The sequence below is a fragment of the Musca autumnalis genome, unplaced genomic scaffold (assembly GCF_047663935.1).
Source record: "Musca autumnalis isolate F117 unplaced genomic scaffold, ASM4766393v1 scaffold_3, whole genome shotgun sequence".
In the NCBI taxonomy this organism is placed as follows: Eukaryota; Metazoa; Arthropoda; class Insecta; order Diptera; family Muscidae; genus Musca; species Musca autumnalis.
Genome location: NW_027411866.1, coordinates 250,682,999 through 250,939,450, shown reverse-complemented (window position 1 = coordinate 250,939,450; position 256,452 = coordinate 250,682,999). Strand labels below are relative to the sequence as shown.

At 35.2% G+C, this 256,452-nt stretch overlaps 11 protein-coding genes and 4 long non-coding RNA genes across 28 annotated transcripts; 7 read left to right on the top strand and 8 right to left on the bottom strand.

The window, feature by feature from the left end:
• Positions 1-28,152: 28,152 nt before the first annotated feature.
• Positions 28,153-79,655, top strand: LOC141399320 (uncharacterized). The gene is made up of 7 exons (XM_073977826.1): positions 28,153-28,237; positions 54,584-54,727; positions 54,798-54,876; positions 62,857-64,717; positions 72,558-74,648; positions 77,428-77,651; positions 77,749-79,655. The coding sequence occupies exons 2-7, from the start codon at positions 54,594-54,596 to the stop codon at positions 79,459-79,461; spliced, it is 6,102 nt and encodes a 2,033-aa protein (XP_073833927.1). The 5' UTR covers positions 28,153-28,237; positions 54,584-54,593; the 3' UTR covers positions 79,462-79,655.
• Positions 79,656-93,358: 13,703 nt separating this feature from the next.
• Positions 93,359-100,187, bottom strand: LOC141397380 (uncharacterized). 2 transcript variants are annotated; one of them, XR_012411386.1, is made up of 5 exons: positions 99,884-100,187; positions 99,354-99,821; positions 98,855-99,278; positions 98,615-98,739; positions 93,361-93,407 (listed from the first exon to the last, which is right to left on the bottom strand). It is a non-coding gene; the product is annotated as an uncharacterized lncRNA (long non-coding RNA). The 2 variants fall into 2 exon arrangements; XR_012411385.1 differs by having other exon boundaries at positions 93,359-93,407; positions 98,855-99,821.
• Positions 100,188-102,539: 2,352 nt separating this feature from the next.
• Positions 102,540-130,093, top strand: Crag (DENN domain-containing protein Crag). Of its 4 annotated transcripts, XM_073977823.1 has the most exons (17): positions 102,579-102,731; positions 103,135-103,440; positions 103,510-104,056; positions 104,123-104,273; positions 105,670-105,771; positions 105,846-106,015; positions 106,081-106,294; positions 106,354-106,509; positions 106,573-106,737; positions 106,800-107,037; positions 107,112-108,300; positions 108,372-108,677; positions 110,797-110,883; positions 111,191-111,572; positions 111,635-112,066; positions 112,140-112,318; positions 128,911-130,093. In XM_073977823.1, the coding sequence occupies exons 2-17, from the start codon at positions 103,140-103,142 to the stop codon at positions 129,227-129,229; spliced, it is 4,938 nt and encodes a 1,645-aa protein (XP_073833924.1). In that variant the 5' UTR covers positions 102,579-102,731; positions 103,135-103,139; the 3' UTR covers positions 129,230-130,093. The 4 variants fall into 4 exon arrangements, with proteins under 4 accessions (XP_073833923.1, XP_073833925.1, XP_073833926.1 ...); XM_073977822.1 differs by having other exon boundaries at positions 102,540-103,440; XM_073977825.1 differs by lacking the exon at positions 110,797-110,883 and having other exon boundaries at positions 102,574-102,731.
• Positions 130,094-131,923: 1,830 nt separating this feature from the next.
• Positions 131,924-135,797, top strand: LOC141396806 (uncharacterized). The gene is made up of 2 exons (XM_073972461.1): positions 131,924-133,385; positions 133,483-135,797. The coding sequence occupies exons 1-2, from the start codon at positions 131,924-131,926 to the stop codon at positions 134,286-134,288; spliced, it is 2,268 nt and encodes a 755-aa protein (XP_073828562.1). The 3' UTR covers positions 134,289-135,797.
• Positions 135,798-140,433: 4,636 nt separating this feature from the next.
• LOC141399318 (uncharacterized) lies at positions 140,434-143,241 on the bottom strand. Its single transcript, XR_012411812.1, has 2 exons — positions 143,094-143,241; positions 140,434-143,023 (listed from the first exon to the last, which is right to left on the bottom strand). It is a non-coding gene; the product is annotated as an uncharacterized lncRNA (long non-coding RNA).
• A 754-nt stretch (positions 143,242-143,995) lies between these two features.
• LOC141399317 (uncharacterized) lies at positions 143,996-147,858 on the top strand. Its single transcript, XM_073977820.1, has one exon. The coding sequence runs from the start codon at positions 147,244-147,246 to the stop codon at positions 147,856-147,858; it is 615 nt and encodes a 204-aa protein (XP_073833921.1). The 5' UTR covers positions 143,996-147,243.
• Positions 147,859-148,281: 423 nt separating this feature from the next.
• Caf1-180 (Chromatin assembly factor 1, p180 subunit) lies at positions 148,282-154,481 on the bottom strand. The gene is made up of 4 exons (XM_073977819.1): positions 153,447-154,481; positions 151,354-152,692; positions 151,115-151,290; positions 148,282-150,172 (listed from the first exon to the last, which is right to left on the bottom strand). The coding sequence occupies exons 1-4, from the start codon at positions 154,302-154,304 to the stop codon at positions 148,751-148,753; spliced, it is 3,795 nt and encodes a 1,264-aa protein (XP_073833920.1). The 5' UTR covers positions 154,305-154,481; the 3' UTR covers positions 148,282-148,750.
• Positions 154,482-177,831: 23,350 nt separating this feature from the next.
• Gbeta13F (guanine nucleotide-binding protein subunit beta-1) lies at positions 177,832-182,440 on the bottom strand. Of its 9 annotated transcripts, none has more exons than XM_073977809.1 (3): positions 182,143-182,440; positions 180,712-180,869; positions 177,832-180,439 (listed from the first exon to the last, which is right to left on the bottom strand). In XM_073977809.1, exon 3 carries the CDS (start codon positions 180,162-180,164, stop codon positions 179,142-179,144), a length of 1,023 nt encoding a protein of 340 aa, XP_073833910.1. In that variant the 5' UTR covers positions 180,165-180,439; positions 180,712-180,869; positions 182,143-182,440; the 3' UTR covers positions 177,832-179,141. The 9 variants fall into 9 exon arrangements, with proteins under 9 accessions (XP_073833910.1, XP_073833917.1, XP_073833915.1 ...); XM_073977816.1 differs by having other exon boundaries at positions 177,832-180,433; positions 182,143-182,356; XM_073977814.1 differs by having other exon boundaries at positions 177,832-180,638; positions 182,143-182,338.
• Positions 182,441-184,864: 2,424 nt separating this feature from the next.
• Positions 184,865-187,847, bottom strand: LOC141399315 (uncharacterized). Its single transcript, XR_012411811.1, has 2 exons — positions 187,634-187,847; positions 184,865-187,569 (listed from the first exon to the last, which is right to left on the bottom strand). It is a non-coding gene; the product is annotated as an uncharacterized lncRNA (long non-coding RNA).
• Positions 187,848-195,242: 7,395 nt separating this feature from the next.
• Positions 195,243-198,469, bottom strand: LOC141399313 (uncharacterized). Its single transcript, XR_012411810.1, has 2 exons — positions 198,139-198,469; positions 195,243-198,074 (listed from the first exon to the last, which is right to left on the bottom strand). It is a non-coding gene; the product is annotated as an uncharacterized lncRNA (long non-coding RNA).
• A 9,817-nt stretch (positions 198,470-208,286) lies between these two features.
• Positions 208,287-225,351, bottom strand: Ranbp16 (Ran-binding protein 16). Of its 2 annotated transcripts, XM_073977787.1 has the most exons (20): positions 224,928-225,351; positions 224,647-224,789; positions 224,169-224,398; positions 223,935-224,100; positions 223,622-223,860; positions 223,333-223,549; positions 222,852-222,950; positions 222,636-222,782; positions 221,692-222,371; positions 221,482-221,626; positions 220,404-220,551; positions 220,181-220,334; positions 219,712-220,117; positions 219,494-219,632; positions 219,344-219,421; positions 219,171-219,232; positions 209,733-209,872; positions 209,535-209,654; positions 209,392-209,462; positions 208,287-208,596 (listed from the first exon to the last, which is right to left on the bottom strand). In XM_073977787.1, the coding sequence occupies exons 2-20, from the start codon at positions 224,647-224,649 to the stop codon at positions 208,547-208,549; spliced, it is 3,294 nt and encodes a 1,097-aa protein (XP_073833888.1). In that variant the 5' UTR covers positions 224,650-224,789; positions 224,928-225,351; the 3' UTR covers positions 208,287-208,546. The 2 variants fall into 2 exon arrangements, with proteins under 2 accessions (XP_073833888.1, XP_073833887.1); XM_073977786.1 differs by having other exon boundaries at positions 224,647-225,000.
• Positions 225,352-230,019: 4,668 nt separating this feature from the next.
• Positions 230,020-231,716, top strand: por (Protein-serine O-palmitoleoyltransferase por). Its single transcript, XM_073973530.1, has 2 exons — positions 230,020-230,365; positions 230,493-231,716. The coding sequence occupies exons 1-2, from the start codon at positions 230,233-230,235 to the stop codon at positions 231,539-231,541; spliced, it is 1,182 nt and encodes a 393-aa protein (XP_073829631.1). The 5' UTR covers positions 230,020-230,232; the 3' UTR covers positions 231,542-231,716.
• A 3,636-nt stretch (positions 231,717-235,352) lies between these two features.
• Positions 235,353-236,252, top strand: amrt (TM2 domain-containing protein 2 amaretto). Its single transcript, XM_073977808.1, has one exon. The coding sequence runs from the start codon at positions 235,456-235,458 to the stop codon at positions 236,059-236,061; it is 606 nt and encodes a 201-aa protein (XP_073833909.1). The 5' UTR covers positions 235,353-235,455; the 3' UTR covers positions 236,062-236,252.
• Positions 236,253-236,951: 699 nt separating this feature from the next.
• Positions 236,952-238,509, bottom strand: CtsB (Cathepsin B). Its single transcript, XM_073977807.1, has 2 exons — positions 237,912-238,509; positions 236,952-237,755 (listed from the first exon to the last, which is right to left on the bottom strand). The coding sequence occupies exons 1-2, from the start codon at positions 238,299-238,301 to the stop codon at positions 237,111-237,113; spliced, it is 1,035 nt and encodes a 344-aa protein (XP_073833908.1). The 5' UTR covers positions 238,302-238,509; the 3' UTR covers positions 236,952-237,110.
• Positions 238,510-251,731: 13,222 nt separating this feature from the next.
• On the top strand, positions 251,732-255,881 carry uncNacbeta (uncharacterized nascent polypeptide-associated complex beta subunit). The gene is made up of 3 exons (XM_073977784.1): positions 251,732-251,951; positions 252,054-252,241; positions 252,328-255,881. Exon 3 carries the CDS (start codon positions 252,334-252,336, stop codon positions 255,628-255,630), a length of 3,297 nt encoding a protein of 1,098 aa, XP_073833885.1. The 5' UTR covers positions 251,732-251,951; positions 252,054-252,241; positions 252,328-252,333; the 3' UTR covers positions 255,631-255,881.
• The last annotated feature ends 571 nt before the right edge of the window (positions 255,882-256,452 follow it).

Genomic DNA, 256,452 nt, shown 5'->3' with positions numbered 1-256,452 from the left:
ACATATCACCAAACGATTTTTTCTTAATTTATAAATTATTTCTTTGCTTATTTTGAAATTTATAGTTATACGTTCTTTTAAATTTTAGAGTAGAAGTTAGAATGTAAGCGGAATTATACATTTGAGAAGGCCTAAGTGCCAACCAATACCGAAGTATCCACAAACTCCTCCCGATTTCATAAAAATATTTAAAAACGAAATTATGTAAGTAGCAGTTAGGAGAAGTTTTAAATTGTAAAAATATCAGTTAAGAAAATCGCGCTATTTTTACAAAATTTTTTATTTTCTTAAATTGTGAAAATATTTTTGTAAAAATTGCTCGATTTTTTTCAATAATATTTTCGCCTTCGGCACTTTTCGTTTTTCAGAAATCATTTGAATATTTTTACAAAAACTTTATCTTCTTAAATTGTGAAAATATTTTTGTAAAAAATCGCGCGATTTTCTTTTTCAGAAAGTATTTGCGAATTTTAACAAAAACGTTTTCCTGTAGGTAGCATTTTTCGTTTAAAATGTGTTTGAAGTCAAATTTTGAATATAGTTCGATTTGAGATGGCTTCTACTTATTTTGTACTTAATTTTCTTAAAAATTGTAAATCAATTATAAATTTTTTATGAAATGAAAAATGCATATGAACTTAAAGTTAATTTTTAATTTTTTACTTATAAATAAAAGAAAAACAAGTAAGAAAGTATCAGTCAGCTGAGCCGACAGAGATATACCCTCAGCCTGTGCAAATTGAAACACTTTTTTCACAAAAAACTTATGTATTTAGGGGGTTTCAAAATTTTGGTCGTATGAACCGACAAAAATGTTGATTAGGATTAAAGTTCAAAAATTTTGAGGAAAAGGTACTTAAAGGAATGGACCGACATAGACCATGGGGATGCCATAGGGTGTTTTTACACCCTAAGGGCTGTTTTCTCAAGAAGTATGGACTTGCCCCTGAAACAACTTTTACCATCGTGATTGAGGCAGCGAATGTAAGTTGCTTCAACAAAAATCAAAGTGATTGAATAGCAGGACTTAAAGTGAACTTATCAAAAATCTTGTGTGGGAGGTACGGGATGGAATGGCCAATATAGTCCATATTCGAACCTGATCTTTAACTGGTAGACATTATGAGAATGTGTAAAGTATGGACCAAATCGGTCACTCCCATCAAGAGTTATCGTGCGCACAATTTTTCCGAATATTTTTGAACTTTTGTGGGGTAGGTACCTGAAGGAGTGGACCGATATGGCTTATCTACGAACTTAAACTAAGTTTGGAAACAATATTACGAAGGCCAAATTTTGGCCGGCAATGGCATTCCGTTCGAGAATTATCTTGCGCTTCCACCCATACAAATGGTGTCATAGGGTTTGTTTTTCAACTTTCAGGCTATTTTTTCAGGAAGTATGGACTTGCCCCTAAGGAAACTTGTACCTTCGTATAGGAGACAGTGAATACAAGATGTTACAACAAAAACCAAGGCGATTCGAGAGCAGGTCCTAAACTGAACTTTTCCGAAATTTTGTGTTGGAGGTACTCGAAGGAGTTTACCGATTGAGTCCATATTGGAGCCTCATCTAAGCCTGGTAGAAATTTCATAATGTGCAAAGTATTGACCAAATCGGTTACTCCCTTCAAGAGTTATCGTACGCACAAATTTTCCGAACTTTTGTGGGGGAGGTACCGGAAGGAGTGGACCGATATAACCCATCTTTGAACTTGAATTAAGTTTAGACAAAATATTACGAAAGCTAAATTTTGGACCAAATCGGCAGATCCGTTCGAGAGTTATCTTGCGCTCCAACCACTACACACGGTGTCATAGGGTTTTTTGTAACTTTCAGGCTATTTTCTCAGGAAGTACGGACTTGCCCCTAATGAAACTTACAGCGTCGTATAGAGGACAGCGAATACAACTTGCGTAAACAAAAATCAAAGCGATTCGAGACCAGGTCCTAAACTGTACTCTTCCGAAATTCTGTGTGGGAGGTACCCGAAGTAGTGGACCGATTGAGTCCATATTGGAACCTCATCTAAGTTTGGTAGAAATTACACGATATGCAAAGTATTAACCAAATCGGTTATTCCCTACAAAAGTTATCGTGCGCACAAATTTTGCGACAATTTTTGAACATTTGTTGGGGAGGTACTTGAAGGAGTGGACCTATATGGCCGATCTTCGAACTTAAATTAAATCTGGAAAAAATATTTCGATACCCAAAATTTGGACCGAATCAATTGATTCGTTCGAGAGTTATCGTGCGCACCAGCTTGCCACACAGACAGACGGACGGACATTGCTAGATCTACTCAAAATTGTCTGAAACGGATATCGTACAAACATACTTGGGGTCTAAAACCATTATTTCGATGAGGCACATTTTTGGTCGTATCAAAGTGTAAATACCCTCTTTAGCCTAAAGGCTGAGGGTATAAAAATGACCTAAGAGAATGTTTTATATTTGGGTGAATATTGCGAAAAGACTTGTTTCTGTGTCCCGACGCATTTAAGGTTAAAAATATTGTATTTAATAAAACAAAATTATGTATGTTTTTATTATTTTGTTTATTTGCAATATTTCGGACGTCTTCGACGACCATCATCAGGCACCTTTTTTGAATTTAACATAAACATAAAAACAAGAACATTAATTATATAAATTAATAACCAAATTGCAAGACTAATGAAAACATAGACGAAGGAATGCTCTCACCCAGTATGTTCGAATTGAGTGTGCCGAAAAAGCAACTCAATATAAAATTCCAAAAAATACAAGTTAATAAATATTTTGTTCTGGCAAAAGACTACATGGGGTTAGTTTTTGAAGGGAACTATATCCTCAGATAAAAATATCCAAGAAAATATTGTCATTTTCCGCAAAAATCGTCTTCGAACTTTTGAAGTTTTCGTGTTTAAGTAGCTTGACGGCGCAAAATTTAGTATTCCTTCGTCTATGTTTTCATTAGTCTATGGTGTTGGAAAATCATTAATTTCCACAAATTTCCGAATCTTTTTCTAATTTTTGGCATGACATTTATGATCAGTGACATCGATAACATAAAGGAACATTTTTATCGGTGTAAAAAAATTTTAGATTCTTGCAGGTTCTGGAAGAGGCATATAATATCGATTTGTCGTATCAAAAAACAAATGCTCTGTTTAACCCAAGAAATCCGTCCTCGGAATCATGAAATTGTGTTGTTTATTTCGATATTTTATTTAAGACGCTAAAACAACAATTGTCGTAGTATATAATTTTCTATCATATAAGAATATACAAAATCTGAAGTTTACTAATGGCATATTTTACATAGTACATTTTGTATGCCTTTATTAAGCAAAAACATGCCGATTAAAATATGCAATTTCACACAAGACACAAAATTCTCCCACAATTCAAAATAGAGAATGCATACTTTTTTCCCACGGGAACAAATTCCCAATTCGAACTTCATTCAGAATGAGGGGAAATGGCAAAAGCTCCCACACAATTTTATTCAGAATACGAAAATGTGGGGATGGGAAAAAATCCCAACTCACATGTGTTCAGAATAGGGCTGTATATATTTTATTTTCATTGCGCAGAATATGTTTTCCGGCTTTTTTCATCGCGTGATTTTGTCGTTCCACACATAGCCTAATGAAAATATAGACGAAAGGATACTTAATTTTGCCGCCGTCAAGTTACTCAAACCCGAAAACTCAAAAAAGTTCGAAGACGTTTTTTGGGGAAAATGACAATATTTTCTAGGATATTTTTGTCTGAGGATATTGTTCCCATCAAAAACTAACCCCAAGTTGTCTTTTGCCAGAACAAAATATTTATTAACTTGTATTTTTTGGCATTTTATTTTGAGTTTCTTTTTCAGCACACTCAATTCGAACATACTCGGTGAGAGCATTCCTTCGTCATAGACTAATGAAAAGATAGACTACGGAATGCTCTCACCGAGTATGTTCGAATTGAGTATGCTGAAAACGCAACTCAAAATAAAATGCCAAAAAATACAAGTTAATAAATATTTTGTTCTGGCAAAAGACTACATGGGGTTATATTCTCAGGAACTATATTCTCAGATAAAAATATCCATGAAAATATTGCCATTTTCCGCAAAAATCGTCTTCGACCTTTTTTGAGTTTTCTTGTTTGAGTAGCTTGACGGCGCAAAATTGAGTATTCCTTCGTCTATGTTTTCATTAGTCTATGGTTCCACATTCATCTGTCGTAGTACTTCTCCATTTGAAACGTGACCAGTCCAACGAATTTTAAGAATACGACGATAAATCCAGTTCTCAAAAGAATTTAGTTGTTTTTCGTCGTCTAGTTTTATCGTCCAGGTTTCGGCAGAGTATAATAATACTGACCATGTGTAGCATTTGACAAAACCTATTTTGGTTCATAGGCTTATGTCATGGGTTATCTTGTATTTGAAAAATGAGTTTCTCGCCATTTCGATTCGCCGTTTAATTTCACTTCACATATCCCATCGATCTGGACTCCTAGATATTTTTATGTCTATCTCTATGTTATTAATAATCATAGCTACATTATGTTCCACATGTTTTCTGCTGACAATCACAAATTTTGTTTTTCTTATGTTTATTGTTAATCCATATTTTCACTGGTCTTTATGAGTGCATTTATTAGTCGCTGTATCACTGCTAAGCTGCTTGCCAGTAATGTCCTTTTGAGCTTCGCGGCATTTTTATACTAGAAATTGAACTCCAAGCAATGCTTCCCTGGTACCCGTGCCTTCTCTGAATCCAAATTGTGTCTTACCCATATATAGCATTTCCAAATTAAATGAAACCTTTTCCAAATTGAATGAAACTTTTTCCAAATTGAATGAAACATTTTCCAAATTGAATGAAACCGTTTCCAAATTAAATGAAACTTTTTCCAAATTAAATGAAACCTTTTCCAAATCAAATGAAACCTTTTCCAAATCAAATGAAACCTTTTCCAAATTGAATGAAACCTTTATTTTTATTGAAATTAAAAAGCCACAATATTTTGAAAAGAGAAAGAAATAAAAAATTATTTGGGGTTTCAACAATTTTTTACTTAAATTGTAATCATAAGTAATAACATAAAAGTGCAGCTCGCTGCATGTTTTGCTTCCTTGAACTTAAACATTTTATAATTTTTGGGCATCAATTAAGGTTATAGTGAAATAATGCTAAAGTAAGAATTAAGGTTTAAAAATTGCTAGTAATAACAGGGGCTAATTGTATTACCTAATGAAGTGGTTCACGATTTGCTGCTTGTGGAATTTTCAATGGACATACTCATTACATTATTGGAGCAGTCATGTTTATTGAGCTGTTGGTTGCTGTGCTCAATCACGTCAACGATATTATAATCTGTTGTCTGATCGCGTAGTACCACTCTGGTACACAATTTTATTTTTGAAAATGCCTTTACTATTGGGTTCAACATTGCTGAATATGGCATTAAAATTTTAAATTACACCGTTTTAATTCTATCATTATGTGTATTCGTTTAACATATTACGTTATTGCATAAAAATTATCCTCAAAAATAAAATTGTGTGCCAGAGTTGTACTACGCGATCAGACAATAGATCGTAATACCGTTGACGTGATTGAGCATTGTATCGAATAGCTTAAACAACAGACCATGAAAACGCGACAAAATCGATTAGTTGTCAATCAGGGTCGTACCTAACATTTTCTGAGCGACATTTTTGAAGAACATTTCGAAGGTGAAAAACGTCATCATGTGGTACTTTTAAATCGGTTCTTACAATAAGGGACGAAAAGGACATTGAAAGAAGCGAGTTAGAAGGTCGAAAATGCTCTACGAAAATGATCCTCATTCGATTTGACTGAAGATAAGTCATCTCATAAATAAGTTGTTGTTAACAAAGATATAACGTTAATTTCAGATGCCTTACATGGTCTTCAGCAGAAATTTAATCACGCCATAAGTCGGAACTTCGACTCACGGCGGATTTGTCCTTTATGATTCTTAATATATCCACCAAGGGCTTTCATCCCCAAAAGGAATTATCTCTGCCCCAGATATTCACCTCCATTTTGTGCCACAGTGTTATTAGTATTTTTTAAACTTAAATTCTATCGTTAGGATTATTTCGCTATAATCTTAACCGATGCCCAAAAATTATGAAATGTGTAAGTTGAAGGAAGCAAAACATGCAGGGAGTTACACTTTTATGTCCTTACTTAAGATTAGAATTTAAGTAAAAAATCGTTGAAAACCCATATAATTTTTTAATTTCTTTCTCTTTCCAAAATATTCTCGCTTTTTTTCTTTTAATAAAAATAAAGGTTTCATTCAATTTGGAAAAGGTTTCATTTGATTTGGAAAAGGTTTCATTTGATTTGGAAAAGGTTTCATTTGATTTGGAAAAGGTTTCATTTAATTTGGAAAAGGTTTTATTTAATTTGGAAAAGGTTTCATTTAATTTGGAAAAGGTTTCATTCAATTTGGAAAAGGTTTCATTTAATTTGGAAATGCTATACATATCGCATAATGGGTATAATCGTATGTGCATTATCTTTAAAAAGATTTTTAGAACATGGCTCATAAGGCTAATTAGTCTGAAATCACTGCACGAATTCTCATTGTTTTCCTTAGGTATGGTTACAAATATCGATTCCAGTCAGTCTTGAGGGTATTGCCCTGTAGAATAAATTTGATTGAATAATCTCAATAATCTCGAAATATATATCGAAAATAGAAATAAATATATAAAATATCGTACGGAATTTGACACTAATATTACAGCCTAGTTCAATCAGCTGGATATTTATGTTACCTTATATTGTTCTACCATGCATGTATGGCCATCATGGTACAAATACACAGGTAGCCGCATCGGCAATTGTTGGTAACATAAGATGTCAAAATTTGACATCAATTCAATGCAATTGACACATTATGTTACCATCAGCTGGCTTGATAATGCTACCTGTATTATTGTACCATGATGGCCATGTTTATATTATTACCTTTGCAGGGTTAACTTTCTTATTGAGGATCTATTTGATGTATACGCAAAGGAATTGACAGTTGAAACCAAGTGGGTTTGTTAAATCCGGTTATATATTAGTACTATAGGTTTTAAAACAGACATAAAAAAAAACTTTATAGAAAACTTTTAAACATTGGAAAAACTTAGACGTAGGAATATTTTGCATTGCGTAGCCGGTTTTTGGACGTAACCCAGAGGTGAACATCTTAAGCCCCGGCCGAAGACCGACAATCTAGAAAAACTTTAAAATATAGAAAAACTTGGTTATTTTCAATGGTATTATTGTACCTTCGTTCCTGTACTTTTTAATGGTAAAACTCGTAAAAGAGAGAACTGCAACAAATTTGTTCTCACACACAAGTTTTTTGAAATAGTTCGGGAACGGAAAAATGGAATATACGTCAAAAAAACTGGAACAAATGTCAAAGTCGGCGAGTAGTTAGTAAATATACGTTTCAAATCAAAGGAAAATGCCGACATAATGTAAACAAATATGTAATTTGATACTTTATGTAAACAAACAAACACGTGGGTGGTACACTGAGAAGATATGTATGTATGTGTGAGTGTGGGAAAATTCTTGGAATTCCGTCTGTCCGTCCGTAATGTAAACAAATAACACGTGTTACCATGAGGCAATTCTAGGAATTCCGTCCGTCCGTCCGCGTGACCGTGGGAACTTTTTGGAATTCCGTTTGTCCGTCCGTCTATAAGCATGCTCAATTATGCTTAAAATCAACGTGGGTGGTCCTCTTTGTCCGTCCGTCTGCTGACCGTGGGAACTTTTTGAAATTCCGTTTGTCCGTCCGTCTGTCCATAAGCATGCTCAATTATGCTTAAAATCAACGTGGGTGGTCCTGTTTGTCCGTCCGTCTGTCCGTGGGCATGCTCAATCAAGATTAAAATCAACGCCTGTACGTCCGTTTGCCAGTTCATTGATCTAATTTCCCAATGTTGTGAAATAAATGAGTCATCATCAGCTGGGTTTAAATAAAAATGAATGAAACTGTACTCAAAAAGAATTTCTTTGAGTGCATAAATCAAAAAGATCCAAATGAATTCATTTGGATCTTTTCGATTTGTTTATTTCAGAAGTCAAGTAAAGAATTAGCAAAGACTTGAATATTGGATTGAAGGGATGGCTTGGGATATGAAAGCATATGTGGGTGCGTGTGTATGTTTGATTCTTTGCAGTTATGAGGAATGTTTTGGCATTATGTTGTAGCAATTTTTATGAGTAAGAGGTTGAAAGGGGAAAGCAAGCATCGAATGTTTTAAGATTAGCTAGAGCATTAACCATATGTTTGTATGAATGTTGCCCTTCGATTGAAGCAGTGACCATTGTTGAAGCAATGAGTTTATATGTACATATGTTTGTGTGTATGCCGTATGTTTCCTTTGCTTTGCATTGGATCAGCAGCCACGATCGCTTTATTGTATGTTTGTGTGTATGTCGTTTGGTTCTTTTTCCTTTGCTTTAATTGTCGCCTTTAACGAAAGCAAAATGCGACAAGTGCCTGTGATTAGGGAAGTTAAGGGGGATGGGGGAACCAATTTGTCCAAATAATAAATCGATGACCATTGTTGAGGCATAGCGTTTGTGGTGGTACACTGGAAAAATATGTATGCATGTGTGACCGTGGGAACTTTTTGGAATTCTGTCTGTCCGTAAGCATTCTGGATCGTGTCCACGATCAACGTGGGTGGTCCTGTTTGTCCGTCCGTTTGCCAGTTAATTGATCTAAGTTCCTAATGTTGTGAAATAAATGACGTCATCATTTGGGTTTAAATAATTATGCTTGAAACTGTACGCAACAAGAATTTCTTTGAGCGCATAAATCGAAACGATCCAAATTAATTCATTTGGATCTTTTCGATTTGTTTATTTCAGAAGTTAAGCAATGAATAGGCAAAGACTTGAATATTGGATTGAAGGGATGGTTTGGGATATTAAAGTATATGTGGGTGCGTGTGTATGTTTGATTCTTTGCAGTTATGAGGAATGTATTGGCATTATGTTGTAGCAATTTTTATGAGTAAGAGGCTGAAAGGGGAAAGCATCGAATGTTTTAAGACTAGCTAGACCATTGACCATATGTTTGTATGAATGTTGCTCTTCGATTGAAGCAGTGACCATTGTTGAAGCAATGAGTTTATATGTACATATGTTTGTGTGTATGCCGTATGTTTCCTTTGCTTTGCATTGGATCAGCAGCCACGATCGCTTTATTGTATGTTTGTGTGTATGTCGTTTGGTTCTTTTTCCATTCCTTTAAATCAGCAGGCGTAATTGTCGCCTTTAACGAAAGCAAAATGCGACAAGTGCCTGTGATTAGGGAAGTTAAGGGGGATGGGGGAACCAATGTGTACAAATAAGAAATCGATGACCATTGTTGAGGCATAGCGTTTATATGTACGTCAGTCCAGCTTCCTTTAAATTTATGCTGTGTATGTTTGCATTAAACCAAAAGAAGGAGTCATTGAACTTTCATTCAGTATTACACAATATCGGATTTGTTTTGATTAAATGTTATGAAACTAGGTTATTGGACTTTTTTAAAGACGACACCACGTCTGGTTCTTTAAACCCTGTATGTATGTATATTTGTGGTTATATTGACCTTGAAAATGAATATGTTAAGATTATGACGTTTATTTCCTTACCTCTGTGTATGGAAAAGTGAAGATAGGTTTATTTTAGGAGACTGAAAGGGTAAAGGGGAATAGCGAAAAAATCAATCTTTACAAATAAGAAATCTACAAGAACTTTTAGTTGACTTAACATATGTATGCTTAATAAATTCCACAATATTGTGAAATTCATGTTCTTTTCGATTTGTTTCTTTCAAAAGTCAAACTAGGAATCGTCAAAGACTTGAATATGGAATTGTAGGGATGGTTTGAATATATGTAAGTGGATCTTTGCAGTTGTGAAGAATGTATGACATTAATGCTCCACATGAATTCGTTAGATCTTTTAGATATGTTTATTTTGGAAGTCAAATTAAGATTCGGGTTATTGGAACATACAAATGTGGGTGCGTGTGTATGTTTTATTCATTACAGTTATGAGGAAAGTATGGAATTATGATGCAACAATATGGTTTACATTATGATTAAGAGATTTGAAGGGGGAATGCAGGGAAAGAATAGAATTTGCTTTAAGCTCTGTTTAAGCATTGTTCTGCGACTATTCGATTGAAGCAATGATCATTGTTGAGGCATTATTATGTATGACCATCAACTTTATGTTGTTATATGTTTACATTAAAACAAAAGAAGGAATCATTGATTTTTCATTCAGTATTACTCAATATCCAATTTTGTTATTATTATGGATTATTGGACCTTTTTCAAAGATAAGAAATGTGGCTGGAACATCAAATAGAGGCAAAAGTATGCTTCAACTTGACCTTGAAATAAAATGTGAAAATATGCTTATGTTGCTTTTTTTATCACAACATCTAAATATCACCCCATTTCTCCGCAATTTAATACACAAATTATGAAAAACAAAAATCTCTCTCTTCATTAACATTTAAGATCTATAAATGCATACATATATTGTAATAATTTTATTAGTCAGAAACATACTTTCAAACTGGTACAATATGGATTCTCAATATATTCTTCCTGAAATCTTCAAGGAAAGCACATTAAGGGAGTCGAAGGATATGGAAGCAGACAAATATTTGTTAAGAATAACGGATGAAATTCAGGCGGAATTCTATATAACACATGGTTTGAAAACGGACAGAAACAGAATCCTTAAGCTTTTAAAAAGGATGGAGAAAATCACAAATGTCAATAATAATTGAATTTAAATGATTATTAATAAATAAGAAATAAACAAATATTTTTGTTGCATATTTTTTGGGGGGAAGAGAATGCAATGGTTTATGTATAATTGTCATCTTCTAATCTAAAATTTTGTCCCTGTGTTTAGCAAAAATATGGCAACACTATACACAGTCACTATTTCGTGCTACAGCTCGATTTTCGTTTCAACAACTTATTATTATAGCTCACCCTATCCCTAATTTGGTTCAACAGCACTCTCTTAGAGTTAAACAGCTTCATATTATAACTTAAGAGCTCCCTAATCTTATTCAACAGTTTCGTACTCAACCCTCTTCACTTAAGATCGAACCTCTTCATACAAGGAACACATTTTGATAGTTATCAAACATACCATTTGCTTCAAATTTATGAAAGTTAAAAAAGCAAGCAAATATATATTAGTGTACCTCACTCAAATTGAAAATTCGAAGGAAAAGAAACTTAAACAATGCCATCTAGGGGTTGAGCTATCGATACCTAAATTATTACGAAGATATTATAAATGCTGACTTGTGTACATAACTGTACCATATTACTCATTAAAACAAAAAATGAAATAAAAAACAATGATATTCAGAAGACCATAGATTGCATTTATTATATAAAACCCTATATGTATGTATATATAGTTTTGTCGTCTTGGACAGTCATTTCTTTTGATGTATTCCTTTTATATTTAATATAAACATTAAACCCCTATAAAAGTTGGGTTAGACTCGGAAACTATATTCAGTTTTCAAAATTCCTTTAAAGGAGTGAAACATTTCATCAAGAAAAGTAAGAAACCTAAAAATGGTCAGTAATATCAACGGAGAGCTAGGAGTTGAGTGAGGTTGGTTTCAGGTTAGGTTGGGTTGGGTTCGGGGTAGGTTGGGTTCGGTTTAGGTTGGGTTCGGGTTAGGTTGGGTTCGGGTTAGGTTGGGTTCGGGTTAGGTTGGGTTCGGGTTAGGTTGAGTTCGGGTTAGGTTAGGTTGGGTTCGGGTTAGGTTGGATTCAGGTTGGGTTGGGTTCAAGTTAGGTTGGGTTAAGATCAAGGGATACACTATTTATATTGTGACAATGTCCCACATTTAACAGTAGAACTGTAACTATGGAAGAAGAAATGTTGAAACGATTGGTTCAATCCCGCAATGTTTTGAAAAGAAAATTTCAAAACATTAAAAGGGGAGAAATAGCAAGAACAACCCAATTGGAAAATACCTTCAAACCAATAACAGATGAACTAAACAAATTAGTTAAAACCACAAGTGAAAATGCATCCAAATACATGATATCCAAGACAGAAAATATGCATGAATATGAGAAAACACCGTTTTCCAGTATCAAGAAACATAAGGAAGATTTTAAAAACGAAGTCACTGCAAACGATGAAGAGTACGAAGAAGATAATAATCAAGATGAGTCAAGCAACGATGAGGGTGGAGAAGAATCTTTTTATTCTGATCATGATGATTATGATTATGAAAACAATCTTCTTCAATTGAAAATCAATAATAATCTGGACACTGTATACGGTCCACATAAAGATGTTAATGGGGAATGGAAATTTGGAGATAAACCTTTAGAAATAAATAATGAAAAAATTATCGTAGGAAACCAGAATTGGGCGCTCACACCAGGCTTATTTGAACTTCTCTTTCATCAAAAACCCAAAAACTACGATGAATCAGAGTTGGAGATATATAAGAAAATTTTACTGGGATCCAATGCACATAAAGTAAACTACAGCCATAATGAACGAGTGAAATCTAACAAAGGATATAAATACACCAATATAATAAAGAAGATAATCGATGGTACTCACACTGGTAAAGGCCTAATGAGAGTAAATTCCGAAAAACCTCAATATGTATATTGGAACGATCCCAATGTTCTTGTTGAACGACTAAAGCGGTTGGTGGAATCAAATCAAAATGGAAAATATGACCACACAAATGAGATGGTTTCTATAATTGAAGAACTACGAGAGGCAGATATTATATATTAATTATTCAAATGTGTACACTGCGATTACGAAATAAATGCAATCTATGGTCTTCTGAATATCATTGTTTTTTATTTCATTTTTTGTTTTAATGAGTAATATGGTACAGTTATGTACACAAGTCAGCATTTATAATATCTTCGTAATAATTTAGGTATCGATAGCTCAACCCCTAGATGGCATTGTTTAAGTTTCTTTTCCTTCGAATTTTCAATTTGAGTGAGGTACACTAATATATATTTGCTTGCTTTTTTAACTTTCATAAATTTGAAGCAAATGGTATGTTTGATAACTATCAAAATGTGTTCCTTGTATGAAGAGGTTCGATCTTAAGTGAAGAGGGTTGAGTACGAAACTGTTGAATAAGATTAGGGAGCTCTTAAGTTATAATATGAAGCTGTTTAACTCTAAGAGAGTGCTGTTGAACCAAATTAGGGATAGGGTGAGCTATAATAATAAGTTGTTGAAACGAAAATCGAGCTGTAGCACGAAATAGTGACTGTGTATAGTGTTGCCATATTTTTGCTAAACACAGGGACAAAATTTTAGATTAGAAGATGACAATTATACATAAACCATTGCATTCTCTTCCCCCCAAAAAATATGCAACAAAAATATTTGTTTATTTCTTATTTATTAATAATCATTTAAATTCAATTATTATTGACATTTGTGATTTTCTCCATCCTTTTTAAAAGCTTAAGGATTCTGTTTCTGTCCGTTTTCAAACCATGTGTTATATAGAATTCCGCCTGAATTTCATCCGTTATTCTTAACAAATATTTGTCTGCTTCCATATCCTTCGACTCCCTTAATGTGCTTTCCTTGAAGATTTCAGGAAGAATATATTGAGAATCCATATTGTACCAGTTTGAAAGTATGTTTCTGACTAATAAAATTATTACAATATATGTATGCATTTATAGATCTTAAATGTTAATGAAGAGAGAGATTTTTGTTTTTCATAATTTGTGTATTAAATTGCGGAGAAATGGGGTGATATTTAGATGTTGTGATAAAAAAAGCAACATAAGCATATTTTCACATTTTATTTCAAGGTCAAGTTGAAGCATACTTTTGCCTCTATTTGATGTTCCAGCCACATTTCTTATCTTTGAAAAAGGTCCAATAATCCATAATAATAACAAAATTGGATATTGAGTAATACTGAATGAAAAATCAATGATTCCTTCTTTTGTTTTAATGTAAACATATAACAACATAAAGTTGATGGTCATACATAATAATGCCTCAACAATGATCATTGCTTCAATCGAATAGTCGCAGAACAATGCTTAAACAGAGCTTAAAGCAAATTCTATTCTTTCCCTGCATTCCCCCTTCAAATCTCTTAATCATAATGTAAACCATATTGTTGCATCATAATTCCATACTTTCCTCATAACTGTAATGAATAAAACATACACACGCACCCACATTTGTATGTTCCAATAACCCGAATCTTAATTTGACTTCCAAAATAAACATATCTAAAAGATCTAACGAATTCATGTGGAGCATTAATGTCATACATTCTTCACAACTGCAAAGATCCACTTACATATATTCAAACCATCCCTACAATTCCATATTCAAGTCTTTGACGATTCCTAGTTTGACTTTTGAAAGAAACAAATCGAAAAGAACATGAATTTCACAATATTGTGGAATTTATTAAGCATACATATGTTAAGTCAACTAAAAGTTCTTGTAGATTTCTTATTTGTAAAGATTGATTTTTTCGCTATTCCCCTTTACCCTTTCAGTCTCCTAAAATAAACCTATCTTCACTTTTCCATACACAGAGGTAAGGAAATAAACGTCATAATCTTAACATATTCATTTTCAAGGTCAATATAACCACAAATATACATACATACAGGGTTTAAAGAACCAGACGTGGTGTCGTCTTTAAAAAAGTCCAATAACCTAGTTTCATAACATTTAATCAAAACAAATCCGATATTGTGTAATACTGAATGAAAGTTCAATGACTCCTTCTTTTGGTTTAATGCAAACATACACAGCATAAATTTAAAGGAAGCTGGACTGACGTACATATAAACGCTATGCCTCAACAATGGTCATCGATTTCTTATTTGTACACATTGGTTCCCCCATCCCCCTTAACTTCCCTAATCACAGGCACTTGTCGCATTTTGCTTTCGTTAAAGGCGACAATTACGCCTGCTGATTTAAAGGAATGGAAAAAGAACCAAACGACATACACACAAACATACAATAAAGCGATCGTGGCTGCTGATCCAATGCAAAGCAAAGGAAACATACGGCATACACACAAACATATGTACATATAAACTCATTGCTTCAACAATGGTCACTGCCCAGCTAACAATTTTTTCCGAGGGCTCTGATATCAGATTTTTTCTGAGATTTTCTGAATTTTTGTTAGAAATGTGGCCGATTTCTCTAATATTTTCCTAGAAATTGGACCGATTTTCTATAAGTTTATTTTAAGAATCTCTGCACATTTTCTAAAGAATCTTAAGAATCGTCATTCCGAATTCGTTCCGATTTCTAATGGATTTTCTAAGGGAATTTTTTTTTCGGTTGATGTCGAAGAATTTTATGACCAGTAATTTTGGTCATAAAATTCGCATATACAAATTTACAATTTTTTAAATATAAATGCAACATATAATAATTCAAGCTAGTGTTGATAAATAAAATCATAAAATGATAACAACAGGCAAAATCATTAGAAAGTTTGAAATTAAAATCTTCCATAAATAGTACATTAAAAGAAAATTGTCTCTGAGTGGGGGGTTGTTCAGTACAGTACACGTGTTGTGTCAATATCAAAGGCGTCAGCGTCAGAATTGTTTCCGATTTTTTTCAGAAAATCTGAACTTTTCTCCGAATTTTTCCAGAATTTATTTCCGAATTCGGACGGATTTTCTTAAGAAAATCTAAATTTTTCATCGAATTTTCCAGAATTTTCTTCCGAATTCGGACCGAATTCTGTCAGAAAATCTAAATTTTTCTCCGAATTTTCCAAGAATTTACTTCCGAATATGGACCGAATTCGTCGCGAAACTCTAATATTTTTTTAGAATTTCCTTAGAAAATTCTTTCCGAATTCGGTGACCACGTCCATACAACTTTCGTACCGAATTCGGTACGAATTCGGCATCAGAATCGGATATTTTTTCAGAAATTCTGTCCGAATTCGATACGAATTCGGAAAAAAATGTTAGCTGGGTGCTTCAATCGAAGAGCAACATTCATACAAACATATGGTCAATGGTCTAGCTAGTCTTAAAACATTCGATGCTTTCCCCTTTCAGCCTCTTACTCATAAAAATTGCTACAACATAATGCCAATACATTCCTCATAACTGCAAAGAATCAAACATACACACGCACCCACATATACTTTAATATCCCAAACCATCCCTTCAATCCAATTGACGGACGGACAAACGGAATTCCAAAAAGTTCCCACGGTCAGCAGACGGACGGACGGAATTCCTAGAATTGCCTCATGGTAACACGTGTTATTTGTTTACATTACGGACGGACAGACGGAATTCCAAGAATTTTCCCACACTCACACATACATACATATCTTCTCAGTGTACCACCCACGTGTTTGTTTGTTTACATAAAGTATCAAATTACATATTTGTTTACATTATGTCGGCATTTTCCTTTGATTTGAAACGTATATTTACTAACTACTTCGGCGTATCAGCCAATCAGACGCCGGCAACCATGTTACTATTTTTTTACTCGTCCAAATTTATCGTGTAAAAAGTTTTTAAAGAGAGCGTCATTCAGCGCCATTTTTGTTTAAAGAGAAGTGAACATTTTACAACTTTTTTGTGTACAGGAACGCTTTTTGGAGTAAAATGTGTAAAAGTCGTAAAAATTGTAAAAACTTTTTAGTTCTGGAACACAGCTTGTATCACCTTCTTTCTTGCACCATGGTTCTCCCCGAGTATGTTCGAATTGAGTGTGCTGACAAAGAAACTCAATATAAAATCATAGACTAATGAAAACATAGACGAAGGAATACTCAATTTTGCGCCGTCAAGCTACTCAAACACGAAAACTCAAAAAAGTTCGAAGACGATTTTTGGGGAAAATGACAATATTTTCTTGGATATTTTTGTCTGAGGATATTGTTCCCATCAAAAACTAACCCCAAGTTGCCTTTTGCCAGAACAAAATATTTATAAACTTGTATTTTTTGGCATTTTATTTTGAGTTGCGTTTTTAGCATACTCAATTCGAACATACTCGGTGAGAGCATTCCGTCGTCTATCTTTTCATTAGTCTATGATAAAATGCCAAAAGAAATACAAGTTATGGGTACTTAACACGATATGTATTTTACATATGGGTTGTCACTTTGCGTATACTTTTTGTATATAAAAAGTGACAACCCATATGTAAACTACATATCGTGTAAAGTACCCATTAATAAATATTTTGTTGTGGCAAAAGACTACATGGGGTTAGTTTCTCAGATAAAAATATCCAAGAAAATATTGTCATTTTCCGCAAAAATCGTCTTCGAACTTTTTTGAGTTTTCGTGTTTGAGTAGCTTGACGGCGCAAAATTGAGTATTCCTTCGTCTATGTTTTCATTAGTCTATGGTAATACTTCGTCTACACATTCATTAGTCCAGAGGTGCTCACATTGAAGGTGTGTTTCTCTGTTGCAGGCCAAACAACGACTGATGCTTATTCTCAATTTACGCTACAGTGAAGAAATGAGCAGCCCTGATTATTCTATGGGGGTGCTCGAATATGAGTTTTGCATACTGTACATCTGAATGTATGCAATCCGACTTTTTACACTAAATTTTTTCTCATAACTTGTTCTTTTTCATGATACAATAAGAAGGTAGCAGCAACTGCCGTTTTTTGGTAACATAAGATGTCAAAATTTGACATAAATTCAATGCAATTGACACATTATGTTACCATCAGCTGGGCTGATAATGCTACCTTCTTATTGTATCATGTTCTTTTTAAAGGTTATCGATTATTCTCCACTTTTTTCTTCTTCATTCCCCACCGACTTTGTTTGTTGTTCTTCGACTTGACAACAAACTGTTCCTTTCATTGAAGTTAGTTTTTTTAGTTTCTCGTTGGTGTCGTATTTCCCTGCCCTTCAAAGTAATTTGAGTAAGAATATTTAGTTTTTGTTATTTTTGTTGCTTATCTCCGTTCTCTTTAACTATACCGTTATTATATTCCAGAACATGCACAAATCTTCTATTTTTCCAGTTTTACCATTTTTTTCATTTACAAAGTTTTACAAGTTTTGGCGTACGGAAACACAAAATCAGCTCTAAAAACTTCAGCCCCGATTTCAGTTTGTCGATAGGTACATAAGATGCATTGCTTGTGGCCGATAAAAGAATAAAAAAGAAAAGGCCAGCCCAGTTCGAAATTTGCTCGACCTTCTTTATTATTTTATTTTTGTAATGTCAAAAATGAAGCAGGATAGCTAGGCAAGCCGGCGAGGTAGTTTATGTACCTAGGCCTTTAAGGCATGGGCCTTGCTTTCCTACTTCATTTCTGACATAATAAAAAGAATAAAGAAGGCCGAGCAAATTTCGGACTGGGTTGCCCTTTTCATTTCTATCATTTTATCAGAAGCAAGCAAGGTAAGCAGGCGAGGCAGCTTATGTACCCAGGCCTTCAGTACTAAAAACTTACGAAATCCTTTTTGTTTAATAAAATTTTTAGTGTGGATGATTTTCACTGCGAGGTATAAATCGGGGTTGTTTAACAATTATGTATATCTACCTCAATATTGCTAATATTATTTTATTAATTTAATTTTAAATTAAGCATAATACCCCGTTTATATATAACCGGATTTAACAAACCGACTGGGTTTTAAATGTCAATTCCATTGCTTATATTTCAAACAAATCCTCATAAAGAAGGTAAACCCTGCAAAAAGCTCTAATATAAACAGCATATTATAGTACGTTTATATATAACCGGATTTAACAAACCCACTGGGTTTCAAATGTCAATTCCTTTACGTATACGTCAAGTAAATCCTCATAAAGAAGTTTAACCCTGCAAAAGGCTATAATATAAACATGGTCTAAGGGTCTTAATTTAAAAATATAAAAATAATAAAATCAATATCATTAATTAACTCTTAGCAATCGCATTTTTAATTGAAGAAACTCAAGTGGATACTTTTGACTGTGACTCACTGTATATTTTATGAGAGAAAATATCATTCAGAATAAAAACTATTTCCCACGCATATCGAACAAAGTCTTGGAGTTAGCGCTTTTTAAGTAGTGTGTACCGACTCCGATTTTCAGTAGTTAATTTGTATAATTTTCAGAGGTTTTTTGTTCGTGATCTCTATCATGATGAAAATAGGTCTGTGTGGTTACCCTAAAATTTGTACCAATTGTTGCTGGAAGACGTCTGTTAACATAAAAGTCCAGCAAAAGAGCGATTCCAGAGAGACATTTTGGTGATTTATGTTTGTGGAAATTAAAAACAATTTTATTGTCGAAATAACAAGCCTAATTTCATAGATTTTTTTTTTTTTTTTTTTTTTTTTTGAGAACAAAGTTGCAAATAGGAAGAATTCCTTTTTGGGTAATTTTCTTTCTTTTTTTTAATTAAATACAATATTTTTGCTTGTTTTGGCGGACAAATTGTTCTGTCTTGGCACGTTTTGTGCTGTTTTTTTGCACTTTTTTTTTTAAAAAGATAATAAAAACTCCTTACTCTCTGAGAAAGTTCTTGCTGGACCATTCTTGCTGGGAAAGTAACCAGACAGACCTAATGTTGAGTTTACTGAATAAATTGACAGTTACAGTTCGATAATAAATTCAAAGCTTATGGAAATACCTATCCAACAAGTGGTCATATGATGGGGTTATTTCTAGATGGTCAGGTGATATAACCCAAAAACTGATTTTTGGACCCGGATTTTGCCATAAAACCCTCAAAAAGTCGAAAATGGGCCAATTATGGGTGTCACTTTAACCTTTCCAAAATGGTGCTATATGTTGTGATACCTTCTCTGGATCCAGAGATATGGCTCTTAAGGCCTGCGTACATAAGCTGCTCTGCCTGATTGCCTTGCTTTCCTGCTTCATTTTTGACATAATAAAAATAAAAGAATAAAGAAGGCCGAGGAAATTTCAAACTGGGTTGCCCTTTTCTTTTTTATTCTTTTATCAGAAGTAAGCAAGGTAGGCAGGCAAGGCAGCTTATGTACCCAGTCCTTTAGAATCCCCGGCCGAAGGCCGGCTATTTAAAGAAAAATTATAAGTTAAAAGAAAATTTTGTTCAATTTAGAAATTTAAAATTGTTCTGTCTTGGCAAGTTTTGTGCTGTTTTTTGCACTTTTTTTTGAAAAAGATAATAAAAACTCCTTACTCTCTGAGAAAGTTCTTGCTGGACCATTCTTGCTGGGAAAGTAACCAGACAGACCTAATGTTGAGTTTACTGAATAATTTGACAGTTACAGTTCTATAATAAATTTAAAGTTGTCAAAGTCCCCATTGGAAACTCCTTTACAAATACAAAAATATCGCCTTCCCTTGCAAAAACAACAAATAATTGACTTTGCTCCACAACTCTACACGAAACTATTCTCTCACGACTTGATGTTTTTATGTTATCGATATTTCTCCCACTTTTTTCTCTCTCTCTCTCGCATTCCTCGTCGACTTTGTCTATTGTTCCTCGACTTCACAATAAACAGTTCGTTTCATTCAGTGGTGTTGTGAAGTTTGTTTTTTCGCGTTGGTGTCGTATTTCTCTGCCTGACAAATTCATTTAGGTAAGCATGTTTTTTGTTATTTTTCTTATGTCCGTTCTGTAGTAGTTTGCCGTTATTATATTTATTTTGTGTAATAAGTAAATAATCTGTTCCAGAATCTCCAAAAATCTACTATTTTTTCCTTTATAATTTTGAAAAGTTTACATGTTTTGTGTACGGGAGTGAGCATACATTAGTTGTGTGTTTTTACTGATTATTTTTTTTTTAAAAATATTCTTGTTGTAGGCGCTGCTATCAACTTTCATTTAAAAAATTACCGTAATTTAGATTAGACAAGTCTCTATTTGTAAGAGAAAGAGTTAAAAAGAATGGAATTAAAATTCCTCGTAATTTCCCTTTATATTTTTCCTTATTGATATTATTTCTAATGTTTTGAAAACAACGCATGGGGCGAGTTTAAAAGGGAACGAGGATAATTGTCGAATGTAAATCGACACCAATTACCCGTCTCCAAAATGTTATTATTTGCTTCTTTATTTTGGTTTGGCTTTAGGTGAGAAAATAACAACAGTAGGTTTTGTTTTTAATTTTTATTATTCCATTTCGATCTTCTCCGAAAATCATCATCAGGGAATTTGTCTTTCAGAAAGAAAAATTGACAATCATTATATATAAATATTAAACAAATATTTTAACAATAATTACTTTTTATTTTTTCCTTAACGACAGTCAAGCTGAGCTCCGAAAGTGAAACTCTTTTGGAATTCGAGAACACAAAAGCTTACCCCTTCCCCAAAAAAGTTTCCACTCGCGAATAAATCAGAGCTCTGATTTCTACTTACTTGTTTTTCGGTTTTTTGAAGAATAGTTTTTTGTTCAAGGGTTTACTTTTGGTCTGATCTGTGTGACTTTGGTCAAGACCAAGTTCCGCATATGTCATTGAACTGTACACAAGGAACTTTTGGGGGTTTCGAATTGGAAGTAGGCTGGAAAAAGTAATTTTGTCAACTTAAAAATATATAAAAGGGACAATTTTCATTTTTTGATTATTACCTGAATAGATACCAAACCGAACAGAACAAAAAAAATATTTTAAAACTACATTTTTTTATATAAGAAGTCATAGAAAGTATATATAAATAGCATGTGAAAAAATATCCTGTTAAGCAAGGGTAAACAAGAGAATACAACTTATATGGAAATTAAATCGTTTAGTCCTTTGGAACGAATTGCTTTTGGCCGCCCTTGGACACTTTATTATTCTAATATATTATCTTTGAAAAACAAATCTATACCCCAGAGGAAAAGAACTGCCCTAGACTGAGCACGGCCTCATACATAAGTAAAATTTCTTAAAATAATCATTCCTGGGAAGATTTTTGTATCTAGATGTTCATCTGGAAATATACCTCAGGGATGACATTCCACACTAATGGTGTTAATCGTAATGTAATATGTGCCTTTTAATGGAATAGCCTTTTCCCGAGTAGTGACATTTATCGATATTTGCGGTTAATAAGAGATTCTTGTTGGATTTTTTTACATACATACATATATTGAGTGAAGAAATAATTTTAAATATTTAAAGTAATCGCAACATCCTTATGAAATGAATTTAATATTTTATTAGAAGAAGGGACATCAAATTCAACCGTCATCAGGCCTGAAGACTTCGTTGGAGAAATTGGGTAAGTCCAAAATATGTTATCATTAATTTCATAAACATGAGCGATTATAAATCACACATATAGTCAATTATTTTTTTTTTTTTGTTCAATTGCTCAATGATATACTTATAAGGATAACATTTCAATTGACTCATCTCATTAAATTTCAATACACCCAAGACATATTAACGATATTGATACATTTTGTTCTTGTAATATATACACTTTTTATTAATATCATTAACCTATGTTATTCATTGTTCTCCCATTAGTAAATCATTCAAGATGTTAAATATATGTTTTAGCTTTCAAATATGAATCAGTAAACGGTTTGTTAAGGTCGCGAAAGGGGAGGTTGATCTTGTAAGCGGTATGATAGGGCTGGCGCCAAAAGATTCGTTAGAAGGTAGGGCGGGTAAAGAATATAGACTCTATATTATAGAGCAGCCAAGATCACCCGTATACGTTAACGGGACTGCAACAACAAAATATGTTCTCTTTATTCTCATCTGTCGTGGTTTAGCAAAGGAAAGACTCGCTCAGAGAGATTAATGCACAAAATATTCATCTAATGTTGCTCACCTTCGAATAACACCAATGCTCACCCACCAATATACTCTTATACTCACATACACACTCACACGTCCGTATGCATCTACCACCCCACACACATTCAACAATAGATACCTTAAAATCTTTACTTCTATGCGTACGTATCCAAATCTATACCCCAAAGGAAAAGAACTGGCCCAGACTGAGCACGGCCGGGGCCATAATGTAGCAAACTCTAGAGGGGATAGAACCAGAATGGTGGATCGTTACACCTGTGAAAACTTATTCCCGTTTTTAGCTTGTGTTCTGAGGGAACATGTTGAACGAGTCAAGGCTACATTTTATCTTATATGCGACGTTAGATTTATCGTTGTTAGGAATCACCTAATGAAAAAAAATTATTTGTGTTGATTTATTAAAAAATAGCCGGTAACAACAAATTTTATTCCATTTAAAATATATGTATCTTTGATTGTATATGTATTGGTTGTCGTTATGAAATTTTTTGTCGCTAATATTTAATATACGGTTCCTAGTTGTGTTTATGACAATCTCTCTTCGACGTTTAGGGTAGAAATTTATAAATCTGTCCGAGGCCGTCGGTTTTTGTTACCAGCCTGCTTCTAATTCCCCAGTTTATATCAGAGTGTCTTAATATGATCGCTTTTTTCTTCCATTCAAAATTGTATATTCATATTGAAGTTATTTAGTGTTATCAAAATATACGATGATGAATCTTATGAAAGATGCAAATCTTTTCTAAGTATCACAAAGAACATCGTCAACATATTTTGCTAGTATCACAGGTTTCATCGTCAGCGTTACCATACAGGTGTCAAGAGGTATCTCTACCATTTCTTTTTGAATTCTCAAAGTCTACATGGGAAGTGGTTTTTCGTTTTGATTATTTGGATATTGAATAATTATTATGCCTTAAGATAACCTCCTCAAATGGCTTTACACGAAATTAATCAATAGATGTTCCAGCTTGTCCTTTGGGAATTGTTATTGTTTTCCTATAATTTGAATAGGATAAGGATAAAGAATATATGACAAATTCACATTATACCTTAACGAAAACCATATGTTATATGATTATCAGTTTGGGTTTTGGAGAGGTTGTGGAACGGAAGAAGCTACAGTATTATTAATTATATATGTGATAGTTGTAGGTCTCAGTAAAGCCTTTGATCTTGTTGACTACAAAATTGATACACTATGAAATATGTACATGAGAAAGAGTTGTCTCTGTTGGGATGCTATTTACATCAGCAATTTCTTCAGATTAATAAAGATATATAGATGGATTCAATACTTTTTTTCGAAAATATTTTTAGGGAAAATGGCATATCATTGTACAGATTTGTATAATTGGGTATAATTGGACTTCCCACTAAGATAATGTCCCAATTCACGTTGCTCGACAAAAGACTTTTTAAAGGCACGAAAAGTTCCGTTATTGGATTGGATCGCAAAGTCAAAGCAGTACGCGTCCCTGAAATAATTGAAATGTCCGTTATTGGTGGAATGGGAGAATATATCCACTAACACCTTAAGAAACCTAGTCAGATCTCTGGTACGAAGGCTACAACAAGTCCTAATCCACAAGGGCAATACAATATCATATTAAATGTACAACGTACATATCCATTTTATAATCAACATTGTTACATACATACTCAGAAGTCAATTTTATTAATAAATATGTTAATGTTCATAATTAATTCTAACTAAATACCGGTTTAATATTGATGACACATAAGGTAATCTGGGAAATCATGATCACATAATATCTCGACGTCCTTTCGCTCCTACTTTCTTTTTCTTCCTCTATCCATTATCCCTGAGCAAGGCCGGAACTGAGTTTAGGACAGCGGTTTCGTTACATTATTATGAATTTATAAGAATTTTCGTTATTGCACTTATAAATATTTTCTATTAAAACTTTTTTAAAAATTATTCCTCTGCACCAGAACCTTCAAGAAGCTACTATTTCTTACTACGATAACATTTTTCCTGTATTTTTCCTGTATGTCGAAAAAAATTTTAAGAATTAGAGATTCTTGCAGTACTGCAACATACCATATGTTTCTTTAATATGAAATTAAGTCCCACTGCACATTATGCCATGTTCATACCAGCATTTAAATCACGTTGTTCGCACTCATAATTACGTACACGAATTAACCCGTTCATACGACATGATACATAATTCATAGCAAGATGATTCATAATTTCATACTTTTTATTAACTGATTTTAAAGAAAGTTTCAGCCAAAAGACGAGTAAAATTAATTGATATGAACTGAAAAAATATTTTCCCCTCTTTCGGATATCTACTTAATATTAAATTATATTATTTTCATTCATGTTTTCTATTTTTTCTCACTATTTTGGTGTTTTCAGAAATCTTTTTATTTTTCTATAACAAAATAACTTTGTATACAGACTTTCTGGCAAGCATTTGATTTTTGTTTCTAAATTTGTACTCGAATTTAAAACGATGGACAAGAAATGCAACTGCATTACGATAACTTCGCAAGTAAAAAGTACTTGCCAGTACTCAGTAACTTCTCTCCACTAATTTTACTCTCTCGAAGCTAAAAATTTGCAGACTGTTATCGAACAACAATTTGCAAAAACTTGCAAGTCAGCTGATTTGACAAACAAGAAGTTTGGCGGATAAGATTTAATTTAACAATCGAAGTTTGTTTACGAAAATTATTTGATTATCCATTGCTACACAAATAATTCTTTCCATATCTTAAATTAACGCGTGGCCGTCCACATAGTGTTCCTCCTACTCCATGGATGCCCCGCTTTTTGCTGGGATTTGATACCTTAAGGTAAGGTCACATTAGGCAAATATTTGGTACAAATTCGTTTTCCCATATTTGCCCAAACAAATGTGAATTTCATACAAAATTTTATTTGTGTTCACATTACAGGCAAATATTTGACACATTTTGTTTGTTCAAACAGTGACAAATAACGAAATGGGCAAACATGTTTGCCGTGTGTTCACATTTGAAAAGATATTTTCACCCAGAAATTGTTTGAGCAAACTGCCAGCAAATATAAAATTATTTGGCCGAGAAAAATAGAGAGAGAAAAAGAGAGAAATAATAAAAATGGCGTTGTGTTTATTGTTTGTTGTGGAGAAGGCAAATCAAAGACCACCTTTGGCAGTGAGTGCCTTGTCGGAATGAGTTCATTTGTGTATTGTTGCGAATGTATGTGAATTATGACACATTGACATTGTGCCTTGGAAAATTATTTTTATAAACCGCTTTCAATTTTGTTTATTATGAATTCATAGATATTTGTATTTAAATGTTGTCAACGTAGTATTTCAACCAAAAGGGTGAATACAGTTTACCATGAAAACGTTTTCTATTAATGAAAATAATATACAGGTTATCAAGATAATGTTTTTAAACATAGAAAACGAAGTTTTTTTGTATTGACTTATGAAAATTAATTTTTTTTATAAAAAAATCGCGCTTTTTGTAAAATTAGTTGGTGAAGTTTGTGAAGATAATATTGGGCGTATAAATAAAAATCCATGTATAACAATAATAACCAAATGAAAAACAGTGTCAAATTCAATATGCGGCACTTTGTTTGGCTTCTTCAAAATTTTTCGAAAAAATTGACATTTTACCGCAGCTATTTACAGCTTACCACGGTAATATTTTTAAAAGAAAGAAGATTTTTTTGTACTGATTTATTAAAGTTGACAGATAATCGGGATTAAAACGTCGGTTGTTGTTTTCAAGACAGTATTGGATGTATAAATAACAAAACTAAATCCGCGTAGCAGTACAATTATAACCACTACTAATAATTACGTCACAATTACTATTGTAATGTATGCCAATACGTCTAATAATTTCTGAGATTTTGAGTTTTTCTAAAACCCACCATTTTTGATGCGCATCCGGTTTCAGTAGCACCCATCAAAAATATGTCTATATACACCTATTTCAAACAGATTCTTCACGAACCGCGGATGTGCCTCCACATTCTATTTTTGGTAAAATCGCGTATAAAGGATTCAATTTATGTAAGAAATGTTAAAGAAAATCGCGGTTTAATACGCCGATTCGTCAAAATACATTTTTGCCGATTTTCGTATTTTCAAGGTATCTATATCCGCGGTTTTAGTCGATGGATTCGATCGCGGAAGGTCTCATTAGATCCGTCGCGTAAAAAACTAAATTAACGTGGGGTACAAAGGAAATTGAATAACACTTGTAAATTTTAAACTCAAAAAATAGGTTTTTTTTGAAAAACCCCGAAATTCCGGCTTCAAAATGTCAGCATCAATTTTAGGTGGATGCAGTGGATATATCGAAAAATGATACACTAGTATCACATTGCCCATGAAGTATTCTTTGAGTCATTCTTTGAGCATATGTCTATAAAAGGTAAGGTTAAGCCAGAAATCAGAAGCGAGCATAAAAAACTTGTTGGCTTCAACCCATTTTAGCTATTTTTCTACATTGATGCCAACACAGCTTCCACGTAAATTAATTTTTATGGTCGAACTTATGGATATAGATTTTCAATCATACTATATAGAATATGTTAGCAGTTCGCGAATTCTGAATGGGTGAAAGTCGGATTCATCGATTGTAAAGCATTTTTGGTTTTTTAAATCCCTCACCTCCCATTTTTTATTTCTTTATTCACTAATTATTGACTTCGTATTATATATTTACAAGAAATTTCGTCATTTTATGGTCATATGCCGCTTTTTAATATGTGACAACAATGTGTTTCAGCAGATGTTTGCTCTTGTTTGCTCTTACAAACAAATTGTAAGACCAAATAAATGTTTGTCAAAAAAGGAGGAAAATATTTGCTGAACGGTGTTCACATTAAAAGCAATTTGGTTAAATTTTTGTTTGCTTTCAAATAGTTTTGTTTTCCCAAAATCAGCTGTTTTCTTGTTTGCCTTTGAAAAATATTTGCTGGTCAAACTGTGGCAAACAAATATTTGTCACTTTTGAGCAAATATTTGCCTAATGTGACCTTACCTTTAGAAATAGAACAATCACCACAAACTACAAAATAAGTTATTTTACAAAATAAGTCGTTTTCCGTAATTTATTTAGTTATCTCTTCTCTTTTTTTATCTTGTAATTATTTTAATAACCAAATGTTTATGTTTTTCCCAAGAATTGCAAAGTCCGCCACAAAACAGAGTGAGTAAAGTCTACACGTTTCGATTTTTTCTCTTATAACTTGCTGTTTATTGTTATCGATTATTCTCCCACCCCCTCTCTCAAATTTCTCACCGGTTACTTTGTTGTCTTCAAGACAGTCTTGACATTTGACAACAAACAGTTTGGTGCAATCAGTGGTGTTGTGTAGTTTGTTTTTTGTGTCCCGTTGGTTTCGTATTTTCCTGCCTGACAAAATCATTTTGGGTAAGAATATTTTGTTTTTTTTGTTTATGTCAGTTCTATTGAATTTTGCCGTTATTATTTGTTCTTTATTTTGTGAAATACAGTTTGACAACAAAAGTATTGCAAATACCAAAATTGTAATAATGATTGTTCGTTTATGGCAACAAATGATGTAAAAGCTATACGGTTTTTTGTGCAAATCTCTTTGCTATTGGTCCTCAACACAATATTCCGTCAAAATAAACAAAATTTATTTGCAATTTATAACAAATAAGGACTACAATAAGAATTACATACCTACTACTTTTAACAAAAAAAAAAAACATTGTTCCACAACATCCCATACGGGACAAGGGAGACTTCTCTCATATCAATGAGTGCACCCCGATTCATATTTAGCTCAATGATATGGGACCTACTGTTTATCGCCGAGTCCGAACGGCGTGTCTTAAGACACCACTTATGGAGAAGTTTTTCAAGGCTGAAATACTCAGGAAATGTCGCCAACATTACTGAGGGGTATTTTGCCACCGTTGAAAAATGTGTGATGTTGCTTGGCCGGGGAATCGAACCCCCGACCTTCTGTGTGCTAGGCGGGCGTGCATACCATTGCACCACGGTGGCACCCTACTACTTACCTACTACTTTTAGGTGGCAATAAATGTATTGCAAAGGGAAAACAGTACTATAAAACTAATCGTTTTTGCAAATTTTTGTAGTCATTATGCATTTTTTGACTTTTGCGGCTAATAATGGACTAATAGTATTCTTCTTCTTTATTTGCATATTCGATTTTCGAATGTTGGCGACCAAAATGCAAATATAAGAATGTTATTACAATAGTTTTATATTATCATACTTAAATTATTAAATACCTATTGTTTATAATATCGGCAAAACTCTCTCTGTTTCTGGCTTCGCTTAGCAGATTTATGACATCACGTACGCCGGTCCATTCTTGGATGTTGTTGATCCCTATTACATAGTTGTTTCCTCCCTCTAGTAGGCCTTCCTACAATGTTTACACGAATAATACTTTGCAGCAGTTTGTATTTCGGATTTCTCATAATGTGGCCCAAGTATGCCGTTTTCCGTCTCTTTATGTTGTTCAGCTGTTCTATTTCTTTATTAAATCTTCTTAGAACCTCATTATTTGATATGAATTGTGTCCATGATATATTTAAGATGCGACGATATGTCCACATCTCAAATGCTTCCAGTTTTTTCATATCTACCGATTTTAAGGTCCATGTTTCCATGCCATACAATAGGACAGACCATACATATGTTTTCATATACAGTCAACCAAAAAAGTCTACATACACCCTATAAATCTCGGGTTTTAAGGGTAAGAAAGCATTTTTATGAAAAACAAAGTACATAGTTCTATTTTATATCCTTAATAAACAATATTAGATACAAAAAAAATATATTCCATAATACGAATAACGGTAAATTCTATAAAAACTAAAAAATTAATAGGGAAAAAGTGTACATACACCCAATGAAATATGGATATTACCGTAAACTTTATGGAATAAGCAATACAAATTTTACATTTTATTGCTTTAGCGAATGCCTCTGGTTGTTAATGATATCTTTTAGGCAAAATAGGAACATATTTGTGGATTAATTGCCGTTATTTCAGGTCAGAAAGCGTGAAAGCGGACCCTTGCAGATTTCTTTGAGTTTTTCAGTCTGGTAGTTTATGAAACCCCAGAAAATACAGTGGGACTAATAATTTTGAAATCCTAAAACGCTTTGAAGTTGTTCTTGTGGATAATATATGCTCCTGAGCTTCGCTAAATATACGAATTCCTGAGATTTCTCATAAATTTTATAGTTTTCACAGCATTCCAAGGGAAAATAACATGCAGAAGCCTTGGACTTACCTTGTAATAAGGTCTGATATAATTTTTGGACCTTAACTCAATCAGAAATGTACAATATTTTTCTACAAACCCGCTCCTAAAGCTTCTAAAGCATCAAAATAAAACCACTACCAAAGAATGCATGACATTTGTATGAAATTTACACTGTTAACTACTATGCTCTCGTACTATGATCGTTAGGGTCACTTAAAGCGCTATAAATGTTGGATACTTTCACATTGCTGATTCAGTGGATGCTCGAGGATCGTACCAGACCTTATTGCAAGGTAATTCCATGGCTTCTGCATGTAATTTTCCCCTTGGAATGCTGTGAAAACTATAAAATTTATGTGAAAACTCAGGAATTCTTATATTTAGCGAAGCTCAGGAGCATATATTATCCACAAGAACAACTTCAAAGCGCTCTAGGATCTCAAAATTATTAGTCCCACTGTATTTTCTGGGGCTTCATAAACTACCAGACTGAAAAACTCAAAGAAATCATCAAGGGTCCGCTTTAACGAGCTATACGCGAAATCTGACCTGAAATAACGGCAATTAATCCACAAATATGTTCCTATTTTGCCTAAAAGATATCATTAACAACCAGAGTCATTTGCTAGAGCAAAAAAATGTACAATTTGTATTGCTTATTCCATAAATTTTACGGTAATATCCATATTTCATTGGGTGTATGTACACTTTTTCCCTATTAATTTTTTAGTTTTTATAGAATTTACCGTTATTCGTATTATGGAATATATTTTTGTTGTATCTAATATTGTTTATTAAGGATATGAAATAGAACTATGTACTTTGATTTTCATAAAAATGCTTCCTTACCCTTAAACCCCGAGATTTATAGTGTGTATGTAGACTTTTTTGGTTGACTGTATCTTATTTTGGTTTTTAAGTTTACATTATGGCTTGTAAAAACTTTTTTTTATTTAAAGAATGTGTCTCTGGCCATTTCAATCCTGCAGGCTATTTCTTTAGAAATGTCCCATTCGTCGTTGATTATCGCTCCAAGATATTTAAAGCTTTGGACTCTTTCCACATTTATTTCATTAATTTTTAATGGGGCCGCATTAGCATATGTATGATGTTTACTGATGACCATGTATTTCGTTTTTTTTATGTTAATTTTAAGACCGTATTTTTCGCTGCAAGTGGTCGATCTGTTAACCAGTTCTTGAAGTGCTGTTATATTATCGGCTATGAGAGTGGTGTCATCGGCATACCTTATGTTGTTAATGAACCTTCCATTTACATATCGTCACCATAAATGCCGGAAGACGTAACCGACATGGAAATGGAAATTCGTTTTTTGATGGAATCTGATATATTAAGCTAAAATACATGCTCTGGCAAAATTTCAAGCTTCTACGTTTAAAAATAACGATCCTATTCAAGAAATGCCAATAGACGTAACAGCATACTGTAATTTTCATAGAACACAAAAGGCGTAACCCACATTATTTCAAAACTAAACAGCAGTACAAACAATGTATTCTTTGATATTTGCAGCAATTATAATGCCAGAGGTAGGGCTTATTGAGTTAATGTATAATTTCCAAGGGGGCGGATTCGGTTAACCGGTTATTTGACCCGAAAGTCCAGGTTCAAAACCGGGTTAGACCCAGTTCTTCTGAACCGATTACTATAAAATGGGTAAGGTATGAAAGCTTATAGAAATACCTATCACATGGTGTAGTTACTTTAACAGTTTTGTCTTTTACTCGGCTTATTTCTCCATATGTGTAATTTGACTCTTAGGTTACCATATCTCAAGAATGTTAGCTTTTTTCAAAAATCACAAAGACCATTCTTTTAGTTAATTTTTAGACTGTTTTTACTGCTCTTACAGAAAAAAGCCATAATTGAAGATGATGACAGAATACCTATGCCCTGATTTAAATAAACATCTAAAACGCACATATGGAAAACAATATATTAACCGGACAAAAGGAAGTGGTTATTCGGAAGGCAATGCTCGTCCCGATATTGTTCATTTTTCCAAGAGAAAGAACGAACGGAAATGTTCAAAATTTGAGACGTTGATACGAAAACGTGTATGTGGTCAAAATTCACGTCGTTCTAGTACAAAGATGTATGTATTCTTAAAAGACGGATACGATTAGGCTGTAAGTTTGCAAAAGATGGTATGGCCAACCAACCCATGGTTTAATAGAGATCAACTGAGTGTAATAATCGAATAGGTCAAGACAAAAACGCAAATTTTCTGTATTGGTTTGGACTATACAAAAAGACAGGAAATCCTACAGTCACTGCGAGCATTGGCTTTTGATCCTAGCAGTATAATCTTTTTTAAAACTGATATCAAAGACGAGTACCAGATTCTACCATAGAGAAGTTCCAGAAATTTTGAGGCAGTGGATCCTCCTCAGATGTACACACAAAGGCTAAAAGTTTCAAAAAAGAAATTTCAACACCTGCAAGACTTAAAACGCTTAATTCCAAGTGATTGTCATTACTTTTATGACAACATTCCTTACGACAATTAAAAGTTAAATTTAAACTGTTACAGATCACTTAATTTATATGAACTATATTTTGTCCATAAATTGACTTAAATACAACCATAAATATAATATTCCAGATTTAATATCGTCTAATACAATTGAAATTATAAGTAATTATAGTAATTGCAATAAACAGTTCACCTAATTGTGGTCCATTGAAATATCAACGTCAAGACTGGGAATTGAACCCAACACCGTCAGATGGCTAGTTTAAAGTTCGCTTAACTGCGTAGGCCAATAAACCAGTCCTAATTTGTTTATAATTTTTCATTTATACTAGTTTCTTCAAATGTATACTCAATAAATTGTAGGTTACGCCTTTTAGTATTTCAGAAAAATACAATACCAAAAGACGTAACCCACACAGCTTCTAACATTCTGGAAAAAAATTTAATTTTTTTCAAAAAATATATTTCTTCTCTGTCTTAAAACACGATACTAAAATTTTTCGATATTTTATAACACCGTTTTCATTTTATAACGTTTTTTGCTTCTCCTGTAAAGTTTTATTTTTGTGGGTTACGTCTTCCGGCATTTATGGTGACGATATATTCCTTTCCGGACACCATTTATTGATTCTTGGAATATTCGTTCAGCGTATATGTTGAATAATAGAGGGGACAGGACACAACCTTGTCTAACACCTCTGGAAATAGTAATATTTTCGGTCAGTTCGCCATTGACGTTGACAATAAAATCTCGATCATTTTGTCATGTTGGACCGTGTCAAATGCTTTTTCATAATCAATAAAGCATAGGAACACGTCTTTCTGTGAATTTCGGCATTTTTGAACTAACGCTTGTAAAGCGAATAGAGCTTCGCGGGTTAACATCTCATCTTTAAACCCAAACTGGCTGGTCCCCATTGCCTTTTCACATTTCATGTAGATTCTGGAGTGAATAATCTTCAGAAATATTTTGAGTGCATGGCTCATTAGGCTAATTAGTCGATAGTCATTACAGAATTTTGGACGACTTTTTTGGGGATGGTTATAAAAGTTGATGTGCGCCAATCTTTGGGATATTTACTAGTTTCGTAAACGTAGTTAAAAAGTTTCGTAAGAAGGTTTACGTTATCACCATCAATTAACTTTAACAATTCTGAAGGAATCTCGTCTGGACAGCATGCTTTTTTATCCTTTAATGCCTTAATGGCTGTTTCAACCTCTGTTCTTGTGATAGGTCTCCCGGATAATTGTTGGTCTACCCGTCTATCATAGATTGACCGATTTTCGTCAGTAAAAATGGGTTTTATGTAATTGCTCCATATATTTTTCTTTTCAGTAGTATCCAAGACGGCTTGATTATTTTCATTATATAATACTTTTGGTATTCCTCTGTAGTATATCCCAGCAGCTTCCTTAATTTTTTTGTGAAGATTGAAGGCGTATTCATTTTTGGCATGGCGTATATTAATTTGTATTTCCCTGTTTATTTCGTAGTACAATTCGTAATTCGTGTTTTTATATTTTCGCCGTTCTTCCATTAAGTCCAGTATCTGTTTTGTCATCCAATCTTTTTTTTGTGGTTTTCCTGTGTAGGAAAGATTGTTGTCAGCAATTGTTTTAAAGACACATTTTATGGATTCCCAAATATTTTCTCCATCTTCACTGTTTACTGAGGTGAGTTCGTTGCTTAAAAGTTGCTTTACATTTGTTCGAACTGTTGGCTCCTGTAGTAGTTTCTGTACATCAATCTTTTTCTTGTGGCTGTCCCGCTTAACATGTGCAGAATGTTTAATTCGTAATTTAGACATTAATTAATTTTGATCCGATGGCACGTCCGCCCCCGGGTACGTCGAAGTCTTTTTTACGCTTGAGCTGAAGCGTTTATTAATAAGAATATAATCAATCTGATTTCTAATAATATTGTCCTTTCTGTCCAGGGGTGATTTCCATGTATAGAGGCGTCTTGCAGGCAAGCTAAACAATGTTGGTCTGTTCCAGAACTGCAAGAATCTACTAATATTTACTATTTTTTCCGATAACATAAAGGAAAAAATGTTATCGTAGTAAAAAGTAGTAGCAGGTAGCAGGTTCTGGAACAGAGCATGTGTTAGTTATAATCATTTTGTATTGTTGACAGAATTGTACAAGTCTGTCACCTCTTTCGTTTCTTGATCCTAAACCGTAGTGACCTGTAATTCCAGGGACCATATATTTGCCTACTTTGGCATTAAAATCACCTTGTATAATGGTAATTTCCTGAGGTTTTGTTAATTTTAGTAGGTCGTTAATCTCTTCATAGAAGTTTTCTATTTCATCTTTGCTTTTGTCAGCTGTATTGAATGTGATAAAATTCAGTGATAAAAAACCGTGATGGAGGGTCTTCATATAGGGAAAAAACGCTTGAGACCATATAAACAATAACCAATGACGAATCGGCCACATACAAATATGCAAAGAATGAATATTTGACTCAATATGTATTGTCGGATAATGGTCCGATTTTGGATTTGAAAACAAAAAAAAACCTCTGGAAAGTATGGGAAAAATAAACCCTCGGTGCAGTATTTGAAAACGACCTACAACAGAGCTCTATTTCCTCTCTCAATAGTATTGGAATGACCTCATTTTTACAAAAAGTGTTCCAAATCCAATCTTCTTGCTTATTTGCCGATCCGTATTCGGATTTTGGCGATCATACAATTACAAATTTAATATTTTAGATGTATATATAATATCTATTGTGTAATTTTATTCTGCGATCTGTCCATGGAATTTTCAGAGTTCTGCGATAAATCCATATTTCAAACGCGTTCAATTTATTTCCGTCCGTGGATTTTATTGTCCATGTTTCGGCGGCATAAAGTAAAGTGGACCATATGTAGAATTTCATAAATCGCATTTTCGTTGCAATGTTAATGTCATGACTTGTTAATGTTTTATAATATTTGAAAAAAGATTGTCTGGCTACTTCAATTCCTCACATTATTTCCTTTGACGCATTCCATTGGTCATTTATGAGGACCCCGAGGCATTTAAAGTTCCTTACAACACAAAATATTTTGGAGAGTTATCGATAATTGCGAAAAATCAACAGTCAAAACTGACAATGTGTACTGCACTTTATAATATATGTAATTTGATTCTTTTTTATTTCCATATACGCTATGTGGATATAAGCTAACACGTAGACACCATCAATAACACATTTGCTTTTATTCATTGTCTACTATCCATGTCCCACATTATTTTAATTTCCTCTCAAATGTATTATGAGCCAAAGAGCGATCCACTTATGAGACCTTATGCTTATTATGCATCTTTTGTTTGTACAACCAAACCCACATTTATCGATTTCTGTCAAGTCAACAATTAATAATGATCATATTGCTACAACCAACGAATGAGTTCTTTAAACTTATACAGTGAGTAGATTAAAAATATTGCAAAACAATCAAGTTAATGAAAATATATATTTATATTATATTATTTTTGATAACTATCATAGCTGGCATATTAAGATGGATTTCATGCCAGAAAAATAACATATTGGTTATATGATATTCAATTAATTCAACAACAAACGGAGGTTATTTGGGAGAAATATAACATCCGTTCAGTGCTATGGCTACCAAAATTTGTGCCTTATGAGGTGATGCTCCACCCTGACTGAGTAGACATACATATGTATTTTTTCTGTCTCTAAATAAAAAAATATATTTTTAAATATGTATTTGAAAAACGAATACATATTCAAAAAACGCTTAATTTTCGATATTAGCGAATCAATATCGAAGGAGTTTGGAGATATCAGAAAATCTAAAAGAAAGAAGAGCCAGCACATACTTCAATAGATCAGCTTAATAATTCAAAGGTCAAAAATACAGGCGCCAAATCAAGATCAAAGAACAAAACGATTGATGTAAGAAGGTTTTATGAAGATCTTTCTGAATATGAGGATTTCCCGGTTTGTTCCAATAAAAAGGTTAGTAATGCTAGTTCTAATTTGCCAAAAACGGATTCCGCTGTATCTGGTCGATCTCAAACCAAAAGACCAAGAATGAACGGGTCCTCAGTAATGTCCGAATGTTTAGAAACGGATTCTCAGAATCGTTTTGCCTTGCTAGGAGATATTGAATTTCCATTCAAACCATTTGTTCCAAGAGCCCTACAATCACAGGAGCCCACTGATGCTAATACTAATGAACAATCTAATCCAGTTACTCGAAGCACGACCTCATCTAAAACCTTAAATAGTCTTAAAGAATTCTGTCCACCAATATTTCTATCAGGGATGCCAAGTTGGTGATTTTTCCGCTACTTGTGGTGACGTAAAAAAAACACTTTTTGAGAGTTGTAGCGATTTTTTATTTTAACTCGCTACAGTAGCGATTTTGGCTGTTTAAGGTAGCGATTGTAGCGATTTTTACGCAACATTGTTTACTATCATCGCTTTTAAATCATATATATATATATATATATATATATATATATATATATATATATATATATATATATATATATATATCAAGTTTTTATCAATTTCTTCAATAAAATATCTCAATTCCCATGCTTTTCTGTATTTTGGAACACTATCTGGCCTGAACTATTTATACATTTAGAGGCCAGATAGTGTTCCAAAATACAGAAAAGCATGGGAATTGAGATATTTTATTGAAGAAATTGATAAAAAACTTTAATGTGCGATTTTTAAAATTTCTCTTTTTCTGTGTAACAGTTGATAATTTCTGCTGTTTTAATACAATTTCGTAGTGCTTTTTGGGCTTGGTCAGGGGAGATTTGTGGTGGTTTTTAACACAACTTTTCTGTTGCGATTTTTGCCTCGGAACAGTTGGCATTCCTGATTTCTATTTGATGTTGATGTATCAGACCTCATACAAACACTAAAATCTAAAAAGGTTTTTTTTTTTTAAATCATTAAAAAAAGCCAAAGGAAATCTAAATTGTACCTAAAAGATGCTTCTGTTCATTCCGAAATGATTGAACTACTTAAACTTAAAGAAGTTCCAGCTTACACTTATAACACCTAAAGAGCTAAAACGTACCAGATTGGTTTTAAGAGGACTTCATTACAAAACATCCCTAACTGATATTAAACAGAATATTGATGCCATGGTTCCCAACACGGTAGAGGATGTTAAAAAACTGTCGACAGAATTTTCAAGAAAAAAAATAAAATAGATACTGGGCTTTTTCTGGTCACACACACACCCGGAAAAACAGTTGACGGTTTTAGTGCTGAGAGATACATATGTCTTTGATCAAAGAGTTTGGTGGGAAACCCCAAAATCAAATTTGAAGGTTGTCCAATGTTGGCGTTGTCAACAATGGGGCCATATATCAAAAAATTGTAGCAGACTTCATGTTTGTGTTAAATGCGACAGAAGCTATGCTAGGGGCCATTGTAATTTTCTGTCAAGTGAGGAAAATAAACTGCAAACAATTTGGAAATCCTTCAAGTTGCTCGGCATACAAAGATTATTTACGTAGAACAGAAGAAAGCAAATCTGCAGCTAGGGAAAAAGGGCAATAACAACGTGTCTAAGACAATGAGGAATTTTAATATCCCTAGACAAAAATGTGCTAATTGCTTCGCTGATTCTGCTCAAATAAGATCCAAGCCCTTGATAGTAGCGGAGTTTTTAAGAATTGCCCAAAACATTTGTCAGCCTGAAGTTCAATCTCTGGAGGATAGAATAGAAAACTTTGTCAGGCGTTATGGAGCTTTCAGAAGAAATAGAAAAACAATATGGTCCGAATTTATCTAAATTTATTGTAATTTAATGTAAGGTCACTTATTGAAGTGAGCCGAAGGTTAGAATTATCGAGTATTTTAAATTTGAATAAACTAGATTTAGCTTTCATACAAGAAACTCATATAAGAGATGCACACAGAGTTAGATTTGAAAATTTTACGTTCGTTAAAGACTGCAGATCCCAAGTTGTTGCTATTGCTGTAAGGAAATGTTACAAATTTAAAAGAGTTAATATTACAAATGTTCATTTCCCTGGAGTGTTTATTATTATTAGCACATCTATATTTCCATACAATCATGAGTGATGAAACAAATACACGGCCCTTAGTGTCCGGCAATACAAGGGTGCTAAGAATCCCCGGAGGTAAAAAACAACATTTAAACATTGCAACATGGAATATAAGGACTCTCTATGAAGCAGGAAAACTAGCCAACACCATAGCGGAAATGAATAGATTAAACATCGATATACTCGGAATAAGTGAGACCTGGTGGCCACAAAACGGTGAATTTAGCTCCCAAAACGCGAAAATATACTTCTCTGGCAATTCTACCGAACATCACAGAAACGGTGTGGGATTTATTGTAAAAAAAAACATAGCGCAAAGTGTAATGGGTTTTATTTTTAAGTCGGATCGCACTATGCTGCTTAAAATTCAATGTAAACCAATTCATATAAACATAATCTAAGTATATGCACCTACTGCGGACAAAAGTAATCATGAAATTGAATCTTTTTACGAGGAAATCGACGACTTATTAAGAATGACAAAAAGCCACGAAATAACAATAATTCAAGGCGACTTCAACGCTAAAATAGGAGCAGAAAAGTGCCAAGGTATAACAGGAAAATACGGTTTTGGCGAAAGAAATGAAAGAGGTGATAGACTAATTCAGTTTTGTCAGGAACATAAAATGATGGTAACAAATACAATGTTCTATCTTCCCCCAAGAAGACTATACACGTGGAAATCACCGCAAGATAGAAGGGACACTATTGTGAGAAATCAAATAGATTTTATATTAATTAATACCAGATACGGATCTTCGGTTATGAAATGTTCAGCGTATCCAGGTGCTGAGTACCACCGTAGTGCAATGGTATGCACACCCGCCTTGCACACATAAGGTCGTGGGTTCGATTCCCCGGCCAGGCAACATCAAAACACTTTTCAACGGTGGCAAAATACCCTTCAGTAATGTTGGCGACATTTCCTGAGTATTTCAGCCATGTAAAACTTCTCTACAAAAGTGGTGTCTTAGACACGCCGTTCGGACTCGGCGATAAACTGTAGGTCCCATATCATTGAGCTAATATGAATCGGGGTGCACTCATTGATATGAGAGAAGTCTACCTTGTCCCTATGGGATGTTGTGGAACAATTATATATATATATATATATATATATATATATATATATATATATCCAGGTGCTGATGTTCCTTCAGACCACAATCTTCTGATGATGAAGTTGCGCATAAAAATTGCCTCGAGCAAAAAACGGAAGATTCGCCGTAATCTCGATGTGGCAAAGCTTGAAAATACCACATTCAAAGCAAATTTCCGAGATAAAATAAATCAAGAACTGAGAAACATAAATACTGAAAACGTTGACGACTTGTGGAACGTACTAAGTACTACGCTCAAGCCCCTAGCGGATAATACCCTTGGATACCACAAAATATCTAAACAGAAAGAGTGGATGACACAGGATATTCTAGACTTGATGGAAGAGAGACGAAAACATAAAAACATAAATTGTGAACGATGTTGGGAACTAAATAGGGAAATCCAAACCGCTGTAAGAATAGCAAAAAACAACCACATAATTAAACAAAGTCAGGAGATTGAAAGATTAAAAAGCCTTCACGACGATTTTAATCTCCATAGAAAGTTAAAAGAACTTGCTGGTGTATACCGCAAAACTCCCTCAAAAGTACTTTACAACAATAATAATGATCCTGTTTTTGATATAGAAGAAAAGAAAAATATCTGGAGAGATTATATGAAACAAATTTTAACAGATGAACATAGAACAACTTTCGAAGAGCAGACGCAACATCCTCTTACAGGAACACCAATAAGTAGAAGAGAAGTTGAAACTGCTATAAACAGCCTGAGAGATAAGAAAGCTTGTGGGCCGGACGAGATTCCCTCGGATATCCTAAAACTAATAGATGAAGAAAATATAGAACTTATAACAAAATTATTTAACCATGTATATGCTACAGGCCGATTCCCGCAAGACTGGATAAAATCAACATTTATTACCATTCCGAAGAAATGCCATGCAAAATATTGTAGGGAATACAGACTTATTAACCTTATGAGCCATGCTCTAAAAATATTTCTGCGTATTATCCACTCCAGAATATACTCAAAATGTGAAAAAGCCATGGGAACATCCCAGTTTGGATTCAAGGAAGGTATGGGAACCCGAGAAGCACTTTTTTCAATACAAACATTGGTTCAGAAATGTAAAAACGCACAAAAAGACCTATTTCTATGCTTCATTGATTACGAAAAAGCTTTCGACACAGTGTTACACGATAAGTTGATTGACATCCTCATCTCTATTTTGGAATCAAAATGCACAAATAGAAGTGAACGGGGAAATGGCAAATAGTATTGATATATCCAAGGGAGTCAGACAAGGGTGCATATTATCACCTTTGCTATTCAATATCTATTCAGAAAAAATTTTTCAAGAATCGATAAACAAAATTCCAATCGGCATTCCTTTAAATGGAACATTTCTGAACAACATACGATATGCTGATGATACAACTTTACTGTCGCATAGGATATCTGGACTCCAGAATCTTGTGAATAAGCTCACAACACACAGCGAGAAATATGGTTTGAAAATTAACATCAGTAAAACAAAATTCATGGGTATAAGCAAAAAGAATGACCACAATAATGCAACATTGAAAATTCACAACACCAATGTGGAGAGGGTTAAAAGTTTCAAATATCTTGAAGCTTTTGAAATGTGGATTTATAGGAGAGTTCTGAAAATTCCTTGGACAGCCCATGTGACAAATGCCGAAGTTCTAAGAAGGATGCACTGCGAAAGAGAACTTATCTCAGTTATAAAAAGACGAAAGACAGCGTATTTGGGACATATAATGCGAAACCAAAAATATAAATTACTGCAAATTGTAATCCGCACAAGGATAGAAGGCAGGCCTGCTAGAAGTAGAAAGGAGACAACATGGATCGATAACATCACAGAATGGACTGGCATCCGAGACATTACAACGCTACTGTTTAAGGCTAGAGATAGAGAGGCGTTTGCAGATATACTAAGCAATCTATAAACAAAAATATTACAAATATTGTATCCATATGTATTTATAAAAAAGTATTTGTATTGTATTGGTCGCTAACATTCGGAAACCGAATTAGCAAATAAAGAAGAAGAAGAGTTGGAGTGTAGGATTGAGATAGGTTTGGAGATTCGTAAATTATGTGAACGAAAAGTACTAATTGGTACTATATTTAGTATAACTTGGATTTAAGTTAACGGAAATAGCTGGAAAACTGAAATTTGGGATTAAAATTACTGTTGCAGTGTAGGATTGAGATATTGGATAGGTTAGGAAATTTGTACTTATGTGTACGAAAACTACTAAATTTGGTACAATTTGGAATTGATTGAACGTATAGGTCTGGAAACCTGAAATTTGGAGATAAGGTTAAAGTTGGAGTGTGGGATTGAAGAAGATATGGAAATTCGTGATTATGGGTACGAAAAGTACAAAATAGTACTAAATTTGTTACAATTTGTATTTGGGTGAACGGATAGAACTGGAATCTTGAAATTTGGAATTAACATTACTGTTGGAGTATAGGATTGAGGTGGTTTTGGAAATTCGTACTTATGGGTACTGAAAGAAAAAAAATGGTACTAAATTTGGTACAATGTGTTTGGTGAACGAATAGAGCTGGAATCCTGAAATTTTGAATTAAGATTGATGTTGGAGAGTAAGATTAACGTAGTTTTGGAAATTAGTACTTATGGGTACGGAAAGTTTTAAATTGTACTTAATTTCATACAATTTCGATTTGGGTGAACGGATAGAGCTGGAATCCTGAAATTTGGAATTAAGATTACTGTTGGACTGTAGGATTGAGGAAGTTTTGGAAATTCATACTTACGAAGTAGCGGGCATTTTGCTAGTATTTAATAATTGTTTAAATAACTCCTACTTTCCTGAAAAGTAGAAAATCTCGAAAATTGTCCCAGTTTAAAGAAAAACCAAATATTTCAGAAATTAACAATTTAAGGCCAATATCTATGCTTTCTAATTTGGGAAAATTATTTGAGCGAGTTATTCGTTCTAAGATAGATTATGGGATTAACGCTAATTATATTTTATATCTTCAGTTTGGCTTTAAATCAGGTCATTCCACAACAGGCGCGTTGACATTGTGTGTAATCTGCGACAAACAAAAGTGTACGGTGTCACTTTCACTAGATGCGGAAAAAGCATTTGATTGATCACGCATCCCATTTAGGAATTCTGTATAAACTGATTCAATTACACTTTGATCCATTTTTCTTTTTCTCAAGTAGAAAGTTCTGTATCGAATATCATCAGTTGTTATTTGAACTAGGAGACGTCAATTGTGGTGTACGGATCCATTTTATCTTCACATTTATGTAGTATATTTATGCATGATTTTCCACATATTGATACAAATTCTTGTGGGCTTCTATATGCTGATGATTCTTTATTATATGCTCATGATGAGTCCCCGAACATGGCATTGGAGAAAGTAAAGCGTCATTTGGAATTAGGGTCACAATTTTACAATCATTGGGGTATCAAAATTAATGCATCCAAGACAGAAGCTATATGTATAAGGAACGCTTCGGGGAAATGTGAAAAAAATTTAGTTCCAGAAAGTGAAAATTTAAAGTTAACATATAATGGTGTTGAGATTCCTATATAAACCACAATGAAATATTTAGGCATCACTTTTAATACAAACATGTAAGACAGGTTTTGCAGAATAAGAATTTTAGGGTTTTTCTCTAAGATTTTGGCGAATAAATATCTCCCTGTGAGGACTAAAATACTGCTATATAAAACCAGCATAAGACCAGTATTCTTGTATGCATTTCCGATATGGTTCAATATATCACCTACAGCTATTGGTTACATGGAAATATTGGAACGAAAAGTTTAAAGACATTGTCTTGGCAAGTATTACGAATCAAGTTGTAGGCTTTACTCTAACAGGGTAATATACGGCGAGTCCAGAATTACTCCGTTTTGATTATACATTTATGAATGGATTTCAAAATTTGTGCAACGTGTAAGGGAACGTGGTAACATATTCGTGTCAGACATTTATGTTAATCAAATATACAGCTGGGGTAATATAAATTACTTATCTCCTATAGGGTTCATTAATGAAGTCCCACCAAGTTTTGACATTCATATCACTACTCGATGCTCATTTTATGAAAAAGCTGTATCGGGTACGCACACAGGGCAAATACAGATTATCAAGCTGATATTTTTATTTATTTATATTTCCTTTGCTTTATTTTATTTTGTATTAGTTTATAAGTTTAATTGAGTTAATAGCACTCCCAACAAATTTATTCCCGGGAGCAAGGAATTCTAAACATTACATCCTCACATTGTTGTTGTTTCATTCTATTTCTCTTAAAGCATGGTGCTGAATACAAACTAATATTGTAAACTTCGATCATACATTATAATCCTAAGTTTCTCGTTATATTATAAAATCTCTATAAATTTTTTCATTGTAATTTAAAAGGCTTAATAAATTTAATCTTAATCTCCACCCTGCCTTCCCACAGGGACTGCAGTCTCTTCCTGACCCAACACCCGTGCAGTACGGACTAACACCTCCGCTAGCAATATAATAATGGTTAGGATAGGTTGAAAAGAGGGGCGAATATAAGAATCACCACATGTCCGTATGGCCAGTATAGGCCTGTTGTGCGCTCTAATTGCGGAAGCCTAAGGGGAATAAATTTTGTATTGCTTAATTTATTAAAAGAAAATAAATTTTTCAGTTAAGAAATTCTGTGCCATTGACATAATCTCTTAAGTTTTTGAACTCGCTAGCCCTAATTTGGTGGAGTTCTAGAATAGTCCTATTTCCTAGAAATTGGTTTTTTAGCGTCGCGAAGGCTGGGCAATGACAGAGATAGTGTTCCAGCGTTTCGTCGTCCTCTCCGAATGCTCTGCATTCGCTGCTTTCTGCACAACCAATTTTGTGCAGGTGTGCTTGTAGCCCTAGGTGTCCTGTAAGGATGCCTGTCAGTCTACTAATGTCCTTTTTACTCATTTGAAGGAGTTCCTTCGTTTTATCCTCGTCTGGGTTTCCCCAGAGGATTTTTGTATTTTTCCCTTTCTCTTCAGTATTCCAGAGGGATTTATGGGCGTTTTCTGACCATGCATTTAACTCTAGACACGCCGCTTTTAAAGGCTTAGCATTATCTGGGCTTATCGTAGTTTGCTCTCTGGCTTGCCTTGCCAAGGTGTTAGCTATCTCGTTACCCCTAATCCCTTTATGTCCTGGTACCCATATAATGTTAACATATAATGTTAACAGAACCATGGTGGGAGTAGTCGTTGATTGATTTTTTACACTGCAGGACAGTATTTGATTTCACCGTCTTGCTTGTTATTGCTTTTATTGCTGCTTTACTGTCCGTTAGGATGTTTACAGTGATTGGCCTTGTGTTAGCTTTAAACCAGTTCAGACACTCTGTGATCGCTCGGATTTCGGCCTGTAGGATCGGATTATGATCTGGCAGTCGAAGGGAGATTCTAGTTTCCTGGTCTTCGATATATAGACCCAGACCCGTTCTCCCCCCTAGAACGGCCCCATCTGTGAAACCACAGCTTCCAGTTGGCATCCGTTCCAGGGTTCCATCGATCCACATGTCCCTGTCCGGTATTAAAATTTCACACAAGGCGGATTCAATTGTTTTAGGTATACAGTCTGATACAATATGATCTATTGACTCACCCGTTGTAACCTGTAATATGCTTTGGTGGTATGTTTGGTGGTCTCTTACGATCCACTCGCTCATCGACTTAAGTCTTATAGCTGCGATGGCTGCCTCATACCTTACCTGAATTTCTATTGGGTGGACAAATAAAATTCTATCTAAAGCCCTAGTTGGTGTAGTCCTCATTGCCCCGCTAATACTTAAGCAGCACATTCTTTGGACTTTTTGCAGTACTTTTACGTTACATTTCTTGTCCGTAGCTGTCCACTATACCACATAAGCGTATGTCTGAATCGGTCTAATCACGCTTCTGTATAACCAGTGTGTCATCCTAGGATTGAAACCCCATTTTGAGCCTGTAGCCCTTCTGCAGGTTGACCAACATCTGTGGGCTTTATTAGCCCTTTCCTGAATATGGTCTCTCCATTTAAGTTTCCTGTCTAGAATTACTCGAATATGGTGGTAACCCATAGGAGAGGTGATAGTATTCCCCCCTGTGGCGTCCCCTGACCAACTTTGCCTCTTTTTGTTACGTCTTGTAACGCGCAGCTTATCCAACTATTCCTTAGCATGTGGTCTATCCAGTGCTTCAAGGCCCGGTTTGGATTAGCGTTTCGGTATTGACGTTGTTGAACGCTCCTTCGATGTCGATGCAAACTGCGAGTGTATACATCTTCATCTCGAAGGTTCTCTCTATATTGTGTACTACCTCATGTAATGCGGTTCCACTGATCTACCTTTTACGTATGTATGTTGTTTGTACTTGAGCATATCGTTAGAGGTGTTACTCTTTATCATGGTGTCGACCGTCCCTTCCATTGTTTTGAGTAAGAATGAAGTTAAACTTATCGGACGATAAGATTTTGGTATTGCATAAACTGACTTGCTGGGCTTGGGAATAAATACTACCCTTGCCTCTTGCCATGCCAATTGAGTATACGCAAAGTTTAAGCAAGCATTGAAAATCTCGACCAGATTGGACGAAATGTATTCCACTTCCCTTTGAAGTAAGGCTGGGAAAATCTGGTCTGGTCCCGCCGCTTTGTATGGTGAGAAGCTCATTATTGCTTTTTTAATCATCAAGTTGTCGATTTTTTGTGCTTCTTCTAATGCATAAGCTATCTCCATCGGTGACACTGTGTGTGCCGTAGTACTCGACGGGAAGTGCGTTCTCATCAGAAGGCTAAGAGTTTCCTCGGTTGTTTCCATCTTTTTACACGTCTCATCAACCATAAGCTCGGGTTGTGAGTGAGTTTTAGATAGAAACTTTTGAATTTTAGAGACGTCATTTACGCTATCTACCTGTTCACAAAAAAGCTTCCAGGAATTCCGTTTGGCGTTTCTTGTCATTTTGTTGTATTCCTTTAGTTTTGTTTGGTAGTTGTCCCAGAATACAGCTGTTTTTTTTTGCCCTATTGTAAAGTCTTCGGACCTCTTTGCCTTTGTTACGAATTTCCCCTGTCATCCAGGGTTTTTCGTAGGCAGATTTCCTCTCTCGGACAACTTTCTTCGAAAGACCTTACTACGAGGGCGGTTCGGAAACTTCTTAGCCTATCAATGAAAGAGAATAGTTTTTCAAAAATATGTTTATTTTTCAATATAACCTCCTGAAACTTCAATACACTTAGTCAAACGCATTTCTAGCAATTCTATCCCTTGATTAAAATAGTTTTCCTCAAGGTCTTCAACATAGTGGTTTACAACTGTAATTGCATCTTCATTTGAGGTAAAACGCTTGCCAGCAAGGAATTTTTTTTCGATTTAGGAACACAAGTAAAAGTCACTGGGAGCTAAATCAGGAGAATAAGGTGGGTGGTCAAGCAACTCGTACTTTAATTCGTTGATTTTAGCCATTGTTAAAACACTCTTGTGCGCTGGTGCGTTGTCTTGATGAAAAATTATTTTTTTGTGTTGTAAGCCAGGACGTATTTCTCGAATTTGAACATTTAATTGATCCAAAAGGTTGCAATAGTACTCTGAATTTATTGTTTACCCTTTTGCAGATAGTCAATCAATAAAATACCTTTGAAGTCACAAAAAACCGTTGCCATAACCTTACCAGCCGATTGAATTGTTTTTGCCTTTTTTGGGGCACTTCCTCCAGCTTCAGTCCATTGTTTTGATTGTTTTTTTGTCTCTGGAGTATAGTGGTGGATCCATGTCTCATCAACAGTTATGAAACGACGCTTAAAATCCATTTTATTTCGCTTAAAACGATCCAAACAAGCTTGAGAAATGTTCATTCTTATGGGTTTTTGATCGACTGTTAACAAATGCGGCACCCATCTTGCAGAAAGCTTTTTCATCTGTAGTTCTTCATGCGAAATTAAATGGACTCGATCATTTGAGATGCCCATGATATTAGCAATTTCACGCACTTTTATTCGTCGATCATTTAATACCATATCATGCACTTTGGCTACAATTTCTGTTGTTGTTGCTGTTTTTGGACGTCCACTACGTCCACTTGTACGACCACGTTTAAATTCAGCAACCCAATTTTTTACTGTTGCATATGAAGGAGCACTTTCACCTAACACTTTCACCATATCATTATGAATTTCTTGTCCCGATAAACATTTTATGTAAATATTTAATGACAGCAAGCATTTCTAATTTTTCCATTGTAAAAAAATTGCGGATGCGTCTTTTTTGAACACCTGTTTCTATATGAAGGAGTTGCCAGATCGAAAGAAAATTTAACATGTGTTCATAACAGAGATGGAAGTTTCCAAAACACTTAACTTTTTTCTGTTTATACCGCGCTTTTTGTGCTAGGCTAAGAAGTTTCCGAACTGCCCTCGTAGAGCCTCTGTTAGTTTATTGACATTTCTATCTATATCTTCTTTGCTTAGGCAATCCTCAACTTCTTGTCCTAGTCTATCTTTAACTTGTTTTCCGAATTTAGTCCAATTAGTTTTGGATTTATTTCGGAAAGTTATCGGATTCGGCGGTGGCCTTGATATTTTAAACCTAATATACCTATGGTCAGAGAAGGAGTGTTCCTTTGAAACCCTCCACTCATGTACCTCGTTTATAAGATTTTCTGAACATATTGTTACATCTAATACTTCCTCCCTTACTCTGTTAACAAAGGTGTATTTCCTATGTTAAGGGTTATCGTTAGTATTCAAAAATTCTAGAAGGGCTTGACCCCTCTTGTTAGTATTAGTACTACCCCACGAAATGTGGTGAGAGTTAGCATCGCTACCTAGTAGTACTTCGTTACCTGTTTGCTTGATTTTCCTCACCAGTTGCTGCAGCTCCGACGAAGGTGGTAATGTCGGCGAGTCGAACGGCAGGTAAATTGATGCTAGGCATATATTACCATTCCCTTGCTTCAACACTGTGGCGTCCGAGGTTGACAACTCTGCACAGTGGTCCCACTTGTATGGAAAAGAGTGCCAAAAATAGTTCTAATCGAGCTACCGCCTCCAAATTTTAAACATAGGTTTATAACAAGCCAAAAATATAGAAAACCATTTTTAGTGGATGTAGGTCCACATTTGGGTATAGCTCCCATAGAAAGGTACCGCCCGATTTGTGGTATTTTGACGATTTTGGCCAAATTAATCAACCGGTGTGGATGTTATTTTGCATTTTGAGTTCTGAGTGAATAAACTACCTCCTTGCAAAAAATATTCAATATAGGTCCACGTTTAGGTATAGCCGCCATATAAATGTACCCTCAGATTTTCGGTATTTTGACAATTTTAGCGAAATTTTCTAACTGATTTGGCTGTAATTTGGCATTTTGAGTTCTGAGTGAACCAAATATCTCTATGCAAAAAATGGTCAATATGGGTCTACGTTTAGGTATAGCCCCCATATAAACGTACCTCCCGATTTTCGGAATTTTGACGATTTTACCCACATTTTCCAACCGATTTGGCTGTAATTTTGCATTTTGAGTTCTGAGTGAACAGAATACCTCCTTGCCAAAAGTTTAGGAATAGCTCCCATGTAAACATACCTCCCGATTTTCGGAATTTTGACGATTTTACGGGCGTGGTATAAGAGGTATAACATAGCGGGTGGCAGATGGGGGCAGCTGGACTTTTTTAGTCGTAAACTAGAGACTTTTCCCTGCATTCTAAAAAAAATTTCGAAACTCACAAATGCTCACAACATTAGTAAAACTCAACCTAAATTAATTGTAATTATATTAAAAATAGCAGAAAAAGTCATTTATTAAGAATTTATTTTTAATGAAGATAGAAAACGAATTATGAATTTGTTTTTTCGTAAAAATATTGCCAATGCCATCGCCTATAAGTTTCATTTTGAAAATGGCACATTTACCTCTCCAATTTTTTATAATTTTACTCATAACCTACGAATGCTTTGCGGATGTATTTTTCGTTTTTAAGGGCTCACATACAAATCACAACTTCTTCGACTTAACTTGGCGTATAACCGCTGTTAATTTACAAAAATAAGGCTGGATGTTAAAAATTTGATATGTTTAGAGAATATTTATTTCAATCGCAATAAAATTTGTCGCCATCAATTGTTCGATTTTTGTCCACGGGCAGAACCACTGTGCTCTGGGGAGAAAAGAAAGCTTAAGTTGTTATGGCATATAATACAGGTCCTCGGTCGGTTTCTTGTATTCGCGTAAAAGAGTTGGTAATTAATGTGGTTTAGTCCGGAAACCTTGTTCTTTACGGTCCAAGGTTCCTGGATTAAACCGATGTGTATATTACCTTTGTTTATTTTATCCATCAGGGCTTGAGTTGCCGTTTCGCTCCGATGGAGGTTTATCTGGATAACCTCAATCATGAGGCATCCAGTAAACGGGCTTCTTGGGAGTCGCTGATGGCTTCGACCCCGTCTTCGGTATTGCTCGGTTTTTTGTCCTCCTTGCTGGATTGGTGGGCATCCTCTTCTTCTTGCCCGACTCGTGCCCTTCCAACTATAAAGGTGACTGCATTACAGATGTAATACGCCTTGTGACCTTGGGCTTCTTATCAGAGCCCTTGGAAATTCCAGAGGATTCCGCAGTCGCGCTCACCCTCTTTGTGCCCGAGCACTCCTTTTCGCCCTCCGTCGAAGGGTTCTTTGGGCAGTCTCCTTCGCGTGGGTTTTGAGAGGAATTTCTTAGGGCATTTGATGGTGGGATGCTCATTTTCTTCTTACTTGGTTTGGCGGTATTTTCTTCCTCTGGAGATCCGCCGCTTCCGAAGAAGTGGAGAGATTGTTGATCTCTTTTGGGGCGGCCCGCTGTTCTTTATTTAGCTGTGCCTGGATCCTCCTGTACCTACGTCTCTGGGCTCCAGTCCACCGAACTTTTTTCTCCGTTGTAAGTTTAGATATGCTTTCGCTTACCTCTTCTAACATCTTGTGGACCTCCTCGTTAACGGGCTTCTCCACAACGGTGGTGTTGATTTTGCAACTGCTGTCTGATTCGGAGTCAGGGTCGCTGCCATCCTCAGATGGCTGGGTCCAGGTTAAACTCTCCCTTCGCTTCCCCTTCTCCTCATATTTTTTACCTTTCGGTTGCGTGCTTGTAGCAGTACCGTCGACCGCAGACCAAGGCACCCACATCTGTGGGAGATGTTTGCTCACGATCGCTTGATGACGACGAGGTGTGACTCGCAGGCAGATCACTATTCCCCGCCGGTACTGGGTTATTTAGGCCCTGCACCGTAGCTTTTATTCCTTCTTTGTCCTCCATGTTTGTTTTTTATTTTAGGGGAACACCCCCGTAGTCAGTTTTTTGTCCGCGGGAACCTCAGAGGTTCCAGAGGTAGGTGGTCGTGCCACTCCACCCTAGACGGGTCATGTCACAAGTGATTTCCCTCGTAAATGATAGAGTAGCACGACCATCCACCTCCCCCTATCCGTCGGTGGGGACGCGCCCGGTAGGAGAACTGACAAACACCCTCGGGAATATAATAATACATTCGTCAAATAAATACTCATGAAGAAGGTTAACCCGGCAAACTGTTCTAATGCAAACGCCGCACATACGGGTAATATAGGCCAAAAGTTAATCAAAACTCAACATATAAAAATCGCGTTTTTAAAAACAAACTATTGGTATACAGTCACCTGACCCTTTTCCCCATTCGCTACGACCATCCGCAACTATCTGAGGTTAACCAATCCGAAGCAGCAGCCGATTGAACTCAGCTATAATAAAAGCAAAAAAGTACATGTTCAAATATTATAAAATGAAGTGAACATTGAAATGAAAATATTTTCGCGAAAATTTATAATTTTCAAGATTTTTTTGTTTTTGTATATTCTCCGTACAAGTTAAGCTTATAAAAGTTCCAAATTCTTTTTGCAGCTTCACTCTTTAATAATGGTGGTACGCCTCTTCCCTCATTCATATTTTTTATGATAATTTTTAAGATAACTCAACTTTCAAAAGTGAAAAAGTGCATGATGCGAACGTTTGCGGACCATAATTACTTTTGGTGATTTATGCACTGAAGTCTCCAACATTAGATCCAATCATAATATTTTGCGCATATTTGCGCCATTCTAAAAAAATTCCATTTTTATCAACTAAAACCATTGAAATATTTAAATATGGAAGTATTTAAGAAAAACATTTACAAAATAGAAATATATTTTGTTCCAGCGTTCGCCAAATCTACTTATTTTATTTGTACTCATGTGTATTAGAGCTCATAAAAATCGCCAAAGATAATTGTTTTTGCATCTTCACTATTAGTTTATTGTGATACATCCCGTCATTCATAGATATCTTTTATGATAACTCAAATTTCAATAATGAAATACTACATGATGTGTACGATGGCGGACCATAGTTACTTTTGGTGTTTTATGCAAGATTCTACAGATTATGCTGATTCAAAGATAATACGCTACGCATAGTTGCGCCAATCTGAAATAATCATATTTTTCTCCACTGCAATCATGAAAACCTTTAAATTTGTTTCTGCAGTTAAGTTGGAATAATTTATGTAAAACAACTTTAAAAAAATTACAAAAATATTTTGGCAACGTTTGCCAAGACTAATTTTTGATCTGTCGTATAGCCGGGGCTCTTATTTATCAGACTAAATCAAAACTTTTGATAAATGTTTGCGCCATTCGGAAAAATCACTGGTTTTTCTGAAGTAAAATTTAAATAATTTATGTAAAACAATTTTAAAAAAATTACAAACATATTTTGGCAACGTTTGTCAACACTAATTTTTGATCTGTCTTAAAGCCGGGGCTCTTATTTATCAGACTAAATCAAAACTTTTGATAAATGTTTGCGCCATTCGTAAAAATCACTGGTTTTTCTGAAGTAAAATTGGAATAATGTATGTAAAACAATTTAAAAAAAATTAAAAAAATATTTTGGCAACGTTTGCCAACACTAACTTTTGGTCTGTGTTATAAGCGGGTCCCTTATATATCAGAATGTATCATAACATTTGATATAAGTTTGCGCCATTCCGAAAAATCACGGTTTTTTCTCATATAAAAGTGGAATAATTTAGAAATAATAATAGAAATAAAATATCGAATGGATATATAACTATATAAATCTGAACCGATTTGAACCAAAATTGACACACTGTTTTCTGGTCTCGTTCTGGATGCATATATCGGATATATATATATATTGCGCTTTTAGTGCATTATTTACCTCATATCCGATGCTAATATATATGGGAGCTATATCCAAATCTGGACCGATTTTCATTATTTTCTACAAAAATAGTCCTTGGACCAAAGATATGATTTGTGCAAAATATTAATCAATCGGATTATAAATGAGGTTTTTAGGAGTTTTAATCAACTTTTAACATCCATTACTCCTATGTGCGCCGTTTAAAACTATCCAGAAAATTATTAATAATTTAGAGTCATAAATGGATAATGGATCAAATTCGGAAACAATGGTATTCAAGAGAGGAAGAATCCTTTCTGTAGACAGAAAATTGACCTTCCATCGAGAAAATATAAGAAGAGTAAATGACTACAGGTATATAGAGATGTTGTTAATTCCAAAATTATCTTTCATAAAACATTTACTCAAGAAGGAAGAAGCAACAAAAATGACAATAAATGCAACATGGAAAAAATCATTTAAAACCCATTGGTGCAACTAAAGCCCAAATGAAAAATGTGTGCCGATCTATTCATAGCTTTGATGCTCATGTATGGAAAAATAGATACTTTATAGATGTTGCAAAACTCTATCGGAAATTTATTGAAATATTAAAACTCCATGAGTTTAATATTAGAACTCCATGAGAGACCGGATATGAACCAGCATGACCCAAAAAGGAGTATTTGTTTTTCTTCAGGCTCTCACCCCCTACATGTTTTTCCATTTGATCCAAAAATATGCAATTTTATAGTGATCGGGCGATCTTTATTTCCATAGTAATTTGTATGGGGCCAAAGGTGAATTTTCACGAAATTGCTCTAAATGCCGCAATTACTGTCCAATCGATAAAAAAAATGTTTTTGTGGTTAAAAAACAAATCCCACACAGATTTATGAAAATCGGGTCAGATTTATACATACTGGCCAATTATGGGTAATTTGGAGTCTAATTATATTCAAATCCGAGCCAATGTTCACAAATTTTTGTGGGAATTGTTTTTATAAACACAACAATGCACTGTTAATTTATTCATCTATTAATCCATAAATCTGGCCTGTAGAGCGCTTTTATGAAAATTCGTCTCAGGTTGTTTGTTTGTCGGTTGTTATTTGATTCGTCCAGAATATGCGACATATTATTCGAAAACATTCTCACTACTAACTGCGCTAACTTATGTACTCATACAAACCAATTGTAAATTAACTCCTTCATGCTACCCATTACTCTGTATTCTACAAATATAGCGAACATATATAAAAATGTTAAATGTATATTTTTTGCAGATATCAAACAGCCGAAGAACGCGTTTCTTACAAAAACTATTGCAGACGACAATAAATTTTGAGAGAACAAATGGAAGCTGAAGCAAATAAATGTTGAAAAAATTAAAATCTGCTGTTTAATAACACTACAAAAGTAATATGAAATAAAAAGAAAAACACGCAAACACCGCTAATCACATAGAAAATATTAATTTTTGATCTCAATAAAATGTTGCTGTTTTGAAAGATTCTCTATAAATATTGTTCACAATTTTCAAAACGGTTCGCAACAAAAAATACACTTCATCGAACGTTTTATGTTTTAACTGTGTACATTATGATCCTCAGATTCAAATATTTGGTTTGCCTCTTTATTTTAGATATACGAAAATGGAAAAGGAAATTGATGAAAAATTAGATGATCTTTTGAAGTATGTACCATTTATCGATTTTATTATCGATATCGACAAACACAAATATGCCAAGTTTATAGATATAAGAAGTTGGATTCTAAACAAGAAAAGGTAAGAAGAACACAAATTTTTTAAATTGTTGTTTCTTTTTAGTGTTTTTTTTTTTTTTGGGAATTTTTAGGTATCCTCTAAACGATCTTATAAAGATTGAGAAGTCAATAAAAACTCAATATCGAAATCTAACCGAATGTACTGATAAGGTAAGAATTTAAAAAGAATTTCATTTCATTTATTTCATTAGGGGCAAATTCAGCATATTTTCTTGCAAATATATGGACAGGAATTGCGAAAGTATGTAATAGCACGGGAAGTTGGTTCCATATCCGTTCTACCGTTACAATAAATGACTGCGCGAAAATCATGAAAGAGAAGTGAGGAGTTAAAAGTTGTGTTTGGCGAGTTGAACGCGAAAAAAATGAGCTTGATACGCAAGAAATCAGGGCAATTAGTGTGGACTATAGAATAAAACATTTTCAATAATCGTAATTCAACATATACACATATTAAAGGGAACTTCCAAATATGCAGTGAGTAGCTGGAGACATGATCATAACGCTTTAACTAAAGTACAAAACGCAAAATCATGTTATACGACCTCTCAATCTGAAATTGTCCTGGCAAGTGCCAGAAATCCGTTGAATATGTTTTATAAGTAAACACCATACTATTATATTTAGTTTTATAAATATGCTTTGTGTTTTAAAACAATTGTTTGTATTTATTCAAAAAAAAAAATACCATTGAACACAATAGGTTATGGGCCCAGTCTCAGAAATAAAATAGTTTTTTTTCGTGTCAAATAAAAAATAGTAACAAGGATTTCTTTTCAAAGAGGAGACTTAAGGATAAAAATAAAAGGACATCTGGATAAAGGGATATCAGCATCAAAAGGAGAACAACAAGTAGAAATAATGGAATTTGCGCATCGGACTGGCCAATATGGAAAAGAAAAGACAGAGACATTTTGGATTTTTATGAAGGCGCTTTGGAAGTCATCGACAACAAAATTGAGAAACCAGAACCCCTCGAAAATTGAGCAAACGAGACTCTATCAAGAGAGCATAAGAAAAGGTCGAATTTGATCGAAAAGCAAATGCATATGCGAAGACAATTTTAACAAATACCATAACATAGTCCGGTCAAAATAGACATTGAAATAGCAAAAATTCCCACAAAGCTGAATTTTGGTGGAAAGCTAGGGTTTGCCATTAGAAGCAACGTCCTAAAAGTCCCCATCGATCCCATGTGTGCAAACAAAATTATTCGGGGTCAAAGGTCAAAATTTAGGGGTTTTTAGGTTTTCGGATTTATTTTTTGAAAATGGTTGATCTAATCACAAAGTGACTAAAGTAAATATTGTAGACAGAAAAATTATCTACAAGTTTGACCCTTACAATTTTTTTCTTAGAAGGAACCATTCTTGAGATATAGCTGTTCTAAAAAACACATGATTTTTATGCACTTATAAGGGAAATATTCACATATTCAGATGAACCGGCTAAAATAAGCGAAGTAATCGGGTCTGTCCCCCAAAAATATATATATTTTCTTGAAGAGCGAAATTATAGCTATCTTCTAAAAAAATTCCAACAAAATCGGAGTCTGTTTAGTAGAGTTATTCAATGTTAGAGTCATTTTATGCAAAAATTGCCCATTTAACCCACATGTATAATCGAAAGCCCAACGGGAACGACCCCAACGAAAACTCTCCGATTTTTTTCAAGTTTTGCCCGAAGGTAGGGTTTGTTGCGCTGATTACGGAAATGTATAATTTTCAACGGTTGCGGATCCGGTTCGCCGGTTATTAGACCCGAAAGGCCAAATTTAAAAACCGGGTTAGACCCGGTTCTACTGAACCGATTACTGCAAAGTGGATATTGTTTGAAAGCTTACGGAAGTATCTAACACATAGTGTCGTTACTTTAACCGTTTCGCCTCATAATGTACTTACGCGGCTAATTTTTTATTTGACCTTTAGATCGAGATATCTCGAAAATGATAAGTCTTTTTTACGAATCATAAGGACCAATCTTGTAGACAATTATTGAATCTACAACTCTTACTTTAGCGGGCTTTTGCTAAGTATTATCGTTTTTGAGAAAAATTAAAAAAAACTGAATAATGCCTCAAAAAATGACCTTTGACCCCGAACAACTTGTTTTGCACACATGGGATCGATGGGGACTTTTAGGACGTTGCTTCTAATGGCCAACCCTAGCTCTCCACCAAAATTCAGCTTTGTGGGAAGCGCTAGCGAATATTTTTGAAGCCACGTCAAAGGACCAACTATTTAAGATTTATATTGAACTTTTCTCGTTCAAATGGGAAGAAAAGCAAGATGCTTCGATACATATTGCTAAACTTAGGGGCCTGTGGGATGATCTCAACAATGGATTGAGGACTAAGGGAGAACATATTTTGGCAGATATGCTCCTCATTTGTAAGATCCTGCATATTTTTTCCTTCCTCATATGAAATTCCGTTCAAGTTGGATGATGCTAACAAAGTGTGCAGACAAGTCGTTGGATGAGTTACTGATGCAAATATGCCTATTTGAAAGGAACTTTCAAAAAGGTATCACCGATTCCAAGAATAACCAGGAAGCACTATTTGTGAAGCCCAAAAGAAATATCCGGGATAAGGACGCGAAGAAATATACCAAATATAAGAAGAAGGGGCATTGGGTAAAGAATTGCCGTAAATTGATTGCAGATAGAAGACCTGTGAAGAATTTCGCCCCCGTTAATGTCAATACCGCTCTTAGTGCTAACACAAAGGAACAAAGGGTATCATATGGAAGTGATTGGTGGATTGACAATGGAGCTACAAAGCATGTCACTAATGATTTCGAACTTTTTTCTGAATTTGTACAGTTCAATGAACCGCAAGTAATACTGGCTGCAGGAAAAGAGATTATTAAAGCATATGGAAAGGGGAATATTAAAATAATTTCGAAGGTCAACGGAAAAAAATTAAAATTGACTCTTATAGATTTGTGGTATTTTTCAGTTTTGGCCACACAAGATCGAAATCCCAATAGCAAATTCAAATCAACTTTTACAAAGTGTTGTTTGGTTGTGAATGGACAAACGCTTTTAAATGGAAGTAGATCAATAAAAGAAAATACTTTTAAAGCTTCAATATACCCAATAAAACCTGAAAAAGCCGAGAATGTGTTTTTAGCTATTGGAGATACGTCTATGCTTCAACTTTATCATGAAAGATGGGGACACCAAGATAAACGCCATGTTCAAGACAAATTAAAACATGACTTCAATATAAAAGTTAGTATGGAAAAAGAAATATGTGAACCTTGTGTTTATGGGATATCAAGCAGAAATACCTTTGGAAGAAGAGAAAATGCAACTGCTCCAGGGGACCTTATATCTGCTGACGTCTGTGGCTTCAGGTACCTTATTGTTTACAAAGATGATTATACTAAATACAGATAAGGATATGTAGCTAAAAATAAACTAGAGGTGAAAGATACCCTTGTACAGATGTTGGCTCATGCAAAGTCTAATGGTCATGTAGTTAAAACATTTTTAAGTGAGAACGAATTAGAATTCAACAACAAGGATGTGAAAAGAATATTATCTCAAAATGGCATAACTCCACTCCACAAAACGGAAGATGTTATCGGGAAAATAGAACAATTGTTGAAATGGCTAGGACATTTAAGTATACAAATCCCGAAATAACATTTCCTGAATCAATATGGGCAGAATTAGTGAAAACGTCAATTTAGGCCGAGCAAATTTCGAACTGGGTTAACCTTTTCTTTTTTATTCTATTATCAGAAGCAAGCGAGGTAAGCAGGCAAGGCAGCTTATATACTCAACCCTTAAGTCCCTATGAACTATGGCTTGGGAAGAAACCAAGGATAAACCATTTACGAATAATTGGATCAAAGTGCTATGTACACACACCGCAACAAATTCGTAGAAAAATAGACAAGAAGGCTCAAAAAGGATTTTTAGTGGGTTATGATGGAGATGTACGGTATCGGATTTATATACCAGAAAGTCGAACGGTTCAAGTTTCAAGAGATGTAAAATTTAAAAAAAAAAATCTAAAGGGGATTCTCTGTCTGCAAGTGGAAGCCATGAGAGGAAGCTTCAGAATTCTAATGACACAGAGATTAATGTACCATTTATTAGCCGAAACCATAAATAAGTTTCAGATACCTCGTCGGAACATGCAAATGAATACGAAGATGTACCAGAAGAATTAGAAAACAATACAGGAATTGAAAGTAATTTTGCCGAAGATGCTAATGATTATGAGGATTTGCCATAAGAAGTATTGGAAAATAATGCAGGAATTGAAAGTAATTTTGAAGCAACAGCAAATGGAGATGATCTGAGTTTAGAAGAAGACTTCCAAAGTTTTGACAATGATGAGTGTCATTTTAAGCAACCGATTATTTGAGCAAAACTGACAGTCAAAACTGATCGTGTGTACCCCACTTTAGAGACCGTATACTTCTCGCAAATTCAAAATATAATGACTATGTGCTCAAGAAATAGATATTAACGTTTCAACTCCACAAACATATAAGGAAGCAATAAATTGCAATGAAAAAAATTAATGGATTTCAGCAATGAAAAATGAGAATAACTCCTTGCATAAAAATAATACTTGGGTATTGACAGAATTACCAGATTATACGAAGGCACTCCCGACAAAGTGAGTATTTCGAGTGGAACAGAACGCAGATGAAAGTGTAGATAACTATAAAGCAAGGTTGGTGATAAATGGGTTTAAACAAGAAAAGGGTTTAGACTATGATCAAACGTTCAGTCCGGTAGCTAGAATGTCGACTATAAGATCACTAATAGAAGCTTATATGGATTGAAGCAAGCTCCAAGATGTTGGAATAAGAGAATTGGGAGTTATTTTGAAAAACTAGGTTTGAAAGCAAGTACGGCTGATCCGTGCTTATACATTAGAGCAAGAAATGGATATAAGTTAATTGTTGCATTGTATGCTTCATGATGGACTAGTAGCAGCCACGGATAGTGATGAGTTAAAAGAAATTTTAGATAACTAAAAACTGAATTCAAAATAACAACAGAAGAAGCAAATTATTTTCTTGGACTTGAAAAAAGCACTAAAGTCATTCCCTAAGGAATACATCAAGGTCAACCAAGAAGCATACACCTAGCGGATTATAAAAAGATTTAATTTTATGGATTGCAAGTCAGTGTCAAAACCTATGGAAAAAATTGCAACATCTAATAAAGAAGGGAAAACAAAAACAGAATTTCCGTATAGACAAGCGGTTGGAGCTTTGATGTACCTAATGCTTGGAACAAGGCCTGATCTTGCATACAGCGTTTGCTACTTATCTAGGCATTTGGAAAATCCTACGCATGAAGATGTTTTAAAGGTGAAAAGAGTTTTTAAATACATATCTGGAACTTTAACAAAAGGCCTAAAATATGAAAGGAAAGGGCAAAAAGTACTCGAATCTTATAGCGATTCATATTTTGGAGGATGTATTGAGAACGGTAGATCTACATCGGGTGTTGTAGATACTTATGCTGGATCTGCTGTCTCATGGTCAAGTCACGACAGAAAATAGTATCAACCTCAACCAGAGAAGCTGAAATTATTGCTGCCAGCGAAGCCTGTAAGGAGCTAATTTAGTTACGCCGTTTATATAAAGAAATTGTCAATATAAAAGAAGTACCTTTTTTATATATTGATAATACTGCATCTCTCCGTCTGGCACAAAACCCCGAATTTCATCGAAGGACTAATATGCTGTTTATATTAGAGCTTTTTGCAGGGTTAACCTTCTTTATGAGGATTTGTTTGAAATATAAGCAATGGAATTGACATTTAAAACCCAGTCAGTTTGTTGTTAAATCCCGTTATATATAAACGGGGTATAAGCATATTTTGATTAAACATTTTTTCGTAATGGAAAAGGTTGCTGAAGGGAAAGTCAATGCGTTACAAATATTCAATGCGTTACAAATCAACATGCTGATATGATGACCAAGCCTCTTGCGAAAGAACGCTTGAACTTATTATGTTGTAAATTAGATAGGTGTGAACTTATGAAACAAGGGAAAGTGTTGAATATGTTTTATAAATAAACTCTATAATATTATTGGCCTGTTCCCGTACTTTATAAAGTGGTAAAAGTCGTAAAAGTTTTAAAAGTCGTAAACGATTTTCATATAAATGTTGGGTTACGGGAACGCAAAATGTGTAAAAGTGGTAAAAATTGTAAAAACTTTTTAGTTCTGGAACAGAGCTTATATGTGTGTTATTTGAAACTACATATGCTTTGGACTTTGAAAACACTTTTCTATTCATGAACAATATTCAATATATATTCACCTCAATAATTACCATTGAACACAATAGAGCTTATAGCAGATAAAGTAAAAACTAAAAGAAACCCAATATTCGTCTATGGAATGGGAGTGAATTCCCTAATGTTCCTGATTGCCTTAAGTGATTGGGGAATGACTCATTACTGCTAGGCTAATCGTTTCAATTGGATTTAAAAATGCAAAGCCCCGTAAATTTTAATGGCACAGCTACGTCACTTCATAGCGCTTAGACCAAGCTCAAGTTATTCAACTTCATTCGAAACGTCGTATGACTTTCCGAATTGGGGCCAAATGTGGATTTTCCTGAAATCGCTCTACAGGCCGTATTATTTATTGTCCAATCGATTCCTTTTTACCATTGATTGGACATTATTGACATTACAGTAGGTAAATATGGATGGGTAGCGAATATATATCGGGAGATTAAAAATTGTGTTCAAAGTAAAGGCCTGCGTACATAAGCTGCCTCGCCTGGTTGCCTTGCTTGCTTCTGATAAAAGAATAAAAAAGAAAAGGGCAACCCAGTTCGAAATTTGCTCGGCCTCCTTTATTCTTTTATTTTTATTATGTCAAAAATGAAGCAGGAAAGCAAGGCAGCCAGGCAAAGCAGCTTATGTACGCAGGCCTTAAGGCCTGCGTACATAAGCCGCTCTGCCTGATTGCCTTGCTTTCCTGCTTCATTTCTGACGTAATAAAAATAATAGAATAAAGACGAAATTTTGAACTGGGTTGCCATCAGTTGGAAATTGGGTCGGCCTTCTTTGTTCTTTTATTTTTTATTGAAGCAGCAAAGCAAGGCAATCAGGCAAAGCAGCTTATGTACGCAGGCCTTTAATGCCATGTTCATACCAGCATTTGAATCACGTTATTCGCTCTCATAATTATGTACACGAATTAACCCGTTCATACGACATGGTACACAATTCATAGCAACATGATTCATATTTTCATGCTCTTTGTTTACTGAATTTAAAGAAAGTTTCAGCCAAAAGACGAGTAAAATTAATTGATATAAGCTGAAAGAAATATTTATCCTTCTTTCAGATATCTATTTAATATTATATAATAGTATTTTCATTCATCTTTTCTATTTTTTCTTTCAATTTTGGTGTTTACAGCACATTTTCTAATTTTACTATTTTCAAAATTATTGAGAGAGAGACCTGCCAAAATAACTTTTTGGTATACAGACTTTCTGGCAGGCACTTGATTTGTGTTTCTAAATTTGTACGCGAATTTAAAATGATGGACAAGAAATGCAGCTGTAGTAAAAGAGAAGAGAAAATTTGGTATGATTTGAATGTATACTAGTCGTTTAACCATTTAGTATTCATTCACGTTTTGCAGTTTTTCTAAAAATATTTGGGTTTCTAATAAATTTTAAAATTTTATATTTTTTCTGTCATAATTAATTTATTTCGATAAATTCTCTCATTTGTTAGAGATAGGACTTATTTTATCATCGTTCTGAGAGTAATTTAAATTAAACAATGTACAAAAATCGTTGTTCGTTCTCAAAATTTTGTATGGGAAATGAAGTAATTATATCGTAATTTGGGGTCGAACAACGAATAGAGAGCGAATTACCGTCAGTCTGAACAAGGCATAAGATTTTTAGTTTTCAAAGCTAGAATTCATACGGCGTTTATATTATAGTTTTTTGCAGGGTTAACCTTCTTTATGAGGATTTGTTTGAAGTATATACAATGGAAATGACATTTGAAACCCAGACCCACTGGGTTAACCTTGTTATATATAAACGGCCTATCAGATTGTTATATTACCAATTTTAGTAGAAGGCTAATTGTTTTTTTTTTTTTTTCTTTTCAGAAAATTCCGACAAAAATTTTAAACATTTTTAAAAATGAAATCAATCATCAATATATTGATCTTTGTTCTGAAGATGAAAGAAAATCTACAAAACAAAAGCATACAACTCATTCCAAGAAAGACGATGATGATTTGGAAATTGTTTACATATCATATCCAGAAAAACCAAAAACAAAACATACCAAAAAATCCAGCACAAATACATTTCCAAAAATTGAAAAGATTTCAAATGGTTTGGATGCTTTAGATAATGACTCGTCCCACTTGTTGAAACAAATAGACCAGCTGTCATCCCAAGACAACAACAGTTTGGTTGTAACGGATTACAATGATGATTTGATTTGGGGAGGAGATGTACCCATTAATGTAAAAGAGGAGATATTATTTGAAAGGCGTGATAGAGATAATCAAATATTTCAGAGAAGAGAAAAGAAAAATCCTACCAAAATTAGTGTTCCAAAGGAGACAATTTCCTTGGATTCTAGCGATGAGGAAACTCCAAATATTAAATTAGAAAAGATTGTAATGAATTACAATCATGTAAGCATGCCAAGAAACAACACAGTACCTGCTAATAAGGAAACTTGTCTTATTGCTGAGGAAGACAATAATGTACTTAAAATAATGGATGACACTGAAAAGCTTACCGAAATTAGTAAATCAACTGAAGAGAGTAATAAAAGCAGTGGCCAAGAGGAAGCAAGCCTCGAAAATTTGTTGAATAACCACACTATAACCACTGGCGAGAAGAAAGATGGTAACATTGAAAAATTATTGCATCAATTGATAACACTTTTACAAAAAAAGACAGCAGAACATGAGGATGACGAATGTCCTGAAGCTCCATCATTGGCAGATGCACGTTCTATAAGTCCACCATTGACAAATGTATGTCCGATAAGTCCACCATTGACAGATACATATCCTATAAGTCAACCAATAAACCAGCAAAGTTTTCACAATGATATACAATCGAATATGGCCTCCTCAGGTATGCCACAACAACCGCCGCCTACATCACTACATCAGCCCTATGTTGGCGAAACATCGTATTATACACAATTTCAAAAGTTGGCCCATCAACGTAAGCTTAATTTAAACGATCCCCGGATTCGGAATGAGTTGAATAAATATAAAAATTCACCATTGCTAAGTGCTGGAGGCATCGATTTATCATGCTTGGGAAATAATGCATTTCCACAGGCTACCCATAACAACCACCATCCAGCAAATCATCAATATAACTTTTATTCCACTTCGGATAATAATCATTCCCTCAGATACCAATATCCAGTGCAAAACACGGAACAGCCAACGTATGGACATACTAACCAAAATCCAAATTATAGATCATCATATCGACGACCACCGATAAATACTGGACCCTCCATGACCAAAAGCAGTATAACCTATGCCGAATATAAACGTAGAAAAGCGGAGGAAGAGCAGAAGAAAATCGAGCGAGAGCAACAACGAGTACAAGCTGTTATGAGGGCTAATAGAGAAACAAATGTAACAACTTCCAACGTGGAAACCACCTTACCCGCCCAGCGAATTCCGTTTAGCGCAAGCCAAACGAATACCCCTAATGATAGCCGTGGTGATCCCACAAAAAACGTTCCAGTGACGAATTCAGAAGCCAAAAAAGTTACGGATATGCAAGATACACCTGCAACCGCTGACAAGAACAATCGTAATGGTAAAACTGGTACGGAAATTCAAACTGTTGAAGACAAGGAATGTAAAACGTCTGAAGACAGCAAATTAGATGAATCGAATTCTCCAAGTAAGGAAAAAAGCAGATCAAAGAAATCCACTGAATTTGATCGCATCTTAAAGGAACTGGATCAAATTAAACCAGGTAATTTTAATGGTCTTTTTTCATTAAATCTTTCAGACTTTGCAATAATTCTGAAAAAAAAACTCAGCAAAGAAAGGATGAATTTCGGGCGGGGCCGAATATATAATACCCCACACCGCCATGGTTTCGAAAGCCTTCGACACAGTATACCATTCTCGTGAAGGACTTTATGGATACCTCTCTCCCTAAACAACTCAAGAGATGGTTGGTGAACTACATGGCCGGTAGACAGTCTTAAGTGGACTCTTAAATTTTTATGTATCGAAGGTCCCCAAACCGACCAGGTGCAACTGTCATTAAACATGTAAATAGCTATCTCCCCACCTTCAAAGACTTCTTCGAAAATCGAAATCTACAATTATCTGCCCCATAGTTCACAGCTACCATCTTGACATCGTGGACAAAAGAGGTAAACGCTGAACGAGACATCCATATTCGTGGACAGGTTATTCCAAGCCTTCGACACATGGATCCTCTCTCCCTAACCAACATCTAACTACATGGCCGGCAGTCAGTCTTACGTGGATTCTTCCATTTTTATGTATCGAAAACCTCCAATAAACCCCACAACGTGCACTTAATATTATACGCCAATGACTGTACAAAATGTCAATCGGCAGAGACATCAAATACATAGTCACATATAAATAGCTTTTTCCCCATCCTCAAAGACTTCTTCGAAGATCGAAATCTACAATTATCGGCCCAAAGTTCACAGCTACCATCTTAACATCGCGGACAAAAGAGGTAAACTCTGAACTAGACATCTATATCCGCGGACATGTTATCCCGACTACCAAGAATCATAAAATATTGGGCGTCACTTCTGACAACCAGTACCTCTTTTGCACACATGCTGCAGGTGGTGGCTGGGAACGTAAGGAAAAGGAACAAAATATTAAAAGCGATTGCTGGTAGCACGAGGGCTAAACGAAATCATAATAATTAAAACGCGAATATTTATCATCAAAAATAGATTTGTTTCCTAAAGTGTTCTCCAGCATGATTTATACATACAATTGTTGCATTTTTTTCCTTTATTATTCCACTTGGGAACATAGGGCTTCTACAAGATTGTTCCAAATTATTCTATCGTTACATAATATTTTGATATCATCTAAAGTTGTATTTGCTTTCTTCAGCTCATTGAGTATGGTTCTGCGCCATGTAATTTTTGACTTGCCAGGGCGTCTGCTTCCTTGTGGGTTCCATTCCAAAGCCATCCTAGAAATGCTATTGAGTGGTTTTCGCAACGTATGCCCTATCCATTTTCTCCTTGCAATCTGCCGCGCGATTGGTTCTTCATTTGCCATCTGGTATAGTGCAGGGTTTGAGATTTTGTTGGGTCAAGATATTTTGCTTCCCTGCAAAATGTTTGTAGCCAAAGAAGTAGTTAAATCATGAGTGCAAGTGATTCCGGACTACATCTTTTTACGTGAAAGAAGTCATGATTTTTACAAGGGCATGGTGCAGTGAGGATACTGTCTAATTTACTTCTTAAGCACACATTTTGCATTAGTTCTTTGTAGTTAATAAATCATAACAACATATGATTCAACTACTTCTTTGGCTACAAACAAAGATGTAGTTCGAAATCACTTTTATTATTTTTTGTATACAAATTACTTTTTATGGATGCAAACATATTGCTGTTATTATAATTAACAAGAAACAAATTATGTTCTTTGTCTTTTTAAGTTTTTTTTTGCAAAATTTTGAAATTTTTAAAATGTGAAATTTTTATGAAATGGATTCAAATCGGACATTGTCGAAATGTGAAGAACGGAATGCATTTTTCATGACTCTGCGTGGACTACTTCAAAAAAATCTATTCAATCACTACTTCACAAGGAACAACTTCAAATAAATTTTGCTGGGTTATTATCCGGAGGCATTTGTTGACGAATACCTGGAGTTTTTGTGTTATGGCGTTTGTTACGGGCCAAGTTTCGCTTCCGTAAAGCAATGTGGATTTCACACATGCATTAAACAAACGCAGTTTTGTTTTATACGATATTTGCTTTGATCGCCAAGTTTTGCTGAGTCTTCCGAATGCGGATCTAGCTTTCTTAAGTCTATTGTCAACATCCTCTTCTACACCATTTTCTGATGACATAGTAACCCCGAGGTAGCAAAAATTGTCTATATATTTTAAGGTTTTGATTTTGATATTAAATGCGTTGTCGCTGGTGGTCTTTATTCGCATTGCCTCTGTTTTATCAACGTTTATTTCCAGTCCAGCTTTGTTTGCAAGCACAGTCAGGTCGTCCAGTTTACTTTGCATATCGCTGAATTTATGGGACAAGAGACATATATAGACCGCGAAGTCCAGATCTTCAAGGCGATTGTTGAAACCCCATACAATGCCACGTTTCTTTTCGCATATTTTAATCATCGAGAACTACTGCAAATAATAGAGGTGAGAGAGGGCATCCTTGTTTAACCCCTGCATTGGTATAAAAGGATTCGCTTTTTCTGCCTCTGTGTAGAACGCAAGTTTCTGCATTATTGTATAGGCCTTGGATTATTTTAATTAATTTCATAGGCACGCCTTTCGCTTTTAGTGCGTTCCATATTTCAGACCTTCTTATCGATTCAAAGGCTTTTTTGAAGTCTACGAAAACTAAATAAAGAGGTGTTCTCCATTCAAGCGGCTGTTCAATAATTATGCGTAGAGTGTTTGTTTGGTCCAGGCAGCTTCGTCTCTGAGCGTTTTTTCAATTACTTGCAGTCTATCGTTTAATATAATTAAAATGGCTTGTTTTATTTCGTTCGGATTTGGTGTTTCTGTGGATATTGAATTGTTTATGTGGTGCTCCATTAACGGTTCTGGGGGGTTACTCTGTATTGCGATGCGTTTGGTATTTTGTTAACGCAAGATATTTGCATTAACGCACGATTTTGACATACGCTTTTGTATTACAGATTGCGGCGATGACAGAAAGGGAAAAGGAACAAAAATAGTTGCGAAAGGACATATGAAAACGAATTAGAGACGCATTTAATTTCCTTACGCATCGCATTTTCCTTACGCATCGCAATAGAGAGTAACCCCCCTGGGTTCGATAGATTATCTTCGTTTACGTTGCTTATAAACTCAAAGTGTCGTTTCCATCGGTGCGCTTGTTCCTCAACTTGGGTGATGTGTTGGCCGTTTTTATCTTTCACAATGTGATCACAATTTCTATTTTGATTACTTAGTCGCCCGATAAGTTTATGCAATTCTCTCATGTTGTTTGCTCCTGCAGCAGCTTCTGCATCATTGGCTATATTTTAAAAATAATTTCTTTTATCTTTTCTGGCAGATTTTTTCACAAATTTGGCTACAGTTTTGTATATTTGTAACACTTCATCACTGTCAAGTTTGCGCTTTTTCCATTCATTTCTTTCCTGTATAAGTGACCACGTATCTTCTGATATCCATGCTTTTCGATTTTCCTTTTGTTTGTAACCGATTATGTATCTTCCGATATCCTGTAGTGTTTTGCGTGTGTCTTCCCATGATGTTATTTCTACACTTGATTGCGAATATTCTAAGATCTTTTGATCAACTAATCTTCTCTTTGTTTCATCTCTGAGTGATTGGAGATCCAGGTGCCTGATGCCTTCTGTTGAGCCAGCTTGGTGTATTTTCTTTAATTTGATCCTTATTGTTGCTACTAATAGCTCGTGATCGCTTTCCATATCGGCACCTCTTTTGGTGAGCACGTCTTCCAAGCTTCCTCTCCATTTTCGTCGAATACACATGTGGTCTATTTGGTTAAGCGTATTCCCGTTAGGTGATGTCCAGGTATATTTGTAGATTGTCTTGAATTTATTTTTTTTAGTCATGGTTGTAAGTTTTGGCCAGTCAAAAAGGCGTTGATTTGAGCCGGTGTGTGATACCTCGCATTGTCATGTTGCACAATGATTCATTCATCTTCTCTTGTTCATTTTTCGAATTTTTCCGGAGACTTCGGGGAAACAAATTGTGGTGTATCACTCAGAATTGACCGCCCGTCTAACGTTGCTCAAGCGGAACAGTCGCCATATGGCCAGTTTTGTCGAAGAAAAAGGCCACAACTTTAAACAAATAGTTTCTTCCATGAAAAAAAAACGTCTGGATTTAGACCCTCTTCGAAGACCCGCACGGTCGATTGCTGCTTTCTTTCAGGGCTCATACGCATAGATCCATGATTGTTCACCTGTGACGATCGTATAAACGCCTTTTAAAGCACAGCGATCTGTGTTTTTCAAAAAATGTTTGAACCAATCTATGCCAGCCTTTTTTAAAAGATTGTCAAATTGTGGCGGATCCAATGGGACAGGGTCAGAGCTCCGATTTGCTCGTTTTTACTCGCGAGTGAAAAGTACTCGCGAGTGGGAGTACTCGAAGAGTGGGAGTAAAAAGTCCGATTTGCTCGTTTTTACTCGCGAGTGAAAAGTACTCGCGAGTGGGAGTACTCGAAGAGTGCGAGTTTTAAAAGAAGCTTACTCTCCACTCTTTTGTTTTATTTGAGAGCACTCGCGAGTACTCGGGGTTTAAAAATAAGAGTGGAAGTGAAAATACACGGAATAGAGTACGAGTTCACTCGAAGAGTAAAATCGAGTAAAAATGAATTGATATATTTTTGGAAAAAATTTTTGTGTAATGCTGGTGAGAAATTTATGGGGGGAAGTTTAGGGGGGGGGGGGGCAAGTTGAGGGGGGTTAAGTTGAGGGAGGGGAACTTGAGGGGGGGGGGCAAATTGAGGGGGGGGGCAACTTGCCCCCTCAACTTGCCCCCCCCCCCCCCTCAACTTAACCCCCCTCAACTTCCCCGCCCTCAACTTGCCCCCCCTAACTTCCCCGCCCTCAACTTGCCCCCCATTAATTTACCACCAACACTAAACAAAAATATTTCCAAAAATTTATCAATTCCTTTTTACTCGATTTTATTCTTCGAGTAAACTCGTATTCTATTTCGAGCATTTTCACTCCCACTCGTTTTTTCTTGCAAAACTCGTACTCTTCATGTACTCGTACTCGCAAACACTTTTCACTCGCGAGTAAAAACGAGGAAGTCTGAAATATGCTTCGCGAGTGACGAGTAAAAATAGAGTATACTTGTTTTATTTTTTCTACTCGCGCGAGTACTCCCGCTCGAACTCGCTCGAATTTCACTCGCGAGTAGAATTCGAGCGAGTATTTCGGAGCTCTGGACAGGGTTCACGCAATATCGAGCTTATGCTGGTGGAAGAAATTAACAAGGATGACGATCTTGATCAAATGTCTTTGGGCGAGCGTCGGTCAAGATTGAATTCATTAAACCAGATTTTCACAGTGTTATAGGATGGTGCTTCATGCCCATACAAAGACTTGATGCACTATTGCCGAAGGAAAATGGTCACAAGTAAATTCCATTGTTTAGTTTTTTGCAAAACAATTTTGCGTTATTTATATTAAAAGTGGTCAAACCACAATAAATAAACTATAAAAATAAAAAAAAAACTCATATAACTCATTTAAAAACTCATACATACCTAGGTACAATCCTGGATTCACAATTGAGATGGAAACGGAATGTTGAGGAACGGACGAAGAGACGTATGATTGCACTCTATTCATGCAAAAATTCGATTGGGAAGAGCTGGGGATTAAATCCAGCCATTATACACTGGCTGTATAATGCTGTTGTGAGACCCATCTTATCCTACCGATGCCTTGCTGGGTGGCACGCGCTTCGACATAAATCGAACTCCGGCAACATAGACAAGGTGCGGAGGTATAACTGATAACTTGAGCTTTTAGAAGTACACTGCAAGCGGCTCTAAATGCGATGTTGAACCTATTGCCCATGAGACTCATCATCAAAGGTCAAGGAGCACGTAGTGCTGCGTTGGCGCGACAGCACCTATGGACATGGATTCATTCTTCAGGAGCTAGGACCAAACCTTAGCTTAAATCCACAGGGGAAATTCACCAGTCCAAAGATTTGAAGATATTGAGATCGTTATCCCTAGTAACCCTCCTCTGGACGGTCTGGCTTTCTACACAGGCGGTTCCAAGATGGAAGAAGGTACCGGAGCTGGCGTCTACTACGGAAAGCTTTGTCTCAAACATTCATACAGGTTGAACAGCAACTGTAGTGTTTTTCAAGCCGAAATCATCGCGATCAGAATGGCTGCAGAGTTGATAAAAAGTCTGGATGCAGAAATCTTTGAACCGGTGACTATCTTCGTTGATAGGCAGCCGGCTTTTAAACCCATCAAATCTTCCAACATCAAGTCTGAGGCCGTGCTTGAGTGTAGAACTGCTTTGGAGAAGGCAGATGAACTGGCAAGGCATGGATCGCAATCGACAAGTCTAGCAACCACTGATTCTATCAAACCACCCATATGTCACTTTTTTCGGAGCGTGGAAACGTTCTTTGAAGAACGAACCAAGGAACTATGGCACAATGAATCAAGGTGCAAAGTATCAGGGGCCATTTGACCGACTCTATCAACAAATAGAACAACTTCACTCTTAAATTTGAGCAAATCAGAAATTAGGGTATTTACAAGGGTCATTACCGGTCATTGCAACATCCGAGAATTTACCACTAAATGGCAGGATGATGGCGTGCACTACTGCAGGCTCTGTGAAGATGAGGAGGAAACGGAGACTATCGAGCATATTTATGCCGCTGCCCGATGACAGCTCGAAAGCGACATAGTTTAACTGCAGTATACTTTCCTCCAAGCTTATCCTTCTACTCAAACATTGAACCAACAATCATTAATAACATCATCAAAAATTTAAATTGGCTGGGACGGCACAACCCATAATCGTAACTACTTCTCTGGCAGCCCAGCAAGCCAATCGTACCGAAATCGGAACAAAATTCGGACGATACGTCCGATATCTGATCCGAAATCGTAACGATATCTTAACGAAAGTTGTGTAAGTTGACATAATTTCGGAACGAAATGTCGGAGCGACATCCATTCGATTTCGGTCCGATATCGTAACGAAATCTTAAGAAAATCCTTGGGAAATTCGGAATAGAAATTTCTTTCCGACATTCGTTCCGATTTCGGAACGAAATCTGAACGACTTTGCTTCCGAAATTGTTCAGACGTGTCGGACATCAGACATTTGGTTTGCTAGGAGTTTTCTAACCATCACCAATAACACCACCTTCCTTCTTTCTTACATGTCTTTTTCCTCTTTAATAATCTATTTATTATTATTTTTTCCCAACCTCCCCCTATCTTTTTCTTTATTTTCTTTCTTTTCTTTTTGTCTTTTCATATACCTCTCAACTTCTTTCTTTCCGACTTATGGATGATCACAAAGGACCGAAAGGTCTCCGAGTGGCCTAGTCACTATGGTAGCTACACATCCGCAAACCTAACCTAACCTAGATATTTCTTTATCCAGTAGTTGAATTCTGTAACTCATTTTTCAAGTTACCGAAAAAATCGGTAAAATTAAAATGCCTATAATTTCGGTAATTAAGGAAATTTGTCGGTAAGTTAACAACCAAAATAAAGTCGTCGCTAAGTCCTTTTTAATTTTACCGATTTTTGACGGTAACTCAAAAAATTAGTTACAGAATTCCACTACAGAAATTTGGAAAAATTACGTATTTTCCAAAATGGGGAAAATTGCCGTCTTTAGGAGTACGCCACACCCACTCCTACCAACATTTTGACCAATTTTTTGGTTTCCTTAGTTACCACATACAATAAAAAACACTGTTACAACAACAAACCACAGTGTGCTGTAGGGTATAATGTAGGAATACCGAAACTACCCGAATCCTATATTATTTTGTTATACCATGATTTTATACGATGATTTATTTTAATAAATATTTTACTTTGTTTTGTTGCAGTTAAAAAACGTCCATCGAGTATTAACGCACGCTTAGCAATAAATAAGCAATTGGAAGATGAACGACAAGATAAAAATGAAACATCCCCAAAAGCGACCAGCAATAAAAGCATGCCAAAAACGCCAACAACTAGATCAAAAAGCAGTCCATGCGAAGAAAAAAGTATGCCTAAAACTCCAACCACTAAATCAAAATGTAATCTATTCGAGGATGCAACTGACGACCCCTCAATACCTGCAGATAAAACTAATACAAAGAAAAGAAAGCAAAATGTTCCGCAAGAAATTAACACAAGCGAACAAAGTCGTAGCGAAAAAGTCAAAACATCTACCGCTAAAAACCTAAAACGACGAAAAACAATTGACGAACCACCTTCAAAGGAACAAAATACAACATCCAAAAATTCGGCCACCACCTTATCATCAAATACCACAACACCCACTGTGCAAAAGCAACCAAAGTTGTTACTCAAACGACTCACAGAAAATGAAATAAAAAGCTGCACCAACACCAAGCAGAAAGCATCAGAGGACGACAAATCCTCTAAGAATTTGTTAGATGTTGAATTAGTAGAATGCAGAACGATTGCACGTACAATTAACGAGGATGTGCAAAAATCTGTTAAACCCAAAAAACCCAACAACGATATACAAATGACTGAAGGTAGTACACGAAAATGTGCTCTCTGCACAACTAGGCCGGCTGATTTAACAAATCACTACATAAGAAAACACAAAACCGAATCGTATACATCGCGATTAACTCTATCTCAGCTTGAGGATCTTTCTTCTAATATACGTTTTGTTGAGGAGCAGCAACAGACAAATGGAAATAAACGTCAGATTCGTTATTCCGTAGTTTGCCCATTTTGTGATGATGATTTAATAGATAATTTCATTAACTTTTACCAACATTATTCCACGCATACTGGAGAATATGCCTACCAGTGTTCCCATTGTAAATTTTCCAAGCCATTTAAAGCCGACATTCAATCGCACCAATTGCATTCGAAAGTATGTCGTGCGGCATATGTACAAATCATGTATCGTTATCACGACGATGCAATGTCCATATATCTGCATTATTGTAAAATATGTAATTTTGTACAGCTGAATGAGGCCAACATTTTCAAACATCTAAGAGATCACCATGATCCGCGGCAAGCTGTAGCAGCTAACGTGGACAAATGTATATTGGCTGCAATATGTGAAAAGTCTGAAGATTCTTTGGCAGATACCACATCCAATACTTCTGTGGAGGACGAGGAAAATGTAAAGACACAGAAAACCGCTGCAGATGTCAGAGAAAATGAAATGATTGAGAAAAAGGAAACCAATCCCTCCACCATTTCGGATGATAACATTCCGGTGCATAATGAACCATTTTCTGAAGATCTCTACGATATGACATTGCAAAATTTGGAAGAACGTCTAAAAGAATTGCATGAAGAGAAACCATCTGCAGCAGCAGTTTCCCCTCGCTTCATTACCACTGTACATAGTTTTCCATGTAACGACAACACTTTACATCAAAACAATGACACAATTGCAACCACAAAAGACTGCAAAACGGAAGATTTCATTATGAACATTTGTAAATCCGAACCAAACTATGATGAACTACTTCCAACACCACCATTTCCACTGCCAACTAATACAAATTCACATCAATATCGCCACTATCCAAAAAATGTCAATTACTTTGGTCTCTATAAATGTCTGGCCGATGATTGTTACTATTCCACAAATTCATCCAGAGAATATATTGAACACTTGGAAGATCATCGTAATGAAGATAATAATTCCATTATATCATGTCCATATTGTAATTTGCATAATCCTAACTTGACATCACAACAATTAGTGGCCCACATTAGTCACTATCATGCGAATATGATATTCCAATGTTCGATTTGTTGTTATCGCAGTTGTGATGCCTCTAATGTGGCCATACATCAAAGAGGTGGTGCACACGAAATGAATGATTCGGAGACATGTGTAATATATAAATGTTCGGACTTGGAAATTTCATGTGATCCTGTGTATTTAAGGAGGAAAGTTGCAGAAAATGTTAGAAAATTAATTTGTTTATGTAAGTATTAATTTGTTTATTTAAACTTTTTTATGTGTGTGAAAACAAGTAAAAAAGTATCCGTCGACTTTGCCGACAGAGATATATCCTCACCCTATCCTAATTAAGCTATCATCTACGGACAGATCGAATGTATTTAGGGCCTTTTCAGTATTTTGTGGCTCTTTTTGGACATTTGAACTTGCCGACAAAAACGTGGATTAGGATTAAAATTCAAAAGTGTTGCGGAGGAGGTACTTAAAGGAATGGACCGACATAGTCCATTACGAAAGTTAATCTTATTTTTGATAGATATCGCGCCCACTAATCATTGCAGTGGGTCATCGAATAAATTTTGGACCAGAAAATCGATATCGGTCATTTTGGAAGTTAAACTAAATTTTGACAACATATTAGGAGATCCAAAGTTTTGAACAAATTGGTTGCCCCGTTCAAAAGACATCGTGCATTACCCCGTTCAAAATACATCGTGCAATGTTTTAAATATTGAGGGGGAAGTACCGGAAGTTGTTGCCCATCTTCGAACTGAGACTAATGGCCTGTTTCTCTAAGACGATTCGGATTCAAATTCGTTCGAATTACTACCAAACTCCAGTTTTTGTAATAAATGATTCTTTGATTAAAAATGAAAACAATTCAAATATTTTACAAAAAATTTGAGTTTGGTAGTAGTTCGAACGAAATTGTATTCGAATCGTCTTAGTCCCAATTTACATAAGGCAATTTTCCTTGCGGCAATTGTCAGTTTGTTGGTGAGAGAGGGTATTGAGAGGTAAAGGGTTACCATACGCCTCACCTCTCTCTCCATCAAACTGACAATTGCCGCAAGGAAAATGGCCTAATGTAAATTGGGACTTAGTGAAACAGGCCATAAGTTTGGACAAAATATGACGAAAGCCAATATGACCCCATCGGATGATCAGTTCGGGAGTTATAGTGCTCTCCAGCGACTACATATGGTGCTATGGGGTTTTTACACCTTTCGGGCAGTTTTATGAAGAATAATGGACTTGCCCCAGAAAAAGCTTGAGGCAGCGAATGCATGTTGCGTCAACAGAAATAAAAGTGATTGGAGAGCAGGTCTTAACGTGAACTTATCCGAAATTTTGTGTGGGTACGCAAAGGAGTGGACTAATATAATCCATATTCAAAACTGATATACATCTGGTAGATATATTCGGGTGTGTAATGTATGGACTATATCGTTCACTCGAGCATTTTCGAACTTTTGTGGAGGAGGTACCGGAAAGAGTGGACCGATATAGCCCATCTTCGAACTTAAACTAAGTTTGGGAAAAATATTACGAAAGCCAAATTTTGGACCGAATCGGTTGATCCATTCGAGAGTTATACGGACGTACGGAGTTAGACGGACGGACATTGCTCAATCGACTCCAAATTGACTGAAACACATTTCGTCCAAACATACTTGGGCTCTAAAACCATTATTTCGATGAGGCACATTTTGCCCGTATGAAAGTGTATATACCCTCGTTGGCATAAATGCTGAGGGTATAAAAATGTGCCTCATTTGATAAGACAAAATCCATTTCATACTTTGCACCTTGTAATATTCTGTTCAAACTTGTTAATATCAAGTTGAAAGTTGCTCCACATCAGTCCATTCCCTGGGTATATTTTTTTTTTTTTTTTTTTTGCAAAAAAGTTACGCGAATATTTCTTACAGACATATATCAGTTTCAAATATTGAGTACATCGGTTCACTACTTCTGACACTACCCACACAAAATGTCTAGAATTTGGGAAATTTGTTTTGCAGCTAGTCGTCCTCGCGTCCCCTATAACAGCGCTACAATTTTTTCGCAGCCAAATCCCAATAATGGCCCAAATGCTTAAATAACGTTCGAATTAAATATCCGATTCAGCCAAAAGTTTCAACATAGTACATTTTTTTTTCAAACGTACATCAAGTTCCAAACAGATTTTTTGGATATGTCCCCAAAACTCAACATTTTTGCTTTAGTGAAGTTTCATAATGGCCCAAAACTCTAAAAACTGCCGCGGCGACCAACAAAAATGCCTGGTGTCCACGATAACTTTTGAAAGAAACGACTGTCATTGGTTCAATCCCAAGGCAGAGGGTTCTTTCTTACCGGATTGAACCGGAACTATAGTGTTTCGGCCAGCGGCTGCCAACCCAACATTAAACCTATGCTTCTACTTAGGTTTAAATGCTGCTACAACAACAACTGTCACTGGTTCAACCTTTGCAAATCGTAATATTCTTTCAAACATAAATTAAGTCCCAAAATGACAACTCCTTCCATTTCCTACACACAGATTTTTTTTGCAAAATTTTGTATTTATTCTATTAATATATCAAAAGTGTTGGGGGAAATGGATTTAGGTTGTGTAGCCGGTATTCAATTTGTCCATGGAAGAAAATCTTTATTGAGCATTCAGCTACCAAGAATTTTTGCTGATTTTTTTTAGAAAATCTAAATTTTCATCCGAATTTTCTTCCGAATTCGTCGGGAAACTTCAATATTTTTTTAGAATTTCCTTAGAAAAACTTTCAGATTGTCACCGAAATCGTCCATACAACTTTCGTACGAATTCGGCATCAGAATCCGAAATTTGTTCAGAGATTCTGACCGAATTGGGAAAAAAGTATTAGCTGGGTAGTTTCGCAGCTCATCAGGCATATCGGTTGTGGTATGAAGTGGCTTCTCTTGGCAACCTACATTCTCTGTTTCCTATATTTTTTACCTGTTTCTCCTTCAGTGGTGTTGTAAATTTTACCCTTACTTCTTTTCAGATTGTAATCAAGAACTGTTTTATCATGCGAATCTATTGGAACATCATTTGGCTATGGTTCATAATATCAGCATAAACAAACCTTTGGAATATTATTCATGCATCTACTGCACTTCATGTGTACATCAAGATAAAGACATATTAAGACAGCATTTGGCTCTTCAACATCCGGAGGAATTTCCATTTATTTGTGATCATAACGAACTGGTTGTAAATCTCAATGATGTAAGTATTTTTTTCTGTTTTTGGCAGTATATTTTGGGGCCGTAATTTCTTTACCGAAATTTATATGCGATATCTAACTCATTTCTTCTTCTTTTAGGATATTGTGGATAATTTAAGAACCATAAATCTCAATGAAGATGTTCAAGTTATTGATATTAATAAAGCATCACAAAACTCTCAAGTTGATGTTAAACCAAATGCCGAGGAGCTATTGAAACTTCAAGAAGAAAACCTGAAAATACGCCTACTAAAATTGACACGTAACACTGGTGTTGCTCCAGACTGTCTCTACCATTGTTCGATAGAAACGTGTGGTCGTTTCTTTTCAAACTATGATCTTTGGATAAGACATATGCGTCTGAGACACATGTGTTTGGAATGTCTGTGTCCACATTGTTCAAATGGCAAAAATTCGCCTATGAGATCTTTGAGTGATTTCAAGTACCATTTTGAAGAGCATCGTCGCCATACCTTTGTGTGCTATAACTGTCCTTTAACATTTGCTGGCCATCAAGGATTAGAGGAGCATGTACAAGAGCAACACAATAATTTGGGTGAAATGCGTTTTGAAAAGATAGCCTTCAATTTTAATTACTCTTACCATATTGCAATACAAAAGAACCTGGTATTGGAACGTTCTGAATTTATTGCAAATTGTCTTAGCCGCCTGGAAGATTACATAAAGGTAGCTGAATTAAATGAATCAAAGAAATTGAAATGTAATTGGTCAATTGATTGCCATCAGCAAACCGTGTTATCCTGGCTGCATGAATGTGGAGTTTGTTTGCCCCCTCATGGCAACTTAAGTATATGTGGAGTGTGTTGTAAGACCTTTTATCATAGCCACGAATTACGAACACACACAAAAGCCAATCACGCTAATCGTGATGTCCATATTACAAATATTACCTGCCAAAAAGAAAATAAGAAATTCTATCACAACCTAGCCCTAGTGTTTGCCGATAATCACATAACGTTTTCTACCATGCGTAATTGTTTCTGTTGCGAAGAACAAAATATGGATCCTCTACTTTTTAGTCTACATCTCAAAAATTATCACAAACTTGTTTTAAATTACTATTGTGAATGCTGTGACAAACCATTAGAGTCCATAAAACATGCAGCGGGACACTTCCAGCAAAATCACCAGAATGACAAAATTAGAATTCGTTGTGTATTATCTTCAGCATACGAAGTAAATATCATTTCTATAAGAGATTTTAAAGTACACATAGCAAATCATCACCATAGAGAAGTTGCAGACAGTATTGTTGTAAAAGAGGAAAAACCTGATGATGGCTATGAAGCTGACAATAGTCATACGGATGTAATGCTGTTGGACGAAGATGATGTCATCATAGAAAGTTATGAAAAGCATTTAAAAAATGTTGAAAACAGCAAAGAAAAACCAAGATTAAAATGCATTGCAATGGAAAATTTACTCATTCAAACAACTGAAAAGTCGCCACCGCAACAGGAATGGACATCATGTTCGCCGAAAATATTCGAGGAAACATCGGATATTTTAAACAAAACTGCAGACACAAAAGAAGCAATGTTATATCAACACTATTCTACATTTGTACAACCACAATTATACACAACATTACCTTCAACCACAACAGCAACAATACTACCTACTTTTGTGTCCCATGTACCTCAGCAACAAGTTATTCCAACTAATGTTTTAATGACAACTCTAAATAATAGCATATTAACAACTAGTATACCTCATAGTATTCCCCCAACAATAACATACTCATACCCGCCACACAACACTTCAAATGCTTTACCTCCTTTTTGGCCATAAGGATTAGATTTGTAGACATTGGTTAAACCATAAGATTTATTGCTTTTATACCTCCCCCTCACATAAAATGTATTGTAATAAAAACAATATTTCGAAATGAAATAATTTTCATATTGAAAATATCAAATTATTTTAATTAACAAGAAAGAAAAATGAATTTCAAAAATAAATTATTTTTTTCGTTTTTAAACATATCAAACTTAAGTTTTTTAATCTTATTACTTCAGTAGTGCCATTCGCTCTCTAACTCATTTTTTGAGTTATCGACAAAAAGCGGTAAAAGCTGATTAAGCATATATACAGTGACACTGCCTTATTAGAGATTACGTAGAGCATATACGCTTCTCTAAATAAGCCTTTTTGGATTTCATCACATATTAAACAAGTCAAAAATTCTCAAACCCTCAAACTTGGATTTTTAAAAACACTTTTGAGCTTTAATCCAAATCCGTCCTTTTATGGGCAAGTCCAAGGCAAGTGCTCATCTATGCATCTTTATTGTGTTGGATTTGTACTAACACCGGAATACAGTCTCACGGTGCTGGTCAAGTATTAAGGAAATTACAGTCCTTGCCTCTGAACATTGTAATGTTCATTTTCGACCGACATCCAGTTCATGTACAATTTTTACATCAACATTATGATTATAATGGGCTAAACCGTTTGAGCTTCCCTTAAAATTCAGACGATAATATTTTCTGTCTGCTCGACATTACCCACTTGCTAACCCAACCTTTACACATGCCAGTGACAGTTCGAAAAATTCAATACATACACAATATTTTACTACCACAATTACATTTTTTGAATTGTCGACTCCACTGGCACTAGATTTTTCATGCCAGCAAAATTTTGAGCTGGCTGCCAATGATATGTCGAAAATGAAAAAAGAGTTGCCGAGACTATTTTTTAATCCATGTACATTTTTGTTTCTTTTAAGAATGCAAAGATTTAATGCATATTTTCAAAAAGATTAAGAAACACCAATAATACGTCTTGGAAGCTGCAATATATTAGTGGTTAGTAAAGACATAATTTTGATGTTTTTCATGCAAATATAGGTTGATAAATAATTTCCCCTCTGGGATTATACAATATTGAAAAGGCGGCAATACCAGATTCATTATGTTTATGATTGAAAACAATCTTTTTAAAATGAAATAAAATAAAAAGTAATAAAATATGTTGTGAATTGTGTTTTAAATCTGAAATATAATGCAATTTTGTGTGTGATATGCGGCTTAAAATAATTTTGGAATTGAACTTGCACTGGCATGTGTAAACACACAAGAAAACTGCATGCCAGTCGAACACTTTTTCGGCATTTTCGAGTATAATACATGTACTCAATTGGCACCAATTTACTGGCATGTGTAACGGAAGTGTAATAAATATAATACATTATTTTTTGAAAGTATGTCCCAATTTACATTAGGCGAGTTTACTTGCGGCAATTGTCAGTTTGTGGGTGAGAGAGGGTGTTGAGAGGCAAAGGGTTACCATATACCTCACCTCTCTCTCCATCAAACTGACAATTGCCGCAAGTAAACTCGCCTAATGTAAATTGGGACTAAGCTTTTTATGAAAATCCGGCTGGGCCCGCACTCATTTTAAAAATATTCAAATCTGCATCCCATTTGGATGATGATGAGAAATTATATTCTCAATTGACTAAAACATTATTTACACCCAGTTATTATAAATCCTATGGCTACTTAAATAAACCTGTGGAAAGAGTGCAAGCACTTTTCAATAGAAATGTACTTGCTGCCCTGAATACAGATTTATTTTCAGAAGTAGAGAAAAACGTGCTAGTGGCGACCAACAAAATTTATACTGGAATAACTCCAATAGTAGAACTTTGTTCCAATCACGTTAATGTAGATAATAGATATGAGGTGTGCGCAGTCGCGAATAGATCTATAAGTTTCCTACAGTTTGTTGAGTGCGGCGACATACCTTCCATACTTCAACCATCATTATCAACACTGTCATCTGTGTTGATAGAGCATGGGCATATTTTGCAAAAGGTATGTCTGAATGATGGCCTAGAAAACGTTGTCGAAGACCGTCTTTTCACGATCTTATTAGTATTAAGTCAAGGGCCCGTTCTTACATCTTGTCTTTAAAGTCCATTTTTGTTATACCTTACTTTAAGAAAAGTAAGTAATAAAGTTCGCATTACAAGGGATTTGTTATTACATCTTTCATTTAAATTTGCTGACAATTTTTCTTGCTTTTGGTGCAGCATACTCTCGGGCGCAGTTTAAATTTTAAACGGAACACAAAGTTCCTTTTAATTTGTCTGACACTTATTACACTGTGCAACAAGGTTTCTGTGCGGTGGAAAATTCGTTTTGGAGATGAAAGCCCTGAGTGAGTATATTAAGAACCCAAAAGGAAATTTTTCCCATAGGTCAAGTTTCTGAAAGTACCACAAGATGAGATTTAACAGCATCCAAATATTCCACAAAATATTGCTCAGAGAATTTTAGGGAGGGTTCTCATTGACAACTAATCGATATTGTCACGTTTTCATTGTGCTTTTTGACATTTACCCGGTTTTTGTTCAGAAAAAACCTATATTTTGTTTTTCTGTATATTCGTTATTTGTTATGGATTGGTAGGTAGACATACCCATTGGTTATCGCTTATATTGACCTCTGGGATGTATCTGAAATATTTACCATATATAGCTCCCGATATGCTAAACACGTTAATGTGAAATTTTCTTGGAGAATAGATCCGGTTATCTAATTTTTGAACCGGATATAGCGATATAAAACCCGGATTTTGTACCGATTTTAAGTAACCGATTAAGGTTATATGTATACCATTAGAAAGCTAATAAAATTGCCAATCAGAGAAAAGTTTGACCTATGGCATAACTGTCCTTCCGGGTTCATAATATTAACATCATCCACTTTCATCAGCAAAAAGAATATTTAACCCACCAAGCTTTGATCTTCATATTTACGCGCAGTGACATTTTTCCTTAAAAACGGTTCAAGAATACGGGTTTTTTGTCTTAGCACCGAACTCAGGTAAGATGCTGTCAAAAAATTTATTTTCTCTGATTGGCAATTTTATTAGCTTTCTAATGGTATACATATAACCTTAATCGGTACAAAATCCGGGTTTTATATCGCTCTATCCGGTTCAAAATATTAGATAACCGGATCTATTCTCCAAGAAAATTTGTCATTAACGTGTTTAGCATATCGGGAGCTATATATGGTAAATATTTCAGATACATCCCAGATGTCAATATAAGCGATAACCAATGGGTATGTCTACCTACCAATCCATAAAAATAACGAATATACAGAAAAACAAAACATAGGTTTTTTCTGAACAAAAACTGGGTAAATGTCAAAAAGCACAATGAAAACGTGACAATATCGATTAGTTGTCAATGAGAACCCTCCCAAAAATTCTCTGAGCAATATTTTGTGGAATATTTGGATGCTGTTAAATCTCATCTTGTGGTACTTTTACTACGGTTCAAGAAAAAAAGGACGAAAAGGACATGAAAGGAATCGAGTTAGAAGAATGAAAATTTCTACAAAAAGATTCGCCATTCGATTTCACTGAAGACATGTAATCTCAAAACGAAGCTACAATAACGGCAAACAGAGATATAAAGCTATTTTCTCAAGCAGGATAGGCGAAAATTCAAAAAATTCATCGCGCGATATCTCAGAAGCTTGACCTATGGGAAAAAATTTACTTTTGGGTTCTTAATATACTCACTAAGGGCTTTCATCTCCAAAAGGAATTTTCCACCGCACAGACCTTGAGTTCCAATTTGTGGCACAGTGTTATTAGAGGAAACATGTAAGAACAAAAAATGGGTTATCTGACCGATACCGGCCAGTATTTAACTACAGAAAGGATGTAATAACGGGCCAAGGTCTGATTGTGTGGTTACCCTAACCGCATCCCTTGACCGAAAACTATTTTGGTCGGAGAAATGTTTTAAAACCTACAGTGAGTGTCAAAAATATTCGGTTTTTTATTTTACCGACAATAACACCGCAGTATTTTAGAAGCCCATATCCAAAATATCAAATACTTAAACAAATGTTGGTCCTATAGCAATTAAAAAATGTACGTAACATGGATCCATAGCAACCCTATAAGCGAGAATAACAAAGAAAACGTTGTTAACCCTGTTTTCTATACGTCAAAAATATTCAGTTTTTGTAACTTTTGTTAAATATTTTTGCAAAAAAACAGGTCATTATCGAACTTTTTCTGCAATATTAGTATACATTTTAATAATTTCGAACAGAATCTTTGTTCCTGTGTGCAAAAATATTATATTTTATAGCAAATTATAAAAATTTAGCGCTAAGGAAAAACGCTATCATAGAAAAGAGAAAACTGGTTACATTTCATTATATAAACAGCACAAATAAAAGGAAATTTTGATTATTTTTTAATATTTAGTCGAATATAGTTGAAATAATACGCAAAAGTCACGAAAATATAGAAATAATAGATTTCGTGAAACACATAAGGCAGCCAAGGACTGCGAGGGAAGGTAGAGTAATCTCCTGAAATATTATGGCTAAACCTCCTTTAATTTTCTTGAAATTGGTCACCGAGTCCTCAATGACTTTCAGAAGATTGAAAATATGCACTTACATTCCAAAAAATCGTAAGGATAAAGCCTTTCATGGCCTTGTAACACATCACAAACCATCGGCTTATTTACATAACCAAAAATCTAGTTCAAGTTTCGCCTTTATGTACCTTCAAAACTTGATGTACATCAGAAACTTGGTGAAATGGATTTAATTTTGAATGCCTAAGCAGGAAAATCAGTATACCACCAAATTTCCGGCCTTTCTGTGTACTTCAACACAAAAAGTACAAAGGAGCTTTTAGGAGACATGTATCTATCAATATCTTATAATGTGTTACAAGACCATGAAAGGCTTTATCCTTACGATTTTTCAGAAATGTAAGTGCACATTTTCTATCTTCTGAAAGTCATTTAGGGCTGGGTGACCAATTTCAAGAAAATTAAGGGAGGTTTAGTCGTAATATTTCAGGAGATTCCTCTACCTTCCCTCGCGGTCCTTGGTCTTGGCTGCCTTATGTGTTTCACGAAATCTATTATTTCTATATTTTCGTGACTTTTGCACATTATTTCAACTATATTCGACTAAATATTCAAAAATCAGCAAAATTTCCTTCTATTTCTGCTGTTTTTATAATGAAATATAACCAGTTTTCACTTTTCTATGATAGCGTTTTTCCTTAGTGCAAAATTTTATTAATTTTCTATAAAATATAATATTTTTCACACAGGAACAAAGATTATGTTCATAATTATTAAAATGTATACTAATATTGCAGAAAAAGTTCGATAATGACATGTTTTTTGCCAAAATATTTAACAAAAGTTACAAAAACCGAATATTTTTGACGCATAGAAAACAGGGTTAACAACGTTTTCTTTGTTATTCTCGCTTATAGGGTTGCCATGGATCCATGTTACGCACATTTTTTTAATTGCTATAGGACCAACATTTTTTTAAGTATTTGGTTTTTTGTATATTGGATATGGGCTTCTAAAATACTGAGGTGTTATTATTGGTAAAATAAAAAACCGAATATTTTTGACACTCACTGTAATGTTTTTTCGCATCGTAGAACAAGAAAAGGTAGCAGCAATACCCAGCTGACTGAACTGGGTTGTAGTGTTAGTGTCAAATTCCATTCGACATTTTATGTATTTATTTCTATGTTCGATGTATATTAGGGATATATATTTTTGAAGAACAAATTTATTCATCAGAAAAAAAAAACTATTTCCCATAAAGACGGCTTCATATCATTGACATGTAACCTCCTCCAGGTCCGAACGACATGCCGCACACTAAAACATCGCTTATAGAGGCGGTACAATATTTGTTAATATGTGTGGTATTTTGTTAAACTTGAAAAGAATAAAGCCCTAATAAACATGTGCTTTTTTGTTTTCAAAAGCAAATGATTGAAACATCTTCTCTTTTTTCAATTAATTACCAGCGACCCGAAACATTTTTGCAAGTATTCTACTTTCTGCGAGAAATGATGCATTTAGTGGAATGATATGGAAACATTCAAATTGAAAATCTAACGAGTTTTCATTCATGTTTTCCAAAATATTCAATCAAAGCTCTGTTCCAGAACTAAAAAGTTTTTACAATTTTTACCACTTTTACACATTTTGCGTTCCCGTACACAAAATTTATATGAAAATCGTTTACGACTTTTACAACTTTTACGACTTTTACTACTTTATAAAGTACGGGAACAGGCCACAAATGTGAAAAAATATTAGTTTTTTAATTCCAATAATTTATAGACATTTCCTTGTTTTGTTTACATTTACGTTGACACTAAGGTTTACAAACAAAAACAAATTCCTTTGTGGTTGTTGTTCGAGTTGTATTTGTTGTAGTATTAACTTTACCTTGTATTTGTTCTACCATGGTTTTTTCGCAAAAGCAATCACTTTTGACGTCATCATTTTATCATAGTTACAAGACACACGTAATATCATGTTCACACGAGCGTTTCAATTACGTTGTTCGCCTGTCGAACGACGTACACGAATTAACCCGTTTCCACGACACCATTCGTAATTAACAGAAACATAAACAAAATTTCCTTCATATTTGTTTCCTTGTTTTCACGAAAATTTGATCCGAAAACACATAAAATATACATTAAATGAATAGGAAAAACAGTAGACTTTCCTTCAAATGTATCTTTTATATTTATCTACACACATTTCATTAATTTTTTCCATAAATTCTGAATAATTTTGTATTTTCAATATATTTTTCTATTTTCATAATTAAAGAGAGAGAGACATGTCAAAACAATGTTTGTGTATACAGACTTTCAGGTATTTGTTTCCTTTTTGTTTCTGATTTTTTACGCGATTTTGAACTAATGGACAAGAAATGTGTGTGGAATTAAGAAGGAAACACAACCATCTTCCTTCTGCATCTATATAAAACGTTTAGTTCATTAAGTTTCATTCATATTTTTCCTTTGTTCTAAAAGTTTTTGTGTTTTCAACAAATTTTTCAATTTTGAATTTAGACATGTCATAATTATTATTTTCGATAAATTCTCTCATTTGTTAGGGATGGGACATATTTTATCGTTGTTCGGAGAGTATTTCTACTTGAACAACATAGAAAAATCTTCGTTCGTTCTCAGAATTTTGTATGGGGAATCAAGTAATTTATTCGTATTTGAGGGTCGAACGACGAATAGAGAACGAACGACGTACCGTGGAAACGGGCTATTAGATACCTAAATTATTTGCTTTCATTAATGTCTAGCACAAGGCAAATTCATATAAGGTATATGCATGAATTACAACAACTAAAAAATTTACAAAAACAACATTATTGTTATTGAAAATTAATTGTCAAAGAAAATATTGAATAATAGGGTCGTTCCAAATTTTTTTTCAGGAAAAACATAAATACATTTTGAAAACCATCTAAAATAGAACAAATTTGAATCAAAATGTAAATATAACGCATTCACAACTCTCGTAGGCAATTTTTATTACACGTTTAAGACGAAAAGTAGTATTTTATGGTAGCAAATTTCAAGTTTCAAATTTCATGAGTAGACCCTATTACATTTTAAAAACTAAATTTACAAAAAAAGTAAGAATACAGCTGGTTGTCACTTCTACCTTCTATAAATATGCCTTGGTCTAGCACATGGCAGAACTACCAGGTAGTGGTATCACACCAGCTGATCGAATATGAAAAGTCAAATCCCTTTATAAAAAAAGTTTTGACATAACATATTCAAAATTTTACGAATGTACCATGGTCTAGCATACAAAAAATAAACTGTCTTCTTTAAGAGGAGAAATCTTATGGTCCGTTCTTACATCTTGTCTTTAAAGTCGATTTTTGTTATACATACCTTACTTTAAGAAAAGTAGGGAATAAAGTTAGCACTTCCAGAGATTTATTTATAGTACGGTTACATTAGAGTTTTTTTTTGCCGGGTTAACCCACTTCATGAGGATTTATTTGATATTTGCGCTATGGAATTGACATTTGAAACCCAAACCGACTGGGTTAATCCGGTTAAGTGTGAACGGGCTATTACATCTGCCATTTAAAATAAATGTTTTATTTTGTAAAAATATGGCAATATCAAGCAAAAAAGGCTGTACACATCAAATTTACTCAAATCTGATTGGATGATTTGGATTTGCTCTCATTTTTTTTTTTTTTTTTTTTTTTTTTTTGTAAAGCATACTCTCGGGCGCACTTTAATTTTTAAAAGGAGCACAGACCTACCTTTAGTTTATCTGACACTTATTATTAAAGGAAACATGTAAGAACAAAAAATTTGTTATTTGTGCGATAACGGCCAAAATTTAACTACCGAACGGATGTAATAATGGGCCTATGTGTTAAAAGCTTGCTGTCTCTCTTCTTTTGTACTAAATTGTGTTGTAAATATTGTAAATAGTTTTTGTATGTTAAATATTAACATTGCTGTTTTATTTCGTATTTTTTTATTTATTTGAATTATTTGTTGTTTATGTTGTTTTTACTTTTATTATAGATGGGGGTTACTAGGCGTTTACACCAGACAGTTTCCCTTCAAATACAACTCTGATTTACTAACACATACATACATTTGTCGGCTGTCTTCCAGCTGTCCATCATTTTTTCACAGACAGTCTGGTTAACAAATTTTTGAAATTTTTATGAAAAAGAAGTGAGAATAATTCAAATGTGCTGAAAACAAAAGAATATGCACAAAAACAAAACATGTGAACAGAAAACGAAAAGAAATCGATGATTTTCATTCATAATTTTACAACTGTTTTTTGCAGTTGTCTGGACGCCTACGTCACAAGGCAAGTTTTGGGTTTTTGACAATCAATACATGAACTCAACTGTCCTGTCATGTGTAAACGCAGGGTTATATGGGAAAGTGAAGCGAATACAAATTTGTACACATAGCCTCTCCTTTCCAAAGCGTCAACCACACCCACCCATGGTGGCCCCTGTTATCGCAAACGAGGCTCTGGCGAAGTGAAAAAAAGCGATACTAAATATAGATAGAACTTGATTACCAGGGAATTGATTAACTGGAATTTCAATTAAGAGTGCTTTTAAAATTCAAATTAAATAATCGATGTCTAACTGTAATAAGCAGTAGCAGTATTGAACAGTACAACAACTGACATTGACATTTCTTTCTTTTTAGGTGGCTACTCCACAAGTACAGCAACAATACGGCAACAGAGGTGGAAGCGAGTCGATTTTCGGTCGGCGGCGCGCCGCCGCTTCTCTTTTTTTTAGGTTTTAGCCGCCGATTACATCGGCTAAAAATCGCCGCCGTCAACTCGACTGGAGATGGCGCGCGTCTTTATATTTTAATCGATTTAATGGAAATAAACGCTGATTATCATTCTAGTTGTCAAAATGCATTATTGTAAATAAAGTCACATACAAAACGTAAACAAGAAATTCACAGTAATGCGTTATTGTTAACAAATTTTGACGTTTAGACTGATTTTGAGCAACTGATGTAACACCTTCTTACTCCGCCATGATTTACACCTACCGGCACAACTCAAATGACTGCTGAGCAATAAAACTTATCCGAAATAGCGGAAACTTTGTACATCGTCAAATTTCCAGAGTTCGCAAGGTATCTCATTCACAAAAGTTCAACATTTTTGCTTAAGTACATTTTAGAGACCACCGTGGTGCAATGGTATGCACGCCCGCCTTGCATGCTGAAGGTCGTGGGTTCAATTCCGCGGCCAAGCAACATCGAACAATTTTCAACGGTGGCAAAATACCCCTCAGTAATGTTGAGTATTCCAGCCATGTAAAACTTCTCTACAAGTGGTGTCTTAAGACACGCCGTTCGGACTCGGCGATAAACAGTAGGTCCCATATCATTGAATTAATATGAATCGGGGTGCACTCATTGATACGAGAGAAGTCTGCCTTGTCCCGTATGGGATGTTTGTGGAACAATTATTATTACATTATAGAGACATGTCTATGATCGCTTTTAAATATTTACAACGGGTTCGGGCGGTTCATATTACGACAGTATAATTTTTATCAGGTGTAAGTACATACTGACTGAGATAATTGCCATGTATAAATCCAACGGCCACCAGCCATGGCACTTAAAAAGGCTCTGCACATACGGCACATACGGACGGTCCATTGGTTGCCGCGTTACAACAACCACAGGAAAACTTCAAGAACAAACCTGGCATCACTTACACATTTTTCATGTGGTTGTTGTTTTTAACGCAGATTGCGACGCACAGCGGACCGTATGTGCCGAGACCTAAAGGGTGTCGTCGATTTGGTTCAAGCTTACTAACAATTTTACTATTTTTAAAATAAAAAAATGTTTAGATTCTTGGATAGTATATGTGACAGCCACTTTATACCTGCCTGGCTGTGAATTTTGTCCAACAGCTCTTGTCCATTCGTTAATTTGTTTTTTATTATTGTTGGCACACATTCGCCGGAGGCACAATCCAATGCTTAATTTCCACGGCATCCTTTTTAAAAAAACAGCCACTTTTGCTTCTTTTTTGGTAGCTTTTTATATTTCACAATATTTTTGTTTTGTTTTCCTTTTGCCGGCAGAAAAATGTAAATAAACATCTAATTTGACATATGTTCGATCACAGTACTGCCAAATGAATTTTTTTTTACCTGTGGTGAATATATGAACACATCAAATATTCTCACCACAGTTTGTATAATCGAACGATTTGTTTGACGGACAACATCGTACGACAAAAGACATGTATTTAAAGGATTGTTATATTTTACAAAATTTATGTTTAAACACATTAATTGTAAATACAATTAATTTATATTAAATATAAATTATCCTTTTCTTTAGATACACACGAATCGATGTTTGTGTATTACATTTTTATTCATAGTGGCAATACTAGCGCCCCCTGCACCTCATCCTTATGAACTACAACACAAAATTTAAGTTCCACCAGGGCTGCAAGGAAAATGAAATTTCAACTCTGAAAACTTCAACTCCATGAGGATTATAACCTTGGAAAATGTCACCTTGAAGTTTCGCCAATGAATTTATCCAATTCATTGTCAAAAAAGTTTCAAAGAGTTGAGGTGTCAAAAATACAATGTCACAAAATTTCAAATTAAATGTGTAACGAAAAAGTTAATCTTCTTTGTATGTATGATAATACATGTTGGTTCTTATAGTGTTTTAAATGTTAATTTCATATTTTTTTGTTAAATATCATTAGGAACCACACACACACACATACGTACATACGTCGATTTTCGTATTAATTTTTTTAAACACATCTTGTGTAAATTTTCTGCTCGGGTAAGCATAATTATTAAACCATTGGTTAAAGATATTGGCATATTGCTAAATATAACAATATCTTTTGTCATTAATACAGGATATTGTGTTAAAATACCCTTTTAAAACCACCAAAGGATTGCCTTGTTAACGCGCCAAATATATGAGTTCGCGACATCTACACAATATTCCGAGCAATTTTGGGGTTAGAAAACCTCACCTCTCACATAAAAGCAACCCCACAAAAATTACACCACATGGTTTGGAAAAGTGATGGATTACAAATTATAGAAGTGAGTACACAAACCTATGAAGATAAGGTATGAAAAAGTCAACAAATACGTGTAAATAAGCTGAATTCATAACAAAAAAGTAAAAAAAGAGTAAAATATTATAAATTGGAAACATAAATTGCATTGAGAACCCCTAAATATTCCAAGTGTTCACGCTTATTGTATTAAAATGTCTTCTTTACACGTGGTGTAAATGCACTATAACACATAACCTTAAAAATGCTAAAGCATAACTTTAGGCTCTAAAATTTATCTAGGCCTAAATGAATATTAGGGTTGAGCGACAAAAAAGATTTAAATTGAAAATTTGCACAAAAAATTAGAAAAATTGAATATAAATTATAAAAAAATACATATTTTCATACAGGTGTCAAAATACACATGTATGAACATGACATAACCCTAAAAAAAGAAAAATTTGTCAAAAAAGGAAAAAACTAAATAATGAAAAATACCTAAAGAAAGAAAATTAGTTGTAAATGTAAATAAACTATTAAGATAAATTAAATGTAAAAAAAGGACTTATAAGATAAACAGAAGTAAAAATTTAAAAGCAATTTAAAATTAAAAATACTTAAAATCGAATAAATATTTTATATCTAATATGCATGCATACAAAATATTAAAGAAATTATATATTTAACATTACTTTGTAAATTCACAAGAAAATCGATTTTTGAAAATTTATTTATTTGGCTTAAAAAAACATTATTGTATACGATTTATTGAAAAGTTAAATTATTAAAAATGTTAACATTTATAAATATAGAAAAATTGTCATGAGTGATATATTTTAAAGTAAAAATGTGTTAATTTATTAAAACAATGGGCTGAAAAGTTATCAGATAGTTTTGCATGCTTTTATGGGGTATTTCCAAATATATAATGTTTGGCAAGGAAATACCAAAGGATGACTGTAATACGTCATAAGGGGTGGGTAGCCAATGAGGTAAAGATCTAACCTCACATAAGATGGAAATCTGTCGAACATTGATTTGGAATTGGATGACCACAAGGTAATGTATTAGGGTACATCCGTCTGCAATATTGTTTTTTTGTGTCTTTAATTTCTGAAGTTTAAATTCCCGATAAAATATGAGAATATATGGTACACTATTTTAAATGGACAGTTTAGCGGAAAAAAGAACCTCCCCATTCCGGCGAGCTAAGCCGCAGCCTAACCACCTCAGTACCATTTCCGCCCCACTGACTGTCACATTTATGGCGCCCAACATTCGAGCTTTTTTTAATTTGATTTGTTTTGCAATAGCCCACACTCTACTATAGTTTATGTACGACGAATCGGTATCCCGAAAGGAACTTCAAGTATCCATGTCGCGTTGTACAGGTACGCGGACATATTCCATCTTAGAGTTACCTTTTGAGCAAAATGCTTACTACTATTGGAAAGGAAGCATATTTTAATGGCTATATAGCTGAATAGATATTTGTTCCTAACCGATAGTAATAATCATTGAACTCAAATTGGTACAATACAGTTAAAGATTTTCCCCCTAAAATGTACCACTAAACATACCTAAAAAGCCCACAATTAAAAATAACAACAACATTCAATTCCAATTAATGATATATTTTTATGTTTATTTAACTAATAAACAAATCTAAATATAAAAATAACAATTTATTTTCTTTTGCTATTTAGTTTTCTAATAAAAAAATTAGAGCCTTAAAAATAATAAAAAGAATACAAAAAATTGTTTATAGATTTCTACACATCGTAAATAAAAAAGCAACTGTCTGGTTAACACAATTCAGTCCAAATTACATATGAAAAGAAATATATACAAACAAAGAAAATTATAAAAAAATAAATATACAAAAATAGAAAATATAACAAATTAAAACATATTATTTTTAATATTGCAAAAATATATATTTATACTCAAAAAAATTATATAATAAATTATACTATAAAAGAAAATCAAATATACAAGAAAAATATATAAAATATTTAAATATTGTTATTAAAAATATATTATTAAAAATCATCTGAAAAACAGAATAGCCAATACCTATATAAAAAAATATCAATAAAACTTATTAATATCAAAATAAAAAAATAACAATATTAAATATATTATATACTTTTTTTTATCAATTAAAAATAATAATATTAAAAATAGTATTTATATATTTAATTAATTATTTAAGAAATTATAATATAAGAAAAAAATCATCTATAAATAATATATATAAAATATTTAAATATTGTTATAAAAAAATATACATCAGTAAAAACTATTCGTCCATCTGAAAAGAAACAAAAAAGAAAGAAATTATTATTAATATATATGAGAATATACCAAAAACTTATGGATATGAAAAATAACAATATTAAATATATTATATATCAATTAAAATAATTTATATTCAATATGAAACTTTAAAACTATATTCTCAATATAACCAATTTTAAAATCCTAAAACTCAAAATCTCATACCAATATAAAATTAAACAATTCGCTTTTTTCGTATAATTTGTCAAACCTACTTTTCCAATCGCACATAAAAATGTCTAGTAAGAATTCTAACACTGGGACTAGGTCTTCAAGCAGAATTGCAGGTAAAAATAACGCACCTGCAAGTGCCTCATATATTCCTCTTCCTAGCACTTCAAACGCTGCCCTAGCGAACAATAACAATGCCTCAAGTAGCCTTTCGTTAGAAAACAATACCATACAAAATCAACCCATTAATGCAGTAGTAAATACATCTGCACAGAGTGCAAATAGAACTCTTATTCAATCTGGTATTCCTCCATTAATGTCACTGCCAACTGGCTTACATACAACTTCATCACCAGAATCAATTTCTTCCTTACCGAGACCTGAATACAATAGCATAACAGCCGAACAAGTTAGAAGGGAATTTGAAAGAATGAACCAACAAGATTCACTACTTCCAACAGGCTCAAATCAACCGGCTTCCGACTTACCAGTTCCTAACACGGAACTCAATTTAAATGCTCCTATTAACAGTTCAAATGGACCGAGTTTAAGAGAATTTATTTCAGCATCAGTAAGGGTTGCACAATCTGACGCCATGAAAAATTTGGAAGACAGACTTGTCGCTATGATTCCACAAGCCGTTAGGCAAACTATCGATTCGATTAGAAACGATTCTTTAGATAATACTCAAGATCAAACACATGATTACCAAGAGCCAAGATCTAACGTACCAAATTCTAATCCTAATTACCAACAGCAACAACAACGAAACCAACAAAACATTCCATATCGGGGTCAACAACAATACTCCCAAAATATTAATCAAAATTTTGCAATGGGTTTCAAACCCATTACACCACTACAGCTACAGAAATGGGGCCTAAGATATGACGGTTCATCAAAGTCGATAAGCGTAGAAGAGTTCGTCTTCAGAGCCGAATCTCTCAGACTTGATTATGGTTGTCCATGGGACATTTTTATAAAAGGTTTCCATCACATGTTGACAGGCAGAGCATATGATTGGATCTGGCAATTCCGCCAGAAGAATCCTCTCTGCGAATGGGCTGTTTTGAAGTACCATTTCATTAAAAAGTTCCGGAATTTCGAGAGTGATTTCGAAATTCAACGGAAAATTATAGATCGTCGACAATTACCCTCAGAATCTGCCGATATGTACATCTCAGAAATTGTCAAGCTTCAAAATCAGATGAGAACTCCCATCCCTGATTTCGAAATTGTGTCAATAATCAAGGACAATTTGAAGGATGGATTAGTCCAACTAATCTATGCAAAAAATATTGACTCCATTGATGATTTAATAGAGGAATGTAAGCGAGCTGAGGTAACGCTATCCAAAAGACAAGCCTACCGACAACAGCACCAAAACAACTTCAGAAGAGTTCATGAAATTGATTTTGATCATGATGAAACCTTCAATGAAACCCCTGAAGTTGAGGCCCTACATAACCCAAAAGGTTTTACAAAACCAATAACATGTTGGAACTGTAAAACAGTGGGCCATACCTATATTGAATGTGATTTGGAACAGCGGAATATCTTCTGTTTCAAATGTGGGTTCGATGGCGTGACGTCACCGAAATGTCCCAAATGTGTGGGAAACCCACAAAAGAGCATGAGGACGACTGGGACCTCATGTTCACAAAAAGACATATCCCAGAATACCAAATAAACACAGATGTACAAAACAACCAAACAACAACCGTTTTACATACAGTAAAACAACATTCACCGGCTATGACAAACAAATTAAAAACCATTATCCCATATGAAGAGAGATTAGTGGCTTATAATAAAAAGAGAGAGGAGATTTTTAGAGATTTTCAGCCTGTAATGACCAAAAAGATAATCAAGGCAAGAAAAGGTTATAGGAATAGGAAAGCCGAGAGGAAAGAAATTGCTTCAGCTTGTCTTGAGGTTGACAATGACATTAGACCGTATATGAAAGTGAAACTAAATGGTTTCGACTTCACCGGTCTAATGGACAGCGGCGCTTCTATCAGCTGCCTTGGTCACAATTGCCTGGAAAATGCTGAAAGAATAAATGCCCAAATCATGAATTTTAAATCCAACATAAAGACAGCTGATGGCAAACAGCAACAAATTATTGGCAAAGTAAAGGTTAATGTACAATGTGGAACAAAAGTTAAGGAAATGACCTTTTATCTTGTTCCATCTCTAAAACAAACCCTAATCTTGGGATACGATTTTTGGAAGTCCATAAATTTAAAAATTTCTTTTGAACCAGATATTGGTGAACTGACCAGTGAGGTAGTTGATGATGAAAACGATAAAAAGACCCATGTATTATCTCATGAGCAAAGCGTTCTTTTGGAGAACGTAAAACTTGCCTTTCGTTGCTATAAGAAATATGGATTAGGTAAGACACATTTAGAACAGCACAGCATTGACATCGGGAATTCAGCACCCAAAAAGATGAGGTATTATCCTGTCAGTCCTGCTGTACAGAAGTTAATGAATGAGGAACTGGACCGTATGATAGAACTAGATGTGATTGAAGTCGCGAAAAATTCTGATTGGAACAATAGGGTTACCTTAGTGGTAAAACCCAACAAAAATCGACTATGTTTAGATGCAAGGGAACTAAATAAAGTTACACGCAAAGATGCGTACCCTTTACCTAACATAGATGGACTTCTAGCTCGACTTGGTGACACACACTATATTTCAGCCATAGATCTAAAGGACGCATTTTGGCAAATTCCGCTGGAGGAATCAAGTCGCCCCTTGACGGCATTCACAGTCCAAGGTAGACCTCACTACCAATTTAAGGTTATGCCTTTTGGACTGTGCAATGCTGCTCAGAGGATGTGCAGACTAATGGACAAAGTGATTCCTCCAGTGTTGAAAGACCGTGTATTTGTGTACCTGGACGATCTCTTGGTTGTGTCACAGAACTTTGAAGTCCATATGGAGATGTTGAAGATCGTAGGTGACAAATTAACCGAAGCTGGCCTCACAATTAACATGGAAAAATCTAAATTCTGCTATAAAGAATTGAGATATTTAGGTTATATTGTAGGCGCAGGTAAATTGAAGCCCGATCCAAGCAAAATAGAGGCAATCATGAATATAAAACCGCCCAAATCACAAAAAGATGTGAGAAAGTTTCTGGGTACTGTTGGCTGGTATCGCCGCTTTATTCATGATTTCTCAACATTAACTGCCGCACTAACAGATACACTAAAGAAAACGGCCAAATTCAGTATGACACCACAAGCTTTAGAGGCATTTGAAAAACTAAAGCATTGTCTTGTATCAAGTCCTGTACTTTCGAGTCCAGACTTCTCCAGACCTTTTTTCGTCCAATGCGACGCGTCGAACGTCGGAGTTGGCGCTGTTCTATTTCAAAAAGATGACGATGACGGTGAACACCCAATCGAATATTTCTCAAAGAAACTGAACAGCGCTCAACGGAATTACTCGACGACAGAAAAAGAGTGTCTAGCCGTTTTGCTTGCCATTGAACGATTTAGACAATATATTGAAATGATGGAATTCACCGTGATTACGGATCATTCTAGTCTTCAATGGTTGATGAAGCAAAAGGATTTGAACGGCAGATTAGCACGGTGGAGCCTGAAGCTTCAAGGCTACAAATTTAATATAGAGCATCGAAAAGGAACTAAAAATATTGTCCCGGACATGTTGTCTCGTTTGGACATGGAAGAAGTTTCCATTGATAATGCCTCTTTTATAAATTTAGATTCGGACGAATTCAAAGATCCAAAATATTTAACTCTAATTGAAACCGTCGAACAAAATCAAAATCGTTTGCCAGACTTGAAGGTTAAAGAAGGGATAGTTTATAAAAAAGTGAAGTTTAATCGTTCAGATGTGGAAAATGATGAAGAGTGTTGGAAAATCTGGCTCCCAGATACACTCACAAACGACATCATTAACAAAGTACATAACAATACCTGTCATAGTGGAATAATAAAAACGTTAAACAAAATTAGACAATATTTTTATTGGCCATCAATGGTCAATGAAATCAAGTCATTTGTAAACAACTGCAATATGTGCAAAGAGATAAAGCACCCAAAGCAGATTTTACGTCCACCTATGGGCAGCGAAGTTATAACCCAACGACCATTTCAGAAGATCTACATAGACTTCCTTGGGCCATATCCCCGATCGAAGTCTGGTAAAACTCATATTTTTATTGTTTTGGACCATAAAACTAAATTCGTCATTTTGAAATCAATGACTAAGGCGACTGTTGCACAAGTGAATAAATTCCTTGTGAATGAAATATTTTATAAATTTGGTGTACCTGAGTGCATACACTCAGATAATGGCAAACAATTTACATCAGAATCTTTCAAAGAGTTGTTGTCATTATTTGGGATAAAACATATACGTACTGCCATACATTCACCGCAGGCAAACGCGAGTGAACGCGTAAACCAAACGATTTTGAGTGGTATTCGCAGCTACCTGCAACAAGATCATTCCAAATGGGATGAAAATTTGCCAAAAATTGAGTGTGCCTTGAGGTCAACAATACATTCCTCAACAGGTACAACTCCTTATTTTGCTCTCACTGGTTATCACATGATAACACATGCTGACGTCTATAAAATCCTCCGTAAATTAAATGCCCTTGAAGATGGAGATTTAAATGTCCTACCTAAGTCTGACCAAATGCAAATTTTGCACAAAAAGATCGACAAAAGAATACATGAGGCTTATGAGAGAAATAAATCGACATACAACAAAAGGTGTAGAATTGTATCCTTCAAGCCTGGACAAGAAGTATACAGAAAAAATTTTGTTCAGAGCGATTTCTCAAAAGGAATTAATGCTAAACTATGTAAACCTTGGCTGAAATGCCGAGTTAGAAGAGCACTGGGAAATTGCCAATATGAAATCGAAAATTTAAAAGGAAATTTAATTGGCATCATTCATGCCCAACACCTCAAACAATGACACAAATTAATAAAAAAAAAAAAATATACAATTTCTCACCATGTATATGATATGCAGCTTTGTTGACGTTGATGATGAAATTTAATTATGTCCTTACTTAATTTGTACAAATCCACATTTAGTATGTCATCTGCTTTCGTTGTTTATCAACAGTGTCATGTAACCTGAAACAGTAACAAAAAATGAACATTAATAAAATTATCAAAGACCAAAATTTACCTGTAAAGAAACAAAAAACAGATTAGTATCATAATGGCACAAATTTTACTCACAACTTACCTCTTTTATTACTGCAGATTTCATTTTTACAAATGTGTACTGAAATGTCATACTTGTATTGCACACATATTCGAAAGTGCAGGTAATTAAACAGCCAAAATACATCACGGCCAGCTCACAATCATACGAAACAACAACAACATTTATGGCCAACAGCTCCTGGGTATTACATCCTCATATTTGCGTCCTAACGAAATGGTAATTACGGCCCAGATATGCCTGAAAAGAAAAACAATATTTTTATTAGAATACGTTCTTTAAAATGTTGTAGAATTGGAAATATACTTTCCTGTTTACAAGCAATAGCAATAACACAGTATATTCTGATCGTTTTATAGTCCAAATGTGTATGTGTTTTGTATCCATTATGCTAAAACACCACTATGTTACATATTCACATAGGATATTTCCATACACACATTGTCTTGAAATGTAGTAATCTTAATAGAACCATCGGTGTTCTTTTCCAATATTTGCATTCAATGATGTATATACATACATTTCAATTCAGCTAATTTATATGTTGGAGTTATGGACGATGTACAATTATTCCTTTAACGCATTTGCTCTAACAGCACACAACAAAAAAATTAACACCCACATTCAGCAATTAACCTGTAAAAGAAATAACAATGGTTAGAATTTGCCATAAAAAATAAGTAGATTGGAAGAATACTTTCCGATTAGGAATTCCAAGTACAATGTTGCAATTCTTCTATTGTAAACAAACGCTGATTGTTGGCGGAGATAATGATCACATTATAAATTGTTCCCTTGTTTGTTTACATTGCCTGTATGTGCTCAACCTCTTCTGCAAATCTTCTTGTATACACACTAAAGCAACAGGTAACAATGTGCAACAGATTGGAAAACACTTTTGCTGCAAATTCACATTATCCACATTGTCATATTTAACACCTATTTGTGCCTGTAGTAAGGAAACCATGACCAGCAAATAACTTGGTACCTGCAAACAAATAGAAGACAAATATCAGTATAATGAAACAAGGGAATAATGTTAATACTTACACACAAATAATCTGATTCCCAAATCTTTTTGTTCCTCAGGATACACAAAAAGAATTGGCTTTGTGACAGCCACTTTATACCTGCCTGGCTGTGAATTTTGTCCAACAGCTCTTGTCCATTCGTTAATTTGTTTTTTATTATTGTTGGCACACATTCGCCGGAGGCACAATCCAATGCTTAATTTCCACGGCATCCTTTTTAAAAAAACAGCCACTTTTGCTTCTTTTTTGGTAGCTTTTTATATTTCACAATATTTTTGTTTTGTTTTCCTTTTGCCGGCAGAAAAATGTAAATAAACATCTAATTTGACATATGTTCGATCACAGTACTGCCAAATGAATTTTTTTTTACCTGTGGTGAATATATGAACACATCAAATATTCTCACCACAGTTTGTATAATCGAACGATTTGTTTGACGGACAACATCGTACGACAAAAGACATGTATTTAAAGGATTGTTATATTTTACAAAATTTATGTTTAAACACATTAATTGTAAATACAATTAATTTATATTAAATATAAATTATCCTTTTCTTTAGATACACACGAATCGATGTTTGTGTATTACATTTTTATTCATAGTGGCAATACTAGCGCCCCCTGCACCTCATCCTTATGAACTACAACACAAAATTTAAGTTCCACCAGGGCTGCAAGGAAAATGAAATTTCAACTCTGAAAACTTCAACTCCATGAGGATTATAACCTTGGAAAATGTCACCTTGAAGTTTCGCCAATGAATTTATCCAATTCATTGTCAAAAAAGTTTCAAAGAGTTGAGGTGTCAAAAATACAATGTCACAAAATTTCAAATTAAATGTGTAACGAAAAAGTTAATCTTCTTTGTATGTATGATAATACATGTTGGTTCTTATAGTGTTTTAAATGTTAATTTCATATTTTTTTGTTAAATATCATTAGGAACCACACACACACACATACGTACATACGTCGATTTTCGTATTAATTTTTTTAAACACATCTTGTGTAAATTTTCTGCTCGGGTAAGCATAATTATTAAACCATTGGTTAAAGATATTGGCATATTGCTAAATATAACAATATCTTTTGTCATTAATACAGGATATTGTGTTAAAATACCCTTTTAAAACCACCAAAGGATTGCCTTGTTAACGCGCCAAATATATGAGTTCGCGACATCTACACAATATTCCGAGCAATTTTGGGGTTAGAAAACCTCACCTCTCACATAAAAGCAACCCCACAAAAATTACACCACATGGTTTGGAAAAGTGATGGATTACAAATTATAGAAGTGAGTACACAAACCTATGAAGATAAGGTATGAAAAAGTCAACAAATACGTGTAAATAAGCTGAATTCATAACAAAAAAGTAAAAAAAGAGTAAAATATTATAAATTGGAAACATAAATTGCATTGAGAACCCCTAAATATTCCAAGTGTTCACGCTTATTGTATTAAAATGTCTTCTTTACACGTGGTGTAAATGCACTATAACACATAACCTTAAAAATGCTAAAGCATAACTTTAGGCTCTAAAATTTATCTAGGCCTAAATGAATATTAGGGTTGAGCGACAAAAAAGATTTAAATTGAAAATTTGCACAAAAAATTAGAAAAATTGAATATAAATTATAAAAAAATACATATTTTCATACAGGTGTCAAAATACACATGTATGAACATGACATAACCCTAAAAAAAGAAAAATTTGTCAAAAAAGGAAAAAACTAAATAATGAAAAATACCTAAAGAAAGAAAATTAGTTGTAAATGTAAATAAACTATTAAGATAAATTAAATGTAAAAAAAGGACTTATAAGATAAACAGAAGTAAAAATTTAAAAGCAATTTAAAATTAAAAATACTTAAAATCGAATAAATATTTTATATCTAATATGCATGCATACAAAATATTAAAGAAATTATATATTTAACATTACTTTGTAAATTCACAAGAAAATCGATTTTTGAAAATTTATTTATTTGGCTTAAAAAAACATTATTGTATACGATTTATTGAAAAGTTAAATTATTAAAAATGTTAACATTTATAAATATAGAAAAATTGTCATGAGTGATATATTTTAAAGTAAAAATGTGTTAATTTATTAAAACAATGGGCTGAAAAGTTATCAGATAGTTTTGCATGCTTTTATGGGGTATTTCCAAATATATAATGTTTGGCAAGGAAATACCAAAGGATGACTGTAATACGTCATAAGGGGTGGGTAGCCAATGAGGTAAAGATCTAACCTCACATAAGATGGAAATCTGTCGAACATTGATTTGGAATTGGATGACCACAAGGTAATGTATTAGGGTACATCCGTCTGCAATATTGTTTTTTTGTGTCTTTAATTTCTGAAGTTTAAATTCCCGATAAAATATGAGAATATATGGTACACTATTTTAAATGGACAGTTTAGCGGAAAAAAGAACCTCCCCATTCCGGCGAGCTAAGCCGCAGCCTAACCACCTCAGTACCATTTCCGCCCCACTGACTGTCACATATAACAACAACATAAGGAATATTTCCACTCACGATCTCTCAAAAACCCACTTTTGTTCACTACAAAATATGCCCAAATTAGCCGCCAGTCCGTAAACTAGTAGGCGCGCCGCCGCCGAGTGACTACCATATGAACAAAGCGAGCGAGCCGAAAAACGGGGTCGGCTTCGTTGTCTGTACGGCAATACGGCGGAATAGATAGTGTTAAAAATGGAAATTCTTATAAAGTGAATAAAGTGAAGAAAAAACGCATAATTTTTTGTACATTTTACAAACCATCCTAAGCACAGTTTAAAGGAGTATCTGCAGGCGTTGCAGCGCCTGCTTTTATTGCACAAATATCAACAAAGTATTAAAAACTTTATGCTGAATAAGTAAAAAGTTGGGAGGAGCTCAGCAGAAGAAAAGAAATACTATTCACAATATTGAATCATCATCGATAAAGCTGGCTTATTGGTATTGGGCTTCTCGCTTGATCCCTCCTTGTAAAACAAGAAGAACTTGTTTTAAAGAAGAACTCTGCTTCCTTGCGGTCAAAGACGGTGACCAACAACTACGAGACGACGACTATTTTCAATAGTTATTCATGTGTTTTGTGTCGATTGTCAAGGACATTATACAATTCATCATAGTCTACATGTCTCATCAATGTTTGTTGTAAATCGCCTCACTAATAGAATATAGTGAAGAACAGCGTACATATTACATACAATACATATGTAAATCGGTGTGTGCACTTTGTTTTGTTTAAGTTGCCATGGAGGAACGTCGTATTGCTGATTACTTTGTGGTGGCAGGTATGCCCGAAAATCCCCAATTGTTACAGGATAGTAATTTCAAAGAATCTGGACATTTGAGAGCGGCCAGTTCCATTGAGCCTATTACTGATATTGGTGTATTCTTTCCGCTGCTGGGCGAAGAAGTGCCAGAAGGTTATGAAGTGTTGGAAACAACTCCCACCGGCTTACCGGCCAATTTGAATTTTGGTTCGTTGAGATCAACGGAATGCTTTATTTACTACAGACGTGGCAAGGATCGCCCACCTTTAGTGGACATTGGTATGTAGGGGAATTTTTGTTGTTATTCTTGTTTTGTGCTCAATATAATGTTTTTGTTGTCATCTTCAGGTGTCTTATACGAAGGACATGAACGTATTATGTCCGATGCTGAAATTGTGGCCGAAACTCCTGATGGTCGCATTGCTAATGTTAACAATTCATCTGCTAAAACATTTCTAACATATCGTCGTGCTCCTGCCGATATGCCATGCAACGAATTGGTTGTTACCGATTTGTGTGTCATTGTGCGCAGTAAAGGTGAAAAGCCTCCACATGCTTTTTGTTTGATATACAAATCCCTCAATAAAGCCTTTACCGGTAGCGATGTTTATCTTTGCTACAAAAAATCTATGTACCGTCCAAAACACATCAGTTATCAACCAGAAATTTTACTACGCTACCCAACAGTCGATCATAATGACTTTCCGCTAAACTTGTGCCCCAGCGTACCATTATTTTGCCTACCAATGGGTGCCTCCTTGGAGGCTTGGCCACATGTTGGCAAGAATAAAAAGCGCAGACCCACAGCACCGGTATTTAGTACATTTGTGTTGACCGTTAACGATGGTACATATAAGGTCTATGGATCGGCTTTGACATTCTATGAAGATTTCGAGTAAGTAGACGCTTAATGTGTTTAATGTATACGTTAAGTTCTGATTTTAAATTATATATATTACAGTGAATCAAAGCTGTCGGACCAACAACGTGAATTACTTGGTTGGAATGAAGACTTTGCTCAAAAACATTCTTTGCATATCATTAAAGCTATATGTTTGCTTTCGCATCATCCCTTTGGTGACACATTCGATAAATGGCTAAAGTACTTACATGTAAGTTTTGACTATTTTTGACTTAAGCAATCTGAAAAAGATTATGGAGAAAAGTAGAAACAGAAAAAGATGTAGGCATTCCGGTTCTATCACCTTCTATTGTGGTGAAGTAATATTTCCACATTGTGGTTAAGCCAGCTAAAACATCTTAATAAGGAATGAGAAATACTTGTGTCAACAAATAACCACAGAAGCATGCAAAGAAGTGACTAAGAAATAATTTTGACGAAGCAATCATAACCATAAATTGCACTGCATCTGTTAATAATTTAGGCGAAGAAAATGTTAAGTTAAATCTCATTTCATGTACCTCCTACATGTTTTTGCAAGATTTCCGTGTCTTTATCAACGCTTTCTCCCTTTCATATAAGCTTTCTTTGCATTGAACTTATATTCAAGTATCACACTGTCCTCGAATGTCTTACCATGACCGCTATGTAAGAAGCCAAAAAGGTTTCTTCACCATGGGGCTCAATTCTATTTCTATGAAAATGTAAAATGAAAACTTTTATGAAGAAGAAAACTTTCAAATGAAAATATTATAAAGGAAATATTTTTCATTTCAAATTTTCATAGAACAAGAATCCAACGCCTGTGCACCCTTGAGTGACTTCAAAAAAAAAAATGAAAAATTCAAAAAAAAAAAAAAAAATAAAAACTTTAAAAGCTTTTTTCATCGAATCATTTTATAATTAATATTTTATGTAATCCTTAACGCATTTTACACTTAACATGTTTTTTAAAACATACATACAATATTTCTCGAATGAATGACGTAAACTCCCAAAACACCTGTTTTAAGTGCAAGTGTAAAATGCGTTTTAGGTAAAAACTCATCAAAATATCATACGGGGATACGAGGTTGTAAAAAAGTTATAACCCTAATGTATACATTTTGTGTCCCGCACATTCAACCTAGACCGGAGGATGGTTTGCTCTCGACCCCTAAGCACCTATTTAGTTCAGTCAACGTGACGTCGCACAGTGTGTCCAAGCCCAATATTTTATGTTAAAATATTTTGTTTTCAAAAATTCACAAAAAATTAACATGAAGTGATAGAAAACAGGTTAGCTAAGAGAGAAAAGTGAAAACTTCGTTGGTTGTACCGTTATATTTTAAGTAACGGTACCAATAACTTGACATTTTTCGTTAAAAAAATCAAAAGGAAATTCGTCGATTTTGTGTGGACCTCCCTACTATTAAGAGTTATTAGAATTTTTTAATGGCTCTTTTTGCTATCCGATAACATTAGAATGTGCTTAGAAGTCATTGTACTTGTGTTACAGTCCCACAGAGCAACCGGATTGTAATTACTGTAATTATTGCGGCTTTTCTAAAACTTCTAAACCTTTTTTGTTACTACAAATTCCTTTTGTTCATTCTTATTCCATAAAGCGTATGGTTGTCTATGAGAAAAATTTACCAATACCGATTGAACGTTATATAACTCAGCTCTTGGATGAGGTACCATTCCCTGCCCCCAGTATTCATTTACAGGTAATTGCAAATGTTGAACTTAATTTTGAAAAGCAACGTCGGCTTATACATCTTCTTGAATTTTGTTTGTATAGTTATCAAGCGAATCAAATGATCGCATCCTGCTTACTCAACCCGAAGATTCACCATTACCACGTAGCGGTGCAGGTTTTCATATGTTATTGCAAAATTTGGGCACAGATAATTGTTTGCATGTCCTTTTGTTGGCATTAACTGAACAAAAAATACTCATACACTCATTGAGGTAAGTCACAGTTGAAATTACGGTAAATAAATTTGCCCAACATAAACCCCATTATTCTATTTTAGACCAGCAACATTAACAGCTGTAGCGGAAGCCATTGTTTCCCTATTGTTCCCCTTTAAATGGCAATGTCCATATATACCGTTGTGTCCACTTGGTTTGGCCGAAGTGCTACATGCGCCAGTTCCCTACTTAATTGGCGTTGATTCTCGATTCTTTGATCTTTATGAGCCACCCACAGATGTTACGTGCATTGATTTAGATACAAATACCATAAGTGTAAGTATTTCAGTTTTTAGTATTCGGTAACTTTTCTAAATTTTCTTGTTTCCCTCCAGCTGTGTGAATCACAAAAACATCTTACCACCAAGCTTTTGCCTAAACGAGCTGCACGAATTTTAGCCCAAACCCTGGATAGTCTTGAGGCAATGAAACCTTTGAACATAGATAGCAATAATAGCTTGGATCGTGATTTAAGGAGACGTAGGCGTGAGGTATGCGCAAAAACTCGTTTGTAAAAAGATGAAATATATTCACCATCAATTATTTTTATCTAGCAACATCTGGAACAACGCATACAAGAAGCCTTTTTGTTATTTATGGCTTCAATATTACGTGGTTATCGCGATTATTTAGTACCAATATCTAAAGCACCCTCTGTTGGTGCCACTGACCCCAGTGCCTTATTTCAATTGAAAGCTTTTCTACGTTCCAGAGATAAGGTATGTCATTCACTGTCAATTTTGTCTAATACCTGGCTTATGACTGTTTTTGTTCTTTGCAGGCTTATCATAAATTCTTTGAGTTATTAATGAAAACCCAAATGTTTATTCGTTTCATCGAGGAGCGTTCTTTTGTTTCTGATGGCGATCATGGGCTCACGTTTTTCGATGAGTGTGCCGAGAAGGTGGGCTCATATGATGAGACGCCATCGGATGTGCGTTTGGTCGATTGGGAAACAGGTCAAAGTAGTGAACGCACAAAGTATATATTTCCACCAGATAGTGTTGGTCCCTCTAAAGGTAATCTCCAATTGCAAATGCATCAATAATTGATTACTAACTATATCGCCTTTTGTTGCTCATTCTATCTGCAGATCCAAATGTTCCTGACCCGGTTTATAATTACGATAGCTTTACTTTAAATCCAAGCCTCTTGAAATCACCAGCCAAAACGGCTCTAAACAATTTAATACAACAACAAATAAACGGTTGTTTAGCGCCAGGATCACCCATTGCACGCCGAACAAAACATGAAATAAAACTTTCACAAAAATTGGCAAGACGTTGTCAAAGTCATCCGGAATTGTGGTCAAAATATCTATTGGCCACATGTTATTCGCTATATTTCCTCATATTACCTGCCATGGTATTGGATACAAGACGTTCAGGCAAAGAGCATGAAACGTTGAGGGCAGCCTATAATATGCTGCTCAAGGCCAGCAAAATAAAAATCAATTGTGATGAGTTTTGCTATCGCATTATGATGCAATTATGCGGTACATACAATATGCCCGTCTTGGCTGTACGCCTACATTATCTTATGAAGAGATCAGGTGTTCAACCGAATGCTTTAACCTATGGTTTCTATAATCGTTGTGTTTTAGAATCAGAATGGCCCAGCGATAGCACGACTCAAAGTCAATTACGCTGGAATCGCATTAAAAATGTTGTCTTGGGTGCTGCCCACTTTAAGAGGGCCGGCAAGTTAAGAGCCTCAAAAAAGCCCCTTTCTGCATCTTGTGACAATAATTTAAGTACATTGGAAACTGTAGATGGGACATCACGCACCAGTTTGGTCTCATCGAATTCTTCCCAACACATTGCCACCATGGGAGATGGTTATGGTGTTAATATTTTAGATTTTTCGGCTTTTGATAAATTACGCACGAAATTGGGCAGTATTGTAAGGCAATCAATTGGTTCCCAAGATGCCACAGATGATGTAATTTCAAGTGCAGGTCTACTAATACCAGGTGATGCTAAACATCCCACGGGTAATGCTCACAACGCATCAAATGTTCATACACCAGTGGCTGATTTGCCAAATTTGCCTACTCCCGAAAGTTTTGCTGGCGATGCAGAACTTCTCAACAAACTTCAAAGACAGCATACACTTACCGAAGCAAATAACAAGAAAATAATGAATATTGGTGATGGCGAAGAAGAGGAAGATGATGAACATGGAGTATGTAAAAATGTGGCTAGTTCTCAGGAGGATTTAGGGGAACATGATCAGGAGCCTATGCCATTGGCTACTGATCAAATGTTACAAAGTCCCACAAAGTAAATATAAGTTTTATTGAAATTATTGTTATTTAAATGTTATTTTTACATTATTATTTCTTTTTTTATAGAATATCACCAAGAACTCCTGTTACACAAAACGATCCACTGGGAGCCTTAAACGAAGATGAACAACAACCGTCCATTCCTAACAACACCATAACAACGTCCACACATGATCAAACGTCCGACATGCATTCTTCATATAACAATAATACTTTATACAGCGATAAGCCAATACTGTTTAAGGGCCAACGCAGTGCCACATTCGATGAATCAACTCAGCTGAATAAAATGCATCGTTCCGAAACAATGCCGGGCTCAAGTGTTGCTTCTAGTTTGGCAAATTTAGGATCATCATTTAAAATTAATTTTGGGTAAGTTTGTTAAAATCAAAGAGTGTTTTTATTTCAGCCATCGACGCACAGTGGGACAATAAATGGGGATAAACTATTAAATGAATTTTAAATGGAAAACCGAAACAAATATCAGAAATGTTTTTGATGATAGCATAATAAGAAAAAAACTGTGTGTGAAATCAAGCTTCCTTATGTTATTGATGTAATATTACAAGGCTTCGATATGGGCATGTTAGGAAAAATATCCGATCCTGACAGAATATTACAATGGGAAGTGCATCAGAGTGCCTCTAATGACACCAGTAAACAAAATTAACGAAGAGGCAAACGTCATACGGCTATATCTACACAACGGGATGTTGTCGATGCTGTTCCAACTTGTGGTGTTGTCATCACGGATAGGATCTTGTTGGCAGGCTTTCTCCACCCAGTCACTTCAGAAAACAGCTTTATGATTCAGAGCGAAAGGTCATACATACAGGTTCGAGTCGCAGGTTAATCAACATTGTATTTTTCCGCGGCAGTTAAAACCCTCGGCTGTGCATAAATTATTTAATTTAACATTATAGATTTTTTCACATTATCAGAAGTCGTTTTGATTATACACTGAGCTTTGACAACATTCCATATGCTAAATCAAGAATACAAAAAAGACCAATTACTTCGAAATACAAATTATGATGGAAAAGATAATTTTGCTTCATCTATAAGAAAAATTTACAACACATGACTACATTGAAGCTTTTTATACGGAGAACATGAGCGTAAGATAAAGTCAATATGTATAAAGTATATTGATCAATAGTCCTTGACAAGTTGGGTCCAAGCTTGAAGAGTACAACTCTGATTTCCTTTAAAAGCGACAATTGTATGTCCGAAACTTTCTTAAGGGGTTATCGTCGCTTATTGAACCCCAAAAACGCAAACGCACAAAAAGAACCGGCCAAATTTTTTAGAATATTTTTTTTTCATCTGAAAGGTCACACCTTGAGCTACTTTCGGAATTTTTTGTTGAAAAATATGTCATAGCTTTCTGACAAATGCCCGCCCACGATACACCGTATTTACTAAAGCAGTTTGCTGTGCCCACTGTAGCTCGAAATCGAAAATAATCCGATCAGCATATATTTTTGTGGGATCATTAAGGACCTAAAAATCTTGTCCTTAAACGAATCGGATTTTTAAAAAATGGCAAACTGCCAAGCCACAATTTCCAATTTAACGAAAAAAATTTAGTTTTTTGTCAAAAAAATGTTCAAGTCCTTCTTTTAAGAAGAATATTCTTATTTCTACAATAATCCCAAAAAAACATATGAAGATCTGATCAGCCGTTTTCAACCTACAATGAGCACCGCTTTCAAAAATGCCATTTCGAGAAAAAGCGTTTGAAGTTTTTATACTGCATCACATCACAATACATTTTTCTATTTCAACGCTCATATCTCTATAACTTTTATTCCGATCGATCAAATGTATTCTATTCTAGCTGCACTTTAAAATAATCCAATAAAAAACTTTTTTAAAATTTGTAAGTGGCAATAACCCGTTAAAGTAGTTTTCGATGCCGTTGATTTGTAAAACTGAAAAATTTCTTAAGGCCAAGCAGTCTCTTATGGCCACTTTAGTAAGAACACACTACCTCGAAAAAGTTTTTGAAATACGTGGCAGAAATCCCAGTTTTTTTTACTATTTTGAAATTGTTCCTTAATTTGGTTAAAACAAAAACGACAGCTTCGACATTTTTCGAAAGTGCCTCAAAATTGTTAAAAGTCATTACTTCAATCAAAATAATCCTTATGGTCAGACTTCACCGTTAAGATTGTTACGTTCCACCTTGCGACGATGTGTAGCCAAGCATTTAACACATTTACATATGTATAGCAATTAGTCCCTGTTTATTTGCTACTTTTTTGGATAAAATGCTTACAAGAAGTATTTTTAATTTGATTTTCAAGCCATAAAACATTAGACTTGTGGTAAAGTTTTAATTTAAAGATATTCGGTTTTATTGAAAAACGGTTTCAGTTAAATTTTTTGTTTATTTCTTCTTCTATGATTTGATCATTCTATTTCATTGATGTATGTATGTTTTTTTGTTTTTCTATACACCTATCCAATTTGTAAAATGTTTTTGTAGACGTTATTCACCTGCACGCATGTCCACCTTTAAGAAAGACTTGAAATTGCCCACCAATATTATTGAAAATATTGCTCAAAATATGAGGTAAGTATGGCAAAGTTGTGGAGAACCATTCACTCTTTCGATAGGAAAGGTGAACGTTGTTTTCTTTAAAGCTTTTTGGTTTTCGTTATGTGTTGTGTCCTTTCCAAAAAAAGAGATAAAAATATTCAATAACTTATGGTGGTGGTGGGTACTACAGTCACTAATTTGTACACTTATTTTCATTATTGTTTTTGTCTCACATTCATTTGTCAAACGCTAATTTATTTTTTTGTTCTCCCTGAGATATTCTCTTAACTATAACTTTTAAATTGTTCCTCTTTGCTTGTGTGTGTATGTGTTTTTGCAGTCCAAGTTTTAGCGGCAAAAAGTCAAATGAAATTATCCAAGGAAGTTTAAGCAGTATTAAACATGCTGCCACCTCAATTACTCGAAAGTTTGATGAAATTAAGGGAGCCATATCGGCCAATACCACACCTGTCAAGTCCAGCGGTTCAGCACAAAATTATATTGACAGTGGTGTCAGTGAAGAGGATATGATTGCCCATGAAGATGGTACTTTGAAGATACGTAGAGTTTCAAGTGATTTGGAGCATCCATGGAGTCGTTTAAGTGAATCGCGTAAATCGAGCTATAATAATTTGGTACCTCTGGGGGAGAACACATCAACAATGAATTTAAATACAGCATTACTTTCATTACCCGAGAATCTTTATACGCCTCCAGAAGATGTAAGTACCATCAAGATTTTGTGGCAATTCCACATAACAACAATTTCTTCTATTTTTCTCAGGGCCTAGAAGATACCAGCGATTGTGATGTTGTTATACAAATGACATCATGTTCCCAATGCCACAATTGTTCAGTTCTACTCTATGACGAGGAGATTATGTCTGGTTGGTCAGCAGAGGATTCCAATTTAAATACAACATGTCATGCTTGCAATAAACTAACCGTCCCCCTTTTAAGTGTACGCCGTATCGTACAAGATGCCAGCAAAAATGATGAAGCAGCCAATAAAAAACTCGAAACTCTAACAATTCCCTATTTGAATCCTTTAGTTTTACGCAAAGAATTGGAAAATATTTTAACACAAGATGGTGATTTGGCATTGCTTAAAGCAAATTTTGTCGACGAACATCCGATTATATATTGGAATTTATTATGGATTATGGAACGTATTGAGAGTAAAACACATTTACCCGATTTGTGTTGTCCTCCCACGGTAGGTTACCAAAATAATATAGGGAGGGAAAAATATTTATGTTCGTTTCTCATTTTTTGCTTGTTTTTTTTAGGATGATGGCAATACTGATCCACTTAGCAAAGTGAAACATGTTAAAATCCAATGTCTATGGGATAATTTGCAATTACACAGTGAAGCCGGTTTACCCATGTATATTTTATATAGACAAACACCAACAACAAGTCCTCTGATAAAAGCATTGCTCACCGATCAGGCTCAACTGAATAAGAAGTAAGTATTGTTTATTCTACTAGTCCCGATGAGGAAGATATAATGAAAAACCTGCACTTCAGAAGTCGTGGATATAAAACGATTTTTAAAGAATTTTTCAAGACCAAAATTCGTAGATTTTTAAGAATTTTTCAAGACCAAAAGATGTGGATTTTAAAAGAATTTTTCAAGATCAAAAGTCGTGAATTTTTAAAGAATTTTTTAATAACAAAAGTCATGAATTCTTAGAGAATTTTTCAAGATCAAAAGCCGTGGATTTTTTACGAACAGGAGTCGTGAAATTTTTAAGAATATTTAAGACAAAAATCACGGATTTTTAAAGAATTTTTCCAAGACCAAAAGTCGTGGATTTTTAAAGAATTTTTCCAAGACCAAAAGTCGTGGATTTTTAAAGAATTTTTCCAAAACAAAAAGTTGTGGATTTTTAAAGAATTTTTCCAAGACCATAAGTCGTGGATTTTTAAAGAAATTTTCCAAGACCAAAAGTCGTGGATTTTTAAAGAATTTTTCCAAGACCAAAAGTCGTGGATTTTTAAACAATTTTTCCAAGGCCAAAAGTCGTGGATTTTTAAAGAATTTTTCCAAGACCAAAAGTCGTGGATATTTAAAGAATTTTTCCAAGACCAAAAGTCGTGGATTTTTAAAGAATTTTTCCCAGACCAAAAGTCGTGGATTTTTAAAGAATTTTTTCAAGACATAAAGTCGTGGGTTTTTAAAGAATTTTTCAAAACAAAAAGTCGTGCCTTTTTAAAGAATTTTTGAAGGTCAAATGTCGTGGTGTTTTAAAAAATGTCAAAGGCCGAAAGTTTTGAATTTTTAAGGAATTTTACAAGGTCAAATGTCGTGGTTTTTAAAGAATTCCAAAGACCAAAAGTTATGAATTTTTAAAGAATTTTTCAAGGCCAAAAGTCATGGTTATTTAAATAATTTTTCAGGGCTAAAAGTCGTGGGTTTTTAAAGTATTTTTTAAGACCAAAAGTCGTGAATTCTTGAAGATTTTTTCAACAACAAAAGTCGTGGATTTTTAAAGACCAGGAGTCGTGAATTCTTGAAGATTTTTTCAACAACAAAAATCGTGGATTTTTAAAGACCAAAAGTCGTGAATTCTTGATAATTTTTTCAACAACAAAAGTCGTGGAATTTTAAAGAGCAAAAGTCGTGAATTCTTGACGATTTTTTCAACAACAAAAGTCGTGGATTTTTAAAGACCAAAAGTCATTCACGACTTTGAAGATTTTTTCAACAACAAAAGTCTTGGATTTTTAAAACCAAAAGTCGTGAATTCTTGAAGATTTTTTCAACAACAAAAGTCGTGGATTTTTAAAGACCAAAAATCGTGAATTCTTGAAAATTTTTTCAACAACAAAAGTCGTGGATTTTTAAAGACCAAAAGTCGTGAATTCATGAAGATTTTTTCAACAACAAAAGTCGTGGATTTTTAAAGACAAAAAGTCGTGGATTTTTAAAGACAAAAAGTCGTGGATTTTTAAAGACAAAAAGTCGTGGATTTTTAAAGACAAAAAGTCGTGGATTTTTAAAGACAAAAAGTCGTGGATTTTTAAAGACAAAAAGTCGTGGATTTTTAAAGACAAAAAGTCGTGGATTTTTAAAGACAAAAAGTCGTGGATTTTTAAAGACAAAAAGTCGTGGATTTTTAAAGACAAAAAGTCGTGGATTTTTAAAGACAAAAAGTCGTGGATTTTTAAAGACAAAAAGTCGTGGATTTTTAAAGACAAAAAGTCGTGGATTTTTAAAGACAAAAAGTCGTGGATTTTTAAAGACAAAAAGTCGTGGATTTTTAAAGACAAAAAGTCGTGGATTTTTAAAGACAAAAAGTCGTGGATTTTTAAAGACAAAAAGTCGTGGATTTTTAAAGACAAAAAGTCGTGGATTTTTAAAGACAAAAAGTCGTGGATTTTTAAAGACAAAAAGTCGTGGATTTTTAAAGACAAAAAGTCGTGGATTTTTAAAGACAAAAAGTCGTGGATTTTTAAAGACAAAAAGTCGTGGATTTTTAAAGACAAAAAGTCGTGGATTTTTAAAGACAAAAAGTCGTGGATTTTTAAAGACAAAAAGTCGTGGATTTTTAAAGAATTTTTTCAAGACCAAAAGTCGTGGATTTTTAAAGACAAAAAGTCGTGGATTTTTAAAGACAAAAAGTCGTGGATTTTTAAAGACAAAAAGTCGTGGATTTTTAAAGACAAAAAGTCGTGGATTTTTAAAGGCAAAAAGTCGTGGATTTTTAAAGACAAAAAGTCGTGGATTTTTAAAGACAAAAAGTCGTGGATTTTTAAAGACAAAAAGTCGTGGATTTTTAAAGACAAAAAGTCGTGGATTTTTAAAGAATTTTTTCAAGACCAAAAGTCGTGGATTTTTAAAGACAAAAAGTCGTGGATTTTTAAAGAATTTTTTCAAGACCAAAAGTCGTGGATTTTTAGAGACAAAAAGTCGTGGATTTTTAAAGAATTTTTTCAAGACCAAAAGTCGTGGATTTTTAAAGACAAAAAGTCGTGGATTTTTAAAGACAAAAAGTCGTGGATTTTTAAAGACAAAAAGTCGTGGATTTTTAAAGACAAAAAGTCGTGGATTTTTAAAGACAAAAAGTCGTGGATTTTTAAAGACAAAAAGTCGTGGATTTTTAAAGACAAAAAGTCGTGGATTTTTAAAGACAAAAAGTCGTGGATTTTTAAAGACAAAAAGTCGTGGATTTTTAAAGAATTTTTTCAAGACCAAAAGTCGTGGATTTTTAAAGACAAAAAGTCGTGGATTTTTAAAGACAAAAAGTCGTGGATTTTTAAAGACAAAAAGTCGTGGATTTTTAAAGACAAAAAGTCGTGGATTTTTAAAGGCAAAAAGTCGTGGATTTTTAAAGACAAAAAGTCGTGGATTTTTAAAGACAAAAAGTCGTGGATTTTTAAAGACAAAAAGTCGTGGATTTTTAAAGACAAAAAGTCGTGGATTTTTAAAGAATTTTTTCAAGACCAAAAGTCGTGGATTTTTAAAGACAAAAAGTCGTGGATTTTTAAAGAATTTTTTCAAGACCAAAAGTCGTGGATTTTTAAAGACAAAAAGTCGTGGATTTTTAAAGAATTTTTTCAAGACCAAAAGTCGTGGATTTTTAGAGACAAAAAGTCGTGGATTTTTAAAGAATTTTTTCAAGACCAAAAGTCGTGGATTTTTAAAGACAAAAAGTCGTGGATTTTTAAAGACAAAAAGTCGTGGATTTTTAAAGACAAAAAGTCGTGGATTTTTAAAGACAAAAAGTCGTGGATTTTTAAAGGCAAAAAGTCGTGGATTTTTAAAGACAAAAAGTCGTGGATTTTTAAAGACAAAAAGTCGTGGATTTTTAAAGACAAAAAGTCGTGGATTTTTAAAGACAAAAAGTCGTGGATTTTTAAAGAATTTTTTCAAGACCAAAAGTCGTGGATTTTTAAAGACAAAAAGTCGTGGATTTTTAAAGAATTTTTTCAAGACCAAAAGTCGTGGATTTTTAAAGACAAAAAGTCGTGGATTTTTAAAGAATTTTTTCAAGACCAAAAGTCGTGGATTTTTAGAGACAAAAAGTCGTGGATTTTTAAAGAATTTTTCAAGACCAAAAGTCGTGGATTTTTAAAGACAAAAAGTCGTGGATTTTTAAAGACAAAAAGTCGTGGATTTTTAAAGACAAAAAGTCGTGGATTTTTAAAGACAAAAAGTCGTGGATTTTTAAAGACAAAAAGTCGTGGATTTTTAAAGACAAAAAGTCGTGGATTTTTAAAGACAAAAAGTCGTGGATTTTTAAAGACAAAAAGTCGTGGATTTTTAAAGACAAAAAGTCGTGGATTTTTAAAGAATTTTTTCAAGACCAAAAGTCGTGGATTTTTAAAGACAAAAAGTCGTGGATTTTTAAAGACAAAAAGTCGTGGATTTTTAAAGACAAAAAGTCGTGGATTTTTAAAGACAAAAAGTCGTGGATTTTTAAAGGCAAAAAGTCGTGGATTTTTAAAGACAAAAAGTCGTGGATTTTTAAAGACAAAAAGTCGTGGATTTTTAAAGACAAAAAGTCGTGGATTTTTAAAGACAAAAAGTCGTGGATTTTTAAAGAATTTTTTCAAGACCAAAAGTCGTGGATTTTTAAAGACAAAAAGTCGTGGATTTTTAAAGAATTTTTTCAAGACCAAAAGTCGTGGATTTTTAAAGACAAAAAGTCGTGGATTTTTAAAGAATTTTTTCAAGACCAAAAGTCGTGGATTTTTAGAGACAAAAAGTCGTGGATTTTAAAGAATTTTTTCAAGACCAAAAGTCGTGGATTTTTAAAGACAAAAAGTCGTGGATTTTTAAAGACAAAAAGTCGTGGATTTTTAAAGAATTTTTTCAAGACCAAAAGTCGTGGATTTTTAAAGACAAAAAGTCGTGGATTTTTAAAGAATTTTTTCAAGACCAAAAGTCGTGGATTTTTAAAGACAAAAAGTCGTGGATTTTTAAAGAATTTTTTCAAGACCAAAAGTCGTGGATTTTTAAAGACAAAAAGTCGTGGATTTTTAAAGAATTTTTTCAAGACCAAAAGTCGTGGATTTTTAAAGACAAAAAGTCGTGGATTTTTAAAGAATTTTTTCAAGACCAAAAGTCGTGGATTTTTAAAGACAAAAAGTCGTGGATTTTTAAAGAATTTTTTCAAGACCAAAAGTCGTGGATTTTTAAAGACAAAAAGTCGTGGATTTTTAAAGAATTTTTTCAAGACCAAAAGTCGTGGATTTTTAAAGACAAAAAGTCGTGGATTTTTAAAGAATTTTTTCAAGACCAAAAGTCGTGGATTTTTAAAGACAAAAAGTCGTGGATTTTTAAAGAATTTTTTCAAGACCAAAAGTCGTGGATTTTTAAAGACAAAAAGTCGTGGATTTTTAAAGAATTTTTTCAAGACCAAAAGTCGTGGATTTTTAAAGACAAAAAGTCGTGGATTTTTAAAGAATTTTTTCAAGACCAAAAGTCGTGGATTTTTAAAGAATTTTTTCAAGACCAAAAGTCGTGGATTTTTAGAGACAAAAAGTCGTGGATTTTTAAAGAATTTTTTCAAGACCAAAAGTCGTGGATTTTTAAAGACAAAAAGTCGTGGATTTTTAAAGACAAAAAGTCGTGGATTTTTAAAGAATTTTTTCAAGACCAAAAGTCGTGGATTTTTAAAGACAAAAAGTCGTGGATTTTTAAAGAATTTTTTCAAGACCAAAAGTCGTGGATTTTTAAAGACAAAAAGTCGTGGATTTTTAAAGAATTTTTTCAAGACCAAAAGTCGTGGATTTTTAAAGACAAAAAGTCGTGGATTTTTAAAGAATTTTTTCAAGACCAAAAGTCGTGGATTTTTAAAGACAAAAAGTCGTGGATTTTTAAAGAATTTTTTCAAGACCAAAAGTCGTGGATTTTTAAAGAATTTTTTCAAGACCAAAAGTCGTGGATTTTTAAAGACAAAAAGTCTTGGATTTTTAAAGACAAAAAGTCATGAATTTTTAAAGAATTTTTTCAAGACCAAAAGTCGTGGATTTTTAAAGACAAAAAGTCGTGGATTTTTAAAGACAAAAAGTCGTGAATTTTTAAAGAATTTTTTCAAGACCAAAAGTCGTGGATTTTTAAAGACAAAAAGTCGTGGATTTTTAAAGAATTTTTTCAAGACCAAAAGTCGTGGATTTTTAAAGACAAAAAGTCGTGGATTTTTAAAGAATTTTTTCAAGACCAAAAGTCGTGGATTTTTAAAGACAAAAAGTCGTGGATTTTTAAAGAATTTTTTCAAGACCAAAAGTCGTGGATTTTTAAAGACAAAAAGTCGTGGATTTTTAAAGAATTTTTTCAAGACCAAAAGTCGTGGATTTTTAAAGACAAAAAGTCGTGGATTTTTAAAGAATTTTTTCAAGACCAAAAGTCGTGGATTTTTAAAGACAAAAAGTCGTGGATTTTTAAAGAATTTTTTCAAGACCAAAAGTCGTGGATTTTTAAAGACAAAAAGTCGTGGATTTTTAAAGAATTTTTTCAAGACCAAAAGTCGTGGATTTTTAAAGACAAAAAGTCGTGGATTTTTAAAGACAAAAAGTCATGAATTTTTAAAGAATTTTTTCAAGACCAAAAGTCGTGGATTTTTAAAGACAAAAAGTCGTGGATTTTTAAAGACAAAAAGTCGTGAATTTTTAAAGAATTTTTTCAAGACCAAAAGTCGTGGATTTTTAAAGACAAAAAGTCGTGGATTTTTAAAGAATTTTTTCAAGACCAAAAGTCGTGGATTTTTAAAGACAAAAAGTCGTGGATTTTTAAAGAATTTTTTCAAGACCAAAAGTCGTGGATTTTTAAAGACAAAAAGTCGTGGATTTTTAAAGAATTTTTTCAAGACCAAAAGTCGTGGATTTTTAAAGACAAAAAGTCGTGGATTTTTAAAGACAAAAAGTCATGAATTTTTAAAGAATTTTTTCAAGACCAAAAGTCGTGGATTTTTAAAGACAAAAAGTCGTGGATTTTTAAAGACAAAAAGTCGTGAATTTTTAAAGAATTTTTTCAAGACCAAAAGTCGTGGATTTTTAAAGACAAAAAGTCGTGGATTTTTAAAGAAATTCTTCAAGACCAAAGTCGTGGATTTTTAAAGACAAGATGTCGTGGATTTTTAAAGAATTTTTTCAAGACCAAAGGTCGTGGATTTTTAAAGAATTTTTTCAAGACCAAAGGTCGTGGATTTTTAAAGAATTTTTTCAAGACCAAAGGTCGTGGATTTTTAAAGAATTTTTTCAAGACCAAAGTCGTGGATTTTTAAAGACAAAATGTCGTGGATTTTTAAAGAAATTCTTCAAGACCAAAGTCGTGGATTTTTAAAGACAAAATGTCGTGGATTTTTAAAGACAAAATGTCGTGGATTTTTAAAGAATTTTTTCAAGACCAAAGGTCGTGGATTTTTAAAGAATTTTTCAAAACCAAAGGTCGTGGATTTTTAAAGAATTTTTTCAAGACCAAAAGTCGTGGATTTTTAAAGATTTTTTCAAGACCAAAAGTCGTGGATTTTTAAAGAATTTTTTCAAGACCAAAAGTCGTGGGTTTTTAAAGACAAAAAGTCGTGGATTTTTAAAGACAAAAAGTCGTGGATTTTTAAAGACAAAAAGTCGTGGATTTTTAAAGAATTTTTTCAAGACCAAAAGTCGTGGATTTTTAAAGACAAAAAGTCGTGGATTTTTAAAGAATTTTTTCAAGACCAAAAGTCGTGGATTTTTAAAGAATTTTTTCAAGACCAAAAGTCGTGGATTTTTAAAGACAAAAAGTCGTGGATTTTTAAAGAATTTTTTCAAGACAAAAAGTCGTGGATTTTTAAAGAATTTTTTCAAGACCAAAAGTCGTGGATTTTTAAAGACAAAAAGTCGTGGATTTTTAAAGAATTTTTTCAAGACCAAAAGTCGTGGATTTTTAAAGACAAAAAGTCGTGGATTTTTAAAGAATTTTTTCAAGACCAAAAGTCGTGGCTTTTTAGAGACAAAAAGTCGTGGATTTTTAAAGAATTTTTTCAAGACCAAAAGTCATGGATTTTTAAAGACAAAAAGTCGTGGATTTTTAAAGACAAAAAGTCGTGGATTTTTAAAGAATTTTTTCAAGACCAAAAGTCGTGGATTTTTAAAGACAAAAAGTCGTGGATTTTTAAAGACAAAAAGTCGTGGATTTTTAAAGAATTTTTTCAAGACCAAAAGTCGTGGATTTTTAAAGACAAAAAGTCGTGGATTTTTAAAGAATTTTTTCAAGACCAAAAGTCGTGGATTTTTAAAGACAAAAAGTCGTGGATTTTTAAAGACAAAAAGTCGTGGATTTTTAAAGAATTTTTTCAAGACCAAAAGTCGTGGATTTTTAAAGACAAAAAGTCGTGGATTTTTAAAGAATTTTTTCAAGACCAAAAGTCGTGGATTTTTAAAGACAAAAAGTCGTGGATTTTTAAAGAATTTTTTCAAGACCAAAAGTCGTGGATTTTTAAAGACAAAAAGTCGTGGATTTTTAAAGAATTTTTTCAAGACCAAAAGTCGTGGATTTTTAAAGACAAAAAGTCGTGGATTTTTAAAGAATTTTTTCAAGACCAAAAGTCGTGGATTTTTAAAGACAAAAAGTCGTGGATTTTTAAAGAATTTTTTCAAGACCAAAAGTCGTGGATTTTTAAAGACAAAAAGTCGTGGATTTTTAAAGAATTTTTTCAAGACCAAAAGTCGTGGATTTTTAAAGACAAAAAGTCGTGGATTTTTAAAGAATTTTTTCAAGACCAAAAGTCGTGGATTTTTAAAGACAAAAAGTCGTGGATTTTTAAAGAATTTTTTCAAGACCAAAAGTCGTGGATTTTTAAAGACAAAAAGTCGTGGATTTTTAAAGACAAAAAGTCATGAATTTTTAAAGAATTTTTTCAAGACCAAAAGTCGTGGATTTTTAAAGACAAAAAGTCGTGGATTTTTAAAGACAAAAAGTCGTGAATTTTTAAAGAATTTTTTCAAGACCAAAAGTCGTGGATTTTTAAAGACAAAAAGTCGTGGATTTTTAAAGAATTTTTTCAAGACCAAAAGTCGTGGATTTTTAAAGACAAAAAGTCGTGGATTTTTAAAGAATTTTTTCAAGACCAAAAGTCGTGGATTTTTAAAGACAAAAAGTCGTGGATTTTTAAAGAATTTTTTCAAGACCAAAAGTCGTGGATTTTTAAAGACAAAAAGTCGTGGATTTTTAAAGAATTTTTTCAAGACCAAAAGTCGTGGATTTTTAAAGACAAAAAGTCGTGGATTTTTAAAGAATTTTTTCAAGACCAAAAGTCGTGGATTTTTAAAGACAAAAAGTCGTGGATTTTTAAAGAATTTTTTCAAGACCAAAAGTCGTGGATTTTTAAAGACAAAAAGTCGTGGATTTTTAAAGAATTTTTTCAAGACCAAAAGTCGTGGATTTTTAAAGACAAAAAGTCGTGGATTTTTAAAGAATTTTTTCAAGACCAAAAGTCGTGGATTTTTAAAGACAAAAAGTCGTGGATTTTTAAAGACAAAAAGTCATGAATTTTTAAAGAATTTTTTCAAGACCAAAAGTCGTGGATTTTTAAAGACAAAAAGTCGTGGATTTTTAAAGACAAAAAGTCGTGAATTTTTAAAGAATTTTTTCAAGACCAAAAGTCGTGGATTTTTAAAGACAAAAAGTCGTGGATTTTTAAAGACAAAAAGTCATGAATTTTTAAAGAATTTTTTCAAGACCAAAAGTCGTGGATTTTTAAAGACAAAAAGTCGTGGATTTTTAAAGACAAAAAGTCGTGAATTTTTAAAGAATTTTTTCAAGACCAAAAGTCGTGGATTTTTAAAGACAAAAAGTCGTGGATTTTTAAAGAATTTTTTCAAGACCAAAAGTCGTGGATTTTTAAAGACAAAAAGTCGTGGATTTTTAAAGAATTTTTTCAAGACCAAAAGTCGTGGATTTTTAAAGACAAAAAGTCGTGGATTTTTAAAGAATTTTTTCAAGACCAAAAGTCGTGGATTTTTAAAGACAAAAAGTCGTGGATTTTTAAAGAATTTTTTCAAGACCAAAAGTCGTGGATTTTTAAAGACAAAAAGTCGTGGATTTTTAAAGAATTTTTTCAAGACCAAAAGTCGTGGATTTTTAAAGACAAAAAGTCGTGGATTTTTAAAGAATTTTTTCAAGACCAAAAGTCGTGGATTTTTAAAGACAAAAAGTCGTGGATTTTTAAAGAATTTTTTCAAGACCAAAAGTCGTGGATTTTTAAAGACAAAAAGTCGTGGATTTTTAAAGAATTTTTTCAAGACCAAAAGTCGTGGATTTTTAAAGACAAAAAGTCGTGGATTTTTAAAGAATTTTTTCAAGACCAAAAGTCGTGGATTTTTAAAGACAAAAAGTCGTGGATTTTTAAAGACAAAAAGTCATGAATTTTTAAAGAATTTTTTCAAGACCAAAAGTCGTGGATTTTTAAAGACAAAAAGTCGTGGATTTTTAAAGACAAAAAGTCGTGAATTTTTAAAGAATTTTTTCAAGACCAAAAGTCGTGGATTTTTAAAGACAAAAAGTCGTGGATTTTTAAAGAATTTTTTCAAGACCAAAAGTCGTGGATTTTTAAAGACAAAAAGTCGTGGATTTTTAGAGAATTTTTTCAAGACCAAAAGTCGTGGATTTTTAAAGACAAAAAGTCGTGGATTTTTAAAGAATTTTTTCAAGACCAAAAGTCGTGGATTTTTAAAGACAAAAAGTCGTGGATTTTTAAAGAATTTTTTCAAGACCAAAAGTCGTGGATTTTTAGAGACAAAAAGTCGTGGATTTTTAAAGAATTTTTTCAAGACCAAAAGTCGTGGATTTTTAAAGACAAAAAGTCGTGGATTTTTAAAGACAAAAAGTCGTGGATTTTTAAAGACATTTTTTCAAGACCAAAAGTCGTGGATTTTTAAAGACAAAAAGTCGTGGATTTTTAAAGAATTTTTTCAAGACCAAAAGTCGTGGATTTTTAAAGACAAAAAGTCGTGGATTTTTAAAGAATTTTTTCAAGACCAAAAGTCGTGGATTTTTAAAGACAAAAAGTCGTGGATTTTTAAAGACAAAAAGTCATGAATTTTTAAAGAATTTTTTCAAGACCAAAAGTCGTGGATTTTTAAAGACAAAAAGTCGTGGATTTTTAAAGACAAAAAGTCGTGAATTTTTAAAGAATTTTTTCAAGACCAAAAGTCGTGGATTTTTAAAGACAAAAAGTCGTGGATTTTTAAAGAATTTTTTCAAGACCAAAAGTCGTGGATTTTTAAAGACAAAAAGTCGTGGATTTTTAAAGAATTTTTTCAAGACCAAAAGTCGTGGATTTTTAAAGACAAAAAGTCGTGGATTTTTAAAGACAAAAAGTCATGAATTTTTAAAGAATTTTTTCAAGACCAAAAGTCGTGGATTTTTAAAGACAAAAAGTCGTGGATTTTTAAAGAATTTTTTCAAGACCAAAAGTCGTGGATTTTTAAAGACAAAAAGTCGTGGATTTTTAAAGAATTTTTTCAAGACCAAAAGTCGTGGATTTTTAAAGACAAAAAGTCGTGGATTTTTAAAGACAAAAAGTCATGAATTTTTAAAGAATTTTTTCAAGACCAAAAGTCGTGGATTTTTAAAGACAAAAAGTCGTGGATTTTTAAAGACAAAAAGTCGTGAATTTTTAAAGAATTTTTTCAAGACCAAAAGTCGTGGATTTTTAAAGACAAAAAGTCGTGGATTTTTAAAGAATTTTTTCAAGACCAAAAGTCGTGGATTTTTAAAGACAAAAAGTCGTGGATTTTTAAAGAATTTTTTCAAGACCAAAAGTCGTGGATTTTTAAAGACAAAAAGTCGTGGATTTTTAAAGAATTTTTTCAAGACCAAAAGTCGTGGATTTTTAAAGACAAAAAGTCGTGGATTTTTAAAGACAAAAAGTCATGAATTTTTAAAGAATTTTTTCAAGACCAAAAGTCGTGGATTTTTAAAGACAAAAAGTCGTGGATTTTTAAAGACAAAAAGTCGTGAATTTTTAAAGAATTTTTTCAAGACCAAAAGTCGTGGATTTTTAAAGACAAAAAGTCGTGGATTTTTAAAGAATTTTTTCAAGACCAAAAGTCGTGGATTTTTAAAGACAAAAAGTCGTGGATTTTTAAAGAATTTTTTCAAGACCAAAAGTCGTGGATTTTTAAAGACAAAAAGTCGTGGATTTTTAAAGACAAAAAGTCATGAATTTTTAAAGAATTTTTTCAAGACCAAAAGTCGTGGATTTTTAAAGACAAAAAGTCGTGGATTTTTAAAGACAAAAAGTCGTGAATTTTTAAAGAATTTTTTCAAGACCAAAAGTCGTGGATTTTTAAAGACAAAAAGTCGTGGATTTTTAAAGAATTTTTTCAAGACCAAAAGTCGTGGATTTTTAAAGACAAAAAGTCGTGGATTTTTAAAGAATTTTTTCAAGACCAAAAGTCGTGGATTTTTAAAGACAAAAAGTTGTGGATTTTTAAAGACAAAAAGTCATGAATTTTTAAAGAATTTTTTCAAGACCAAAAGTCGTGGATTTTTAAAGACAAAAAGTCGTGGATTTTTAAAGACAAAAAGTCGTGAATTTTTAAAGAATTTTTTCAAGACCAAAAGTCGTGGATTTTTAAAGACAAAAAGTCGTGGATTTTTAAAGAATTTTTTCAAGACCAAAAGTCGTGGATTTTTAAAGACAAAAAGTCGTGGATTTTTAAAGAATTTTTTCAAGACCAAAAGTCGTGGATTTTTAAAGACAAAAAGTCGTGGATTTTTAAAGACAAAAAGTCATGAATTTTTAAAGAATTTTTTCAAGACCAAAAGTCGTGGATTTTTTAAAGACAAAAAGTCGTGGATTTTTAAAGACAAAAAGTCGTGAATTTTTAAAGAATTTTTTCAAGACCAAAAGTCGTGGATTTTTAAAGACAAAAAGTCGTGGATTTTTAAAGACAAAAAGTCGTGAATTTTTAAAGAATTTTTTCAAGACCAAAAGTCGTGGATTTTTAAAGACAAAAAGTCGTGGATTTTTAAAGAATTTTTTCAAGACCAAAAGTCGTGGATTTTTAAAGACAAAAAGTCGTGGATTTTTAAAGAATTTTTTCAAGACCAAAAGTCGTGGATTTTTAAAGACAAAAAGTCGTGGATTTTTAAAGACAAAAAGTCATGAATTTTTAAAGAATTTTTTCAAGACCAAAAGTCGTGGATTTTTAAAGACAAAAAGTCGTGGATTTTTAAAGACAAAAAGTCGTGAATTTTTAAAGAATTTTTTCAAGACCAAAAGTCGTGGATTTTTAAAGACAAAAAGTCGTGGATTTTTAAAGAATTTTTTCAAGACCAAAAGTCGTGGATTTTTAAAGACAAAAAGTCGTGGATTTTTAAAGAATTTTTTCAAGACCAAAAGTCGTGGATTTTTAAAGACAAAAAGTCGTGGATTTTTAAAGAATTTTTTCAAGACCAAAAGTCGTGGATTTTTAAAGACAAAAAGTCGTGGATTTTTAAAGACAAAAAGTCATGAATTTTTAAAGAATTTTTTCAAGACCAAAAGTCGTGGATTTTTAAAGACAAAAAGTCGTGGATTTTTAAAGACAAAAAGTCGTGAATTTTTAAAGAATTTTTTCAAGACCAAAAGTCGTGGATTTTTAAAGACAAAAAGTCGTGGATTTTTAAAGAATTTTTTCAAGACCAAAAGTCGTGGATTTTTAAAGACAAAAAGTCGTGGATTTTTAAAGAATTTTTTCAAGACCAAAAGTCGTGGATTTTTAAAGACAAAAAGTCGTGGATTTTTAAAGACAAAAAGTCATGAATTTTTAAAGAATTTTTTCAAGACCAAAAGTCGTGGATTTTTAAAGACAAAAAGTCGTGGATTTTTAAAGAATTTTTTCAAGACCAAAAGTCGTGGATTTTTAAAGACAAAAAGTCGTGGATTTTTAAAGAATTTTTTCAAGACCAAAAGTCGTGGATTTTTAAAGACAAAAAGTCGTGGATTTTTAAAGACAAAAAGTCATGAATTTTTAAAGAATTTTTTCAAGACCAAAAGTCGTGGATTTTTAAAGACAAAAAGTCGTGGATTTTTAAAGACAAAAAGTCGTGAATTTTTAAAGAATTTTTTCAAGACCAAAAGTCGTGGATTTTTAAAGACAAAAAGTCGTGGATTTTTAAAGAATTTTTTCAAGACCAAAAGTCGTGGATTTTTAAAGACAAAAAGTCGTGGATTTTTAAAGAATTTTTTCAAGACCAAAAGTCGTGGATTTTTAAAGACAAAAAGTCGTGGATTTTTAAAGACAAAAAGTCATGAATTTTTAAAGAATTTTTTCAAGACCAAAAGTCGTGGATTTTTAAAGACAAAAAGTCGTGGATTTTTAAAGACAAAAAGTCGTGAATTTTTAAAGAATTTTTTCAAGACCAAAAGTCGTGGATTTTTAAAGACAAAAAGTCGTGGATTTTTAAAGAATTTTTTCAAGACCAAAAGTCGTGGATTTTTAAAGACAAAAAGTCGTGGATTTTTAAAGAATTTTTTCAAGACCAAAAGTCGTGGATTTTTAAAGACAAAAAGTCGTGGATTTTTAAAGACAAAAAGTCATGAATTTTTAAAGAATTTTTTCAAGACCAAAAGTCGTGGATTTTTAAAGACAAAAAGTCGTGGATTTTTAAAGACAAAAAGTCGTGAATTTTTAAAGAATTTTTTCAAGACCAAAAGTCGTGGATTTTTAAAGACAAAAAGTCGTGGATTTTTAAAGAATTTTTTCAAGACCAAAAGTCGTGGATTTTTAAAGACAAAAAGTCGTGGATTTTTAAAGAATTTTTTCAAGACCAAAAGTCGTGGATTTTTAAAGACAAAAAGTCGTGGATTTTTAAAGACAAAAAGTCATGAATTTTTAAAGAATTTTTTCAAGACCAAAAGTCGTGGATTTTTAAAGACAAAAAGTCGTGGATTTTTAAAGACAAAAAGTCGTGAATTTTTAAAGAATTTTTTCAAGACCAAAAGTCGTGGATTTTTAAAGACAAAAAGTCGTGGATTTTTAAAGAATTTTTTCAAGACCAAAAGTCGTGGATTTTTAAAGACAAAAAGTCGTGGATTTTTAAAGAATTTTTTCAAGACCAAAAGTCGTGGATTTTTAAAGACAAAAAGTCGTGGATTTTTAAAGACAAAAAGTCATGAATTTTTAAAGAATTTTTTCAAGACCAAAAGTCGTGGATTTTTAAAGACAAAAAGTCGTGGATTTTTAAAGACAAAAAGTCGTGAATTTTTAAAGAATTTTTTCAAGACCAAAAGTCGTGGATTTTTAAAGACAAAAAGTCGTGGATTTTTAAAGAATTTTTTCAAGACCAAAAGTCGTGGATTTTTAAAGACAAAAAGTCGTGGATTTTTAAAGAATTTTTTCAAGACCAAAAGTCGTGGATTTTTAAAGACAAAAAGTCGTGGATTTTTAAAGAATTTTTTCAAGACCAAAAGTCGTGGATTTTTAAAGACAAAAAGTCGTGGATTTTTAAAGACAAAAAGTCATGAATTTTTAAAGAATTTTTTCAAGACCAAAAGTCGTGGATTTTTAAAGACAAAAAGTCGTGGATTTTTAAAGACAAAAAGTCGTGAATTTTTAAAGAATTTTTTCAAGACCAAAAGTCGTGGATTTTTAAAGACAAAAAGTCGTGGATTTTTAAAGAAATTCTTCAAGACCAAAGTCGTGGATTTTTAAAGAATTTTTTCAAGACCAAAGGTCGTGGATTTTTAAAGAATTTTTTCAAGACCAAAGGTCGTGGATTTTTAAAGAATTTTTTCAAGACCAAAGGTCGTGGATTTTTAAAGAATTTTTTCAAGACCAAAGTCGTGGATTTTTAAAGACAAAATGTCGTGGATTTTTAAAGACCAAAGTCGTGGATTTTTAAAGACAAAATGTCGTGGATTTTTAAAGACAAAATGTCGTGGATTTTTAAAGACAAAATGTCGTGGATTTTTAAAGAATTTTTTCAAGACCAAAGGTCGTGGATTTTTAAAGAATTTTTCAAGACCAAAGGTCGTGGATTTTTAAAGAATTTTTTCAAGACCAAAAGTCGTGGATTTTTAAAGATTTTTTCAAGACCAAAAGTCGTGGATTTTTAAAGAATTTTTTCAAGACCAAAAGTCGTGGGTTTTTAAAGAATTTTTTAAGACCAAAAGTCGTGAATTTTTAAAGAATTTTTTCAAGACCAAAAGTCGTGGATTTTTAAACAATTTTTTCAAGACCAAAAGTCGTGGATTTTTAAACAATTTTTTCAAGACCAAAAGTCGTGGATTTTTAAAGAATTTTTTCAAGACCAAAAGTCGTGGATTTTTAAAGAATTTTTTCAAGACCAAAAGTCGTGGATTTTTAAAGAATTTTTCAAGACCAAAAGTCGTGGATTTTTAAAGAATTTTTTCAAGACCAAAAGTCGTGGATTTTTAAAGAATTTTTTCAAGACCAAAAGTCGTAGATTTTTAAAGAATTTTTTCAAGACCAAAAGTCGTGGATTTTTAAAGACAAAAAGTCGTGGATTTTTAAATAATTTCTCAGGGCCAAAAGTTGTGGATTTTTAACGAATTTTTTAAGACCACAAATTGTGGATTTTTAAATGCCAAATATCGTCGAAAATATAGTGGAATTTAAAAAAACTAGAGCCAAAATATCGTAGATTAAAAAAAATGTCAATGGCCAAATATAGAGGATTTTGTAATACATATCGGGGATTATTAAAAAAATGTAAAGGCCAGTTATGGTAGTTTTAAAAAATTAATGGATTTTTACAAAAAAATAAATAAGTAAAGGCCACTTAAAAAAATTAAAGGACAGATATCGAGGACCAAATATAGCGGTTCCCAATATGATTATATATCTTGAAACGTTTAACCACCTCCAAAAGGTTGTGTTCATTGACGTGTATAAAGAAACTTCCTTGACTTTTTATAACGCAAGGTAGGCGTGTAAGTCATTTCCTCACGATGGCTCCTAACAATAATTCTATGGCAGAGCAGTCACAACTGAGATAGAACAGTCAAAACTATCACTATCAAATAATTTTAGTTTTTTTCGTTTTTCCAAGGATATTACTTTTGAAAAAAAAATACAAAACTTTTTAACTGGTTACCTTTTTGTCCCAATTTTTTTCAGTGTTATTCAGCAAATCGTCACAGCTATACGATGCAACGATCTACTGATGCCCGTCAAGAAATTGGCCAATGAACGTCACAAGCTAAAGCACACTGGCGTCGATCGTTCCCATTCAATATACCGTGATATATTGTTTCTGGCTCTAACTGCCATTGGGCGCTCGAATGTGGACTTGGCCACATTCCATCGTGAATATGCTGCTGTTTTTGATAAACTAACCGAAAAGGAATGTAATATGTATTATCGTAATCAGGATTTACCTCCATCCGCGGCGACAATTTTCTGTCGTGCCTATTTTAAGCCCCTATGTATTCCTTGACGAGAAGAAAATCATCTGCAACATTTCTTGAAAGAGGATATACGATTTAACAAAAAGACGTAATGCAATACGAAATATGGTATACTACTACTACAGACAAACAAAAAAACGACAATGTGGCAATCATCAATATGGACACTTTAATATATTAAAAAAAAATCAATGAATTAGAAATACTAAACTTTAGATTAGTCTTTAATCAATGAATATTCTATATATATACAGATACTTAAAGATATATATATATTTAGGTATAGGTTATTGTTGTTTATTTTTTTATTATTTCAAAAGAAACAAACAAAAAACATAGTGGATAGTAAAACAAAGACAAAAAAGCGCGACATTCATTTATTGTTAATATGTAGAATTACTAATTGTACAGTCTTTTACAAAATTCATAACACAAAGAACACATACACCCAAACAAACACCTATACACAAGAGCAACAACAAGCTAATGATGAGGATGTTCATTATGTATTTATGTAATAACTATTTTTTTATTATTATCATATGCCTTATTAATGTTAATTCTAAAAATTTGTCAATATTATGGCGCCACTAACTTTTAGACATTTGTAATAGATGCGTTAACACAATGTAAACAACAATAATAACATTTCATGTACATAAACATTACAAACACACACATACATACAACTAGCACCCATACAAACACCCACACACACATACATATACACGAAATCTTACACATTTACTTTATATATTTTATTTTATTTCAATGGTGATTTAATTTCCAAAATAAAAAAAAACTTTATTCTACATTTTTAGTAATGGACAATGATGACAAATGACGTATTATTGTATTAAGAAAAGTGGAAATAAATATAGTAAAAAACAGAACAACAATTTATTTTTTATTCGAAAATAAGTTGAATTCATTTTCAACTATTATTTGGTCTGTTCCTTTACTTTTGAAAGTGGTAAAACCCGCAAAAGTAGCAAAAGTTGTAAACTGCTCCCATATGAATTGTATGGTGTCTGAAGTAAAGGACTGCTTTTTGAGTAAAAAGTGGTAAAACTTGAAGATTCTTGCACGTAAAGGAACAGAGCTATTATTAGCGCTACATTGACAACACTTGCCTTGCTACGAACCACTGTGTAAGAGTGATGTCAAATTCATTTAAATACGTTTAGGCACATTTCATGTTGCAACATTTTTTAAAAAATGTTGGCGTTTTTCATATGTCTACGTTGAAAATAATGGCAAGTCTCAAAATAGCGCCATCTATTGAATCTTCTTTATTTCATTTTGCACATAGAAATCTTTTTATTTGTCTAGACTTGAATTTCGTTATATTCAAAAGATTAATACTACGAAAAGTCATTGATATTTTCATAACTACCATCTATTCTGTGTAGCATACTTTGAGGCACAATATTGTTTAACTTTAAATAGCAAAGACACACACTACTTTAGTTACGTGACATGGAATGCTTTGGATAGCATAATTTTAGGTGCCGTAAGATGTATAGAGTAAGCCAAGACTAATACCATTTTAAGAAATAATTCCATTTCTGGATATGGCAACATTCCTGGTTGAGATCTCGTCGGATACAGACGTATTGAATAGTGACAAATACAAAAGAGCATTGGTGTGAACCCAGCAAACCAATCGTACCGATATCGTAACGAAATCGGAACAAATTTCGGACGTTACGTCCGATATCTGATCCGAAATCGTAACGATATCTTAACGAAAGTTGTATGAAGTGGTTGACATAATTTCGGAACGAAATGTCGGAACGAAATCGGATCGATTTCGGTCAGAATTCGCAACGAAATCGGAAGAAAATCCTTGGGAAATTCGGAATTCGAATTTCTTCCTCCGAATTTTCGTACAGATTTCTGAACGATTTCGGAATAATGTCGTATGAAAATCTGAGGTACCTTCCGAACTTTCGTAAAGATTTCTGAACAATTTTGGAATAATTTCGTATGATTATCGAATGAAAAAAATTTTTCTCTAATGCCTCTTTTTTATTGATAAATTTTCTTTGTTATGTTTTTTATTGGAAGATTATAATTTCAAAGATATCTTAATGATTTTCACTGTTGTTATAATTTTGTAGTTATAGTAGAACAATGTAAACTTTGTGTACGAATATGTTGAATCTATCATCACTAGCTTGAATTATTATATGTTGCATTTATAGTTAAAATATTTAAAAAATGTATATGCGAATTTTATAACCAACCATTTTGTTTTTCGACAACAAACTAAAATGTTGCTTGTTAGATATATACAAAAGGTGGTTGTTGTGCGAAGAGAAATTTGTTTCCGACATATCGATCCGAATTCGTAACGAAATCGGAAGAAAAACATTAACAAATTCGAAGGGAAATTTACTTCCGACATTTTCTCCGAAATCGGAACGAAATCTGAACGAATTCCCCTACGAAAAATCGTATAGAAATCGATACGAAATCTGAACGATTTTGCTTCCGAAATTGTTTCGATATGTCGGACATCCGACATTTGGTTTGCTGGGAAGCTAAAGAATTTTTCTGTGTGGCTTTTTGGCTGTGTGTTGCTGTGTCGTTTTTTGCTGTTGCTGTGTAACAGGGGAACGACGGTGATTAGAGTTCTTAATTAAAGCTTTTTGTTTGAAGAAAAATAATTGTGCCAAACATTATTGCTGAGTGTGATTGATAATTTTTTGTGGCTTACAATGAATAAGCTGGCCAAGCAGGTGGCCATGGAGGTTGAGGTTATGGAGGGGCCTGTACCACAAGAAGGGCAGCAGTGTCTACGTGACGATAGTGGTACCGTTAGTACCGTTAATGCAAATGTAAATGTGTGCAGCAAAAGAAGTTTGGAAAATGGCGTGGCAAAGAAGAATAAGAAAGTGTGTGGTAATGGTGGTAGTGACGAAGCTGGAGTTATAGCTGATAAAACGAATTACGATGCCAAAAAGAGACGGATTAACGAGGATCCCATTTTGTATCCCCCGGAGTTTATGGTGCTAGTAGATACCAGCGAGGCTGAAAACATTAAAAATAAAAAAGTGAAAAATGGTTTATATTTTATAGAGAAAATCAAAGATATTAAGTCAAAAGAATTTGAAATGATTAAACGGGTGGATGCCATAGGTGTTACACTCTACAAAATTCTGTTCAATGATAGAGAGTCGGCAAATGCTTTCACGGGTAATGAAGAGTTGAAGAGAAAGAAGTTAAGGGCCTTCATTCCTAGAAATTTTGTTGAGACATTTGGAGTCATAAGAAATGTTCCTCTATGCTTTTCAGAGGAGGACTTGTTAAAAGGAATTGTGGCTGACAGAAAAGTAGCATCGGTGAGTAGATTCACCAGGAAAGAAGGTACGGAAATTAGAGAAACTGAAACAGTTAAAGTTGGATTCAGTGGCGATGATCACCCGGCTTGGGTTGTTTTCAATTATACGGTGCTTGTTGTGAACACATATTATCCAGCCGTAAGGCAATGTTTTAATTGTGGAAGACTTGGTCACACTAAGATGGGGTGCCGGTCAAAAGCAAGATGTTTAGAGTGTGGAAAAGAAGAATGCGATGGAAAGTGTGCTGCCAAATTGTATGTATTATGTAATTCTACAGAACATGTTTGCAAGGATAAGGGCAAATGTCCCAAATGGGCAAGAGAAATCGAAACAAACAAAATAATGACAAAGAAAAAAATGACTAAAAAAGAAGTTGAGAAGATGTACAATACACAAAACAGGTACGATATTTTGTGGGATCAAGAAAACTTCCCAGATCTTCCTTCAAATGGGACCAGAGGTGGTGACAAAGAAATGCAGCCCAAGGTGGATTCAATTGATGATGATATAAACAAAATTCTCACGCCTTATTCCTATAACTCAGTGGCAAAGAAGCCAAAGAAAAAGTACATCCATAAGCCGGGTGTTCAAATGGCTAATAGAATGTTTGAGGAGCCATCGCCGTCTAGGCCTGTTTTTCCTCATGAGAGTCAAAAAGTCTCGGAACTGGAGAAAATCACCAAAGAATTGGTGAAATTCATGCAAGACTTTTTCATTAACAACAACAATCTTGTAGGAGTGGAAGCCATGAAGCATTTTCAAGATAGAATTCAAAAATGTGGTTTTAATATGGAAAGTGTGGAGGAAGGTGTTGTACTCATTAATCATGATGGACAAGGTAAAAATTTTACAGTTTAATATACAATCCTTCCGTACCAATAAAAACTTTATCGAATTCTTCATTAACAAAAACAATTATGACATTGTGATTTTAGCGGAAATCTTTGCTGAAGACAGACAGAATCGTAATAAACTTATCAACTTCAATTTGGTTCAAAAATTCAGGAAAGACGGTTATGGTGGGGTAGCTGTAGCCCTCAGGAAGAACATAAAATTTTGCCGGATACCGTTTGAAACGGATCAGGACATCTTAATCATCAAAACGCTGAATCTAAGAAAAAACTATATTGTTGTGTCTGCGTATTTTCCACCATCAGTTTCTTTTGTGACATTCACGGAGGAAATGTCAAGACTGGTACTTTTTCTCGAAAGATTTCAAAATGTCGTATTCTGTGGTGACTTTAACGCCAGGAACATGTGTTGGGGTGACCACATCACATCACGGAAAGGTAAAGAACTTGACATTTTAACAATGGAAGCTGGTTTCCGATGCCTAAATGACGGGAAGGAAACGTTTAATAACAACAAGGGCTCTCAGGGATCGGTCCTGGATTTATCTTTTGTGTCAAGCAGTATTAAGGCGAGTTGGAGAACGCTGGAAGGACATTGGGGTGGCAGCCATCATGTCCCGATTAGTATCGAGATTGACAGTGGAGTTGCACGCAACAACAAGTTCCTTCACAAGAAAAAGTTATTAGGATTGCTGGGCAATCTGGAGCTTGAGCCGGACTTTAATATGATTGAAGAATCTATCGAGGAAGAAATTGTAGCAGCTACAACTCCTATTGGTGCTGGAAGGTCACCTAAATACTGGTGGGATGATGAGCTATCGGTGCTATATCGACGACAACTTGCAGCTGTTAAAAAAAGCCAGAAGATATCCGACTTACAACAATCTTGAACAGGCCAGGATTGAGGCCGAAAAATGGAAAGAAGGAGTAGCCAGAGCGAAAAGCAAAAGCTTCCTTGACAAAATAGATGAAGTAAATAAACATGGAAACACTCGGGATGCATGGAAATTCGTGAACAATGTCCGTAATAGGACGAGGGCAGTAACGAGCTGCTGGAATCATGAAAATGACTTATCCTATTTAAGGTTTTTAAAAGATCAGGTTCCTGAGGAAATGGTGACGCGTCCTGTTTTAAACGGAAGTGATAGTGAGGAAGTTGTGATATTCGAATACGAACACTTTGAACGTATTTTAGGAAAAAAGAAAAAAGGTTCTGCGGCTGGCCATGATAGGGTGTCCTACGAAATGATTCGTGCCCTTCCTGGTATTTCCAAAAGAGCTGTTTTAACAGCCATGTACAATGCGTTCCTAGACAACACCATTAGTGATAGCTGGAGGATAATTAAAATCGTTCCAATCCCGAAGCCGAATAAGGACTTGGAGATCATCTCAAACTATAGACCTATCTCGTTGATTTCAGTATTTGTAAAATGCATTAATTTGATGCTTAAGGACATGCTTGTCAAATTCCTAGAGGAGAATAAAACATTGCCAGCTCGATCTTTTGCATATCGTGGTGGTATGTCCACGGCTGCATGTCTCAACGAATTTCTTCACAGGGTCGCTCTTTTAAAGGCTAACAACTACAAGGTGCTAGTTCTGTCGTTAGACATCAATAATGCCTACAATTGTGTTAAACTTGAAATTCTGGCAAATGTCCTACAAAGTAATGGAATTAATACGCTTATATCCAGCTGGATTATTAACTTCCTCTCTAAAAGAATCTTGAAACTTGGGGAAAAGGAGATTGAGGTCAGAAATGGTTTACCTCAGGGTAGCTGTTTGTCACCCATCCTCTTCAACTTATACACGTCGTGTCTGCATCAGTTGGAGGATGATTGTACCAAAATTTTTCAATATGCAGACGACTTCCTCATTATGGTCTTCAACAGGGACTTTGACTGTGCGATGGAGTACTTACAGTGGAAAACTAATGAATTCCTGAGAGACTGTGCAAGTCTTAATCTGTCTTTCAACCCCGAAAAATGTAGTACAATGTACTTTGCTAAAAATAGCATTAAACAAATAACGCTTAGTGTTGGTGGCATTATGATACAACAACAAAAGAAACTGAAGTTCCTGGGAAGGATGATCTCGAATTCGCTTTCGGTCTTTGATCATTATATGCATATTGAAGAGGAGGTGAGCAACAGATCCAACCTTTTAAGATGTTTGACAGCAGTCAAGGGTGGGTTACATCCAAATATTGCGATGAATGTATACAGACGCTTTGTCAGATCAAAAATTGAGTACGCCAGAACAACGACAGCCATCGCCCCCCAATACGTCAACAAGAAAGTGGAGCGTTTACAGAATGAGATGATCAGGAGATCCCTGGGAGTCACCAGATCGTCACCCACTCATGCGGTATATGCTTTAGCCGGTGAATTACCCCCAACACATAGAGCCAAAATTTTGACCGCCAAGGAAATAATAAGGAATAGGCTCCACAATTCGGACCTGTATGATATTATTGCTAATAACCCGATTGTCAAATCAAGCTACAGCAGAGTCTTTCATGAGTTCTCAGACATCTTTCAACGGATTAAGGTCACGACATATATCCGGCAGGAATGTCTATATATTAGAACCAACCTTTTACCTTTGAAAAAGCAAGATACCAGCAGTCTCATTATAAAAGCAACATACAACAGGGAGCTGGCCCATTATAGAATGCATAACTTTGGAATGTTTGCAACCGATGCCTCTGTGAATGAAAATACTACGGGCTGTGGTATTTTGAATATCTCTCGCAATCAAAAGTTTCTCTTCAAAATTGACTTCAAATCGTCTTCAACTTTTGGGGAGCTTTTTGCTCTAAAAAAGGCCCTTCAGATCGCTGTGGAGGATGGCTACAAGAAGTGTGTCCTGTTTACAGACAGTCTTGCTGCGTGCAAGGCGTTGGATGCTGAAGAATCGGACAATTTTTTGATTGGAGAGTTTCATAACATTTTACAAAAGTCATCTCTTGAGAGATGTCATGTTATCTGGACCCCAGGTCACTGTGGGATTTCATTCAATGAGGAGGCTGATTACTTGGCGAAGCAGGCTAGTGAAGTTGGTGCCCCTGTTATGCCTGGATTATCGCCTAAGGAGGCCTTATTGAAGATAAAAGAGAGAATCACTGATTGCTGGAATGATGAATTTGCTGAAATGTCTGAAACAAAAGGAAGAAACTTTTTCCAAATTACTTACAACGTTATTGAGAAACCGTGGTATTTAAATATGCATTTCTCTCCAAAAGATACAAAGCTGATAAACAGGTTGATGATTGGTCAGCCGTATGACAAGGTGTATTTATACCGCATTGGAGCTACAGATACCGATCTATGTGAGGTATGTCAAGTCCCGGAAAGTGCCCAACATAGCATTTTTGAATGCACAAGGTTCGTAAACAACAGACTTAATTTTCCTAGCCTCTTTTCTCTACACCATAGACTGACAACCCTCCTCCAAACCAAAGATTCCTCGCTGTACTTGTGTCTCCTAGAGTTCATTAAGGAGACACATGTACATCTATGAAACTACACCAACCACACACACACTCTGTGATACCCTATCCATATCTGTGATATTTCTTTTAAGACTACTGATAAGACTGTTACTAATTATTATTCTCCGTTCCCCTCCCCCAATTTGGCCCTTTATATTTTTATTCCACAGCTCTCGAATACATCTCGTGGATATATACGTCGCTGTTTTTTGCTGTGGACTCTGGATTATGTCCTTTCGTTCTCCCATATTGTTGGGTTTGATGTTTATTGATTGTATGCTGTAGACGTCATTGGAGTTTATCGTTTTATGCCTTTTGTTTGTTCACATAATACATCCTATCTCAACCAGGTGTTCGTGAGTGTAAACTATGTTAACCATGGTTCAATTATTAGAAGGTTGGGCAGGTTGATTAAATTTTTAAAAAACAACTCTGAAGCCAGTTTGCTTATAACTTCAAAATTACCAATAACAAAAGCAACAAGTTTTGTTTATAGGAAATAATATGTGTGTTCGTTTAATCAAAATTTGTACAAATTGTTACTGGATGTTGTTCGTTTACTCTACAGTACAATGCAAAAGACCTTAGTCGATTACAAGAAGTTACTGGACTTCTAGAAATTTGTACAAATTGTTGAGTAAACGAACACACCTAATGTCAAAGTTTGTTTTGTTTACATTTAATTTTAAATATAATTTATTTTTCATTTATTGACGCTCCCACATGAAATAAACATATGTATAACCATGTCCGTCCGTCTGCCTGTGGAGATCACTCTAGTGTCCGAACGGATTGAAGTTGTGGATAAAATGTTGGTCAAATGCTTTATAATGTTTGTATTGAAAATTGGCTATATTAGTCCACGTTTTGGTATATCCGCCTTATAACACGACTCATCGCTTTTAGGAATATCGAAGGTGGCGTTAGTGTTTCAGAGGTTAAAAAGAGTAGTCATGGTGATGTAGGGCAGAAAGTTAAAAGCAACGGTTTTAACCCATGGTAGAACAAGAAAAGGTAGCAGCAATACCCAGCTGACTGAACTGGGCTGTAGTGTTAGTGTCAAATTCCATACGACATTTTATATATTTATTTCTATGTTCGATGTATATTAGGGACATATATTTTTTGAAGAAAAAAATTATTCATCTGAAATAAAAACAATTTCCCATAAAGACTCCTTCATATCATTGACATGTAACCTCCTCAAGGTCCGAACGACATGTCGCACACTAAAACACCACTTATAGAGGCGGTACAATATTTGTCAATATGTGTGGTATTTTGTTAAACTTGAAAATAATAAAGCCCTAATAAACATGTGCTTCTTGTTTTCAAAAACAAAAGATTGAAACAGCTTCTCTCTTTTCAATGAATTACGAGCGACCCCAAACATTTTTGCAAGAATTCTACTTCCTGCGTGATATTGTGCATTTGGAAACATATGGAAACATTCAAACTGAAAATCTAACGAGTTTTCATTTATGTTTTTCAAAATATTCAATCAAATGTGAAAAATTATTAGTTTTTTAAATTCCAATAATTTATAGACATTTCCTTATTTTGTTTACATTTATATTTGACACTAACGTTCCAAACAAAAACAAATTCCTTTGTGGTTGTTGTTCGAGTTGTATTTGTTGTAGTATTAACTTTACCTTGTATTTGTTCTACCATGGTTTTAACCGGCTTTAACATGATTATGCCCATGACTTATCATGGTACCTCTTCCATCTCAAGTGGACCCTGATCCATCCATAAGATCTATAAAGTTGTAACCGTTGGGCTAGTAACCCACCCAATAAAAACATCGTTCTATCAAAAAACAAATCCCATCTAAAGTTGATGACTCTCGGAAACGTTTTAACGACCATGATCTGCGAATACATATGTACCTGAGTTTCCGGACTCTTCATAGAGAAGGTGCACTTTATGCACTGGCAAATATGTTTGTAAAGAACAATGCCGATATTACTGCATGCAGAAAATACAATGGATAGGGAAAGGCGTCACAATAACACCCAACGGATACGCACTGTATCATATGCAATGACATAAAGCATGAGTTCGTTTGCGGATTTATACCTGGTCGAAGGTTAAAACATCTGGTATCCAGCTTCACCCTGAATTTGGATAAAGGCTAATAGGGCGTTTATACTATTGAAGGTTAACCCTGTGGGATTTATAGATCCAGTGGGTTAATCTTAACCGTTTATATATACAATTGTGAGGATACAAATGACAGCTGACTTTTGTTTATGTATACATACAAAACAGCAAACCAAAAAAGAAAACTACATAAATGTTTGTTTAAATTCTAAGACAACAATGGATTAAAAATAGAATAGAAGGACGAACATACGAAATATATTATATGAACTCCCAAAATAATTGAAATCCTGGCATGATGAGCTTCGCCACACGAACCAAAGTGGAAGTCAATAGGTCGGTGAACACAAGCGTAAAGTGGCTAGAGCATCTGAAGTGCTGCAACATTGGAACCGGTTGCAAAAAATTGTGGACAACGGTTAAGGTGCTATCAAACCCTGGAAAGAAGGATGATCGGATATCTGTCATGTTTAACGGCGTGGTTATGACAGATCTGAAAAGGTGCGCAGGCTTTTTTTGCCGACAATTTATCAAGCACCCCGATAGCGACCGGGCGAAGAGAAGTATTTCACATCGTTTGCGATCTCTTCCAGCCGAGGAGGAGCCACCACAATTTACAATGGTTGATGTTGCAGATGCTATCCGAGGCTCAAAATACATCATCAGCTTGATGACACGGGATCGCTAGCCACCCGAATAGTTCCCCAAAAAAATTAGCAGCGTGGCAGCTTCTGAAACCAAGGATACCAGCAAAGATGAGTCATACTGCCAATCTCACTTATATCACCGTGCTATCCAGTCGCAGATCATCAACACGGGTTCCTTAAGCAGCATAATGCCACACCAGCACTGCACGCCATTTTCAACCAGGACAAACCGTGCTACAGAACAGTGATGGTAGCATTGCATCTGACCAAAGCTTTTGATACGGTCAGCCATGCTAGACTGTTCTAGGATATCGAGAATACTACATTCCGGTCCTGTCCGAAACGCTGGATCCTATTTGTATGCTCCTTAAAGAGAGATGATATATACGGATCCGTTGATAACATTTGTGATAGGCTAAACGCATTGATAACCACTAAGTCAACAGCTATAATGTACATATCAGCCAGAACTGAGAACATTAACAAGGTGTCTCCTCATGTCTTCAGTGGACCATTTGCATGAGGAGTTCAAGATCCTGCCGGTGCGTCGGCACAAAAGTATGCTGTTGATGCAATATTTGCTTGAATGTTATAGGCAAGACCATCCAAATTACCACCTAAGGGATAGGCCCTCGGAGTGAGGGAGTATTTTCGTGAACTGGAGACGGAGGTCCAGAGATACAAAAGAGAACCCCTAGATCAACAATTGTACCAGGCAGGTTCGAGAGATATTCACACTGATGGATTGTGAATATGCCGACCAGTGAAATGAACACATACACATACTTAAAATATTTATTCTGTATTTTATTAATAAAAAGTAAAAAAAGTACATTAAAAATGTGAAATCTGATCCGATTTTTAACGATTTTGGGAGTTATGACCGCCTTGGTTTGCGGACATAACTCCCAAATTTTTTGGGAGCTATGTCCGACCCCCCCTAGGCGGACATAAGTCCCAATGGGATTTATGTCCGTTTTTAAAATTAAAGTGATTTTTATTTAAATACAATTTTTATTTCAAATGTATAAGAAAAAAATTAAAAATTAACTTAAGTTCATATGCATTTTTCATTTCACAAAATAAATTATAATTGATTTAAAATGTTTAAGAAAATTAAGAACAAAATAAGTAGTAGCCATCTCAAATCAAACTATATTCAAAATTTTCCTTCAAACCTATTTTAAACAAAAAATGCGGCCTACAGGAAAATAAAAAGTTTTTGTTAAAATTCGCAAATACTTTCTGAAAAAAAATCGTGCGATTTGTTTTCAAAAATATTTTCACAATTTAAGAAAATAAAAAGTTTTTATAAAAACTTTCAAATACTTTCTGAAAAACGAAAAGCGATGCAGGCGAAAATATTTTTGAAAAAATCGCGCGATTTTTTACACAAATATTTACGCCTGCATCGCTAAAAAATTCAAAATTAAGCAAAGAAATAATTTATAAATTAAGAAAAATATCGTTGGGAGTTATGTCCGCGTTTTTTTTTTTTTTTTTTTGGTTGTTATGTCCGCTTTGCTTCACGGACATAACTCCCAACGAATTTTGGGGGTTATGTCCGCAAAGCCCAGCGGACATAACGCCCAAAATCATTTTGGGAGTTATGTCCGTGGGAGTTATGTCCGGGCACCTGGAAACAAATATCCTTTGGTGGCAAGAGTTAACGTTGCCGAATCAGTGCCTCGTTGGAGATAACCTTAACCGGTCGCCATAAAAATGCATCTATAAGGTTTTGGATCAAGTGGAAAAAACGGGGTAGGAAATCCAAACAAAAACAATATACACTCATCGTCTTAACAACTATTTCATTTGGTCAATAACACTGTGCTACAAAAGTTGAATAAAAAATAATCAAGAGTTCTGATGAAAAAATTCTATCGTGTTGAGGTCCATGGACAACGAAAATTCCTTTGGTTCCCTTGGGCCACTTCGGTAAATGTAGTAAAAATGGGGTTTCTAAGATTTTCAACTTTAAACGGGCATAAGTTCTATTTTTGACAACGGACTTCTATTCATATATATGGTTTTCTTTTGTAGGGGAAATGGTTAAGTCATAGTGGTTGAAGTGCAAAAAATGTATGAAAAATCGGGAAAATTCTTTTCCTCGTTCTCTAGGCTGCTTAGAAGATACCAAATAGAAAAATGACTTGTTTTTAACAAGAAGAAAATTAAGTTAGCTTTTGAAAAATTAATGAAATCGGTTGAAAAATAGATCAGTTTTGCAATAGATAAGTTTTGCAGATGAACCATATCGATCCACGTTTTGGAATACACTTCACCCCGGTTAACTACCTTCCATAAAATTCCAAAAAATGGAGGCAGTTATGCGGGAAAAGCAGTTACGAAAATCCCGCATAACTACCTCATTTGGGTAGTTACAAAAATCTCATCTCAACTTTACAAAAAATGACAACAATTAGAACATAATCGCCAAAAAAATAAAACGGTCTATAGTAAAAAAAGTCTAAAAATATATAAGCTATATTATTTAATCAATAAGAAATTTAGTCATCAGTGTGCATAACACCATAACGTAACACTGGACATCTTCATCACAACTCACGTAGTCGTCGAAATCGATTTTGTCATAAATACACCGGTGCGGGTAATAAACCGAGAAAAACATTATTAACTGTTCTCTTTGGGGAAATATTTGACGGGCAAATATCCGAATTGGGTACTTATAGAAAAGTAGTTAACCGGGACAGTTTGAACTCATTTATATGAAAAAACTTTGGGGATTTAGGTTGTGAGGCAATTAAGCGGGAAAGGCAGTTAAGCAGAGAGGTAGATAACCGGGGTGCAGTGTAGTCACCATATAAAGCCACCGGTATATAGAAATACGTTGTGAAAAAAAAGTTATGCCCGTTTAAAGGTGACAATTTTAAAAACTCCGTTCTTCACTACAATTACCGTTATAAAATAAAAACGAAGTGACCCAAAAGAACCAAAGTCATTTTCGTTGTCCAACGAACCCCAACACGATAGAATTTTTGCTTCGTGTAGCACAGTGTACTTTTATGCACAACTGCTGGAGTTGATTCTAAAATTGCTGAATCCAGGATTAGTTATGCATCAAATTGTTCCACAAAGGTCCAATAGCGTCTCCATCCTTTATCCATTAACTTGTGGCAGTTGTACATTACAATGATATGGCTTTTCCGACGTTTACAGTTTGTACTCAGTGGAAAATCTTGCTGTGGTGGGTGCCAATGAGATTTGTAAGATTGGAATGTCATCACCCAACACCTGTGAAAAGCGGACGAAGTAAGCAAATTCCTCCTATCATGGGTTCGTGTTGTTTCTGCTGGCCGTTGAATGCGGCAGTTGCTGTTGACATCTTTTGTTGTTTTTCGACCAACGATTCATTTTTCTGCAGACATTTCATGTAAAGAGATAGAAGTGCTATTTTATTTTTCTTATTCAAGTAAATATTTAATTACCTCTATGCGAATCCACCTCAATTTTATATTTTTTTACAATATTCCAATTTTCTTTTTGTTTGACAATCAAACAAAATGTAAACAAAATATTTTTGATAACACTTGCAACTTTTCGTACAAAAGGAAATGAGTTGCATTTTTTAGTACAAAAACAGAGTTGGGTTATATTAGTATCCAGATTTTGTGGAGGATCTCAAACAAATCCGGTCATGAAAAGATTTAACTTTGTATGGTAAATCTTCATAAATTTGATGAGATTAGGCAAACAAATCCCGATAATGAAGGTTAACCCTGCAAAAAGCTATAATATAAACAGCATATAAGTTTTTCAAAATTAATTTTATTTGAAATTCGAAAGCTCTCACTAAAGACGTGGACGAATGGACCAACGATATATTCTACGAGTGCTTAGAAAAAACATATGACCGGCATCCTGCATATGAGATTAAAATTATTCTAGGATATTTTAATGCCAAAATTTAAAAGCAAATTTTTTTCGACCCAATAATCCGGAAATTCAGTTTGTCACAATGATGCATCTGACTACGGATTAGGCTGATAGACTTCGCATCGACAAAACACGATTTCATAAGGGCACCTGGCTGTCTCCAGACGGAATCAAATTGATAACGTTGTGGTTGGACATCGGTAAATTGTAATCACAACAGATGATTGCTTAAAAGGATTCCTGATTCCTCGCTAATGTTGAGATCAAGTTTATTTTCGAATAATGTATGTATTGTCTTCTGCTTTTATTTATTTTTTGATTTTATTATTTTATGTACAATCAATTTATTTTGTCATTTGTCAAAACAGTGTTGACACAATAGGAGGACCTCAGGAAAAAATTGTAATCATATGTTTGCTGTGTCCTACCTTGTAATGATTGTACCATGATGTTAACTTTAGCATGTTCATTTTTATTTGCTGTCATTGTTTTGCTGTTTAACAGCTGTCGTTTATTATATTTAACAGAATCTCACTTTTAATTGGATTGTTCCTGTTTATATGCTGCGCTTATTTTTGAATTAATCCTGGCCTTTTGTATCCAGTGGATCGCCAACATTACCCTTAACCTAGGGTGTCGCTTCAAAGTTCAAAAAAAAAAAGATATGGCAAAGCAATAGATGGCGTTATTTGCGTAAAATTTGGCTAATTGTATCAAAATTCCTTCAATCGGATAAAATCCATTTTCAATACTAATAGTCCATGAAGACCACCCGCTCGTACCCACCCGTATCAGAGCCACGTGCAGAAGCTCCGCCGATATCTCAATTACAAGACCCGACCTTGCGACAACCACCTCATCGCATGTAACATAGCCCTCAATTCGGACCATCTTCCCATAACCATACAAATGTTCACTGTATCCGCGTTTTGATAAGACCGACTACCACAAACACTACTAAATACCACCAATCCGCATATATGTAAGACCAAACTTCCCAGCAGGGGCGACGGGATTAGCAAATGAGCGTGATGAGCTTCGCCGAACCAACCCCAATGACCCGAGTCAGGGAGCTGGCACTGGTAGTTAACAGGCTGGTCGGCAAGCATAAGCGGAACAAGTGGTTAAATCATCTGAAGAGTTGCAACATTGGAGCCGGTATAGGTGAATTGTGGGCAACGGTTAAGTCTCTCTCGAACCCTGGAAGAAGGGAAGATAGGACCTCAGTCACGTTTGGCGACGTTACGTTAACTGACCCGAAGAGGTGCGCAAGTTATTTCAAACGACAGTTTGTCGAGCACCCCGAGAGTGACAGGGCGAAGAGAAGAGTGTTACGTCGCATTAGATCTCTTCCTGCCAACACAGTTTACAATTGATGATGTTGCGAATGCCATCAGGAACGCTAAATCGTCCAAAGCTTTGGCCCTGACGGAATTTCCATGGTAATGTTGAAACAGCTGGATGAGCCGAGAGTGCAGTATCTCACTAAAGTTCTCAACCTGTCGGTAGCAACTCTTATTGTTCCCGAAGTCTGGAAAATGGGCAGGGTGGTCAGCAAAAGTGAGTCGAACGGGCCGATTTCGCTTTTGTCGCCCGTAGCAAAGACCCTTGAGGTCTTAGTCCTTCCCAGAATCAGAAATAGCTATCAAGTTGCCGATCATCAGCATGGATTCCGTAAGCAGCACAGCACGACAACTTCGCTGCACGCCTTTACCACACATATTTGTCAAGGACTCAACCAGAGACGGCCGTGCGATAGAACAGTGATGGTGGCGCTTGACTTATCAAAAAAAACCTTTGATACAGTCAGGCAAGGCACTCCACGCTGTTTGAGGACATTGAGCAGACAACCCTCCGGCCAAGCTTGAAACGTTGGATAGTCAATTATATGTGTGGACGCCAGTCCACAGTCGTACGTGGAATTCAGGAACAAGAAATCCAAAACCCGCAGAATGAAACAGGAAGTTCCCCAAGGTGGGGTGATATCTGTGGAACTGTTTAACCTCTACCTCTCCTGTATTCCGCCCTCTCCAGACGGAATCGAGATCGTAACGTATGCGGATGATTGCACGATCCTGGCGTCGGGTACCTATCCTGATGACATCTGTGAGAGACCGAACAACTATTTAACCGATCTTACCACCTTTCTCCATTCGAAGAATATGCATATTTAATATTTTTAATATTTCCTCCACAAAATCTACAGCCACTCTGTTCACCACATGGACAGCGCAGTTTGGACGTGAGTTGAATGTCGTGGTCGACGGTAGCAGAATTCCGACCACAAACTGCCCTAAAATTTTAGGGGTCACATTCGACACTACATTCACGTCGTGCGCACACGCCACAGCTATCTGCGACAAGTTGAAAAGTAGGAACAAGGTCCTCAAGTCCCTGGCCGGCAGCACTTGGGGTGCAGATAAAGAAACCTTGTTGGCCACATATAACGCGGTAGGTCGGTCTGTGGTAAGCTACGCGGCTCCAGTCTGGTCCCCGAGATTGTGTGATTCGACCTGGAAAAAGATTCAAACTTGTCAGAATGCCGCCCTGAGAACAGCGACAGGGTGCCTCCTCAAATCTTCAGTGGACCATCTACATGAGGAGGCAAAAATTCTTCCTGTAAAGCAACACAATGAGATGCTTTCGTTGCAGTACCTGCTTGGATGTTATCGTGTGAGCCATCCCAATCACAATCTTGTGGGTAGGCCCGGTCCATTCAGGGAGATCAGGAAGGATATCCATGCTCTAGAGGGAGAGGTCCAACGATACAGGAGAGAACCCCTAGATCAACAAGCATATCAAGCAGGATTGAATAGCATTCACACGGACGCAGTTGCCAAGGCCTTAAGCAATTATAGTTTGAATAAAGTACTCGGAGTACATCCTCCATTTATCGCAGCTGAGGAGCGTCAGCTGCCACGACAAACTAGAGTAGTTTTGGCTCAACTACGCTCGGGATATTGCAGTCGCCTAAATTCTTATTGGGCGGAAATCGATCGCGCCGTGCAAGACATCTGCCCAGTATGCGGCATGGGCCCGCACGACACACAACACCTTTTTAACTGCCCCGCCAAACCTACCCATCTAACTCCAGTGGGTCTGTGGCTACATCCCATCGAAGCAGCCACTTTTTTGGAACTGGAGATAGACCCATAGCCAGATTGAACAGAGGAACGAACAAATAAACATAACAAAAACACTGTTACAACAACAACAAACATAATAACAAACACTGTTATAACAACGACAATCTATCCGCATTAACAATATCAGACCAAACTTCTTCACAAGGCTAGCATCACAGAGAGATATGATAAATGCAACTGACCCCGCGGATCATAGTATACCTGCTCTGAACAAAGAAATAGATAGGCTCGTGGCAAACTACAAAAGGGACAAATGGAGGAAACTTTTAGAAGAATCCCCAAGCTGTGATATTCCTTGCGTTCGATGAAGGTAGAACGATACATAAAACGCCTCATCAAATTTCCAAATTTCTTTCTCCTCATTCCTTTCTTTTCTCTACAAAACACACATAGGTGGAACATCTCTTTATACCACTGTTTCTTTAACGTATACGCAATGGAATTGACATTTGAAACGCAGTGGGTTGGTTAACTGGTTAGGCTTCCTTTGTATTGACGTTTATTAAATAAAAAAGCAATTAAAATTTGTTTCCAAAAAACGCCAACATAAAAGAAAATGCAAAAAGTATCTTTCCTCTTCAAATTAATTGAAACCATTCTTGGTCTAACCTGTCTGGGCTATCACACACGTGGTTTTCTCAATGTCGAATTCGTACAAAGTCATTATGTGTATTGTTGCATATTTGGTGGCTTTACGTTAATGGCAATGTATGGTTGTGTGGCCATTTGCTTGAAAGGAATGAAAGCATCCAATCCATGGTGGGAGGCGGTTACAAATTTATTGGCTGCTGTGTGTTTTCTGGGCGTTTCTTTGGATAGCATGTTTCATGCTGAAAAGGATTTTTATTTAACATATTTGATAGCCCAAAACGACTACTACGATGATGCCAATGATGAGGAGGAAGAAGAATCACATCCATTTTTTAAATATTCCAAGGCACAAAGTATTGCGGCTCTCTATTGTGGAAGCTTATTTTTGTTACATTCAATAATTGCATTTGATTTTGCATTTCATCAAGAACATCATGATGATGATGATGTTGACACTACCGATGAGGCTGAAAGTTTCAACAGCAATGAGGATAGTAGTCAACAAATTGAATTGTATGTCTGCGGAAAGGTGGTACACAAGTGGCTGGAGAAATATGATTGGTTTAAGAAATTGGATTAAATAAGTTTTACACCAAACGTTCATGTTAAATATACATATTCATATTTGTTGTTGCTTTCCCTGAAATCCCTAAAAATGAAGTTAGTGGTATTAGATATTACCTCATTTGGCCGTCTCCACAGATCAATTTGGCGTAGACTTATGGTATTATCTGATCATGTTAATTTATATACTGTTTGGTCCGCTGTTGAACTTTGTGACCTGTGGTTCTGAGCATGGTAGACCAGCCTTCGTCGTACACGAATAAATCTTGTGAAGCTGATGTTATTGTTTATAAAAAATATTAGAATTGTTGATATTTAAGGAACATATGACAGGTCTTTAGATTTCTATCATATTCAAATGATCCACCAGATTCATTTAGAATGTTTCATAACGTTCCATCCTTGTTTTTATCTTCCAAATTAAAAATTTGTCTTCATCTTTTTTTGGTTTTAAAAAAATAATCTTTTTTATTATTAACACTTATTGTTGTTGTTGTTCTGAGCACAGAGTGTAAAATCTTCAACACAATTCCTTTACAGCTACAAAACTTTTTATGTTTTCTTTATGCTCTACATGTGGCTTTTATGTGCGCAGAGTGCGTATGTGCTGTTGTTTCGAATGATAAAAATTATTTTTTGTAAAAATATACCTAAAGTTGTTAACTAAAAGAATGTAATAAACGTTAGATGGGTTACTTATAACACTAACATATATATGAATACAATATATTGGAGCACCTAATATTAAATGCCATGATAAGGGGGGGGCAGGGGAAAAACGACAAAACTCAAATAAATGCGGAGGACAAGCCAAAATATAAATAATCAAATTTCAAACATATTTCCCAAAACTTGGCGGTAATGAGATGATAGAATAGCGATGGCAAACTTCAATATGGTATTGCCCATTAGTCCAGTATTACAACATCATCATCATCATCTGCAACATCACCACCATTTACCACTGTGGATGATGATGATGTTGCAATCGAATTTCTTTTTGTTGAGTTTGGAGATGATTGTTTGCTGGTGTTACCCTTTTGCAAAAACTGGCTAATCAGTTTGTTTTTGGCTGGCGTTGAAACTTGTTGACCCCGAGCAACGGACATTAATAGCGGAACTCGTTTCTTTTCCTTATTGCCAGGCGATGTTTTAGTTTTGTTTTCTAAAGTTGATTTTTTATTACTCTCAGCCTTAGGTGAACTGTTGCTGCTGGTATTGCGTGTGGGCGTTGATGTGGAGGACGATGATTTGTCTTTCTTGGCGATGGCTTCCTTTTCAGCTTTTGTTAAAACTTTAGTAAATTTTGTAATTGGAGAATTTACAGATTTTGTTTTCGATTCCTTGTTATTATCTACAATATTATTAAACGGTTCATTGTTGGCTTTGCTGTCATCACTATTTACAGTTGGCGTTTCCACTGTCTCCGGATTGTTGGCTCCCTCTTCTGTTTTTGTATTGTCCGATTTTAATTTTGGTGTTAAAATATATTCCCAATTATTTTGCAGGCTCAGCGATGACATATCTAACTTGTCCAGTGTCTCTTTATTTACAACCCAACATAGGCGTTTCTTGGTTTTCTTCTTTTTCTTTAAGCTTTCATTGAGGTCCTCGCTGGCCTGGGGTTGGGCATCCACAATTTGCCATTCTGCCATAGAATCGATTTTTTCGCGTATTACACTTTTCAGGGGATTTGCGAATTCACCATTAATTACCGATTCCTCAGTTTTGGCAATAAAGGCAATGAATTCTTTAATAAGGAACGCCTTGGAATTGTTGTTGCCATGTAGTAATCTAACCAGATCTTTTATCATGGCTTCGGTTACTGTAACAGGTTTAATTTTCTCAGGGACTGAAGATTTTTCATTGTTGCCGGAATTTGATGCAGATGGTGAAGGTGGTTCTTCAATTTCTGGTTCTTCCAATAAAGGAGGATCAGTGCACAGCATTGCCCGGGTATTTAATTTTTCCCAAATAATAGTTGGACACGATTCTGGTTGTTTGCCACTGCTTTCAATCCATATACATCCAATAAGACGTGGTTTGATTTTTTCCGTTTTCTTTTTCATTTCTTGGGCAAATTCTTGTTGTATGATTTTGAGTTTTGCCTTTTGAGCTTCACGGTCATTGCAGTCATCACCTAGTTCATCTTCATTTTGCATTTCTTCTTCGCTTAAATGTCCGTGGGGCACAAACCATTCATTGTCTACCTCATAGTCGTCATCTTCAGATTCTTTTTCTTTGTCATCATCACTGCCATCTTCAAGTGATTCACCGGGCTCCTCTTCTTCCCATTCATCATCGGAATCCACCTCATAATCACAGAATTTCTAAAACAAAATAAAAGTGGAGTTTTTAGAAGATTTCCTTAAGGATCGACAAAATTAGCATGGATATTTATCGGAATGTTTTTTACCATGCTATAAAATAGAAGGTTATATGAACCAAACCAAACGAACCCAATCAATATCAATGTGAAAGAAAATGTTTGTTTCGACTTTCATCACAAATGGACGATGATTGACCTAGGCAGATATATTTAGCATCCATAAAATGTATTTAGGAAACATTTGCGCATAAAACGTTCTCCCATAAGAACAATAACATTGGCGGGAAAGTAGCCGGCTCTGAGAAGTTATTTCTATTAGAGAAAAAATGAGAAGTCCGACACCCCAATGATTAAAACGATTTTATGAATCCGCAAGATACATGAATCAATAGATACACGATTTTCACTATGAGTTTAAGGACTGTAGTTAACAACACCTGTTGCAAACATTTCCATATGCCCCCTTGGAAGTGGGTCAAGGGACAAACATCTAAAATTACATCATGAAATCTGCATATCGAAAACATGTAATCCCTTCAACGCCAATAAGTATGAACCGCATGATTTAAATGAGGGCAATGTCGTAGACAATAAATTTGCAGAGGTTGCGGTTTTTAGGTTTCGTTGTGAAAATTACATCTAAAAAGTCATTTAAAACTGCTGTCGCTTTACGCACAAATAGAATGACAAAAGTATGAGATTTGCGATTAGCTGGTAGTATGCTCGAGCCTACAACAAGACATTTTCTCCACTTATAAATTAATTGTTTTAAAATATTAAAACAACAATAATGGGATTAAGCCGTTTTTCAACGTTGTTAAATTCAACAGCATGATGTTGGCTAAGATTTCCTAAGCATCCATGTAATACATATGAAAAAGTAGTTCCGTATTTTGCTCCACATCCTACATTAATACATATACGAAAAAAAAACAATACTCACAGTATCTTGGGCAAATGGTCGCCTTCCTGTAATAACTTTAGACTTTTTGCGCCATGTACCATAATAAGGTGGTCTACGATTGTCATGGAATTTATAGAATTTCACACGCATTTCTTCGCGTATATAGGCAGGTGTATCTTCGACTATAGCTTCGCCAACACGCTCCAAATCATCTTCTACAAAGAACATTGAATTTGTTTAACAAAACTCTTGATTAAATTATTTTTAATATAACTTACCTATTATTACTACATCATCCTTTGAATCGGTTGAAGGTCGTCTCCATTTACCCGGTAATATTTGTCCTGAACGTAACTCTGACAAATACAGTTTAGATTTAGGCAGGGGTTTTGCTCGTACAATATCTTCTTCATCGTCATCACTTCGCAGGCCCAACAAATGATCAATTCTATTCTTTGAATCCTCTGAGAGAATTTTGCGATTAATAGGTGCCAGCTTCATATCACCCTTAATTTGAAATGGACGAAAAGCCAAGCTTTTTGTACCATCTCCAGTGTTTTCATCATCTTCAAGATTTTGTTGATTCGCAGAAGGAGCTTTGGCAACAAAGAATTTTGTAAAAGCTTCGGCTGCCTTTTTCTTTTTAAGTTCGGCTTCTTCCTTTTCTTGTTCTTTACGTTTTCTTTCTTCGTCTTTTTTACGCAGCTCTTCTTCTTTAGCTTCATTGCGTTTTCGTTTTTCTTCATTTTTGGCTTCTATTTCAGCTAGACGTTTGCGTTCTTTCTCTTCGCGCTCTTTACGTTTTTGCTCCTCCTTTTCTTCGCGTTCTTTACGTTTTTGTTCTTCTTTTTCCTCTCGTTCACGTTTTTTTGCCAATTCCTTTTCCTCTTTTTCTTGTTGCTTTTTACGTTTTTCTTCTTGGAGCTTACGTTCCTTTTCCTCGCGGGCTTTCTGTCGTTGTTCCAAAAGCTTTTTCTGCTTGGGAGTTAAATTTTTGTTTTTTAGTCCATCATTCTCGGCATCTTTTACAGAATCTACAGTTTTATTGTGTTTGTCGATCTCCTTTGAATCGTCATGATTGTCTGTTGATTCATTTGCGGTGTTTTTGGTGGTCGCATCTCTTTCATCATCGGCATCTTCATCGGCGTCTTCGTCGTCTTCTTCATTTTCCGATTCATCAATATTCTTATCATCGTCGCTGTTAATAACAATACTTGTTTCTGCTTCATCTTTTTTATTCGGAAGAACTTTCTTGCTTTCTTTTCCACTTTCTTTGACGCTTTTTGCTTCGGACTTTTTGTTATTCTCTGATGGTTTTGCACTTTCCTTGACGCTTTTTGCTTCGGACTTTTGGTTACTTTCCGACGGTTTTTCACTTTCCTTGGCGTTTTTCGCTTCGGACTTTTTGTTACTTTCCGATGGTTTTGCGCTGTCCTTGACGCTTTTTGCTTCTGTTTTTTTGTTACTTTCCGACGGTTTTTCACTTTCCTTGACGCTTTTTGCTTCGGACTTTTTGTTATCATTTGTTGCTATCCTTGATGATTTGCGAGATTCATTAGCCTTTTCGGGTTTTTTAGTTTCTTCGGATCCAGAATCGGAATCTAAACAAACAATGTTCTAAAATTGAAAGAATAATTAGAATAGATCAACTTAATAAAAAATGGGTATATTTTAAAAATACAATTTTGTGAAAAAATTTCCCTTTACATATCATGTGATCTTTAAACATCAGGTAAATATGAAATAATATTCAATTTTTTGTTTGTATAGGCTAGATAGGAGTCGACTAAATGGTAGTTATTGATTGCTTTATTACAAAGAAATGTTGTCATAAAATGTTTTTGTTTAATATTAAAGTTTAAGTAAGGCTTCGGAGTAGTTTAAGGGTTTGTCGTTTTGCGTACCTTGTTATGGCCTATTGAGGCTTTGTTACAATGAAATGTGGAAAATAAAAAAATATGTTCATAGAAACATGCATTATAATAACCCAGAAATAAGGGGTACTGGTTTGGGGAAAAATAAGCTGAAACCCACCCCTAACGATTTTTTCAAAAGTAAACTTGGTCATGACTAGAACCACACAACACATAAAACCTTAAACTGCGCTGAAGAATTGAAAGAGCATCGGATTTAATCTCTTGACCCATATATATGTAGTTCTTCTAACCGACTTGTAAAAAATGGGGGTATTATTACTGTCGTTACAAATGGATATAGACTGTACCTTAAAACATTTGAGAAGCACACAGGAGATATGCTTTATAATTATTTGTTGGAAAAAGGGCATGTTAGCGTTACTAAGAACTTGATCATATCCTAATATAAACTTCGTGTGGATGTACTATTCCCCATATACCACGCCCATACTTACTTCTTTTGATGATTCCTCCGTTTTTTCTTGTGATGGCGATTTTTCTTCTTTTTCTTCATAATCCAACTTTGTTCGTTTTTGTGGATTAAGCTCACCAGCAATCTCGTCAATATCATCACAGGAATCGGCACATGAATTATTATGTTGAGATGTGTCCAACAATGATGTGTTAGCTTTTGATTTTCGACGTTTATTCCGTTTGCCCGCACTTAGTGGTAATTTTATTTGCAATTTTGTATGATTGCCACCACTTTTATCTTTTCGGCCACTACCAGGTGTTTGTTGTGGTGTTCCAGCACCTTTAGTCTTTCCTTTTGTGCCTACTTTAGGTGTCTTAAGTGTTGTTCCACCGGCCTTGGAGGACGATGCTTTCACTAGTGAAGTATTCTTGCCATTATCTTCTTCGTCTTCCTCATCATCCAAAAGTGAAACAACTTCCACTTGATCTTCATTATTTGCAGTTGTCGACGTAGAATTAATTTTCTTCTTTTTCACTGTAGCCACACTTTTGACTTCAACATTTTCTTTGCTTACATTATCAATTTCTTGAACTTCTTCCGCTTCATCTTCTGATCCGTACGAAAGTTTACGCTTGCGAGCATCTTTTGTTTCTTTTTGTTGCTGTTTTGGTGTTTTACCCTCTTTCAATGCATCTTTTTCTTTGGGTGTAGTAGTAGTAGCTGCGGCAGACGATTCAGCCGCAATAGTTGGCGACGAACCGGGAGCAATAACTTTAAAAGGTAATCGAGCTTGAACTAATTTTTTCGCACTGTTCTTCTCATCATTATTTGAGGATGTAGTATTTTGTTGACTCTTTTTAGCCGACGAAGTCGTTCCACCTGTAGAATTGCGCATCATTCGCAAATCTTAATTGCAATTCGAAAGATTTACGCTTGTAGTAAACAATAAAAACCCCAACAACTTTACTAACAAAACAAAAAACTTTAACCAAATCAAAAATATGCTCTCAAGCTCTACTGCAAAATAAATGTTTTTGACAGAAAAACGCGCGAAATACGTACAGTACGAAGTAACACACCAAAAATCCAGCTCGCCGTCGTGTTTTGGGGCTATCATTTTCGCGTGATTAGCTTGGTACTGTACTGTTGTATTTTTACCTTTACCCTGCGTTTACACATGACAGGACAGTTGAGTTCATGTAGTGATTCCCATCACAGCATTAAATCTGTACGATAACCCAAAAGCAACTGTTCGATAACAAACTTGTTCAGTAAAAGAGAAATTAGAAGTAGTTGCAGATACTTGCAAGAACTTGCAAATACGAGCTCTGTTCCTTTACGTGCAAGAATCTTCAAGTTTTACCACTTTTTACTCGGAAAGCGTTCCTTTACTTCATACACCATACAATTTATATGGGAGCAGTTTACAACTTTTGCTACTTTTGCCGGTTTTACCACTTTCAAAAGTAAAGGAACAGACCAACGTTTTACTTGCGAAGTTATCGTCTGTTTTGAATGACGATTATTCGCAATTATCAATTATCGATAACTGTCAAACCGTTGTGTGATAAATGACCGATTATTTGAGCAAAGTTGTCATCCAAAACTGGCAATGTGTCTCCTGCTTTACGTGCAATAATCTTCAAGTTTTACCACTTTTTACTCGAAGTGTTCCTTTACTTGCAGTTAGAATACAATTAACCCTCTCATCCCCAAAATTTTTTCCTTGCGCCAAAAGTTATTTTGAAAACATATAATTAAAGTATTGGTATGTTCCAGTACTGCACATTTCTACACATTTTTACTATTTTTTTCGATAACATAAAGGAAAAATCGGTTATCGGCGTAAAAATGTGTAGAAATGTGTAGTACTGGAACAGACCATATATGTCAAAACAAACTTATAACATAAATTTCGAAGCGTTACTCCCCCTGTTTCTGAAGATACAGTACATTATTTCTGAAATTTATTTGGTCATTATTTTGTGGAATTGTGTAAATAAAAACATTTTAATCCTTCAGGAGTGTTCTTTTGGTCTTACTTTTGAAGAATCAAAAGAAAATTTTGACATAAAGCTCATATATTTTGATTTAGAAAAGATTAGAAAAATTTGGACTGTACACAACGATTTTTAATTTTCACTCGAGTGCTAGACTTCAAACTGAATAATGCACCGTAGCTATCTTGATGGAAACACAACCGATATTTTTTGTTGTTACAAGTTTAAACAGCCTCCTGTTTATACTTTTGAGAAAGATTCAAAGCAGAATATGTGAAATAGCGGTACTAAGACGCTCATAAAGACAATGTTGCATATATGCAACATCGGGGTTGAGAGGGTTAACTCGATTTAAGAACACTTATAATAGTGCTGTTACATTAGAGCTTTTTTCCGGGTTAACCCACTTCATGAGGATTTATTTGACGATTGCGCTATGGAATTGACATTTGAAACCCAAATCCACTGGGTTAATCCGTTCAAGTGTAACCGGGGTATAAAATGGGAAAGTTTTAGTACAACTTTCAGCGTGTGGCACATGGCAGAACTAGCAGGTAGTGGTATCACACCAGCTGATCGAATATGAAAAGTCAAATCCCTTTATAAAAAAATTATTTTTGTTGTAATTTCCACAACAACATGAAGAAAGTTTTGACATAACATATTCAAAATTTTACGATGCCACTACCTGGGTAATTGTGCCATGGTGTGGCATAATAGTACGTTTATATATAACCGGATTTAACAAACCCACTGGGTTTCAAATGTCAATTCCTTTGCATATACGTCAAACAAATCCTCATAAAGAAGGTTAACCCTGCAAAAGGCTATAATATAAACATGGCCTAAGACCAAGTTTTGTACTATGGAAATAAAAGCTTTGTTCCTTTACTTTTTTAATGGTAATAGCTAGATACAAAATCGAGTCGATTTCAAACTGTCAATTCCTTTGCGTATACGTCAAATGAAAACTCAAATGAAATCAATTCGAATTCATTTGACGTTTGAGCAAAGGAATTGACAGTTTGAAATCTACGCGATTTCGTAATGTAAACCAGCTATAAGAGTGGTAAAAGAGAAAAGTGTCAAAATTGCTCTCTCATGAACATTTTTACCAGAAAAGCAAAGGAACGGAAAATGGTAGATCTGGCAGCAATGTCAAAAAGAAACATAAAAAATCAATTTTCGTCTTTTATTTCACAGTTTTTAATTTAGTTTTGTCAGCGCTCGACTTTTTCTTCTATTTTTCGTCCGTTTTCTTCTTCATTGTGAAATAATCGTCAAACAAAAGTCGAAAAATCAGTTCTGCCATTTTTTACCTGCAGAAATTTTGCTGGTAACCTGTGGTAGAAGAAAAAGAACTTTTTCGGTCTCTCCCCTCCCTCACTCTCTTAAAAATTGCTTCCAATTTGCCACTTTTCGGGGTTAAGGAACGCTTTGCAGGTTAAAAATGGTAACAAATGGTAACCACAGGTAAGAAAAGGAATACAGGTAAAAATACTGTACTGTTATATTTTCCCAAAACGACGGCGTGGTGGAGTTTGCAAAGAGACTCTGGGTTTACTTTATAATTTGACATTAGTCAGTAGTTACACCGTTACACCCGCGTAGTTTTGCGGTAGGGAAAATTGAGGTTTTGGGAGAAAGCGGAGAGGAAAACTTCCGCTTAACTTTCTCCGCTTAAGCGGAAGATTTCCTCTCCGCTTTCTCCTCCCCGCTCTCACCCAAAAACTCAATTTTCTTTACCACAAACTTTGCAATATCGACTGTATGCTGTTGGAAGAAATGCCCTACCTCCCAAGGGTGCCTGTATATCATGGTATGCCACATGACATGGTATGTCACACATGATCTTGTGTTATCAATTCACAGACGCCATCTTTTCTAAGCATCTTTAGTAGGGATAAGTAAAGTCGATGTCGGTTAATCGATTATTAAGCTGAAAACACATCCAACGTTTGAGTGAAGTTTTGTTTCATTTCTGGTATATGAATAAAATATAAAGTGGTGCCAAGTTTCAATTTTTCTTTATTCTTCTATTCTAAGCTTTCCCAGCAAAAACTTTGCATCCGCGGATGCAGTTGAGTCACCACAAGTGTACAGTACAAATGCTGTTGGAGTACATCTTTTTCTATGAATTCACCTATGAATTTTACAAGAGAGCGCGCAGCTAGGATGCACTCCATTTTGGTTCCACAGCACACAGCTGAGTGCATCCTAGCTGTGTGCTGTGGAACCAAAATTTTCGATCCAAATCACAGCTTTTGATGTAGTATTTTGGATTGAATTTAAAGGTACTCTTCGGATTGTGTTTTTAATCAATCTAAAGATGCAGTAAAAATGCAAGCTATTGTGAAATATCCCAGAATAAATAATATTAATTTTTTATTTGTTTAAAACAAGAATATTAAGAACTTTGTTACATTAGTACAAATTATAAAAATTCGTCATTAAATTTGGTTTGTTTCATGGCACAATTAACCAGGTAGTGGCATCGTAAAATTTTGAATATGTTATGTCAAAACTTTCTTTATGTTGTTGGGGAAATTACAACAAAAATAACTTTTTTATAAAGGGATTTGACTTTTCATATTCGATCAGCTGGTGTAATACCACCACCTGGTAATTCTGCCATGGTTTGTTTCTTGATAGTGGTTTAGTGTTTGATGTGCATGTGAATTCTGTGGTGTCCAAGGTAAACTTTGTTTTAAGAAAGTTGTACTGTTTGGACTTAGTTCTATCTAGAGACATTAGAATTCAATTGGTCCATGCATTGATTATGCCTCACTTTTTGTATTGTGCTGAGATTTTCAGGGGTAGTTATGGTTTTGTTTTGCGTGAGCTGGAACTTTTGTTTTATAGTGTTATGAGATATGTTTTCTGTGTTAAACGTCGTGATCATATTTCCCCTTATGTGAAAGAGTTTCTTGGTTGCACGTTCAAAATTTTTTTGAGTTTGCGGTCTATGTTATTTTTCTATAAGGTTTTTAAGTTGGGGACCCCTTTATGTGTGTTGAGTCCGTTCACGTTTTCTCGTTCTGAGAGGAACAAACAGATAATTGTTCCGCAGTTGACTCCTTTATTGGAGAAATCGTTTTATGTTAGAATTTCGCGTGTTTATAACAATCTGCCACCTTGTCTCAAGACATTTAATTCCTCCTTAAAATGCTACAAGAATAAATTATGTGCTCATTTTAATCGTAATGAAATACATAGCTGATTCTAACTGAAGTTGCGTTGCCAGAAGTGAAAATCACACAATAAAAATAAGTGAAACGACAGAAATTTTTTTCAAATTCTTTCAATATCAGTGTTTTGAACCTTCTTCTATTAGTTTAATTGTAAAAAAGTATGAATTTCAATACAGAAAATGAATTTTTTATGATTAAATTTACTGCCGGCAACGCAACTGGAGTTGGGTTGCCATCATTAATCGACCCCTAAATTAAATTAAATGGACTTCCTCCTTCTCTGCATTTTATACAACCCCAACTGATTCCGCTTCATCATCCAAAAGGTTTTTTTGTTGCCTTCCCATCACTAGTTCAGCTTTCGATATGGACTCCAACTCCACTCCATTAAGAATTTCCGTCTCGTGAATTACCGCAAAAATGTTCGTGTTTAGCTTGAATTTCTTTATTTTATAACAAATTCTTAGAAACTTTAACACTCTTTTCTGGTCTTTAGAAAAAATGCTAACGCTGGGTAGGGATCAACAAACTGTTTTTTAAGGGATCTCTAAAGCAACTGCTTATAAATTGTATCCAACAGATTGCATTTTTCATAACTCCGTGTGGACTGCATCGAAGGATGTTGTGAAATCATAACTCCACATGCACAAGTTCCAAAATGTTTTGCTGGGTAATTAATCGTATGAAAACGTAAATAAAAAATTATGACAACTTGAAGTACTTTTAGGGGTCGATTATGGATAGCAACGCAACTATAGAGAAAATCATGCAATTAAAATAAGTGAAACGGCGGAAATGTTTGTCAAATTCATTTAGTATCAGTGTTTTGAACCGTCAGCTATTAATTGTAAAAAAATGTATGAATTTCAATGCGAAAATAGGGGTTTCTATTATTAAATTTGTTTTTGGCAACACACCTAGAGTTGGGTTGCTATCCATAATCGACCCCTTAATCAAAATAGTCTAGTTCTGGTTCACCTTACTAATTGTATCATGAGGAAGACCTTCGTTTTTGAGAGAGCGCCATACAAAGACTTAAAGCAGAAAACACATCGTTTCAGTAAAATTGGGCGTCATTTCTGATAATAGAATAAAATAAAATTCGATCAACGTTGCCTCTGCTCTTCTTTCATCAGAAATAATGCCCAACTATACTAAAAAGTTGGATGTGTTTTCTGCTTGAAGGAAATCTCAAATGGGGCCTGACATCATTGAAGCTTTTCTAGTAGCCCTCGTATAAAAAATGAAGATGACGATGCCATTTCCTTGGTATATATTAGAGATAATCAGTAAGTCCCACTTAAGTACACACAAGTGTTTTTGGGGTCTTATGTTTTTCAATACAAGTGTTTTCTTGCACTCAAGTATTTTTTCTACCACCACGAAATACACTCACGACGCATCAAGACCGTTTTTGTGCGTAAAGAGTAAAATAAGTGTCCATCGAATTTTGCACTTGTAAATTCGCAAGTGCTATATAATCGTAGATAGTTTACAAGTGGCTCAACAAGTGGAAGCACACACAACACTAAAAACATTTTCCTTACAAGGCACAAGTTGGAGATGTTTGTTCGAAGGTTTGGAGCGGGTTATTGGGAGGTTTTTCGGAGGTTCGGATGAGGTATTTGGAGGTTCGAATGAGGTGTTTGGAGGTTCGAATGAGGTGTTTGGAGGTGGTTGTTCGAAGGTTTGGATTAGGTTTTTCGGAGGAGCTTCTTGTTGTAACAGTGTATATTATTGTATGTTTGTGTGTTCGTTCTTCTGATAAATCTGAGTCTATCTTCAGTTCCAGGAAAGTGGCGGCTTCGATGGGATGTAACCACAGATCCACTGGAGTTAGATGAGTAGGTTTGGCAGGGTAGTTGACTAGGTGTTGTGTGGGCCCATGCCGCATGTTGGGCAGATGTTTTGCACGGTGCGATCGATCTTTGCCCTATAAGAATTTAGGCGACTGCAATATCACGAGCGTAGTTGAGCCAAAACTACTCTGGAACTCTGGTTTGTTGTTGTTGTAGCAGCTTCTACAAGTACATGTAAATCTTTATTTCATTGATTCGGCTCTGCCTCCACCTCCAAGCTCAGAAAGGACGCCACCTGAATTGGATTAGTCCAAAGAGAGAGAGAGAGGAGTTAAGTCAGTCGGGTTGACTGGGCAGTTAAACAGGTGCTGCGTAGTATGCGGACCGGTGCCACATGCTGGGCAGATATTCCGCGTTCCATCAATCCTGGCCCAGTAAGAATTAAGGCGGCTGCACCAACCAGATCTAAGTTGCGCCAACACGACTCTCGTTTGTCTTGGCAGCTGCTGTTCTTTCGCTGCCACGGTCTTTGAACCTCTCTCTCTAGATCTCTATAATCCTCCCTAACTCGCCGGGGGGGTTCAGGCATATCCACCAGATGGTGATTTGGGTGGTCTTGCCTATCCTGTTGTGACGACTCACAGGAAGGATCTTTGTCTCATCATGTAAATGGTCCACTGCAGACATGAGGTGACACCCTGTAGCTGTTGTCAGGGCAGCATTCTGACAGATTTGTAGTTTATCCCATTGCGTATCACTTACGTTAGCAAACCACGCTGGCACCGCATAGCTTACCACAGACCGGCCTATCGCGTTGTATGTGGTTAACAAGGTTTCTTTATCCGCACCCCAAGTGCTGCCGGCTAGGGACTTGAGGACCTTGTTCCTGTTTCTCAGCTTATCGCAGATAACTGTAGTATGCTGGGACGACTTATACATGCTATCGAATGTGACCCCTAGGACTTTGGGGTAGTTTGTGGTCGGAATAGTTGCACCGTCGACCTGCACATTCAGTGGGAGCTTCATTTGCGCCGTCCATGTGGTGAACAGTGTGGCTGTTGACTTACTGGTGGATATTTTCATATTCCTCGCGTGGAAAAACAACTACTACAACTATTCTGGTTTGTCGTGGAAGCTGACGTCCCTGAGCTGCGATATAGACTTTATTCACACTATAGTTGATTATGGTCTTAGTGTGAATGCTTTTCAAACCTGCTTGATATGCTTGTTGATCTAGGGATTCTCTCCTGTATCGTTGGACCTCCTTCTCTAGAACGTGAAGAGCCTTATTGATGTGCCTGCTTGCGTCGGGCCTTCCCACCAGATAGTGATTGGGATGCCTCTCACTGTAACAGCCTAGCAAGCATAAAACGTTCGGACGTCCAGATCTGTGGTACATATGTTTCAGTCATCTCTACCAGAGAAATGCACATGTACCTGATTTTGACACTCATGAGCCAATTGCCAAAAACAAGTGTGAACGTGGCTTTCCACTTTAAAATTAAGTATGTCATGGCACAATTACCAAGGTAGTGGTATCGTAAAATTTTGAATATGTTATGTCAAAACATTCTTTATGTTGTTGGGGAAATTACAACAAAAATTATTTTTTTATAAAGGGATTTGACCCTGGTACAATTACTTAGGTAGAAACAAAGGCGAATTGCTACAACAAAGCATCTTTTTTTGTAATGTAAAATGTCAAAATGTGTTTGTCTATAAAGCGAACATATTCTATCTCTCATTTACAAAATCATATGGTTTTTGTTTTGATTTTTCATGGCAAATTCCAATTTTTTGACGTTTTAGATTCGATCAGCTGGGCTGAGGCATCTATCTAAGTAATTTTACCATGGATTTGACACTTCATATTCGAACAGCTGGTGTGATACCACTACATTATATCTACATTAGGCAATTTTGCTTGCTGTAATTGTCAGTTTGATGGAGAGAGAGAGAGGCATATGGTAACCCTTTGCCTCTCAAGACTCTCTGTGACCGACAAACTGACAATTACCGCAAGGGAAATTGCCTAATGTCGATATGGACTTATACTAATTTTTAGAGTGGTAAGCCACACTCACACTTGTTTTCTGGCAAGTGGCTCATGAGTGTCAAAATCAGTGTAAAAGTGGTAAAAATTGTAAAAACTTTTTAGTTTTTCTCTGGTAGAGATGACTCAAACAGATGTAGCACAGGTTTGGACGTCCGAGCGTTTAACGTCTACTGTAAAGAACTGGATCTCAACTGCTCGTACAAGTTAGACAGATAATCGGGTATGTGATGGAAAACGATTCGACTCGTTTTGCCATAAATCGAAATCGTATATCTCTAATTTTTGTGAATATTTTAATGAAATTGAAAATGGATTTTAAAAATATTATTCAAATAAGGGGCTTTTGCGAAGCAAAATTATATATATCATCAACGGCACTCCGATTATATACCATTTCGATTCTGCAAATCGAGTCGATTCGGTTTTCATCACATACCCGAATGTGTATCCGCATTAAAACTTGTTGTAGCAAATAATTTCCGTTTGGAGCTAGTATAATAAATGTAGTCATTGGCACAAGGATGGAATGAGATGTAACAGATGATGTATGTTTTACGGTGAACGAGGTCATTAAATATGCTCAAATGCTTAAAATTGTAGACCTGAGATCTTGCTGAAATAAAAGGTTAAGTCCATTGTTTTTTTTTCAAAAATTCTCTACCCCTTCTGAGCTGTGTCCTGATAAGCATACATCATCACACTCAAGACCAAAGCAGGTTCCGACTTAATACAGGAAAACAAATGACCACGTTCCACTTTGAAATGAATTAAAAAAATAAATATTAAACATTTACACTAACTAAGCAAATGTATTTTTATTTAAATTTTTATTTTTAATTTTTATAATTACAGATTTTTAAATATGAGTTTTTCTTTTCCTTTTTTAGATGTTGTTGTTGTTGATTTGTTTTTGTTTTTTATCTCAAATTTTGTTATTTTTATGTTCATTGAATAGTTCTTGTTTCATTTCTTCTTTTTGTTAATTTACTGAGGGGTGTAACTTTGTTTCGTATTAGAATTATTTTATTGGGCTTTTCCTCTTTGTTTTTTTGCATTTTTTCGGGAAAGAAAGTCTGTGTTGCGTGTATGTATGTATGTTTGTTTGGTTTTTTTATTTATTAAGTTTATGTATTTATTATTATTATTTTTATGTTTAATCTTATATGACCCTTTTTGAAAATTTATTACTATAATATGGGTGTGTGTTATTTTTCAGTTGTAGTTGTTTTGTTTGCACTGCGTGTGTCGAGAGAGAAAAAAGTGTGAAAATTGGCAATGTAAATGTATGAAGATGATGATATTAAGTGCTGACTTGGTTGGTTGTTTGTCGGTCGTTTGTTGGTTGGCAGGTCAATCAAAGTCGGCCTGTTTGTATGCTTTATTCCATATAAATATGTAGTATATTTATGCATGTTTATATTAAATATGTATGTGAACGATTAAACCACCGTATGATGTGCTTATTATCGTCATCAATATTTATGTGTGATGTATATTTCAGTTTCAAGTAACAGAAAAATGATTGAACATTTTAAATCAAAGAGTAACAATTAACAGCTTTTAAGGAAACATAAGCAAAGTACAAAGTGATAAAGATGATTTAGTCGTTATACACAAGTGGCTAGTGTCCCCCAAAATCCAATGCATACAATAATTATAGGGTTATGTTTGAAACTGCGATTACACAAAAAAAAAAGTTTATGTCAACGCATGTACTAGATTGATTTTCTTCTCACTATAGACAATATATAAAAATGGTTAAATTAGCATTTTGTTTATTTTTCATATGCATATAGTTTCCACTATTTTTCTTCCTTTTGATTTATGACACACATTCTTAGAAAAAGGGACAAATATTGTTTTTGTTTTTATATTAATATTTAATAAAGAAAATAAAATAAATAAGCAATAAACATAGACACTAAAAAGGTAGGGTGATTTGCTTTGTTTTTAGATTTTTTTTTTGTTTTTTATCGTAAGTGCATGAACTGATGTTTCAAACACGAGAATCAACATAAAAACACAACAACAATAAACAAATAATGATAAAGTATCATGTAGTATATAGCATTATATAGTAGTAGTTGTAGTTTTCAATGTATATGTATGTATATAATTATAAACTGCAGAAGTAGTCTAAAAGAAATAAAATAAATTTTCATATATTTATTTATAGCTATAAAATTAAATTAAAAATAATACATTTACATAAGAATGATATAATTTATTTATTATTATTATTAAAAAATTATTATCAGTTTTTTGTGCGTGTGTATAAATTATAACAACAATTAAAAAACGCATAGAAGATTCGTAGTCAAAACCAAATACAAGATTCTAAATGCAAATTATTAAGAGAACCAAAAAATTACTTTTAAGAATCTTATTATTTATGCAGTTGGTTTTTCATTTTTTTTATTAGGTATGTATTGTAGAAAAAACGAAACATAAACTCGGTGTGTGTGCGCTTTATTAAAATTAACATGGCTTTTATTTTTTTATTTTAGACTATGTATTTATTTGTGTAATGCTTAAATGTAAGGCATAATAAACTCAAAACTATTTTAAATAAAGGAACTCAGTATTATAAGGACTGAATTGGCTTGACTTGTTGGTCGAATGGTCATTGCTGTAACTTTACATAATTCAAGGCAAAAACAAAACTAATGTTTATTTAAAAAATATTTTGAAAAAGGGGGAAAAATAAAATTCGTTCATAACGACAATTAATAGGTTGGTGTTGTTGTTGTAGAAGCCAACATAGCCCATTAAACCAAAAGTCTGATGTCCGACACGTCTGAAACATTTCGGAAGCAAAGTCGTTCAGATTTCGTTCCGATTTCGGAACGGATTTCTGAAAGAAATTTCCTTTCTGAAAGAATTTCCCTGAAGCGCTTTTCGTTTCAGGTCAATCCCTTACAAGCTACTGGCTACCGTGGGTGACTGTATAGGCTGCTGTTGTTGTTGTAATAGCATAGAAACCTACGTCGAAGCATAGTTTTGATGCAGGGCTGTCCGAAACACTATGGTTTCGGGTCAATCTGGTACGAAAGAACCTGATGCCATGGGATTAATTACATATGCGACTATTATTGCTTAGCTTTCTCAAGAACAGTAGAATCTGACCAAATTAAAATTCATTTTTCCACACGAAATATTTCATGGCGAATGCTTAGTATTCCAGACAACAGCACATGCAAGCACATGCAGTAAAAAACTCTCTACAAACTTGCAAGACTTATTTCAAAATTCTTTGGAGGCCGATCTGCTTAGTTTAAAAAAATTTTAATTCATCTTAGGATTGCTCTTTTGACACTTTTACCATTAAAACAAGTACGGGAACGAAGCTATAATGTTCCACAAATATTCCAGAAGGGGCAACGGAGACTTCTCTCATAGCAATGAGTGCCACCCGTTTTATAATATCTCGATGATATGGGACCTACTGTATGTCGCCGACATTACACTGTGTGTTTTTGGCTTAAATGTCGTTTAGGGGCACCTCTCGGACAGCTCTTGCCATCCTGAATAAAACGAAGGGGGGAAGTCCATACTTCCCGAGATATGAGTCTTGACATTTTACAATTCTAACGTGGGCAATATGGGCATCGTTTTAAAGCTTATGGAGAGTACTTTTATGCACGCGTTTTGATCGCGTAGTCCACTTTTGACCCTGTCCATAGGAGAAAGTTTTAAATCCCCGGCCGAAGGCCGGCTACGTAAATACACTTTCAATTTAAAAGAGAGTTTTGATCGCGTAGCCCACTTTTGACCCTGTCCATAGGAGAACGTCTTAAATCCCCGGCCGAAGGCCGGCTACTTAAATGCACTTTCAATTTAAAGTAGAGTTTTGATCGCGTAGCCCACTTTTGACCCTGTTCATAGGAGAAAGTCTTAAATCCCCGGCCGAAGGCCGGCTACTTAGAACACTTTCAATTTAAAAGAGAGTCTTGATTGCGTAGCCCACTTTTGACCCTGTCCATAGGTGAAAGTCTTGAGCTTTAAAACGAGTCCCATATTGCATAGGTTTTAAAAATAATGGTGATAAAAGTAAAAAAGTCAAGACCCATATCTCGGGAAGTATGAACTTCCCCCCGGAAAATTATATATCGTTGTATTCAGGATGCCAAGGGCTATCTACTGTAAAAATTTCAGCCTGATCCGACAGGTGCCCCTAAACAACCTAAAGGTGTGAAAATGCGAAATTTCCGAAATGTCAAGACCCATATCTCGGGAAGTATGGACCTTCCCCCCGGAAAATTATATATCGTTGGAATCAGGGTCCCAAGGGCTACCTATGGTAAAAATTTCGGACCGATCCGAGAGGTGCCCCTAAACGACACTTGTTCCGTGTTTTTTTTTTTTTGCCACCATTGAATATTAGATGTTGCATGACCTGTGAATCGAACCGCAGACCTTTTGGTGGTACCCCATTGGGGAAAAGGTTCCCCTAATTTATCATTGACATAGGCGGTGGATGTTATGGACACAACAGTAATCCATGTCCCCACCCCTCCAGTCTTAATTTTGTACCCCACTCCGTTGTTGTTGTTGTTGTATCAGCATAGAAACCTATGTGAAGCACAGGTTTGATGCTGGGTTGGCAGCCGCTGGCCGAAACACTAGGGTTTCGGGTCAATCCGGTACTAAAGAATCCGCTGCCGTGGGATTGGAACCCCACTCCGTTGGAACGAATTCTGAACCTACCTGCCTCATTGTGCCGTCAAACAAACCATTACTTCTCAGTCAGGAAGCACAGGAGGAAGAAAGTGGTAAGGGAGAATCACCCACTATTATGACGGATGATTCGCTGATACCTCTGACGAGAAAGGATGTCGAAGAGCAGTTAAATACAGTAATCGGTATGTAAATAAAGATCATGGACGAAAGGGAATTTCAGCTCAAGTTTGTAAGGATGTTCGAGAGGAACTACCCTCAAATAGATAAGAGGAAATTTCCTATCAGAAAAATTTCCAATTTAAGAACAGGAATCTCTGCCCTGACAAGGCCCTATAGGAGGTGATGAGCAATTAGTCTTTGGCCAATGCGATTTTTAAACAATTCACTGTCTTTAAAGAAGACTGGAAGTAGCCAAAATAGGGTCAGAAGGTATCAACATCATACGAGACGATTCAAGAACAGGAATCTCTGCCCTGACATGGCCCGAGCGGAGGTGATGAGCGAGGGAACCTTTTGTTCTGATTAGCCTTTGACCAATGCGATTTTTAAACAATTCACTGCCTTAAAAGAAGACTGGAAGTAGCCAAAATAGGGCCACAAGGTATCAATCAAAATCATCCGAGACGATTCACTTGGCTCCCTATCTGCCTCAACTCCAAAACCCCGCAGCAGGCTGATGGAGGTGAGTTGATAAATAGAGGGAAACCCTCCAACATAGGTGCAAACACTAACGGATGGAGCGATGATGTGCCTGTGTAGTGGTCAACTACTTTAAACGCTAGTCCTCGGTCGAACAATCAAAAATCGCAACCAGGGACTGTGCGGAAGGTGAGGTCGTGTGAAGAACAGCTATCTGCCGCGAAGAAGTTAACACTCTCATGAAATGATCTCAGGGTAGCGATCAGTGACAACCCAGCAAACCAAATGTCTGATGTCTGACACGTCTGAACAATTTCGGAAGCAAAGTCGTTCAGATTTCGTTCCGATTTCTTAACGATTTTTCGGAGAGGAAATAGTTCAGATTTTGTACCGATTTCGTTCCGATTTCGGAACGAATGTCGGAAGGAAATTTCCTTTCCGAATTTCCCAAGGATTTTCTTCAGATTTCGTTACGAAATCGGACCGAAATCGATCCGACATTTCGTTCCGAAATTATGTCAACCACTTCATACAACTTTCGTTAAGATGTCGTTACGAGTTCGGATCAGATATCGGACGTATCGTCCGAATTTTGTTCCGATTTTCCCAGCAAACCAAATGTCTGATGTCCGACACGTCTGAACAATTTCGGAAGCAACGTCTCTCAGATTTCTAAACGATTTTTCGGAGCGAAAATAGTTCAGATTTTTTACCGATTTCGGAACGAATGTCGAAAAGAAATTTCCTTTCCGAATTTCCGAAGGATTTTCTTCAGATTTCGTTACGAAATCGGATCGAAATCGATACGATGTCGCTCCGACATTTCGTTCCGAAATTATGTCAACCACCTCATACAACTTTCGTTAAGATATCGTTACGATTTCGTATCAGACATCGGACGTATCATCCGAATTTTGTTCCGATTTCGTTAAGATGTCGGTACGATTGGTTTGCTGGGTTGTTACGATGACGGTACGATTAGTTTGCTGGGTCGCTAGTCCTCGGTCGAACAATCAAAAATCGCAAACATGGTCGTGTGAGGAACAGCTATCTGCCGCGAAGAAGATAACACTCTCATGAAATGATCTCAGGGTAGCGATCAGTGACAAGACGGATGCCAATGGATGATCGCTGATCGTCATTGGTTACTGGTTGAGCGTTATTTTCATCTCAGACCGTGTGAACCAGATCAACGTACTGCATCGGCCATGCACACCGGGTGGGTACATTAAAAAATTGGCTTAAGTCCACTTTGGGGGCACCAAATGATACGCATATATTTATTAGGGTAAAATCTATGTTTTTTGGAGTTTTGGAGATTTTAAGCTGCAAATGAGCATCGTTGCGATCAGTAAAATTAAAACATTGTGTGACTATCTAGGATTTGGATGAAAACCTTAAGGCCTCGAGACATAAGCGGCTGGCTTTCTGGCTGAAGTCATTTCTGGGAAAGGAATAAAGAAATGTCAGAACCACATTTGAATTAGGTCGAACTTGGTTTTTTGTCTTTTACCAGAAATGACTTCAGCCAGAAAGCCTGCGGCTTATGTGTCGAGTCTTTACTACTTATACTAGACCTGTAGTACTATTCTCTAACTCATTTTTTGAGTTACCGACAATTGTCGGTAAAATTAAAGGCATATAATTTCGGTAATTACCGATATTTTTCGGTAAGTTAGCGACGAATAAAAAGCAGTCGTAAAGTTCTACCGATAGAAAGAGTGTTGTCAACTTTTATTTGAACTTTTCATTCAAAATTTTCCGTTTTAATTTTACCGATTTTTGTCGGTAACTCAAAAAATGTGTTCGAGAATCGCACTACTGTTCCATATATTCATTTTTTAAGATACCGAAAAAATCGGTAAAAATTAAAATGTTTATAATTTCGGTTATTAAAGATACTTTTCGGTAAGTTAGCGACCAAAAAATACCGATGCAGCACATTGCAAGCTTTTTTAATTTTACCGATTTTTGTCGGTAATTAAAAAAGAGCTAGAAAATCACACTACAGGATTTTAAAAACTACATAGTGACCTGACTTGAACTGACATCTTGCACAACGGATCAAGTCATGTTATTAGGAACCTATACAGTACCTTTTTAAGGTCTACAATATAATCAGGGTAAACATGAATGTCAACTCACCGTGAGTTTTGTCTTTCTGCCGTTTAAATTTAAGGGGGAAGGTGAGAAAACTTACCCGGAGTTGATATTCATGATTGGGCTGAATTTAAGATCTATGGAAATAAAGACTGTCAATATTTCAGACCCCCCCAAAAATCCAATTCTCCAGATAGAAAACAACTTTAAACTTTAACACTTGTTCTGAGCGGTTCGGTTCTTGGTAAGTCGTTATAAACGATATCTTTCTAAATGCAAAAATATATAGTGCTGATTGTTGGATTTGAAATAAACTCAGTATTGGAATTTTTTTAACACAAAAATTTAGTGACTTGGTTAACGACAGCAATCGGTAAAATATTTAAATAAAAACATAATTTATCGATTATTCTCGTTATTTCTGTGGTTAGTTGGTTACAGAATCGAGATAATTGCCTTACCAAAAGTAGGGCTTCTAAAATAACATTTACTGTGTTTATTACAAAACCTATTTAAACATAACCATTTTCATTTACAAATCACAGCAAGCCATACATAAAATAAACTAAAACAAAGAAAAAAGTTGATTTAATTGATTTTGAATAATACAAACAATAGAAAGGCAATATGTGTTTGATGTTGTATAGAATTCCAATGTACCAAACAAAAAAATTAGATACGTTTTTGTATGAAGAAAATGACGGTCTCCTCTAAACTGTTCTAAATGATGTTTTCTTTGTATTGATTGAATAAATAAAAAAATAAAAATATAAGGCTGACTTTTCTACCGACAATTATGTATTTACATTAACTCTCTTGTTTTGTTGTTGGGTTATGAATACAATGAATGCTGAATGCTTACAAAATGAATGTTGATTGGTCTCAAGTCACAACAAACAATTTATGGAAAAATTAAAGAAAATGAGCCCCAAAAAATAAAATTTATGTTTACAAAAAATCATCATTATTGCGATTTTGAGTGAATATTCTAAAATGTTGTATGTATTCAAAACAAGTATTTATGCTATTTAAAAAAACCACCATCATTTGTTGTTGTTGTCGTCGTCGTCCTCTTCTCAAAAGTAATTGATTAATTTGTTGTATGTGCGAGACGGCGTTGCTCTAGTTTATGACGACCCTAAAACTACACTAACTATGTGTGGTGCTCTATGTTAATGTTATCATCATTGTGATGTCGGTCGGTAGGTCTTATGGTCGGAAATTGTTGTTAGTCAGACAGTTGTCGGGGTCTATGAAGAAGATGTTGTGGGACAAAATGTATGGTTTATGTTTTTCATTTTTGTTTTTTCTTTTTCATGTGAGAAATACAATGTGCTGCTGCTGTCGGGCTGGCTGGTGGTGGTGGTGTTGTGTATAAAAAAGTACGTTTTCGTTTGTTTTGTTTTTTGGTTTTTGGAAAAATACAAAAAAGATTTTTTTACGAGAGACAGACAATTTGTAGAATTTTTGTGTGTTATGACAGTTCGTTTTTTTTTCAACTCGTACCGGTTTCCTATTACATTCTTAACTTAGTTATTTTTTGTTTCTTTATCTTTTTTATATAAATTTTTTCATTTTTTTTCTTGTTTTAGTTTAGTTGTTTCTTGTTGTATTTGTTTTATAAGAATTTTTATGCATATATAAAATTTGTTTATATTTGTTTTTTGGTTTTATTTTAAATTATTTTTTATTTATTTTTGTTTTTGTTTTGTTTTTTAGAAATTAAAGTCCTTAAATACGAAACTTGTTTTTGTTTTATAAAGTTGTAGTTGTATGATTCATTATTATTATAATTAAATATTATTAATAAATGGTTTTGGTTTTCTTTTGTAAGACTTATTTAAATTAATTATTCATTGTGGTTTTTTGTTTATTTTCTTTTGTTGTTGTTCTTGATGTGGTTTGGTTATTTGTGTGTGTGAGTGTTTGTTTGTTGATTTTATTTGTTACCATTCTAGGATTTTCTTCATTTCTCATTGTTATAATTAATATTTTGTCGTCTTATTCTTCTGTTATTTTTATTTCGGAAATAAACTTGCTGTGGTTTTGTAAATGCTTTATCTTTTATTTTTAAACTTGGTATTCTTATAATTTGGTTCTGTGTTGTGTGAGTGTGTGTGTTTATGAATAGCAGTAGTAATTCTCCCTAAAGTAGAAAAATTATAAGAATAAATATGTATTTATTTTGTTTAATGTCAAAACAAAAATATATATACGCCACACAATCATTATACAAATGCGCTCCGAAACATACATCATTTTCAAAAAAATTTCCTAACAAACAGCATGTTACTTTTGACCATACTATATAACAATAAGGTTAGTTATGGCGAATTGAATCGATCCAATCTCAAAGGCAATACTATAATCTATACATATGTATATTTTAATCTATGCCTAGATTATCACTTAAAACCGGTTTGTTTTTAAGAAATAATTCCGAAAAAAAAAAAGATTAGACCAATTTTATCTGATATTGTAAACAAATATTCAACATTTTTAGTTAATGTATTTTTTTCTATTTCTAACCTCACAAATGCAGTAATTTAAAGCAATAGTTATGGGATAATTATGGCCTGTTTCACTAAGACAATTCGAAATCAAATTCGTTCGAGCTACTGCCAAACTTCGATTCGAATTCAAATTAGTTCGAGCTACTACCAAACTTCGGTTTTAATAAATATTTGATTCATGTTTGTTTTCAAACAAAAACTATCTACAATAACAGGATTTTGGTAGTAATTCGAACGAAATGGAATTCGAATCGTTTTAGAAAAAAAGCTACTGAAATTCCTTTGAATCCATACCCAAGCTTCCTAAATATAACCGCAAATATTTTACATTGTAAATTCGGTCACATCGGGGGTTATCATGAATGAAATTTCCCCGTGAGTTTTGTTTTTCCGCCGTTGCAACTTAACGGAGAAAGTGAAAAAAGTCAAGGGGAATTGCAGTTCATGATGACCCCCATCCTGCCCTTTTTGTAAACAACTTTCTTCGCATTGATTTGATCTTCTACATCACATACCTGCTGATTGCATCGGCTATAGAATTTCTCATTTTTTTAAACCAGAAACTATTTGGGGGATATTCTGAACGTAAATTCCCCGTGAATTTTCTAATATTTCCTTTAAGTTTAAACGTGGGAAAGACAAAACTTAAAACCTTTTATTTGTCTATATCTTTATATAGTCAACAAGAATAAAATCAGAAATATCAAGCTTTTCGAAATAGAAATTGCATAGAAAACAACAATACTTTCCTTTTACAGGAAAAAGTAAAGTAGGCATCTCAAAAAATATTTGAAACCGCTGACAAATTTTCCAACTAGAATTTCCTTTTCAATTGTGCAATTGTTAGCACTCTCTTTACCTGGCCTTATTGGAATTTTAAGAAAAAGGACAGACAATATTTGTAAAATTGACCAATAATTTGCAATGACGTTAAAAATCATGTGAGAGAACTTGAGACACATTTGCCGTTAGTAAACATACACTAAAGCCCATCACAAAACAAGTTGTGCCACAATGTCTAATTGGAAAAGTCCGGGAAAACGTTGATATATGACCTGTTCCCGTACTTTATAAAGTGGTAAAAGTCGTAAAAGTCGTAAACGATTTTCATGTAAAAAGTGGTAAAAATTGTAAAAACTTTTTAGTTCTGGAACAGAGCTATAAAGTTGGTGAAAATCTTAAAAAAAAAAATAGTTGCAGCAATCTCTCACATTTTGCATTTTCTTAATTTTCAAATTTCTTACAAATTTATATGTTGCATTCCACACAATGTGACAGCAAAAAGCTCAGACGTGGTACACAAAGTGACAACCGGGATAGTTACATTTCATAAAGTTAGGGAACAATGGAAAACGATGTTGGTAGAAAAATATGGTATAATTAAAATATATGTTATTTTCCCTCATACATGCGTTGCGGCGGAAATACATTTCTCCTTTCGCAGTATCCATCCACCATTTACCATCAAAGGTTGAAAGAGTAGATGTTGGAATGGTACTAAGGAATCGGCTTGAAATTTTTCGATAAAATTAACTTGACATATTACGAAACAAACTTTAAAATAGTTCAACAAAATTAACTATGACATCTTCCAGACCACATGGCGGTTGAAATAGTTCAACAGCATTATCATCTTCCACAAACAAATATTAGAAGGTATAATACCAACTTGGGGGCCACCGTGGTGCAATTGTTAGCACGTCCGCCTTGCACTCAGAAGGTCTGCGGTTCGAATCCCAGGCCAAGCAACATCAAATTTTCAACGGTGGCAAATTCCCCCTCAGTAATGCTGGCGACATTTCCTGAGTATTTAAGCCATGAAAAACTTCTCTACAAGTGGTGTCATAAGACACGCCGTTCGGACTCGGCAATAAAAAGTAGGTCCCATATCATTGAGGCAATATGAATCGGCGTGCACTCATTGATATGAGAGAAGTCTCCCTTGTCCCTTCGGTGAAGTTGTGGGAACATATGTATGTATGTAATACCAACTTACTCAATGAAGCGTCAGATGTTGTTATATTTGATTTGATAGGCTTTTAATTGTAATTTTTATACAATTTCAAAACCCCACCAACTGACGTTATGAAAACACTATTCCCGAAATGCCCTATAGGTTTCGATGAACAAACAACTGTAAGTTTACGTAGCTTTTTTAATAGAATATACGAAAAAGAAAGGCAATTAACATTCGATGCAATGCAATGATCAGCGAAAACAATATTTACGTTCGCTTTGCGGAGCTTTTTTTATAGAATATCCGAAAAAGAAAGGCACTGTGTATTAACATTCGATGCAATGCAATGACCAGCGAAAACAATATTTACGTTGGCATTATTTCTGGCTCAATTACTTAACGACACTCTCCCCAGAATTTGGAGCAGGTTGAATGTTTGGACTGGAATCCGATCGATCTGAAATTTTTACCACATGTAGGGTTTGCAGTGCTGATCACGCCAATATATATATCATGGGCAGTAAGTTCATACTTCCCGAGATATAGGCTCCTTCGGCCGGGGATTTAAGACTTTCTTTAAGACTTTTTCGAAAAATTTTTTTTATCATCTATCCGAATCCAGTCCGTATATTCAACTTATGCCCTAAATACCAACAACTAACGTTATTAAAGTACTATTCCCGACATTTCCCTATAGGTTTCAACAGAAATTTACGGAAATGTTTTTATGTCCAAAAAAGAAAGGAAGTGTGTATTAACATTCGATGCAATACATATAACCTAACAAAGATGTTTTTGTGAATGATATGCTTTCCAATTACACGTAACTCCGATTGGGAACTTTAAATGGCACTTAATAGTATGATATTTTGCTTCAAGCTTGCTAATCATTTTATCGCAAAAATTAGACTTGAGCCTATGTGAAACGTGAATAAAACGATAACACTATGCAACACTCAAAATGCAAACAACTTCTAGTATGCATTTTTTGAAAGTACATATTTAGACTACAAAAACCCTATTAGGGTTTTGTCCTGTCAGATCCAGTTCGGATTTTATGGCCTAAACCTAACCGGGCTAAAACTACACTTTTTTGCATTTATCAGGCCTTTATCTCAGAAACGAATAGGAATTTAGCCTTGCTGTCTTTAGCAATATTGGAGCCCTAAACTAGTAGAACTTTTCTTTTGAAAAACAATATTGGAGCCCTAAACTAGTAGAACTTTTCTTTTGAAAAAACCACATAAGAAAAACTCCATCTAGGGTATCAAAACCTATAAAATATAGACAATTTTACATAATTGCTGAAATTCTGGTCAGTATCGGCTAAACTATTGGGAGTTGAACCAAGTAACCTTTTGAAAAAATCTTCCAAATAAAGTTCTCAACAATTCTTTAGAACATTCTGAAACTCTAAAATGCTTACTTCATGTTGTTTCAGCGGTATTTTGCATCACATCTTTTACAACACGTATTTCAAACACAGTTCACACCAACAGTTTATTGTCGCATTTCGGATTTCACTACATTATTGACATTTTTATTAAATCGTCGTTGAAAAATGTACCGAAAACAACGGGATAGAGGCATTTTACAACAATGACATGTTCTGAAGATTTGTGTACTACATTCTAGGGAATATTTTTCCAAAAGAAAATATTCAGCAAAACTTAACGGTTTTGGAGATACGGTACGAAATGTATAAAAATTGTAGAATTTTTGCATACATTTTGAAATTTGAGGCAATAAATGTAGTCTTTCGAGTTCATTGTTTTTCCAAATATTTTATTCTTATCCTTTTCTACAAATTTGCTTCAGAGGTCAGAAGAAGATTCGCATTGTTTTCAGAGATATAGCCCCGCATTTCTTTAAAAACTCAATATTTAACCATGTTTAGATGGGGCCATAAAATCCGAGCTGGATCTGACACAACAAAACCCAACTAGGGTTTCTTGTCGTTTGGGTCTGTACTTTAAAAAAATCCTCAGTTCGAATTGTTTGCACAAGATCACATTAAAAATGTTGCACAGTGTAATCTTAGAAATATAAAACTATATCACATCTGGTGAAATTTTGCCAGGATATAAATTACCTTGTGCGTTTGATTTTATTCGCCGCAAATACAATTTATTAAAAGAATTTGTTAATGGTTGTGTAAATTATTGTGGTACAATATGTTTCTGCGCAATTGTGGCGTTTTCAAATATATAGCTTCGCATTTGTTAAGTATACTTCAGACATTTACAATACTTCAGACATTTGCCAAGTACCTGACGATACGGAACTCAGCCTATTTGGTCTGTTCCCTTACTTTAAAATGAAAAAAAAAAAAACTAGCAAAAGTACAACTATTGAACTACCTGCTTTCTCTCACTCTCAAACTTCCGTATTTCCAGTAAAACTGATTTATTAGACACAAATCTATGATCAAATCATGATCCCTTAGTATCCTCCATTATACGTGATCCCTATGTTACAGGGATCTTACCTCTCGGTCGATTTGGGCGGAAATTAATGGCATTGGAACTACAAAGAATTAGATACTTAATGAGTGATGATATATTTTTTATTTAGGTAATTATTATTATTTGATGTTTTGATCACAAAAATACAGATACTCAGATACCGGATATGGGGATATTAAAACATAAACGGGCAAAGTGTAGCCACTAAACTAAACGTGTCCCAATTTTTCCCTTTGCATCGATGAATTTCTGTTATAGAATGCTTCATATAGTGAACCTCACTTTAGAAAAACATTCTAAGAAATCTTAAAATTCTTGTTAAACATACCATCGTTGATGAAAATATTAGATAGGTTTACTTCCGTACCGTCAGTTGCTTTTTTGATGTCTGTAAATGTCTTAAGCATCCTATTCCATATCGCTGCGCATTTAAAACCCAGAATACACACACATAATAAGCATCCGATAGGAAACTGATGCATTAGGTAGATTTTGCAATGATGTGTATTTAAAACACTTTTTCAATGCACGATCAGTTATTTAAACAAAGCAGTTTTATGAAGTTTCGTAAGTCAGGCATACTTTGATTCAATGTGGACAATAAAAGTTAAGTGGACATTTGTCAAATATTGTTTTGAAAAAGAAATGCAACGATAACCAATGTTTCGTGCAACAAGGGATTTGAAAGTTCTCGGATTCCATCTCACAAACCACAAACAATTAAAACTGACCGTCCGACCTCATCATATAACTAAATATACAGGGCAATGATGAACAAAAATTCCGAGCGGAATTTGTTCCCTTTCTCGAAATTCACAGTTTTTTATTTCCAGATTTATGTCTAAAAAGGGAATATCTTTGCCAATTCAGAGAGAATATTCCATAATTAAGGGATTCTAGTAGTTTCCAACGTTTTAAAAGATTAATTTTGAAAGAGTTTCACTTTTTTTATTATATTCAAGATTGCCCTGATAATGTATTTTTTCAAGATTTCCCCCTTAGTCATAAATGATACATGCTGTATGTTATTTGTATGTGTGGTGTATATTTTAACTATCTTCATTCCGTTCATCATTACTGAATCCTTTTTTTGTCTTCCTTACCATAATTTATATATTTTTTGATCGACTTTGAATAAATTTCTTGTAATATGTTGGTTTTGTTGTAATGTAAAGATTTTAATAGTATATTTATGTTGCTGTTATTGTGTCGCGGCGGCGTATGTAAGTGTAAGTTACGTTTGGTTTTTTTGTTTTCATAGTTCTAGGTAAGAGTTGTTTGTTTGTGTGTGTGTATATATAAATTAATGTGCGTGTAAATTGCGCGCGTGTTATTCTCATGTTCCTTTTTTTTGGATTAATAAAAAATATAATAAAGAAAATTGTATGCAAGGAAAAAAGTTGGTTTTGAGGATATTGAGATTGAGATTTACTGCCGAATCAATAATCGACAAAATATTTTGTTTTTAAAGAAAACAAATTACAGAGAAATTAATTTAATAGTAGAAAAAAGAAAAGCTTACACGGTGGATAGAATGACGAAGTTTTAAAAAAAGTATGCGCTTATTTCTTTAGATTTTGTTATTGTTGTTGTATTGAATATCTCTTACACATGTACATATAGATATATATATATGGTTGGTTTATTACTTTAACGATTATAACGATCATAAAATTGTTGCGTTTAGTTTCTTCCATATTTGGCATGGAATCGAAAACTTTGTGCTTAAAATATTTGCATAAGGGAAAATGGATTTTTGGATTATAATTTTCATCAAAGTCACAATTATGAATTATTAAATTCTTTACAAAAACATCAACATACATAATAGGTATATAAATTCATATAATACTGTGCTCATTATAACCAATGAAGCTCATCATTTAACAATTTGTAAGAAATATTCAATACATACGACTAGTTTTTGTTCTTGTTGTTGTTGTTGCTGTTATTTTTGTTTTGTTCAATAGAAAATCTAATTTCTGCATTGTGATGGTTGGTGGTGATGATGATAACACCTTTCTTCAGATTCTGATATATATCAGAATTGATCATCCTCAGAACTAACTTTACCCATATAGTATAGTATATGCGAACCACGGCATTTGTTGGCTAATGATGTTTGTTTGCTGATTTGATGTTGTTGTTGTTGGTTTCTTTGTATTAAACTATAATAATATATAGTACTAAACATTATCTTTGTTGTAGGCTGTTGTTGTTGTTGTTGTGATTTGTTGTTTTGACTTAAAACATAATGTGTTGTTTCTTGTTGTCGTTATGTTGTTTATATATGTTTTCTTCTTCTTCTACTTCTTGCTTGCTCATCGTCCACACTTTAATTCCACACACGCAAGAATGAATCCCATGAGCCCGTTGCTACCGCCATACCATTTTCGGTTACACCCAGACATGAGACTCTATTATCGTGACCAGCCAATATACCCGAACGTTCAGCTTTCATTGTGTCCCAAACATTGCAATTGAAATCATCATAGCCAGCTAACAGTAAACGACCACTTTTTGAGAATGCCACCGATGTAATACCGCAGATGATATTGTCATGCGAGTACATGGCCAATTCTTGATCAGCACGTATATCAAAGAGACGACAGGTGGCATCATCTGAACCTGTTGCAAATGCCTGGCCATTGGGGAAGAATGTCACTGCATTGATATCGGATTCGTGACCAGGGAATGTCTGCTTACAAACACCCTCTCTGATGTCCCACAGTTTAGCTGAGGCATCACAAGCACCCGATACAAATGTTTGGCAGCCGGGGGCCAGCGATAGAGCCATTACATCACCTGTATGACCCAAAAATGATGTTACTTGTTGGCCGGTTTCAATGTCCCACAAACCACATGTCATATCTCCCGAGCTGGTAACAATTTGGCTATCGTCTAAGAAACGGCAGCATGACAAATAACCACCGTGACCGGGTAATTCACGGGATACACGTACATTGCCCTCACGGGTTTTTAAGTTGTAAATTGAACACATATTGTCTAGACCGCCACAGGCTACATAACTGCCGGAAGGCGCATAAGCGCACGTCATTACCCATGACGAGCGTAGTGGTATAGCGTGGACTTTATTTGTAGTGTGAGAGTCCCAAACAATCAGTTTACCATCCTGGGAGGCAGATACCAAATTGCGTGAGTCATTGCCCCAGTGCATGGCATAGATTTTCGCCAAATGTCCTCGCAATGTACGCCTTGTGCGCATTTGTATGCGACCTATGGGCTCCAAGGATGCGGCAGCCTGCACTAAGCTGGTGTCACAGGCAGCCTTTCGAGCATCACGTATGGCATTTTTAAGGGATTCAGCTTCTTGCCTCAAACTATCCAACTCATTCATTTTGGTAGGCTTTTATATGTATGTAATGTGTGTGTGTTTGTTTGTGCGAAGTAGTCTATTTGAAGTTCGCCCTGTGCTGGGGGATAGAGTGTTGTTGGTTGTATAAAAAACGGCCGAAAATGTTGGTTGATTCGGCACCTGCTGAATTCTTGTGGGGTATGGCGTTGGAGTCCAATAGATCCTAATGCAATATAATTACTACGTTGCACTACTATTGGAGTTGCTCCTGCTGCTGCTTCTTCCTGTTTTGGTGATGATGGTGAAAATCTCTATATCTTTAAAGGTGGAGGTTCGAATAAGGCCGCAAGTTAAGAGATTGAGTTGAATATGGTGATGATGATGATGACGACGATGATAAACACGAACAGCCAGTCAGTCAGTCAGAAGGCAGGCAGAAGGGCGAGCAGGCGGGCGGGCATCAGGGGGTGGTGGCAAATGAGAAGAAAAAAGTTACGAAAAGGTGCGGTGTTAGTTCTAAAAAAATTATCTTGACAATTTCATTACTAGGAACACAACTCCATGTACATATGTGTAGCTGGTAACTCACCTATCTTTTTGGTTTTCACTACACTGGGTTTCCTCCTATCCTGGGTGGTGGACGACAATCAATCCAAATCCAGCCAACAAAATTTGCAATAATTTCCCGAATATTTTTCCTTCTTTTTTATATTAAATTGCCTGGGAGTCTCTCGTATCGTTTTTTTCCTGTTGAAAAAAAGTGAACTGCTGTATAAATGATTCTCCTTTTTTTCTTCTTGTGCTTCGTAGTTCGCCGTTGACGTCCGCTCCACCACTTCTCCACACCAGCACACAGTTTTTTTCTTCTCTTTACTTTTGCCGTTTTGTATGTATATGTTATTTTTTCTAATGTCTTCCTCCTCCGTTCGAGAGTTCTTCGATCGTACTTTTTTTTGTTAATGGTACAAGGGGTGAAATCTATTCATTACTCTGTTCCATTATTTTCTGTTGCTCCCCCGACAAAAAATTTACATTCATATGCAAATTGGGGGAAATATGTTTCTTCTTCAAATAATTTTTGCAACTTTATCTTAAATCAATGTTTTAATAGCATAGTTTTTGTCACATACGATACAATATTCTCTCACAAAAAACTTCAATTTTCTTCACTTTACTTTGGCTTTTTTGTACACCAAAGTGCTGTTTTACATTTAAGCGACTTGTCTTACGATTTTGTGTCTCCTCTTTGCTCATCTTCGTAAATTTCACACACAGGGTTGCATTTTTTTGTAACATGGTACCAAGTGTACATTTTGTTAAAAATACTTAATGTAAAAAGAAGGTATTTTATAAAAATATGTTATACAAATTTTAAAATGCTTATAACAAATAATTATTTTATGCTTTAAATGATTTTTTATGCACAAAATTCATTGCAAAACTAAATTTTGTTTCAATTTCTCTTACTATGTTTTGCAACTCTGCCTAACAAGAATAACCACCACAAAGAGGAGACAAAAAATCGTAAGACAAGTCGCTTAAATGTAAAACAGCACAAAATTGCAATTTGCACCACCACGAACGAACAACGACACAGGGGGAAAACTTGATTAATAATACAACGAAAAAACTGAGTGAGACGGAGAGAGTGTACAACGACGATGATGGCCTTTAGCTACATACAGTGGTTGTTTTCACACCAAGCAAAGAACCAAATCACATCAATTTTGACTCACTCTTGGAAAATGAAATGGAAAATCCATCCGAAAATTCACTGGCTGGAGGAGACAACAACAATTTAGCACTCTCTCTCAGTTTTTATTCTCACAAAATACACTGGCAAAGCAAAGAGAAGAACATGATGAGTTGGTGGGGGTGGAGGGAGGGGGGGAGTTCTTATTAATGTAGTTAATTTTTTCACATCTATATGTATGAAGAATTTTTCCGACATCGCGTATTCATAATTCACACCTTACAACTTTACACTTTTCATCACTATCAAAAACACACACACACTTACGTTTTGTGCTTAATATTTCACAAAATTTGTGCTATTTGTATTTTTTGCTATATTAATTCAGTTTATTTTCATGTAAAATATTATTCATTACAAGCTAAAAAATGATTTTTCTGCTTAACAAATTTATCCTCCACCACAATAATAAGCGACACTTTTGACAGTTATATCAAAGCCAACACCTATATCTCTTTTGAACGAAACTCTCAACTCAATTGGGAAAAACTTGACGAAGCCAAGATTATCTAAATAAAGAAGTATCGGCGTATGTCTCACCGAACGTACTGTTATACGTTGTTATATAAAACAAAAAACCTAATAGTACGTTTACATATTAACGGATTTACAGTCGGTTTTAAATGTCAATTCCGTATGCATCAAATTAATCCTCGTTAAGTCCCGGTCCGCACTAGCGTGAATTTCATTAAAAAATTTCATGAAATTAGGTGTTCTTAAATCGAATTCCCCACTACAGCAATTTTATGATTTTACTCTACTATGGACGTCGATCTAGAGACGCATAATTTCATATCAAAATTTCAATAAAATTACTGTAGTGTGGCCCGGGACTAAGAAGGTAAACCCGACAAAAAGCTCTAATGTGTGCGGGTTTAAGACTTGCGATTAAATTAGATATAATGGCATTCACACTAATGCCCTAGACAGAGGGCAGCTTTAATTTGCATTAAGATCTGCAGTTAGGAAACAGTTGATTGCTGTTTTGTTGTTGTTTGCACTGTAATTTTTTATTTTCCTTGGGTCTCATAGCATGAATATATGAATATGCTCTCTCCATCATATGAATATCGGCTCTCTTTTACGGTATTGCCATATTGAAATACCCAAATTCACTTTAAATTCAGTTTGATTTTGTGCGTTAAGAATGTGGATAATACCCTAGACAGACGGCAGCGTTAATTTGCATAAACTGCTTTCATTCAAATTAATTCGTGCATTATCGACATTCTTAATGCACAAAATCAAACTGAATTTGAAGCGCTTTTTCATATTATAGAGAGAGCATATTCATGGGACTGGATTCTTATTCTATGAAAATTTTTATGATTTTACTTTACTATGGAGGTCGATCTAGAGACGCATAATTTCATACAATTTTTTCAATGAAATCACTCTGGTGTGGATCGGGACTTAACACTGTCATCTGTCTTGGTTATAAGAGGTTATTTACGCTATCTATCAATGTCATATGACACGAAATAAAAACATTCCATATCTACCCACGAGATTTTACTGCATTTTTGCACAAATTAAACGGCGTAAGGAATATCTCCAATATTACACACATTAGCGACTATATAATGATGGAAAATTTCAGCTCATATGACATTGATAGTTAGTGTAAACTACCTCTATGCTTATTGTTGTGATAAACATCTCAAGAATTTTATTAGACGTCACGATGAAATTGACAACTAAAATCCACTGAATTATAATGCTTGCGTATACGTCAAATGAAAACTCATCCATTGGATTTCATTTGACGTTTTATCAATGGAACTGACAGTTGAAATCGATTGGATTTCTTAAAGTAAATCAATCACTGGTTTACACACATTCCTTTGCGTATACGTCAAATGAAAACTCATCTGAAATCCATTGGATTTCATTTGACTTTTAAGCAATGGAATTGACAGTTGAAATCGAGAGGATTTCGTAAATGTAAACCAAGCACAAGCCTAAAGGCCTTCCCCAAATGTCAAATTATAAAGGAATGCCAGAGCCTCTTTGCAAATCCGCCTTCGTTCCCCTTTAGGAGGCTCTGGCATTTCTTTATATGGTCTGTTCCTTTACTTTTGAAAGTGGTAAAACCGGCAAAAGTAGTATAATGTCATGTTCACACGAGCGTTTCAATTACGTTGTTCGCCTGTCGAACGTAATTAACAGAAACATAAACAAAATTTCCTTCATTCTTGTTTCCTTGTTTTCACGAAAATTTTAACCGAAAACACATAAAATATACATTAAATGAATAGGAAAAGCAATAGACTTTTCTTCAATTGTATCTTCTACATTCAACTACACACATTTAATTCATTTTTTCCATAAATTCTGAATAATTTTGTATTTTCAATATATTTTTATATGTTTCTATTTTCAAAATTAAAGAGAGAGAGACGTGTCAAAACAATGTTTGTGTACACAGACTTTCAGTTATTTGTTTCCTTTTTGTTTCTGATTTTTTAAGCGATTTTGTTATTTTTTTATTTTATTTATTTCGAATGGGTAACCAAGCCTATAAGGCCATCTATGTTACAAAAGCAAAGTTATCCTAAACTACACCTAACTCTGAACTTAATCCTTAAAACTAAATAAAGATATAAACATATTTAATAACAATTTCTAATTTGTAACGTTCAGGGACGTGTGTGAGACGGTAGATGACTAGGCCAAGGTGGCAGAAGGCTTAAAGTTATTATGGTGTACCGGCTAAAATCAGTCGGCCACACACGACGTACAAAAAAAATTTTAATTGTATCACAAAATAATCATAAGTGTTATTGTAGCCCGCAGTAGTTGTTGTTGTTGAATACGTGGATACCCCTAGGTGTTACTGGGTACCATCTTGCCCTCCCATGGGCTCCATTGGAACCCCCATATGGGCCTTTTGTAATCGAGAACCCCCAAAATAACTTCCTCGATTGGCTGAACTCTCCCCTTTTTACCTTACCTTTAACCAAAAATTATTAGAACATAACCATCGTTATTTCTTTCATATATCCAGACAAATCCATTTTTATTACAATGTAAAAGATGCTAAACGATGTAGTTCATTATGTCTTAAAAATAGACTTAAGTTTACTTAAATCTAATTCTCTTATCAATCCAAAGAAAAAAAATATATATAACAGAATGGGGGGTACATACAAACCGAAAACAGGTGTATGTCGATCCCAATTCTCGAACCGCTATGTAGATAATATTAATTTAAAATTGGTCACTTATAATCAACCTGAAACCTATTGAGCTCAATTTGGAAAAAGGTAGTGATGTTTGTTAAATATGTTTAAAAAAAAAAGGTAAAGAAATGGGATCAGCATTAACAATGTTAATCTTAACAAGAACAATCAAAAGATTATATGGTTTAGGGTCTTATAGTAATATTCGGGAAATATATTCGGGGTATAAATGGAATGGTATGTGGTTTAATTTAAATTATGATTTAAAATTTTAATATAAATTCTGGCTTAAATTTCGATTTAAATCAAAGCTAAAATTCAGCTTGAACTGCTGTTAGTTTATAATTTTAATTCTGATTTAAACTCGATTCGTGACTTCGCCAAGTTCGGTTTTGATATAAATTTGGTTCAAACCCTGTTTCATATTGCTATTTCAAATTTGGACAGAATCTTCAGTTAAAGTCTTCGAATCCAATTTACTAATTTGAAGCCTGGTGTACGTTTTCAATTCAAACCCTATTTATAAATTTGATTCACGAATTAAATTTAAATTCCGCTAATTAAAATCTTGATTCGGGCTCAATTTAAACCCTTTCACTTTAAAGTTTGGTAAGAACTCTGAAAATTAAATCTCTATTGATTTCAAATTCAATTTTCCATATATAAACTTGATCTAGATTCCAACAATAGATTAGTTTACAATATCGATTTAAATTTTTAATCCATCGTTCACTGATTTAAATTCTGTTAGTGACCCGGTTTTAAAATTTTGAGTTAAAATTGGCTTAATCAAAATTTTAATTAAAATGATGATATGAATCTCGAATTTAAATCTCGAATTATTTTTTTATATAGATTCCAAATTAAATCTGGCTTATTTGAATCTCAATACAACACCGATTCAAATTGCATCAATTTAAAGTTTAATATGAAAATTGAATTTAAATCGTGATTTAAGTTTTTTTTTTTTAGATGTAAACTCGATTTAAACTTTGCTAAGTTAAATCCCAATTAAGGCTTTTGTTAACATAAATTTCTAATCAAATTTTTTATCAATCCAAATCTTGGTCTCAAATCTCGATTTAATTTCGAAATGTAAACTTTGATTTAAATCTTGATCTAAATATCCGTTGACTTAAACTGTACTTAAAATTATTGGCTTAAATCCTGACTCACGTGTAAAGAGCACATATGATTGAAATTTATTCGTTCTATTCGATCAACTTGTCGTTGATAGAAGTGATATTTTGATCTGAATACATTCATGAATTTGTATGAGGATTCGTATACCCATATTGCCTGAATCAAACTCATTCAGTTGGTTAATGACAAAAAAAAATTCTAATAAGATTCTTGCAAACTTTTTTTGTTCTCAAGGAGGGTGTTTAATTATGATTAAAATCTCTATAATATTTAGTAGAAATTCAAACCATAATTAAGCAGATTCATTTCAGTGACAATCGTTGCATGATTGCGTTTTATTTATTTAGTTTTACCTTTACCTTTTGCGAAAGGTAACTGTCAAAAATTGAAGTTTCTATTTACACGTGGTCGAAGGCAACAAAAAATATATGTATAATACTGGAATGTGACTATTGCCTATGATTGTATGCGTTTAGTATACATATGTACAAAAAAAAATCACAAATAAAAAAATCGCTGCAGCTTTATCAGCTGTTGATGAGGGGGTACTCGGCTGACCGTCGAGGGTTTGAAAAAAGATTAAAATGGTCTCATACTTCCCGGTCTGTAACTGGGAAATATGAGAACCATAAACACACTATTCGCACCGAATCTTCTCGAAAGGGTTAGTTACTGTACTTACGTACTCGTCTCCATAAGGCACTGGCAAAAAAACTGCATTGAATGGTGGCAATACATACTGTTAACTGCTTCTGATTATTGAGGACATCAGGGATGAAGTCGGGTTCGCAAAGTTAACTGGTGCTGGCGGCGGAAAGTTCCAGAAAGAGAGACAAACTTTTCAAAAACAGGCAGCAAATTGTTGTTGTAGACTACCTCTGAACTGCTCTAGCTGCTGCATATGGTTAAAGTTGTGTCGTCTTAATGCATCGGAAATATTTCTGGCTAGGCAACATTCGGTGGACACACGAAAGACAGTAGGGCACATGAACCTCGTAAAATTGTCGTGAGACAAAGTTTTGATGGGCAATTTGGTGTAATTTGCCAAGAAATTTTAATGCGCAAAAATTTTGTGGATTGCTGTTATGTAGGCATAGGTGGTATTTGCCTTGGGCGATACTTTCATCAGCATTTTACGTTTGTGGTGCAATATGTCCAATTTCCACAGTAATTGGAACACCGATACAGTTAATAAATTTGCAGGGTACTATATGTTAGGCTGGTTGGTGGATATTCCTAACATTAGTGGTGTTGTTTTCAGCAAACACAATTTCCATACGCAAAGATAATTACTGATGGCGTTGGTGTGGCGGTACCATGTGGTGTAACTTCCAATAATTTGCAAATTCTTTGCAAAAAAATTTTTTTCCTTGAAAAGAAAGCAGAAAAAATGCAATTAGGCATGCACCTAATTAATTTTGCATTGTTCTTACCTTTTATGTATTAACAAATATTAATACAAATCAAATTAGAAAATATTTCTAATTGGAACAATGCTCCTTTTCAATATGGCGTTGTTATACACACTTTATTTTATTGCACCACTATGCACCACACTTTTTTTTCTTTTAATGATCTCTGCTCTTCGTCTTTTGCAAATTAAAAGAAATTTACGACGAAGTTGGCGCTAATGTCATCTGTGCTGTCAACCGTGTTGCCACCTTTCAAAAATTTAAATGTCAAATGGTTTGACCGAACTTATTGGACGGCGTTCCTTACGCCGCCGTTAAGGGTTCGTTTACATTGGCCTTGCGAAATCTACTCGATTTCAATGTAAACAACGGTTAACATAACAAACCCGAACACGTTGGCATAGGCCTGCCGAAGCCATACTGATTCGGGAAGTTAACCGAGGTATGCTTAGGGTGGGGAAGAACCGCGACCCTGATTCAAAAAGAACAGAAAATCGTAAAAAAAAAAAACAAAAGCCGGGCAATTATTTTGTGGGCACCATGTGCTGTAAATCTTTTGCGTGATAAACGCCTATTTTCCTTCCCTGAAGGTCTTCAATTTCATACAAGGAGTTTCCTACACATCTGGCAACTCTGCACTTTACAAACTTTTGACACAACTTAGAGTTAAGATGGCGCGAAGCGTCACTCAAAATGAAGTTTCTTCTAAGTATTTCCTGCCCCGGTTTGAAACTGACGTCGCGAGTCCTGGTGTTATACCGAGCCGCACATTTTTCAAAAGAATCGTGGATATTCGTTTTAATCTTTTCGCGGACTAAATTCAAAATATCGTGTTTCGGAACTATTTCAACCATACCGTCTTCTAAAACTCCTAGTTTGTGTGCTAAATCATAAGTGCTCGCGTGTGTAACCATGTGGGTGCCGAATAATGCGAAATACGGTGAACAACCAAGTGTCGTGTGAAAAGTGGACCTCAAAGAACATTCTATGGACGATATATTTCGGTCCCAATCGCGTTGATCCTCCGAAACATAAGTCCGGATTGCCGCGATTATAGTCCTATTTACGCGTTCCGATGCATTCGCCTGAGGCGAATACACGGCATTTCTAATCGGTCGGCATCCATATTTATTTAAAAACGAAGAAAATTCTGTTGAAGTAAATTGTTTTCCGTTATCGGAATGTACAATTTGTGGCACGCCAAATTTATGAAACACCTCGGATTCTAGAAATCTTATCACGTTTTTCGAGTTCGCCTTGGCCAGTGGTTTCAACAAAACAAATTTTGTCAAGTGGTCTAATACGATAAAAATGTACGAGTTACCTAACCTCGACCTCGGAAAAGGTCCAATGAAATCTATAAAAATCTTTTGAAAAGGCCTATCGGTAACGGTTTCGGTGCCCATCTTGGGTCTTAAAATATGATTCGGTGCTTTCGATTGCTTACAAACAATGCAGTGGTTGATAAAGTTTCGGACTTGTTGAGCCATCTTAGGCCAATAAAAATATTGCCTCAGTGCCGCGATCGTACGTCCTATACCACAATGGCAATTAACAGAAGAAGTGTGTGTTTTTTCGATAAGTGAATTGGTTAAAGCACTCGGAACCCAAAGCTTCCAAATAAAATTTTCATGTACCGGAGTACCATCTGACGGGAGTGTCTTTTTGTACACAAACGAATCGCTAACTTTTAAATCCGGTAAACTGTCTTGATTTTCCTGAACCATACTAACTAATTGTGAATACTCCTCACTTTTAAACTCGGGTGAATCTAAATCAACAAGAGGCCTTTCGTCGACAAACATATTGACTTCGTCCAGGTGAACGCGAGAAAGTGTATCGGCTACGACATTTTGTGATCCCTTGCGGTGCTGAATATCAAAATTAAAGGATTGCAACTTCAGACTCCATCTTGCCAACCGACCACTGAGGTCCTTCTGTCCCATCAGCCATTTCAACGCGCTGTGATCCGTCACGACAGTGAATGGCATCATTTCGATAAACGGGCGAAATTTCTTTATCGCACTAATGACTGCCAAACACTCCCGCTCCGTCACACTATAGTTCTGCTCAGCCTTGGAGAGCTGCGCAGAATGAAAGGCGATGGGACGTTCCAAACCAACAGCGTCCAGTTGGTACAAGACCGCACCTAGGCCAATGTTTGAGGCGTCACACTGGACGTAGAAACGTTTGTCAAAAACCGGATGGTGAAGAACCGGGCTAGTGGTCAATGCTACTTTCAATTTATTAAAAGCTTCTATCGCCTGATCATCAAAGGAGAATGGTTTACCCTTCTTCAAGGTTTTGGTTAGCGGTGCTGTTATCTCAGCGTAGTTTTGAATAAATCTACGGAACCATGAGGCCATACCTAGAAATCGCCTAACTTCCCTAGTCGTCTTCGGAATTGGTATGTCGGTAATTGAATTGATTTTAGACGGATCCGGCTTAAGTTTCCCCTCGCCTACTATGTACCCGAGGTACCTTAATTCGCGCCTGCAAAATTTGGATTTCTTCAAGTTGATCGTCAGGTTTGCCCTAGACAGCATCTCTCCCACCTGTTGGAGCAGCACCACATGCGATTCAAAGTCAGGTGAGACTACCAACAGATCGTCTAGATACACGAAGACTTTGTTTTTCAGGTCCGGTGAGATCACACTATCCATTAACCGACATAACCGTTGGGCTGCATTGCACAACCCGAACGGCATGACAGTAAATTGATAGTGTGGTCTCCCCGGCACTGTAAACGCGGTCTTCGGACGACTATCTAGCGCCAAGGGCACTTGCCAAAAGGCGTCTTTAAGATCAATACTCGAAATGAAATAGGTGTCTTGGAGACGACCCAATAATGCGTCTATAAACGGCAGAGGATACGCGTCTTTAATGGTGACCTCATTCAGCTTACGTGCATCTAGGCACAACCTATTCTTTTCACCCCTACGGACCAAGGTGACTGGAGAATTCCATGGAGACGTACTGGGCTCGATGACACCCAAACTCAGCATGCGATCAAGTTCTTGATAAATGAGAGACTCAACAGCCGGAGAAACAGGATAATGACGCTGCTTTATCGGAACCGCATCGCCAGTATCAATGACGTGTTCCTCTAAATGCGTTTTTCCGAGACCATGCTTTTCGAAATCCTTAAAACTTTCTTTGGCCTTTTCAAGTAAGGCTGACTGGTCACTAGATAGAACATGCATGTCGGAATCTTCACTTATAGAATTGATCTCGAGACTGCTAATGAGTTTGGGCGCTATGCTGAATTCTCTCCAAAAGTCAATGCCACAATACATTGAATTCTCCAGACCCGGAATGAGGTAGACATCCATGGGTTTGGTCAGATCATCGAAAGTAAGCTGAACTCTAACTTTACCTACACAAGAAACACGCTGTCCGCTGGCAGTACCAACGCTGCATTTAAAAACCGGAATAAACTTCAAATTCAATTTGTCAACAAAAGATAAACAATCTTTGCCTAAGCACGTCACCGTAGCTCCACTATCAAACAATGCTAATACAGACATACCATTCACTAAGACTTCTCGAAAAGGACGAGGGTCTTTGGATTTAGAATCAGAAAAAGTGCAAGAAGAAACAGAAAGTCTCTTAAGGCGTCTCACTTTATACCGCTCGCGAGCTTTAAGAATTCGTTTGGAAACGAAAACATCAGATTTGCACGTAATTTCAGAATTGAAAATGCGCTCTCTAGTCTTCAAGTAATTGGCCATTCGGATATGAAAAGGCAAAGTCAAATCAGGTTTGGTTTTGACAATATTGTCGGAAAGTCTGGGTAATACACTACATGGATCAGAAAGGATTGGATCTGTAGAAGTGGAAACATCAGATAAGCCTAGTCAGTCCACAGTCTGAGTAGCTATGGATTCTGATTTAGAAACATTAGAAGGACGACTAATTTGTTTGCAATTATTGCATTGTGGAGTGGTAACCCCTGGTGATCCGCAACGGAAACAAAATACTGAACGATGAGACTTAGAGCAATTCTTAAAAATGTGGCCATTGCTGCCGCAGTTCCAACACCGTGAAGGCTCATTTTTAGAAACACCAGTTGGCTTCTGCCGTAAACGCAACTCCTCAACATCATGGACTAAATTATCAAAGTCAGAATCGTTAATTTCATTTATCATTCGAGGTGGTTGGCCTGTTCTAAATCTCATCGACGATTCCCTTTCAAGAAACTCTTCAGCTTTTCTAACTTCATTTCGGAATTGTTCAACAGAATAGAAAGTGCCACTAAATGTTAAATGGGCAAGTCTGGGTTTCAATCCAGCTTTGAGGATGTCAATAACTTCAAAATCTTTCAAAGGTTCCCTCAACTGAGTACGCAGACTATTTATGGCATCTATATATTGTGTAGCAGATTCATCTCTCCCCTGCTTCCTGTCCATAATCTGCCTCATCACATCAAGATTTGATTGAAAACGTTGAAATTCGTGGACTATACTGATCTTTAACATTTCCCAGTTCATGTTTGGATACTGTCTAATCTTTCCCCAATACCATTGGCAAGGACGACCTTCCAGTAAATGATGAAATTCATCAACCAATTCTTGTTCTGGGCAGCCATAACTATTTCGAAGCCTTTCTACTCGAAAGATGAAATCTTCGACATTTGGTGTCTTAGGGGTAGCATCAAACTTAATGCCCCACTTACTGAGATATGGATACCTGGGCCTACTAAAATCTTCCCTATTTCGATTTGGAACTTCCTGGTTTCTACTACCCGAACCTGCATGTCTGGTATCGGTTTGTAGTGGTGGCAAATCATGAGGCCAATCAATGCTTTGGGAATGTGGTTCTTGTATGTGAATAGGATTAGCTGAAGGAACGGAAGATTGAGAAAAAGCAGCTTGAACTGCAGCAGCAACCGCTTTCTGCATTTCCTTTTTCATGGTTTTAACCATTGATGCTTGGGTGGCCTCTAAGGCGGACTGAACTACCTCAAGAACTCCTGTGCTACTAAGTCTTTCCATTTGTTCATCATCATTGCCACGAATAGTCAAAGGGCTAAAGGAAGGTCTAGTAACTGTGCTTGGTTGCTCATTTACTTGCGAAAGAGTAGGTGGACTTGCAAATTCGTTTGGTGTAGGCAGATCATTTCCATCAGCGCTAGCTGGGATACCTGATCCGGTACCTGGTTCTGTTCCAGCAGCTTCTCCTACTGCCTGACTTGCCGACCTTGTAATAATGCCGTAAGTTTTTGGCTTGGCCCCTGTAGAAGGCTGCATGATGTCAAAATCGAAAGGAAATCTCCCACAAATCAACAAAAGTTACAAAGAAAAAGGTACTTGTACTACTCAGTCCAACAAGAAATTTCAATAAAAAGCTCAAAATCCAAAAAATGTCTTCTCTAATGACCGACAGGTTTTCAAAAAGGTAGGTATGATACCATAAATTCAAAGAAAATGCCAAAGATATTTATAAGCAGAGGTTGTCAAAGTTCAATATTAAAATTCTCAAACACAACAAAACTCGATCAGAATACTGAATGGTTACTGCAGGTCAGGTATTTCGGAAGAAGAAACGAATCAAAAATCAATAAATCTTGCAAAGTTTCTCAAAACCAGAACAAATGCTCAGAAATTCTGTAAACCAGAATAAATTGAAGCAACGAATTATTTTTTTTTTCCTATGCTGTGGTAGATCAGTATAAATATTTGAAAGTCCGGGTAAAATTAGTTCGAATAATATTCGAATAAAGTCTTGGCTGGTAAAAAAAAATAGAACTTCGATAGGCTCTTCAGTTCTCTTCGCCTACCCCTATTGTTCTATGGAGTAGACTGTTCAAAACGTAGGAGTGATTGTTGCCGGTTAGAATTTCCTCAAAGAGTTTCTCGAGGTCTCTCCAGTGTATCTTTAGTTAAGCATAGAACGGCTTTCTAAAGATACACTGGGAAATCGACAACCAGACAGCAATCAGTCCTACGGAAAATGCTCCAACTCAAGGTTGAGCGCTGCCGTCCGAAGGCTCTCCAGACTAACCGCCCCTACAACCTTAAGGTACTTCAGTAGACCTCGAGTCAGGCTGAAGACCAGTCTTCGGGTACAGTTAGTCCAGTTCTGTGTACACCCTGTGTGTACGTGATAACAAACAAAAATATATTGCTACTTAAAGCTTATATATTTAAAAGTAAGAACTAGCAATCAGTAGTTTGAGCCTATCAAACCCCTCCTGCCGTCTTTTAATCAAGAAAAAGAGAAAAACAATTGTCTTGAGGGCGACGACCCTATGCCTCACGCAATCGGAAATAGAATGGTAACTACCACGGTAGAAAATTCCAGCAAAGTGAATAGTAAATTACTACCACTTCTGAAAAATTTGACAAAAACTAATGCACCACAGATCCCAATTGAAATCTCGAAAGGTTTCACCAGTTTCCACGACGATGCTTCACTTTCAATTCTCAAACCGGACAGGAAATAAAATCGTGCAAAAGATTCGCTAGTGTAGGTGCCAGATAAAAAAACGACAAAGTCATAAAGTGCCAACAATCAAAATGATACAACGTCAAGTTTTATTCTCAATAATTCGCAGAAAACTCCATATAATTGTAGGTGGAAAGGTTTAGGGAGTAGTAAGTAGAAGCTTTCAACTATCGTTGGTTTAATCTGCATCCCCCAGAATCTAAATAATTTTTCTCAAATAAACTTTGGATCCGAAATTTTGAAACAGGAATTTAGTAGTTTCTAAAATTGACAAAAATGAGTGCAATTCTGTCAAAATATTAGCTTATTTCAGACAAATTTCCAAAATCAATCAAAGATGTATACATACGGTTAAGGTTATAGGTAAAAGGTTTAGTTCAGCCAAAAGGAAAAAAAAAACAAAACAACAACATTTTATCACAACTACTAAAGCCCCAACAACTTGAAAAAAATTTCCCCAAGAAAAAACTCATGTTCATAGTGATACAATCTCGTAAAGACATATCTAATATAGCAAATTGCACCTTGATCATATAAATCAAATGTGAATGACAATATATTGTCAATGTCTGAAAACATGAACTCTGTCTAATATTATTTGTTGCAATATTAAAGTCTGATATACGTACAGTACTCTAAGACAACAAAATAATTCCACGTTAGATGATAATCGCAAAAAAAAAAATTGATCAGTTAAGCTATGACGCTATTGATAGTTCACATCAATCAAAACTACATCAAGACTCATAGGTCGAAACTGAAAATAAAACAAAGTTTAAACTGAGCTTCCAGCATCGCGCTGGCTTAAACGTTGGGCGCCATTTTTGTAACGTTCAGGGACGTGTGTGAGACGGTAGATGACTAGGCCAAGGTGGCAGAAGGCTTAAAGTTATTATGGTGTACCGGCTAAAATCAGTCGGCCACACACGACGTACAAAAAAAATTTTAATTGTATCACAAAATAATCATAAGTGTTATTGTAGCCCGCAGTAGTTGTTGTTGTTGAATACGTGGATACCCCTAGGTGTTACTGGGTACCATCTTGCCCTCCCATGGGCTCCATTGGAACCCCCATATGGGCCTTTTGTAATCGAGAACCCCCAAAATAACTTCCTCGATTGGCTGAACTCTCCCCTTTTTACCTTACCTTTAACCAAAAATTATTAGAACATAACCATCGTTATTTCTTTCATATATCCAGACAAATCCATTTTTATTACAATGTAAAAGATGCTAAACGATGTAGTTCATTATGTCTTAAAAATAGACTTAAGTTTACTTAAATCTAATTCTCTTATCAATCCAAAGAAAAAAAAAATATATATAACAGAATGGGGGGTACATACAAACCGAAAACAGGTGTATGTCGATCCCAATTCTCGAACCGCTATGTAGATAATATTAATTTAAAATTGGTCACTTATAATCAACCTGAAACCTATTGAGCTCAATTTGGAAAAAGGTAGTGATGTTTGTTAAATATGTTTTAAAAAAAAGGTAAAGAAATGGGATCAGCATTAACAATGTTAATCTTAACAAGAACAATCAAAAGATTATATGGTTTAGGGTCTTATAGTAATATTCGGGAAATATATTCGGGGTATAAATGGAATGGTATGTGGTTTAATTTAAATTATGATTTAAAATTTTAATATAAATTCTGGCTTAAATTTCGATTTAAATCAAAGCTAAAATTCAGCTTGAACTGCTGTTAGTTTATAATTTTAATTCTGATTTAAACTCGATTCGTGACTTCGCCAAGTTCGGTTTTGATATAAATTTGGTTCAAACCCTGTTTCATATTGCTATTTCAAATTTGGACAGAATCTTCAGTTAAAGTCTTCGAATCCAATTTACTAATTTGAAGCCTGGTGTACGTTTTCAATTCAAACCCTATTTATAAATTTGATTCACGAATTAAATTTAAATTCCGCTAATTAAAATCTTGATTCGGGCTCAATTTAAACCCTTTCACTTTAAAGTTTGGTAAGAACTCTGAAAATTAAATCTCTATTGATTTCAAATTCAATTTTCCATATATAAACTTGATCTAGATTCCAACAATAGATTAGTTTACAATATCGATTTAAATTTTTAATCCATCGTTCACTGATTTAAATTCTGTTAGTGACCCGGTTTTAAAATTTTGAGTTAAAATTGGCTTAATCAAAATTTTAATTAAAATGATGATATGAATCTCGAATTTAAATCTCGAATTATTTTTTTATATAGATTCCAAATTAAATCTGGCTTATTTGAATCTCAATACAACACCGATTCAAATTGCATCAATTTAAAGTTTAATATGAAAATTGAATTTAAATCGTGATTTAAGTTTTTTTTTTTAGATGTAAACTCGATTTAAACTTTGCTAAGTTAAATCCCAATTAAGGCTTTTGTTAACATAAATTTCTAATCAAATTTTTTATCAATCCAAATCTTGGTCTCAAATCTCGATTTAATTTCGAAATGTAAACTTTGATTTAAATCTTGATCTAAATATCCGTTGACTTAAACTGTACTTAAAATTATTGGCTTAAATCCTGACTCACGTGTAAAGAGCACATATGATTGAAATTTATTCGTTCTATTCGATCAACTTGTCGTTGATAGAAGTGATATTTTGATCTGAATACATTCATGAATTTGTATGAGGATTCGTATACCCATATTGCCTGAATCAAACTCATTCAGTTGGTTAATGACAAAAAAAAATTCTAATAAGATTCTTGCAAACTTTTTTTGTTCTCAAGGAGGGTGTTTAATTATGATTAAAATCTCTATAATATTTAGTAGAAATTCAAACCATAATTAAGCAGATTCATTTCAGTGACAATCGTTGCATGATTGCGTTTTATTTATTTAGTTTTTGTTTTTGAGAGCAAAAAAAAATGTATTCTCTTATTTGGAATATGACGTCACTCATAACAAATCTCTTTTAAAAGAGACAAATTCTCATACAAAAGCAATGAAGCTTCCAGAGTTTCTAACGGTAAATGATCGGGGTAAGCGAAAGGTAACTGTCAAAAATTGAAGTTTCTATTTACACGTGGTCGAAGGCAACAAAAAATATATGTATAATACTGGAATGTGACTATTGCCTATGATTGTATGCGTTTAGTATACATATGTACAAAAAAAAATCACAAATAAAAAAATCGCTGCAGCTTTATCAGCTGTTGATGAGGGGGTACTCGGCTGACCGTCGAGGGTTTGAAAAAAGATTAAAATGGTCTCATACTTCCCGGTCTGTAACTGGGAAATATGAGAACCATAAACACACTATTCGCACCGAATCTTCTCGAAAGGGTTAGTTACTGTACTTACGTACTCGTCTCCATAAGGCACTGGCAAAAAAAACTGCATTGAATGGTGGCAATACATACTGTTAACTGCTTCTGATTATTGAGGACATCAGGGATGAAGTCGGGTTCGCAAAGTTAACTGGTGCTGGCGGCGGAAAGTTCCAGAAAGAGAGACAAACTTTTCAAAAACAGGCAGCAACTTGTTGTTGTAGACTACCTCTGAACTGCTCTAGCTGCTGCATATGGTTAAAGTTGTGTCGTCTTAATGCATCGGAAATATTTCTGGCTAGGCAACATTCGGTGGACACACGAAAGACAGTAGGGCACATGAACCTCGTAAAATTGTCGTGAGACAAAGTTTTGATGGGCAATTTGGTGTAATTTGCCAAGAAATTTTAATGCGCAAAAATTTTGTGGATTGCTGTTATGTAGGCATAGGTGGTATTTGCCTTGGGCGATACTTTCATCAGCATTTTACGTTTGTGGTGCAATATGTCCAATTTCCACAGTAATTGGAACACCGATACAGTTAATAAATTTGCAGGGTACTATATGTTAGGCTGGTTGGTGGATATTCCTAACATTAGTGGTGTTGTTTTCAGCAAACACAATTTCCATACGCAAAGATAATTACTGATGGCGTTGGTGTGGCGGTACCATGTGGTGTAACTTCCAATAATTTGCAAATTCTTTGCAAAAAAATTTTTTTCCTTGAAAAGAAAGCAGAAAAAATGCAATTAGGCATGCACCTAATTAATTTTGCATTGTTCTTACCTTTTATGTATTAACAAATATTAATACAAATCAAATTAGAAAATATTTCTAATTGGAACAATGCTCCTTTTCAATATGGCGTTGTTATACACACTTTATTTTATTGCACCACTATGCACCACACTTTTTTTTCTTTTAATGATCTCTGCTCTTCGTCTTTTGCAAATTAAAAGAAATTTACGACGAAGTTGGCGCTAATGTCATCTGTGCTGTCAACCGTGTTGCCACCTTTCAAAAATTTAAATGTCAAATGGTTTGACCGAACTTATTGGACGGCGTTCCTTACGCCGCCGTTAAGGGTTCGTTTACATTGGCCTTGCGAAATCTACTCGATTTCAATGTAAACAACGGTTAACATAACAAATTAAACGGGGTTTAAGCATATACTACTCCAAACAAATATAAAAGCATATCATATATTAAATTTAATATCTTATTTTATATTTAAATGAGAAGAAAATATAAACATGTTTCAGCGACAACTCCAAAAACAGAATCTGGCCATTAATAAATTAAAACAAGACATATTACATTCAGATATCATGAGATTGGGAATAAGTGTACAATTTAGATTTAAAAGAAATAAGTGATCCCCCAAGACACTTAAATGGAGGTGGCAGATTATTAAATGCACGCGAAACTCTGATAAAAAATGACTTCTCTAGCACTGGCGTGATTCTTGGCAAAATAATTTGCAAATTCCTCTCCGACCTACCGAAGGAAAACAGTTCGAAAACGCACACTGGTGTCTTCAACTTAACTATCTTATACAAATATAAAAGACACCTAATGATAACAAAATTACTAAAACTACAACCGAGAAAGCTCTCGACATAGCTTGAAATATGCTGACGCCAATTTATGGAATAAATGTACCGTACCACTCTATTAAACAATAAACGCAATTTACGCAGGACATTACCACACGTACCACTAAAAACTTCAATACCATACAAAAACATAGGCATTATCAACGCATGAACAACGCGAACTTTTACAACTCGAGGCAACACGTTATCCAACGTGTATAACTTTCTAAGTGCAAAGTTAACCTTGGACACAACCGTATTAACATGCGCCTCAAAAGTAAGATTTTTGTCAACAACAACACCCAACACAATTTAACTTATTAACAACATCTATAACATTATTATGGATGGAAATAGTAATTGAACCTTCGGGGATATTGCCAAAATGCATTGCCTTTGTTTTATTGGCATTAACACAAAAACCATTAACAGACATCCAGTCAACTAACACACTAACAGTGAAATTTATTGTATTTTGAAGAACGTCCAAAAACACAAAATCACCAACAAACAACAGCTGAACATCATCAGCAAACGCAAAAGACAAACAATTTCTACTTGCAATACAACTAAACAGATCATTAATATACATTATGAATAGCAAGGGACCCAGGACTGAACCTTGTGGTACCCCACTACTCACAGACAAAACGCTGGACGTACAATTACTACTACTCACATATTGTTTCCTACAACACAGATAAGAATACATAAGTCTACAGGCAGAGGAGGAGAATTTAAAATTATTAAAAAGCTTCTCAGTCAAGATAGCGTGATTAATTCTGTCGAAAGCCTTTTCGAGATCCAACGACAAAAGAATGCAACAACCCCCATCACTGACCCTTTTCCTTATGTTATCTGTCATCCCCACAAGCAAAGATGTGGTGCTGCGATTACACCGAAAGCCATATTGACTATCATGTAGTAGAGACGAACTATCCAAATATTCCAGCATTTGTTTCTTCATCACATATTCCATCATTTTAGACATAATGGGCATAATCGAAATAGGCCTCAAATCGCCAGTGCCACCGCTTTTAGGAATTGGCACAATTTTTGCTACCTTCCAATCAGAAGGAAACACCGAAGTTGTCAAGATAGAATTCACGATATGAACAACATAGGCACAAACATGGGGAAACACAAGTCGCAAAAATTTTAATTTAAACCCATCAGAACCAACCGCTTTAGATTTAATGGTTCCAAAAACTTCAACAATTTCATTAACACTTACAGTACGAAAGCTAAAGCCTTCACATATTCCCTCAGGGACACAAGGTAGACGTAAACTACTATGAGACTGATTACGCACAAATTCACAATTGAGACGATCAACATCACTACAATCAATAAGATTTTGAACTAATGGACAAGAAACTTGTGTGGAATTAAGAAGGAAACACAATCATCTTCCTTCTGCATCTATATAACATGTTTAGTTTATTAATTTCCATTCATCTCTTTCCTTTTTTCTAAAAATTTTTATGTTTTCAACAAATTTTTCAATTTTGAATTTAGAAATGTCATAATTATTTTTTTCGATAAATTCTCTCATTTGTTAGGGATGGAACATTTTTATTCGTCGTTCAGAGAGTATTTCTACTCGAACAACGTTGAAAAATCGTCGTTCGTTCATAGAATTTTGTGTGGGGAAATAAGTAATTTATTCGTAGTTATGGGTCGAACAACGAATAGAGAACGAACGACGTACCGTGGAAGCGGGCTATAAGTTGTAAACTGCTCCCATATGAATTGTATTGTGTCTGAAGTAAATGAACGCTTTTCGAGTAAAAAGTGGTAAAACTTGAAGATTCTTGCACGTAAAGGAACAGAGCTATAATTTGACATTTGGAAAGCAAGCAACGATTGATTCTGTTCTGGCCTCAATAGTACGTTTACCCAGCAAAAAGTTTGCATCTGCGGATGCAGTTTAATCAGTGCAAGTGCATTTTTATCAGTCTAAAGATACAAATTTGTACAATCTTTTGAGTTATCGTACAGGCCTACTCAATTTTAGAAGGGAACAAGAAAATTCCCACAAGGAAAATCCCCTGATGTAAATCGGGACTTATTTCTGCGTAAACGTAAAAAAGCGCTGAACGCATTGATTATGTTTTGTCGTCAATGAAACAAAACCTGACGAAGCGTAGAAAACTACATATTTTTATGACCTAAATAGCCAACCTTTGGCGTATATCAATAATACGTCAATGATTGAGGCAGGATGGACGATGGTCGGAATAAAACGCCGTTTGCATTAGGGCTTTGTACCGGGTTATAGTATATTTAGACTATAGCGGCTTTTACATCTAAAGGCCCGGGTACATAAGCTGACTTACCTTTACATATTTTATAAAACATGTGTCACTTACGTTGTCAATCCCATAGAATATCGTTCAAATAAATGACGTAAATTCCCAAAACACCTGTTTGATATGCATGTGTAAAATGCGTTAAAATGGTGGATTTAGTAAATCCGTTTTACATTAGCACATTTCGTTTTACGAAATTCTACAAATAAATTATTGCCCTGTTCCAGAACCTGCAAGAAGCTACTACTTTTTACTACGATAACATTTTTTCCTTTATGTTATCGAAAAAAATAGTAGAAATTAGTAGATTCTTGCAGTACTGGAACAGACCATATGTAAATTTTGCTTTTTGCGCCACACAAATTTTTATTCAGACAAAAATAATTTCACAACACCAATGTTTATCAACTATTTGACTTAATTAAAAAAAATATATATAATTTTTGCAAGTTTTTTCATCATTTATTTTCACTTTTGTTATTGTTTGAGTATTTAAATAAATGAATGTTTAAAATAAATGACGCAGCGATCGTCATTTATTTTTGTATGGTAAATGACAAACAAGTGTTCGTGATTTCGTGTGAAATCAAGCAAAATTTAAACGCATTTTACACTTACGAGGAGTTTACATAATTTATTTGACAGATATTGTATGGAATTGACAGCTTAAATTATGCGTGTTTTATAAAACATGTTGAATATAAAATGCGTTTTACCATGATTTCGCATATGAAAATGAAATGAAAATCTTTCGTGATTTCAGCGCAATCAACATCAAAATCACTGTACTCATGATATGCAACCTTGTTTTTGCATAAAAAGTACCAAAAGTTGCAACACTTTTCACGTAGCGCAATAAAAAATGTAGATGGTGAATTGGTGCAATGAAGAAATTTTAATATCAAAATTTGTAAACAAGGTACAAAAAATAAATTCCTATTGGTATTTCTAATAGTGTTTCCGTACTTTTTAATGGTAAAACTGCGAGGATTAACTTTAGCTTAGTAAAAACTCCCTTTTTTTGAATTTTTTCCGGAGGTAGATATTGTTGCGCTGATCACGGGAATGTATAATTTTCAACATAAGTTGAATGTTTGGACTGGATTCAGATCGATCATAAAAAATTTCGATTTAAATGAAAATTTTGTTCACGTTAGCCGAGATTTGTTCCTGTCCAATGAACTTAAACAAAAAAAAAACGATTTCCGTACCAATCACACAAAGCCACAAACCTTTTACATCTCGGAATCGTTTCTTTCTCAGAACCAAAACAAAACCACAAACTTTTCAATGTAAAAAGATGAAAACCGTACGATTAATCAAATGTACTTCGGGTATGCTTTGCCGAGTTGTTTCATTCACCACAGGAACAAAAATAATTTTTGGCAAACGTTTGCCTTGCGTTACGGTCAATAACGCACTCAGGCACACACATGGCCCAATTATAAAGGTCCTCTCTCAAAAACAAATGAATTTGATTTGAGCTGTCAAAATTCATATTTGTCATTTGAATTCGCTGTGAGGTAGAGAAATGTCAAACTGTAGAGGAACAGGTAGATGTATATCGAAAAAAGAAAACAAAACAACTTTATGTTGTACACGTAAAATGTGAACATTTGTTGTGTTTTGTATTAGAATTTAATTTACAATAACTTATTTTGGCAGTTAAAGATCGATCAGCTGGTATTTTCTGTTACGCCAAACAAAAAAAAATGCGTCAACAACTTTTTCACGGAAAATGTTGTGTGTGCATCTACCTTAATTGACAATAAAGAAATTCGCCTCGAACATATTCCGTGTCGGCGAAAACAAAATTTTCGCCTTTGTTTATGAATTTTGACATTTCAAATCTTTGTTATTGTTTGAATTCGCTTGAGAGGGGATCTGTATAATTGGGCCATGGGCACACACACATGTTATTGCTTAACAATCCTATAAACTAACATCAACATACTACAGTGAATATTTTATCAACCACCAAACGTTTTTGATTTATTCACATGTGTTTAGTACTATTTAGTTTTCTATATTTGGAACTCTTTTGCTATTTTTGGAACTCTTATCTAGCAATAATATTCTGGAGCATAACTGAAGTAATTTTTTTACTCTATTTGGTACTCAATAAAACAGTGAAGTTATAAATTTCACATCTTTTTGTAGAACCGACTAACTATGCATATACATCTACCTTTATTATTGCTCCATGTCATTTGACAGCGTTGTATTTTTCAGCGATTTTCATACCTACCTCTACACATTTTTCAGATGTAATTCGAATTATTTTAATTGTAATTCGAGAATTCTGTTTGTAATTCGTAACACTTCATCTGTAATTCGAATTATTCCATTTGTAATTCGAATGATTTCATGCGTAATTTCAAACAAAATAATTCGAATTATTCCATTTGTAATTCGAATGATTTCATGCGTAATTTCAAACTAAATAATTCGAATTACAAATAGAATAATTCGAATTACAAATGAAATTATTCGAATTACAAATGGAATAATACTAATTACAAATAGAATAATTCAAAATACAAATGAAATGTTACGAATTACAAATAGAATTCTCGAATTACAAATGAAATGTTACGAATTACAACTAAAATGTTTCGAATTACATCTGAAAAAGGTGTAGATTATTACACCATGGTACCAACTTCAATTAACCGCTAGAATCGGTTACTTTTTGTGAATTTTAAAACGATGGCGCTCAAAATATTTTGTGCATTATCATGCCCAGCAAAATGTTTGTAGCCAAAGAAGTAGTTAAATCATAAGTGCAAGTGATTTCGGACTACATCTTTTTACGTGAAAGAAGTCATGTGGCCTGTTCCCGTACTTTATAAAGTGGTAAAAGTCGTAAAAGTTGTAAAAGTCGTAAACGATTTTCATATAAATTTTGCGTACGGGAACGCAAAATGTGTAAAAGTGGTAAAGCTTGTAAAAACTTTTTAGTTCTGGAACAGAGCTATGATTTTTACAAGGGCATGGTGCAGTGAGGATACTGTCTAATTTACTTCTTAAGTACACATTTTGCATTAGTTCTTTGTAGTGAATAAATCAAAACAACATTTTTTACTTCTTTGGCTACAAACAAAGATGTAGTTCGAAATCACTTTTATTATTTTTTGTATACAAATTACTTTTTATGGATGCAAACATATTGCTGTTATTATAATTAACAAGAAACAAATTATGTTCTTTGTCTTTTTAAGTTTCTTTTTGCAAAATTTTGAAATTTCTAAAATGTGAAAATTTTATGAAATGGATTCAAATCGGACATTGTCAAAATGTGAAGAACGGACTGCATTTTTCATGACTCTGCGTGGACTGCTTCAAAAAAAGCTATTCAATCACTACTTCACAAGGAACAACTTCAAAAAAATTTTGCTGGGTGGTACAATTAAAAAGGTAGATGCCTCAGCCCAGCTGATCGAATCTAAAACGTCAAAAAACTAGGAATTCGCCATGAAAAATCAAAACACAAAACCATATGATTCGGTAAGTAAGAGATAGCATGTCTACACTTTATAGACAAACATAAGCGATAAAAAGAGACAACAAAATACCATCCGGCGAAAATTTTGACAGTTTACATTACAAAAAAAGTTGCTTTGTTGTAGCAATTCGCCGATGCATCTACCTTTCTAATTCTACCATGTGCATTATGCTTGGTTTACATTTACGAAATCCACTCGATTTCATCTGTCAATTCCTTTGTGTAATACGTCAAATGAAAACTCATCTGAAATCGATTGGATTTCATTTGACGTTTGAGCAATGGAATTGACAGTTGAAATCGAGGGGATTTCGTAAATGTAAACATAGTATTATACGGCGTTTATATTATAGTTTTTTGCAGGGTTAACCTTCTTTATGAGGATTTGTTTGAAGTATATACAATGGAAATGACATTTGAAACCCAGACCCACTGGGTTAACCTTGTTATATATAAACGGCCTATTAGTCTCTCTGAGCGAGTCTTTCCTTAACCTAAACCACGATAGATGAGAATAAAGAGAACATATCGCTCATTTACTCAAACAGTGACACATTACAAAAAACCCTGTTTCGAGAAAAACGCGTTTTAAGTTCGCGATTGGAACTAAACTAAAAAAAACTAAAATAACTACTAGCCAGATATCAGTGCTAAATTTCTGTGCAAGATCAAGCATGATTTGATTTGTTTTAGTGCTTCAGCTTCGTTCCCGTACTTTTTAATATTAAAACTCGTAAAAGAGAGAATTGCAAAAAATTTGTTGTCACACACAAGTTTTTTGAAATAGTTCGGGAACGGAAAAATGGAAAATACGTCAAAAAAAAACTGGAACAAATGTCATAGTCGGTGTATCAGCCAATCAGACGCCGGCAACCATGTTACTATTTTTTTACTCGACCAAATTTGTCGTGTAAAAAGTTTTTAAAGAGAGCATCATTCAGCGCCATTTTTGTTTAAAGAGAAGTGAACATTTTACAACCTTTTTGTGTACGGGAAGAGGTTTTCGGGTAAAATGTGTAAAAACTTTTTAGTTCTGGAACACAGCTTTTGTAAACTCAAAAAACTGTTGTGTTGAATTATGCGAAGCTTGTAGTAAATGAGCTGTAACTCGTTGAGTTTTAGAGATATTAGCATGAAAATTTGACACAAGATAAAGTAGAAGTTGTAGAAAAAAAAATTGCTAACTCAGAAATCGCCTTTTTTGAGTTATGTCACTCTTTGAGTAAATGAGCGATATGTTGTTGCAGTCACGTTAACGTACATATATTGGTGATATTGGCTGTTTTAAAATCATTTTTGATTATTCAGTAGAAAACATGTTCCTTTTTTGCATAATGTTGGTATTTAAATTACAGTTTTGGAGTCCGTTGGAGAATGTTCAATTCGATGGCGAAGATACCCCATGGGTGATTTTTGTTTTTTCTATTTTCCTCCTCCGACAATTTCGAAACAATTGTCCTCATCAAGTGGACAACTTTCTTCAATACGTTCGACAATGTAGATTGAGCCATCCAATTGTTGTAATCATTGTCATGGGACTTTTAGAATCTTCCCTCCGCAAAAAATCTCAACGCAGCTCATACTTTTAAACGGCATCCTTTTCAATGGAAAATACGCCTTAAACCTAAAACAATTTACTGATTACACAGATCTTTCCAACATGAGCTTCAACTTACAGTGCAGACGGCAATTCCAATGGATTCTACTTGTCCCTCAAATTTCTTCTAATAGATGTCATGTCCTGTACATTTTCTTCATCATCAAAAAATAATTCCACTGAACTTATCATTTTAAAATAGTTTTTTTTTATTTTGGCCAATTGTTCCATTTGAATTAATATAGAGTTCACAAGTTTGAAAAAACACTGATCAATAACACATTTATCGACAACTCAGTTGGGTTGACACATGGTATAAGTAAAGAGGTAGATTTAAATGAAAAAAATCTATAGAACCCTTGCTTTTCCTGAATTCATAAAACTTCAAAATTAGCAAACAAAAATGCAACAAGTGGGTTTGTTTACAATACCAATTTCGAGCATTTTATAAAAAGGCGAAAAATGAATGAAGGGCCAAGGTTTCTCCACATAATCGAGTTGTGGATATGATAAAATGTTTGTTTCAATGATAAGCTGACGAATTTCTTTCATACAAATGTCCTAAAAACAATTTTGAAAATCATTGAATTCGATTGTTTTTAAAATTGTTGGCATATTATTCAAACAGCACACACACATACAAAGATTGTGTACACCAAGACCTCGCTTTGCGTCGTTTCACTTTGCGTTGTTTTCGAAGTTGCGTCGTTGCTTAGTTAGTACCTATTTTCACTATGCGTCGTTCGATTTCCGATGTTGCGTTGTTTTAAGTCTGAGTGTCTAATTTTTATAACCTCCACCATAGTATGAAGGGAATATTAAGTTTGTTTTCCGTTTGAAACGCATTTGCGACACTATAAGCTGATTTAACCATGTCCGCCTTTCATCCCGTCCCTTTGTTGTAATCACGCTATCTTCCGAATGATTTGACATAGAGGCCTGACATTTTGTAACATGTGTATTGGGTCTGTGCTTAGATCACGTTCGAAGATGGGCTGCATCGGTACACGTTTCAGTATAGTCCTCATGTAACGGTACAGCCTGATATCAGGTATTTTGACCTTTTTAACTACATTTTCAGACCGAATTGGTATTAAGTGTTCCCAGTGATATAGAAACTTCTCCACCTAAAATGAAGATCATAGGTAAACGTGTTGTTATAGCCCTCATGTAACGGTACCGCCAGATTTCACCTACATTTTCTGGCCGAATTAGACCAAAATAGCTGAAATCTGGCATTTAGAGTCCCTATTTGTTCAAGTAATTTACCCAACTAAAATTGTATGCATACGAAAAAATAGTATTTTTTTACTCTGGAACCAATATCCGAACTTTACATGGCTTTCCACAGGAAATCTAAATTCGCTTTGCGTCGTTTCACTTTGAGTCGTGTTTTTTTGGAACGTATCTACGACGCAAAGCGATGTCTTAGTGTATATTGTTTTGACGTTTTAGGAACAGTCGAAAGAAAAAAATTAAATTGACAAGAAGCTTTAGCTAACCTTTCTTATTAAACCATGGGTTGACATCAATAATACAACATTTCATCTCAGTTGTGCTGACAATTGTAACGCAACTCAAGTTTAGTGGCAATGCATAATCGACCCCTTATTAGTCTTTACTTGTGAGGGTGCCCGATACTTCTTTAAACACAAAAAATAAATCTTTTCCGCCAAACTCCTTGTTTGTCAAATCAGCTGTTGGCAAATTGTTGTTTTGCAAATTTTTAGATTCGAGAGATTAAAAGGCTTACCTTTCCTTTATCCTTTCCGGATATTTAGAAAAAAAAAAAAAAAAATAAATAAAATTAAAAAAAAATCCGATAGGGGTGGGTAGCTAGAGGAAAGAAGTTCCGAATCGTTGGAAGAATTAAAAACAAAAACATTAGAACAATGCTAAAATCTGTTAAAGAAAAAGTCTCCATGTACATTTGTGTATTATTTACATTTATAACTTTATTTAAAGTAAAAAATCGTTTTTGTTTCCTTTCGGTTTTTCTTAAACAAATTACTACTATCTTTTAATGAGAGCCGGTCAATTTGGGAGAATTAGTTTTAAAACGCAATATCCAAAAATAATATGTTGTTTTGTATATCCTATGTATATACGACGTATGTATAAGTGTATGTTAAATGTATCAAAAAACAGTCGGTTGTCGTAAAACGCTTCACACAATATTAAGAAATCACACAGAAACGGAATAGTTATTCTCTGAATAAATTTGATACGAATTTTCTGAAATGGAAATTTATAAAAAAAAGAAGTAGAATGGAAACATTAGACGACAAGTAATAATAAATCATGCTAAAACACATAGATCTCTCTTATATATATGCATTTGAGAAAAGATAACACCAACCAAAACACACAAAATATTAGTTTAGGCATGTTAAATATTCCAATGAAAGAAATAATGTTATAGGGATGTCTTCTATAGTTTTACCAAATCGAAACAGGAAATTCTTATAGTACGTTTACATTTACGAAATCCATTCGATTTCAACTGTTAATTCCATTGCTTAAACGTCAAATGAAATCCAATGGATTTCAGATGAGGTTTCATTTGACTTATACGCAAAGAAACTGACAGCTGAAATCGAGTGGAGATCGTGTATGTAAACGTACTATTAACATGATTGGTAAGTAGATTTATATACCCCAGTAGAATCCCAATAATCCTGTAAGTGTACTGGGATTAGTAATTTGAGGTCTTAGATGTATCGAAATTAAAATAATAGCAATTTGTAGTCAATTACTGTAATATTTACAATTTTGGTATAGATTTATTGGGATTCCACTGTACCTAATATTAAAATTGTTAAATGTATATATATTTAATTGTTCAAAATCGTGTTACAGGCCTTGATATTGAAAACAAAAATAAATAACCGCCAATTTGCTTTAAATATTTTAAATAAGTGAGAGCTATGCTTTATTTTTGTTTTATTTGTGAGTGTGTATGTACGTAGGTATATATGTGTATAGGTAATTTGTTTTTGTTTTACGAAAAATCATCATTATATGACGAACCAGTGTTATAGTTGGACATTTTCGGCAAATTAACCACATCACGCCGGAAGGATGATAAGTTGTGTATAAATCTGAAATAGAAATACATAAAACGATTTAAAAAACAAAAATCTCATTTTGTGGTTGTTTCTCATTTAACATACTTTTCTTTATTTTTACTGGAAACATTGCGTTCAATTCCATTCATTAAATCCTCAAAACATTGAGCCATAATTTGTTGTTTTTCTATTGGTTGTGCGCGCAAAATATTCTCTTTGAGAGTCCTAAAAGAAAGATAGGGGAATAAATGGAAATAATCAGTATTTGTTTACAGGAGTTACATGTGGAGCTTTGAAACTCACCGGAAATAGTCTTCATACAATAGTATCAGAACTAGCAACGGTCTCGACATAGACCATTGATTTTTACAATCCTCAGCCATGACATTATTCATTAGAGTTGACATCATATTTTGTAAGATCTCAGAATTCATCTTAACAACCTGTAGGTGAAAAACAAAGATTAAATTGAGGAAATATTTTAAATAATTGTGTGTTCCAAAATCATTCATATTAATATACAGTGTCCCACAAATGTCTTTGTACACCAAGTATATTTAAATATATTCATAAAAATCCTAAAGAATAAAACAATTCTACAGATTTGTGTGTAAATTTTTTATTCCACAAAATGTTCAATGGAGCAAGGTAAATTTATATAAGGTAGAGATGACAATCAGCTGCTGTATTTTTATTTCTTTTGTAAATTTGGAATTGGATTCTGGTTTTATGAAAATTCGAAATGAAAAATATTTGGTTTGCCCCAGAACTGCAAGAATGTACTAATTTTCACTATTTTTTCCGATAACATTAAAGAAAAAATGTTAATGTAAATAGTAGCTTCTTGCAAGTTCTGGAACAGAGCAATTTTCATTGTAATATTTTTCATTTGACATTTATTTCCTTTAGAAAAGTTTTCATTTCACATTTTCATAGAAACAGAATTGAGCCCTTGGTTTCCAAAATTTGCAATCATAAAATACTCATTTTCATCGTAAACGTGTAATAACAATGACCTACGATAGTTCTGAATGCTTTTTATTTACATTTTGATTCAAATTCGTTCTATTTCAGAGGGTTTTCAAAATGTATTTATGTTTTTTTCCAGAGAATTTTTTTAGAACAACCCCACTATTCAGTATTTTCTTTGACATTAAATTTTCTATAACAACAATGTTGTTTTTGTAGAGTGGTTAGTTGTAGCAATTCATGCATTTACCTTATATAAATTTGCCTTGCAATGGAGTTAAAGTTTGGACTTTGAAGTGGTTGTTGACATCCGAAACGTCAGTTTCGTTGTAAATATCTGTAAATGTCATAATCATCCTATTCACTATCGAAGTGATACAGAATCAATGTGAAATATTGCACTCCAAAACGTCATTGTTGCGCTTTTGGAACGCAGAATACTCACAAAATAAGCATCAGGTAGAAAACTGATGTATTAAGTAGACTTTGCAATAGTGTGCATATTAATTTACGAGCAATAGCTGAAACAATGCAGTTTTATGACGTTTAGGAAGTCAGCCAGTATTTTTAGAAGATGAGGTATTATAGGCTTAATACATTCTGGCATTATGAGCCATACGTTGAAAATTAAGGTCAGACTTCATAAATGCAACATTTGCATCGCAAGTGTTGACAATCTAATGTGAAGACAAAGTCAATGTGTGTGGCAACACTGACATTGTCAAAAAAGAGACATGCATTTATGAACCCAAACATTAACTTTGTTCCAGGACTAAAAAGTTTTTACAATCTTTACGACTTTTACACATTTTACAACAAAATTGTAGTATCTCGAAAATTGGTTAGAAATGTTGCCGAATACTTAACAAAATACAAAGCAATCCAGTGTTCTAATGTTAATAATAATATAATTGTTCCACAAACATCCCAGGAACAAGGGTGACTTCCCTCATATCAATGAGTGCACCCTTCATATTAGCTAAATGATATGGGACCTACCGTTTATGGCGTATCTTACCACACAACTTGTTATGTTTTGGGTGTGGGAAGGGGATGAGCACGTGTTGAGAGTTATTTTGAGACTGTTTTATTTATGCATTGCTTATGACTATCATAGGTGTGCTTACAAGTATGTGAGATCACTTATACTAATAACACAGTTGTAATTTATTGTATGTAATATGTAAAATGAATTAATACCCTAGACAGACGGCAGCGTTAATTTGCATTAATAACTGTATTTAATTTTGGCCTGACAGACGACAGTTTCTGCATTTACGAAACAGCTGATTGCTGTTTTGTTGTTGTTTGTAATGTATTTTTTGTTTTCCTTGTATCTCAGAGCATGAATATGATCTCTCCTCCATATGAATATGGGGTCTCTTCTACGGCATTGCCATATTGAAATACCTAAATGCCTTTTAAATGCAGCTCGATTTTGTGCATTAAGAATGTGTATAATGCACGAATTAATTTGAATTAAGGCAGTTAATGCAAATTAACGCTGCCGTCTGTCTAGGGTATAAGTCAAATATATAACACAACTTATAGAGAAGTTTTACATGGCTGAAATACTAAGGAAATGTTAACATTACAAGGGGTATTTCGCCTACAGATATATACCCTCAACCAATGTGAAGCGAAACTTTCACCTCCGGACAGATTGAATGTATTTAAGGTCTCTTCAGAATTTTGTGGCCCTTTTTGGACATTTGAACTTGTCGACAAATATGTGGATTAGGAATTAACTGCACTAATACACAAATGTTGAACTTTTGTAGGGCAGGTACCCTTAAATATTAGGAGATCCAAAGTTTGGACAAAATTGGTTGCCCATTCAAGTGATATCGTCCTAGCATTTTAGTGACATTTTTTAAACATTGGGGAGAAGTACCGGCAGTTGTGGACCGTTATTGCCCATGAAACTAACAGCCTGTTCATGTATGTCGATAAGAAAATGAATGCGCAAGAAAAACTACCAAACTTGAGTGTGTTTTTCAAATTTGTTTTTTGTTTTGAAGTAAAAGCAAAGGCAATAATATTTCAAAAACTAAAGTTTGGGTGTGTTTCATGCGCACACATTTTCGTTTCGAAATACATAAACTGGGGGTTAGTTTGGATATAATATGACGAAGACCAAATGTTGAACAGTTCAAGAGTTATCGTACTCTCCGACCGCCACATATGGTGACATAGGGGTTTTTACACGTTTCGGGCTGTTTTCCCAAGAAATATGGACTTGCCCCTGAAAAAACTATTACCGTCGTAATGGAGGTAGCGAATGCAAATCGATTCAACAAAAATCAAGGTGATTCGAGAACAGGTCTTAAAGTGAACTTATCCAAAATTTTGTGTGGGAGGTACCAAAAGGAGTAGACAAATATAGTCCATATTCGAACCTGATCTATATCTGGTAGATATGTAAGGATGTGCAAAGTATAGATTACATCGGTCACTCCCTTCAAGAGTTATCGTGCGCAACAATTTTCGGAACATTTTTGAAGTTTTGTGGGGGAGGTACCTGAAGGAGTGGACCGATATAGCCCATCTTCTACTTTAAACTATGTTTTGATAAAATATTACGAAGGCCAAATTTGGGACCGAATCGACAGATTCGTTCGAGAGTTATCTAGCGCTCCTACCACTACACAAGGTGTCATAGGGGCTTTTTGCACCTGTCATTTTTTTCAGGAACTATGGACTTGCCCCTGATGAAACTTGAACCGTCGTATGGGGGGAAGTGAATACGTTGTTGCAACAAAAATCAATGCGATTCGAGAGCAGGTCCTAAACTGAACTTATACGAAATTTTGTGTGGGAGGTACCCGAAGGAGTGGACCGATTGAGTCCATATTGGAACCTCATTTAAGTCTTGTAGAAATTGCACGATGTGCAATGTATGGACCAAATCGGTTACTTCCTTCAACAGTTATCGTGCGCACAAATTTTCCGAACTTTTGTGGGGGAGGTACAGGAAGGAGTGGACCGATCTAACCCATCTTCGAACTTAAACTTAGTTTGGCCAAAATATTACGAAGGCTAAATTTTGGACCGAATCGGTTGATCCGTTCGAGAGTTATCGTGCGCTCCAGCCAGCCAGACAGACGACTCCATCTTGTCTGAAACACATTTCGTCCAAACATACTTGGTGTCTAAAACCACTATTTCGATGAGGCACATTTTGGTCGTATGAAAGTGTATATACCCTCGTTAGCATAAATGCTGCTCATTGTATAAGGAAAAGTGTGGGGGATAAGAGACATCCTTGCTTTACACCCTTACTGGTTACGAAGGGTGGGCTTTCTTTGCCGTTGAAACGGACGGAAGTTTTGGCGTCTCTATAGAGTTCCCTGATTAGGGATACCATTTTAGGAGGGAGGCCTTTATTTATAAGGGCGTTCCACATAGCATCTCGGTAAACGGTATCAAAATCTCGCTCGAAATCCACGAATAAAAGATACAGAGGTGAGTTTAACTCAGCAGACTGTTTAATAATTATACGTAAGGAGTTGATGTGATCTGCACACGATCGACCAGGGCGAAAAAAACACTGGGTCAAATCACCTTTTTTTGTGATTGTAACAATTGTACCATTTTTCCATTCGTTGGGAAAGACATTTGTCTTCCACACGTCTCTTATAATTGGGGTGATAGTTTGCGCAATGGGTTCCGCTCCATACTTGAGTAGTTCCGAGGGTATGTTATCCGGACCAGCTGCCTTGCCATTTTTGAGTGTCTTTAGAGCTCTTAATACTTCTTCATACGTAGGTGGATCTGTATTTACATCTCTCCTCGGGTTGCGGCGTAATGTAGAAGTAGAAGTATATGGCTGTGTCTCATTTTCTGAAGGGTTTTCAGTGTTGAAAAACCGACGCCAGCGATCTATTTGCTCATCAGGGCAGCTTAATTCCTGTCCGTTTCCAAACTTGTTTGTTGAAATAGGCCTAATATTGTTGCCACTAATTATCTTAATTGTTTCGTATACACCACGAATATTGCCAATATTAGTAGCTTGTTCTGCTTGTTCAGCTAGCTTATTGTAATATAAACGTTTGTCTCTACGAGCTAAACGCTTAACAGTATTTGCGGCGGTACGGTAATTAGCTTTGCAGTTCCAATGACGGTGGTCGCTGCGTTTCTGCTATAGCGTTTCTGCTATATTTTCCCATGTGTTCGAATTGTTTCCTTGGAGCCTTTCAGTAAGTATTAGCTTATATCTGTGTTCGACTTCTGGGTTTTGCAGTTGCAGAAGATTTAATTTATTGCGCTTTTGATGTTGACGATTTACAACGTCCGGGCGTAAACGTAGCGATCCCAGGAAAAGTTTGCTGATGAGAATATGGTCAATCTGATTTCTTGTGTGACCATCTGGGGATTCCCATGTGTATTTATGAATATTTTTATGTGCAAACTTTGTGCCCCCAATAAATAAACGGTGTCTAGCACAGAAGTCAAGCAGTCTATCGCCGTTGTCGTTTCTTATGTCCGCAAGGCCTTGTGTGCCCATGACAGTGCTTAAATTGCTGCTATTGCAACATGATTATGCGCTCGGATATGGTCTTATAACCTAGGAGGGCTTTGTTCGCCTTTGGTGATAATATTATCCCGACCCCATTTTTTCTGCTAATAGCATTTCCAGAGAAAATGAAATTGTATCCGTTTTTGAGTGGTAATGTTCCGGAATTCGGCCAGCGGACTTCACTTAGTCCAAGGACATCTAATCGGTAGTTTGGCATTTCGCTCTGGACTTGGTAGAGTCTCGATGTTTCAAAGATAGTGTTTACATTCCATGTTCCAATCATAAATCGGGGTTTAAATCCATAGGTCGTCATCGAGGGATTATCACTTCTTATATTGCTTGTTGATGTTTCTGTAATCAGGTGTTTTAAAGATGGGTGGCTGATTGGGCCATCTCATCCGCACCTAGTGCTGGGCTGCCAGCCATCCTCTAGGCAAGGGTATGTTGATAGTAAATCTTCTGAAGATCTTTGGGCGCCACCGTCCCTATTGCTTGATCCCATCACAATCAAACAAGGAGTCGAGAGAAGTGCTATAGTTAAAAAATGCTGCATTTGGGGTTATACCGCCCATGATCGGTCGCCAGAGCCTCGTTTGCGTGAACAGAGGACACCAAGTCTCAAGTGGACAGTGGGTGAGGTTGACGTTTGGAGAGGATTGGCTATGTGAACAGATATATTATTCGTCTTCGCTTCTCTCTCCCGTACTTATTAGCCACTCGCAATGTTTCTTCCTTCTGTGTTTACTTTTCATTTCTCCGTCTTTCGTAGCATGCCTCTAGTTTGTCAATCATCGTTTGAAGAGTATTGGAATTATCAACCATTATCACATTATCGTCCGCTTACATAAGTATGTGAACATTTGTTTGTTCAATATTAAGGCCTCAACCCAGGTTTCACGAAGGTCATTTAGATAAAGGGCAAATAAAATGGGCGATAGTACACATCCTTGTTTTACTCCTGTACTGGTGTAAAAATATTCAAACCATACTGTTGACTTTGTGTCCTTATATATCTCATCAACAAATGATACAATTTTTTATGACAGACCAATCTCATTGAGCTTGTATATTAGGTCCATTGGTACACGGTCAAAAGCAGACTTAAAGTCAACAAAAAAAGCATAGACCACTTTATTTTCGTTGAACTTTAGGTTAACTATTGCGTTAATGTTGAATATGTTGTCGACGGAGGAATAGCTCTTTCGGTAAGCTGCATGGTTCTACTTATTCTTCCAGCCACCACAGTTCATGAAAGTGATTCCTCTATAGTTATTAACGCCATTATTATATAATTTCGTAAGTAATGAATATATTATTCCGCAACGAAAAGTTGTATAATCATTAAACTCATTCAAAATATAATTGTTCTAAGTCTGTCACATGGATAAAAAAAACTCGTATGGAATTCGGTCACCGCCTGGTGCACTATTGTTCTTCAGAGTTCTTAGTTGCACTTTTAGTTCTTCGATTGTAAATTCTCTTTGTAGAAGTTTATCCATTGTATTGGGTCGTACATGCAGAATAGGATCACAGTTGACTGTTGGATTCAAGAGACTTTTGAAATATGTCTTCAAAACATCCACAGATATAAAACAGTCGGTATTTAGGTCCACTTGTCTGATTTCCTTATCATATAGTTTCCTTTGATCGACGTATGTTTTTCTATCGTTTGGTTCCAAGATTTCCTGAAGTTATTTAGAAAGTGCAACGATTTCATTCCCTTTTTTTAAACATTCTGTATTTTATGCATTTTTTGGACAAGGTAATTCTTTGAGAATCGGATTTAAAAATAGCAATTGAACTTTCAGAGAGTTTTGGTGAACAGTCGTTGATCAGTTTTACTCGTCTTACTCTATTTTCTTTTTTTTTTGTCATTTTTAAACTTGTTTAGCTTATTTTTAAGAGTCAACATCACCTTCTTCCTCTGTAAACGAATGCAACTCAAATTCTGTTCAATAAATATTGAAGTTCCCGTCAGTAGCTTTGTGTTTCTAAGGATTTCTGGCACGGTGTCGCTTATTTTAGTTCAACTAGAATCGTAAGTTTGTAACTGGTCTCATGAATTTTTCTAATGTTCTCTATTTCCGAGTCAATTAATTTTCATTTTTAGATCGAAATGATTAATCCGCTTCTTCGTATTTATTACAATCGTTTACTAACCTCTTCCGCTCTCATTATCGGACTCTGCCTAAATTGCGGGAAAACATAAAAAAATCTGTGGCTGGTTGGTTCCGCATTACTCGGTTGGTTGTTAAACGCATCCGGCAGGTTGGCCAAACAATGAAAAAAATTAAAGACAGGCTCCTTAATAACTGGAATGATGAATTTACTTCTTTCAAGTTATGGACAATGTTTTGGAAAAGCCTTGGTTCAAAAATAGTGAACTGAGCTCTGCTGCGACGAAGCTGATTAATGGGTAATTGGTCAAACCTATGACAAGGTCTTCCTGCACGGGATTGGAGCTTGCGAGACTGATTTGTGCGAGTTATGTGATGTCCAAGAAAGTGCGCAGCCCAAATTTGCCCCAAATTTTCTGCTACACGTACACAATTTCAACTGCTATTTTCCCAATACCATGAACTTATTTCTCTCCTACGCTCTAAAACACACACACTTCGATAAACTTCGTACAGACTTCATCATTTCTTCTAATATTCACCTGTTTTCTCATACAACTTACACTGTGATATTTTTAATAAGATGTTTTGCTATAAGAATATTATCGGATTCCCCATTTTGTTTTTTCTCGGCAGATCTGGAGCCGTCAACTTTAGATTGCTGGTCATTGCGGGCGGTGCCCTATCGAATTAATGGATCCTTAATATTGTTTGCTGCTTTTGTGTGCATCTTGCTGCTGAAAAATATCTAGCCCACACTTCGTTAACACACTCTACTAAATCTCAACCAGGGGTTCGTGAATTTTTTGTTACGTTAAACTTTTTATGTTAAAATTAACAGTGCTTGCCGTATCTTTTTGGCTGTTTATTTTAAGCAGTTTTCGAATATAACCTACTGACGAATTGGAAACTTTTGGATGGTCAACCTGGCGTTTTGCATCCTAAGGATCGCCATATATTTCCCCGATTGCTAGGGATTCGCTTAGAGTTAAAAAAATCTAATTCATATTATGTTTATATCTTTGAGAAATTCCTTTCCCAGCGTCGTATTATATTCATACTCTTAAATCGAGAAATTTGTTTGCATGCCTGGAAACTTAAGCGTTCTTCGAAATTATGATCCCAACTCCGCATTCAGCAGCATTTTCACTGTATAGAACTCCATCTTGCTTATTTATGCCCAAGACGCCAATCCTATACGATGACGTTTGCTTTTTGAGTTGTGCAATCGTAGATGCATCCTATATTTCATGTGTCAAAGATCATAAGATCTTCTTGTGATAGGGTTGGTAAGTATTGTTGCCTAGAAGCAACACCTCATTGTATTTGCGCAGTGGTTGGTGTATTGGCTTATTAGTGTTGCCATTTACCTCTGGGTGGCGCAATTTCATATTTAGATTGTTCTCTAGCGTTCATTTTAATACAAGGCTGTTCAAAGTGCGCACTTGGGCTGTCGGTGTGTGTCAATTTGCTCACACACACAATTTAAAAAGAGAGCTTTTATTTTTGTTTTGAATATTTTCAAAATTACCAATCAGTCTCTATTGAACATTCAATGAGGAAGGTTCTGTTTTCGATTTTGTCTATGAATTTATATGCGTACACTGAAAAAATGAATGAAGATACTGAATACGATTTTTTATTTGCCGAAAATCATTACAACATATTAGAGTGTTTGGTTTGTCAGCGCACTTTGGCGCAACAAATTATAACATCAACAGTCATATTTGGTCAAAATAAAATAATTATTCTACTTTAAATTTTTAAACATAAAATAAAAAAAAAAAACTTGTACAATATTTCTCACAGTCCACAGAGGCAAAATGAAAACAAAATGAAATTTGTGTATTTCAAAACCAACACAATAACCAAATGTATTTGTATGTGTGTGAGCAGGCCTATTTTAATACCAAGGTTGTTTTTAGAATGCCCGAGAGCGTCGTTCGGATGGATATCATCTCAGGAAGGAAGTAAGCCTCTTTTTATACACCAATTTAAAGGAATTTTATCGAATTATTTAAGTAGTAGGTTCGTGATACAATAGAACACAATATCTTTCATAATTTTACATAAAAACCCCACAGCCAACCTACGATTTGGAATGGTTAAACTAAACTTTGGTATATTAAAACTTACCTCTAAAAATCTGGCATTCTCAGGTGTTAAACTGCGTAACTTCTTGTTAGGGAATGTAGACACTAAAAATATAAATAGGATATGTAATAAATAAATAAAATAAACAGTACAAATATTTACTTGTGCAGAGTTTCCCATTTTCAATAACTAGGAAGAAATCAAAATATACTTACTTTTCAATTGTAATTGTTTGAATATATAGGATATAATGCTATCCAAAATGGAACAACAGGTTATATAAATAGTTGAATCTGTAACGATAAAAAAATATTTATTATTTACAGATCCCTCTCTCGATTGATGGATTTTGATTTGTGACATACCCAAGGCGGTAAAACCTTTAGATAAACTCTCTAGAATGTAAACAAATGCACCAGGTTCTAAACCTGCCAGAAAACTAATATGTTCTTGAGATAAGCAGTTCAACAAATTGAAATAAGATGATGCCAATTTGGGATATTCCTGCAAAGTTATATTAAATTTGTGTAAATTATTTTATTTTTTGCATTCCATATTTCAATGTCATTTTAGCTAAACTTACCAACAAATCATTTTGTTGTATAGACATGATCATTTTTGCTGCTATATTTAAAACATTATCCAGTGTGTCATCACCGTACAATTTGAATACGCCAAAGTTGACATAGTTGCCACCCAAAGCATTTTTAAGTATTGTAAAGCACACCGAAATGCCTTTCAAACGCATTGGATATTGTTGATCTCGAGGTACATCTAAATGCAATATACGATTACCGTATATACAGATGAGTTTTGAAGCCTCACGAAATAGTAAAATGCCCATGGGACTTGAGACATTGCCTTGCAAACGTTGTGTACGACAATGTACCAATTCGGCAAAGAGTTTGAGGACAGGTGTTGTAACTGCAGGATCATGGGCCCAAAGCTCAACGGCACGTATCAACATTGGCAAGTAATCTGAGTAGTAGCTGTAACAATAAAATATTTTTTTTTTTAAGATTTTAATAAAAGCGATAGAAAATTGTACTTACAGCCACTCAAATAGCATTGTATAAGGAACTCGTGAGGTTAATGGTTGGGCTAATCCTCGCAGATCACGTGCCAAACCTATTAAAGCCTTTTTAGCTTCTTCATTGGGAAAACCATTGGCATCCATTAAAACTGGTCCAAGGGATTCAAATTGATCTGTTGGAGGGAAAGAATATTTTTTCTTGAGCAACGAGGGCTCTTATTTTCGTAGACAAAACGCCTTACTTGTTAAGGGATTTAAAAAACTATAAAAACGTTCTTCATCTTCGCCCAAGTCAAACATTAAAAGACGTCCCAGTGATGTGTAGAACATGGTGCGACAACGCATTTCAGTTAGTGATGAATTTGTACCCAAAAATGGAAAATGCTCACTCTGAAAAGAAAAATTATAAATATTAAATATTAAGAAACGATGATTTTAGTTCTAGGGAAAATTTGTGGTATCGACTGCATCTTTGTTAAGAAGTGAAACAAAATAGCTATCCAAGAGGTAAGTAATAATAGGCAAATAGGTGTTATGTACACATTAAGTACTACTACAGACCAGACTCAAACAAGTAGACAGACTTATATATGAAAAAGAAAAACCTTCTTCTCTGCTTCTTGCACGATTCTTCCGCAAAAAGTTGTAAGGTGATGGTGACTTAGTTTCAAAGATCGTGGCAACCACCAAAGTAGCCAGGCGTAGGTCCAGACTCCCTTGGAAAAAGTCATTTTTAGACATTTTTTGTATATTTTTGTGAAATTTTGTGCGTTAGGGTTGCGTTTGTCTTGTATTGGAGCTACGCTGTGGTCTTTAGACCTCTATCGGAGTACCAGAACAGCCTCGAAAATGCTGTTCTTGCAAACGGAACCGATGAAGTGTTCGGCGTTCTTGAATATTCCGGCAAAGACCAAGATTACGAAGAAAAAGTTCGTATGATTTTTTTAATTAATTGATTGCTACGTTGACTATGCTGAGGCCCGTTTATTTAAAGATAACTTGGCTTTGGCTTTTAGGACTCCCCCGATATTGAAATTATGTAAACTCTGTGGGCTTGTTTTTGTTCGATGCTCTACAAATTGCCCCCCTTATTACCAGAGACACTCGTCATTTCAATTGAACATTTCAAATTATTTTGTTAGTTTGTCTTGTGCTAGACTATGAAAATTTTCTTGAAAAAGTTTTGAGGTTATGTGAAAAAAGGGAGAAACGGGAGCTCCTTCTCCTCCGATCTCTCCTAAAAGCTAAAAATGTTTATTTGTTATTTTCAGTGTCTGGCACAAGAGTAACCCCATAGTGGAAATATTGCATTCTACTTACCGTATGATGTGTCAGCATAAACTGAACTTCTTCCAATTTAGCCAGCTTCCTAACAGAATTGAAATGCACCGATAAATCTGATAACAACATTAGGGTTTTTGTTATAATCTGTTCGGAATGTCCCCAAAACTTTAAGTTTGTAATACTGCAAATATAAAGAAAGCAAATCGAGATTTCTATTCGATTCAAAAAGTGAAAGTGTTGCCTTACATTTTTCGATTGATAAAACTCAGCAACATTTGTTCATCACTTATTCCAAAAACTTCATTCAAACGCTTATAGACATTCGGTTTTTGTGTCTGTTCACTGATATGCATTTTCCGTACTTGTTCGAGAAAACTTATTATGGCCAATTCTAATTTTTCACAGCCGGCCTGGGGTAAACGAGCATCGGTTAATCTCATCAGCTGAAATACTCGTATAACTAGCTCGGCATCCATTGTATCGTGATCCTCATTTGAATTCACCGTAAGATGGCCAACAATGGCCGAACCAATAATATATACCAACCAAGTTAGCTGTAGCTCATGTATGGTAACGTTAATGGGATCAGCATTTGGTGTCTGCAATAGACTTTCATATTCACTGGCTTTTTGATCGAAATGTCTCACTAGCAGTGAGCATGTCTTGTCATATTCACAACGTTCAATTACAGACAACTGTTCGAGTTGTTGCAGAACCATACACAAATCATCCAAAGGATCATCCATGTGATCGTTGACAATGGCAGGAACGGCATTTAAACGTGATTCCACATAGGCTTTGGTAACTTCTGGTGTATAAGTACCCAATAAATGTGGTTCAGGTGATTTAACGTACGGGACTGAAGCAACCATTCTTTGCCAAAGGGTAAGCAAATAATGTACACTGTTGGGAGCAAATTGCCACATCTAAAAAAGGTATAATAAGGAGAAAATTAGCATCTTGTTCACAATTTATTTGGTGTAGAAGTGAGAAGGGAGAAATTTTCTCATATTAAATAATGGACATTTATTGAATGGGGTTAAGATGTGATGGGAACCAATTGCCACTCTTATTTCTCTTTGCCCTTTGCAACAATTGTCTCGTTTTGAAATCTCGAGCTTTAATATTAATATGAGATAAATTCCCCTTAAATCCTTCTAAGATTGTGGTAGGAAATATTCAGCCATTACCTGCAATGATTCAACTGTAAATTTTGCTATTAAAGCCAAAGCTTCGGGATAACAAGGCACAGCAATCAGTTCTCCAAGTTGATAGTTCGATTTTAGGCGAGCCAATAGACGACAAAATTCATGATAGTTATCAGGATCACGTAAACCCTATGTGGAGAGTAACAAAATTAAAAATAATGGGTTGAAAGGTAAAGTTTTAGAGTTAGGTCTACTTACATGCAAATTAACCAAAATATTTTTAACACCTTCAACCAAATGTGTGAGAAATTTGGTACGTTCTGAATTATTGAATAGAGAACGTCTTACAGAGGTCATCTGAAAAGAAGAAAAATGCAAATTATTATAAAAGATTGGGCGTATTTACTTCTGAAGAAATCTAAGTCAAGTAACAACGTTTGAAATAATAAAAAAAGTAAAAAAGTTCGACCGGGACGAACTTTGTATTCCCCCCACCATAGAATATTCGTAACTAAAATGGAATAGCCATTTTCCTTTCCTGTCTCGAATTTTAGGTGCAAACACTTTTCGACCACGGATACCAAAAGAATACCAGAAGATGGGTCTTTTCATAGAAGATCACTTAGGTTTTTTTGAGAATATATGGCTGTATCTTTAATAAGTCGCAGAAATATCTTTCAGAAGTTCAGTCGGTCTTCTTCCTATAGGTTTTTTTTTACATTTTTCTTCTCTCACTCACCTGTACCAAACATGACAGCGAATAACTAGCCAAGCCATTTGGTAAAATTTGATACAAATCAAAAAACAACTTCAAAGTATTTGGATCCAGAAATGCTGGGCGCCATGATGTTGGTATTTGTACACTATTCATATCATCGGAAGATTCGTCGGTCGAACTACCAATAAAATCAAAACTCAAGCAGTTCTTCGTCAAACGCAATACATGAGATATAAGACTGAAATAAAAAACAACAACAATAAGTTTAGATTAGTTACAATTTTAACCAAGCAAAAACTTCAAAACATACTTCACATAAGCCTGTTGCGATTCATCCATAAAATTGATTGTTTTACTATTATCTCGTGCTGTTACCAATAGATTACAGGATAGCAAAAATATATCATACAATTGTTGATCACGAAATGATGTCGCTATTTTGCGACTTGTAGAAAATGTTATGTGGGCATCCACTTCCACAATTGAATTCATTTCCAAAACAAGTTGTGATAAGATTTGTACACCAAAGGTACAGTGGTCAACAGATCCCTGAAAAATTGTCCAAAGATAAATTCAGTTTATTCTAAGCAATTTGCACATCCTTCTCCCAACCCCCTCATTACCTGTAAAAAAGTTTTTACATCTTCCAATAAGGTCTGGAACACCAATTCATTTTTATAGGTATCAAACCAACCATATTTTGTGATTTTTGCCAACAGAGTAACCAATGACTGTACCACAAAATGTTGTAAATTTGGTCTATTGGCCAAATAATTTAATACATAACTCCTGAAAACGCAAAGATTTTTTTATTAGTATCCAATCTGCGTGTTATAAACATTAGTTTGCAAAAATACCTTATATCAATACGTTGCTCCAAATTAAGTCCCTGTATAAGCTTCGTTAGGGTTGTGGCGGCCAACAGCTGAGCATAACTGGAGTCTGCCCTATCCAATAACATTTGACATTTGGGCAATGCATCCTGGCTGCTCACAAACTGTACTAAGGTCTTCTCTGCATTGGAACGTAACACGGAATCTGTGGCTTCGTACAACTGTTTGCACAGAATTTCCAACTGTTGTATTTCCTAAATAAATAGAATAAAAAACTAATTAATATTGCGAAACATAAAAATCTCTATTGTTAGTTTTGCACCATCTCCCCAAATGCATCACATCATAACCTCTAAAACAAAACAGAGAAAAAACCGGTGTTGCATATCTCCTCTTGTTGGGATGATATTTATGTAAATGTAATTTATTTATGTTTACATTTCAGTGTTTTTATGATACTATAAGCGGTGGCGGTGATGCATGAGAACAATATATATCCTACCATTTTTTATTTTTGTTTCTTCTGTTTTTGTCGTTGCAAAAAAAATTTCGCCACAAAGTCGAAGCAAACTCCGCTATAAATACTCTTCTCTCAATAAAATTCTACCCAAGAGCAAAGATTTTTATGTATCCAAATTTAAATTGCTGTAAATGGAATTTGTTTTGAAGGAAATTGATTTAATTTAGTTTTTAATTTAGTTTGATTTAATTTAGTCACAGAGAGTAATATTCTTTGCAAAAAAGAAAAATTAAACAGTAAACAAACAAATATTAAGCAGAGACCTGCGCCGTGGAAATTTGTCGGCGGCGGCCGCTTAAAGTCGACTTTGAGTCGATAATTAATTTATTTTTGCCTGTTTCCTCCAGTCTCCGATTGTTCCGATAGCCCGTCCTCTTCTCGCATTCCCATAATTCCAAAAAAATCGTTGATAGATAATTTCCCTGCGGAATAGATAAATCGCGCAACGGGGAGAGAGACAGGAATAGTTATCTATGGGAATTGGAAATCACGAATTTAATTTTCGTTGCTTCCAGACGTTGTTCCGTTTTGTGCTTCCATTCGTCGAGTGTCTTGAAAATAGGGATGTCAATACTGAGCCTTGCTGAATAGGAAAATAGGGATGTCAATACTCAATTTTTTTTTGAATATTTAATTTAATAAACGTCGACTCAAAGTCGACTTTAAGCCGCTGCCGCCGACAAATTTCCACGGCGCAGATCTCTGCTTAATATTTGTTTGTTTAATTGCAAAGAATATTACTCTCTGTGACTTCCCTCTCTCTCACTCAGCTTCCTTCAGAGTAATTGATAACCACTAGTCATGGCACATTAATCACGGTCGATGACAAAGATTTGACAAAAACTTCTATCTAATGCCTGGTTTAGACTATTTGGACCAACAAACAATTATAAATTGCAAAAAAATATTTACAATCTCTCCTTTCCCCTCCCTCTCTTTATCAGTCATCAATGAGTAGTTGATAACCACAAATAAGGGCACAAAAATTAAGGTAGATGAACGTTTAATCAGCAAACAGCAAAAACAACTGATTATCATACTAGTTGTCAAAATACATTATTGTGAATAAAAATGTAAACATTCAAATCAAAGCAATGCATTAAATGTGTTCCTTCACTCGCCTGAGGTTATCATTTCTTACCATTTTTAAACTGCATTGCCGGGTTAAGCCACTTCGAGAGGATTCATTTGACGTTTGCGCTATGGAATTGACATTTTAAATCCAAACCCACTGGGTTAATCCGTTTATATATAACCGGATTTAACAAACCGACTGGATTTTAAATGTCAATTCCATTGGTTATATTTCAAACAAATCCTCATAAAGAAGGTTAACCCCACAAAAGACTATAATATAAACGCCGTGTAAGAGATCCCTACATAAAAAACAGCCGGTTGATCCCCATTCAGTGTTAGAATTTTTTCCCTAACAACAACAAAAAATGTCTGTTTAATTTTTAAAAATTTGTTATAAAATAAAGAAATACAAGCTAAACACGAGCATTTTTGCGGTAATTCAAGATACAGAAATTCTTAATGGAGTGGAAGGAAATTCTTCAAGAGACGGAAATTCTTAATGAAGTGGAGTTGGAGTCCATGTCGAAAGCTGGGAGATATTCTGAACTTTTCTCGTATCCTTTTGTTCCTTGGTTCTTGTTGTTGTAATTTTGACAGCAACGTCAACATTTTCGTTTTGTTTAGAATGGAAAAATCAAAACAAAACCCAAGAAAAACAAAAAATCCAACAACAAATATTCGCGAAGTTTCATCCTATACTAAAGCTACGTGGTATGAAAACCAATATTGAAAGAAAGATGAAAATTGGTGTTATGCCTGATTTAGGCCATGTTTATATTATAGCCTTTTGCAGGGTTAACCTTCTTACTGAGGATTTATTTGACGTATACGCAAGGGAGTTGACATTTGAAACCCAGTGGGTTTGTTAAATCCGGTTATATATAAACGTACTATTAGACTATGCTGGATTTGGCAAATCCAGTGGATTTAAGTTGTCATTTTCATACAACATATGTCAAATAAAACCAGATAATTGCTAAATCCAGTGTAGTCTAAATTGACTTTTAGGCAATAGGAAAAGAAATCTTATAGTTCATTTAGACTAGCCATAAATCCTCAACTGGATTTAATAAATCCAGTACAAATCTCATTGCATTTAGATATATCTTTGGAGGATTTAAATGACAGTCAGCTGATTTTTGTTAATAGCACAATTGCCAAGGTAGGTAGACGAAGCTCAATCGATCGAATTTGAAACGTCAAAAGAAGTTGTTGTAAATTGAATTCGTCTCAAAAACATGCGGCAAATTAAATTCTTTGCCCCCACACATGGTACAATAAGAAAGGTAGATGCATCGGCGAATTGCTACAACAAAGCAACTTTTTTTGTAATGTAAACTGTCAAAATTTTCGGCAAATGGTCTCTCGTTGTCTCTTTTTATCGCTTGTATTTGTCTATAACGTGTAGACATGCTATCTCTTACTTGCCGAATCATATGGTTTTTTGTTTTGATTTTTCATGGCGAATTCATAGTTTTTCACGTTTTAGATTCGATCAGCCTTTCTAATTGTACCATGCCCCCACACCAACATTTACACACTATAAACAGTCAAAGTCAGTAGATGTGTTCCAGAACTAAAAAGTTTTTACAATTTTTACGACTTTTACACATTTTACTCGAAAAAGCGTTCCCGTACACAAAAAAGTTGTAAAATGTTCACTTCTCTTTAAACAAAAATGGCGCTGAATGACGCCCTGTTTAAAAACTTTTTACACGACAAATTTGGGCGAGTAAAAAAATAGTAACATGGTTGCCGGCGTCTGATTGGCTGATACGCCGACTTTGACATTTGTTCCATTTTTTTTGACGTATTTTCCATTTTTCCGTTCCCGAACTATTTCAAAAAACTTGTGTGCGAGAACAAAATTTTTTCAGTTCTCTCTTTTACGAGTTTTATCATAAAAAGTACGGGAACGAAGCTAGTGTTTCGTTTTTCGCTCGCCATTTTTATTTTCTTTTCATGCAAAAGAGAAGACAGCGCAGTAGAGGAAAATGACAAACGTTTATATCATTTGTTTAGAAGAAGGAGGAAAAAGAATGTAAGGATAATAAAGGTAACCACCCAGAGATTAGTAAATTGGGATATTCGGCGTTCGGTAGGGATATCAATTTCTTCCCGTATAGTGAATGACAGGTTTTCTAGGTTTTTGACTGTCCGACAAACAAATGCTCTGTCCCAGAACCTGCAATAAAACGGACTGTTTGTTTCATACGAATACTGCAACAAAGCAAAATTGCAGAACACATGAAACAGTGTACACTAGTTTCTTGAAATTATGTTTTCTCCTCAAAAAAGTCCCAGACCACACTAGCGTGAATTTCATGAAATTAGGCGTTCCTAAATCGAATTCCCCACTACAGCAATTTTATGATTTTACTCTACTATGGAAGTCGATCTAGAGACGCATAATTTCATGCAATTTTTTCAATGAAATCACTCTAGTGTGGACCGGGACAAGGGCAAAGTTTAATGTTGAAATTTCATTGAAATAACTCTAATGTGGCCCGAGACTTAAGGAAAAAGACTTATGTGTCTTTCCCAAAAAAAGCTAAATTTAATGTCAAAATTTCATTGAAATTTCTCTAGTGTGGACCGGGACTAACGATAAAAATTAGTAGATTTTTTCGCTTCTGGAACAGACCAACATGCTCGTGTCCACTCTAGAGTGATTTTGAATTAAATAATTTCATGAAATTAGGCTGTCTCAGATGGAGTTTCCCATTACAGTATGTTCATAAAATTACTTTAGTATATCCCGGTCCACACTAAAGTGATTTCAATGCAATGATTTAATTTAATTTTTATTTGACAAACACAGTAACCTAGCCCATAGGGCCATGAGCGGTTCCAAAAACAGCTATACAATAACTACTCTCAGAAATTAGGTGTTGTTACATCGAGTATTTTTGTTTCTATGTAATCACTCCCGTGTAGACTAGTGCTTAGTTTACATTTACGAAATGCACCAGATTTCAACTGTCAATTCCATTACTTAAACGTCAAATGAAATCCAATACATTTCGGATGAGTTTTCATGTGACGTATACGCAAAGGAATTGGCAGTTGTAATCGAGTGGATTTCGTAAATGTAAACCAAGCATAAGACTAAGAACGCATAAACTTTGTTCCCGTACTTTTTAACAGTAAAACTCGTAAAAGAGAGAAATATAGAATGTTTATATATAAACCGAGTTTTTAGTGCAAGTTTTAGGGTGTGGCATAGGAGTAACTGGATTAAAATGCATTTTACACTTGCATTTAAAAAGGGGGTTTAGGAATTTACGTCATTTATTTGACAGATATTCTATGGAATTGACAACCTAAATGACGCATGTTTTATAAAACAAGTTCGATGTAAAAGCTGCTGTAGAATATATACGTCAAATAAATCCTCATTATGTAGGTTAACACGGCAAAAAACTATAATGTAAACATGGCGCAAGAAAGAAATGTCATGAAGCTTGTGTAGCAATAGCTCTGTTCCTTTACGTGCAAGAATCTTCATGTTTTACAACTTTTTACTCGAAAAGCGTTCCTTTACTTCAGGCACCATACAATTCATATGGAAGTACATTACAACTTTTGCTACTTTTGCCAGTTTTACCATTTTCAAAAGTAAAGGAACAGACCAAATATTCGTATTGATGTATTTTTTTTTCATTGTAAGTCCCAATTTACATTAGGCGAGTTTACTTGCGGCAATTGTCAGTTTGTGGGTGAGAGAGGGTGTTGAGAGGCAAAGGGTTACCATATACCTCACCTCTCTCTCCAACAAACTGACAATTGCCGCAAGTAAACTCGCCTAATGTAAGTCGCAATTTACATTAGGCGAGTTTACTTGCGGCAATTGTCAGTTTGTAGGTATGAGAGGGTGCTGAGAGGCAAAGGGTTACCATATGCCTCACCTCTCTCTCCTACAAAATGACAATTGCTGCAAGTAAACTCGCCCAATGTAAATTGGGACTAAATTGGGACAAATTACTCTAGGCTGATAATGATGTCTAAAGCTAGGGTCACACTAGGCAAATATTTGTTCCAGCGACAGGGAGTGTGTGTTTACTGAGAGCAATTCAGCATAAATTTCAATGCATTATTTACGCTCATTTGCTCTCAGAAAGCGCACACTGCCGGTCGCTAGAGCAAATATTTGCCTAATGTGACCCTAGCTTAAGAAAGTTCCTATGTCTGACACACAGCATACATACCGTTTTATGCCAGCCTCTTTGATTGTGCGTTTCAAAAAACGAAGACGTCAGCGTCACAACTTTTCCTTTTGTTTACATTTCACTGCATAGCAAAAAAAAAGTAATGCAATTTTAGCACTCAGTTCAGTTTGCCGGTCGTATATAAATAAACAAATTGCCTCATTTATATAATTATTATGGATTACTATTATTATGACGAACAAATACACGATGGAAATGGCGAAGACGACTATGTCTACGATACGGCGCTGGCAGATGAAACCTTTACGGATGTTTGCAAAGGATGTATTCTACAGACCACACAACAAATACAGCAATACATCATCATATTACTAGGATGTGGATTAGTGCATCGTCTTCTATGGGGAATCGTCAAAAGGCTGAAAGAAATCCCCATGGCATATCACGTATTATCGGTGGGTTGCGGTTTATTAAGTCTATGGCTTTATGTTGGCCCATCAACGTTCTATGTTATTGTCAATATTCTAAATATTTGCTGCTTTGTTCGTTTGTTATATGTTCTTCCGCAAATACACCACAAAGGTTTGTGGTCTTGTGCTTATGTTATTTTTAGTCAACTCTTGGCAGAGTTACTGCTGAAGCATGACAAGTTTGAGACAATACGTGGTCCTCAAATGCTGATCAGTATGAAAATGATATCGGTGGCCTTTGACATACAGGATGGTCGCGAAACATTTCAATGGCTACCAATTCTGGGTTACTTGTGTAGTCCATCTTCTTTGATATTGGGTCCATGGATTCCATATAAAATGTATAAGGATACAAACAAAACAAGTGGCAAAAAATTCAAGCAAATTGGGTATATTATTTTCTATATTATCTTAGCCGTTTTATTTTTGAATCTCTCCAATTGCATGTTGCCATGGTTGAAACAATTATGGAATGGTGGTCTGTGGTATCGTACCTATATGGATGCCCTCTCGGTGCGCTGCAGTCATTACTTCATTAGTTTTCTATCACATGCAACCTTACTGACAAACATTTGGCCACATTCACCCATTCTCGTTGGGGGCTCTTCAACAGCTCTACGTATTGTGAAGCCTTTGGAAATTGAATTACCACGTTCTTTGGCAATGGCCATACGTAATTGGAATATACCCATGCATATATGGCTGAAGACGACCATCTTTCAACGTTTACGTTCATCGTACGTTTTGGCGATACTCGTTACTTATTTGGTATCTTGTTTGGTCCATGGATTCAATTATTTAGTTTATTTGATCTTAATTTCGTTGGGTTTGTTTAGTTATTTTGAAAATAAATTACGACGCACATTGGCCCAGGTGTTTAATGCCTGCGTAGAGGCTATTCCATGCCGAAATAATTGTAAATATAAACATTGTCCTAAAAATAGCCGCCTTCCATGGTATACAATGCCGAGTATACTGGTACGTTTGGTAAACTTTGTTTTCAGCTTTATTGCCCTGTTACAGCTGGCCTATTTGGGTGTTATGTTAAATTCACAAAATGCATCTGCCTCACCATTGGACAATTTATTAGTATGGTCTAATATGAACTTCTTTGGTCATTGGCTAGCTTCAGCAACGGCTTTGTTTTATTTTGCCATTTGAGTTTTATTTTTTCCTAATTTATATCTGTGTTAATGAGTAATCTCTACTGCCCGACCCATGTGTACTTAACTAAGTTAGATAGTTTATAAGGTTATAGTATTAAGTTTAATTGTTATAAACAATAATTTTGATACCAGAAATATATACGAATTTTGTTAAGAAAAAGATAAAGAAAGACCGACTTTTATTTAGCTTATGAAAGAAGATGGATTGAAATAAAGATTTTTTTACTTAAGATTTAAGGGTTTCCGCAGGTTCAAACATCTATCTTACCTGTAGTGGGATTCTGTAACTCATTTTTGCTTTTATCGATAAAATTAAAATGCTTATAATTTCGATAATTAACGAAATTTTTCGGTAAGTTAACGATGAATGAAAAGTAGTCGCTAGCCTCACAAACAGTGATGCCAACTTTTCTTTACGTTTTTAGTCATAATTTTGCGATTTAATTTTACCGATTTTTGTCGGTAACAGCAAAAATGAGTTACAGAATCCCACTACTGATCATATAACGATATCTCGGCAAGTACGGAATTCGCAATGAAAAATATAACTACCCAGCAAAATGAAATGGAATTTTATATTTTATTTATATTTATTATTCATAGGTACATAGCAAGGCGAATTTAACAAGGTGATCCAAAAGTTGACGTTAGGTTGTAGTTTGCTGCCAATTTTTTTTTTGCGCGAAATATCCAAAAAATTTAGAAGAAAACGTTAAAATATTATTCGCGAAGCTTAAACAATGATGTTGTACACAGATATTTTTTATAGAAGCGAAATATTTGTTATTTATTTTTGATTAAAAATATGTTTTGACAGCAGATGAAGACATAGGTTGCTATTAAGTGTGTCTGCGTACTCGATAATTTGTAATAATTATTACAAATTATTACTGAATGTTGTTTTTTTACACAAATGTTCAGTAAAAGAGAATGAATTGAGAAACTAGTTTTGAAATTTTTATTACTGAGAACATATAATTTTTACTGAAGGAATTTTGTTCAGTAATCTTTTGTAGCTTTGGGCAGTTGTCAAAAGTTTAAAATATTCAAATATCATAATCGTAAATTTTAATCAAATTGAAAATTTTTACTGAATGTTGTCTTTTTACTTTTTTATTTTTTTCCTTTGAAAGAGTATAAAATGCTTTACTCTCTAAAAATAAGTTACTGAGTAATATTTACTGAGAATGTACAAGGACAAACCTATTATTGTATCACCTTCTTTCTTACACCATGGTACATAGTAATGCAAAAAGTCTTTAAGACCAATGTGCGCATTACAAATAAATACAACATTTCTTGCTGATTAATCCATGACTAAGATAACATTATACAAAAATAGTTTGCAAAAATAATGACAAAAATTAAAAGAAAACGAAACTAGAAAAACGGCTTCCCAGCCAAAAAAGAATAAATTAAAATCCCATGTTAATAATAACAAGTAAAAAGTATCAGATATACCCTCAGCCTGTATATATTGAAACAATTTTTCCCCAAAAAGTCATGCCCGGTGAACTTTTGTATTGGGAAAGTCATGCCCGGTGAACTTTTGTATTGGGAAAGTCATCTCCGGTGAACTTTTGTATGGGAAAAGTCATCTCCGGTGAACTTTTGTATTGGGAAAGTCATGCCCGGTGAACTTTTGTATTGGGAAAGTCATGCCCGGTGAACTTTTGTATTGGGAAAGTCATGCCCGGTGAACTTTTGTATTGGGAAAGTCATGCCCGGTGAACTTTTGTATTGGGAAAGTCATCTCCGGTGAACTTTTGTATTGGAAAAGTCATTTCCGGTGAACTTTTGTATTGGGAAAGTCATCTCGGGTGAACTTTTGTATGGGAAAAGTCATTTCCGGTGAACTTTTGTATTGGGAAAGTCATCTCTGGTGAACTTTTGTATTGGGAAAGTCATCTCTGGTGAACTTTTGTATTGGGAAAGTCATGCCCGGTGAACTTTTGTATTGGGAAAGTCATGCCCGGTGAACTTTTGTATGGGAAAAGTCATGCCCGGTGAACTTTTGTATCGAGAAAGTCATCTCCGTTGAACTTTTGTATTGGGAAAGTCATGCCCGGTGAACTTTTGTATTGGGAAAGTCATCTCCGGTGAACTTTTGTATGGGAAAGTCGTGCCCGGTGAACTTTGGTATTGGGAAGTCATGCCCGGTGAACTTTTGTATTGGGAAAGTCATGCCCGGTGAACTTTTGTATTGAGAAAGTCATGCCCGGTGAACTTTTGTATTGGGAAAGTCATGCCCGGTTAACTTTTGTATTGGGAAAGTCATGCCCGGTGGGTTTTTAGAGATCAAAAGTTTTGCGGAGGAGATACTAAAAGGAATGGATCTTGACCATTGACCATTATGGAAATGGATCTCAAGCCACTACATATGGTGCCATTGGGGGTTTTTACACCCTTCGGGACGTTTTCTCAAGAAGTATGGACTTGCCCCTGAAAAAACGTTTACCATCGTAATTGAGGCAGCGAATGTAAGTTGCTTCAAAAAAAAAAAAAAAAAATCAAAGTGATTCGATAGCAGGTCTTAAAGTGAACTTATCCGAAATTTTGTGTGGGAGGTACCGGATGGAGTGTACAAATATAGTCCATATTTGAACCTGATCTATATCTAGTAGATATATTAGGATGTGTAAAGTATGGACCAATTCGGCCATTCCCTTCAAGAGTTACCGTATGAACCAATTTTCCGAACATTTTTGAACTTTTGTGGGGGAGGTACCTGAAGGAGTGGACCGATATGGCTTATCTTCAAACGTAGGGAGTGGACCGATATGGCTTATCTTCAAACGTAAACTATGTTTGGACAAAATATTAATAAGGCCAAATTTTGGACCGAATCGGCAGATCCGTTCCAGAGTTATCTTGCGCTCCAACCACCACACACGGCGTCACAGGGGCTTTTTGCAACTTTCAGGCTTTTTCTCAGGAAGTATGGACTTGCCCCTGATGAAACTTATACCGTCGTATGGGGGGCAGTGAATACAAGTTGTTGCAACAAAAATCAAAGCGATTCGAGAGATGGCCCTAAACTGAACTTTTCCGAAATTTTGTGTGGGAGGTACCCGAAGGAGTGGACCTATTGAGACCATATTGGAACCTCATATTACTCTGGTACACATTTCACTATGGACAAAGTATGGACCAAATCGGTAACTCCCTTCAAGAGTTATAGTGCGCACAAACTTTCCGAACATTTTCGAACTTTTGTGAGGGAGGTACAGGAAGGAGTGGACCGATGTAGCTCATCTTCGAACTTAAACTAAGTTTGGGCAAAATATTACTAAAGCCAAAATTTGAACCTAATCGGTTCATCCGTTCGAGAGTTATCGTGCGCTCCAGCCAGCAGGACAGACAGACAGACGGACATTGCTAGATCGACTCCAAATTGGCTAGATCGACTCCAAATTGTCTGAAACACATTTCGTCCAAACATACTTGGGGTCTAAAACCATTATTTCGATAAGGCACATTTTCATCGTATCAAAGTGTATATACCCTCTCCTTAGCCTAAAGGCTGAGGGTATAAAAATTACCTACGATAGTAATTTAAATTTGTTCTATTCTAGAGGATTTTCAAAATGTATTAATGTTTTTCCTGAGAACATTTTTGGAGCGACCCTATTATTCAATATTTTCTTTGACAATTAATTTTCGAAAACAACAATGTTGTTTTTGTAAATTTGTTAGTTGTTGTAATTCATGCATATACCTTATATGAATTTGCCTTGACATCTACAACATTTTTACAAAAACAGGGGGTTAATCATTGGTAGAAAAGTCGATTTTTAATGGAAAGTCGAATTGTATATCCCTATGTGGAAACTGTCAAACTAGCATTGTTGTTTTAATTAACAAAATTGTTTTGATTCCAAAAGCCACTCAAAAATTATAACAAAAACAATGAAATCCCACTATAAACAATTAATGTTGTTGTTATTCCTTACCTGGCTACACTTGTCGACGGCTATACAGGCTCGCAGTGACCGTGAACAACAAGTAACAAGTGCAATTGGTAATAATGCCCGTGTTGCAGCGGCTGACAACACCAATTATCGTGTTTGGGGACCAAAAGTCTTGTGTTCCATGTTACCGGATGACTTCATTGAATGCAATAAACCCATCGATCACAAGGAGAATAAAACGGCCAAGGAAGAAAAAGGTTATGGTTGTTTGAAATTTGGTGGCCTTAACTATGAAGATGTGGAACACACCAAGGTGCAATGCACCGTATTCATTGATATCGATTGTCATGGACCGAGGACATTTCAACGGGATGGTGTACCATGTATCAGATATTCCGAACATTATTTTCTAACAACACTTCTGTACAGTTTGCTGTTGGGTTTCTTGGGTATGGATCGTTTTTGTTTGGGTCAAACAGGTACAGCTGTGGGAAAATTGCTGACATTGGGTGGTGTGGGTGTCTGGTGGATTGTTGATATAATATTGTTGATAACGAATCGTTTAACACCGGAGGATGATAGTAATTGGAATCCATATGTTTAGCAAAGGTTCTTCTGGAAGCGTGAACGAGAAGATGGAAGGACATAATTAGTAGCGGCGAGCAGAGCACGAGTAGGAAGGAATGAGTAAATTGTGATATAAATAATATACCTTATTAAGCTTTTAATTTGTAATATAAAATACAAAACAAATGTTTATTGGAAAAATCAAATACATACATAACAAAAAATTGACTTAATTGCAATTTTATTTTATTTGCATATTTGATTTAATTTGACTACTCTCCTTATATGATATTCATTATTGAATACGATTTTACATATAAACCTCGTATCTAAAAAAGGAGAACAAAAATGATTAATTTTAAAACATAGTACATTCAATTCCCTAATAATTGCATAAAAACTTTTACCAAAACCTAGATGTATCAACAAAAATGGTTGAGAAGTTATGGCGTCGGTATGCCACTTTGACCTTTGCAAATCTTCTACATCTCTCTTAATATACCATTTGGGTGGGTAGTAATCAATGCCAAAAGATATCGATTTGACTACGTTGCAGAATTATGCACCTACCGTATATGCCCTTCAATGGAACGCCGTACTAAAGACACTTTTTTGACAAATCTTATTGTCCTGGTCGTCGGTCTCTTCATCTGGTCTCAACAAACAAATTGCATTTGAAAGAGTAAAAGATGGTAGCAAAGCTTTCCCACATCCGATATGTCTGAGGAGCCTTCGTTACCAAAAGGCGAAACATGTCATTTCTCACAGTGGTGGGTGTGTGGGTTCAAGTCGTCGGCTTCCCTTTTTCAGATGCGTTATTGATCATAAAGCTAGATTTCCAACGATAAATTAAAAGAAACAACGTTTATTGTGTTCTTTTGTTACTTCTAAAACCACTGTCGTATAAAAAATAATTGAAACAATTAATTTTTGTTCGAGATCGTTTATTAAAGTAATGCTCTCTAGATACATATAATCCTATTATTTTAAAAACAATTTTTCACATATCAATATCGACATAAATTTAAAATTTCTTTTTACTTTCTGCTAACACACTTTTAAAAACTCCAAGCCAATGGCCTATTTTTAAATCTTTGGCAAACCAGCTGAAATTTGACTCTCAATACCGCAATGATCTTCGCCACGTAAAATTTTAAAGTAACCATTATTACCCCAGTCGGTATTCCAAGAGTTGGCAATCAACCAATATGGGGTGTTATCGGGTTTCTGTACACCCCAACCCAAAATACGAATGGCATGACCACCCAGTTCCTTGCCATGGACATGTTGATAAACACCATCCTTGTAGAGGATTAAATCTTCATAAACAGTAAAAGCACCCTCCACCGGGCCATTTGTCATAATTTCCTTTTGGATATCTTGGACGTTGCGGGTGACAGAATAGGCCTTGGATCCATAATGTTTATCCTTCTTGTAATCAACATTGTACGAGGCTTGGCATTGATGTTGGCAACGTGGAGTTTTACCATGTTCACCATCACATGGTGGACGGGTGCCATTTACATGATGTTCACAGGGGGCAATTTCATAAGGACGACATCCCTGACTGGAACCGTAAGGGCCACCGCTTACAATACCCTTGCGGGTCCAATAGCTCCAGGCAGCACCGGGAAAACCACCATTACAACCAAAACCGCAAGTATGACAACAGGAAACCAAGTCATCGGCCGAAAAATGGAAATGTACGGTTGCATTTGAATGAATACAAACCTAACAAAAACAAGCAAATAAACAATAACTGTGATAAGAGACTTCAACAACAATTTAATTGGCTCACAGCACACAACAAAGAAGCTTAACAATAATATTGTTGTGCTGATAAGAGTTCATTAAATTGCGCATTGAATGTACTAAATAATTACTTACACGATCAGACATAGCTTCAACGGCACCGAAAGCCCAACAAGAACCACAAGATCCCTGATCTCTGATTTCCCTAATGGTAGGGCAGTTAGGCCATTGGGTGCGGGAATCAAATTCCTCTGGTACTTCAATATCTTGGAGATAATGTTCTTCACCCAATACCTCTTTCTTGTCGGGCAAAGCAAATTTATGTGCATCGGGATGAACGCCCATTAAACGACGAATGTGAGCTAATGGCACGGATTCATGGAAATTCCTACCTACGGTCCATGTTTTTGCCTTACTGCGTACAATTTCAATAAACTCATTGGATAAAATGTTATCTTCTTTGGCCAAGCCCTGACATAGTGTTAGGGCCGCCGCCACAGTAAATATTATTAATTGTAAACGCATTTCTGCAAAAGATTACTATTTCAACTTGTTTTTCTATTAAAATTAAACAAAGACAGCGATGACTAAACACAAAATTAACGAATCTAGCCGACGAACAATTAAAGACGAAACTACTCTGTTGCACTTGCAAATTGGAATGAAATCAATAAATCAGTGGAATCCAAACAAAAGCCAGTACTGACTACCGCCAATAATGCTGTATGTTATCAATGCGTTGTGAATAACGTTCGATGTTGTTAAACGTAAACGTAACAAGTGGAAATGTCGTTACGGTAATTCCCAGCAAAATTTGACGGAAGGGGTTCTTTGCGATGACGTGATTTCATGTCATCTTTTGCATTGGTTCAAAGGAAGTCGTGGAACATCCGATCTTTTCATTAGGATTTGAACCAATGCAAAGGAAGTCGTGAAAGATCCGATCTTTTTATCAGCATTTGTACCCATTCCATCGATCAAAAAGAGATGATGTTTGTGTTTTTGTTTACACACCTGTTTATTTTCATTTTGGTATGTTCCAGTACTGCAAAAATCTACTAATTTTTACCATTTTTTCCGATAACATTAAGGAAAAATTGTTATCGTAGTAAAAATAAGTAGATTCTTGCAGTTTCTGGAACAGACCAAAGTTGTTAGAACTGTCGTCGTGATGTTGTCTTACATTTCCTGCATATCAAACAACTAAAACTTCTAAACAATTGGTATTATATGAAGTCCCAACCATCGAGCTAAAAATAGAATCGGACTGCACACATTGCTATTTTAAAAGTTCCCTTGTCTGTTCTAAATCTGACATAGAATGAAATCAATCAAATCTCGCTTCTTGGAATTTGAAAAAAAGTCCGAAACGAAAAGGAACAAGAATCTGAAAATAAAGAAGAAACTACTTTTGGAAAGAAACAATTAAAAATAAATTAATTAAGCATAAATGGTATTTTCCATAAAAAGTCTCTCCTCCCCGTTCGTTACATTTTGTTCTTAGAGATCCCTAAAGCAAGCCGGGTTGTAGATCCCTACATATTTCCGTCACTAAACAAAAGAGTATAAATTACCAAAATGTTGTTATAAAATAACAAAATTATAAAATAAAAGTAATTTACGAAATAAAAATACTTAAAGGAGTGCATTTGGAGTCCATGTTGAAATCTGAACTGGTGATGGGAAGATAATTGAAAAAACCTTTTGTAAGATGAAAGAATATCAGTTGCGGAGAACGGAGGAAGTAATCTTTTGCGTTGCAGCGGTGGTGATTACATTGCAATTTTGGATGTAAACTTTTGAAAAACTAAACTGATAAATTAATTGTAGCTATTTCATGAATTCGTTTGAATTAATAAAGAGTTTTATTTTTCATGAAAACCATATTTCAATACAGCATTTCCATTTTCCAAACAAGACATGAAAATTTCATGCCAAGGGGTTGGTGAAAATGACATGCCAAAGCATTGGTTAAAATGACATGTCAAAGCATGGGTGAAAATGACATGTCAAAGCATGGGTGAAAATGACGTGTCAAAGCATTGGTGAAAATGACATGTCAAATCATTGGTAGAAATGACATGCCAAAGCATTGGTGGAAATGACATGTCAACGCATTGGTTAAAATGACATGCTTAGGATCCAGAAAAGAACGTCATCTTTTGGGGTCCACGCTCATATAAAATTCATCGATGAAGATACTAAAAAGATGACATGCTAGATCACTTGCACCCATGATTGAATGTCATCTTTGGCATCGAACATTTTGCTGGGTTTGAACGAAAAAATAACAGCTCTGTTCCTTTACGTGCAAGAATCTTCAAGTTTTACCACTTTTTACTCGAAAAGCGTTCCTTTACTTCAGACACCATACGATTCATATGGGAGCAGTTTACAACTTTTACTACTTTTGCAGGTTTTACGATTTTCAAAAGTAAAGGAACAGGCCAAACATTTAAACGGCGTTTGCATTAGAACTTTTTGTCTGGATAACCTTCTTTATGAGGATTTATTTGGCGTATGCGCTATGGAATTGACTTTTGATAGCCAATAGGTCAGTACGATAACCAAAAAGTTTTTACAAATTTGCACAAACTTTTACAAAATGCTGTTCGATAACAAACTTGTAAAGTAGAAGAGAGCAAATTTGGAGACAATTGTGAGAGAATTTTTGCAAGGAAAATTTTCTTGTAAGAATTTGCAAGTTTGATCAGCTGATTTAAATTCGAATGCTTTATGGCGGACTTCTTGGCAAAAATCGGTTTGGTTATTAAAATAAATAGAAACAAAAAAGGGAAAATAATATTAAATAAATTTAGAAAAACGATAGTGTATGTGAAATAACTTATTTTATTTATTTAATTTAATTTATTATTATTTAATCTTCTCCGCCAACTTCTTCTTGTTTATCAAATCAGCTGACATCTTGCAAGTGTTGGCAAATTGCTGTTCGATAACAATCTGCAAATTTTTTGCTTCGAGAGAGAAAAATTATTGGAGAGAGGATACTGAGAACTTGCTGAGTACTTGCAAGCAGGGTTTAAAATGCTAACGCCATATTAGCAAAAGCACCGAATATTTGCAGCTTTGCCTGCTAAAATTTCTTCGAAAAAAGTTTAGCAACAATGAAGAAGTTGGCGAAAAAGATTAAATTTAACAATTGAAGGTGTCTAGCATTTTTTATTTTCCATTTAAAATTACAAAAATATGACCAACAAGAGGAAAATAGACCTCGTGTGTTCTCCAGGAATTTTGGAAAAGTTCACTTTAATGCTAAGTTTACATTTACGAAATCCACTCGATTTCAACTGTCAATTCCATAGCTCAAACGTCAAATGAAATCTCATCTTGATTTCATTTGACGTTTAACCTATGGATTTGACAGTTGAAATCGAGTGGATTTCGTAAATGTAAACCAAGCTCTCGAATCACTGATTTTTGTTGAAGCATCTTGCATTCGCTGCCTCTATTACGACAGTAAAAGTATTTCAAGGGCAAGTCTATACTTCTTGAGAAAACAGCCCGAAAGGTTTAAAACCCCCAATGGCACCATATGTAGTTCGCTGTGGTCCTGTTTACAGCCATATTATGATTTACGTGGTCAAGTCCATAACCCCGTTGACTTGCGTCAAGGATCCGGAACTGAGTTCCACCCGGCTGAAATCATTTCTGCCTCTTATGTGACGAGGTCCTTAGTGTTGCTTACAACTATAATTCCCTTTCCAATGCACAAATATAAAACATACTGTAACGCATTGCGATGTTTGGCAAACATATTTATTGATATCGTTAGACGGCCAGGTAGTCTACATTGTGTTTCTCCTACTCCATGGATGCACTGCTTTTCGCTGAGATTTGATACCTTTAAAATAAAAAAATAGTCACCAGAAACTACAAAATAAGTTATTATTTAATATTTGTTTCCCTTTTTATATCTATTTATTTTAATAGCCAAACGTTTGTTTTTGTTTTTGCCAAGAAGTCCGCCACAGAACATTCGAATTTTAATCAGCTGATCAAACTTGCAAATTCTTACAAGAAAAATTTTCCTTGCAAAAACTTGTAAGCAAAAGTCTCCAAAACTCTCCAATATTCTCTCACAATTGTCTCCAAATTCTCTCTCTTCTACTTTGCAAGTTTGTTATCGAACAGCATTTTGTAAAAGTTTGTGCAAATTTGCACAAACTTTTGGGTTATCGTACAGACCTATTGTTGCTTTAATAAAAAAGCATCGGACACGCATACTCATATTTTGCAGCACACATGATCAACACATATCAGAAAAGAGAATAAGCAACAAAAGGTGTGTCTTTTTACGTGATAATTTGTGATAATTATTACGAAATGTTACTAAATGCTGTCTTTTTACACAAAAGTTCAGTAAAAGAGAGCGAAGCGAGAGAACAATTTTGACAGTTGTTTGCTGAGAAATTGCTAAAAGTTGCTGAAAGAATTTTTCCCAGCAACATTTAGCAAGTTCGATCAGCTGTTTTTTAATCCACCATCTGCTAATGGTCAGCTGCACAATGTTTACCTTATTTTTGTGGGAAAATACTATAAATATTAGGATTCAGGATTATTTATTGATTATTTTATTAATATATTCATTATTTTTATTTATTTTGCTTAAAATTAAAGAACTTTTTTTTGATTTGGAGTTATTTTTTCTTTCATGCATTGGCGCCAATGTTTTTGTTTTGGTTATAAACTGATATCTTGCTAAAGTTTACTAAATGCTGTCTTTTTACTTTTTTCTCTATTTTCGTATCAAAGAGCAAAATCTTTATTACTCTCTGAAAAGAAGTTACTGAATAATTATTACTGAAAAAGTAAAAAGACACAACTAAAGTTTCAACGGCTTAGCCATGTTTTCAGCAAACAATTGTTTTTGAGATCAGGGTTACTAGTGTAATGCATTAAAAATCACGATATAATTAACTCCACTTTTTCGTTCAAAGGACATGTGAATTTTTGGTGAAGCCGTTCAAAATATGTATATATTTTTTTATTTTTAAACAATAGAAATTAGTATTCTTTAGGTTCTACCATATGATGGGAGCATTTTGACATTAAATGACTTCTTTTTTATTACTGCGTTGGCAACTCTAGTGACAAAAAACACCCTCTCTGGCTAATTCGCTGCGACGAATGGTCAGCCGACTGCTAAATATGTAGCGTGGTTGTCGATTATGCCTAACGAAAAAAAGATTAGGCGTAAAGAACGAAATAAGCAAAAATGTACAAAAATAAATATGCGTTCGGTTGCTTATTTAGCAGTGTGTGTGAATATTGTGTAGCAGTTGAAGTGTACAGCTAATACTAATGTTTTTAGATGCTGGCTTTTAAAACCTGCTTGCAAGTACTTTTCACTTGCGAAGTTATCGTACAGACCTAATGTTTATTAAATCCGGTAAATGCAAGAGAAGTGGAGAAAGTGGACTTTGGAGATCAAACTGTTGTTTCTGACGCTTGTGCCTTTATTGTCGTCAAATGATATAAAAAGCTTGTCCTTGACATTGCCCTGTTATTATGCCTATTCAGAGGGCCAATCCGGAGGCTTCGGTGTTAAACTTTGACCTCAAATACACAATAAAGGTATGGAAAAGTGTTTCTATAAGGCAAAGTAAACCTTAATGTTATTGATAGAGTAATAGAAAGCTCTTAGTATCCATGGAAATATTTGCTTCCTCCAATCTGAAGAATATTTCTGCTGAGACGTTACTACCCGAAGACATATTACCACATTTTCCAACCAAGTTTGCTGTAAATTGACGGGTTTTTTGTTTTTGCAATCTGGCCATATCTCTAGGTCTAGGCTGCATCGGTGGTTGTAACCACCAAGCTTTTTAAGTTAAAACCTGTCTGGTTTGTCGTGGTTGATGACATTCTACAGGTGTGATTGATGCGGAATGTACTCCGAGAACCAGGTGTACACTATAGTTGTTTATGGATATCTGTGTGAATGCTACTTAAACATGTTTGATAGGCTAATGGTTCATTGTTGTAACACAGGACATTCTTTCTAATGGTTCATTGTTGTAACGCTGGACATCTCTCCCTAGATTATAAAGACCCCCTCCTGTAATTCCTGGGTGGATGATTAGGGTGACACACAAGCAATGAGAGCATGTCATTGTGTTGCCGGCCGTACCGGTAAAATTTTCCTCTCCTCATGCAGTTGGTCTACTGATGATATGAGGGCGGCGTTCTGAAAGCTTTGAATATTTTTCATCGCCTTGCACTGATGACAACGGATCACACTGGAACCGCATACCTAACCACAGAGCGATCTATCGCGTTATATATGGTTAACAAGATTTGCTTATAGGCTGCCAGCTAGGGACTTGAGGTCCTTGTTCCTACATCTGAGCATGTCGCAGATGCTGTGGCATGCGCTGACGACGTGAACATGCTGTCTAATGTGACCCCAAGAATCTTGGGGTACTTTGTCGTCGGAATTCTACTACCACCCACCATGACACATTCAACTCTGTTCTCACCTCTGCCGACCATGTGGTGAACGAAGTGGCCGTAGATTAAGTGGCGAATATTGGATATTCCTTGTTAGGAAAAAGGTTGTAAGATCAATCAAATTGCAGGCCAGCCATTCATCCGCATACGTAACCATTTCAATGTCCTATGAAGGAGGTGGAATTCAGGAAAAGTGGAGCTTAAATGGTTCCGAGGATATCACCCCATCTTGGGGAACTCCCTGTTTCACTCTAAGGGACATCGACATATTGTTGCTGAATTTCACGCACGACTGGCATCTACACTTATAATTGGTTATACGACGTTTCAAACTTTCCGGAGGGTAGTTTGCTCGATGTACTCACACAGCGTGGAATGCTTGACAGTATCAAAGGTTTTTAATAAGTCGAGCGCTACCAACACAGTCCTATCGAAGATCTTGTTCTCGCAACTGCTTCAAATGTTTTTGCTACGGGCAACAATAGCTATTCACCTTTGCTTCGATAAGTCGAGCGACACCAATACTATCCTATCGCACCGCTTGTTCTCGTGGAGTCGTCGACTAATATCTGTGGAAATGACGTGCCATGCTGATGATCGGAAACTGAATAGCTATTTCTGACGAAGGGAAGGAGTAAAGCCTCAAGGGGTCTTTGATACGGCATCAATAGCGATTCACCTTTGCTGACATCATTTGATAAGTCAAGTGACACCAATACTATCCCATATAGCACAGCTTCTTTTCGTGGAGTCTAATATCTGTGGAAATGGCGTGAAGTGCTGTCGTAGTGCTATGGCCACTACGGAACACATGCCGATGATTGGAAACTCAGATTTCTTTCTCTTCAAAGTAGAATTGTTTTTCATCCGCCTCTTCGTTTCCCTCTACATCACTGTGTCCTGGAACCCAGCAAAGACCAACGATATCACGTATGTACTTCAAGCAGAGCGTTTTTGCAGTCGGGGATAGCTTTTGAATTTATAGTCCACGACTTGAGGGCCTTAAGGGCCGCTTGACTATCGACAAAAATAGTCACCGGTCCTTTAAGGCTGCTGCCAAGTTCTTTGACCATCTACACTGCTTTCCTTATTATCATTGAGTTTGAAGGATTGTTTAATTGGTGGGGTTTCGCAGTAGACCCCGGCACCTGTGCCATCCTCCATCTTGGAGCCGTCAGTGTAGATGGCCAGGCATCCCTGCTTGAGTACAGTGGGTATATAATCACTGATGTGATTGAGTCCACTGAACTCAAGTAATTCGGTAAAGGGAGAGGACCTTTGCATGTCCAAATCGTGAACACTGCCACACCCCTGACTCTCAAAGCCTGAAAGCCTTCCTCGCCGCCTGGATAGTGATGTACAGAGGTTGGAGATCAAGTATCACATTCAGAGATTCTGCTCTTTGAACACTCGATAGTTTGGACAGAAGTACACTGTTCTCGAGAGCATGCCACCAGAAAAGCCCGCCATCGGTAACCGTATCATACAACCAGTGTATGATCTTTGCTCTGAGACCCCAACTTACCGATGGAGTTCTTGCAGGAATAGAGTGCCATAAAACCCCTCTTAGTGTTCCTTTTCCAATTTAGACGTTGGCCCAGGATAACACCGAGGTATTTGGCTTTCGATGAAAGTCTTAAGGCAACACCGTCCAGTTTTGGTTGCGGGAAATCGGGAATTTTGCGCTTCTTCGTGTAGAGTACAATTTCCGTCTTAGCTGGGTTCACACCCAGTCCATTGGCGCGAGCCCAGCGAGTCAGCTGCACTAAAGCACGTTGCATACGGTCTGGTATGGTCGGCAAGAATTTGCCGCTAATAAGGATAACAACATAGTCAGCATAAGCTACCACCTTCGTCCTTAGCTGGTTGAATTTCACAAGAATTTCGTTTATTACAAGGAGCCAGAGAAGGGGTGATAAAACTCTTCCTTAAGGCGTACCCCTGCAAACATTTTTCCTTACGGAACTCGCTCCTAGATGGGAGTTAATGATTCTGCTCTTCAGCATCTCATCAACCCACCTAACAAGGATAGAGGGAAACTCCTGCGTTGGTGAGCGAATTATGAATGGACTCAAGATTCACATTGTTGAAGGCTGCCTCTATATCGAGGAAGGCTGCAAGTGTGAAGCCCGGAACCTCCATATTCCTCTCAATATATCCAACCACCTCGTGTAAGGCGGTATCTACTGACTTGCCTTTAATATAGGCATGCTGCGAGTTGCTTATAATAGTGGGACCTGGATGGGACCGGATATAGTAGTCGAGTAGTCTCTCTAGAGCTCTAAGGAGGAAGGAAGAAAGACTAATAGCTCTATAGTCCTTAGGTAGTGTGTGACTTGGCCGTTACCTCCTTCCATGGGTTGGGTATGACGCAAACAGGCCCTATATATCTTCTTTATGGTTGTCAGTACCGAATCAGCCGCGTTTTGCAGCATAGCCGGTATAATGCCATCCTGTCCAGGGGATTTATAGGGCTGGAAGCTGTCTAACGCCCATTTTAGTCTTGGGATGCTAGTTAGTCTGTCAATCAGTTGCTCGTCCTGTGCCGTACAGCCCTGATTGTGATTTGTTTGCTGCGAATCACTCTCTAGGTCAGTACAGCCTGGAAAATTCACTTCTGACAACAGATTTAGAGTCTTCTTCACATATTTGAAATGGTGATGCTGTTTGTTTGGAATCTACAAACTAACTTATAAACAAATGCCAATGAAATATAACGAACGCGGTGACTTGTATAAAAGTGAGATATGGTTGTATCCGTAAGAAATCTGAATGCTTCTAAGATGAAAGGTATGGAGTGTCTTATTATGACAGCTAATATACTCTGAACATGGCACAATTACCAAGGTAGTGTTATCACACCAGCTGTTCGAATATAAAGTGTCCCTCACGAACTCAGAGGTAGACATTGTTCTAGTCCAGGAACCTTATATATACAAAAATAAGGTCTCTGGACTGAACAATGCCAACTTCGAGGTCTTCGCATCGTCCGAAAGGGACAAGGTGAGGACCTGTGTGGTAGGTAGGAAGAACCTCAATCTAATTTTCTATCTAATTATAGTAATGGAGACATGTGCACGGTGCGACTGGAGAACGGCAGAGAGAAGGCCACTCTCCTGTCCTCAATCTACATGCCATATGAGGACCCTGATCCACCAAATCAGGGGGTACACAGGCTGCTAAAGGAGAACCTGGGCGTTTGTAACGTAATCCTTGGATGTGATGCCAACGCCCACCATTTTCACTGGGGGAGGAAAGATACAAACACTAGAGGTGAGTCGATTTTCAATTTTATATTATCTTACAACCTAAGAATATGTAATAAAGGAAATGACCCTACCTTTAAAATTAGAGACAGGGAGGAGGTCATTGATCTAACCCTGTCAAATTTAGATGATTCTGTCGTCAAGAACTGGAGGGTATCCAACAAATGTTATTTTTCGGATCATATGAGGATATACTTTGAAATCTCTTTCGACGGAGTCCGCCATCATCCTTATAGGAACCCGAGAAGGACGGACTGGGGCAGGTTCACTGATCTGACGAACCATCAACTGTCACTCTCCGGAAGGATAGAAACAGTTGCTGAGCTTAACAGTAAGGTGTCCAACCTAACAGAAATCCTTCTTCGCTGCCATAAGGATGCCTGTCCATTAACTTATCCCGGGAAGAAATCCCAACCGGTGTGGTGAACTGCGGAAAAACACCAAAAAGCTGTACAACAGGGCGCACTCGACGAAACTTGACAGTGACTGGGAATCGTATAAAGCGAGTTTCACCAAATACAAGAGTGAAATCAAGCGCGCCAAAAAGAAGTCATGGGTTTGTTTCTGTGAGTCTGTAGAAGGGGTAAACGACACTGCCTGATTCCGTAAGATACTCTCGAAGGACCCCAAATCCATTGGTAGTGTCAAAAAACCGGACGGCACGTGGACAGACTCAGGTCTTGAGACTCTAAACCTTCTAGCTGAGACCCACTTCCCTGACTGCACGGACGCCAGTAACCTTCACATTGAATGTGAAAACTTCCAAGTCCAAGAGTCAGTGGACGAGAGCCTCATTGATAAGGTTGTAAGCAGAAACAAAATAAAGTGGGCAGTAAGTAAATTCAAACCCTATAAGTCACCTGGTCCAGATGGAGTAATTCCTGCGATGCTTCATGTTGCCGCACCGCAGATATACCAAATTCTGGAGGAGATCTTTAGGGCCTGTTTGTTTCTTTCCTGCGTACCAGATCTGTGGAAAGAGGTAAAGGTAACTTATATCCCCAAGGCGGGGAAAGCCAGTCACTCTGCACCGAAAGACTACAGACCTATTAGCCTATCCTCCTTTCTCCACAAGACACTCGAACGACTGATCGATCTGGAGATTAGGAGCTTTATAGACACTGCCTCGCTGAGCAACTCGCAGCATGCCTACATGAAAGGTAAATCTGTCGAAACTTCTCTTCATGAGGTCGTGGGCTTCATTGAGAGAAACATGGAGAATTCAAACTTTACCTTGGCGGCGGTCAAAACCCCGGAAAACCTGATCTGCTGGATAAAGAGAATGCTGGAGAGCAGGATCATTAATTCCAGCATTGGGGAGTTGACAACAAGGAAGACAGTAACTAGAGGTACTCCCCAGGGAGGTGTACTCTCACCGCTGCTGTGGCTACTTGTGATAATCAATATTTTGGCGGAATTCGACAATCAGGGCATCAAGGTTGTCGCATACGCGGATGATGTAGTTCTACTAATAACCGGCAAATTCTTGTCCACAATTTCGGAGCTTTGCAGAGAGCCTTATCAAAGCTGTCCCGTTGGGCCACCACAAATGGCCTTGGTGTAAATCCAACGAAAACAGAACTGGTATTGTTCACCAGAAAGCGTAAGCTCGGCGACTTCATACCACCAACATTGGATGGAGTGCAGTTACATCTATCTCCTAAGGCCAAATACCTAGATACAATCCTGGATTCTCAATTGAGATGGAAAAGGAACGGACGAAGAGAGGTATGATCGCACTCTATTCATGTAAGAATTTGATTGGGAAAAGTTGGGGGTTAAATCCAGCTATTATACACTGGTCGTATAATACTGTTGTGAGACCCATCCTATCCTATGGATGTCTTGTCTGGTGGCATGCGCTTCGACATAAATCGAACTCTGGCAACATAGACAAGGTGCAAGGGGCAGCCTCGATCCTGATAACTGGAGCTTTTAGAAGTACACCACAAGCAGCTCTGAATGCGATGCTAAACCTCTTGCCCACGAGACTTAGCATCAAAGGTCAAGCAGCACGTAGTGCCCTAAGGCTACATGAACTGAATCGTTGGCGTGACAGCACCTATGGTCATGCATGCATTCTTCGAGAGCTAGGGCCAAACCTTAGCTTGAATCAGCAGGGGAAATTCAGTGACTACTTATCACCAATTTATTTATTTATTTATTTATTTATTTGCTTTGCAATTGAAGCCAATTTTGAGGCCAATTTATATAATTACAAAGAATCCACCTAGATATCATAGCTACTCTAAAAACAATTTCATATATATAATTCATCTTAAACCTAGAAATTGGAGATCTAATTATTTTGGTTACAATTATATTCTTTAATTTTTTTTTTTTTTTTAAATTCTTCATTACGTCATAGCTACTCCAATTTTAAAGCAACAGATTGATAATAAGTATATCGTATAAGTTATTAGTTAAATTATGAAATGATCATTAAGAGATGTATGATGTGGTATGCAAATGATAATAAGTTTTCGCGCAGTGATAAAAACTGGTTAAAGCTAGAAAAAATTCTTCATTACATCATAGCTACTCCAATGTTAAAGCAACTTGTAAATTGAATACAAATTAATAATACAATATAAAAAATTTAATGTTTATAATAATCAACAGATATATGATGTGGTATGTATGTAAATGACAATCAATTTTCGTGCAGGGAAAAAAGTTGTTAAAGCTAGAAATTGGAGATCTAATTACTTTAATTACGGTTTGCTCTTCCGTTTTTTTTTTTTTTTTTTTTTTTTAGAAAGTTCTTCATTACATCGTAGCTACTCAATTTGATGATTTTGAGGTCGTTATCCCTAGTAGAGATGACTGGATCCGAAGTAACCCTCCTCTGGACGGTCTGGCTTTCTATACAGACGGTTCCAAGATGGAACCGTGAGTTGATAAAAAGTCTGGATGCTGAAATCTTTGAACCGGTGACTATCTTCGTTGATAGTCAGCCGGCTCTTAAAGCCATCAAATCCCCCAATATCAAGTCTGAGGCCGTTCTTGAGTGTAGAACTGCTTTCGCGAACTTCACTAACGCTGTCCGACTCTGCTGGGTACCGGGACACTGTGACATTGTGGGAAACGAGAAGGCAGATGAACTGGCAAGACATGGATCTCAATCAACAAGTCAAGCTATCACTGATTCTATCAAACCACCATATTTCACGTTTTTTGGAAGGTGGAGACGTTCTTTGAAGAACAAGCCAAGGAACTATGGCATAATGAACCAAGGTGCAACGTGTCAAGGGCCATTTGGCCGAATCTTTCAACAAAGAGAACAACTTCACTTTTAAGTTTGAGTAAATCAGAAATCAGGGTATTGACGGGAGTCATTACCGGCCATTGCAACATCCGAGCTTTTATTGGCAATTGACGGAGACGATCGAGCATATTTTATGTCGTTGCCCGATGTTAACTCGAAGGCGACATAGTTTAACTGGAGTATGCTTTCCTCCAAGCTTAACCTTCTACTCAAACATGAAACCAACAATCATAAACAACATCATCAAAAATCTGAATTGGCTGGGACGGCGCGACCCATAAGCGTAACTACTTCTCCGACAGTTTTTTCCACCATCGCCAAATAAACCACCCTCTCTTTCTTTATTATATCTTCATTTTTTCTTTTTAATAATTCATTTATTACTACTTTCCAAACCACACCCTTTTTTCTTTATTCTTCTCTCTTTTCTCTTCTCTTGTCTTTTCAGGTAATTCTGAACCTCTTTTTTCTTTATGGATGATCACAATGGACCGAAAGGTCTGCGAGTGGCGTAGTCAATATATATATATTGACTACACATCCGCAAACCTAACCTAAGTGTCAAATCCCTTTATAAAAAATATTTTTGTTGTAATTTTCCCAACAACATAAAGGAAATTTTGAAATAGCATATTACAAATATGTGGATGCCACTACCTGGTCGATATGCCTTGAATGTGAAGTTCTTGCAGGTCTACAATATAGAGGTTCAACTGTATATTAGGTGCATACGCATACATATATTGATGTTGAAAAATGTTCTTCTATTTTAAATAAAACAAATATTCTACTCTCTTTGATAGGGACATTATGCAAATTTCATATATCTCTGCCTAGAGAAAGAACTCTTTTGTTGTGCATATAATGTCAATGCGATTGTGATCGCCAGGAGGAAAGCATAAAAACACTGTAGTCTAGCCGTTACAGGCATCTTTGGGCTATTCATTGTAGAAGCAACGGTTAGTTGTGATTTAGCCATCAATCTCGGTGCTTCTCTGTGCGAAAGGAAAAAATACATCCACGGACGGGGTAACAAACTATAGTGGCGACACTTTTAATTATTATTTTGACCAAAGAATTTTTGTGTTTTGTGCAAAAAAATACAAGAAAACAATTGCTGCTGCGACAGACAGATTTATTTATATGGCCCCCTAAGCAAGAAAAGTGCATGTGCGAGGCGAGATTTCTTTACACATTTTTTTGTTTAGCCGTTGTATCGTCGTTTAATATTTGAACATCTACATTTAATTTTTTCTTGTTTCTTTGATATAGAAGGGATCTTTGCAGATCTATATATACATTTTTGCACAAACAGTTCGCGCTCGTAGAGACAGACGTTGTGTTCATCAGTTCATAGACGAAGATCCATTATTTTCTGTTAAACGAGGAGTTTCTTCTTTTACATGTGCATCAGCATTTAGTTGCATAGCCGATAGATAGACAGATAGACACATAAAAAGGTGAGTGTGCCTAGTTGGGAACTTTTATATAACAGAATAAAAATCTGTTTTGCATGGATTTTTCAAAAATTTGTATTAATTTTTAGGTAAACATGAATGCTGAGAAGTTACGACGCCTACAGGCCCAGGTGCGTATAGGCGGCAAGGGTACCCCACGTCGCAAAAAGAAGGTTATGCATCAATCGGCTGCCACCGATGATAAAAAATTGCAAAGTTCTTTGAAAAAGCTATCCGTTAGCACAATACCCGGCATAGAGGAAGTCAACATTATCAAAGACGATCTAACGGTCATACATTTTAACAACCCCAAAGCCCAAGCATCGTTGTCTGCCAACACCTTTGCCGTTACAGGTCATGGAGAGACAAAAAAGATTGTTGAAATGCTACCAGAAATTTTGCCACAGTTGGGTCAGGACACCGTTATGCAGTTACGTATGTTCGCCAATACCATGTCGGGCCAAACTGCAAAGTCCAGCAGCAAAGGTAAAGTCGGAACATTGGAAAATGTGGCCGAAGAAGAGGACGAAGTGCCAATGTTGGTAAATGATTTTGAGGAAATTGCCAAAATGGATGAAGCCGCCAAATCAAAAGTAGCATCCAAGGAAAAACCAAAAGTGGAGGGGGAAATAAAGAACTCCCAAGGGGAGAATAAAGAAAATGGCGATATTAACCATCAAAAGCCAAATAATACCGCCGCCGCCACTGCTGCTGCAGAACAAAAAGTTGATGTCGGCAAAATCGAGTCGTCAGGCGCAGCAAAGAATGAAGAAAAAGTGGACAAAAAATCAAAGAAACAACAAAACGCAAAGACGCAGTCGGCCAATGGGGCAGCTAAAAATAAAACGGAAACATCTAAAACCGACACAGCCAAACAACAGAAGGCAAATAAACAAGTGAAAATTACTCTGCCAAATGAAAAGAGTGCAGAAAAACCGCATGACAACAAAGATGCAGCGAAGCCGGCAGAAAAGGTGGAAATGAAAAAGGAAGCAACAACAGTAGCCCAAGCTCCCAAAACAGATGCGGCACCAAAGACACCACAGCAGCCAGAGAAAAAGGACAAACAAACCAAAGATGACAAAGCCAAAGAAAAAATCTCAGAAGGTCCAATAGTTGAAACCAAAGTTAGTAAACCCCAATTAGAAGCCACCAAAGACGCTAAACCAGCAGCCGCTGAAATGAAAGATGCAAAATCTCAGGAGGCGGGAAAAGATTTACCAGTGCAAAGTCAAAACAAAATTGTGGAACAGAAACCTGCAACACCACAACCTGCTGTGCAAGAACCTAAAGTTGAAGTAAAGAAAATGGATGAAAATGTCCAGCTGGCACCAAAGTGTCCATCACCACAGCCCATGTCACAAGGTAAAGCCAAATCAAAGTCTCCCCAACCCAAAGATAAACAAATGCAACAGCAACAACATTTGACACAAGACCAACAACCGCCAAAGAGTCCATCTCCACAGCCTCCTGTGCAGCAAGAACAAAAAGAAATGAAGAAAATTGAATTACCGAAAGAAGCCACCGCTCCAAAAAGTCCATCACCTCAACCCAGCGGTCAAGAACCCAAAGAAGGCAAGCAAATGGAATTGCCAACAGAAACTACTGCTCCAAAAAGTCCATCACCTCAGGCCACTGTTCAGGAACCCAAAGAGGAGGAGGTGAAGAAAATGGAATTGCCGAAAGAGGCAACTGCTCCAAAAAGTCCATCACCACAGCCACCAAAACAAATGGAATTGCCAAAAGACGATAAAGCCCATCTAGCTCCAAAGAGTCCATCACCTCAGCCGTCGGGACAACGCAAATCGAAATCAAAGTCTCCACAACCAAAGGAAAAACAAATACAGCAGCAAACACAAAACGCTGCAGTTCTAAAGAGTCCCTCACCACAACCCACTGTGCAAGAAGCAAAAGTGGAATCACCAAAAGGTGATCAAGCCCAACAAGTTGCAAAGAGTCCAACACCCCAACCCACTCTACAGGAACCAAAAGTGGAAGCACCTAGAGGTGACCAGGCCCAACCAGCTCCAAAGAGTCCAACAACGCAGCCCACTATACAAGAACCAAAATTGGAAAAGAAAATGGAACCACCGAAAGACAATGTAGCGCCAAAGACTCCATCACCACAACCCACTGTACAAGAGCCCAACGATTTGGCTAAAGAGACTGCAGTCCCAAAAAGTCCATCGCCACAACCCGCTGTACAAGCTGCCAAGGACGTAAAGCAAATTAAATTGCCAAAAGAAGGTGCAGCCCCAAAAAGTCCATCGCCACAACCCACTGTGCAGGAACCTAATGATGTAAAACCAGCGGAAATACCAAAAGACGATAAATCCCATTTAACGCCAAAAAGTCCATCACCTCAACCCCCCATGCAGCAACAAGGTAAATCTAAATCGAAATCCCCACAACCCAAAGAAAAACCAGCACAAGAAGTCCCTAAAAATCTTAATGTTCAGGCGGCTGCAGCTAAAAGTCCATCGCCACAACCAAAATCACCGCAAAAGGCAAAATCAAAGTCTCCTCAACCTCCTGCTGTAAAGAAAGAGGAAACAAATGCTGCGAAGCAGAAAGAAGCCATCGAAGCTTCGAGTATAAAATCAGAGACAAAAGAAGAAATAAAAACTCAAGCATCAATGGACAATAAAGTGGAGACGCCAGCTATTTCCAAAGTAGAAGAAATAAAAACAGAATCTCAGAAACCAGAAACAGCTGAGAAAAAGCCTCCTGCTGCTGAAGCCCAAAAGAAACCCGATGGAAATAATACTGCAACAGCCCCTGCGGCCAAAGCTCCAAATGCCGGTGCACAGAAGCCTTCGAACCAAGCGAAAAACGCCAAACAGCCGCCAGCAACAAAACCATCCCAACCAACAAAACAAAGTTCTCCCAAAGCCATAGAAAAGCCCCATGCAGCACAAAAAGCCGTTGCTTCTTCTCCTCAGAAATTGGCAACCTCGCCTCCGGCAAAGAAGACAAGTGCGCCTTCTTCCCCAGCAACATCACCACCAACCACACCCATTGAGTCACCCAATAAAGCACCAGAAATGAAAAGCAATGATGCCCAGAAGAAAGCTCAAACCCAACAAGCAACAACAAAGCAAACACAAGCTCCAAAGGCTGTAGCTCAAACAAAGCCAACCACTACAGGAAGTAAACCTTCGGCACCAAACACCTCCACAGCGGGCGGAGCTAAGAAACCCCAACCTGCTGGTCCACAACAACAAAAGCAAACTGCTACAGCATCAAAAGTACCACCAGAGAATAATGGCGCCAAAGCAAAATCCAAATCACCACCAAAAACTACACCTCAAAAGCCATCCAATAATCAAACAACTACACCAATTACTACACCGCAACAACAACAGCAACCTGCTCCAAAGCCTAACCCCTAAAATAAACATTGCAGCAGCAAGCATTTTTTTTCTATCAGGCATTTTTATTCATTACTAATTTTTGTTTCTAATTGCACACGTTTAACTTTTTCTTCAAATCTTCCCTACTAACCCATTACCGCGCATACACACATAAATATTTATTCTTTTTTATTTGTTATTAAAAAAAATTTTTAAAAACGCACACCTCCATGCCGAACTTTGTACATCAATCTGTTGATACAATAAATGGTTATGGTGGAAACAAAAAACGACGACTTGTTTTTATTCCTTTTTTAAACTCGGTAAGGATTGGAAATTCTTGACGTACAGAATTCCAGAGATTCTTTGAAATGAATTCACGTGTAGTTATCTATGTAACAGTATATGACATGTTTGTAAGTTAGTTTTTCTACTTCATCTGGCTCTGGGTCTATCTTTAGTTCTAGGAATGAGGCTGCTTCGATGGGTTGTAACCCAAAAAGCTACTGTAGTTAGTTGAGGGCAGGTGAAAAGGTGCAGAGTGTCGTGTGGGCTGTTCTCCAAGGTTTATTCTCAATATAGTTTATGGCATCTGCGACTGTGTCTGTGTGAATGTGATTACGACCTGCTTGATAGGCAAGCTGTAGTGCGATTCTCTAACTCAATTAACTATATTACTGTAATTAACGGCAAGTTAGCGACCAGTAAAAAGTGGTCGTAAAGTCCTACCGATATCAAGAGTGCTGTAAACTTTTATTTAAACTTCTCATTCATAATTTTGGGTTTTAATTTTACCTTTTTTTGACGGTAACTAAAAAATTGAGTTAGAGAATCGCACTACTGTTCCGTTATATCGCTTTC

Coding starts and splice junctions, on each gene's coding strand:
- por (XM_073973530.1), top strand. CDS start 230,233: ATGTATTCTACAGACCACACAACAAATACAGCAATACATCATCATATT. Junction 230,366..230,492: donor TGGCATATCACGTATTATCG/GTGGGTTGCGGT, acceptor TACACCACAAAG/GTTTGTGGTCTTGTGCTTAT.
- LOC141396806 (XM_073972461.1), top strand. CDS start 131,924: ATGAATAAGCTGGCCAAGCAGGTGGCCATGGAGGTTGAGGTTATGGAG. Junction 133,386..133,482: donor CATTAATCATGATGGACAAG/GTAAAAATTTTA, acceptor TTGTGATTTTAG/CGGAAATCTTTGCTGAAGAC.
- LOC141399317 (XM_073977820.1), top strand. CDS start 147,244: ATGCAAAAAGTATCTTTCCTCTTCAAATTAATTGAAACCATTCTTGGT.
- CtsB (XM_073977807.1), bottom strand. CDS start 238,301: ATGCGTTTACAATTAATAATATTTACTGTGGCGGCGGCCCTAACACTA. Junction 237,756..237,911: donor TTGAAGCTATGTCTGATCGT/GTAAGTAATTAT, acceptor TGTTTTTGTTAG/GTTTGTATTCATTCAAATGC.
- LOC141399320 (XM_073977826.1), top strand. CDS start 54,594: ATGGAAAAGGAAATTGATGAAAAATTAGATGATCTTTTGAAGTATGTA. Junction 54,877..62,856: donor TAACCGAATGTACTGATAAG/GTAAGAATTTAA, acceptor TTTTCTTTTCAG/AAAATTCCGACAAAAATTTT. Junction 77,652..77,748: donor TGGTTGTAAATCTCAATGAT/GTAAGTATTTTT, acceptor TTCTTCTTTTAG/GATATTGTGGATAATTTAAG.
- Caf1-180 (XM_073977819.1), bottom strand. CDS start 154,304: ATGATGCGCAATTCTACAGGTGGAACGACTTCGTCGGCTAAAAAGAGT. Junction 152,693..153,446: donor CGGAGGAATCATCAAAAGAA/GTAAGTATGGGC, acceptor TTTCAATTTTAG/AACATTGTTTGTTTAGATTC. Junction 151,291..151,353: donor GGATGATGTAGTAATAATAG/GTAAGTTATATT, acceptor TGTTCTTTGTAG/AAGATGATTTGGAGCGTGTT.
- Gbeta13F (XM_073977809.1), bottom strand. CDS start 180,164: ATGAATGAGTTGGATAGTTTGAGGCAAGAAGCTGAATCCCTTAAAAAT.
- Crag (XM_073977822.1), top strand. CDS start 103,140: ATGGAGGAACGTCGTATTGCTGATTACTTTGTGGTGGCAGGTATGCCC. Junction 106,016..106,080: donor ATACTCATACACTCATTGAG/GTAAGTCACAGT, acceptor ATTCTATTTTAG/ACCAGCAACATTAACAGCTG. Junction 107,038..107,111: donor TAGTGTTGGTCCCTCTAAAG/GTAATCTCCAAT, acceptor TTCTATCTGCAG/ATCCAAATGTTCCTGACCCG.
- amrt (XM_073977808.1), top strand. CDS start 235,456: ATGAAATCCCACTATAAACAATTAATGTTGTTGTTATTCCTTACCTGG.
- Ranbp16 (XM_073977787.1), bottom strand. Junction 221,627..221,691: donor AGTTTTATCAATCGAAAAAT/GTAAGGCAACAC, acceptor TTATATTTGCAG/TATTACAAACTTAAAGTTTT. Junction 208,597..209,391: donor AATGTCCAACTATAACACTG/GTTCGTCATATA, acceptor TTTCCATTTCAG/AAAATTCGTATCAAATTTAT.
- uncNacbeta (XM_073977784.1), top strand. CDS start 252,334: ATGAATGCTGAGAAGTTACGACGCCTACAGGCCCAGGTGCGTATAGGC.